We start from the raw sequence: 288358 nt of genomic DNA on the forward strand, positions 1-288358 counted from the left end.
TCCGGCGTCTCCTTACCAGCAACAGGTCCCAGGTTCAAACTAGTCAATTCCCTAAAAAACACGCTCAGAGCGTCGTTGCGGAAAAGTGGTAGAGAGACACGACTTAGAACAAACTGACGCCACGCAGAATGTTAGACACTTTCAGAATTTTCAAGGTTTTGAAACAGTATTTTGCTTTTATACATTAGCAGAGACTGCCTGTTGTGACTAAGCGTGTCGCACGAGCCATTTTCATGGTACAAGGATGATTATTTACAGGCTGATTTAGTAATGTAGTGACGTAAGCTTTCAGAGACTCCTGGGAAGCAAAAGCTTCAGAGTCTCAACATAAATAAAAATAATATGGGTAAAGTCCCAACTACATACATTTATCTAAAAGGATTCACTGATGGAGTGTTCATGTCTAGTGGAAAGCAATTCCCTCAGTGACTACGAAATATGGAACGATTTATTCAGTAATTCTGCTTAACGTGCTGAATTATGCATCAGTTTAAATTAGGATAAATAATAATGCCCAGGAGTGAAAGTTCTGCTCGTATTCGAACTTGACTAATATAGATGTTATTGACGTCTTGCGAAATTCATCGTTAGTTTCAGTATAATGGAGTATGTTATTTTTCATCAACTGCGCATGTGTCGTCATCTCCTCTGTGTGCATTTTTTGTACCATATCCTCCGTAAGTTGCTGGAAGTAGTGCAGGCTTTCTGTACTACCTATTCTATGTAACATAAGTGTTTACAACGCAGGTATATGAAAGATCCAATGAGGTCAATCGATTTACTAGTACTTTGAATGGTGAAATGGAAATTCGGTTACAAATGTAGAGAATGTTTTATTCAGGTGTATTTTATTGTTTTAAGCCGCGTGGTTGTTGGGAGCATTAAAAATGAAAATCCTGTTTCGCCGTCACTCACAATTCCACTCTGTTTCGACGTCCATGACACATTTTAAATCCTAAAGCCCGCATCCAATTTCGAATATTGGTTCTGACCAATGCAAGTATTTGTTGCTCGCATCAGAATTTCACTTGATGTGGTGTTTGTCGACAGAAATGGGATTGCGTAAAGCTATTCAGCTTCCTGTAAGACCTTTTTTCGCCAGCTTTGTTATGAAATAACCGGGAGTACTTGTTCTCTTGTGGGATAAAATTAAATTCAGTTGTACTTCTCGACTCTGCTAACGCAGTGTCCTTTATCGTGGACAGTTTATTTGTAATGCGGACAAATGAAACTGACTTCAATACTGGTGCTGTTCATTCCATAATGGAGGAGACATTAAACGCTCAATAATTTAGGGGAAAAATTACGACTTCATAACAGGTCAGAGTGAACTTCCTATAAAATATATACGAAATTTTCCTGAAAATTGTTTAGAAGAGATGGCTCTGAGCCTACAAACAGACCCGACCTCTTCGAGGATGTTCGCATAGAAACTGGAGACAATGATCACAAAGCAGTTGTAATAACTCGGGCACTAGGGTACAGAGGCAACGAAAAGTGAGTAGAAAAGTCTACATTTTAGGTAAAGTAAGTTAAGAGAAGGTTATTCATTTCTCAGACAGAAGGTATAGCAGTCTGATCTAGAGAGTAACTGCGACTAAATTTAAGACTAATAGAATAATTAAAAACAGCAGAGGTCTCTGCTGGTGTACATATTATATTGATAGATTATCAAAAAATAGCACCTATTGTACAACAGGTACAACGGAAAACACCAGTCTTAGGGCGGGGAAACGTTGGTTTAATTACGCTACGAGAAGGAAATAACCTTTAATAGTTACCGTGGCAAAATATTATTGCAGGACCAGTCCCAAAACCCCAGGAAGCCGTCTCACATGTTAAGGGTGTCAGTAGCAGAAATGCATGTCCAGTCGTTTCGGGAGACATCAACTGAAACTCAAAATAGCCAAAAAAGAGGTGGCCTGCTGTCTTCAAATGTTTTTGATGAAAAAAAATCAAGGAATTTTACCATCATTTTATAGCATTATCATTGCCAATATGGTTGATATGTTAGTAAGCACCCGTGGCGTTGAAAATCAATATGCGTCACTAAAAGCCAGTAAGAATCGAGGACCCAACCTCTATTCTTGCCTCACGTCACACAGCGACATGGATATAGCAAACCATGTTCATTCGGGGAGTTTCTATATATTCCAAAAGCTTCTGATACAGCTTTACATCGTCATCTTCTTACGGAAGCTCGTACCTAAAAGCTTTGCTACAGGATTTCTTGAGAAGCGGAACATTAGTCCACGGTATTTTATTTTTTTTTATCTTGTGCATATAGTTAAGAGTATGTTGAATATAAGTTTTCGACCTCCAAAACCGTTGGAAAAAGTTTATGTGGCCAAAAAAAACCACAAAGTTTTGGCACTTTCTTCAGGTTTCCTATTACCCGGAAACTAGGCATCGTACTAAAAATTTTGCTGTTAACGAAATGAAAGAGCATTAAATTTTGCGTCGACTGACCTACTTAAATATCACAATCGGTGCAGTCATATGGTCGCAATTAGTTGTCAAAGTTCATCTATTTTTCCCAACTTGGCTAAAAAGTCGTCTCCAACGCCTGTAACTCGAAAATGGCTACTCCAAATGAAAAATGCCAAGTTATCAAAGTTGTAGGACATGAAATTTTATTCTACAAAAACATCTAGTCTTTCATTTCTAGGCACATATGTGTTTCCTATGCATGTCTTTTTATTTTTCTTCATTCATCTGCATTTTCATCATTTTTATCAATGCCTTAATAAGTAAGACTGAGTTGCTAAAATGAAAACCAGTTACGTAGTAATCGCCAGTATTTATTTACGTACGAGTAATACAAAAATTTGTACAAATGAACAAATAAAAGGGCGTGACAGCATTAAAAAAAGAGAAGAGATTCACATTTTTTTTTTCAAATTTCAATTCCATCGAGGTCGTTTGGAAGACTGTGGCAAGTCCGGTACAGCATCCGATCTTCACAATCCACTGCTGCATCCTCAGCAACTTCCTTGTCCTTGTACATATCTTCGATATCTTCCTCATCCTCATTCAGATCGACTTATGAGGCGTTCTCACAAGATAAGTCACAACAGTGTTTGCACGTCGAGGTGCAGCTCAGTCCAGATTTGTAACATCCACGTAATGCTGTGAATCCTGTTTTGCATGCGCGGGAAACCATCTTGAGTAGCGTGCGTAGTGATGCAACTTTCGTCATCCCCACGGAAAACAAGCCTGACAAGGTTTTATTCGAGCCCCACTGGCACCTATCAGTTTTCTGCCCCAGCCAAGATTGCCCCTGATGGTAGGATCACAGTGAGTGTCACCTTGCTGCGTCCGATGTTGCTAACATCTGCTATTCTACTGCCTACGCTATTAACTCTTGGGAGACTGAGGGTTTAACAGACTTAGCAGCTTTCACTTTGAGCCATGGCTGTAGCTCCATAAGGTTTAATAATTTCCCTTTTCCTTAGCCAAAAAAGAGAATGTGGTGTCACATCTTGTGAAGGCATGGTTGAAAAGGGCAAATGCACAATAGAAAGTGAAAGAATTACTGGATTACCACACTCCTGCTGATTTCCCCCTTACCGGTTTATGGAAGTACAAGTTGTTGAAATTGTTTCTCCGACGCGTTAGGAGAACTGGCTCGTCAGTGTCATCGATTACGATTGCAAAACTCTCAGACTCAGCAACTTGGGAAATAGCTGTTTCCACAATTAATGAATCTGCATGTTCTTCTGCCTGTAGCACTTGAATATATCCCTCCTCAAATTTCCACATGAGCATCAAAATCAAGCGGTTCATGTTGCTCTCCTGTGCGTGAAACTTCTCCTGTGCGACTGCAGCATTTTCATCTTCATCGAAAATGATATCTGATGAAGAACCTGGTGACCTTAAAGACGAAATCTTTTAGAAGACTTTGTTCACCATTGTGTAGCGTCACTTCGGTAGCCATAGAATATAACTGTGATTTCGAATCTGTGGTACTTTTTCAAATAGATTTCATATTTCATACAGAGTGTTCCAAACTTTTCATTGATATGCCAAACCAACTTATGGAGTAAGCGACCACCATCCACCACGAAGCATTTTATTTCCGGTACTTCATTCTGTTAGAAAGCTATGAATGAATCACAGAGATATGATTTTTTACGCTTATTGAGACCGTCTTCTGTGAACAATGACATGTGGCATGAGGAAAGTACAAAAGAAAAAAAAAACTTCAAGTCTTTATCAGATTGCTTGATACCACATAGTATTTGAAAGAATGTTAATGGGCTTATGATAGGAATCTTCTTCTTCCCTATCTTGAGAGCCGTAGAGCAGAGTGTAGGTGTTATATTCTTGGAATTGCGTTGACACGTTTTTAAATTTCTATCCTTTAATTCTGGTGATCCGTTAAATTTCTTCTACAGATTCCTCATGGAAATGTACCGATTCATCACCAGTTATTTCCCTGCTTACTGACATTACATTGTGGAAAAGGTGACTGTTTTAACAACCAATCATTCAGAGTGTCACAGTCTGCTGCAATTAGATCTCTTCGTGAAGTTCTTAAATCCACGTTAGCTTGCTTGCTCCCAGAATTCTTCAATTTTTTGACAAATATACCATCCCTGAAATATACTTAGAGAGTACAGAATCTGAAAAGCCACATCCGTGAGTTAAGACGCCTTTTGTTTCAATGTCTTCATTAAAAAATGCTCTGTTGCCATGTAAGACCGTACACTTCACCGAAATTTATAACTTCGTTTAATAGTGAAGAAGCCATCAGTTATAAATTTGTGAATTGTCCGTTCTGCCTTCCAATGTGAGCAACGCTTGTAACTGCAGGTGCAGCTCATTTTGTTTTTGTATATTGTCAAAGACAATCTTATCAGTTTTGCGTTCTTCTACTTCTTCTGACAAGCAAAGATCACTTCAACCGGCTTCTAATCTTCGATTTTAATAAACTCTGCTTTTCTTGTGATGAGGAAATTGATGATAACTGGGAGAAACTCAGCAGACTTCTCTATGCAAAGGAAAACATTGTTCACAGAATGATGAAACTTGAATAAAGAGATACTGGGCTAGAATGACTACACCCTGCGAGCATACTAACGTGCTAGGCGCACTTAACCCTTATAAAAAGGATTGGTCTGTCTGTACCTCAAGACACGTAAAAGTGTGTAAAATTGAATAACTGGGTATCTTTGTAACAGGGAATTTCGTGCTCTACAACTCAGATAACTTGAAATTTTTAATTTGAAGTAGATGATTTGTGCCGACGTTTTAGCCAAGTTGGTAAAAAAAGTGTGGTGTCGATAGTTACGATGCCACACCGTTGGTGCACGCTGTCGTAAGTTGGCATTACGAGAGCCTCTGGCGCCCTCTGGCCGACACTGGATCTTGGCGAGTGCCGAACAGACGGCCTGGAAACATCGCTTCGACTACCAAGTGGCTTAGCTTGCTATTGAGACTTTGATTTCACCTGGACTACGGCCTCACACATATGTGCTATACTAGCCAAAGTTATCTATGAATTTATTTACTTGTGTTTTTTACTTTAGTACTCAATCAGCGCAATATGTAATGCTCTTTTATTTTAGTCATGATGATATTTTCAATATCACATGATTTCTGAGTGTTCTTTTTGACGCAAAAAGTTGTCCCAAGAGTTTTGAAGGCCGAAAACTTGCATTCTACGTTGTTGTTGTTGTGGTCTTCAGTCCTGAGATTGGTTTGATGCAGCTCTCCATGCTACTCTATCCTGTGCAAGCTCCTTCATCTCCCAGTACCTACTGCAACCTACATCCTTCTGAATCTGCTTAGTGTATTCGTCTCTTGGTCTCCCTCTACGATTTGTACACTCCACGCTACCCTCTAATACTAAATTGGTGATACCTCGATGTCTCAGAACATGTCCTACCAACCGATCCCTTCTTCTAGTCAAGCTGTGCCACAACCTCCTCTTCTCCCCAATTCTATTCAGTACCTTCTTATTACATTCCTGGAAATTGAAATAAGAACACCGTGAATTCATTGTCCCAGGCAGGGGAAACTTTATTGACACATTCCTGGGGTCAGATACATCACATGATCACACTGACAGAACCACAGGCATATAGACACAGGCAACAGAGCATGCACAATGTCGGCACTAGTACAGTGTATATCCACCTTTCGCAGCAATGCAGCCTGCTATTCTCCCATCGAGACGACCGTAGAGATGCTGGATGTAGTCCTGTGGAACGGCTTGCCATTCCATTTCCACCTGGCGCCTCAGTTGGACCAGCGTTCGTGCTGGACGTGCAGACCGCGTGAGACGACGCTTCATCCAGTCCCAATCATGCGCAATGGGGCACAGATCTGGAGACCTTGCTGGCCAGGGTAGTTGACTTATACCTTCTAGAGCACGTTGGGTGGCACGGGATACATGCGGACGTGCATTGTCCTGTTGGAACAGCAAGTTCCCTTGCCGGTCTAGGAATGGTAGAACGATGGGTTCGATGACGGTTTGGATGTACCGTCCACTATTCAGTGTCCCCTCGACGATCACCAGTGGTGTACGGCCAGTGTAGGAGATCGCTCCCCACACCATGATGGCGGGTGTTGTCCCTGTGTGCCTCGGTCGTATGCAGTCCTGATTGTGGCGCAAACCTGCACGGCGCCAAACACGCATACGACCATCATTGGCACCAAGGCAGAAGCGACTCTCTTCGCTGAAGACGACACGTCTTCATTCGTCCCTCCATTCACGCCTGTCGCGACACCACTGGAGGCGGGCTGCACGATGTTGGGGCGTGAGCGGAAGACGGCCTAACGGTGTGCGGGACCGTAGCCCAGCTTCATGGAGACGGTTGCGAATGGTCCTCGCCGATACCCCAGGAGCAACAGTGTCCCTAATTTGCTGGGAAGTGGCGGTGCGGTCCCCTACGGCACTGCGTAGAATCCTAAGGTCTAGGCGTGCATCCGTGCGTCGCTGCGGTCCGGTCCCAGGTAGACGGGCAAGTGCACCTTCCGCCGACCACTGGCGACAACATCGATGTACTGTGGAGACCTCACGCCCCACGTGTTGAGCAATTCGGCTTTACGTCCACCCGGCCTCCCGCATGCCCACTACACGCCCTCGCTCAAAGTCCGTCAACTGCACATACGGTTCACGTCAACGCTGTCGCGGCATGCTACCAGTGTTAAAGACTGCGATGGAGCTCCGTATGCCACGGCAAACTGGCTGACACTGACGGCGGCGGTGCACAAATGCTGCGCAGCTAGCGCCATTCGACGGCCAACACCGGGGTTCCTGGTGTGTCCGCTGTGTCGTGCGTGTGATCATTGCTTCTACAGCCCTCTCGCAGTGTCCGGAGCAAGTATGGTGGGTCTGACACACCGGTGTCAATGTGTTCTTTTTTCCATTCCCAGGAGTGTCGTTATGTGATCTACCCATCTAATTTTCATCATTCTTCTATAGCACCACATTTCGAAAGCTTCTATTCTCTTCTTGTCAATACTAGTTATCGTCCATGTTTCACTTCCATACATGTGCTACACTCCATACAAACACTTTAAGAAATGACTTCCTGTTATTTAAATCAATACTCGATGTTAACAATTTTTTCTTCTTCAGAAACGCTTTCCTTGCCATTGCCCTCTACATTTAATATCCTCTCTACTTCGACCACCATCAGTTATTTTGCTCCCCAAATACCAAAACTCCTTTACAACCTTAAGTGCCTCATTTCCTAATCTAATTCCCTCAACATCACCCGACTTAATTCGACTACATTCCAGTATCCTCATTTGCTTTTGTTGATGTCCATCTTATACCCTCCTTTCAAGACACTGTCCATTCCGCTCAAATGCTCTTCCAAGTTCTTTGCTGTCTTTGACAGAATTGCAATGTCATCAGTGAACCTTTCAGTTTTTATTATTTCTCCATGGATTTTAATACCTACTCCTAGCTTTTCTTTTGTTTCCTTTACTGCTTGCTCAATATACAGATTGAATAACATCAGGGATAGGCTACAACTCTGTCTCGCTCCCTAACCCAACCACTGCTTCCCTTTCATACCACTTCGACTCTTATAACTGCCATCTGCTTTCTGTACAAATTGTAAATAGCCTTTCGCTCCCTGTATTTTACCCCTATCAACTTCAGAATTTGAAAGGGAGTATTCCAATCAACATTGTCAAAAACTTTTTCTAAGTCTACAAACGCAAGAAATGTAGGTTTGCCCTTTCTTAATCTTTCTTCTAAGATAAGTCCTATCGTCAATATTGCCTTACGTGTTCCAACATTTCTACGAAATCCATACTGATCTTCCCCGAGGTCGGCTTCTACCAGTTTTTCCATTCGCCTGTAAAGAATTCGTGTTAGTATTTTGCAGCTGTAACTTATTAAAATACTAACGCGAATTCTTTACAGACGAATGGAAAAATTGGTAGAAACCGACCTCGGGGAAGATCAGTTTTGATTCCGTAGAAATGTTGGAACACGTGTGGCAGTACTGAGCCTACGACTTACCTTAGAAGAAAGATTAAGGAAAGGCAAACCTACAATAACCTATACCTATCATGAATCACTTACCTCCCAAAAATCTTCGTTACTCGAACTACTGCAATACAGCGAGTGCCAATACTGTCAGCTAAATAAAAGATTCTAACTACTGGAGTCACTAACTACTGATAGGCATAGTTAGCCAATGTAAGATTTTGATACAGAACAAACAATGTATTTACCTTAATAGTGTTCAAAAGTCATAATATGTATATCAGTTCATGACATCCAGTCTTACAAATTTACTTTCTCTGATGGACACACGTCAAGATCTTTCACTCTCAAAACCCTGCTATCTCTCTCTCCACATCCACCACTGCTGGCGGCTCAGCTCCCACTGCGCAACGCTACTCGCTGTTCACACCCAACTGCCCAACACTACAATAACGAATATTACAACAATGCCAACCAGCCTCAGACTGCATACAGCACAGCCAGTGATTTTCGTACAGAGCGCTACGTGCCGTTACCAATACAAAAACCTAAATAGCCTACGCACAGAGAGAGAGCTCATATAAGTAGATGTAGATGTTATACATTAATGACTTAGATGACAGAATAAGTTGCAGTCTCAAGCTTTTCGGCGTTTATGCTGTTGAATGTATAGAAATAATATCCGGTAGGAACTGTAGTATCTTTTGGCTACAGAGCGGTGTGTTGACCTCACTCTCCTCAATGCCACTTACCAGTAACACCAATGTCGGAAGTTCGCCCGCGATCGGTCGCTCCTGATTGGTCCATTAGGTCCAGAACGTGCAACTTTGCTAGAGGTAACAAAAGAACAGCATATTTAATTATACGGTGTGAAACTGTGTTCAACTAAACAGGCTGCATACAGAATAGTTTTACGGCGCATACTTGATTATTGCTCAAGTGTATCGAATTCATATCAGGACGGATTTTAGCGGACAACTAGCGTGAGCAGATAAGGGCAATCTGAATGCAAAGTGGCAGATGCTCGAAGAAAGACGCTTACATCTCGTGACAACACCAAGAATTGCCTTTCAGGACCCTGTTACTCGGCCCAGCCACTTTAGTGTCCCCGTAGCTATGTTCGATGTCAACGTGCTATAATTGCTCACAATAATGCAATAATGATACCATTACCAGTTGAGGGTATATAATGCATGTGTAGGGAAACAGTGCAGTCGTTGCCATAATGCAGAATTGGAACGATCTGGTGTCTGAAAGAGAACGATCATTGGACTTCGAATGAAGGGTGGAAACGTTTCCGAAATGGCTACCTTTATGAGCTGCTCGTGTGCCGCTGTGGTCAAAGTATGCCGTGCATGGTAAAATGGCGCTATCTAAAACTAGTGGCGAAGCATCTGTGGTGCAACATGGGCCATAGATGACAGGGACGGACGACGGCTTCATAAATGTGTACAGGCGAACAGACGAGCAACCTTTCGGCTGACTGATGACCCAGGTGAACCAAGAGACTGTCAACAGTGTCTCCTCAACGACCGTTCAGAGAGCGTTGCTGCCCGGTTCCTGCACCCTGATGACTGTTATTTATCGGCGACAAAGGTTGGAATTTGCACGCCAATACCGCAAGAGGACGTCACTGAGTGGCGACAGGTGGCGTTTTCAGATGAATCACGTGTTATGCTCCATCGGACAGGTGGCTGTTGGCGTGTATTCCGCGTAACGTCTGCAAGCAAAAGTTTCAGGCCGGGGAAGGGAGCACTGTGACCTGGCATTTTCGTGGCATGGCCTGGGTGATCCCGTCATTCTTGGAGACACAATGGATCAATACAAGCATGCATCTATCATTGGGGACCATGTCCAAACGCAGATTCAGTTCGTTTTTCTTCAACACGATGGCGCCTACCTGCAGATCACTGCAACGTGTCACGCATCTCGCAGTGTACGTGCGTGGTCCAAAGAGCACCAAGATGAGCTTGCTGCACTGCCCTGGCCATCAAACTCTTTGGCCTCAAACGCAATCCAGAATCTACTACCTCGATCGGTCTGTTCGCCCCATGGATATTCAACCGGGAAACCTAGCCACCTACCCACTTCATCGATCCATAACTATTCTACACCTAATTGAATCTTTTTCTGCACATCTCGCAGCGGTGACGCTTCAATAGGTGGTTTCTCTGGCTTTTGGCAGGTTAAATGTTAGCAAATTTCCATTTTTGAGGAATGCCTCTTTCGCCATTTCTGGACTGCATTTCGTATCTTCAATAATTCAGCCGTCATCACTTATTTCCCAGCCAAAATACCAAAACTCATTTGCGATTGTAGCTTTTCATTGTCTAATCCTATTTCCTCTGCATCCCTGATTAATTTCCACTACCTTCCACTACCCTTGCTTTACTTTTGTTCACGAACATCTTATTACCTCGTTCTGTATACAAAGGTGCGTGACCCATTATAATAAGTGAAATTATACACCAGAGTTCCGCCACAAGGTGATGGAACAGCTGCTGTTGTAACCGGGTCTGATACGTTTTGTGTCCCGTGAGAACAGCCTGCAAAAAAATTTTCATTGAGGTCTTAGTACTGCTATTTCCATTTTTAGGCTTACTTTCCTAGCGCTTTGCCTTAATCATTTCAATTTATAGATTCACTGTCCTTCAAATCAACAAGTTTTACATGGCGTCTCAACTTATGCTATAGTATCACTGTGGTAGTCTATTGTGATAATTTTGTTTCTAGTGTTCTTCTGAAGTCTTACATACGAGATTCATCTCCATACTGTGTCGAAAATTATGAAAGAGAGCTGCTGGTACTGGACACACTTTCGCGTCATCACTGTCTGACCTCTCCAAGCCATTTACATCAGCCTTCATTTAACAGCCAATACCATATAAATGTGATATAATTCGTCACACATTAATCACAAATTTCTCACAGTTCGTGGTAACCTGTAGTCTATCGCATGTTTCATATTCTCAATAAACGAATGACAGATACGATTACGCAGTCAGCGGACCGTTTGATTGACTTGAACATGTTTAATGCCCAGTACGGAATGCAGATAATGTATCAGCGTAATGACATCTGTGCCGCCCTCACTGGTAAAGGCCGATATTTTGTGTATACAACAAAAGACAGCACCTAACTGCAACTCGGATTCACTCTGTTATAGCTCATTCATCAAGTACTTGGCATTCGATAACACACCGTGCCTGTATCTTTGCAACTCTCATTTTTGTGTTGAATTAGATCACAGAAATTTATATGATACTATTTCAGTGTCCTTTCCTGATTTACGATACATTTTCGTGCATAGTTTCCTTAACAAATAACCTGCATTTGACTCTTTCCGTGAAAGCGTAAGACTTTCTGTATGCTATTGATCCGTCTAATAATTCGTAGAACAACGCGTTCGTCGCCGAAATTAGATGTGCTGCGCAAATTTTTTTAAGCCTTCGGTTGAAGTACGTTATTTCTTTCCTTTATCACACTACTGACTAACTTCGAAAAGCAAGTAGTTATCATATGTTACACAGAAACCCTGAAGGAATGGACTGTTATAAAAAAAACCTGATGATTTTTTATAGACATTGTAATGATGTAAAATTTTAAAAAATATCCGAGTAGAATTATATTGACACATATGTTCTTATCGCAAAGACGTTTAACTGTAGACCAAATAGTAAACATTAGTTTAAGGTAGTACATTAGATAAAATTTATCTTAGCTCCATTACTGGACCATCGAACTTGCAAACAGAAAAGGAGAAGCTCAGATACTCCGGTTTATCCAAAAACTAATTGTTCTAGTCAACTAAAAATATTCCGTTACACCAATAAAATTTCGTTAAGGGCGACGAGAACTGCGACTTATTGCAATTCATCCTGATGTATCGCAGTAGTCTTCGATATGTAGACTGATTTGATGCAGCTATCCTTGGTAGTTCATCCTGTGAAAGCGTAATCATCTCTGCAAAACAATGGCAGCCTACATCCAATTGCACCTGGCTACCGTAGGTAACGCTTTGTCTCCCTCCACAACATTTCCCCCACATACTTTCCTCCATAAAGAGAATAACTCTTGCATAATGGCTCAGGATGTGTCCTATCAACTGATCCCTTCTTTTAGACAAGTTGGACCATAAATTTCTTTTCTCATCAGTTTTTTTCAGTAGCGTTGACTGCTTATTCATCTCATCTTCAGCATTATTATACAGAGCCACATTTCTAAAGCTGCTATTCTCGTCTTATCTGAACTGCTTGCAGTCGACGTTTCACTTCCGTACAGCGCTTCACCGAAGACAAAACCATTCAAAAGGAACTCCTTCACACTAAAATTTATATTCTATTTTAGACATATCTGTTTTCCAGATACATTTTGATTCCTATTGCCAATCACCATTTTATATTCCTTATATTTTGGCGATCCTCTTTATTTCATCCAAACAGCAAAACTTTGCTATTTTTTGTTTCTCATTTCCTAATATAATATCCTGAGCATCGCCTGATGTGATTCGGAAATATTATATTACTCTTGTTTTAATGATGCTGCATGCGCCATCCTTTAAAGCACTGCCCATACCGATCAACTGGTCTTCGAGATCCTATGCCGTCTCTCGAAGAGTTACAATGTCATCGACATCCTCGAAGTTTTTGTTTCTTCCCCATGACCTTTAAATCCCTTTTCCTAATTTCTCCTACTTTTCCCTTACTGCTTGGTCACTGTACAGATTGAATAATGTCGGAGGGTAGTATACGTCACTGTCCCACTTCTTCCTCAATTACTATTTCTCTTTCGTAATGTCATTCGACTGGTTTCTGTATAATTTGTAGGAAGCCTTTCAGTCACTGTGTTTTGTTCCTGCTGCTATCAGAATTTCACACGCTTTCCCTAAATATACAAACGCAAGGTGCAACATGAAGTCGCATAGGAGGCATGCGACCATTACCAAGTTCCGATACTGATGTGTGATACACATGACATCATAATCTGTATGAAGCCTTTGTTCTTATTTTTAATATTTCTGACGATGGACACAGCCCGGAACGTGTCAATAAATCTCTTCCGAAAAGCAAAGTTAATAAGTTATTTTAACGCGTTATTCACCATTGGATCAAGATTTAAACATGCAAACGCTTTCTATGTTCAGTCTGTCTGCTAAGATGAGTTGCGGAGCGGTATTTCCTAACATGCTGCCAAATTTCTCCGAAACCAAGAATGATTTCCGCATAGTCGGATTCTACCAGTCTTTCCACTCGCTCTTCAGCTTATGACGGAATTCAGTTTTTATGTGTTTTATAAGAAAACATGCAGCAGCTCGACTGAGTTTGATAACAAGACAACATGCGAGCTCGTCTCAGTTCAGTAAAATGACATACAGGCACCTCGCCATAGCGAGTAATCATTCAGATAATAAGTTTTCGAACAAAGTTTTCGCTAACTGAAATGCACACAAAAGGATGTTTCGATGGTATCATCATTTTATTTTACGTGGGTACAGAAATCATTGATCGTTGCTATAAGAAGATCAGTATTGTACCATCTTAGATAAAATTTAAGATTTAAAATTAAATAAACGGGACAACAACTTTGTAGGTATTTAAATAAGCAGAGTAATGCCAAAATGTGAAATAGATAGTTTTCGGCAGCCATCTGCTACTGAAACTATTACCAGTAAGTACAAGTGCGATTCGTAATATGAGAAGTACAATTCTTTTGATTACTTGAGGTACAGAATTCAAAGACCGCTCTCTGAAGTCAGTCGCAATTTGTAGCGTCGTGGTTTTATGTAATTACTTATTGATACTGACTGAAAGTACTACCAGACAGATGTGAAAGACTATTGGCACATTTTTCAAAGAATGCATTAATAGACCTAAATCTGCTTTCAGTAATCCTGTCAACACATTTAAATGTGTAACTAATTTTCACGTTTTTCTCCGAGGAGGAACATTAATTAAAGGCTTAGATAAACAGATATTTAAAACACAATCATCAAACTTAATAAAATCGTTGATAGAGCAAGACTACTTCAATATACACTCCTGGTAATGGAAAAAAGAACACATTGACACCGGTGTGTCAGACCCACCATACTTGCACCGGACACTGCGAGAGGGCTGTACAAGGAATGATCATACGCACGGCACAGCGGACACACCAGGAACCGCAGTGTTGGCCGTCGAATGGCGCTAGCTGCGCAGCATTTGTGCACCGCTGCCGTCAGTGTCAGCCAGTTTGCCTTGGCATACGGAGCTCCATCGCAGTCTTTAACATTGGTAGCATGCCGCGACAGCGTGGACGTGAACCGTATGTGCAGTTGACGGACTTTGAGCGAGGGCGTATAGTGGGCATGCGGGTGGCCGGGTGGACGTACCGCCGAATTGGTCAACACGTGGGGCGTGAGGTCTCCACAGTACATCGATGTTGTCGCCAGTGGTCGGCGGAAGGTGCACGTGCCCGTCGATCTGGGACCGGACGCAGCGACGCACAGATGCACGCCAAGACCGTAGGATCCTACGCAGTGCCGTAGGGGACCGCACCGCCACTTCCCAGCAAATTAGGGACACTGTTGCTCCTGGGGTATCGGCGAGGACCATTCGCAACCGTCTCCATGAAGCTGGGCTACGGTCCCGCACCCCGTTAGGCCGTCTTCCGCTCACGCCCCAACATCGTGCAGCCCGCCTCCAGTGGTGTCGCGACAGGCGTGAATGGAGGGACGAATGGAGACGTGTCATCTTCAGCGATGAGAGTCGCTTCTGCCTTGGTGCCAATGATGGTCGTATGCGTGTTTGGCGCCGTGCAGGTGAGCGCCACGTTTAAGAATATCCGACGCTTTCTGCTAGATCGTTTATACACACTCCTATCATACTTCTCTGTCATACTCCGGATATTACCTTTACATCTGTCGATTTTGTTCCGTTAAGAGTGACGTGTTGAGTTCTATCTGCAAGAGAGTCTTGAATCCAATCGCAGATCTGCTTCGATACACCGTAAGCTCGTATTTTTTCCATTACACGACAATGCGGGACGGTGTCAGATACCTTAGTGCAATCATGGAACACGGCACCAAGCTGAGCGCCATTGTCCAGTGCGCTGTGAATCTCATGGAGGAAGAGAACAAGCTGAATTTCGAAGGACCTCTGTTTGATGATTCCATGCTGATTTTTGTGGAGGAGATGTTCGTTTTCGAAAAACGTCATATTCTTGAGCATAAAACAGGTTCCATATTCCTACCACAGATTAATACCAACGATATAGGTATATAATTCTGTGGATCTGTCTTGCGGCCTTTCTTAAATACGGGAATGATCTGCGCCTTTTTGTAGTGGTTAGGTACCTTTCGTTGCTCAAGCGATCTACGATGCATTACTGCTAGAAGGGGAGTAAGTTCTTTCTTATAATCTTTATAGAATCTTACAGGTATCTTATCTGGTCCTGACGCCTTTCCACTACTAAGCGACTGTAGCTGCTTTTCAGTTTCGCTATCGGTTACCTCAATATCTGCCATTTCAATGTTAGTATGACGACTGCAAAGAGGAACAGTGTAACCAACTTCCGTTGTGAAACAGCTTCGGAAGACCGAATTCAGTATTTCGGTCTTATCTTCCGTTTCAGTGTTGATGTGGTCGCTGAGAGAATGAATAGATAATTTTGACCCACTTACTGATTTGAAATACGACCAGAATCTCTTAGAGTTTTTACTCAGACCGGTTGACAACGTCTTACTTTCAAAAGCAAAGATTTCTTCACTCTTTCATCTCCTTACGCTTTTTTTCGCTTCGTTCAGCTTTTGTTTGTCAGCTAGGTTTTTACTTCTCCTGAATGTGAGATGAAGTGCTCTTTGTTTACTAGTGATTTTCTAACACGGCTATTAAACCATGTTGGATCTTTCCCATCACTTAAAACCTTACTAGGAACATATTTGTCCAGGGCATACTGAACGATGCCTTTGATTTTTTTTTTCCATTTGTTCTCCACATCTTCGTCCTCATCACCGAATACGTGATGCTGACTGCTGAGATATTCTGAAATTTGTACCCTGTCACCCTTGCTGAGGAAATATATCTTCCTACCTTTCTTAACATTCCTTATAGGACCCGTCGACGTAGCTTTAATTCTCAAAAAGAACATTAGTGATAATCAGGAAGAAGCAAATGCGAAAAACTATGTCTGCATTTGGGGAACATGATCACAAGAAACTTTCCATGAAAATTTTGTTGAACCCCAGTTCCAGGGGTTTGTGGTTTTCGGTGCCAATAGCAGCAACCAAATCTGTTTTGAATAATACACTCCTGGAAATGGAAAAAAGAACACATTGACACCGGTGTGTCAGACCCACCATACTTGTTCTGGACACTGCGAGAGGGCTGTACAAGCAATGATCACACGCACGGCACAGCGGACCCACCAGGAACCGCGGTGTTGGCCGTCGAATGGCGCTAGATGCGCAGCATTTGTGCACCGCTGCCGTCAGTGTCAGCCAGTTTGCCGTGGCATACGGAGCTCCAGCGCCGTCCTTAACACTGGTAGCATGCCGCGACAGCGTGGACGTGAACAGTATGTGCAGTTGACGGACTTTGAGCGAGGTCGTATAGTGGGCATGCGGGTGGCCGGGTGGACGTACCGCCGAATTGCTCAACACGTGGGGCGTGAGGTCTCCACAGTACATCGATGTTGTCGCCAGTGGTCGGCGGAAGGTGCACGTGCCCGTCGACCTGGGACCGGACCGCAGCGACCCACGGATGCACGCCAAGACCGTAGGATCCTACGCAGTGCCGTAGGGGACCGCACTGCCACTTCCCAGCAAATTAGGAACACTGTTGCTCCTGGGGTATCGGCGAGGACCATTCGCAACCGTCTCCATGAAGCTGGGCTACGGTCCCGCACATAGTTAGGCCGTCTTCCGCTCACGCCTCAACATCGTGCAGCCCGCCTCCAGTGGTGTAGCGACAGGTGTGAATGGAGGGACGAATGGAGACGTGTCGTCTTCAGCGATGAGAGTCGCTTCTGCCTTGGTGCCAATGATGGTCGTATGCGTGTTTGGCGCCGTGCAGGTAAGCGCCACAATCGGGACTGCATACGACCGAGGCACACAGGGCCAACACCCGGCATCATGGTGTGGGGAGCGATCTCCTACACTGGCCGTACACCTCTGGTGATCGTCGAGGGGACACTGAATAGTGCACGGTACATCCAAACCGTCATCGAACCCATCGTTCTACCATTCCTAGACCGGCAAGGGAACTTGCTGATTCAACAGGACAATGCACGTCCGCATGTATCCCGTGCCACCCAACGTGCTCTAGAAGGTGTAAGTCAACTACCCTGGCCAGCAAGATCTCCGGATCTGTCCCCCATTGAACATGTTTGGGACTGTATGAAGCGTCGTCTCACGCGGTCTGCACGTCCAGCACGAACGCTGGTCCAACTGAGGCGCCAGGTGGAAATGGCATGGCAAGCCGTTCCACAGGACTACATCCAGCATCTCTACGATCGTCTCCATGGGAGAATGGCAGCCTGCATTGCTGCGAAAGGTGGATATACACTGTACTAGTGCCGACATTGTGCATGCTCTGTTGCATGTGTCTATGTGCCTGTGGTTCTGTCAGTGTGATCATGTGATTTATCTGACCCCAGGAATGTGTCAATAAAGTTTCCCCTTCCTGGGACAATGAATTCACGGTGTTCTTATTTAAATTTCCACGAGTGTACACCAGATTGCACGAGTTTGTCACCTAGGCTTTCTTCCAAATCGCCCAGCTAAGCACTAACGATAATTGGAGTTCTTTTCAAGATCTCTTCAGCTGTTAACGACAGAAGTATTGCTTGATGGTGTGCTTCCATGCGCTTAGCTAATGCACACAGCACATTATCAGTTACAACAATAGACGCCTGGATTTCAGATTTGTCCAAGTGTTTGATTTTCTCAAACTTCAGCGAGTGTAATGGAGCTGCTGAAATTATAGTATGGCACTTAATATTTCGCTTGCGTGGTGTTGAAGTATGTGGCTTATATTCTTCACAGCCGGTCAGCACTTTGGCTTTTTCTTCAGAATCTGAAACAGTCGGGCGCATTGATTAGACGTACCAATGTAATGATTTGCAAATGGCGATCCCGTGATAAGATCGTCATCAAACGGCTATAGCGAGGCGCTAGTAAGTTGCATGGCGTTCTAGGATTTGGAATGGAACTAGGACGAAAATGCTCACTACACGTTTTACAGTGGTATATTTGCCATGCATTGGTCCCACAATGATATGCACAATCTCTTATATGGTTATCATCACATAAACATTTAAAACGTAATTTCTTTAGCACCGTGACAAAATATCAATGCCACTTACTGCAATCACCTATTTTTAGTACAGATTCACTTCATTAAATTTGTGGAAAATGATGAAGCTAATGTAATAACTGAAAAGAGGCATTAAAGAATCAGAAATGAAATTTAAGAAGAGAGTTATGTTTAAAACGAAATCAACCGAATTGAAATAAGGATCACAATCATTTTGAAATGGACTTAAAAAAAACTACCTTGCTGTAAATACTGAACACCCCGACCTTTAGGTTACGATCCTAGACCCTCAGCCACTACCCTACGGAGTTACTAGCTAAACTCAAGTATTTTTAATGGCTTAGCATCTCATAAGAAATTATATTCGTCGTATTTTAGCAAATGAGTGTCCATCTCGGTGGACGATTGCCGATGTGAAATCTGGCACCTTTTCAAAAAGTCAGTCCCACCCTAATATCTCAGTGGCAAATAAATCTTTGCTGTATTCTGAAGTCAATGAATGGTAACGATAACACTTGACTGTCAGATCAAATAGCGATTAATGGTACCTACGTTGTTATAAAAGTCTGGGACCGAAGACCGTAGCAGTCTGGTCCCTTTAATCCCCACAAACCAACCAACCTATATAAGTCGCACACAGAACCTTTTTTTTCTTATGTAAGTAGCCTACACAAACAAAAACAAAATAGGTAACATTATTCTTCTCTGCTGCTCGTTTTCCAGTTAGCAAATTTCAAAATTATTAGATAAAATTATATTTCACTCGTACACAGCGACCGGCGAAGAAATAAGGACACAAAAGAAACGCAGGATCCGCGAAACTATAGCAGGTTATACAACAATTGTTCATCATTTTGACTATACTAATTAATTTTTTTAAAATTTTATCATTATTTATGCGTCAATAGCTATGGGTTAAAGTGAAACAGTCCCTGAATAAAACAAGTTATTCTCTTTTTTTTATTTTATTAAACTCCAAAATAAGAAAAGTATTGAAGTACCAGGATTCTCAAAGAGTTCCGTCAGGGGAGAGTTTTGGACTCTCTGTTCTATACGATCGAATAACAAGTACTATAAGAAAAGTAAATACGCTTAAGAATGAATGAACGGTTGTAATAGCAGACTTACAAAAGTAAATACAGAATCCACTAACTACTTATTAGTATTTAACAGAACCCTATTCTAATTGAATAGGTTATCACGACTAGCTCTGACAGCGTCAGGGAATCCTGTTTTTACGGCGTTGTGAGCATAGCTAGCAAGCGCTCACTTTTACAAATAAGGTATAATTGCTGTTAATGACTGCAGATTTTTACTGTTCTTTCTGTTTAATTTAAGTACATAGAACGGTTATCGACAACAGCTCATAATTAAACATAAAATGTATCTATATTTCAAAAGTAAACACTTACGAAAGCTAGAGAGTAATGCTCCGTCTATGACAGTAGCCTGATTGATAACAAACGGCAACAGTAACGATATAATGAAAAATCCCCTCCCACGAATTATAAAGAAATCAATTCTCAGCTATCTGACTATGAGTTTTAAAAGATGTATCCTCTAATGTCTGGTAACAATTGTTCTGCAATGCTCCTGTACACAACAGACAATTTATTTCGTCTTGCCACTGCAACTGCGTGATGAGTAATATGCTAAAATATTTAAAAATCATAATTCGATTCATGCACAGTTCATTGCATGGACTAATTGCAACATTTACTGCCATAGTTTTATACAAAAGAACTGGATGATCAGAGGGATTTGGTCAACTAACCTTAAACAATGTAAAGAGCAACGGAAGAAACCAATAAAAACTTTTAATTTACAATACTCAGAAAGTTTATGATTTAAATGCTGAGAAACTTTACAGAGACTTTTAATTATTCCTCAATGTCTATACTCAATAAACACGCTTCTGGCCATAACAATGATACGAGTACTACTCTGAGCGTATGCATGCATGCATACTCCACCGAACCCTGCGCCCGACCACTTCCGAATCCCCTCAGCAACTGCTCGCTCGCTGCTACTCGTGATAATAATATCTCAGACACAAAGTTTGTGCATGCATTCAGCAAAAACATAGACGTCCAACTTTCAAACTATCTTCCATATTCAAAAATAGGTGTAATTATTAAATCACTAACGCAACTACAAGTGATGAAAGTTTAAAAAAATTAAATGTATTGCCCTATCAAGAGTATTACCTCTGCTCATCGACACAAGGTATTGTGGAGCATGATATGACTCCAGCCCACAATAGTGGAGAAGAATGCACCATAAATTTAATATATAAGTAAACTAGCTGTAGAAACACCAGACTGTGGTTATAGCTACAAATTACGATCCAATATCTTCACTCAAACCGACACAACGATTACTTGTCCTGAAGGTCGATTAGATACGGAATTCAGATAACGTTTCCACTAACTGACAAGTGGCAGCTGAGAGAACAGGCTCGCGAAAAGACCCACATGTGACCTGGGCTGCGCTCAGCAGAAGCGAGGCTTTGAGCAGTGAACCACCTCTGACAGACGAGATATGTCCGTTTGCTACACGAAAGCATGAGTGAAAGCACTTTGTTTAGATCTACAGAGCCTATGAACGTCTCTTGAATTTTCTTCGATGTTCCTTCCATTTTCAACTACCACATCGAAACTGCCTGTCTGGTGCATTTACCTTTCCTAAGGCCAAACTGACAGACGTTTATTTACACATCCTCAATATTCTTTTCCATTCTTCCGTATGTTATTCTTGTCAGCTACCTGGATGCATCTACATCTACCTACATCTACATCCATACTCCGCAAGCCACCTGACGGTGTGTGGCGGAGGGTAACCTGAGTACCTCTATCGGTTCTCCCTTCTATTCCAGCCTCGTATTGTTCGTGGAAAGAAGGATTGTCGGTATGCTTCTGTGTGGGCTCTAATCTCTCTGATTTTATCCTCATGGTCTCTTCGCGAGATATACGTAGGAGGGAGCAATATACTGCTTGACTCTTCGGTGAAGGTATGTTCTCGAAACTTCAACAAAAGCCTGTACCGAGCTACTGAGCGTCTCTTCTGCAGAGTCTTCCACTGGAGTTTATCTATCATCTCTGTAACGCTTTCGCGATTACTAAATGATCCTGTAACGAAGCGCGCTGCCCTCCGTTGGATCTTCTCTATCTCTTCTATCAACCCTATCTGGTACGGATCCCACACTGTTGAGCAGTATTCAAGCAGTGGGTCAACAAGCGTACTGTAACCTACTTCCTTTGTTTTCAGATTGCATTTCCTTAGGATTCTTCCAATGGATCTCAGTCTGGCATCTGCTTTACCGACGATCAACTTAATATGATCATTCCATTTTAAATCACTCCTAATGCGTACTCCCAGATAATTTATGGAATTAACTGCTTCCAGTTGCTGGCCTGCTATTTTGTAGCTAAATGATAAGGGATCTATATTTCTATGTATTCGCAGCACACTACACTTGTCTACATTGAGATTCAATTGCCATTCCCTGCACCATGCGTCAATTCGCTGCAGATCCTCCTGCATTTCAGTACAATTTTTCACTGTTGCAACCTCTCGATACACCACAGAACCATCTGCAAAAAGCCTCAGTGAACTTCCGATGTCATCCACCAGGTCATTTATGTATATTCTGAATAGCAACGGTCCTATGACACTCCCCTGCGGCACACCTGAAATCACTCTAACTTCGGAAGACTTCTCCCCATTGAGAATGACATGCTGCGTTCTGTTATCTAGGAACTCCTCAATCCAATCACACAATTGGTCTGATAGACCGTATGCTCTTACTTTGTTCATTAAACGACTGTGGGGAACTATGTGAAACGCCTTGCGGAACTCAAGAAACACGGCATCTACCTGTGAACCCGTGTCTATGGTCCTCTGAGTCTCGTGGACGAATAGCGCGAGCTGGGTTTCACACGACTGTCTCTTTCGAAACCCATGCTGCTTCCTACAGAGTAGATTTCTAGTCTCCAGAAAAGTCATTATACACGAACATAATACGTGTTCCAAAATTCTACAACAGATCGACGTTAGAGATATAGATCTATAGTTTTGCACATCTGTTCGATGTCCCTTATAGAAAACGGGGATGACCTCTGCCCTTTTCCAATCCTTTGGAACGCTTCGCTCTTCTAGAGACCTACGGTACACCGCTGCAAGAAGGGGGGCAAGTTCCTTCGCGTACTCTGTGTAAAATCGAACTGGTATTCCATCAGGTCCAGCGGCCTTTCCTCTTTTGAGCGATTTTAATTGTTTCTCTATCCCTCTGTCGTCTATTTCGATATCTACCATTTTGTCATCTGTGCGACAATCTAGAGAAGGAACTACAGTGCAGTCTTCCTCTGTGAAACAGCTTTGGAAGAAGACATTTAGTATTTCGGCCTTTAGTCTGTCATCCTCTGTTTCAGTACCATTTTGGTCACAGAGTGACTGGACATTTGGTTTTGATCCACCTACCGCTTTGACATAGGACCAAAATTTCTTAGGATTTTCTGCCAAGTCAGTACATAGAACTTTCGAATTCATTGAACGCCTCTCGCATAGCCCTCCTCACACTACATTTCGCTTCGCGTAATTTTTGTTTGTCTGCAAGGCTTTGGCTATGTTTATGTTTGCTGTGAAGTACCCTTGGCTTCCGCAGCAGTTTCCTATCTCGGTTGTTGTACCGCGGTGGCTCTTTTCCATCTCTTACGATCTTGCTTGGCACATACTCATCTAACACATATTGTACGATGGTTTTGAACTTCGTCCACTGATCCTCAACACTATCTGTACTTGAGACAAAACTTTTGTCTTGAGCCATCAAGTACTCTGAAACAGAAAAATCTTCCTACCTTTTTTAATATTTCTATTTACGGCTGAAATCATCGATGCAGTAACCGCTTTATGATCGCTAATTCCCTGTTCTGCATTAACTGATTCAAATAGTTCGGGTCTGTTTGTCACCAGAAGGTCTAATATGTTATCGCCACGAGTCGGTTCTCTGTTTAACTGCTGAAGGTAGTTTTCAGATAAAGCAGTTAAAAAAATTTCACTGGTTTATTTTTCCCTGCAGCCTGTTATGAACGTTTGTGTCTCCCAGTCTATATCCGGCAAATTAAAATCTCCACACAGACCTAAAACATGGTGGGGAAATCTACTCAAAATATTTTCCAAATTATCCTTCAGGTGCTCAGCCACAACAGGTGCTGAGCCTGGGGGCCTATAGAGACATCCAACTACCATGTCTGAGCCTGCTTTAACCGTGACCTTCACCCAAATCATTTCACAATTCGGATCTCCGTCAATTTCCTTCGATACTATTGCACTTCTTATCGCTATAAACACGCCTCCCCCTTCACTGTCCCGCCTGTCTCTGCGGTATACATTCCAATCTGAGTTTAGGATTTCATTACTGTTTACGTCTGGTTTCAGCCAACTTTCTGTCCCTAGTACTATATGGGCGTTGTGACCGTTTATTAATGAGAGCAGTTCTGGGACCTTTCTATAGACGTCCTGCAGTTTACTATAAGCACATTAATATTGTCATTCCCTGTTGCATTTTGCCTACTCCTACCTTGCCGCGTCTCAGGAGGCGTCTTGTCGGGCCTAGGGAGGGAATTCTCTAACCTAAAAAAACCCCATGTGCACTCCACACGTACTCTGCTACGCTTGTAGCCGCTTCCGGCGTGTAGTGCACAACTGATCTATTCAGGGGGACCCTACATTTCTTCACCCCAGCTCTCCACAGAATCGTTTGAGCCTCTGGGTTAAGCCTTCCACTCGGCTCCAAACCAGAGGACCGCGATCGGTTCTGGGAACGACACTGCAAATAGTTAGCTCTGTTTCCACCATGCAAGGAGGCTTCCCGCCTTCACCAACTCCGCCAACCACCTTTACGAACTGAGGATGACCTCTGAACCCAGACGGCAGGAGTCATTGGTGCCGACATGAGCAACAATTTGCAGTCGGGTGCACCCAGTGCCTTCTATCGCCACCGGTAGGGCCTCCTCCACATCTCGGATGAGACCCCCTGGCAAGCAGACAGAGTGAACACAGGCCTTCTTCCCCGACCTTTCCGCTATTTCCCTAATTGGCCCCATCACCCACCTAACGTTGGAGCTCCCAATAACTAATAAACCCCTCCCCCCGTGTGCCTGCTCGGACCTTGCTAATGGAGGACCCACATGTCCACTCACAGGCAGAGCGGGGGATGCCACACGGCCAGCCTTCACATTTACCCTCCTCCTCGTGCGCCGCGAACGCCGCTGAACACGCCACTCCCCTTGGGGAGAGGGTGGCCCAAACGCGCCTGGTACCCGCGAAGATGTCTCGACAGCAGGGACAGTGGGTGAAGCATGTAACACCTGGGGTGTAACTTGCGACGCACCAGACTCCCCACTGCCGCTACACTCCGAGGCAGCAACCTTAAGACGGCTGACCGCGGCCATCAACACGCTCAGCTGTTCGCGAAGAGTGGCCAGCTCCTCCTGTGTCCGTACACAGCAGTCACACATCCTATCCATCCTAAGGAATCAATTTACTGAAGAGACTTTATCAACTTTTAACTAGATTGCTAATTCACTAAAGGCGGCTGATTATTAACTAAACTGTGTTTGCTAGACACTTCTTGTAGATAACAATGAAAATAGCACTACCTGTCTCTGGACTGTATTGAAAACAAACACTAGCACTACTGGCACTATGGCTGACTAAAGGGACTCTCTGACTGTATTCAAAACAAACACTAAATCTATGGAGCACTATTAATAGCACTCGACAATGAAAGATTCCTAAAAGCAAAAACACACGGAAGAAGAAGTGTCAAGTAAGAAAAATACAGTTAATACTTAAATTAAGGTAGCTCGCTGCACAGCAGACGTGAAGCAGACGGCGGTTAGGGCGACACTGACACTACTGGCACTATGGCTGACTAAAGGGACTCTCTCTGACTGTATTCAAAACAAACACGACATCTATGGAGCTGTTAAGCTGAATGTGCGCAACTTCTCCCACTCGCCAACTCTTGCAGTCTTCGGAATTGTGTGGACGGTGGTTTACAGAAAGTTTGATGCTATATCGCTCTCGCCTAAAAAATTCTACAGACCAACGTGAACATCACTTCGTTGCCACCTCCCCAAACGATTTTAGAAATTCCGATGGAATCTTATCCATCCCTTCTGCCTTATTAGATCGTGCCTTGCAAAGCTCTTTTAAATTCTGTTTCCCATTATGGATTCCATATCTCTTCCCTATAAACTCCTTTTTCGTCTTCAATTACGTCATCACACAAGCTCCACCTGCCTCAAAGTAGCCTTCAGTGTACTTTTTCCAACTATCCACTCTCTCCTTTGCATTTAACAGTGACATATCCATTGCACTCTCAACGTTATCATCCTTGCTTTTAATTTTTCCAATAGTTGTTTCCACTTTTCTGTATGCCGAGACGGTCCTTTCGACAATTTGTTTTTGATTTATTCATATTATTCATATAGTAATTTCGCCTTAGCTTCCCTGCACTTCCTATTTATTTTAATCCTAGCTCACTTGCATTTCTATATTCCTAAACTTCGCTGAACATTTTTTTACTTCCTTCTTTCGTTACTTCGCAGTTACCTTCGTTTTACCTACATTTTCCTTTCCAACTTCTATGATTGCCTTTTTTTTAGAGATTTTCAGTCCTCTTCAATTGAAATACCTACTGAATTTTTCATTATCGCAGTACGTATAACCTCTGAGAACATTGTCTTCTTTACTTAGCTCTTGGCGCATTGAGGCTACTCTTCGTCTTTATTATGATCTGAGTCTATATCTGCTTCTAATTATGGATGATAATCCAATATCTGATTTAGGAATCTCTGCCAGACCATGATGAAATCTATCTGGAATCTTTTTGTAACCCCCAACCTTTCCCAACTACACGTCCTCCTCTTGTAATTCTTCAACAGAGTATTCGCTATTACTAACTAAAATTAACTGTTCACATTTCTCTTTCCTACTATCAAGCGCATATTCTCCCTTAACCTTTCTTCTACCCCTTTCCCTACAACCGCTTTCCCATCCCCACAGCCGGCCGAGGTGGCCGAGCGGTTATAGGCACTACATTCTGGAACCGCGCGACCGCTACGGTCGCAGTTTCGAATTCTGCCTCGGGCATGGATGTGTATGATGTCCTTAGGTTAATTAGGTTTAAGCAGTTCTAAGTTCTAGAGGACTGACGACCTTAAAAGTTAAGTCCCATAGTGCTCAGAGCCATTAGAACCATTTCAACCCATCCCCACGAGTATTAGATGTTTATTTCTCTTTACGTATTGAATTATCCTTTCAGTATCCTCATACACTGACTCTACGTCTTTATCTTCTGCTTGCGACGTCGTCACGATCCGTTGTTGTCCGTATTGGTCTGCTGTCGATTCTGATGAGAATAACCCTATCAACGCAATTATTTAACTGTTCACCGTGAATCACTCTCTGCCCTTTCTTCCTGTTCATATCGAATGTTATTGTTATACCATTTTCTAATGCTGTTGGTCTTAAGCCTCACTCGTCTGACGAGATATCCTTGTTTTCTTTCCATATCACTTTTCAGGTTTTAGTGCTTCCTTACCATGTTCAGACCTCCGACAGTCCACGCTCCGAGTTGTAGAACGCTACCGTTTCTTTAGTTATTCAATCTTTTTTTCATGGTCGTCTCCCCCTTGCAAGCTCCACCGTGAGATACGAATGTGGGGCTAGTCTGGAATCTTTTGCCAACGGGGAGATCATCAAGACACTTTTTGAATTAAAGGTCACATGTCTTGTCGATACACATTATGTGTTTCTAATGCAGTGGCTTTGAATGCCTTCTGCATCCTTATGCCATTTGTCATTGCAGATTGTTCAGCTTTTTAGAGGCAGTTAACCTCCACAAGGGCAAAGGAGTGCCGTTACCTGGTCCTCCGCCGTGTTCGACAAGGCGATTGACAAAATGAGGTTGTCTTCTGATGCCAAAGTTTTTCAGCCGCCATTGCGAATGAGTTTTATTTAGAATTTAAGCCGTGGATGTTCGAACCCGGGACCCAGGACGTTTTGATTACTAGTCGAGAACGCTACCCCTGTACTTCCTAATCCAATCTGAGTTTGCTAGTTTTTGCGTCATTGGTTTGTTGCTAATTTCTAACTGGAGGCGTTTTTATTAAAATAGTACTCACAGATTTTCTCAGTGTTTCTATTAATCCATTATTTCAAATCAATGAGAATTTTGAGTCTAGTACAGACTGGGAAACAAAATTTTGAAAACACGTTGATGTTGATGTTGGCAACAAGTATCCCGTCAACTAGCAACAAGTTGATGGATACCAGGCAACAACAGGTGGCACAAGATCAGATAAATGTATTGACTGTTACTTGTACCCTCATTTTCCGTTACAAATGGGAACTATCGCCCATTTGTTAACATTTCTGTTTAACAAATGGCGAACGTGGAATTTCAGTTGGCTAGTAGGTACGTTATTATCTGTGCATATTTTATTATTTTCTTAATGTTGTTCTTGACCAGAACTACACTTATTATGCATTTATGTATGTATTGTTCTATTAAGTTCAGCACCCTGTTTAAACATTACCAACGTTAAAGGTTAAACATTAACTTGCTCCATGATCGCGCACCGTATTCATAACCTATCTTTTATAGCAAACATGATGCGTACGGAAGAGCTAATTACAGAGCTCATCGAAATGCTGAGAGCTGCTCCCGCGTTGTGGAACATTAGGTACAAGGAATACCGGGACAGAAATCTGAAACATGATGAAACGCCGAGCGAGGTGGCGCAGTGTTTAGCACACTGGACTCGCATTCGGGAGGACAACGGTTCAATCCCGCGTCCGGCCATCCTGATTTAGGTTTCCCGTGATTTCACTAGATCGCTCCAGGCAAATGCCGCGATGGTTCCTTTGAAAGGGCCGACTTCCTTCCCCGTCCTTCCCTAATCCGATAAGACCGATGACCTCGCTGTTTGGTCTCTTCCCCCAAACAACCCCAACCCATGATGAAACCTCTAAAATTGCTTCGCGCTCTAGAACAAATGTGAATTAAATATCAGGGAAAATAAAGTCCATAAAAACTCAAGACAGCAGGCAACGGAAGAAAAGTCAGAAGAAAAGTAAAAGTGGAGATGATACAGTTTCTAAAGACAATATGTGGCTTCTTATTAGTATACTATTGGCCATTAAAATTCTGCTACAGACGCGAAATTTAACCGGCAGGAAGAAGATGCTGTGATATGCAAATGAGTAGCTTTTCAGAGCATTCACACAGGCGCCACATACAACGTGCTGATATGAGGAAAGTTTCCAACCGATTTCTCATACACAGACAGCAGTTGACTGACGTTGCCTGGTGAAAAGTTGTTGTGATGCCTCGTGTGAGACTTTGATAAAGGTCGGATTGTAGCCTATCGCAATGGCGGTTTATCGTATCGCGACACTGCCGCTCGCGTGGGTCGAGATCCAATGACTGCTAGCAGAATATGGAATCGGTGGGTACAGGGGGGTTAATACGGAACGCCGTGCTGGATCCCAACGGCCTCGTATCACTAGTATTCGAGAAGACAGGCATCTTATCTGCATGACTGTAACGGATCGTCCAGCCACATCTCGATCCCTGAGTCAACAGATGGGGACGTTTCCAAGACAACAACCATCTGCACGAACAGTTCGACGACGTTTGCAACAGCATGGACTATCAGCTCGGACACCATGGCTGTGGTTACCTTGACGCTGCACCACAGACAGAAGTGGGTACTCAACGACGAACCTGGGTGCACGAATGGTAAAACGTCATTTTTTCGGATAAATCTAGGTTCTGTTTACAGAATCATGATGGTCGTATCCGTGTTTGGCGACATCGCGGTGAACGCACATTAGAAGCATGTATTCATCATCGCCGTACTGGCGTATCACCCGACGTGATGGTAAGGGGTGCCATTGTAACATGTCTCGGTCACCTCTGTTCCCAATGACGGCACTTTGAACTGTGGACGTTACATGCCAGGTATGTTACGACCCGTGGCTCTACCCTTCATTCATTTCAGCAAGATAATGCACGACCGCATGTTGCAGGTCTTGTACGGGCTTTCTGGATACAGAAAATGTTCGACTAGCTGCCCTGGCCAGCACATTCTCCAGATCTTTCACCATTTGAAAACGTCTGGTCAATGGCAGCCGAAAAGTAGTTAGTCACAATACGCCAGTCACAACTCTTGATGAACTGTGGTACCGCTGCAGAAGAGACACACAACATGTATCGACAGTATATGTGGCCAGGAATTGAAAAAATGTCTTCACGCTCTTTCCATTTGCTAAAGATTCTGGAAAAGGCCCACATTCGAATCGCTGGGAGGGGTCTGCCAGGTGGAGGTGACCATGAGAAAACGGTTAAATATCCAACGTAAGTATAACGTTCTAGGAGTCGGGGCGTAGAACGTCAGAAGTTTACACGTGGTAGCTAAGCTATGATATCTGAAAAGGGAAATGCAAAGACCCATTCTAGCTATAGTGTTGGACAGTAAAGTGAAATAAAAAGATGAGTATAGGGTGACACCAACAGCGGCAGAAAAAGGTATAGCGGGAGTGAGATTTGTTGTGAATAAGAAGGTAGGGCAGAGAGTGTGCTACTGTGACCAGTTCAGTGATTGGGTTGTTCTCATCAGAATCGACAGCAGACCAACACCGACAACGATAGTTCAGGTGTACATGCCGACGTCGCAAGCTGAAGATGAAGAGATGGAGGAAGTATATGAGGATACTGAACGGGTAACTCGGTACGTAAAGGCAGATGAAAGTCTAACAATAATGGGGGACTAGAATGACGGACGGAGCAAGGTGCCTTGAAAAGCAGCCTAACATTGGCAAAAAGGGGGTTCCTGGCCAAGAGAACCTCTTAGTATCAAACATGGAAGAACTTTCTGAAAATGTACGTTTGGAGCACAGCATTGTATGGTAGTGAAACATGGACTGTGGAAATGCCGAAACAGACGAGAATCGAAGCATTTGAGATGTGATGCTACACAATAATGCTGAAAATTAGGTGGACTGAAAAGGTAAGAAGATAGGAGGTTTTTCGGAGAATCAGAGAGGAAAGTAATATATGAAAAACACTGACAAGAAGAAGGGACAGGATAATAGGACATCTGTTAAGACATCAGGGAATAATTTCCATGGTACTACAAGGAGAGGTAGAGGAAGACAGAGAGTGGAATACATCCAGGAAATAAGTAGTTAGGAACAAGTGACGGTTGCATGAAACCAATCAGACGACTGAAGAATTTAAATACGTTTAATAGCAGTATTCATGGACGTAGCTTTAGCTTTACAAATGCTTTAGTAATTCATTAATAATGGTTTAATTTCAAAAATACTTTCAACCATTATTTTCCTACTTTAGTGGTTGAATTTGCAAAAAATCCGAAATACCAATTTTATCCTGACTGAAACCCAAAACCAGTTTTCGTAGCTTTAACGTCAAAACTGTTTTAATAGCATCATATTTTAAAAAAGCCTTTCATTCCCTATTTCAGTCCTTAGAGTGGAATTTCAAACAATCTTCTTGAACAATGCCAACAGTACAAGATCAAGACTGTCTCCAAATTTCAGGTTTCTGTTCTTAGCGATCTGGGCTGAATTCCATCAGAATTTCTAAAATCATTAGGGGAAGTGGCAACAAAACGACTATTCACGTTGGTGTGTAGAATATATGAGTCTGGCGACATACCACCTGACTTTCGGAAAAGCATCATCCACACAATTCCGAAGACGGCAAGAGATGACAAGTGCGAGAATTATCGCACAATCAGCTTAACAGCTCATGCATCGAAGCTGCTTACAGGAATAATATACAGAAGAATGGAAAAGAAAATTGAGAATGCGCTAGGTGACGATCAGTTTGGCTTTAGGAAAAGTAAAGGCACGAGAGAGGCAATTCTGACGTTACGGCTAATAATGGAAGCAAGGCTAAAGAAAAATCAAGACACGTTCATAGGATTTGTCGAACTGGAAAAAGCGTTCGACAATATAAAATGGTGCAAGCTGTTCGAGATTCTCAAAAAAGTAGGAGTAAGCTATAAGGAGAGACGCGTCATACACAATATGTACAACAATCAAGAGGGAATAATAAGAGTGGACGATCAAGAACGAAGTGCTCGTATTAAGAAGGGTGTAAGACAAGGCTGTAGCCTTTCGCCCCTACTCTTCAATCTGTACATCGAGGAAGCAATGATGGAAATAAAAGAAAGGTTCAGGAGTGGAATTAAAATACAAGGTGAAAGGATATCAATGATACGATTCGCTGATGACGTTGCTATCCTGAGTGAAAGTGAAGAAGAATTAAATGATCTGCTGAACGGAATGAACAGTCTAATGAGTACACAGTATGATTTGAGAGTAAATCGGAGAAAGACGAAGGTAATGAGAAGTAGTAGAAATAAGAACAGCGACCAACTTAACATCAGGATTGATGGTCACGAAGTCAGTGAAGTTAAGGAATTCTGCTACCTAGGCAGTAAAATAAACAATGACGGACGGAGCAAGGAGGACATGAAAAGTAGACTCGCTATGGCAAAAAAGGCATTTCTGGCCAAGAGAAGTCTACTAATATCAAATACCGGCCTTAATTTGGGGAAGAAATTTCTGAAGATGTACGTCTGGAGTACAGCATTGTATGGTAGTGAAACATGGACTGTGGGAACAGAAGAGAATCGAAGTATTTGAGATGTGGTGCTATAGACGAATGTTGAAAATTAGGTGGACTGATAAGGTAAGGAATGAGGAAGTTCTACGCAGAATCGGAGAATGACTTCCATGGTACTAGAGGGAGCTGTAGAGGGCAAAAACTGCAGAGGAGGACAGAGATTGGAATACGTCAAGCAAATAATTTAGGACGTAGGTTGCAAGTGCTACTCTGGGATGAGGAGTTTAACACAGGAAAGGAATTCGCGGTGGGCCGCATCAAACCAGTCAGTAGACTGATGACAAAAAAAAAAAAAATACTAGGTGTCGAGATGGTGACGGGTAGGATGTTGAAGTTATAGATACTGATGGCGAAGCTGAAGTCAATGTAGCTCACGATGTAGGAGAAAAATTAACTGCAGAATGTGTCTATTATCTCTGTCCTTTTCATGATTTTTTTTCCAGTTTGTTAACTGACGGGCCATGCTCATACAGCCATCTCTACAGTAATGTCAGTTATGACGATGTAAGGATAACACAATGCCCAGTCTCCGAGCAGGGAAAATCATCAACCCGGCCGGTAATCGCACCCGGCCTCCTTTACTTAACAATCCGCCGCACACACCGCGCAGGCCCATCCGCTCATACATTGGAAATTGACCAATGAATGGATAGGGCGTTATCTACCTATTGCGCACAGTATTCACCCGTATTTTTTCCTATACATACCGGGTGATTACAATTAAACTTTCCCTATTTAATAAGTTACAACAGAGAAACGAATTACCGTGCGAGTACCAAACATGGTAGCATTAACGTCCAGAGTATAGGGTGCATGATTTCCATGTGTCACAGTGCCACCGTCCAGTTCCAACTATGGTGCCGTGATCAGTCATCGTAATTCACAGTCTCACACAACTGACCAGTCACAGTGCACTTGATGGAGTGTTAACGTGAGCTTGGACAAAAGCACCAGGGCATTATTGGTGAAGCTCCGTTATCAAAACAACAGTAATACTGCAGCTGCACTTCGAGAAAATTGCGGGCTGAAAGTATTACGGAGGGTTCCTCTTTCTCCAACTCCTGTGCGGAGCATCATGAAGAAACTCGAATCAACTGGAGAATTGAGCGTCGCTCCGGGAAGAGGCTGACGACCGGTTGCACCACAGGTGGCTGATGAGATCGCTGTTGCTACGGCCGACAACGCTGCTCGAAATTCCCGATCGTCAATCAGAGCGAGTGTTGTTTCAGGACAACTGAACATCCTGTGGTCTACTGTACGGAAAGTGCTTCGAAACATTCTCAAATGGTATCCGTACAAGATCCATATCGTACAGCAGCTTGCACCACACCACGCACAACGACATGTTGGCTTTCCTTTCCATTTTCTCACAAGGCTGGTTCTAGAATATCCTATGGACCGACGAAGCTCATTTTTCTCTGACAGGTGAAATTGGAAATTTGTGGTTAGGCCTTATGGAACCAAACTGCTGACGTCATCGGTCCCTAAGCTTACGCACTACTTTCTTTAACTTAAACTAACTTACGCTAAGGGCAACACAGGCAACCATGCCTTAGGGAGGACTCGAACCTCCGACAGGGGGAGCCGTGCGGACCGTGACAAGACACGTCAGACTCGCGGCTACCTGACGGGTGAGGTGAACACACAAAACTGCCGAGTGTGTAGGTCTTCACCTCCAGTCACTGCCCATGAAGTTTCTCTGTCTGGTAAACGTGTCAATGTGGTATGGCTTCATGGCTGTGTTCATCATTGGCCCATTCTCATTTGAACAATTTGGTGCTCAAGCACCAAAGACGTGCACCGTAACTGGCGAGCGTTTCTGCGATATGCTTCGCCAGCATGCCATACCCGCCCTACAGAAGATGGTTCAAATGGCTCTGAGCACTATGGAACTCAACGTTTGAAGTCATCAGTCCCCTAGAACTTTTTTTATTGTCATCAGTCTACTGACTGGTTTGATGCGGCCCGCCACGAATTCCTTTCCTGTGCTAACCTCTTCATCTCAGAGTAGCACTTGCAACCTACGACCTCAATTATTTGCTTGACGTATTCCAATCTCTGTCTTCCTCTGCAGTTTTTGCCCTCTACAGCTCCCTCTAGTACCATGGAAGTCATTCCCTCATGTCTTAGCAGGTCCTATCATCCTGTCCCTTCTCCTTATCTGTGTTTTCCACATATTCCTTTCCTCTCCGATTCTGCGTACAACCTCCTCATTCCTTACCTTATCAGTCCACTTAATTTTCAACATTCGTCTATAGCACCACATCTCAAATACTTCGATTCTCTTCTGTTCCCACAGTCCATGTTTCACTACCATACAATGCTGTACTCCAGACGTACATCTTCAGAAATTTCTTCCCCAAATTAAGGCCGGTATTTGATATTAGTAGACTTCTCTTGGCCAGAAATGCCTTTTTTGCCATAGCGAGTCTGCTTTTGATGTCCTCCTTGCTCCGTCCGTCATTGTTTATTTTACTGCCTAGGTAGCAGAATTCCTTACCTTCATTGACTTCGTGACCATCAATCCTGATGTTAAGTTTCTCGCTGTTCTCATTTCTACTACTTCTCATTACCTTCGTCTTTCTCCGATTTACTCTCAAATCATACTGTGTACTCATTAGACTGTTCATTCCGTTCAGCAGATCATTTAATTCTTCTTCACTTTCACTCAGGATAGCAATGTCATCAGCGAATCGTATCATTGATATCCTTTCACCTTGTATTTTAATTCCACTCCTGAACCTTTCTTTTATTTCCATCATTGCTTCCTCGATGTACAGATTGAAGAGTAGGGGCAAAAGGCTGCAGCCTTGTCTTACACCCTTTTTAATACGAGCACTTCGTTCTTGATCGTCCACTCTTATTATTCCCTCTTGGTTGTTGTACATATTGTATATGACCCGTTTCTCCCTATAGCTTACCCCTACTTTTTTCAGAATCTCGAACAGCTTGCACCACTTTATATTGGCGAACGCTTTTTCCAGGCCGACAAATCCTATGAACGTGTCTTGATTTTTCTTTAGCCTTGCTTCCATTATTAGCCGTAACTCCAGAATTGCCTCTCTCGTGCCTTTACTTTTCCTAAAGCCAAACTGGTCGTCACCTAGCACATTCTCAATTTTCTTTTCCATTCTTCTGTATATTATTCCTGTAAGCAGCTTCGATGCATGAGCTGTTAAGCTGATTGTGCGATAGTTCTCGCACTTGTCAGCTTTTGCCGTCTTCGGAATTGTGTGGATGATGCTTTTCCGAAAGTCAGATGGTATGTTGCCAGACTCATATATTCTACACACCAACGTGAACAGTCGTCTTGTTGCCAGTTCCCCTAATTATTTTAGAAATTCTGATGGAATGTTATCTATCCCTTCTGCCTTATTTGACCGTAAGTCCTCCAGAGCTCTTTTAAATTCCGATTCTAATACTGGATCCCCTATCTCTTCTAAATCGACTCCTGTTTCTTCTTCTATCACATCAGACAAATCTTCACCGTCATAGAGGCTTTCAATGTATTCTTTCCACCTATCTGCTCTCTCCTCTGCATTTAACAGTGAAATTCCCGTTGCACTCTTAATGTTACCACCGTTGCTTTTAATGTCACCAAAGGTTGTTTTGACTTTACTGTATGCTGAGTCTGTCCTTCCGACAATCATATCTTTTTCGATGTCTTCACATTTTTCCTGCAGCCATTTCGTCTTAGCTTCCCTGCACTTTCTATTTATTTTATTCCTCAGCAACTTGTATTTCTGTATTCCTGATTTTCCCGGAACATGTTTGTACTTCCTCCTTTCATCAATCAACTGAAGTATTTCTTCTGTTACCCGTGGTTTCTTCGCAGCTACCTTCTTTGTACCTATGTTTTCCTTCCCAACTTCTGTGATGGCCCTTTTTAGAGATGTCCATTCCTCTTCAACTGTGCTGCCTACTGCGCTATTCCTTATTGCTGTATCTATAGCGTTAGAGAACTTCAAACGTATCTCGTCATTCCTTAAAACTTCCGTATCCCACTTCTTTGCGTATTGATTCTTCTTAACTAATGTCTTGAACTTCAGCCTACTCTTCATCACTACTATATTGTAATCTGAGTCTATATCTGCTCCTGGGCACGCCTGACAATCCAGTATCTGATTTCGGAATCTCTGTCTGACCATGATGTAATCTAATTGAAATCTTCCCGTATCTACTTGCCTTTTCCAAGTATACCACCTCCTCTTGTGATTCTTGAACAGGATATTCGCTATTACAAGCTGAAACTTGTTACAGAACTCAATTAGTCTTTCTCCTCTTTCATTCCTTGTCCCAAGCCCATACTCTCCTGTAACCTTTTCTTCTACTCGTTCCCCTACAACTGCATTCCAGTCGCCCATGACTATTACACTTTCGTCCCCCTTTACATACTGCATTACACTTTCAATATCCTCATACACTTTCTCTATTTGTTCATCTTCAGCTTGCGACGTCGGCATGTATACCTGAACTATCGTTGTCGGTGTTAGTCTGCTGTCGATTCTGATTAGAACAACCCGGTCACTGAACTGTTCACAGTAACACACCCTCTTCCCCACCTTCCTATTCATAACGAATCCTACACCTGTTATACCATTTTCTGCTGCTGTTGATATTACCCGATACTCATCTGACCAGAAATACTTGTCTTCCTTCCACTTCACTTCACTGACCCCTACTATATCTAGACTGAGCCTTTGCATTTCCCTTTTCAGATTTTCTAGTTTCCCTACCACGTTCAAGCTTCTGACATTCCACGCCCCGACTCGTAGAACATTATCCTTTCGTTGATTATTCACTCTTTTTGTCATGGTAACCTCCCCTTGGCAGTCCCCTCCCAGTCCCCTTCCAGTCAGACAGTGCATTATTTCCGTATGTTTCAACCAAAATTTCTGTCAAGACTACAATTTTCCTATTCAGGATCTCAGGCAAAATGCCTTGGCAGCCACATTCATATTATAATACGATGCCATCTACAAGCATGACAAGGCAACTTGTCACACATTTCGCAGTGCATGTGTGTGATTCGAAGACACCATGATGAATTTACTGTACTCCCGTGGGCACCAGCCTGCCCAGATTTCAACCCACCTCTATCAGGCTGTTTGTGCCACAAATCCTTAGCCGAGAAACCTAGCGCTGCTGGCCATGGCAATGAAGAATCTGAATCGTCAGAAAGTAGGGAATGCCACCGTTTTTGTGATTAAAACTCTGTAGAACACTGTGACTGAAGCTACTACCCTCACATACTCAGTAGCAGGAGATATCTTTCATATCCCATGTACCAATGATCCCACCTGATTTACCCATTCATTTTAAGCTTTATTTCCCATCAAGGAATCGTTGCGAAAGAAATAAATAGAGGGGGAGAAGGGGGAATATATGGTCAGGATGGGGGATGGGAAGTGGACGTAGTGAGGGGGGAGAGGAAATAGGCATAGAGACGGGGAACAAAGAGGTGGAGAGGAATAGGGAGGGGGGGAGAGGAATAGATGGAGAGAGAGAGTGGGCCGAGGAGGTGCATAGTTTATGGGGGAGGAGTAGATGGACAGAAAGAGAGAAGAGGATATGATGGACATAGACAGAATACACAGGAGGGGATGGACAAAACGGGGATAGGAGAAGATGGACAGAGAAAGGGGCGGGGAGAGGATTAGGGCGTATATCTAATTTCCATACAAATTCAGCAATTGCAAAGCATTGCCGGGTTCAGTAACCATTAATTTGCTTTAGATATCCAGCAGCTGTGAAGCGTTGCTGGGTACTCTAGTCATTTATGTAGTTTAAAAGCAGCAGAGGGTCCGTAGCACTTCGATGGGAAACGCCAGATGTCACATCCGTTTTACTCGATGACTCACCATCAGTTTCTAGGAAGTGTGACATTTCTGATGTCATGTATCCACTCGCAAAACTCAGACGCATGCAATTTGATTGGAAGTCGCTTGTGAGGAACGGTGTCAAAAGGATTCTGGAAATTTAGAAATTTGGAATCGGTTTGAGATCCCAATACCTTGTGTGAATAAAAAGCCAGATGTTTTTCACAACACAGATATTTTCCTATTCGTTATAACCATGTGTCCCATTTATCGTTTTCCTCGAGGTAATTCATAATGTTCGATCGCAGCATATGTTCCAAAAGTCAGAAATGAAATAACAATCAAAGCTCTTGTTGGAATACGGTGACATTATCCCCTAAACCTTCCCATGAACGATGGACCTGGCCGTTGGTGGGGAAGCTTGCGTGGCTCAGAGATACAGATGGCCGTACCGTAGGTGCAACCACAAAGGAGGGGTATCTGTTGAGAGGCCAGGCAAACGTGTGGTTCCTGAAGAGGGGGAGCAGCCTTTTCAGCAGTTGCAGAAGCAACAGTCTAGATGATTGACTGACCTGGCCTTGCAACATTAACCAAAACGGCCCTGCTGTGCTGGTACTGCGAACGGCTGAAAGCAAGGGGAAACTACGGCCATAATGTTTCCCGAGGGCATGCAGCTTTACTGTATGGATAAATGATAATGGCATCCTCTTGGGTAAAATATTCCGGAGGTAAAATAGTCCCCCATTCGGATCTCCGGGTGGGGACTACTCGAGAGCATGTCGTTATCAGGAAAAATAAAACTGGCGTTCTAAGGATCGGAGCGTGGAATGGCAAGTCCCTTAACAGGGCAGGTAGATTAGAAAATTTAAAAAGGGAAATGGATAGGTTAAAGTTAGATATAGTGGGAATTAGTGAAGTTCGGTGGCAGGAAGAACAAGATTTTGGTCAGGTGAATACAGGGTTATAAACACAAAATCAAATAGGGGTACTGCAGGAGTAGGTTTAACAAAGAATGGGAAAATAGGAATGCGGGCAAGCTACTACAAACAGCATAGTGAACGCATTATTGTGGCCAAGATAGAGACGAAGCCCACGCCTACTACAGTAGTACAAGTTTATATGCCAACTAGCTCTGCGGATGATGAAGAAATTGAACAAATATATGATGAGATAAAAGAAATTATTCAGGTAGTGAAGGAGACGAAAATTTAATAGTCATGGGTGACTGCAATTCGAGAGTAGGAAAAGGGAGAGAAGGAAACATAGTAGGTGAATCTGGACTGGGGCTAAGAAATGAAAGAGGAAGCCGCCTGGTAGAGTTTTGCACAGAGCATACCGTAATCATAGCTAACACTTGGTTCAAGAATCATGAAAGAATGTTGTATACATGGAATAATCCTGTTGATACTAGAAGTTATCAGATAGATTATATAATAGTAAAATAGAGATTTAGGAACCAGGTTTTAAATTGAAAGACATTTCCAGGGGCAGGTGTGGATTATGACCACAATATATTGGTTATGAACTGTAGATTAAAGCTGAAGAACCTGCAAAAATGTGGGAATTTAAGAAGATGGGACCTGGATAAACTGAAAGAACCAGAGGTTCACAGAGTTTCAGGGAGAGCATAAGAGAACAATTGACAGGAATGGGTGAAATAAGTACAGTAGAAGAAGAATGGGTAGCTTTGAGGGATGAAGTAGTGAAGGCAGCAGAGGATCAAGTAGGTAAAAAGACGAGGGCTAGTAGAACTCCTTTGGGTAACAGAAGAAATATTGAACTTAATTGACGAAAGGAGAAAATATAAAAATGCAATAAATGAAGCAGGCAAAAAGGAATACAGACGTCTCAAAAATGAGATTGCCAGGAAGTGCAAAATGGCTAAGCAGGCATGGCTAGAGGACAAATGTAAGGGTGTAGAGGCTTATCTCACGAGGGGTAAGATAGATACTGCCTAAAGGAAAATTAAAGAGACCTTTGGAGAAAAGAGAGCAACTTGTATGAATATCAAGAGCTCAGATGGAAACCCAGTTCTAAGCAAAGAAGGGAAACCACAAAGGTGGAAGGAGTATATAGAGGGTCTATATAAGGGCGATGTACTTGAGGACAATATTATGGAAATGGCAGAGGATTAGATAAAGATGAAATGGGAGATACTATACTGCGTGAGAGTTTGACAAGGCACTGAAAGACTTGACTCGAAACAAGGCCCCGGGAGTAGACTACATTCCATTAGAACTACTGACGGCCTTGGGAGAGCCAGTCCTGATAAACCTCTACCATCTGGTGAGCAGGATGTATGAAACAGGCGAAATACCCTCAGACTTCAAGAAGAATATAATAATTCTAATCCCAAAGAAAGCAGGTGTTGACAGATGTGAAAACTACAGAACTACCAGTTTAATAAGTCGCAGCTGCAAAATAGTAACGCGAATTCTTTACAGACGAATGGAAAAACTGGTAGAAGCCGACCTCGGGGAAGATCAGTTTGGATTCCGTGGAAATATTGGACCACGTGAGGTAATACTGACCTTGCGACTTATCTTAGAAGAAAGATTAAGGAAAGGCAAACCTACATTTCTAGCATTTGTAGACTTAGAGAAAGCTTTTGACAATGTTGACGGGAATACTCTCTTTCAAATTCTAAAGGTGGCAGGAGTAAAATACAGGCAGCGAAAGGCTATTTACAATTTGTACAGAAACCAGATGGCAGTTACAAGCGTCGAGGGACACGAAAGGGAAGCAGTAGTTGGGAAGGGAGTGAGGCAGGGTTGCAGCCTCTCCCCGATGTTATTAAATCTGTATATTGAGCAAGCGGAGAAGGAAACAAAAGAAAAATTCGGAGTAGGTATTAAAATCCATAGAGAAGAAATAAAAACTTTGAGGTTCGCCGATGACATCGTAATTCTGTCAGAGATAGCAAAGGATTTGGAAAAGCAGTTGAACGGAATGGATAGTGTCGTGAAAGGAGGTTATAAGATGAACAGCAACAAAAGCAAAACAAAAACAAAAAAAAGAATACTTCCAGTGTAGTCTTGATGAACTTCCAAAGACGGTCAAAGATACACTATATGCTTTAAATGTTCAGTTAACATCTGCATCCACATATTGGGGTTGGGCAAAAATATGGAAGCAGCGCGAGAAATACATGCTTGAACGAGAATTCAGCTATTTGCCAAGTCTGCTGTTTGCGATGTTGTAATGGCCCACGAATAGCGCCTGTGCAATGTTCTCAGTATGCTGAACGTGTCAGTTGTGGTCAAAACAATCCTGTGTAGCAGTGAGTGCGTATGTTGGAGCGAAGTGAATTTGAACGTCGGCAGTGTGATGGTGCTTGTATGGTGGGCACTTGTGGAACAAATATAGTCCAAGTGCTTAGCGTTTCAAGCGGAGAAACATTATCCGCTAGGTCACAACGCAGGTGCAAGTGTGTGTTGAGGGATCGTGACAGATGGTAACTGAAGAGGATTGTGACGAAAACTACATGATAGACAGCTGCAAAAGTCACTGCAGAGCTGAATGTCGCACTCGTGAAACCTGTAGGCACCAAATCAAAACGAAAGGAGCTCCATAAGCATGGAAATGCACGTCGAGCTGGAATTCCAAAGACAGTAATCAGTGACGGAAATACCCATAAAAGGAAAACATCGTGTCGAATTCATAAAACTTGGACTATGGAGCAATGAAAGAAAGTCATTTAATTGGATGAGTCTTGTTTCACATTGTTCCCAATTGCTGGTCGAGTTTAGGTCCCAAGAGTGAAACGTGGTGGGTTTCAATATTATTGATCCCTTTTGGCCTACATTGGAGAGATGGGTGCGTGATCGCTACCCACCCCCACCATAATTACCTAAATTTGGCGCTATTTTTCAGATATAATACAGCTTTGATAACCATACAGGACATATATTTATCCATTCCGAGACGACTAGGAGCTGTTCTGAATATCAACGGTTTGCCTACACCGTATTAGGCAAGATAAAGCGTTGTATTTTTGGTGCTGACATATTGTTGTCCATTCCCTGTACACTCTCTGGATAGCATTGTGACATTCGTGGCAGAAGGTATCAAGCGTTAGGAGTCCTTCCCGTTCTACATTACTACAACTATCTAGGGGCGACAACGCGTTGGGATATGAAATAGAATGATCACATACATTCAATTGTAGGCGAAACAGGTCGCGAATTTCATTACATTTGTAGGATACAGGGTAAATTCAGTGAGTCTAGAGAGGCGATTACAAACAGAAAACACGTGCGACCCATCCTAGAATATTACCCAGGTGGGTGGAACGTGTACCAAATAACACTAACAAGGGGTATTTAACGTTTATGAAGAAGGACAACATAAATGAGTGCAAGTTTCTTTGATCCACACCACAGTGTCACGGAGATGCTGAAAAAACGTGATCTGCAGACGTTGGAAAATGGCTTATTTACCAAATTCCACGAACCCGCTATAAGCGAGGAATCTACTTTACTTCGTTCCCCTGCGTATCATTCCAATGAGGTCCGGAAATAAAAATTTTACTAACTGCACGGCACACGGAAACACGTGCCACCCATCCTAGAATACTACCCAGGTGGGTGGAACCCATTCCAAGCAACACTAACAAGGGGTAATCAACGATGGCTTATTTACCAAATTCCACGAACCCATCGTAAGTGAGGAATCTAGTTTACTTCGTTCCCGTGCGTATCATTCCAGTTAGGGTCGCAAATAAAAATTTTACTAACTGCACTGCACGGAGAAGTTTGAACAGCATTGCTTTCTGCAACGCACTCCACAGTGGTTTGCAATACATGTATGTAGAGCTAGATGTAAATAAATTTTAGTTAAGTGTAGAGTTTATGCCAGCCTTAGATGAGTGTTTCGTAGAACTTCCTCGTATTGCAGGAATGCGGCTACCACCGAGGAATGCGGCTACCACCGAACGAGTGTGCTCAAAGTACGTACACTGCCATACAGCGGATCACTTGAAAACTATTTTTTTGTACCTACCATGCTTGAGCCTACGAACAAGAAGTGAACGTGTGTTTTTATTTGCATTACCATAGAACGAAATTGAGGATGATTCGCTTGATGCAGCGGCGCGTCGTTCCTTCTCCTTTGCCATTTACTATTCTACGATCCGTCACAACTTCGACGATCTCTCAACCAATGCATACATACAGAACTCCACCATTCCCAACGCATAAAAAAATTAACATATCCCTCAAAACAAAGTCATTGACATAGACATTCTTATATTATTAAGTGCTAATATCCAACTGCGAGTAAGTGCAGATGGATACTTTCGAGGTAATAACGGCAAGTACCATAAGCCGATTTCTCAGAAATTTGGCTCACGGGAAAAGTCAAAATAAGCGAAGACGTGTGTCGGCTTTTCCGTAGATACCCGACCTTTTTTTTTTTTGAGATAACGACGTTCCGAGAGTTCGAGTTGCTCTTTGTGCCTTTCAACAGGTGATAGGTTCAGCGGAAGAGATGTCACTATGGGTAAGGTTGCGGCTTTTCACTTACGCAACCCCTGTTCTAACTTCTGTTGCTGTTTTTCATTTGTCTACACGTGTCCATTGAAGGCTACTACACGAATGTTTTCCAGTATATGTTTAAATAACATTGTCTTTATTTGTCTATTACCTGCCTCCGACCTGTAGAATAAATTAAAAATAAAACCTAAATGAATCAGAAAATTATTTGAAATTGTTTACGGTGAAATTCATGTAGTGTTTGTTGATTCACCATGAATTGAAAGCGCCAGTTTTCGTGAAAAAGACCAGTTATGCGTGGTTTTAAGCAAAATTATTACCAATGCGTGAAATCTTCAGCACTGTCAACGACGTTTCGTTCCCGAGTGAGATTCACGGGAAGAAATGTCATTGTGACCAACCTGGCTTCGCGCAATGCTCGTGGTGTTCAGAATTTCTATGTTTCGAACGTTTCAACAGTCGGTATCATCCAGGAAGTGCTGCAAAACTTCCTCAATAATAAAAAGAAGAATAAAATACAACAAATTAACACAAAAATTGAAACAGCAATGAAATGTAAAAATATGGGGATTTAAAACGTTTGTAACGCTAGAAAGTACCATGTCCACATAGGTTATATGATAAATGGATGGAAGTTATTTTGAAACACAGTTGTAATATTTCAATTAGTGTAACGTCCTTTCATCGTCTGCCTTGATGAGAAAGAGCGTCTAGTTACCCTCTACAGACATGGGCAGGTAAATGAAGAAAAAGTTTCGAATGGCCCTGATCACTATGGGACTTAACTTTTGAGGTCATCAATCCCCTAGAATTTAGAACTACTTAAACCTAACTAACCTCATGACGTCACACACATCCATGCCCGAGGCAGGGAACCGTCGTGTCACAACTTTCGATGAACTTAATGCGCGATAAAGCCCATCTACGGTCCGTCGAAAACTTTGACAGCTATTTTCGCAGAAACGGTCGAGTATTTACAATAAGACGAGACTCGTGTCCGCTTAGTTAGACCTCTTTTTCCGTTCTGTGAAGGTTTTCAGAAATCGGGTTATTGCACTTGCCATGTTCTTCTCGTTAGTAGCGTTATTCATCGACAAAATACTCGCATGTATGAGTAATACATTTGGTAACGTGCACCTACATCTCACGCTCTGGTGCTGCAAATTTCATTTGTCTTTAAGAGGAAACTATCACCCGAAAACTGTGTTAGAAAACTGACCAAAAAATTCCATAAGAGAACTGAGGGAGATCTTCCACAGGTTCCCGCCACAGTTTAAAAGCCTTACGATGGACCGTGGTTTATGATTTAAATTATGGGCATTTGGTATACTGCACGCCTAGCTACTCAATGCGTTGTGATACGTGACCAAGTGAAATAGTCTAGTGCTAAGGCACCTGTGGCGGAACACCTTGGTTTTTCACTATCCTGTGAACAGTTAGTCCACCTGCCTGGATAGGTTTCGGGTTGCTACCCCGTCACTCTGCGACTGTAGACACTGGTTTATCCGAAAAAAGCAGCGTTGACGAAAATTCAGCTGTATACCTACCACGCAAACGCCGCCGAACTCCAGTTCATGGGCAGTAGCTGAAGGTTAGTTACACTATAGAACAGTGTTTTTCAAAATTTTGGAATGCGCGATCACTTTACAAGTAAAATATTCCGGCGACCCCCAAAACGATAATAAATGTCAGCGGTTTCAAAGGCAACGTATTTAATTTTCTTTCTATTGATACTATACTGACCGAGAAACCAAGTGCAACGTGAAAAGAGGTCGTAGTGTTCTGCGGGCAGAGACATAATTATATTCTTTGCCGTGTTACCCGCCATGCTGCAACAGGTTTCTCCTGCGACCGCGACTCCTGAGCAAGGGTTTGTGGCAACCCAGTGGGTCGCTACCCACAGGTTGAAAAATACAGCTATAGAGCGTTCAGGATTCTTGCATGATTCGTTTGAAAAAACGCCTAAAATTTACTGTCTTTAAAGCAAGGAAAAAACCTATCAAGTCCATATTTAATATCTCAATGTCCTGTTAGGCAATGTTGCTGATTCTCTCTGTTACATGTCCACACCCGAAAGTAGCCAGAAGATATTTTGTCCGAACCGATATTCTGAACGTCCTAATCAGTTACTAACCCACGATTGCTTAAGAGTTAACACATTCAGTTGTTCAGTAGGCTTCTTGTAAAGAAGTGCTCCCCATAATGTCTCATGATCAGGGAGTTTGTGTACGACATGAAATGTCCACACGCGAGTATCTCTTAAAATGAACCACTCACAAAGCTCATAATTTGACAAAATATTCAACATTGTAGTCGCTTTTCGTCAACTACACGAGAACAGATCAAACACACGAATTTCGTGAGCGCACTTTTAACATTGATTGATTGATTTGGGGGAGTGGACCAAACAGCAATGTCATCGGTCCCATCGGGTTAGGGAAGGATGGGGAAGTAAATCGGCCGTGCCTTTTCAAAGAAACCATCTCAGATTTTTCCTGAAGCGATTTAGGGAAATCACGGAAAACCTAAGTCACGATGGCTGGGCGCAGGATTGAACAGTTGTCCTCCCGAATGCGAAAGCAATGTGCTAACCACTGTGCCACCTCGCTCGATTTGGCTCTGAGCACTATGGGACTTAACATCTGTGGTCATCAGTCCCCTAGGACTTAGAACTACTTAAACCTAAGGACATCACACAACACCCAGTCATCACGAGGCAGAGAAATCGCTCGATTTAATTTTGGTTTTTACCAGAAGAGCGACTCTGTCGAGTCATAGAGCAGAGCACAAAGCCCTACTCCAATTTGCGGGAAATGATAAGTTCCTACTGGCTAGTATATTAAGGAGCCAATCGGATCGTCTCGAGTGTCAGTGTCGTCGTAACTGCCGTCTGCGTAACTTCTGCTCTGCAGCGAGCTACGTTGCTTTAAGTATTAACTGTATTTTTCTTACTTGTCACTTCTTCTTCCGTGTGTTTTTGCTTTTAGGAAGCTTTAATTTTCGAATGCTAGTAATAGTGTTTCATAGATTTCGTGTTTGTTTTGAATACAGTCAGAGAGAGTCCCTTTAGTCAACCACAGTGCCAGTAGTGCTAGTGTTTGTTTTCAATACAGTCCAGAGACATGTAGTGCTATTTTCATTGTTTTCTACAACAAGTGTCTAGCAAACACAGTTTAGTCAACGATCAGCTGCCTTTAGTGAATTAGCAGTCTAGTTAAAAGTTAATTAACTCTCTACAGTAAATTGATTTCTTAGGATGGATAGAATGTGTGACTGCTGTGTACGGTCGCAGGAGGAACTGGCCACTGTTCGCGAACAGCTGAACGTGTTGATGGCTACAGTCAGCCTCTTCAGGCTGCTGCCTCGGAGTGTAGCGGCAGTGGGGAGTCGGGGGCGTCGCATGGTATACCCCAGGTGTTACATGCTTCACCCACTGTCCCTGCTGTCGAGACATCTTCACGGGTACCGGACGCGGCTGGGCCACCCTCTCCCCTAGGGGTGTCGGGTTCAGCGGCGTTCGCGGCGCACGAGGCGGAGGGTAAATGTTGAGGCTGTCCGTGTGCCATCGCCCGCTCTGCCTGTGAGTGGACATGTGGGTGCTCCTTCAGCAAGGTCCTAGCAGGCATACTGGGGGTTATTGTGAGCTCCAACGTTAGGCGGGTGATGGAGCCCCTTAGGGAAATAGAAGGTTGGGGAAGAAGGACAGTGTTCACTCTGTCTGCTTGCCGGGGGTCTCATCCGAGATGTGGAGGAGGCCCTGCCGGCGACGATAGAGAGCACTGGTGCACCCGACTGCAAATTGTTGCTCATGTCGGCACCAATGACTCCTGCCGTCTGGGTTCAGAGGTCATCCTCAGTTCGTAAAGGTGGTTGGCGGAGTTGGTGAAGGCGGAAAGCCTCGATCGCGGGGTGGAATCTCAACTAACTATTTGTAGTATCGTTCCCAGAACCGATCGCGGTACTCTGGTTTGGAGCCGAGTAGAAGGCTTAAACCAGAGGCTCAAACGATTCTGCGGAGATCTGGGGTGCAAATTTCTCGACCTCCGCTTTCGGGTGGAGAAATGTAGGACCCCCTGAATACGTCAGGCGTGCACTACACGCCGGAAGCGGCTACAAGGGTAGCGGAGTACGTGTGGAGTGCACATGTGGTTTTTTTAGGTTAGAGGATTCCCTCTCTAGGCCCAACAAGACGCCTTCTGAGACGCGGCAAGGTGGGAGTAGGCAAAAGGCAACAGGGAATAACAATATTAATGTGCTAATAGTAAACTGCAGGAGCGTCTATAGAAAGGTCCCAGAGCTGCTCCCATTAATAAACGGTCACAATGACCACATAGTACTAGGACAGAAAGTTGGCTGAAACCAGACGTAAACAGTAATGAAATCATAAACACAGATTGGAATGAATACCGCAGAGACAGGCTGGACAGTGAAGGGGGAGGCATGTTTATATCGATAAGAAGTGCAATAGTATCGAAGGAAATTGACGGAGATCCGAAACGTGAAATAATTTTTGTGAAGGTCACGGTTAAAGCAGGCTCAGACATGGTAATTGGATGTCTCTATAGGCCCCCAGGCTCAGCAGCTGTTGTGGCTGAGCACCTGAAGGATAATTTGGAAAATATTTCGAGAAGATTTCTCCACCATGTTTTAGGTCTGGGTGAAGATGTTAATTTGCCGGATATAGACTGGGAGACTCGAACGTTCATAACGGGTGGCAGGGAGAAAGAATTCAGTGAAACTTTTTAAGTGCTTTATCTGAAAACTAACTTGAGCAGTTAAACAGAGAACCGACTCTTGGCGATAACATATTAGACCTTCTGGTGACAAACAGACCCGAACTATTTGAAACAGTGAACGCGGAACAGGGAGTCAACGATCATAAAGCGGTTAATGCATCGATGATTTAAGCCGTAAATAGAAATATTAAAAAAGGTAGGAAGATTTTTCTGTTTAGCAAAAGTGATAAAAAGCAGATTTCAGATTACCTGACGGCTCAACACAAAAGTTTTGTCTCAAGTAGAGATAGCGTTAAGGATCAGTGGACAAAGTTCAAAACAATCGTACAATATGTGTTAGATGAGTATGTGCCAAGCAACATCGTAAGAGATGGAAAAGAGCCACCGTGGTATAACAATCGAGTTAGAAAACTGCTGCGGAAGCAAAGGGAACTTCACAGCAAACATAAACATAGCCAAAGCCTTGCAGACAAACAAAAATTACCCGAAGCGAAATGTAGTGTGAGGAGGGCTATGCGAGAGGCGTTCAGTGAATTCAAAAGTAAAGTTCTATATTCTATGTACTGACTTGGCAGAAAATCCTAAGAAATTTTGGTCTTATGTCCAAGCGATAGGTGGATAAAAACAAAATGTCCAGACACTCTGTAACCAAAATGGTACTGAAACAGAGGATGACAGACTAAAGGCGGAAATACTAAATGTCTTCTTCCAAAGCTGTTTCACAGAGGAACACTGCACTGTAGTTCCTTCTCTAGATTGTCGCACAGATGACAAAATGGTAGATATCGAAATAACGACAGAGGGATAGAGAAACAATTAAAATCGCTCAAAAGAGGAAAGGCCGCAGGACGTGATGGGATACCAGTTCGATTTTACACAGAGTACGCGAAGGAACTTGGCCCCCTTCTTGCAGCGGTGTGCCGTAGTTCTCTAGAAGAGCGTAGCGTTTCAAAGGATTGGGAAAAGGCACAGATCATCCCCGTTTTCAAGAAGGGACGTCGAAGAGATATGCAGAACAATAGACCTATATCTCTAACGTTGATCAGTTGTAGAATTTTGGAACACGTATTATTTTCGAGTATAATGACTTTTCTGGGAGATATGCAGAACAATAGACCTATATCTCTAACGTTGATCAGTTGTAGAATTTTGGAACACGTATTATTTTCGAGTATAATGACTTTTCTGGGAGACTAGAAATCTACTCTGTAGGAATCAGCATGGGTTTCGAAAAAGACGGTCGTGTGAAACCCAGCTCGCGCTATTCGTCCACGAGACTCAGAGGGCCTTAGACACGGGTTCACAGGTAGATGCCGTGTTTCTTGAGTTCCGCAAGGCGTTCGATACAGTTCCCCACAGTCGTTTAATGTACAAAGTAAGAGGATATGGACTATCAGACCAATTGGGTGATTGGATTGATGCGCTCCTTGATAACAGAACGCAGCATGTCATTCTCAATGGAGAGAAGTCTTCCGAAGTTAGAGTGATTTCAGGTGTGTCACAGGGGAGTGTCGTAGTACCGTTGCTACTCACAATACACATAAATGACTCTGTGGATGACATCAGAAGATCACTGAGGCTTTTAGCGGTTGATGCTGTGATATATCGAGAGGTTGTAACAATGGAAAATTGTACTGAAATGCAGGAGGATCTGCAGCGAATTGACGCATGGTGCAGGGAATGGCAATTGAATCTCAGTGTAGACAAGTGTAATGTGCTGCGATCATTTACCTACAATATAGCAGGTCAGTAACTGGAAGAAGTTAACGCCATAAATTATGTGGGATACTCATTAAGAGTGAGTTAAAATGGAATGATCATATAAAGTTGATCGTCGGTAAAGCAGATCCCAGACTGAGATTCATTGGAAGAATCCAAAGGAAATGCAATCCGAAAACAAAGGAAGTAGGTTACAGTACGCTTGTTCGCCCACTGCTTGAATACTTCTCAGTAGTGTGGGATCCGTGACAGATAGGTTTGATAGAAGAGATAGAGAAGATCCAACGGAGAGCAGCGCGCTTCGTTACAGGATCATTTAGTACTCGCGAAAGTGTTACGGAGATGATAGATAAACTGCAGTGGAAGACTCAGCAGGAGAGACGCTCAGTAGCTCGGTACGGGCTTTTGTTGAAGTTTCGAGAACATATCTTCACCAATGTGTCACGCAGTATTTTGCTCCCTCCTGCGTGTATCTCTCGAAGAGACCATGAGGATAAAATCAGAGAGATTTGAGCCCACACAGAGGCATACAGACATCCTTCTTTCCACGAACAATACGAGACTGGAATAGAAGGGAGAACCGATAGAGGTACTCAAGGTACCCTCCGCCACACACCGTCAGGTGGCTTGCGGGGTATGGATGTAGATGTAGATGTAGATGTAGACTTCTACACTCGCTGTATTTCTAATACCTTCCAGTCAGATCACCACAAGTAATTTAGACTAGAAATTTCGCAGTTCCGAAACTACATAAAATTTAATGAAAACAAAATACGATTACGTTCCACAAAATAAATTACTAAAGACTTTAATACTCTACTCCCCATGTGGCTGTGTTTTACAAGGTCACGCTTACTCGGAGAGACGCCACAAATTCCCCTTTTACGTCAGAAATCTGGGCTAATGAAACCAAAGGAAATTGTAGAAAATTATATTATGTGATTCAGTCCTCTTGGTTGTAGAAGAATACATTACAGTCCCTAACTTAGTTTCCCAATGCCAGCTTCTTTTCGGCTATTACGCGTTTTACTTAAAAAGTTATATCTCCGAAAGTATTGAAATTATTGATTTGAAGTTTCAACAGTATGGTTGTGTTAGCCACAGAATTTGGTGTGGCTCGCTCGGCCCTGTAATCATCATGGGCTTGTCAGCGTGGGTATTCTACGCTTTCAATGCAGAATGACAACCCGTAAAAATTTTCTACGTTATACACCGAATAAACGTTCGTGAGAACATAAGTTAAAACCCCGACCATTCACTCTGCTTAATGTCTTCCCTGTTTCCCTTAAATCGCTTGAGGCGAATTTCAGAATGGTTCTACTGAAAGAGCGTGGACAACTTCCTGCCCTATTCTTCCACAATCCGAGCTTGTGATCCATTCCTAACGACCTCTTCGTCGACGATACGTTAAACCTTATGTTCCTTTTTTTTCGTAGTGTTTCAATATCTACATCTACGCTTACAGATGTCTATAGATAGATCTACATAATATGTCAGACAATTAAAAGGATTGCACAAAGGCATACACAGGATATAGTAGATAATCAAATACCACAAGATATAGTACATAATCAAATACCAATTTCAGAAGACGCCTTAAGTCGAAAAATAAGGCTTCTGCAACATCGTGATAACGTACTATGCATGCATAGAGCGAAACTCTAGAAGAATTCCTGCTTCAAATAGAATATTTATAAACCGACGGAAAATCGCAACACCAAGAAGGAGCTGTGCGACGTAAACGACAGTTGGTAGGCGTGTTTCTACATATGAAAGATGATGTCTGTTCCAATTTCTTGCCGGTGGAGTGGGGCTAATAGGATGCAAATTAAGTTTCTTTGCACACTCTAATGGTGGTAAATGTAAATGTCGTGTGACTATGGTCTCCCGTAGGGTAGGCCGTTCGGCGGGTGCAAGTCTTTCGATTTGACGCCACTTCGGCGACTTAAGCGTCGATGGGGATGAAATGATGATGATTAGGACAACACAACACCCAGTCCCTGAGAGGAGAAAATCTTTGACCCAGCCGCGAATCGAATCCGGGCCATTAGGATTGACACTCCGTAATGCTGACCACACGGCTACCGGGAACAGACTCTAACGGTGTCGAGGTTTAGTTACCTTTTTGATTGGACGTTGTGGGTAGATGTTAGCCGAGAATGCCTTTAAGATGACAAAAACGCCATTTTAAACACCTCAACAAGTTTGAAAGAGGTCCTATAATAGACCTACGAGAAACCGGATGTTCCTACTGCGAAGTTGCCGAAGGACTTGTCGGGAATGTAGCCACTGTACATGACAGCTGGTAGCGGTGGTCACGGGAATGTACTGTCATAAGAAAGCTGGGCTCCTGATGGCTGTATGGCACAGGCGGGAGGGAAGACAATTGTGTTTGGCGCATGGCTTTGACGCATCGTACGGCATCGGCAGCAACAATGTGAGCAGTAGTCGGCATCACAGTGATACAACAAACTGGTACAGATCGGTTACTTCAAAGGCAGCTCCGACCCAGACTTCCTGTAGAGTGCATTCTACTGATCCAAAACCACCACCAGTTGCGACATCATTGGTGTTGAGTGGTTATCTCACGCACCCTAACTGCAAATTCATATGCCAGTATGGTGATTCGAGCTAGTGTGCTACCATTAATAAAAAGCATTTCATGGGGTGTTTTCGAACAGGGTAACGCTCGCTCACATACCGCTTTTGTATCCCAACATGCTCTACATAATGCCGACATGTTGCTTTGTCCTCCCCGATCACCAGATCTGTCTCCAATCGGGTACATATGGGACATCATCGGACGACATCGACAGCGTCATACACGAACAGCATTAAGCATTCCTTCATGGACGGACCGAAGGTAAAGGGCACGGAACTCCATCCCACAAACCGACATACGGCACCTGTACAACACAACGTATGCACGTTCTGGCAGTTACATAGGTTATTAATGTACCAGCATTTCCCATTTGCGGTGGCTTATCTCACGACTGATCTTTAAATGTTAATAACTTAAATACACTGGAGCACCAAAGAAACTGGTGTAGGCATGAGTATTCAAAAATAAAGGTATATAAACAGGCAGAGTGCGGCGCTGTGGTCGGCAACGCCTATATAAGACAACAAGTGTCTGGCGCTCTTGTTAGATCTGTTACTGCTGCTACAATGGCAGGTTATCAAGATTTAAAAGAGTTTGAACGTGATGTTATAGTCGGCGCACGAGAAAAGGAACAGGAGATAGTGATGAAGTGGCGATTCTCCCGCACAACCATTTCACGTGTGTACCGTGGGTATTAGAAATCCGGTAAAACTTCAAATCTCCGAAATCCCTGCGGTCGGAAAAAGATCCTGCAAGAACCGGACCAACAATGACTGAAGAAAATCGTTCAACGTACGAAAGTGCAGCCCTTCCCCAAATTGCTGCAGATTTCAAAGTCCCTGCATGTCAGCAGGGGACTGTTCAGACTGGTGGAGGTTCTGTAATGGCGTGGGGCGTGTGCAGTTGGAGTGATATGAGACTCCTAATATGTCTACTTACGACTCTGACAGGTGAGACGTACGTAAGCATCCTGTCTAATCACCTGCATCCCATTCGTGTCCATTGTGCATTCTGACGGACTTGGGCAATTCCATCAGGACAATGGGACGCCCCACACGTCCATAATTGCTACAAAGTGGCTTCAGAAGACTCTTGTGAGTTTCAGTACTTCCGCTGGCCACCAAACTCTCCAGACATTAACATTATTGAGCACATCTGGGGTGCCTTGCAACGTGCTGTTCTGAATACATCTCCACCCCCTCGTACTCTTACGCATTTGTGGACAGCCCTGCAGGATTCATGGTTTCTATTCCCTCCAGCACTATTTCATGTCATGTCAGGTCGTGCTACGGCACTTCCGCGTGCTTGCGGGAGCGCTACATGATATTAGGCAGGTGTATCAGTCTCTCTGATTTTCAGTGTGTATTGCCTATTCAACTGTACTCCCGAAATTTCGTTATTCTACATTAATTATTTTCTACAATTCCACTTTTTCCATCATTCTATTTAAATTCAGTCTGTACAACAACTGTTGATTTTCGGACGAATTACGAAAGACATGGATGCAAAAATTACAGCCTCTCGATAAAGCTCACCAATACTCATGGGTGCCTTGTAGCGTTGCTCATCGACATATTTAGCCGATAGCTACGCCCGCCTCAGAGAGACAGGTATCTGTTCTGTAAATGCAATCCCAACGGAGGGGCGTCAACGAGTGGCCAGATCAACGTGTAGTTGCTGAAGAGAGGGATCAGCTTTTTCAGAAGTTTCAGGGGCAACAGCCTGGATAACCGACTGATCTGGCCTTTTAGCGCGAACAAACATGACTTTGCTGTGTTGGTGCTGTGAACGGCTGAAAGCAGGAAGCACCTACAACCGTTATTTTACCTGAGGGCATCAAGTTGTACTGTATGATTAGATGATGGTGACATCCTCTTGGGTAAAATATTCCGAAAATAAAATGATCCCACATTCGGTTGTCATGGTGGGAACTCTTCGGGAGGATATTACTGGGAAAAACAAAGCGATCTATCGATCGGAGCGTGGAATGTTAGATACATTAAACGGGAAGGATGTTAGAAAATCTGAAAAGGAAACCGAATACTTTGAAGTTAAATATAGTGAAAATTAGAGAAGTTCTGTAGCAGGATGAACAGGATCCTGGTCAGGGCAGTTTAGGTTTACTAATAAAAAAACAGATAGGGGTAAATAGGATCAGGTCTAATAATAAATAAGAAAATAGGACTTTGGTCAAGCTACTACAGACAGCATAGTGAACTCAATACCGTGGGCACGAAGCCAACACCCACCACTTTAGTATAAGTTAAAATGACAGCTAGTACCGCAGACGGTGAATAGGTTGAATAAATGTATGACGTTAAATAGTTATGAGAGAGGAAAATTTAATTGTGACGGGGGACTGGAATTCGGTGGTAGGAAAACGAATCGAAGGAAAAATCATAGGAAAATATGAACTGTGGGGAAAGGAATAAGAGAGAAAACTGCATAGCAGAATTTTGCAAAGTGCACAATTTAATCATCGCTACTACATGCTTAAGGATCGTTAAAGAAGGCTGTATGCCTGAAAGAGGCCTGGAGATACTGGAAGGTGTCAAATTGATTACATAATGGTACACAGAGATTGAGGAAGAAGACGGCCGAAACTTCGGGTGTAAGAAGTCCCCCACATTCCGACAACGGCCTTGTCAAAGACAGCGGAGGAGTGGACAGAGATTAAGGGCACTCTCCTGTCTTTGGGGTAGGAAACGGCCTCTAAAGGCGGAAGAATCAGCAATGATCGACAGCATTAGGTTTCAGAAGGCAATGGAAACCACTGCATCAATGACTCATATTGTGTATCCACAGGACATGGGAACTGTAACTGCAAAAGTGTCAAGATAATCTCTCAATTGGCAAAAGATTCTGAATAGTTCCCGATTCGGATGTCCTGGATGGGACGGCCAAGGGAAGTTGACCATGAGAAAAAGATTCAATAGCCAACGAAAGGATAACATCCTACAAGCGGGGCGTGGAATGTAAGCAGCTGGAGCATGGTAGGAACGCTAGAAGATATGAAAAGGGAAATGCAAAGACGCACTCAACATATAGTAGGCGTCAGTGAAATGAAAAGGAAAGAAGACAAAGAGTCTTGGTCAGATGAGTACATAGTGATATCAACAGAAGCAGAAAATGGTATAACAGGAGTAGAATTCGTTATAAATAGGAAGGTAGCGTAGAGAGTGAGCTACTGTGAACAGTTCCGTGATAGGGTTGTTCTTGTCAGAATCGACAGCATACAAACACCGAAAACGATAGTTCAGGTATACATGCTAACGTCGCAAGCTAAGGAAGAGGAGATAGAAAAAGTATATGGGTATATTGAAACAGTAACACAGTACATAAATGGGGATTAAAGTGTAATATTAATGGGGGACTGGGATGAAGTTGTAGGGGAGAGAGCAGAAGAAAAGGTTACAGGGGAATGTGGGCTTGGGGCAAGAAAAGAGAGAGGAGAAAGACTAACTGAGTTCTGTAACAAATTTCATCTATTAATAGCGAATACTCCGTTCAAGAATTACAACAGGAGGAGGTGTATTTGGAAAACGCCGAGTGATACGGGAAGATTTCAGTTAGATTACATCATGGTCAGACAGAGATTCCGATATCAGATACTGGACTGTAAGGCTTACCCTGGAGGAGATATAGATTCAGATCACAATGCAGTAGTGATGAAGAATTGGCTGAAGTTTATGAGATTAATCAGGAGGAATCAGTACCTTAATAACTGGTATACGGAAGTACTAAGGAATGACGAGGTGGACTTTAAGTTCTCTAAGGTTATAGATACAGCAATAAGGAATAGCTCAGTAGGCAGTACAGTTGAAGAGGAATGGACATCTCTAAAAAGGGAAATTACAGAAGGTGGAAAGAAAAACATAGATACAAATACGGTAACTGCGGAGAAACCATGAGTAAGAGAAGAAATACTTCAGTTGATCGACGAAAGAAGGAAGCACAGAAAAGTTCAATAAAATTCAGGAATACAGAAATACAAGTCACTGTGGAATGAAATAAACTGGAAGTACAGGTAGCGCAGACGAAATGAGTGCATGAAAAAGTGAAGAAATCGTAAAATTTGTAGGGAGAGATGGGTAATATGCAATATGTACAAAAGCCAAAAGGGAATAATAAGAGTGAAAGACCAAGAACTCGGATTAAAAAAGGTATAAGACAGGGATATAGCCTTCCGCCCCAACTGTTCAATCTGTACATCAAGGAAGCAATGATGGAAATAAAAGAAAGATTCAGGAATGGAATTAAAATTAAAGGTGAAACGATATCAATGATACGATTCGCTGATGACATTGCTATCCTGAGTGAAAGTGAAAAAGAATTACATGTTCTGCTGAGTGGAATGAACAGTCAAACGAGTATAGAAAATGGACTGAGAAAGAATCGGAGAAACAGGAAAGTTATTAGAAGTAGCAGAATGAGAATAGCGAAAAACGTTACAATAGGATTGATGGTCACGAAGTAGATGAAGTTAAGCAGTTCTACTACTGAGGCAGCAAAATAACCAATCACGGATGGAGGAAGGAGGGCGTCAAAAGCAGATAAGCGCTGCAAAAAAGTGCAATTCTGAGCAATAGAAGTTTATTAGTATCAAACAAAGGCATTCTTTTGAGGAATAAATTTCTAAGAATGTATGTTTGGAGCACAGCATTGTATGGCAGGGGGAACGTGGACTGTGGGAGAAGTGGAAAAGAAACGAAGCATTTGAGATGTACTGCTACAGACGAGCGTTGAAAATTAGGTGGAATGAAAACGTAAGGAATGAAGAGGTTGTGCGCACAATCGGAGAGAAAAGGAATGTGTGGAAAACACTGACATAGAGATGGGACAGGATGATAGAACATCTGTTAAGGCACCAGAGAATGACTTCTATCGTATTAGAAGGAGCTGTAGAGAGCAAAAATTGTAGAGGAAGACAGAGGTGGGAATATATCGAGCAAATAATTGAGGACGTAGGTTATAAGTGCTGGTCTGAGAAGAAGAGGTTTTCACATGAGCCGAATTCGTGGTGGCCCGCATCACACTAGTAGAAGACTGATAACGCAAAAGAAAGAAAGAAGAAAGACAGAGGTTTGAAGTTGTAGGGCATTTCCAGTGGCAGGTCTGGACTCTGACCATAATTTGTTGGTTATGAACTGCAGACGGAAAAGAATGCAAAAATGTAAGAAATTTTGGAGATAGAACCTGGATAGTTAGAAAGAACCAGAGGTTGCCGAGAGTTTCAGAGGAACATTAGGCAACAATTGACTGAAAGAGGGAAAAGGTATGCAGTACAAGGCCGATGGGTAGCTTTGAGATTTGAAATAGTGAAGGCAGCCGAAAGGTTAAAAGAAGAAGTCCCAGTAACAACCTTGGATATCACACGAGATACTGAATTTAATTAATGAAACAAGAAAATATAAAAAAAACGACCTACTGACAGACTGCCAATATGAATTCAGAAAATGTAGTTCTTATGAAACGCAACTAGCTCTTTATTCTTACAGAGTAATGAGTAATGTTGATAGAGGACGTCAAACTGATTAACATACGTTTAGATTTCCATAAGGCTTATGAGACCGCAACACACAAACGACTTCTAATGAGCTTGCGTGCCTATGGGCTGTAGTGTCAGTTGTGCAACTGAATTCATGACTTCTTGCTAGAGAGCTCACAGATCGTAGTAATCGACGGGAAGTCAACAAGTAAAACAGAAGTAATATCTTGCATTCCACAAGGAAGTGTTGGAAGACCTCTGATTTTGCTGATCTGCATTAACGGTTCAGGAGACAATCTGAGCAGCACTCTTAGACAGTTTGTAGATGATGCTGTCATTTATCGTCTTGTGAAGCTTAAAAAAAAGAACTGCAGAACCATTTAGACAAGATTATGGTGCGAAAAGTGGCATCTGATTAAATAATAAAAAGTGTGAAGTCATCCTCATGAGAACCACAACGAAACCAAAATATTTCGTTTACATGATAAACCACACAAGCTGTAAATTCTACTAAATAATTAGGGATTCTAATTGCGAATAGCTTAAGTTGGATAGGTCACATAGATAATGTTGTGGGTAAAGCAAACAAAAGACTACGATTTATGGGCAGAACAGTAACAGAATGCAATAGATTTACTAAAGAGACTGCCTATACTACACTTCTACGCCATCTTGTGGAGTACTGCTGTGCGGTGTGGGGTCCGCGTCAGATAATATCGATGGAGGACATCATAGAAGTTCACTCAAAGGCAGCTCGTTTTGTGTTAGAGCGAAATAGGGGAGTGAGCGCCATGAATATGATACTTAAATTGCAGCAGCAATCATTAAAACAAAGGCGTTTTACGTTGCGGTGGGAACTTCTCATGTAATTTCAACTACCAACTTTCTCCTCAGCGTGTGTAAATGTTTAGTTGGCGCTTACCGACTCACGGAGAAATGATCATCACAATAAAATAAGAGAAATCAGAGCTCGCACAAAAAGTTTTTAGTGTTCGTTTTGTCGGCTCGCTGTTCGAAAGTGGGACGGCAGAAAAATAGTTTGAAAGTGGTTGAATCAACCCTCTTTCAGGCACCTCACTGTGAACTGCACAGTAGTCATATACATGCAGATGTAGATGTACATAACAGAAGGAACTTTGAGAGCTGCTAAACATTTTACAACGAAACCACGATGCTGTGACTCTAATCGTTTCCAAACAGTGATGTCTTTGAAATTATAGAAGAACTTTATGGACATCTTGTACGTCTTGTCAACAAAAGCAGCTAGGTAGAAAAATAGTGGATGATTCGTCTAATAAACACAGTTAGTATTTCTCTAACTGTTTATTAATTTATTTTATTTTTCTTACGAAAGGTTGCAATGCATTTGCTATGCGACCTACTTACACTGTGCAGTAAGTGAGTGCAAAGTAAAAAGAGTAAGGACAGCTTTTCTGGATCACGTAACTTACTGGGCCAGTTGTAGTGACAGAAAGATGGGAAAAGGTTTCGCCACTCTTTGCTGCGGCATTTTTCAGTTCCACGTTTACACTTGAATAGTTCTCATTCCAGGGCAGCGAGAGCACTCTTGAATATGTAATAGGTGCAGCGAGATCTCATTTTCAGCATGTTCTCATTATAGCCGAAATTGTCTGGAGGGAACTCCAATATAGCAGGCACGCGCCGCAGCCGCATTTCATTTTTTATCCTCTTAAGTGTTAAGCAGAGGCAACTAGTTTTTGTTACAATGAGGGAGCACCTTACATACGAGAGCCTCGGAGCGTACTTCAAGGTTTCATCATAGAACAGTGAACATGTAAGGAAGTTGCGAATCCTACCGTAGGCAAAACCATAATATGAATTTGAAGAGGCAAAACTTCACCCGTTTTAGCGAAACGAGTTTCCTTCTATCTCGCTTTTCTCCCAGAAAACGTATTTCCACTTCAGAACAGCAAATACTGATAGCAGGCTTCTCACTCCCATCATGAAACTGGAACGTAACAAAAAATGTTAATACAACAACTTTGGAAAGAGTGCGTTCATAGTTCCCAACAGATATGGTTCATCGTCAGTGTATCTCAGAGGTACCGAACAGTCAGATGTTTCGTGCAGGTGCTCCACACGATATGATTAATTGCACGTACATTTCTCCGTCTATTTGAAGATAAATCTGCACGCTAGAACTGGAAATAATTTTTTTCTTTTTTACGTCTACTTTTAATATTGTGTACTCAGGGCATTGAATTGAATCAAAATTAATGCTGAATAACGCAAGAGTACTCTTCACAGACACGACATACTATTGTAGGTAGTCACAATTAATCCATGCCCCGATTAACTACTTTACATGTTGTGCTGTTCATAAAAAATTAAAATTATAGTTAAAATTAATTCTTTATGACGGGCTAAAGTACTAGAAGTTTCCAAAACATTAATATATTTACAAAAATACGAATTACTATGCACAACTTGGCTGAAATAAGGACGAGAATATCTATCAGGTATACTGATGTTTATTGTTTAGTTACATTTGACGGTTACATCTGGTAAAGGAAAAAAGCAAACTAGAAAAAACAGTTCAGTTGAGTCGAAAATTATCTGAAAGCAAGCAACCCGTACGTTGGCTTTTACAATTACCCTATTCAGGTGTTTTTACGATCGCTATCATTTGATCTCCTACGCGTCTAAATGAAGACCAACACGTACCGAAATTGTTACGACTTATGTCCATAGGCTTCTGGATAAAGTGCTGAAACACATATTCGATAAAATTGGATACTGTGATGGGCCTGATTAACGGCTATTAGACTAATTACAGAGAGAATCCAGGATGAAATTTTCACTCGGCAGCAGAGTGTGCGCCAAAATGAAACTTCCTCGCAGATTAAAATTGTGCGTGGAACTCAAACTCGAACCTGAGACCTCTGCTTTCCACAGGCAAGTGATTTACCACCTGAGCTACCCAAGCACGACACGTGACAAGTCTTCACAGCTGTATGGAATGTAGGAGGTGACGTACTGGTGGAAGTTAAGCTGTGAGGAGGTCGTGTTTGGGTAGTTCAGTTGATAGAGCATTCGCCCACTGAATGCCCAAGTGACAGTCTCGGTCCGGCACACAGTTTTAATCTGAGATGAACTTTCAGTTGCAGAGAGGTAAAACCATATCACTACTGGACGATATTCTTTTTGCAACGGTGTAATGCAATTTATTGCTCCCAGTACAAGACAGATTTGCAACAGCAACTCGTTGTAACCAATGCGAACTGAGCAACATTGTTTAGACACACGAAAATGAAATGAAACGAAACACATACACACAAACTCAATCGTGTCGTCTGAAATAAGTACAGACACTTAAAAATAATTTGCGCAAAACATAGGCACTGGTCAGAGAAATACATTAGTCTAATAATATCAATATTGCTTCAGTTTAAAATTTAATGAAAAGCCAGATATCCTGTGCCTATCTGAGCACCACAAAACCTCAGTGTTAAATAAGTTATATTTAAAATATTACGCTATAGCAGCTAATTCATGCATAACTAATTTGCGGAATGGAGGAGTTGTCACGCATACTCAGACGGAATACAAGTTAAAAAATGGTAAGACAACAAGATTTTGTAGTGATCAGCACATTGAAGTACGTGTAGTACTAAAATATAATTCATCTTTTATTGTAACGGTACAGACAACCCCGCAGGAAAAGTCTGAACTGTTGATGAGAAATCAGAATTCCTTATTATGCTACCTGTCAGACAGCAGCAAGCAGTTGACAATATGTGGTGACTTTAGTGAAGATTTTCTAAAGGATCCTTATAGGAAAAATTATCTGGAAACCTTATTTGAAATCTACAATTTGATATCACTAATTAACTTTCCCACATTGGTGGATAAAGACAACTGGCCCATAATTGATAACGTTTTCCTTGGTGACACTGAAAGAAAGAGAGTAACTGTTTACCCAGTGACGGAAGCTCTCTCTGATCATAATCAACAGGTAGTTTGGACAAATAGCAGGGTGCCTGTAGTATGGAAACTTCCCAGTGGAAATGAGGTAGGATAATTAATGATTCAAGGACAAATGTTTTTAAGAATAGTTTACAAGGGGCGACTTAGGATAAAATTTTAATGATCCAAATGCTAACATAGTATTTAATTTATTCCGTGATAAATTCGTAAGATAATTTCGAAATAGCTCTCCAAATGAGATAATCAGAAAAACCGATGAACCCCAAGAGGCATTAAAGTATCTCCTGAAAGAAAAAGGAAAATATTCTTGTCAGCAAGAACAAGTAGAGATCGTGCATTCGTTACACATTACAAAAACTACTCAGGATTACAAAGAAATATTACTAAAAGATGGAAGAACATGTACATAATGTCATAAATCACTAAATCCGACAAAAGACTTAATGCTGTATGGAATGTAGTGAAAAGAGAGACAGGATAACGAGGCACAGAACACAATAACATAACTATTTAACTGACAGGAAGGGCTATGAATGATGAGTCACAAATATAGCAGATACATTTAATACTCATTTCGTAAATATAGTAGCAAGTATAGGGACAAACTCTTCAAGCGAAAAATCGCAGAAGTATGTTGAAACAGCAACTCTCATACAATTCAATCATACGATTGTATCACCAACTTCTCCTTGTGAAATCAAGGAAATTATACAGGGTGTTTCAGAAGTGATGGTCAATAAATGTGATGGTCAATAACTCACACATGGAAAGCCTTTGCCAAAATTAGGTAGAAAGCTCCATTAAACTTGGGTCCGCAAGTTAACCGCTGCCGAAGTATCGCATTAATTCGAGTTGTGAACCAACTGTAAAAACCCCTGGATACCGCTGTATTTACGTGGTGTCTCAAGGTTTGGGACCAACTATCTGTTTGTTTAAGCATGCGCAACTGCTTCCGTTTCCCCCTCCGTGCACTGTGCCACACCGGCATCCTAAACTTCATATATGGCAAAACGAATGGTAATGTCCTTGAGGCTGCATGATTGTACGAAGAAGCTTTTCCTCTCCGCATGGATGCCGACGGGCGTACATTTAGCCGGTTACATCAGCGCCTTAGAGAAACCGGCAGTTTCACACACCATGCTGGAGAGGGTCGACCCCGTAACGGTATTCTTCACTACCATAACTGTCTTATTTGGGCTGATGTTAATCCCAATGCAACAAATGTATCACAATATGAGCAGCGTTATTCGTTGAACGTCTGGGCGGGACTGCTCGGAGACTTCATAACTAGACCACACATCCTAACGCAGATATTAACAGGACAGCAGTACATGTGGTACCTCCGGACTGTACTTCCAGTTGTACATGATGATGTCGTTGATGCATGACCGTGCTCCAGCACATTTTCATTTACGAGTGCGCCGGCTTCTAACTCAGACGCATGGTCAACATCGGATAGGTAGAGGAGGGCCTGTGCCACGGCCTTCAAGGTCTCCGGATTTAAATCCCATGGATTTCTCTGTGTGAGGTCAACTCTCTTGAGCCGGCCGGAGTGGCCGAGCGGTTCTAGGCGCTACAGTCTGGAACCGCGTGACCTCTAAGGTCGCAGGTTCGAATCCTGCCTCGGGCATGGATGTGTGTGATGTCCTTAGGTTAGTTAGGTTTAAGTAGTTCTAAGTTCAAGGGGTAGATGACCTCAGAAGTTAAGTGTCCAGTGCGCTAACTAAGGCTCCTACAAACGAAGCTGAACTTTCCGCCGTCTGTGCCCCAAAATATTTCCTACTGCTGCGTGTTTGGATATGAGTCTCGGTACCCGTGGAGTATTTTCATTGAACCTAGAGAAGAATTCGTGTTGAAAATGGGTGCAGTAAGCATTGAAAAAATGGTTTTCGTAGGCTCAGATTTCCGAGGGACCCAGACCGAAGAAAAAGATGGGCCATAAATTGCTGCAGAGAGAACAGGCAACCAGGAGCTGGTGTTCAATTGTGTATGGTAACTTTATGTTAATGAAAGTAGTTACAAACATGAAAACTATTCTATGAAACTACGTTTTTCCCTCCAGTTGAAGACGATACTGTAGGTGTTACCCTCAAAACTTTTCTAGGCCTGAGAATTTTAGGAAGTGGCAAAATGGAGAGGAATTCATAACGGTAACTTTTCCTATTTTTCAGCAACACTTGAAAATCGCTATACAGTCTAAACTCTAAATTGTAAAATAAAATACAGCCACTGGTGGACATGATATCCTTCAAAAAATACTTATGGTTTTGTATTTGTGAGCCGTTATCATAAATATGAATACAGACACAAACTGAATAATACTTAAACTCATGTCTTATATAGGTACAGAAAGACAAGTGATAATTAAGATATTTTTTCAGTGGATTGGTCGTTATGCAAACGTAAATAATCTTCAAAGAGTAATTTGACTATAACTCAACAAGCAACAATTATTTTGTGTTTATAACAAAGAAACTTGATACCAACATGTATTCGGTATCATGGTTATATCATGGTTATACCTAGATAGAGCTACAAAACTATCTTCTGATATTTTTCCAACACTGTCACTGGGTTGTACAGACCTACCATGTAGTACACAAAATTAATACTGATTAAATGATAGAGGAAACTATTAATAAAAATTCGTTTCGCTGGTGCATGATACATTATTATTTCCTCCCCCTTGCAGAATAAAAATGTTTCATTTCTTAAAGTACCTACTTATAATAAAAAACACCGCTTTTGCAAGTGCCTATATACGGACCAAAATTAATAAATGGTCTGACGTTGTTACTGAATAATGCCCATATTTGATTTTGAAGAACATTGGGAGTTCTTTACTCATCACATTTAATATTTGCGAAATACCGCGCAAGTTCCGAGTCTACATTTCATAGCAGTGTAATTTTATATTTAAATTCTTGTTTTATGTAAAAATGGCATCCTAAAGATCTCTCTAAACATGAATTACCGTTCCGTGAACTTCATACATTCAGTACCAAATCTTTTATAATAAATATAGTGAAAAGTCGCATGAATAGGTTAACCACTGCCGGAACGTCAGAGTTGGGGCAAACATGGCGGACGATTCAGCCTGGTTTGTAGGAGCTATAGTGCTAACCTCTGCGTCACGACGCGCGGTGATAGCTTAGGGGCACACAAGACGCCGAAGTGGTGTACAGTAAAAGGACTTGGAACAGCCGTTGAGTTGAAATTGTTATTATTATTATTATCATTATTATTACAATCTGAAATTCTTTGAATCGTCAGTAAGATATTTACAGTCTATTATATGTTTGCAGCCGGACGATGTGTCTGAGCGTTTCTAGGCGCTTCAGTTTAGATCCGCGCGACCGCTACGGTCGAACGTTCGAATCCTGCCTCGGGTATGGATGAGTGTGATGTCCTTAGGTTAGTTACGTTTAAGTAGTTCTAAGTTCTAGGGGACTGATGACCTCAGATGTTAAGTCCCATACTGCTCAGAGCCATTTGAACTATTTTTATGTATGCAGTCCTTTCGAACTATAATTTACCTTAATGTCTTTGCTTTCGTTACCAGATTATGACACACCGATTCAAAAACGAAAATACTATACTTACGATTAAATCAGTTTATGATTTTTCCTACAGATCACAGGATTCCAAAACAGATGGGATTAGTTCATTCTACAAATCATTAATAGAAAGCTCTGTTATGGTGGTCTCCGGTCTCTAAGTAAGCAGGCGTGGTGGTGGGTGATGCACGTTGGCTAGAGGCAGTGAAGAGCGTGACGCTATAGCTACTAGGCCAGTTTCACAGCAGCCACTATGCAGCGCTGGTCAGTGGCTTGCAAACAGCGCTTCCGATGACGTTAGTGGCGCTACTATCGAGCGTAAGTAGCGCTCGAAACGCCCGTTAGTGGCGCTGCGAGCTCTGATCGCCTTGCGTAAAATACTGTCCAATAAGTGGAGGACATTTCATGTTCAGCAGCCTATAAGTGGAGGATATTTCATTACCTGTTGAAGAAACTTTGGAAGAAATTACAAAAGAAAGTTACTGCCTTCTGCTTAAGAGATAGGTATCAGTTTAAGAACGCACTTTGTTGCTGGTTTAGAGGATGAGATGTCACTAGGTAACTCTCTGCCTAGAAAAACGCTACTAAATACATCCTAAAAGTGTTTTATTACTGTTTCATAAATGAAGGGATGTGGAAATGATTGAAATGTGCATTGACTTTGAATATCGGATTAACATGCAGCTGAGATGTTTTCTCGATATATTGCTTTCCATGTACTGAATTTGTAGAGTATTTAAAGTACTACAGTATTTGTGGTGTCACCGCCAGACACCACACTTGCTAGGTGGTAGCCATTAAGTCGGCCGCGGTCCGTAAGTACACGTCGGACCCGCGTGTCGCCACTATCAGTGATTGCAGACCGGGCGCCGCCACACGGCAGGTCTAGTCTTCAGAGACTTCCTAGCACTCGCCCCCGTTGTACAGCCGACTTTGCTAGCGGTGGTTCACTGTCTACATACGCTTTCATTTGCAGAGACGTTAGTTTAGTATAGCCTTCAGCTACGTCATTTGCTACGACCTAGCAAGGCGCCATTTTCTTCAAGAATGTATTCTGAACAGATAATATTGTGAATCATGTACCGTCAAGAGCGACGTTCATCATTAATGGATTAAAGTTAAGTATCAAAGTAATTACGTCCGCTTTCTGAATTCTCATTCCTTGCCATGTTACAGACCTCACGTCAGTATAGTTCTTCCCTCCTCACGCCAGCCTACGTGAGCTAAACCGCGTGCATTTAGGCCTCCACTCGTAACTCGGTGCTGGCTCTTCTGCTAACACAAAAGTATTTCGTGTATTACTGATGTCTGATGGAAACAAACTTTACTTTCCTTACTGATCAAATTCTGCTGTCATTACACAATTTGTTTCGTATTTCCCTTTGATAGGCTACCAAACACTCTTCTTTGTGATGTAGTTGCTGTAATCCTCGTGTTTAAGGTATCATATGGGAGGTCACCTTTCAGTCCTAGTGACAAAATCTTACGAAATGGATTAAGATTTCGCTAATCAGGATTAACGTCAGTTGTATGCGACTTATGGAAATTTGTACTGGACCGGGAGTCGAATCCGTTTTCATCACTTATCCCGAGCGGTTTCTTTAACTTCTTTCGCTATTCGAACTATCCTCCAGGATAGATCCACACTTATATGTGTCACGAAGTTCACAGTCCATACGCTCGCACATTTTGCGATTCCTGAAGAGTGGGACACAAATTTTTATCCTCATTTTAGTCCGTCGACGCATGGATACATCATGGGTGGTTACAATGTCTGTATCTTCGTCTTACTATGTCAGTCAAACATTTTTCTGATTGTAACGCAGCAAGTTATTACGAGATGACATTGCAGTAAGGCACGCAGCCGTCTAGAAAGGTGGCTGCAGGATGGCTTTTTTTTTTTTTCCACATTGCTCACAGCACAGCTGACTCTGCCTGCCGTGAGAACTGCATAGAACTGCATAGCGTAACATTCAGCCGATACAAAGATTCATACCCTCTACGAATTTAAATAATCCATATTAGTTATTATCCGATTTTCTTCAAATTTGGTTCACAGCCTTTTGTTATTTATGGAATGATGCTGTCAAAAGTTGAGATTTTTATTTATTATAGTTCTGGAAATAAAGAAAATTACCTAAAACTCCTAAAACTTACACTTATTTTTTAAAACCAAGTTAGTAACAATAAAAGATTGACTTTCATTACCATTTGAAGCCATTCCAGAGTTATCAGTGCATAAAAACCAATTAATTAGAATTTTCTTTTTAAAAGTTTAGTCACTGTGCATTACATAATACAAAAATCGGTCAAAATTATTGTTTGATAATATTTTGCTGTGCGAGTGTCTGAGAATGATTCAGAGCGTGTATGTGGGATATAAGTTAAAACTTAATATTTCATTTTACGTAAAACTTTGTACAAATGAACCGCGGGAAAGTTATTTTACAACCGGAATTAAGGTGACGTATGTCGGTGTGTGCTTAATTTTGTATAAACGTAGCTAGAATGGAAGTTAGATGCGGAATAAGATTATTTTTCAATTTCAAGAATATATTGCACTTAGTTTATTTTGATTAAACAAAATACAAGAAACTGATGTTTTGCTGACTTTAATTACTATCAAAAAAATGATTGGGTAACGCAAGATTTGCCGCTAGAATGATCTGGAAGGACCGTTCTGATTGTTCGGTCGTTTAGATCAACAGCCAATCAGAATTAAGCTGTTCCGCGCGAAAAGATGAGTCGGTAGATAGGAAAGTACCTCCAGAGAGTCGCTTGCTATCCGGTCTACGGATAACACGATGTCAGGTCGCTCCTTAAAAGTACTCTGTAAGATAAGGATAGAGTGAGCTAATTTCGGTTCTAACATATCATGAAGGAAGCGCCTGGAGTTACGAATATTTTAATGAAAGTTTGGTGTTTCTAAATACACTCCTGGAAATTGAAATAAGAACACCGTGAATTCATTGTCCCAGGAAGGGGAAACTTTATTGACACATTCCTAGGGTCAGATACATCACATGATCACACTGACAGAACCACAGGCACATAGACACAGGCAACAGAGCATGCACAATGTCGGCACTAGTACAGTGTATATCCACCTTTCGCAGCAATTCAGGCTGCTATTCTCCCATGGAGACGATCGTAGAGATGCTGGATGTAGTCCTGTGGAACGGCTTGCCATGCCATTTCCACCTGGCGCCTCAGTTGGACCAGCGTTCGTGCTGGAGGTGCAGACTGCGTGAGACGACGCTTCATCCAGTCCCAAACATGCTCAATGGGGGACAGATACGGAGATCTTGCTGGCCAGGGTAGTTGACTTACACTATTCAGTGTCCCCTCGACGATCACCAGAGGTGTATGGCCAGTGTAGGAGATCGCTCCCCACACCATGATGCCAGGTGTTGGCCCTGTGTGCCTCGGTCGTATGAAGTCCTGATTGTGGCGCTCACCTGCAAGGCGCCAAACACGCATAGACCATCATTGGCGCCAAGGCAGAAGCGACTCTCATCGCTGAAGACGACACGTGTCCATTCGTCCCTCCATTCACGCCTGTCGCGACACCACTGGAGGCGGGCTGCACGATGTTGGGGCGTGAGCAGAAGACGGCCTAACGGTGTGCGGGACCGTAGCCCAGCTTCATGGAGACGGTTGCGAATGGTCCTCGCCTATACCCCAGGAGCAACAGTGTCCCTAATTTGCTGGGAAGCGGCGGTGCGGTCCCCTACGGCACTGCGTAGGATCCTACGGTCTTGGCGTGCATCTGTGCGTCGCTGCGGTCCGGTCCCAGGTCGACGGGCACGTGCACCTTCCGCCGACCACTGGCGACAACATCGATGTACTGTGGAGACCTCACGCCCCACGTGTTGAGCAATTCGGCAGTACGTCCACCCGGCCTCCCGCATGCCCACTATACGCCCTCTCTCAAAGTCCGTCTACTGCACATACGGTTCACGTCCACGCTGTTGCGGCATGCTACCAGTGTTAAAGACTGCGATGGAGCTCCGTATGCCACGGCAAACTGGCTGACACTGACGGCGGCGGTGCACAAATGCTGCGCAGCTAGCGCCATTCGACGGCCAACACCGCGGTTCCTGGTGTGTCCGCTGTGTCGTGCGTGTGATCATTGCTTTTACAGCCCTCTCGCAGTGTCTGGAGCAGGTGTGGTGGGCCTGACACACCGGTGTCAATGTGTTCTTTTTTCCACTTCCAGGAGTGTAGTTTGATGGATATGAGGGTGTCAAATACCTGATCGTAGTAACAACTCCGTGTGGCGTGTTTCGTGCTCTGTACGGAATGTTTTGGCGAGCACCTCTTACGAAAGAAGACCACTGAAACGATTGAATGTTTAACACGAGAATAGTTGCGGGTCTGTGACGTGGAAATTAGTCGGATCGTACTTACTAAAATTCTGGCTGGTTTTCGAATGAGTGTTTCTTATACAGAGCGTTGTATGATAACGTATTACCATATTAAATACGGACTTGATAGCAATTTCTTGTATTTCCATATGAATAAAAAGCAGAGTTAATCTAATTTTAAACACTTTTCGGCAAGTAGACCGAAGAGGTGCCGCCGGTAAAGTGTTTGAGTATCCGCTCGATGCGTGTCGTACCGTACAGCATCAATCATCCGCACCGTGTTCGGCCTCCTGGAATGACCTATGTGAAACAGTAAAAATAATTACCACAAAGTAGTGGGATCAGGTGACAATGTCTTGTACCGAGGATGAGAAAGTGTGTTCGGTCACCGTGTTCCGCATTAACGTCGATTGTTGTTGTTGTGGTCTTCAGTCGTGAGACTGCCTTGATGTAGCTCTCCATGCTATACTATCCTGTGCAAGCTTCTTCATCTCCCAGTACCTACTGCAACCTACATCCTTCTGAATCTGCTTAGTGTATTCATCTCTTGGTCTCCCTCTACGATTTCTACCCTCCACTCTGCCATCCAGTACTAAATTGGTGATCCCTTGATGCCTCAGAACATGTCCTACCAACCGATGCCTTCTTCTGGTCAAGTTGTGCCACAAACGTCTCTTCTCCCCAATCCTATTCAATACTTCCTCATTAGTTATGTGATCTACCCATCTAATCTTCAGCATTCTTCTGTAGCATCACATTTCGAAAGCTATTCTCTTCTTGTCCAAACTATTTATCGTCCATGTTTCACTTCCACACATGGCTTCACGCCATACAAATACTTTCAGAAATGACTTCCTGACACTTAAATCTATACTCGATGTTAACAAATTTCTCTTCTTCAGAAACGCTTTCCTTGCCATTGCCAGTCTACATTTTATATCCTCTCTGCTTCGACCATCATCAGTTATTTTACTCCCCAAATAGCAAAACTCCTTTACTACTTTAAGTGTCTCATTTCCTAATCTAATTCCCTCAGCATCACCCGACTTAATTCGACTACATTCCATTATCCTCGTTTAGCTTTTGTTGCTGTTCATCTTATATCCGCCTTTCAAGACACTGTCCATTCCATTCAACTGCTCTTCCAAGTCCTTTGCTGTCTCTGACAGAATTACAATGACATCGGCGAACCTCAAAGTTTTTATTTTTTCTCCATGGATTTTAATACGTACTCTGAATTTTTCTTTTGTTTCCTTTACTGCTTGCTCAATATACAGATTGAATAACGTCGGGGAGAGGCTACAACCCTGTCTTACTCCCTTCCCAACCACTGCTTCTTGTACAAATTGTAAATAGCCTTTCGCTCCCTGTATTTTACCCCTGCCACCTTTAGAATTTGAATGTGAGTATTCCAGTCAACATTGTCAAAAGCTTTCTGTAAGTGTACAAATGCTAGAAACGTAGGTTTGCCTTTCCTTAATCTTTATTCTAAGATTACTCGCAGGGTCAGTATTGCCTCACGTGTTCCAGTATTTCTACGGAATCCAAACTGATCTTCCCCGAGGTCGGCATCTACTAGTTTTTCCATTCATCTGTAAAGAATTCGTGTTGGTATTTTGCAGCTGTGGCTTATTAAACTGATTGTTCGGTAATTTTCACATCTGTCATCACCTGCTTGCTTTGGGATTGGAATTATTATATTCTTCTTGAAGTCTGAGAGTATTTCGCCTGTCTCATACATCTTCTGTCTCATACATCTTGCTCACCAGATGGTAGAGTTTTGTCAGGACTGGTTCTCCCAAGGCCGTCAGTAGTTCTAATGGAATGTTGTCTACTCCCGGGGCCTTGTTTCGACTCAGGTCTTTCAGTGCTCTGTGAAACTCTTCACTCAGTATCGTATCTCCCACATCATCTTCATCCACATCCTCTTCCACTGCCATAATATGGTCCTCAAGAACACTGCCCCTGTATAGACCCTCTATATACTCCTTCCACCTTTCTGCTTTCCCTTCTTTGGTTATTACTGGTTTTCTATCTGAGCTCTTGATATTCATACAGGTGGTTCTCTTTTCTCCAAAGGTCTCTTTAATTTTCCTGTAGGCAGTATCTATCTTACCCCTAGTGAGATAAGCCTCTACATCTTTACATTTGTCCTCTAGCCATCCCTGCTTAGCCATTTTGCACTTCCTAGCAATCTCATTTTTGAGACGTCTGTATTCCTTTTTGCCTGCTTCATTCACTGCATTTTTATATTTTCTCCTTTCATCAATTAAATTCAATATTTCTTTTGTTACCCAAGGATTTCTACTAGCCCTCGTCTTTTTATCTACTTGATCCTCTGCTGCCTTCACTACTTCATACCTCAAAGCTACCCATTCTTCTTCTACTGTATTTCTTTCCCCCATTCCTGCCAATTGTTCCCTTATGCTCTCCCTGAAACTCTGTACAACCACTGGTTCTTTCACTTTATCCAGGTCCCATCTCCTTAATTCCCACCTTTTTGCAGTTTCTTCAGTTTTAATCTACAGTTCATAACCAATAGATTGTGGTCAGAATCGACATCTCCCCCTGGAAATGTCTTACAATTTAAAACCTGGTTCCTAAATCTCTGTCTTACCATTATATAATTTATCTGATACCTTTTAGTATCTGCAGGGTTCTTCCAAGGGATTTCAGATCGACTCCGTATTGCTGGATTTCCGGAAGGCTTTTGACACTGTAGCACACAAGCGGTTCGTAGCAAAATTAGATGCTTATGGAATATCGTCTCACTCATGAGACTGTATTTGTGATTTCCTATCAGAGATGTCACAGTTCGTAGTAACTTACGGAAAGTCATCGAGTAAAACAGAAGTCATTTCTGGCGTTCCCCAAGGTTCTGTTATAGGCCCTATGCTGTTCCTTGTCTATGTAAACGATTTAGAATACAATCTGAGCAGCCGTTTTCGGCTGTTTGCAGATGACGCTGTCGTTTATCGACTAATAATGTCATCAGAAGATCAAAGCAAACTGCAAAGCGATTTAGAAAAAATATCTGAATGGTGTGAAAAGTGGCAGTCGACCCTGAATAACGAAAAGTGTGAGGTCATCGACATGAGTGCTAAAAGGAACTCATTAAACTTCGGTTACACGATAAATCAGTCTAATATAAAGGCCTTAAATCCAACTAAATGCCTAGGTATTACAATTACGAACAACTTAAACTGGAAGGAAGAAAATGTTGTGGGGAAGGCTTGCGAAAGACTGCGTTCTATTGGCAGGACACTTAGAAAGTGTAATAGACCTACTAAGGAGACTGCCTACACTACGCTTGTCCGTTCGCTGTTAGAATACTGCTGCGCGATGTGGGATCCTTACGAGATAGGACTGACCAGTACATCGAAAAAGTTCAAAGAAAGCACGTTTTGTATTATCACGAAATATGGGAGAGAGTGTCACAGAAATGATACAGGATTTGGGCTGTAAATCTGTAAAAGATACGCGTTTTTCGTTGCGACGGGATCTTCTCACGAAATTCCAATCACCAACTTTCTCCTCCGAAAGCGAAAATATTTGGTTGACACCGACCTACACAGGGCGGAACGATCACCATGATAAAATAAGGGAAATCAGGGATCGTACGGAATGACGTAGGTGTTCATTCTTTCCGCGCGCTATACGACATTGGAATAAGACGGTGCGATGAGCCCTCTGCCAGGCACTTAAATGTGATTTGCAGAGCATCCATATAGATGTAGATGTAGAACCACGCAGCGACGGTTACGCGTACGCTCGTGCAAGTGCGAACTGAGAACTGAAAATATAACTTTATGAACAGTGTTATATTATTACTAGTGTCAAGGAGGACTGGTACCAAATAGCTGTGTATGCGTGACGAGCGTAAGAACTTTCATTCGATTGGTCGGCTTCCGCATCATTAACAATCACCCGCATCGCGTCGGTTACTGTTCCGCTCGTCCAAGTGATATTGTGGACAGATAATCATCTAGAAGTTGGCATCAAAACTTACGACTTAGAGTGTAAACAGTGCAACCTGCTATTCTTCTTATCGTCTCAGAATATAGTTGTTCATACCAGATGAAGGACAGTGTTGTGTTTGATGTTAAGTGGCTCTCCTAAACCCGCTTGCATATTGAGATTCATAATTTCAGTCAAGCCAGCAGCAGTGGGGAGCAGAACAATACGACCGCCGCGGGATTATCAGGTACGTGGAGCGAACAGGGTGCATGGTCGAAACGAGAAAACAGTTTAAGAGTTGCCCGCCATTAGTACTCCCGGGCGTGTTATAAGCGAAACTCGAAACTGGTTTCCACGCTGAACGGTAACCTTAAGCACATGCACTATCCGAGCACACCTAGAGGAGCGACCCAGATTTCTGCATTACACCGATGTTTGGTCCGTGCTTTCCCGTATTCAACGCCATTGTCTATGACAGTGCGCGAACAACAACTTCCTCTTTACGGCAGATACTGCGCAGGGCACAATGCGGCCCAGTACTCGTGAGTTGTTAGCAGCGCTGCGCTGGCGCGTTTGTAATAGCGGTGTAGCTGTGGTGCAGTGTGAACGCTGTCGTTACTTTACTTGCACAGCCACGAGTGGATCCAGTTGCGTCGAAGCAGACCGCCCAGCCAGCCACAGTAGCATTGTTCAGTGGCTGTCGCTGCGTGTGAAACCGCTCATACACCTGCACATTCGCCATCGGCGGCACTGCTAACAAGGGAAACCCCCCATCGCAACCCCTTCCCCCATCCCCCTCCCATCAGTGGTAAGATGGCCCAGTGGATACCCAGTAAAAGACTAAACACAGATCAACCACGAAAACAGGAAGGAGGTCTACTGGACCGTGAAAAAAGAAGTAAAATCGAAACATTGAACGCTCCAAGCTCAAGAAAAGCAACAATGAGCGACTATGAATAAGAGGGGCGAGGTAGCCATGTGGCCAAGATGTTGTACTACGAAGGGGGATATTTCTGGCCGAATCTCCCTCGAGTTCCATTTTTTTGTACAAAATTGTGGCATGGCGGTGGTATCAAGAGGAAACGGATGGAGAGAGATGGAGGGTGAAGAAGGAGACAGCCCTGATGTGGAGTGGGATAGGTGGGGAAGAGATGTAGTTGGTACGATTTTTAACATCTGAGCAGATCACATTGTCTGACAGAGGGAATCAATTGAAATTTCGTTGTAATAGGATATGGAGTGTGCGTAGTTGTAGGAACGGGGGATGTGTTTGTAAAGGCGTGGTAGCATACGGCGATAGGTGATCAGAGGGGAAGCAATAGGATTAATGAAATAGTTTCCGTACAGTGTAAGGTATAAGGAGTAATTCGATGTGGGTGAGGAGGGGTGGGAGTTTCATGAGATGGTAGAGGATCCACTCATGTGAGCGGATGCGGAAAGCGAGGCGGAGGGCATGACGTTCCAGGATTTGAAAGGACTTACAGGACTTTCTACATCTACATCCATTCTCCGCAAGCCACCTGACGGTGTGTGGTGGAGGGTACCTTGAGCACCTCTATCGGTTCTCCCTTCTATTCCAGTCTCGTTTTGTTCGTGGAAAGAAGGATTGTCGGTATGCCTCTGTGTGGGCTCTAATCTCTCTAATTTTATCCTCATCGTCTCTTCGCGAGATATACTTAGGAGGGAGCAATATACTGCTTGACTCCTCGGTGAAGGTATGTTCTCGAAACTTCAACAAAAGCCCGTACCGAGCTAATGAGCGTCTCTCCTGCAGAGTCAGCCACTGGAGTTTATCATCTCCGTAACGGTTTCGCGATTATTAAATGATGCTGTAACGAAGCACACTGCTCTCCGTTGGATCTTCTCTATCTCTCCCATCAACCCTATCTGGTACGGATCCCACACTGGTGAGCAGTCTTCAGTCAGTGGGCGAACAAGTGTATTGTAACCCAGTTCCTTTGTTTTCGGATTGCATTTCCTTAGGATTCTTCCAATGAATCTCAGTCTGGCATCTGCTTTACCGACGATCAACTTTATAAGATCATTCCATTTTAAATCACTCCTAATGCCTACTCCCAGAATTTATGGAATTAACTGCTTCCAGTTGCTGACCTGTTATATTGTAGCTAAATTATAAGAGACCTTCTTTCTACGTATTCGCAGCACATTACACTTGTCTACACTCAGATTCAATTGCCATTCCCTGCACCATGCGCCAGTTCGCTGCAGATCTTCCTGCATTTCAGTACAATTTTCCATTGTTACAACCTCTCGATGCACCTCAGCATCATCTGCAAAAAGCCTCAGTGAACTTCTGATGTCATCCACCAGGTCATTTATGTATATTGTGAATAGTAACGGTCCTATGACACTCCCCTGCGGCACACCTGAAATCACTCTTACTTCGGAAGACTTCTCTCCATTTGTGGGGCAGATTCCATTAAATATTTTCGTAGGTGACGCTGTGTCGGATTAAGGCTATCTACGTGTGTAGGGGCAAGTTACTAGTTTTGGCTGTTGTGGACTTTCTTTAAGACCATTCGCATGGGAGGTCTTTATGTTAGTTGTCGGTCAAGCGCCGGCCGCGGTGGTCTCGCGGTTCTTGGCGCGCAGTCCGGAACCGTGCGACTGCTACGGTCGCAGGTTCGAATCCTGCATCGGGCATGGATGTGTGTGATGTCCTCATGTTAGTTAGGTTTAAGTAGTTCTACGTTCTAGGGGACTGATGACCACAGCAGTTGACTACCATAGTGCTCAGAGCCATTTGAACCATTTTTTTGTCGGTCAAGCATTGGTGCAAGGTATTTTTGTGCATATCATTTTCCTATTTGTTTCAAATAAATTTATGTGATGGTCTTTATAAGAGAGGGGGAATTAGATGAAGTAAGCACTGAGTAGTTTGAAATGTACAGCAAGAATAACGTGTATTCATTTCGGCAGTGCGTTTCGTTCTGCGTTAACTTTTGCTCTGGGAAAACCGTATAGCTAATTGTAAGCCGCGAACGCTGCCCCGGTCGACACGGGTCGTTGTGCACGACGCGGCTTTCCTCCAGGGGGCCGTACTCATAGTCATAGACGTAAATTGCGCACAGCGCGCCACTGTTTGCCGTGTGACTGTCGCCATCCATCATTGTCAGCGGGCCGGTACGAATTTAATATGTCAGCGGGCGCCTCATGTTTCATGTAATGCGCCACACCTGTCTGTCGGGCCGGCCGCTCGTGGCGGCAGGCGGCCATCACCGGTCCGGAGACACCGGCTACAATTCGCGAGCGTCCATACTTCGGCGTCGAAAAAGCACTTCCCTGCAATCTCTGCTACCCGGGGATACTACTTACCTGTCATATAAACAGGCTATTAGAGAGAATGCCGCTCGGTGAGGTGCCGTCTTCTCGTAAAAATTACACTATTGGCCATTAAAATTACACCACGAAGATGACGTGATAGAGACGCGAAATTTAACCGGCAGGAAGAAGATGCTGTCATATGTAAATGATTATATTTTCAGAGCATTCACACAAGGTTGGCGCCGGTGGCGACACCTACAACGTGCTGACATGAGGAAAGTTTCCAACCGTTTTCTCATACACAAACAGCAGTTGACCGTCGTTGTCTGGTAAAACGTTGTGGTGATGCCTCGGGTAAGGAGGAGAAATGTGTACAATCACGTTTCCGACTTTGATAAAAGTCGGATTGTAGCCTATAGCGATTGCGGTTTATCGAATAGCGACATTGATGCTCGCGTTAGTCGAGATCTAATGACTGTTAGCAGAATATGGAATCGGTAGGTTCAGGAGGGTAATATGAAACGCCGTCCTGAATCGCAGCGGCCTCGTGTCACTAGCAGTCGACATGACAGGCATCTTATCTGCGTGGCTGTAACGGATCGTGTAGCCACGTCTCGATCCCTGAGTCAAGAGATGGGGACGTTTGTAAGACAACAACCACCTGCACGACCAGTTCGATGACGTTTGCAGCAGCATTGACTATCATCTCGGAGACCGTGGCTGCGGTTACCCTTGACGCTGCATCACGGACAGGAGCGCCTGCGATGGTGTAGTCAACTACGAATCTGGGTGCACGAATGGCAAAATGTCATTTTTTCGGATGAATCCAGGTTCTGTTTACAGCATCATGATGGTCGCATCGGTGTTTGGCGACATCGCGGTGAACGCACATTGGAAGCATGTATTCGTCATCGTCATACTGGCGTATCAGCCGACGTGATGGTATGGGGTGGCATTGGTTACACGTCTCAGTCACCTTTGTTCGCATTCACGGCACTTTGAACAGTGGACGTTACATTTCAGATGTGTTACGACCCGTGGCTCTACCCTTCATTCGAACCTTGCCAAACCCTACATTTCAGCAGGATAATACAGGACTGCATGTTGCAGGTCCTGTACGGGCCTTTCTGGATACAGAAAATGTTCGACTGCTGCCCTGGCCAGCAAATTCTCCAGATCTCTCACCACCTGAAAACGTCTGGTCAGCGGTGGTCGAGCAACTAGCTCGTCACAATACGCCACTCACTACTCTTGATGAACTGTGATATCGTGTTAAAGCTGCATGGGCAGCTGTACCTGTACACGCCATCCAAGCTCAGTTTGACTCAATGCCCAGGCGTATCAAGGCTGTTATTACGGCCAGGGGTGGTTGTTCTGGGTACTGATTTGTCAGGGTTTGTGCACCCAAATTGCTTGAAATGTAATCACATATCAGTTCTAGTATAATATATTTGTCCAATGAATATCCGTTTATCATCGGTATTTTTTCTTGGTGTAGCAGTTTTAATGGCCAGTACTGTAATCTGAATGATTCAGTTAGACGAAGCCAACAGTGTTTTTGGCATAACCGTTTACAAATATGGAACTACATTCAATTTTTTCATAACGTTATTCCCGTAATTGCTGGTTAGAGACTCCACACCTTCATTATTTACCCGAATACCCACATGTAGCAATGAAAAAGGACTGGGTCCGCAACTGATTAGCATTCAGCAAGCAGTTGGGGTAGTCCCATCTGTGTTTAGTTCGTAAGAGTAGGTTACGTGGCTACAGATCCTTGATTTTGAAATCGTGTTTTAATGTTGATTGTTTCTGAGAAGATGGTGCTCTGCCTTGTGTAAAGAGAAGAACATTCTAAGTGCAACGATGCCCTTAGAACTTCTGTACACAGAGCTCATGCTACTTCAGATACGGACAGTGTAACCCAGGAACTTGTGAATTTGTCGGTTATGTTGAAGAAAATGGACACACAGATAAGCAGATGCGTCGGACCATGGAATCAGGACCGTCGCCAGTAGTGCATCAAGAGGGCCATAGATCCATGGCTTTTATTCCTTGTGTCTGGGCCATATCGTTCAACAATGGAAGAATTCAAATGAGTTTTAACGCATGTGAAACTGCGTGATCCGCACAGTGTTGTCTTGTAAAGCAATTTATTCGTTTATAAGACCATCTTCTCAGTGGAAAAATATCTTTAGCAAAGACAACATCACATACAATTCATGCTTTTAAATATGATTTGACGAACACAATGACATCTCCTTAACACTACAGACACTGCAATACCGTATTTGTCCGCCGATACCAGACAACAACTTTCAATTAAAATATCCTTTCCTGTACGGGAATTACAAGACGTGTGTGTGAGTACAAGTTGTGACGTACAGTAGTCTGGATGTGGCTGTGTGTCGTGCACGGACAGCCAAAGTTTTCCCGCCCGCACGGTCGCTCAGCGCTCAGCGTGTTCGGCCAGGGCGCTGGCTGCACTCTCAAGAAAAAAAAAGAAAAAGAAAAACATAGCTGAACAAAGTATTCAACGATGAACTTCAAGAGGTGTCACGTGACATCCGGCAAGATCAAATGACGAGGACAGTGAACACCGAAATGGGAGAAGAAAGAAAACGTTTAAGGCGAACACTTCCATAAAGCGAGAAATGAGATTTCGAGTTGTCCGCAATAAATGTTCATTGTTGTAATTCATAAATGTTCATTGTTGTCAATCCCTTTCACATCTGACGGTTATTCATATTTGCAACTACAAATACATTTAACGCAAGATGGTCTCATGACTCAAATCGGTCGTGAATAAATTGATTTACAAGGCAGCGTTGTGTCCAAGACGCATTTCAGCAAATATATTCATACTGTTAACAGTTGCCTGAAGAAAAGGTTTGAGTTTGAACTTTAAAAGTGTGTTTCGTCCACCTTAACAGCTGTACTCGGCTCTGTGAAAGATGACATGCGACTTAGGAAGTCCAGTATACACAGTGTGGTAAGGCTTACATCGAGTGTTCGACCCTCGCAATTCAGGACAGTTGCGCGGAACATCGCCGTCGCCATATCGTCGGAAAAATATTCGCTGGCGCAACATTGTTTAAATGAGGGACTCAGGATGAAATCTGACGAGACTCTAATAGTTGCCAGTACTTCCGAGTTTTGAAGCTGTGGCAACTGAAATTGGATTGGAAGATAATTTTATTAACAAACACAAGTGATTTCTCCTTAGTAGGACGTGGAATCCTGTCCTGTCTCGCATCATCAAAACACAACGCTTTTTCGTGCGGTCAGCCAGAGTGCTTGAAGATAGACTTGAGTGCGATATATTGTCGGCGCCGGTGTTCTGTCAGGGGCGGCGCCCACCGCCCCGTGTGTAAAGCAGCAACTATATAGGACGACGATTTGCACCCTTGGTATCAGTTTTCAGCGAGACTCAACGGAAGCGGTGTTCTCGTGATGATAGCGGATAGCGCCTAAATATCGAATGGTGTTGATTTTAGGATCGGGCAGCAAACTCGAGCATACTACCAAGATCACGATCAAACAAGACCAATAGGGACCCGGGTTAACCAGGGCACTATTATGAGGCCAGCCCTGCACTCTGTTTACACCAGTGACATTCTGCAAGAGCCAGTACAACTATCCTGGTTTGCGGATGATACAGTTATTTACTGAAGCAGTTCGAACTCCAGGAAACTCTGCGAAGTCTTATCAAGTACCTCTACGGAGACGAGATGGAGGAACTTGTGGACATGTAGGATAAACCTCAGTGCCAGAAAGGAAAGCTATTTATTACACTCGCCTTCTTGCTAAGATAACATGATGAAGACGTTACTAATTTTTCCAGATATATTAATTTTATTAAAAGTAGGAGGGCTAATAGGATTAATTTGCGTATCAGCGAAGAAAGGATGAGGGAACGTATTCATTTTACCCTTAGATAGCTGCACATTATTTCCAAAGATTTATTTTACTTATATTTGGACCTGTCATCGCGATTTTCATGAGATGTTTGGTAGTTGGTTGTGTGTTCCACATGGGCACTATAGGATTGGGTACAAAACAGCGCCGTTGCGTTATAGTCGTTCGCATTCTAACGGTTTCTTTCTCTTCCTACAGATCCAGAAGGAGATGCAACTACGACGCGCTGTGATTAATCTTTCGAGGAAGAAGTTGTACGGGCCCCAGTGCTGCTGTTGGAAAAAGGGTTAAATTTTGCTCCAGATCCAAGAAGATTTACTACGACAGAACTGAGGTGCTCTATAAAACAAGCAGTACAGGCCTCGCTGAAGACCAAGCGGAAGAAATTTGGCAAGAAAGGTCCCACACGTTACGTAGGGCCCGCCCGCCGCGAGAAAATATCTCTTCTGCGGAGAGAGCAGCTATTCTTTCTCTTAGGAATTATGGTTCAAATGGCTCTAAGCACTATTTGACTTAACATGTGAGGTAATCAGTCCCATACACTTAGAACTACTTAAACCTAACTAACCTAAGGACATCACACACATCAATGCCCAAGGCAGGATTCGAACCCGCGACCGTAGCAGCAGCGCGGTTCCAGATTGAAGCTCCTAGAACCGCACGGTCACATGGGCCGGCTTATGAATTATGATGGTGTTGTAGTTTCACCAGCTAGCAAGGCGAATGCCGCAGTTGTTTTGACAAAGGATAATTACGTCATTAAAATCGGTTCACTACGAAACGACCCAACTCAAAGAAGACGACGATCATGATCAACAAAGATCAATAGGGTCCCGGGCTCTCCAGGGCACTATCACGCGGCCAGCCCTCCCCTCTGCTACACCAATGACATCCTGCAACAGCCAGGAGGAAAACTCTTATGATTTGAGGATGATACAGCTGTTTGCTGAAGCAGTTCGAACTTCAGGTTTAATTTTCGCAAAACTTTAGGAACACTTAACAGACATCCAATACTGGGCTCGTCTTTTGAAAATAACGATCATATTTGCAAAAAGTCAAGCTACCATGTTTACCAGCAAAAGAATACCTCAAGACGATAAAGCTCAATCTTCATCTTCAGATCACATGTGCTCGTTTGGACTAAGCCTACCCGACTTTCATACCTCCTATTCGACTTCCAATCCTCGCTTATTTCGACTTCTTACCATCCTCTCATTTCAAAGTTGATCACTCCCAGACGCCATTACTTTTTCATTCCGAAACCCCAGACCCGCACATAAGGAGTGAAACGTTGCTGTTCCAGTCGTTTGACGAATTTAGTCTAGAACGTCCTTGCATTGGGGACAGTAACAGTGTTCTTCTGGAGATGTTGGACATGTGTATTGTCGAATTATCGAGTCATGTTGATTCCAGCAGCAAACCCGAGGACACTTCCAGAGGTTACAAATAAAAGAGTTTTCTGCGTCAGTCTGAGACGGCTCAGTAATCCTCTACTAGGAAGGACAAGGAAGGCCTGGGAAAATGTGGGTTGAACATCATTCGTTAGTGCACTTTTGAACTACAGTATCCTGAAATTACAACAATTTTCATAAGTCACCAAATCAGCAAAAAGCAGGATGGCGTCCAAAATTACAGGGTGTATTTTCATACTTTTCAAACTGAGACCACTGCAAAGCAAAGAGTTAGATATACCGGGTGATCAAAAAGTCACTATAAATTTGAAAACTGAATAAATCACGGAATAATGTAGATAAAGAGGTACAAATTGACACACTACTTGGAATGAGATGGGGTTTTATTAGAACCAAAAAAATACAAACGTTCAAAAAATGCCCGACAGATGGCGCTTCATGTGATCAGAATAGCAATAATTAGCATAACAAAGTGAGCAAAAGCACAGATCATGTTCTTTACAGTAAATGCTCAATATGTCCACCATCATTCCTCATCAATAGCTGTAGTCGAGGAATAATGTTGTGAACAGCACTGTTAAGCATGTCCGGAGTTGTGGCGAGACATTGGCGTCGGATGTTGTCTTTCAGCATTCTTAGAGATGTCGGTCGATCACGATACACTTGCGACTTCAAGTAAACCCAAAGCCAATAATCGCACGGACTGGGGTCTGGGGATCTGGGAGGCCAAGCATGACAAAAGTGGCAGCTAAGCACACGATCATCACCAAACGACGCGCGCAAGAGATCTGTCACACGTCTAGCAATACTTTGTTTTTCTCGGTTCTAATAAAACCCCATGCCATTACAAGCATGAGTGTAAATTTTTACCTCTCTATCTATATTATTCCGTGGTTTATTAAGTTTTCAATTTTATACTGACTTTTTGATCACGCGGTATTTCAATTTACCGAATATTATTTAGACCAATGAACACTTGAGACTAAAATTACATAATCTTAACGGCGTAGGCCTTTGAATAAAATCAAACAACACTTAGAAAGTATTTAGTAGTGCTTGAAATAATGTACATAAACTTGTAGTAATGCTTAATAATTTACATAAACTCACAGTAACACCCAAATGAACCTTAACTTGGCACATTCAGTCACAATTAAATCATATCAAATAATTTTTTTAAGAAAATGTATTTACAACAACTGCAGTAAGAAATATGAAGGTCAAACTTTAAAAAAAAAAAATTCAGAATCATGTTCTTCTTCAAAGCCGGGGGGGAAAAAGACTGGTGTCCATTTTCCTTTAATGCGGAGGTAATCTCTAAGAGCAGCAACACTACTGCCCTTGTTATGATGAAACAGCTTTATGGGTAAAGCCCTGCTCCCCTTTCCAGGTCTACATTGACTGTCTGCAACTGCAGTTCATACTGACGCTCGTATTTCAACCCTACTTCCCGGTGCCTGAACCGGCGCCTAACGGCAAAGCATGACACTAACACTAATAACACTAATAACAACGCAAATCCTACAGTGCGCATTCTGAATAAATGTAATTCATATGAACTTTATTAGCCCATATGATAAATAGTTTCCCCGTCTAAAATGGTTCACGTAACGAGAGTTTAATCATAAACACGTAATGAACAAAAATATTTTACTTATTTATTTAGTTTTTTTATTTTAAAAAGTACGATTTGCTGCAGCAGAATACAGACATCGGCACAATTCAGTTGCTGTATTCAAGCGCTTACATAAAGAACGCATTACATAGGGCATAGATATACAGGCTGAGTCACTAACTATTGCCACCAAGATTAACTCCGAAAGTATGATAGTAACTGAAAGTTTAGGGGACTAATGTTGCGTGGGACAACGGGGGCCGTAATATGACGCTGGTATTTTGTTGCTAAGAGGGGTCGCTTCAGCAACATGAAGGTCATTTTTTTATGGGATGCTATAGTTTGGTACTTATTTTCTGATAGCGGCTATCGAGATGAATCCAATGATGTGTAACAGTAAGGTCTTTGAAGGCCAACGAAGGTCACAAAGGTGGTATGGAAGTCCATTTACAGAAGGTGCTGTAAGTGATGACCATTGGTATCAGTGCAGTGCTGCACTCTTCTTATCATGGACTGAGTGGTATTCCTTATTACATCGGCACTTATCGAAGTATACGCTCTGACAATTATCTCTCGTACATCGTGCTAATAGTAAATATTCGCCGAATACGGCGAATCCACCTAACGTGCCATCCACATGTAAACACCATTCGACGGTTTCGCAATACCACACCAATAGGAACGGTAAGACAAGTATTGTCAAATCAACCGAATGTGAATGATGTATTCCTTCGAAGAACAAGTCGATATGCTTCTCGTTTACGGAGTGTGACAACGAAATTCAGTGAGAGCTAGAGACTTATACGCTGAAAGATATCCTCGACGTACTCACCCTACAAGTCGTACGTTTAAATATGTGTGTGATAAACTGAGAACAACTGGACCTTTAACGCACTGGAAACATATCTGGCAAAGGAAAGTTACTAAAGAGGAAACGGAAATTGGTATTCCTGTCAATGTGGATTGAGATCCTTGTGTTAGTTCGTGTCAAATCGCAAGGGAATCTGGCATGAGCTAGAGTAGTGTTGTTCGTGTTTTGCTTCGCCATAAATATCATCCTTACCTTACCAGTCTCCACCAAGAATTAACTGGTACGAATGGTATGTGTCGCACTAAATTCTGCCGATAGGCTTAGCTTCAGATTAAGAGGGATAACAGATTTATTAATTTGATTTTATTTAGTGACGAGGCTACATTCACGGACCATGGAAATGTTAATCTGCATAACAACTGAAAATCCATGTTGGCTGCGCGAAGTTGCACACCAAAAACCGTGGTCGGAAAATCTATGTCTTACAAGTCGCACGTTTAAATATGTGTGTGATAAACTGAGAACAACTGGACCTTTAACGCACCGGAAACATATCTGGCAAAGGAAAGTTACTAAAGAGGAAACGGAAATTGGTATTCCTGTCACTGTGGTTTGAGATCCTTGTGTTAGTTCGTGTCAAATCGCAAGGGAATCTGGCATGAGCCAGAGTAGTGTTGTTCGTGTTCAGCATCGCCATAAATATCATCCTTACCTTACCAGTCTCCACCAAGAATTAACTGGTACGAATAGTATGCGTCGCACTAAATTCTGCCGATAGGCTTAGCTTCAGATTAAGAGGGATAACAGATTTATTAATTTGATTTTATTTAGTGACGAGGCTACATTCACGGACCATGGAAATGTTAATCTGCATAACAACTGAAAATCCATGTTGGCTGCGCGAAGTTGCACACCAAAAACCGTGGTCGGAAAATCTATGTCTTACAAGTCGCACGTTTAAATATGTGTGTGATAAACTGAGAACAACTGGACCTTTAACGCACCGGAAACATATCTGGCAAAGGAAAGTTACTAAAGAGGAAACGGAAATTGGTATTCCTGTCACTGTGGTTTGAGATCCTTGTGTCAGTTCGTGTCAAATCGCAAGGGAATCTGGCATGAGCCAGAGTAGTGTTGTTCGTGTTCAGCATCGCCATAAATATCATCCTTACCTTACCAGTCTCCACCAAGAATTAACTGGTACGAATAGTATGCGTCGCACTAAATTCTGCCGATAGGCTTAGCTTCAGATTAAGAGGGATAACAGATTTATTATTTTGATTTTATTTAGTGACGAGGCTACATTCACGGACCATGGAAATGTTAATCTGCATAACAACTGAAAATCCATGTTGGCTGCGCGAAGTTGCACACCAAAAACCGTGGTCGGAAAATCTATGGTGTGGGATCCTTCTATTTCATTGAAGGAACTCTTAAAGGTAGGAAGTATACCACATTCCTGCAAGAAATAATAGGTCTGTTATTGGAAGAAATACCTTTAGGAACAAGGAACAGAACGTGGTATCAACACGATGGGTGTCCGGTACATTTTTCGCAGATGGCTAGAAACGATTTTAGGAGACAATTCTCAAATCGTTGGACTGGTCTCGGAGGAGACGTTGCATTGGGGCTTAATTATTAAAATGCAATAATTATTAGTAGCTATGTGAGCGGTTACGAAGTCTCGTAACCGGTTGGCCCTGACTAGCATTAGTACGCAATCTGACTGCATAAAATAACAATAAAGAATGAAGGGAAATTTCCGTTAACACAATTGATTAATTAAGTCCCCTGCAACTATTAAAGCTACGGAGCAATAAGCACAAGTGTAACTGTTCTGTGTGTGGTAGTGTGACTCAACGTACATGTATCTGGCACGGTCCTTCCTTAATACGACAAGAAATTTTAAACACAATGAACTAACTGAAAAACCAGAAATACTATAATTGCACATTGAAACCAGAATTACAAGTCTAATACATGAACACGAGCCAGATGCTATGTTGACTGAATCTGTGACCAAGAGGCATTATTATTAAGGAGATTTGAAATAATAAAAAAAAATTTGTTACCTCCATATATATTGACGAAAAATACACTGTGATTATTGCAACATCTTCCATATATACATTACACCAGCCGAACAGCATCTATTCTCTCGCCCAGCAGAACAATAACTGCACACGACATGCTCTCAACTAATACTGCTCTCGACATCCTCTCAACAAGCTCTGCCAACGACAACCTCTGAACTACAACTGCCCTCGACATTCTCTGAACAACTACTGCGCCAGTGGAGGTGGCGGAATAATACTCTTTGGCGCAATCTCTGGCGCTGTGACTCAGTCTAGCTACCTTTCAACATGTCGTGGTCGGCTCGCTCACCAGACTTGACTCCTCTGGATTTTTGCATGTGGTGATTCGTAAAAGACATTGTTTATAGTATGTTCCAATTACACGTGAAGATATGCGAGAGAGAATTGTCAGAGGATGCGCTTCGATAAGTGCCGATCTGCTAAGGAATACCACTCAATCGATGCTCAGAATCATTGCATTGATACCAATAGTCATCAGTTCGAACACCTTCTATAAATGGACGTTCATGCCACCTTTGTGAACTTCGTTGCCCTTAAAAAACATCATTTGAATCGTCTCGATAGCCGTTATCATATAATAAGTACCAAATTATAGCATTTAACTTCAAAAAATAAAGTTGACCTTCATTTATCCCACGCGACCCCCCTCGCCCCCCCCCCCCCCCCAAAGCAACAGAAAACCAACGTCTGTTATGGCCCCCGTTGTCCCATGCAACATTTGTCCCATACATTTCTCAGCTACTATCATACTTTCGGAGTTATTCTTGTTGGCAATAGTTAGTGACTCTCCCTATATATTGTAGGTTGCACTTACTGGAAATGAATACAGTAGGGAAATTAAGTTGATGTAGACTGAAATTGTGAATACGAAAATGCTGTAAGCTTTTGAAAAAGTTGTCTGGGCCTGTTTGATGACTGATCAGATTATTCCAGAGTTTCTGTCTGTGGATATGGATTTCTAGTTTATAGTATAGAGACATCTTGTTTCGTTTGTTCAATGTGAGTAATACGTTTAGGTCATGCTACGTAAAAGTATTGCACGCACTGAACAAAGGACAACGTCAAATGGATGACCCCGATCTTTTGTATGGGAGGCTATCGAATATTTGTGTGAACTGTTATACCGGAAGGCGCTGATAACTTCTTCCAATATGGTTTGGAAGTGACCTGTTTCAATTTACTAAAATTGATTTTATACAAGAAATTAATGAGGATGTATATTTGGAGCACAGGATTGCATGACAGTGAATCACGGACAATGGGAAAACTGAAAAAGAAGATAACTGAAGTGTTTGAGATGTGGTGCTGCAGAAGATCGTTGGACTGATAGGCTAAATAATGGGGAGGCTCTCCGTAAAATCGGCGAAGGAAGGAACTTAACTAAAAACACGAAAAACAATGACCATAGGGAGGGACATGATGATAGAACGAGTGCAGATCAAGATGTAACCTCCGTGGCACTGGAGAGAGCTGTAGTGGGTAAAAACTGCAAGGGAAGCCAGAGACTGAAGTATAGCCCTCGAATGATTCAGGATGTAGGGTGCCAATACTATTCTGTGATGAAGAGCTTAGCGCAGGAAAGGAATTCGAAGCCGCCAGCCAGCATCGAACCAGTCAGAAGACTGATAACTGTTTCATGCCAGTTTGCATCGTTATACGGCTCACTACCTTGGGGTGATTGGTTTGGGTGTGTTTCAGGGTATAACACGATCGTCTCTGGTTCGCATAGCGCGTAATCTGGACAGCAGCCGTTACATTTGTGATAGGGTAAGTTCGGCAATTTTGCCCTATCTTAGAGGCCTCCGTGAGGCTTTCTTTCTACAAGACAACTTGACAGTACTTGGCCTACCTCGTTAAAAAACTTGTATGTCTCTCACAATGGCCAGTATGTTCGCATGTTCTCTCGCATAATAACAGTTGAAGCGGTCGTTCGGTTCTAGGCGCTGCAGTCTGGAACCACGAGACTGCTACGGTCGCAGGTTCGAATCCTGCCTCGGGCATGGATGTTTGTGATGTCCTTAGGTTAGTTAGGTTTAATTAGCTCTACGTTCTACGATACTGATGAACACAGAAGTTGAGTCCCATAGTGCTCAGAGCCATTTGAACCATTTTTTGTCATTATGGTTGATGGACTCTGGCATAAGAGCTGAATGAGCATGGAGTGACGCACACATATCATACAAGCTCAGTTCGATTCCACGCACAGCCTGTTTAGGACCACTTGTACTCCCAGAATTCGAAGCATTTTTTACGAAATTTCACGTCCCGTACACCCACAGTTCAACTACAAACTTAGCGATGTATTTTTCCTCAAATTGAGTACACGCACAGTAAGTCAACTTTCGTTATTAACTACGTGGGTTGCAATTTTAATGATTTTAGGTTTCCACATATTCATCATGAGACGAACAAAATTAGAAAGTAAAGTATAGTTTAAATGGTATCGTAAAAACAGTCTTATAAAACGACTCACACGCTGATTTATTCAGTGATACTGAAAAGGATTTAGATCAGTTAAGCAACTTTCCTATATGGTTGTATGTAGATGTCTTTATAGGTGCTGAAGTACACTGTGACATTGTTTTGTGAAAGAATATTAAAGGGCGGCACATAAATTTCAAAACGATATTTGTCGGCTTCTCCACCGTGAATAAATTAACAGTGATAACACAAATTAAACTCCTTTCGATTATCGGTGCCCATAATGTTTTTACATAAACGTTTACTACATTTCATATAGTAAACATTTATTGTCCTTCTTCGCTTCCATTGTGTTTAATTGCGCCGATTATGTGAAACGCTGTCTCAGAATAATTATGTAGTCACTCGAGAGGAATGTAGCGCGAGTTTTTGTGACCGATGTCAATCTAACGTATCAGTTTTCCTTATTATGACACAGTGCACTTGATGAGCTACGTAAATGTTAAATCGGAAATAAGTTCCCACAATAGCAATCAATAAAATTATACTCAAATGTAATCAAATAATTCTGAATCGTCTCCAGTGTTTCGATTCTCTTCTGATCTGGTCTTCCTACAGCCCACGTTTCACTACCATACAGTGCTATGCTCCAAATGTACATTCTCAAAAATTTCTTTCTTAAATCAAGGGCTGTATTTGGTATTAGCAGACTTCCCTTGGCCAGGAATCCCCTTTTCGCCATTGCTGTCTGCTTTTTATGTCGTCCTTACTCTGTCCGTCATGGATTATTTTGCCGCCCAGAGAGCAGCATTCCTTAACGTCATCTACTTCGTGACCATCAATCATGATAACTCTCTCGCTGTTCTCACTTCCGTTACTTCACTTCGATTTGCTCTCGTTCCATATCCTGTATCACTAGACTGTTCATTCCATTCAGCAGACCCTGTAATTATTCCTCACTTTCACTGAGGGTACCAATGTTACTTCACTTTCACTGGGGATAGCAATATTATTAGCGAATCTTACCGCTGGTATTCTTTCACTCTGAATTTAAATTCCACTCTTGAACCTTTCTTTTACTTCCGTCATTGCTTCTTCGATGTACAGATTGAACAATAGGGGCGAAAGACTACATCCCTGTCTTATATCCTTTTTAATCTGACCACTCTTGGTCTTCTATTCTTACTGTTCCGTCTTGGCTCTTGTAGATATTTTGTATTATCCGTCTTTCCCTACAGCTTACTCCTATTTTTCTCAGAATTTTGAATACCTTGCACGATTTTATATTGTCGAACGCATTTTCAAGGTAGATAAGTCCTATGAACATGTCTTGGTTTTTCTTCAGTCTTGCTTCCACTATCAGCCGCAAAGAAAGAATTGCGTCTTTGGTGTCTTTATCTTTCCTAAAGCCAAACTGATAGGTACTCATTTTCTTTTCCATTTTGGCTATATTATTCTTATAAATAACTTGGATGCATGAGCTGTTAAGCCGATACGATAATCTTCGAAATTTTCGGCTCTTGTAATCTTCGGAACTGTGTGGCTGACGTTCTTCTGAAAGTCAGACGGTATACTGCTAGACTCATATAATCTACATGTCAGCATGAGTAGTTGTTTTGTTGCCACTTTCCCCAATGGTTTTAGAAATCCTGATGGAATGTTATCTATCCTTTCGGACTTATTCGATCTTACGTCTTCCAAAGCTGTTTTAAATTCTTACTCTGATACTGGATCCCTTATGTCTTCTATATCGACTCTTGTTTCTTCTCATCAGACAATTCTTCCCCCTCAGTGTACTCATTCTACCTATCCGGTCTCTCCCCTGCATCTAACAGTGTAATTCCCGCTGAAGGCCTAAGAATACAACCGTTCCTTTCAATTTCACCGATTGATTTCTTCTCTTTTCTATATACTGAGTCAGTCCTTCCGACACCCATTCCTTTTTAGATTTCTTCACATTTTTCGTGCAGCTGTTCGCTTTAGCTTCTCTGCACTTACTATTTATTTCACTCCTAAGTGACTTGTAGATCTGTATTGCTGATTTCCCCTGAAGATTTTGGTACTTCCTTCTTTCATCGATCAACAAATATTTCTTTTGTTGCCCATGGATTCTTCGCAGCTACCTTCCTGGTACCTACGTTTTCCTTTACAGCTTCTATGATTGCAGTTTTTAGGGACACCCATTCCTCTTCAACTCTACTGTCTACTGAGCTATTTCTTGTCGCAGTATTTATGGACTTGGAGAGCTTCAAGCGTATCCTTCATTCCTTAGTACTTCAGCATCCACTTCTTTAAAGTACTGATTCGCCCTGACAAGTCTCTTAAGCAACAGCCCATTCTTTATAACTATTAAATTATGATTTGAGTCTATATCCTCTCTTGGACACGCCCTACAATCCAGTATCTGATATCGAAATCTCCTCATTGACATACGCTATGAAATAAAAAGACTGATGCAAATTTAGCATGTTTATTTATAGGAAAAGTTCTAAGCAAAATTGTTGACAAACTGCGACGATTTTCAGCTTTATTTATTAATTACTCTGGAATTACTTAAAACAAGAAAGCTCATTACGTGACGTACTGTGTATTGTTTTTAAACTAATACATATCTCAAGGGAATTACAATAAAAAGTCTACTTGTAGAAAGGGAGTTATCACGTAGTGAACAACTCTGTGTGTCGTTAAAAATCACAATCGAAGAGGGATACGAGCACAATTTTGCATTTATTGAAAACCTGCGTGGAAAAGCGGGTATATTTTCTTCCGACCACGGCATGGGCGTACTAGATATTGGTGAAAAACTACATTCTGAACGTTATATTTATTAACCTTTAGATTAGCTACTAGAGCTTCTTAGTATGTTCCGTAAAATGTAATTTCGATGTATTGCTCACGCGCTGCCTGCGACATGTAAGCTATAAGAGGATCTGAGACCAAAGAGCAGTGTTGACTGCAGTAGGAACTGTGTAGCAGCAGCAGTAAGTAGTTGCTAGCAGTCTGGTGTATCGTGTTGGCTGGGCCGGTCGTGGTGGAGCGATGGCGGAGCCTGAGCGTTGTAGCATAAGGTAAAAGCAGCCTCGCGCATACGTAGTATTGTTATATCAAATCCCATGTAAATGTTTTTAAAAAATCCCTTAATAATAATTTTTCTCATAAAAAGTTACTTTTGACAATCATTCATTTCAATTCAAAGAATTTACTAATTTCTCCAATCCTTGGTCATACCGATTATTGAAAAGAAAAATCAGTTGTTTCTTCTATACATGACAAATCTATCGGCCAGCATTGCACTGAGCTGCGCCAGAAAAACTTATAGGAGCAGATATATACACGTTATCCGGCGACCTAATTGAGGTAAGATTTTTCAATTTATTCAGAATGATGTTCAGGGCCATGACGCAGCACTGCTGACGTCCTAAATTTACCAGTTTAAATTCACACTGATTATTGAAAGGTTATAAGTGAGTCGCATTTTTTTTATTATTGAGTCATTACTCACATTTTATTATTGATAGGTTACGCAATTTTCCTGTTGGTAGGTTATACTGAATGTGAACGACATAATTATATTTTTTTACTGTTGAGAGGTTTAGGAATTTTTCTGTTTTGAGGTTACACTAAATATGAATATTACTAATATTATTTTATTTTGTGGAGAGGTTACACCGTAAGCAGATCACTTGGTGGACTTGCAAAGCCTATGTCTACGATACATAACCGGAAAATATCTGTCAAATCACAGCTCATCCACTATATTATTTTCCTGAACGACAGACTTACGGAGTGTATTGTTAACTGCACAACTTCTGTTTCTAGCTTATATTATCTTCCTCCAGTTAACAGAAATTGGAAAATATCTCTCTAACGATTTTGTGATCACGCAACATTTAACGCAACAACTAAAAACGTAGATTAAAAATTGTTCCTTGATGAGTTTTAATTGAAGAACTACTGGCAAATACTTTTAGTACTTTCGTTATTCTCGGCTACGACATGCTGTACATAATCAAACCGTCCGTGTGTTTTGAAAAATATGTGTTGATAATGTTAGGTGGCCATTTTTCTCAGAAACTGTCCCCAATCACACTTCAGAATGTTTTATGTTCGTTTCCCTCTATTAAATAGTCGCAATCGAGATTCACTGCCTCCAGTGACTTTTATTGGTTTCTGCTCACTTCTCTTTGAAAGCACGGTGACGGGACTGCTGAGTTGAAAGCCTAATGGCTGGATAGCTTAAGATAAGAACCCTTTTAAGAGGAGTTGACTACCATAAAAATGTTCAGAATCCGAGGCGGAGTTGCAGCCTCAGATAAAACGGACAAGCATTCCGTTCCCCTCACTCCACTCTCTGCAGGAGGGCCTTGGGATGGCTGCTTTCTGTTTAATAAACACAGTATTCTTCGTAGAAGCCTTTTAGTAAGGTAAGAGATCTGTAGCCAGGTGTCACTCCCAGGCGACCGTGTCAGTCTTCGTTACGATGCCTTGAAGTAACGTTCGGTTAAAGTTTCAGAATCCAGAGCTCTGATTGGTTCTCACTGTTACTTTTTTGTAAGTCACGCACTTCTTGGCTGTGCCCACATGTCCGCTGGCCTATGGGCCGTTTCCAAATTATGCAGTGGTGGAGATTTTCTGCTTTCTTTCTTCACACCTCTGAGCACCATTGGCTGAATATAGCAAAAATCCGGAGGAGTAGTAGATCATTTAACTCTTTACTTGCGTCTTATTGTACGGAACTCGCTGTCCTTATCGTTAGTGGTCAGCCTGTACCTGCTCTGGAGAAAAGGCAGCCAAGCTACAGACCATTCACAATGAGAACACATCACTCTACACTTCATGCTAGGTGACAGAGAAACACTTGCCGCTGGGAGATCATGGAGTAAAGTGTTATTGCTACACGAGTGATGGGGCTGACCTTGCAGTCGCACAGAAAGTGTTTCCAGATGAATATTGTCGACAGAGTGAGAGCTCAGCTCAAGGAACCCAACCACTACTTCCGCTGCCTTCCGCAGTACGCTAAGAGAATGCTAAGATGTGCCATATTTGGAATCACCAATTCGGTAATAACGTGATATTATACTCTTTGCGAGACATCACCAACATCAACAACATTTCGTGATGAATGCATCTGCTCCAGTTGAACTTGACAAATCCTTTTTGTAGTTAAAATCGTACACCGGACCCGAAATTCAGGATGTAAGGCGCCTGAAGTTGAAGTTTACATCCTGAACCCCAGTCGTGTGCACTATTTTATCCAAATAAAGGATTTGTGAAGTAGAACTGGAGGGCATTTATTCAGCATAAATAACGCTATTTTACTTCAATCCCTTAAGGAGCCAGTTACACCGCTTTAATACTTCGTTACCCGCTAGTTTGGTTTAATTATGTGCTTTGGCAATCTCACTAGTGTTCGAGCCTGTTTTCCACTGCTCTTCCTGCAGTTTACTAACCTTGCTTACAGTCAGTGCTTGTATTTGTGTGTTAGCTGCACCTTTGCATCTATGTGTCCAGGTGCAAGTGCCAATGTTACAGTTCACCATTACAAACATCTTATCCAAGTATTCAATTCTCAACTGTTCATATCCGTCGGTAACTCGTGTGGTTTACTTTGCGGCATTAAATCTAATTGTTACAGTGACCATTTATTATTGCTATCAGTTAGCTGATTCCTGCTTTCATTAATACGCCTGTATCCGTGTTGCGGTCCAATATTGTTATTTTGGATGATACACCCGTATTAATTTCCATTCACTAAGGCTCTTCATTGCTTGATATTATCGTTTAATTAACTTGCGTGGTAGTATGGGGTACTCCACTTCTCTGTAGGTAACCATAAATTGAAATCAAGCATCATGTGGGTATGCAAAACTCCAAAACTGACACACCACATTATAATAGCAAACTACTCATCTTCATAAATGAACTGTCTTGCGTGCTTTTATCAATTTATTTTGCGATGGTTATGCTGTGCCTTACACTTCTTGGACAATTCAACTGTTGTCTCCAAATTTCCCCTCAGAGGGTTTCTAGGAAACAAGCGTGAGGCTGTTTGGGCCCGTGCAAGTCACCGTGGGCCGCGGGCTTATGTGGTGGGCCTTCGAGAGGTGTAGCGAGTAACGCGGACGGCAATGACGGGCAGTGTGGCAATGGGCTGTAAGTGTGTCTAAGATAGCTATAGAAAAACGTGGTGTCTGTTCTTTCGGAAATGTAGGAAACAACAGACACCACGCGATACCCGCAGCTGTGAAAAGTGTAAGTTGAAAGAGGAGTGGGAACAAAGGAATGGAAAAAGGTGGGGATTATTGATATCAGTTGCATCAGGACTTTGTGTGGCATATCAGCGGGGAGGAGTGCAAATTGTTTGCCGGACCGTGGATCTCCTGTAGACAGAGACTGCTTGAAAAGGCTGTTTGTCTGAGAATTGCGTTATTTGGTTCAAATGGCTCTGAGCACTATGGGACTTAACTGCTGAGGTCATCAGTCCCCTAGAACTTAGAACTACTTAAACCTAACTAACCTAAGGACATCACACACATCCATGCCCGAGACAGGATTCGAACCTGCGACCGCAGCGGTCGCGCGGCTCCAGACTGTAGCGCCTAGAACCGCTCGGCCCGTTATTTGTTAGTTATGTATTTAATCTTTAAATTTTCAAGTGTTGACTGGCACAAGCGATGGAATGATTGTTGCTCTTTTTAAAATCTGTCTACTGCAGTGGACTTCGCTATTACGCGTTTTTCAAGTTTTAATAAGTTGTATGGTAATTGCAGATTCATTCATCTGCATCTATCTACATCACACTCAGCAAGCCACCTCTTGGTGTGTAACGAAGTCTCCACTTCACTTACTTGAAAAGACAGCTAAGCCTTCTAATTCAGGATTTAACTTGTATAGCTGTTACGTAAGGTCTATGAGACGGTCTTTTAGCTTGCTTTAATGTGGACATTCACTGCACTATTAAACTGATATTTCTCGTGGGACGCTGCCATCATAAATTGTAATATGAAGTATATACGATGTGTTATTCATCCCGTGAAAATTAAAACAAGGTTTTTGGATTTTAATGTTGAAGTTCGTATTACCCTGTTATAAATTATGTTAACCAAAAAGGGTAATGCAATTTCTGACAGCACCTTACGACTTCATTCCCACTATTATCACTACAATAAACGTGCAACACAGGTGCCTCCAAAGTGAATTTGTGACTTGTTTTAATCAGCTAGTGTTCGATGTGGTTTCAGCAATGTGTCTATATAAGTGGCCATCTGCGTTAGTTATACCACTATTAAGTATTCAGTCTGTAAATATTAATTATACATTTATTTACCTGTTGCTTTAATTCCTGAGTATTTGTCTTACATTTTTAAAAATTCAGTCTATTCAAATTAGACATACCCTGTATGCAGGTGTTCTTTTAAAATGCGAGTATTTGGTTTGCTTTGAGCCAACATTTGTTGTAACAATTTTCGTGTTCAAATGTGTGTGAATTACTAATGGATCAAACTGCTGAGGAAAGCGGTCCGTAGACTCACATACTACATAAACTAACTTATGCTAAGAACAACACACACACCCATGCCCGAGAAAGGACTTGAACCTCTGGCGGGAGGGGTCGCGCAATCCGTGACGTAGCGCCTCTAACCGCGCAGCCACTCTGCACAGCAATAATTTCCATTTCTGGAGTCCGTTATGACTAATAACGTATTCTGTATGCAACTATATTCCTAAATATTGTCAGCCAACATATTACACTCGTCGGTCTATGATGATTAATATATCCATTAGAGAATTAAAACCCAGCTGTTGATGTGGATACATATTGCATTAAGCCATAGGTATACCAAACATACGTAAGTATTTTCTGTATTCCACTTACATTAAACTGAAATGTACTGCATCCGTCAAAGATCATTGTAAAACAATAGGTATACAAAACGTAAGGTGTGGATCATTTCACACAGCTGAAAATGCATTAATATAAATTGGTACTAATTTGTGGTTTATTAGTGCCAAGCAATACACAAATATGCTAATTTACATATGGTACAGATCGTTAACTTTTTATACATATGCGTGTCATAAATGTTCATTGTTATATATGATGTGCTACATGTATAACCATTAGTATTTTATTCAATGAAATCTGTGTGTTTATGTATCTTTTGTTTGACTTATAAGTATTATGAGTTGTGTAATCGGCATTATGTTGTGTGCTTCTACACGAAATATTGTAACAAAACTGTATACATAGAACGAAGTTCTGTATAAAGCCTGCTAGCTTAGTAGATATTTTTTTTAAACATGATATTGTTGTTTAGTCAAATTATAAATTTAGTGAGTGAAGCTAATTGACCCAAGTCATAACCATCAGCAGACCCCATCCCTTCACCAAAACTAGCGAGAATTTCACGAGTGAAAGAAATAATTAATAGCAGGTAAATCTAATTAATGTTACAGAACTCACATTCAAATGGGATCAGATAGTAATTCACCCATTGTTTCACTATTACTGCAGGTAATCAGTTAAACCAAAACTTATTTATAAGCAATTTATATTTCAATAACGAATGTATGATGAAAATGTTGCAGCCAAAATAATTTTATGATTTTATGTCGTGTTTCGCGGATAATTTCAAGTAACTTTATCTTCATAACATTGTTATTGCCGACTGGTTATTGCTATAGACGAAATATTTTACGACCTTAATTTGGGATATAACAGTTAATGAACAGTTATTAGTTCTGGTAATTTTTTGCAGATTTACAGATATTACCGTGAGTTACGTAACTCACTACAGCTGACATAAAGTGTTGCTCGTTGCTACCTGTTATTGATGTACGTAACTGTAAATAATATCAGTGAATTCCAAATTAACATCATTATCCAGTGGCAGTTATTGCGTGATTTCAAAGTCATGTCAGTCATTAACCAAATTTATCTTTTGTTCGCTTTCGAGCTGGCTACTTAAATTAGTCTGCAATATAAATTTGTTCAGCTATTTAATTATTCAAAATTATTGCTATCTACAGTGCATGATTAATTTATCATTTATGTATTTTTATCGTGGTTTGACTTAACACAGTGCAGTAATGATAAAGATATAACTACTTGTATTCTTGCGGTAAACATTGTTCTTCGGAACTGATTTCTTGTCTCAATCAACTGCGGTGCATTAAGTATACGTGTCACATAAGCTTTTATTCACCGGAGGGAAAAGGTACATTATAACACCTTATCATGTGACCTTCCGTGAGCATTACAGCAGACGGATTTGTATATATTGACAATTGAATGTGCAAAGGATGCTTGCTTACGGCCTGAGGAGAGACCGGTGGTAGTACGGAAGTATTTAACACTAAATGAATTTTACGTTAGTGTTTGGCAGAACGTAAGAACAATATTAAGCAAGAAACCTTTCATATTATTCCGTAAAATTTAATTTTGTCATCTGACGATGGTCTTAGAATCCGAGAGCAGTTTTGAGACCAAATAAATATAGTAGTTTTGCTGTACATTAGGCAATGTTTGCTATTAGCAACTCCTGGGGGGTGAACTATTAGTATGTTTATGACTGGTATCTTGAATCACTACTATTGCCCACGTAGTGCCCCCCTACATTCGCCCTAACGTGCAGCGCAATGAGCAGGGCTGTCTTTCAATGCCACAGGAACAAAGCTACGGCGAGATCCGCGGTGGCAGTGTGAACAACTCGTTGCATTCGGCCATTATTTAAAAATGCGTCGCTAAGGGCGACGTGCCCGGCCAAGTCTTCCACGCCATTACACGAACATTCTAATTGAGTCTTACCAGGAATTGCCTCACGTTTCAGTCATATTTTATTGGCTTTGCAATTACGCAGTTACCGGATACGATCATTAGCGATGTTCAGGCTGTGATAGGGGCAGCGTCCCATGTTATCATTGCTTTATCGCGCGTCTCTTGATTTATTTCCAACTATCAAGTAAACGACTGCCATCAAATGTACTGAAATATTTTTCAGTAATTATGACGACGTGTAAGAAATACGACAGGCAACGTTGAGTCAAATTTTGGTGAGATAGGCAGCGAAGTTATGCTTTTACTTAACAAAAGTTCGTTTTCGTCTGCAGAATGTACAAAATCGCTTCCGAAACAACCAATGTAGAGAAACATTGTGAGTGCCCGAAATTTTTTTTTAAACTTGATGCAACTGAAAATCCTTACACAACGCATTAGTTAACAGGATCTTCATTACTGACTATATGCATTTCCGCATAGTAAAACAATTCAGACTCAAAAATATCGTCAGAGCTGCAACGGATGGAAGAGTACTTAACGTAATATCAGTGTACACGGATCACAGATTTGTGGATGCGGATGGCATTTCACTAACCCCCTTTAACCTCTGATCATCCACAGGCTTCTTAATGGTCTCTGATGACGCAGAACATACGAAGTTAATTACAATTTCGTCTTCAGATATTGAGCATAAACATAAATTCGAATAAACGTAATCGGTTTCAACCATCGAAATGATACTTTCTTCATGTTACAGTGGATTTCGTCAAAGACAGTCGTTGCAGATGTTAATTCTGAAGTTCATTCATAGTAAAGGAGCTGCTGGGTGATTTCAGAGAACGGGTATTCCAGGAGGGCAGTGCCAGAATTCTACTGTCTCTATGGTATATCGTCCCCTAAGGACGACGAAAATAACGTATGACACCTTACGATGCGTGAAGCGGCTCATACTAACACATTCTACTCCCTCGACACCCTCCCCCCTTCCTCCCCCCCCCCCTCACCTTCCATATCCTATCCGATGGCAGTTTCAAAAGTCTCCCTCTTCCTGGTCCAGAAATCCGGCCTATCTTAACAGTTTATACCCATAGGACGCACAGTAGTTTTTAGATCAAAGCTCACACACCTCCCCAAGCCTGCTGAAGTACATTCGCTAATTTCTTCCCCGGCCTCCTTTTATACATTTCAGCCCAACATTGGCCTCCTCCATTTTGCCTGCTTTCCTAACCTCAATGGACTTTACGGATGTGTCGCCGTGACCCTCATTGTCATAATGCTAACCACACCATCGAATAACAAAAAAATTGTATTGAAGAGCGGCAACATGGCTGTTGTAGCCAGCTTGTCACATCTACCCCGCGTTGATGGGAATTAAATGATGAATAAAGAAAAAAAATGAGGAAATTTGATAAATTTTTATTTTGTATGTCTCGGCTATATGAACAGTTCGGTTGTGTCGTTCAGGTCTAACAGTAGACACCTAGGCTACCTTTTCGATGGGAGTACTTGTTGCCCACAGTTTGACTTTCTGTACAGAAGCAATTCGTTCTTTTTGGCACCTTATTGTATGGGCGGTCACGCTTAATAACAAGGTACGTGATTTGAGAATGGGCGTGTCAACCCGAAAGCGGTAACCAATGCAGCAAAAATTGTATATTAATACCACTAAGGCCAAAAAATAAAAAAAAAAAATTCAAAGTTTTTTAATACCTTACAGTTGCGGACCTACCATCCCGAATCAGCAAAAAGAAAATAAATATGTATCGACGAGCCAACATTTTCCACGAAGTTTATTATTTTCCATGCGGTGTTTCCTTGACTCGGATTCGTCACGTAACATTGTAATTAAAGAGTAATATTCTTAGAATTGATCACATTTTTATTTACGTGGACACGCATCCTGTTTCGGTGTTATGACCTATTAGAGTAAAATGAAAATAAAGGAACTAAAGAGTCTGTGAAGAACGAACATAAGTCGTTCACGTACACATGGAACAAAAATAAATTATTTATCTCGCAAAGAAAAGAGAACAGACAACGTGTAGTCACTGATGAAAGTGATTAACAAGCTAAATGATAGTAAAACGATGTATGAAACACACAGTGTTACAGCCACTAGGGGGGGGGGGGGGGGGGGGGAGAGATGACCGGTAACAAACAATCAACAAGCAAATACGAGTAAATGGCAAGAAAAATTAAATCTCAGAAAGTGGAATACAGGTAAGGCAAATAATTTAGTCTGTTTCAGTTATTTTATTAGAGTTACATAAGAAAAATTACTATATCATTTTATTACCTTATTATGTACATCCACAACGAATGAACAAGGCTATATATTTATTGGAAACGAGGAAGACCTGTTCTTCCTGATTTCTGCTTGAGACTGCTTAAACACTTATGCACCACCATACATTTGGAAAACGAGCCACTCGTATTTAAAATGGTTTGAACTACTCATATACTATCGCCAGGGAAACCCACCTAATATACAGAAATTAATCTATCAAGAACACTCCTACACTGTCCAGTCACGATAATTGACCACCTGTCGAAAACGTGAATTTCCATCTTTTGCAGTTCAGACAGCTGCGCTAGGTTTCATAGTTGAGAACTGACGGCGCGAAGAGTCCGATCCAAGTGATGTGACAGGTCCTCCATAGGATTAAAATCCGGGTCATTTGTTGGTCAGGGGAGCGCATTAAACTCGTCTTGGTTCTCTTCGAACCACGCACATATACTGTGAGCTGAGTGACACGTTTGATTGTTCTGTTAGCAGGTGCCATCATACTGAGGAATAGGAAACTGCATGCTCCATTACGATAGATGTATACTGTGTTGATCCAATGCGCATTCTGGAATGAGGAAATCACCGAGAGAATGATACGAAAACATTCTGCAGTAAGGGACAAGAAGAGCACTTGCTGTCATACAGGTAGGGTTAGAAACGTTTTGCACGTGGGGTGAAAAGGATGGCAGCAGGATAGAATAGAGGAAGAGAGAACATGGATGAAGAACCACAGGCTCATACACCTGTAAATCAAACTAATGTGAGGAGTCAGAGCAGAGGAATGACGGGAAGAAGTTGATGCTGGTGAGGGAGGAAGGTAGTGGAAATGGGGGCTGCGCCATTTACGACAATGGCCGTCTGTCAGATGGAGCAAAAATGTGATACATCTGCTAAGGCCACCTGTTGCCTCTCAGTCGAAATCCAATTGCTATACTAACGTGTAGATTCCAGACCTTATGGCCAATGAACAGCAGTCAGCATGGTTGCATGAACGAGGCGCGTGCTGTGGAGTTCAAAGGTCAGCAACGTTCGCTGAACGGTCGTTGGGGAGACACGATTGGCAGACCCTTGTCGCATGGGAGCTGTCAGTTGCTCAACAGTCGCTCTTGTATTCGCCAGTAAACATCTCCGCAGCCGTCGTTCATTCTCTCATCTCTGGCCTACCATGCACCAAGTTACCTCAACGTCCATTTTAGATAACGCCATTTTGCCATGCGCAGTGTACTTCGGAGGTACGCGAACAATTTACAACCCTAGCCGTTTCGGATTGCATCTATCCTTGGCCCTAAAAACAATCATCATGGCTGTTTGGACGTCAGATAAGTCGGTCCGTTTTCGCATTAAGACAGCGACTGCACTCTTTTCTGCATCCCCCCGTATCCTTTGCACGCTTTATATACCCCAGAGCTACTGCTGCGACCTGCCGTCTGTGAATGTTTATTGCACTTCGAGGTCGAACATAGGCGGCGGCCACATTAATGTGACTCACCGAGTAAATCCACTGTTGACCATTAAAATGCGACATCATGAAAGTGGCATGCAACGAAAGTTACATCTGACTGATGTGTCCTACATGCCAGGGTACGCTAACGATTAGATTTTCAGGGCAAGCGAAGCGAAGTAGGCAGGAGAATCGCCATTTACATGCTGTACATACATTAATATTACACAGTGAGTTTCTCATTCAGTAGGCACTTTGAACGTTGTTTGCAAATGAGAAGATACGTTTGATCCTCTTGTGTAAAGGAGACTCGTCTACCAGCAGCTATCGGAGTTTCACTGCGGCAGGATCTTTTCGAGATCGCTATTTGTCGTTCAGCAATATTGCTTCCTCTGATGCTCCGGATCACACCACTGAAGTACGAATATGGAACTGATGGTTTCAGGAGGCCCATACCGTACGTTGTGAAGGATCTGAATGGCCACATTCAACCAGCGACTGTGCGGGATCTCAGTGGCCCAGTTCGACTAACGACTCTGCAGCGTCTGAATGGCCTAGTTTGACTAGCGACCCTGCAGTATCTCAGTGGCTCAGTTGGGCTAGAGCCCGTGCGGGATCTCAGTGGCCCAGTTCGATTCGACCTGGAGATCAGAAATGTTGTTCTCTCGAACGTGCAGAATCATACAACCACGGCATATAAGTTGAGTCATCTGTTTCGCTTGTTTGAAGTAAGATTAGTTCCACAGGCGTAGTGCGAAGACGTCCGAAGCCCCACGGGCTGCAAGCACGGCAGCCATTGCTGCTGCTTTCCTTGACGCGGCAGCAGAGAGAGGAGTGTCGACAGAGGTCCACATAAAGCCAGCACTGCTCAGAAAATGCACAACGTCGTCTTTGCAAAAAAATCACTATGGGCAAATCAGTTTGTAGAGGTTACGAGCAGAATTAACACCGTTAATTCACGTTCGTTATCGTCACATGGGTATAGTACCAGACATGATGGATCGAGATGCAGCGGCGTCCAGAACTAGATCACCTTTCGGTTTGCATTGAAAATAATTTAGACAGCAGCCACTAGAATTATGACGTGTTAAGACTGGTGGCAGCTCCCACTCATCGAGGTCTCCACGACATTATCTTACGCAACAACGCATGTTTTTCCTTCCGTCCTGACCTACAGGCTGACCCAAAAGTCTGTTAACATTTGAAAGTCAATACTGCATGCGATAATGTAGGTAGAAAGGTAAAAGTTGACACAAGTGCTTGAAATGACATGAGGTTTTACCAAAACCTAAAAAAGTTAGGAAAACGACCAACGGATAGCACTTCATATGATACAAAAGTAAATATTTTGCATAAAAATTGAATTTTAGCAGAGAGAATTTTCTTTGTAACAAGGGCTCAACATGTCGGCCGTTATGCATCAACAGTAGCTGTAGTTGAGGGTTAATGTTATGAGCAGCATCGCACAGCAAATAGTAGGTATGGTGAGAAACTGTCCACCCTAAAGAGGTCGGACGATCGTGGTAGACTTGTGACTTCAAATACCCTCACACCATTTATCAGACGAGGCCTTAGAGGTATAGCATGACGGAAGTGGCAGCTCAGTATGCTATCCTCACCAAAATATGTGAACCAGAGTGTTTCACATATGATTTGGAGCGTCATCCTGCATAAAAGTCGTATCGTCCAGTAGGTATTTATGAGCCAGGTTAGGGATTTTGCGATTCTGTAATATGCCGGCGTACCTCGCAATCATAACGCTAACAGTTTGAAAAGCAGCACCTCGCATTTCCTCGAAGAAGAAGCGTCCGACCGTGATTGATGTGGTATGTCCACACCGCTCCGTGACTTTCTCGTCATGTAGTGGGGTTTCCGCGATGGTTCAAGGATTTTTAGTAGCCCAAATTCTGCAGCTGTGCCGGCTGACTGACCTTGGAGTGTAAAACGGGCTTCGTCGTTCCACAGCACATTAGCCAACCAATCGTCATCTTGCCCCATTTTTTCAAAATCCAATACCACAAATGCTGTCCGCGTCACAAAATCTGGGGCTAAAAGTTTGGGATGACACTAGCTTTTGTACGTATAGCATTGGAGAGTCCACCTTAGTTCTCTCCAAACTGCAGTGCATGAACGGCCGGTGCTACTACCGACTTCAAGAGCACTGGTTTCACCATGTGGAAATGAACCCCCTAAAGTCTGCGTTTCGTCCTGAATTGTCCGAGTAGCAATAGCACATGCAACTGGCCGCCCACTCCGGGCCGATCGTCTAAAGAAGCCGTGGCTTCGAACTTTGTAATCATGTTGTTCACAGCGACACCCGTTCGAATACTCGTCTCATAGCGGTAGCATCGTAAAGCTGCAGTAACGGATTCTCCGTTCTGATGGTAAAGCTTCTCTAGTAGTGCCTTTTATAGCGAAGTCAACATGCTGCGATTGCTGGGGCATCTGACTCCCTTTCTCACTACAGCCCATTTTACACACGATTATCGTGCAACGCCACCTGTTGACCTGTTTTTGCACTCGTTTTGGTATTAATAAAACCCCATGTACTTTCGGCCATGTATGTTAAGTTGTCCTCTCTACCTACATTACTCCGCGAATTAGTGTTTTTTCAGGGTTAACTGACTTTTGAGGCGCGCCGTACATCGACACAGAGGATCTTCACTTAAAACTTGCGGGCTGATAGGCTGTGGTCGATGTATAAAACTCTCCCCTGACGTTTTGTCTCCGATTGCGGGAGACAGGCGAAGCGGCGAACTGCAAAGAGAACTCGAGGAAGCGCTGATTATATAGGCAGCATAGACTGCCTCTCTAAACATGCGCGCATAATAATGAGAGGTTTTATATATGACGCTCGTCTAGTTGAATATTATTTTATGATTACCTTCCTGGGGGTAAGCTCGCTATGCTACGGCCGATTTATCCGTGTGACTCAGGTGGCACTTCCTCCTGTGTTTAACAAGACGGGTGTTCACACTTCTCTTTGTGGTACTGATATAAACCTGTCCACAACTACAAGGAATTTTATATAACCCCGGTGTAGCCTAAGGGTGTCGTGTATCTTATGCGTAGCAGATACACTCCTGGAACTTGAAATAAGAACACCGTGAATTCATTGTCCCAGGAAGGGGAAAGTTTACTGACACTTTCCTGGGGTCAGATACATCACATGATCACACTGACAGAACCACAGGCACATAGACACAGGCAACAGAGCATGCACAATGTCGGCACTAGTACAGTGTATATCCACCTTTCGCAGCAATGCAGGCTGCTATTCTCCCATGGAGACGATCGTAGAGATGCTGGATGTAGTCCTGTGGAACGGCTTGCCATGCCATTTCCACCTGGCGCCTCAGTTGGACCAGCGTTCGTGCTGGACGTGCAGACCGCGTGAGACGACGCTTCATCCAGTCCCAAACATGATCAATGTGAGATAGATCCGGAGATCTTGCTGACCAGGGTAGTTGACTCACACCTTCTAGAGCACGTTGGGTGGCACGGGATACATGCGGACGTGCATTGTCCTGTTGGAACAGCAAGTTCCCTTGCCTGTCTAAGAATGGTAGATCGATGGGTTCGATGACGGTTTGGATGTACCGTGCACTATTCAGTGTCCCCTCGACGATCACCAGAGGTGTACGGCCAGTGTAGGAGATCGCTCCCCACACCATGCTGCCGGGTGTTGGCCCTGTGTGCCTCGGTCGTATGCAGTCCTGATTGTGGCGCTCACCTGCACGGCGCCAAACACGCATACGACCATCATTGGCACCAAGGCAGAAGCGACTCTCATCGCTGAAGACGACACGTCTCCATTCGTCCCTCCATTCACGCCTGTCGCGACACCACTGGAGGCGGGCTGCACGATGTTGGGGCGTGAGCGGAAGACTTCATAACGGTGTGCGGGACCGTAGCCCAGCTTCATGGAGACGGTTGCGAATGGTTCTCGCCGATACCCCAGGAGCAAGTGGCGGTGCGGTCCCCTACGGCACTGCTTAGGATCCTATGGTCTTGGCGTGCATCCGTGCGTCGCTGCGGTGCGGTCCCAGGTCGACGGGCACGTGCACCTTCCGCCGACCACTGGCGACAACATCGATGTACTATGGAGACCTCACGCCCCACGTGTTGAGCAATTCGGCGGTACGTCCACCCGGCCTCCCGCATGCCCACTATACACCCTCGCTCAAAGTCCGTCAACTGCACATACGGTTCACGTCCACGCTGTCGCGGCATGCTACCAGTGTTAAAGACTGCGATGGAGCTCCGTATGCCACGGCAAACTGGCTGACACTGACGGCGGCGGTGCACAAATGCTGCGCAGCTAGCGCCATTCGACGGCCAACACCGCGGTTCGTGGTGTGTCCGCTGGGCCGTGCGTGTGATCATTGCTTGTACAGCCCTCTCGCCGTGTCCGGAGCAAGTATGGTGGGTGTGACACACCGGTGTCAATGTGTTCTTTTTTCCATTTCCAGGAGTGTATTTTTCCTACCGGTATTGTGGCATTATTCTGACACTGCCTCACCACAACCTACTTTCAATAAAATAGTGGCTTTTATGAATAGATTGACGGGGTCGCTGTGGACTTAGTCCTGTGGTGGCTGACTTGTTTATGGAGACTTTTGGACAACGGGCGTTGCAGACTGCCAGTAAGAGAACAGCCAAATGGTATCGCTATGTCGATGGCACGTGCGTAGTGTGGACACACGGATGAGTTGGATGCATTCCTGACACATCTAAACACCATTAATCCGAAAATCCCATTTACTATGAAGACATCGTATAATGGGAAATTGAATTTTCTGGATGTGTCTGTGATTAAACGACGAGTCGGAACGTTTGGCCATAAGGTGTACAGAAAGGCCACACATATTGATCGTTATCTACATATAGATTGGAACCACCACCCCAGACAAAAAAGAGGAGTAATAAAAATCTTGGTAGACAGGGCGCACATAATTTGTGAACCTGTTTATTTAAAAGATGAGATTGAACATCTACGGTCAACTTTCGTGAAGAATAATTATTCTAGCAAGGATATACATCGAGCACTTCGCTCTAGGCAGAGAATCAGGAGGAACGAGGAACAACAGTCGGCCAAAGGGAAGGTTTGTCTTCCGTTCATTAATAAGGTCACAGATCTCTTTGGGAAATTGCGAAGCAAGTGTGTGGTGGAAACTATTTTCTGACCCACCTGGAACTGCCGCCTGGGTCACACGGATAAATCGGCCGTAACAGAACATGCTTACCAGGAAGATAATCATAAAATAATATTCAACGAGACGGGCGTCATATCTAAAACCTCGCATCATTAAGCGCGCATGTTTAGAGAGGCAGTCGATATTTATGAACACCGTAATCATTTTGACAGGAAAGGCTAAACTGGATAAAATTTGGATGTCAGCGTTGCACCCAAAGCGTGACGATCGATTACTTTTAATCGAGAATATTGGCATTACCAGAGACAGTCTCTTTGTCAACGCCACGTGATGCACAGTGGCGCCCTCTGTACTGCCTATATGATTAGGATTCTTCGAGTTCTCTTTGCATTTCGTCGCTTTAGCTTGGAGGATGTCTCCCACAGTCGGATACGAAATGTTAGGGGAGAGTTTCTCACATCGACCACGGCCTATCAGCCCGGAAGTCTTAAGTGAAGACAACACCGGCCGTGAAAACTTACATTGTATGAGTCAGAGGACGTGCGATTTTTGCCCCGTCCAAAGTGTTCACCAGATCTCTCACCAACTGAATTCATCTCTCAGTGGGTTGCAGGGAGACTAGCACGTTACTACTCGACACCATTACCATTTTTGATCTCTCGTGTAAACGTGAAGTAACATGGAATGACGTACCAGTAGCTGTATTTCAAGATCAACTCGATCCGATGTCCAGCCGGCTTTTAACTGTTGTTGCTGCTTTAGGTGGAAGCCCTCTTTACTAGGTTTCGCCCCTTACAGACCCACAAAATTAATCACACATTCTTCCCCCTTTACTGTACAATGTCCTTCTTGGCGTTATATTTTTGATGGAACCTGGCTTTACAGTCATAAACACTTAATGCGAAGAAATCCTATCTTCTATGCATTAAATGAGAATTCCCGGAAGGCCTAGGAACACTATTTGTCTTCCCAAGTTACGACGCAATCGCGGATAAAAGCTATGATCCACGAAGTGTAGAATTTTGTCTCTTTTATCCTTGCCTATGATCACAAAAGGATTTAGTTTCTGAACTATGAATTTCGGCCGTGGGCACCATCTTCAAATCTGTTGAAAACGCATCTTAATACAGTAATTATTCATTTGCATGTCTGAGTGAACAGACATTAATGACTATTGGAAGTCGTCCGAAATTAATTCGAAAGAAATTCACTCAGTACAAATAACTTGGCATCAAATAAGGGACATACGAAAATTTATGCTAGAACCGGGCTCGAACCCAGATTTTCCGCATATTTTGGTGTTGATGAGCGGACTATGGTATAATGTAGACCATGTGAAGTATGGAAGTTTTGACAGTTCCAGGAGGCGGCACGGATAGCCAGACTAAGTTAAGGCGACAGCTTTCGGCAAGCAGGAAATCCGAGTCTCTCTCTTACATATCAACAGATTCCTTCTTCTAGTCATGTTGTTCCACAAATTCCGTTGCTCTTCAATTATATTCTGTGCCTCTTCATTAGTCACGTGATCTACCCACCTAATCTTCAGCAATTTTGTGTAGAACCACATCTCAAAAGCTTCTGTTCTCGTCTTGTGTAAACTGTTTACGATGCGAGTTTCACTTCCAAACATGGCTACACTCCACACAAATACTTTACGAAAAGACTTCCTAACACTTAACTCTACATTCAATGGTAACAATTTTATTTTCTTCAGGAACGCTTTTCTTGCCATTACCAGTCTACATTTTACATGTTCCCTTCTTCGCCCATCATCACTTACGTTGCTTCCCAAATAACAAAACTCATCTACTACTTCAAGTGTCTCGTTTCCTAATCTAATTCTGTGAGCATCACCTAATTTAATTGGACTGCATTCCATTATCCTTGATTTGCTTCTGTTGGTGTACGACCTATATCTTCCTTTCAAGACAATGTCCATCCAGTCCATCTGCTCTTCCGTGTACTTTTCTGTCTCTGACTCAATTGCAATATCATCGGCGAACGTCAAAGACTTTATTTCTTCTCCCTGGACTGTAGTTCCTACTCCAAATTTTTCTTTTGTTTCCCTTACTGCTTACTCATTGTACGAATTGAATAACATCAGGGACGGACTATAACTATGTTCCTTTCCCTTCTCAAATACTGCTTACCTTCAACGCTCCTCGGCGCTTAGAACTGCCGTCTGGTTTTTTTAGATGTTGTAAATAGCCCTTCGCTCCCTGTGTTTTACCCCTGTTACCTTGAGAACTTCACAGAATTCCAGTAATATTTCCAAGGGCTTTCGCTAAGTTTGCAGATGCTATAAACCTAGGTTTGCCTTTCCTTAACCTATCTTGTAAGACAGTCGCAGGACCAATACTGCCTCGGGTTTTCCTATATTACGAGGGAAATACGCACTATTCTTCCACGAGGTCGGCTTCTACCAGTTTTTCCATTCTTCTGTAAAGAATTCGTGCTAGTATTTTGCAACCGTGACTTATTAAACTGACCGGTAATTTTCACATCTGTCACCAATTGCTTTCTTTGTAACTATAATTACTACATTCTTCTGGAAGTCTGAGTGTATCTCGCCTGTCTAGTACATAATACACACCACATGAAAGAGTCTTGTCATAGCTGGCTCTCCCGAGGCTGTCAGTAGTTCTGATGAAACGTCGTCTACTCTGGGACCCTTCTTTCGACTTAGGTATTTCAGTGCTGTCTCAGATTCTTTGCGTAGCATCATATCTCCTATCTCATCTTCATCTACGTCCTATTCAATTTTGGTAACAGTATTAAAATGTTAAAAAAAGCGACTCTGTCATATATATACTCACAATTCTTACACTGTATTCTGATAAATATTCAGACATTCATAAACAATATATATAACCAAATACTATGCGAAAATTTAAAACTGAAACAAATACTATTTTCAACACAAACTTGTGAATTTTTAAATAGACACGTCCTATTACTTCGTATGCAATCAATAGTATGAAAAATCACAAAAATAATGACGTAGGTTGCATCGCAATACGTCAATTACATCCCAAGAAATTACGAGGCGAAGTTGACGCTTGAAATAAATGCAGCGCACGGTAAACCATGTCCTGAGACTCAGGCGTGCACCTCAGGCTGCCTGTGTGATGGGCTCACACAATGGGAAGGTATGTACAATCCACAAAAACAAACAAGTAGCACGTCCAAAGCATAGTAACGTTTTTCAAATTGTAAATGTTTGTTTATTCTAACGAAATGACGACTACAACTACAACCAGAGGTAACACACTTGAATTCACTTTGCTAAACACATTTAATAGTGCTCTGTCGCCCACAGAAACTGTAATGTTGTGCATTACATCCAGCACAGAAAATACACCCACTTGTTGACGAAAGAAACTGTGTCACGTCAACGTATGTTCGAAGTGCCCTCTGTTTGCATCAATACACCTTTGCAGACGGGTAACGAGAGAGCGTCTCGCCCGTAAACAACGTATTGCTTAGGAATACTGAATTACCTTGAGTGCAAAACGACAGAATGAAATGCAGGAATCAAGGGCATTCCCGTACAGTTTGTAACGATATGTTTACGTAATGTGTACACATAAACATACGTTATAAACGTCCCCGTTCGTAGTCGGTAATTATAACAATATTTTTTTTATGCTGCAACATATAGCTATAATCAGCGGTGGAAATATATTCGCGAACGCCGACCGTGTGCGGCTGTCTCTTGTTGGATCGTCTGATCAGTCGGAAGTTGCATTACAGAGGAGAGTAAATGCCTATTCCAAATATAATTATTTTTGGATAGCTCAACATGAATTTCCTAAGGGACCGTAGTTTATCATGCATTTACCAGTAGAATGTGGCGCGGAGAAAATATTTTCCCGCATACAACTTCCGTCCGATTTCGACGAAAGAATTCGTGACTGTGAACTGCCTATTTGGCAGAAACATAAAGAAAATTAAATAACTTCATGAAGGAGTGAGACATAGATTCTACACTAAATAAATAGTCCATACACCAATTCCATTTAAATCTGAATTTATGGCAATTAATAGAGGAACTTACACTGCAATGTAAAATTTAACATGGATGCCGTTTTGACTGGCACTTCTCTTCTGGTAATGACAATAATTTCTTTGACGTTTTCACATACACGTCGCACAATAAATTTACTGCTGTGCAGTATTGCACTTTCAGTATTGCACTTTTACTTTACACTGAAATATTATTAATTTTAACGATAATAATACGGCGGCAAGACATGCGCGTCCGACACAAGTTACAAGAGACAAGAGAAGAATGAGTAACTGTTCATCGAGAATATCTCGTACATAAAAAAAGAAATGTGTAAAAGTGTTCTTCTTCTGTCCGTTTTTCGCGCCGCGGTTTTCAAAGACAGTAACTCACTGCATCTCTGACGGCGCTTCGACAATAAACAAGTTACGTCACAGGTCGTTCACCTTTTACATTCCGGCAACATTATTTGCTAACTGTAGCTGTTGCCGAGCGACTGCTCGATTCTACATCTACATCTACACCTACATGACTACTCTGCAATTCACATTTAAGTGCTTGGCAGAGGGTTCATCGAACCACAATCATACTATCTCTCTACTATTCCACTCCCGAACAGCGAGCGGGAAAAACGAACACCTAAACCTTTCTGTTCGAGCTCTGATTTCTCTTATTTTATTTTGATGATCATTCCTACCTATGGAGGTTGGGCTCAACAAAATATTTTCGCATTCGGAAGAGAAAGTTGGTGACTGAAATTTCGTAAAAAGGTCTCGCCGCGACGAAAAACGTCTATGCTGTAATGACTTCCATCCCAACTCGTGTACCATATCTGCCACACTCTCTCCTCTATAACGTGATAATACAAAACGAGCTGCCCTTTTCTGCACCCTTTCGATGTCCTCCGTCAATCCCACCTGGTAAGGATCCCACACCGCGCAGCAATATTCTAACAGGACGAACAAGTGTAGTGTAAGCTGTCTCTTTAGTGGACTTGTTGCATCTTCTAAGCGTCCTGCCAATGAAACGCAACCTTTGGCTCGCCTTCCCGACAATATTATCTATGTGGTCCTTCCAGCTGAAGTTGTTCGTAATTTTAACACCCAGGTACTTAGTTGAATTGACAGCCTTGAGAATTGTACTATTTATCGAGTAATCGAATTCCAACGGATTTCTTTTGGAACTCATGTGGATCATCTCACACTTTTCGTTATTTATCGTCAACTGCCACCTGACACATCATACAGCAGTCTTTTCTAAATCGCTTTGCAACTGATACTGGTCTTCGGATGACCTTACTAGACGGTAAATTACAGCATCATCTGCGAACAATCTAAGAGAACTGCTCAGATTGTCACCCAGGTCATTTATATAGATCAGGAACAGCAGAGGTCCCAGGACGCTTCCCTGGGGAACACCTGATATCACTTCAGTTTTACTCGATGATTTGCCGTCTATTACTACGAACTGCGACCTTCCTGACAGGAAATCACGAATCCAGTCGCACAACTGAGACGATACCCCATAGCTCCGCAGGTTGATTAGAAGTCGCTTGTGAGGAACGGTGTCAAAAGCCTTCCAGAAATCTAGAAATACGGAATCAACTTGAGATCCCCTGTCGATAGCGGCCATTACTTCGTGCGAATAAAGAGCTAGCTGCGTTGCACAAGAGCGATGTTTTCTGAAGCCTTTAGTGAATGATTTAAAATGATAAGGCAATCACATAATGTTACAAGCTCTTGGTGCAGTGAGATATGGAACGGATGAAACCGATGTGGATGCAAGATTCTGCACACACTACTGTGGATTATTCCTACACCTCGCGCAATTTCTCGCACAAACACCTGAGGATTGTGCGCTACAGCAGCCTGAACAACAATTTCGTTTCCATTGCGAGTCGCTAGCGTTGTACGTCGACGTTTTGGGGGAGCCATGCTTCCTGTTTCCGTCAGTGTTTTGCAGAAGTTGCCAATGTTTAGACGTGACGGACACCGCCGATCTGGGTAGCGTTCAGCATACAGTGTCACAGCTGCGGTTGCATTCGCCATAAATTAAAATAATATCTAGATTTTCATCATTACTGAAGGCCGGCATATCGGCTAGATGACGGCAAATGCAACAAGCCACAAGAAAATAGGATTATGAGAGCAGTTCAGCAGACCAGATTGGGAGACACTTGTACACTGAAGGTAGAGCGTGCCGTGGTGATATTGGTGTGCTTACGACAGGATCCAGGCGCCAGTGCAGGCAACCCCAGATCTGAGCACAGTAGTGTAATGCTATGCATTATGCCAGAAACTGTGACGCCGTTGCTATCGTTTACAAGCCACATATTTCAGAATTTAAGAGCTTTCTAAACATGCAACCAAGTGTGTTACCATTAATTGTCATTTCGCAACAACAAATGTTAGGCGCAGGACATCCATCATCCTGGTACCGCATTACTTGACACATTTTAAGAGGTGGACGCGTTCAAGTAGGACACAGCTCAAGAAGGGGCTAAACTATCCCCCTTTAGGAGTGTCATCAATGAAATATAGGCCAATGCTATGTTGACATACAATACCATACGATACGTTAACACTCCACGGATCCACGGACGTAGTACGTCAATCACATCACGATTACCGGCAGCGTGAGGTACACGCTAGCTGTGTGCTCCATTTATTTCAAGCGTCAAATTCGCTTCGCAATTTCTCGCAATGTAATTGACGTATTGCGATGCAACCAATGTCATTATTTTTTTGATTTTTCATACTTTTCATTGCATTGGAAATAATAGAAAGTGTCTATTTAAAAATACAAAAGTTTGTGTTGAAAATAGTATTTGTTTACGTTTTAAAATTTCGCATAGTATTTGGTTTCCTAAGCTCCTGCCGTACATTCATGCTGGTTAATACTGTTTTTGAATATCTATTGTTGTTCCAGAGATATTTGAAGTGGCAGAGTTAGGTGAGACACCTTGTATATATAATAGTGACGGGGCCAAATATCTCACGAAATAAGCATCAAACGAAAAAACTACAACGAACGAAATTCGTCTAGCTTGAAGGGAGAAACCAGATGACGCTATGGTTAGCCAGCTAGATGGCTCTGCCATAGGTCAAACGGACATCAACTGCGTTTTTTTTAAATAGGAACCCCCATTTTTTATTACATATTCGTTTAGTACGTAAAGAAATATGAATGTTTTTGTTGGGCCACTTTTTTCGCTTTGTGATAGATGACACTGTAATAGTCATAAACGTATAAGTACATGGTATCACGTAACATTCCACCAGTGCGGACGGTATTTGCTACGTGATACATTACCCGTGTTAAAATGGACCGTTTACCAATTGCGGAAACGGTCGATAACGTGTTGATGTATAACTATTGTGATCAAAATACCCAACGGGCGTGTGCTATGTATACTGCTCGGTGTCCTGGACGACATCGTCCAAGAGTTCGTACCGTTCGCCGGATAGTTAGGTTATTTAAGGAAACAGGAAGTGTTTAGCCACATGTGAAACGTCAACCACGACGTGCGAAAAATGATGATGCCCAAGTAGGTGTTTTAAAGTAGGTGTTTTAGCTGCTGTCGCTGCTATCCGCACATCAGAGGCAGACAAATTGCGCGAGAATCGGGAATCTCAAAAAAGTCGGTGATGAGAATGCTACCGCAACATCGATTGCACCCGGAGCATATTTCTAAGCACCAGGAATTGCATGGCGACGACTTTGAACGTCGTGTACATTTCTGCCACCAGGCGCAAGAGAAATTACGGGATTATGACAGATGTTTTTCACGCGTTCTATTTAGGGACGAAGCGTCATGCACCAACAGCGGTAACGTAAACCGGCATAATATGCACTATTGGGCAATGGGAGATCCACGATGGCTGCGACAAGTGGAACATCAGCGACCTTGGCGTGTTAATGTATGGTGCGGCATTATGGGAGGAAGGATAACTGGCCCCCATTTTATCGATGGCAATCTAAATGGTGCAATGTATGCTGATTGCCTACGTAATGTTCTACCGATGTTACTACAAGATGTTTCACTGCATGACAGAACGGCGATGTACTTCCAACATGATGGAAGTCTGGAACATAGCTCGCGTGCGGTTGAAGCGGTATTGAATAGCATATTTCATTACAGGTGGATTGGTCCTCGAAGCACCATATCATGGCCCGCATGTTCAGCGGATCTGACGTCCCCGGATTTCTTGCTGTGGGGAAAGTTGAAGGATGTTTGCTATAGTGATCCACCGACAACGCCTGACAACATGCGTCAGCAAATTGTTAACGCATGTGCGAAGATTGCGGATGGCGAACTACTCGCTGTTGAGAGGTTGAGAGGAATGTCGTTACACGTATTGCCAAATGCATTGAGATTGACGGACATCATTTTGAGCATTTTTGCATTAATGTGGTATTTACAGGTAATCACGCTGTAACAGCATGCGTTTCAGAAATGATTAGTTCACAAAGGTACATGTATCACATTGGAACAACCGAAATAGAATGTTCATACGTACTTAGGATCTGTTTTTTAATTTAAAAAAACCTACCTGTTACCAAATGTTCGTCTAAAATTGTGAGCCATATGTTTGTGACTATTACAGCACCATCTGTCACAAAGCGAAAAAAGTAGTCCAACTAAAACATTCATATTTCTTTATGTACTACACGAATATGTAATAAAATGGTGGTTCCTATTTTTAAAAAAACCAGTTGATACCAGTTTGACCTATGGCAGTGCCATTTAGCGGGCCAATCTTTGCGCCATCTGGTTTCCCCCTTCAAGCTAGACAAGTTCCGTTCTTTGTAGTTCTTTCGTTTGACGTTTATTTCCTTAAATATTTGGCCCGGCCACGATCAATGGACCACCCTATATTCTTTATCTTAATATAAAATTTTAAAATAAAATATATACAGAAATGTGAGCTGTTTTATTTTCTTCCTTGCTGCCGGTGTTTATGGATTTTTGGCTTATGATTTGAATGTCTGGTTGCAGATTGAAATTGTAGGATCTTGGCCACACGTCGTTTATAGGGTTCTTAAAAGATGTTGTATTCTCGGAATTCTATACAATAGTTCAAACAAATAACATTTATAGTTGTATTTCTATAAAGCATAATTGACAATACTTAGAGATTTACAAGGAGTAGTCGCAAACGATAGGCGACATGCATTATGATTTAGTGTCCTTGGCTATGTGTAATGTTCCTAATACTGCTCGGCGAATCCTGTCCACTTTTGTCCGTATAGGGAGCCAATCTGAGCGGGCGAGGTTGGCAGGAGCGTCGCTTATATTCACTGCTTGCAGGTGTCGCTCCTGCCATGTCGCGGTCCCGACCTGAGCACCACTGGCCGACGTCGTTTCACCGCGTACTTCCTCTTCGTTCTGGCGCTTGTGGTTACGCCAGAACAGAAATCATGCGAAATATTGTCACTGAAGCTAGTATCGTCACAGATCCAGAAGCAGGTGAGATCTCTCATAGCCTGTATGTCACTGATCACAAAGTTAACGACTGCACTTCCTAATGGAGGTGTTGTTGGCAGTAACAATAGACAGTGCTCAAGGTTAGAGAGATGGTGGGAAGAGGAGACTGACAGGACGAGGGGTAGGGGGGCAGAGGATATTGATACAGAGAAGGGAAAGGAAGAGATTAAGAAAGAAAGTCAGAGATAGAAGATGGGGAGAGATAAGGTGGAGGAGGAAATATACAGAGACAGGGGACAAGAGGTGACAGCCAGAGAGAGCAAAGGAGGAGGATATGAACAAAGAGAGACGGAAAAAGGGGACGGTCAGAGAGAGGGCGCATCAAGGGTATAGGACGTGTATCGAAACGGGAATATTTAGCGATTGGGAATCACTTCCGGGTTCGCTAGTGCTTTGTAAAGACAGTTGTTTGAGGTGGCTTCATGGAGTTCCCCAGTACTGGTGTGTAGGCCGAGCTCTTCTACGTACTTTGTAGGCAGTCTCTGTGCTCAGTTTTGGTGCTTCTGTGCGCTGTGATCTAGCTCCACTCGCCTACTTCCCCTCCTCCAACTCCTAAGTGACAAAAAGACTGTTCCTTAGAGTTTTAATAAGTTTCAACGGACATTTACGAACTTCAAAAAAGGAACTGCCGCCAGCGAGAAGCCATCATGAAGAGTAATGTGAACTTTGCCCACAGCGTTGTTGGTTGAAGATTCATTTCCTCCCACAGGGAGGAGAAACGTGCTGGACTCAGTGGAATCACTGCGGGCGAAAGACGATCGACAGATTGCGAGGACCTGCGGGCACATATTGGGAATGCGCAGCAGGGCAGAGCGCGCCGCTCCTCCGGCGCCTTCCTGCATGCTCCGGGGAAATAAGCGGTATCGCCCGCAATATTTCACTGCTACAGCGCCCGCATGCGGAGCAGCTGGCAGCGTTAGCACGGTTTCCATTAGCCAGGGGCCCTCTGGAATTCCTGCGCTCATTCAAACACTTACATGTCTCACTGTCTTCTACTATCGTCTTTGAGAATACAGCAATTATTATCGATATTACTATTTCTGTCTTCCGAGAACTGCGTTATCTGCACCAGGGTGAACAAGGATCTTAGTGTAACTTTGAACTTCCTGTCGGATTAAAACTATGTCCCGGACCCAGTTTGTAACTCGGAATTTCTAATTCGGAACCTTTACCCTTCGCAGTTAAGAGATCTGCCGACATTTTTTTCCCTCGACATTTGGTCTGGGCTGACGTCATCTGAAACTCCTGTCTTCATCGTTGAATTCTTCACTTAGTTTTTTTTCTTTTTTTATTATTATTACAGTGGGCATCCCGCTTTCTGACCGAACGCTTGGTACAGTGCAGGCTGCCGACTGAGCAACCCAAGTACGACTCGCTATCTCTTCTTACATATCTAGTTCCTCCATTACCTCATCTCCTACCTTCCAAACTTCACAGAAGTTCTGCTGCGAAACTTGCAAAACTGACACTTCTCGAAGAAAGCCTGGGAGATGTCTCCAGAATGACACAAAAACTCGGAACCCGAGTAGGTAGGAGATGAGGTACTGGCTGAAGTACACATGTGAGGACAGGTTGTACGTCGTGTTTGAATAGTTCGATTGGTAAAGCACTTGCCCACGAAAGGCAAAGGTTCCGAGGTCGCTCACCCATCAGACACACAGTTTTCACCTGCCAGGATGTTTCACAAATTGTAGAAAAAATCCCTTATCAGCTTCTAAAATCATTGAGGTAAGAGACAAAGAAACGATTATTTGAGTTAGTGTTTGAAGCTTATATGGCTTTGGATATAGCATCGGATTTTAAGAAAAATGTCGTCAACACAATTCTGTACGTAGCAAAGGCGAGAACTATCACTCAGTCAGCTTAGCAGTTCGTGCATCCAAATTGCTTACAAGATTTATATACAGAAGAATCGAAAAGAATATAGAGAATCGGTTAGATGACGATCAATTTGACTTCATAAACGTAGAGACACAAGATAGGCAGCTTTGATATTGCACGTGATTTTCACGACAGTACTTTAAAATTATTAGCACACTTTCACTGGATTTATTGCCCTAAGTTGAGATTCTACAGTGTAAATTTCTGCAATTTGTTTGAAATTCTTGGAAAACTTTAAATTCCTGCGTTCAAGCTGCAGCGAAGAACGGGTTTTATACAATATATACAAGAACTAATACGGGACAGTCAGACTGGATGATCAACAGAGAAGCAGTCGAATTGAAAGGGATATTTTTAAAGCAAGAGTGGAGTCTTTCTCTCTTACTCTTCATCCTGAACATCGAAGAAGAAATGACGGAAGTAAAGGAAAAATTTAAGAGCGGGATTAAAATTCAAGATGAAATTATGTCCACCCTGAGTATATCGTTATTTTCAGTGAAAGTGAGGACGAATCGCGGTAAATCGTCACAGACAACGGACAGAGAGTAGCGCAAAGAAAGACGAAAGAAACGAGAAATGAAATGAGCGACAAGCTTAACATCAAACTTGAGGATCATGAATGAAACAAAGAGGTGGCTCGAAGCAGACTAGCACAAGTAAAAAGAGGATTACTCGCTAGAAGAAGTTTAGTACTAAACAACGGTCTTAATTCGTGGAAAAAATTCTGAAAATTCATGTCCGGAAGTTAGCATTGCTTGAAACTCAGTCATGGATTGTTTGAAAATCGGAAGCAAGATGACTGAACCGTTTGAAAAAATTATGTTGGCTAATAAGGTAAGAAATTAAGAGATTCTTTGTGGAACTGGCGAGAAAAGGAATAAGTTAGAAAACACTGACTACAAGAAGGAAAAGTATGGGCGGATAGAAATTGAAATAAATCCAACAAATTACCGAAGACATTTGGTGTTACTGCTGATCTGACGCGAAAGGTCGACACAAGAGAGGAAGTGGCGATGGGCAGTCATATGACTCAACAAATAAAGAAAATAATAACAGGTCGAATTACTCTGAGTAAAGCTACTACCGAAGCACTATTCTTAAAATGAAACCCGACCAATAATCTCTGTACCGGTGTACATACCACGGTACATTCTGATGATGGGGTACAGAAATACCATGCACGGAAGTATGAAAAGCAAGAAAACAATAGAGAGAAATGAAAATTTTGTGTTCCTAAGTATGTGGAGCGCAAATTCTCGTATAAAGGATAGCAGGGCTACTTTTTGCTTGTTTTATTTAGAATTTTAACATCAAGATGGTTAGGAAGTATCTTTGTTGCGGAAGTAGAAAAGCTGGCTACAGTTCACGAGCAGCTGAAGACACTGTTGGCCATGGTTAGCCGTCTGCAGGTTGCTGCCTAGGAGGAAGAAGCCGAGGACAAACTGACACGTCGCTTGAGACACCTAAGGTGTAGCTTGTTTCTCCTATGAGCCCTAACGCCGAGACACCTTCCAGCTCACCCGATGTGGCTGTGTTCTCGAGGAAGTAGCGTATAACATGAGGAAAACAATCATGTAAAGTTCGAATACAGTAATGTTAATGTGCTGTTTGTAACAGTCATGTAGACTAAACATGTAGGCCTAACGTTTCAAAGCGACTTGAAATGAAATCTACACGTAACGTCGGTTGTAGGCAAGAAGAATAGTCGGCTTCGTTTTTTGGAAAAATTCTAGAAAAGTGTAGCTCATCTATAGAGAAGACAGCATGCAGGAGGGCGAGCTGTTTTTGAGTATTGCTCGAGAGCTTTAGGTCACCACTAGGTTGGGTTAAAGGAAGGCTTAAAAGCGATTCGGAGACGTACTACTAGATGGAACACCTACAGCTGTCCTTATGATGTCATAGATGTTGGCCACTGATGCGTCTTGTATACGGATGGTGTTACACACCTCAGAGTCAGCTAATGCCTGAAGATGGTGTAGTGAAACACCAAAACTAGTACCCATACTATAAATGACACCAAAAGGACGTCTTAGAGTGTTTCATTTTATTACGTAAGTGAACAGTCGAAGTCCCTCAGGTCTCCAGTCACAAGGATGGACATACATAAACGTACTGCTAGATTCGTTACTGATACATTCCATCAACACGCGATCGTTACGGAAATGATCTGTAAACTCAGACGGGAAGTTTTGGAGGAAAGAAGACATTTGTTTCGCGAAACATCATTGAGAGGGTTTAGAGGACCGAGATTTGGGACAGACTGCAGCACAATCCTACTGAGACCAACATACACCTCGCTGATTGAACGAGCAGACAGGAGAAGTCAAATGACGTACGTTATTTCCATAATTTTGTCGTTTGGTGACCTTATACAGTTATATATTGTTTATTATATAAGGTTCATTGTTAATTTACCTGCTTGGAGGAGGAATTTTGTATGACATTAGATTTTGCATTATATTGCTGTATAGTCATTTACTGGAGTAGCTTCATGCATGAAAGGGGAATGTGGTGGCGGTGCTCCAAGTCAGTGAATGTTTCCTTTCTTTACTTCTATAGGAGGATCGGGAGGTCTTGTTTGGTTTTCTTTTCAGAGTTAGTGAGTGGGCGAAACGTCAATGGCTTAGACAAACTTTCCCGCCATCTTTAAAATCCTGTCGTTCGGGTGGCCCTGTAATTTTCCACATAAAATGCTCGAGAACATTCTAGAAGCTTGCTCTGTTCTGAAAATACTGAGGCAACCAGTGCCCGCTCTCTTACAGCCCTCCCTATTGGCTTAATGCGTCACGCTCTCATAGGCGTTGGGGCTTCATCAGTGAACTACCTTTTCCATAGAGAACTGTCACCGAGGGTTGCATCGGAGGTTGGCTACAAAAGATCCAGAGGACATTGTGCTATGAGACCTAGTCAGTATGGACGTTCTTCTGAAACGAGGAGATATTATTTGGAGTTGAGTTGTATCATGTGCCTTAGAATGCGTTTCAGCCCGTCGGCATCGGCAGCTTCAGCCGCAGGGAACGACTATATTTACATTTTTGTGTGAATTTTCGTGATTTTAATATGTTGCAGGTTCATGTGTCCATTTCTGTAGACCACCTGTTTTCGTAGTGGCTATATTTGCACCAGTCTCCACCCATTAAGATCATTAAATTCTGCTCGCTGTGAGGAACATTAATTCAGGTTTATCCCAGTCGTGATGCTTAGAGAGTTCCCCATTGCTTACTATGGGACGGAACGGCACGTGGTCGTCCATCAGTCTTGTTTTTTTAGCATCCACTCCAGCTGGACAGATCTCGGGCACCCTTATCTAACGAGTTCCATAATATACTTTTAAGATATATCCTTGTAGAACTTTTACCGTTAATATAACTCACAGTTCTCCCCTCTTGAATTTCAACTGTGATCTGATAGTTCAACGCTTGTGAATGACGATAAACCCACCCTCAAGAAGATCATAGTCATTCTGTACAAAGAAGCTTTCCCATTCTGATTGATCCAAAAATTGGCTTTATTCCTCTCTAACATTCTGCCTGGTGTCTGTTGTTCTATATCGTGTCTCCCTACCACTTTCGCGCAACGACGCTCTGAGCGTGTTTTTTAGGGAATTGACTAGTTTGAACCTGGGACCTGTTGCAGGTAAGGAGACGTCAGACCACACATGACATGTTCAGAAGAGTTCAGTGAGACTAGCGATGATATAATCAAATACTTAATGATTTCAGCGTCAGCTCCACTGCACGCCCTGTAAAAGAATCTTAATACTGACCAAATTTAGTGGAAGGGATTCAAGGCTTTCCTATTTTTAGTTAGCTGTAAAATAACGTCGAAAAAGCAGTTAAGTTTACCATTGGAAATTTTATTCTACTCACAAAACATTGTTGATAAATTGCACTATTGATAAAAGGAAATGTTTTAATACAGGACGATAAAAACCAACTGCGTTCAACAAAAATGTGAACGAATATTCCCGGAGTGGGTTTCCAAGTTCTACAATGGATAGAAGGATGACCTATGCCATATCACATCTATAATCTAGGTATAAATTAAGTTTTACAAAAGAGAAAACTATCAAAATGGTGTACAGTGACCCTCAATTATCTTTAATTACTTATCTAACTTGTCGTAAATTACAGTGGCTGATGTGGCTTCTCAATAACGCTATAAATGAAAAATCATCGCGTTTCAGATTTTAACTTACGTAGCAAATGTGAATACCATGAGTTTCAATTGACGATCGACACTAGTATTAGCCAAAAAAAGGTTGTAACAGATGAGACTTCTGCAACTCCGAGTGAAGCTTTATGCACTATTATGTGGCATCGCGTGCGTTCATTACTTTGTCGGTGTTCGTCAGGGGGCGGCGGGCAGCACAGCTCCGCTCACCTCGCCGTCTCGGAAGCAACTCTCTCCTAACTTCTCCTTACTACAATTTACCGAAGTTGGTTTAAAAAAAATTACCGGCTGTGTTTTCATCTTGGCCAGTCAGGGTCTCAATGTTAACCTTAAGCTCCACCTACAAAAATTCTGTCTATCCAATGAGAAACGTTATACTTTTCGTGGTGGAGCAATGTTTTCAAAGTCTGCAACGTAACAGAGACGCGAAAATGTCTCACGCTAAAGCTTGTAGCTAGTATGGTCCTTTTAGTTTTGTCGTAAGATCTATACTTTTCTTCTGGAGGGCTGGGGGGTGGTCCTGACGTAACAGAGACGCGAAAGAGTCTCACACTAAAACTTGCAGCTGGGGTAGCCCTTTTTGTGTTATTGTAAGATCTATACTATTCTTCTGGAGGGTTCTAGCTTTTAATATGGGCTGGGGGGTGGTCTGTGCGGTTAGCTGGCGACGTGGGTGTCCGTCCCTTATCGTAGGGCCTTCCAGCCTAACACGGTTCTACTCTCGGCTTCTGTTCTCGTTTCTCCCCTCGGAACTGCGTCTGTCTGACAGTGGGAAGGTATGACATGCATTTAGGCATTCTTGTATTAGTCTGTGATATTCCATTTGCTCACACGTTACTCGTATTACTTTCGTTTATTTAATGTCACGACTTATTCGGAGCTATGTGACATACTACTGGATTTGCTTATCATGTCAGGGTTTTCATGGAAGGTGTTGGATTTCTCTGACACCTTACACCTCCACCTCGTGTATAAGCACGGGGCTGTAGTAGTTACCATTAATCAGTGAGAAGTGTTCGTAATGTTCAGTTTGGAATTAATCTTTATCAGTAAACAGATACATTCATGAACAATGAATTATTTGTCAATCAAGATAATTTCAAATTCCAGTCCTTCTATGGAACAAGAGTATTATGCTACTGGCCATTACAATTGCTGAACCAAGAAGAATTACAGATGACAAACGAGCATTCATTGGAAAAATATATTATACTAGAACTGACGTGTGATTACATTTTCACGGAATTTGGGTGCATAGATCCAGAGAGATCAGTACCCAGAGCAACCACCTCTGGCCGTAATAACGGCCTTGTTAAGGCTCGTCATTGAGTCAAACAGAGCTTGGATGGCATGTACAGGTACAGCTGCCCATGCAGCTTCAACACGATACCACAGTTCATCAAGAGTAGTGACTGGTGTATTGTGACGAGCCAGTTGCTCGACCACCATTGACCAGACATTTTCAGTTGTTGAGAGATCTGGAGAATGTGCTGGCCAGGGCACCGGTCGAACATTTTCTGTATCCAGAAAGGCCCGTACAGGACCTGCAACATGCGGTCGTGCATTATCCTGCTGCAATGTAGGTTTCGCAGAGATCGAATGAAAGGTAGAGCCAGGGGTCATAACGCATCTGACATGTAACGTCCACTGTTCAAAGTGCCATCAATGCGAACAAGAGGTGACCGAGACGTGTAACCAATGGCACCCCTTACCATCACGTCGGGTGATACGCCAGTATGGCGATGACGAATACACGCTTCCAATGTCCGTTCACCGCGATGTCGCCAAACACGGATGCGACCATCAGATGCTGTAAACTGAACCTGGATTCATCCGAAAAAATGACGTTTTGCCATTCGTGCACCCATGTTCGTCGCTGAGTACACCATTGCAGGCGCTCCTGTCCGTGATGCAGCGTCAAGGTTAATCGCAGCCATGGTCTCCGAGCTGATAGTCCATGCTGCTGAAAACGTCGTCCAACTGTTCGTGCAGATGGTTGTTGTCTTGCAAACGTCTCCATCTGTTGACTCAGGGATCGAGACCTGGCTGTACGATCCGTTACAGCCAAGCGGATGAGATGCCTGTCATCTCGACTGCTAGTGACACGAGGCCGTTGGGATCCAGCACGGCGTTCCGTATTACCCTCCTGAACCCACGGATTCCATATTCTGCTAACAGTCACTGGGTCTCGACCAACGCGAGCAGCAAATTCGCGATAGGATAAACCGCACTGGCGATAGGCTACAATCCGACCTTTATCAAAGTCGGAAACGTGATGGTACGCATTTCTCCTCCTTACACGAGGCATCACAATAACGCTTCACCAGACAACTCCGGTCAACTGCTGTCTATGTATGTGAAATCGGTTGGAAACTTCCCTCATGTCAGCACGTTGTAAGTGTTGCCACCGGCGCCAACCTTGTGTGAATGCTCTGAAAAGTTAATATTTTGCATATCACAGCATCTTCTTCCTGTCGGTTAAATTTCGGGTCTGTAGCACGTCATCTTCGTGGTGTAGCAATTTTAATGGCTGGTAATGTAAATAAGTGGCCTACTGAGAATGCACGCTGATGTAAAGCAAGTGAGTTCGCTACCTGACTGTCGTCCCGGGTTTTAGCGCTTCCGTTGCTTGTGTTTTGTTTGGATGGACCTAGCAAAGTCACACTGCTTATATGCTCCATAACCCACTCAGAGTGTGTATGGGCATGTACGTATAGTAAAAGAATAATCGATGAAGAGATGTCTTAAAATTAGGGCTTTCAGCTAATAGCTACCGCCATGATATTTTTTAAAATTATAGTCGAGATCAATATTTGAACCCGTTACATCGGACTCGTACTGAAGCGTGCAACAGTCGTGTTTCCCTTACCGCACTAACGTGTGGAACAGGAAAGGGAAAGGCTGTCAGTGGTATAGGGCGCCGTGTGGTGGCTTGAGGAGAACGTAACTAGATGTAGATGGAGGACAGAGAATAGAAGGTAGAATTACTGGAGGATACTATTTGTGACAAAGCAGTGGGGAGGTAGAAAGCCTTCTACAGTCCTCTGAACCTTACATTTGTCTTTCCGTTACTCCCTGTACCAAAATTGCAGGTGTACAAGATAAACTTGCATAAGACCTCAACATACAAAAGAAATGTCGACACAACAATCTAAGACAAAAATTCCGAAATCGGAATTCAGGTTTGGACCAGGATTCACATACCAGCCCAATTTTATTGAACAGTGGGCTGAAATACAAGGGGTTGTAGAAACCGTAGTATAGTGGAAGAAGAATACTAAAAACATGAGACAGAGTGAGACGATGTTCAAACACTTAGACGTACGGCTTAAGTAAAAATGAATAATGTAAATAAGTAGAAGGTAACAGTACAACATAATGAGGAAGGAGAAGTTTAAGGCAGGACAAATACAACCTCAATCAGTAATAAAATCATGGATCTCTCATAAAATACTAATTCCTATTGACCGAATAAGAATGAATGAATATTCTGAGCATGAGACGGGGAGCCAGAAATACAGGTTTCCTGGAATGAAATTAACAGGACAGAGTAAATTTAGCATGTATGAGAGAAGTATTTAAAGAAATCGAGAAAGAGACGATAGCATAAAAATCGACGTGTGGTATAGCAAGATTAAATGTTATTTGGAAAACTAAACGTGCAGAAATCAACTTGCAGACACCGAATGACAAAGTTCTATTGAGTGAAAAAAAAGAGTGTAACTAGATTGAACGAGTAGTTGCGGAAAATGGATAAGAGTTGTCCCGAAGCATAGCAGAAGTGGGAGAAGAATTGATACGGCAGAAGCAAGTGATCGATTACGAGTAATGTGGTTAGAGTTCAGTGAACTACGGGGTAACGTGGGCTCATCATGTCAGCTGTAGTTGATGATACGCCCGCTAAGCTGCTGTCTATTAAATGTGGAGAAGTAAGAAAATAATTTCAGATGGTGTGAGAAACGTATGGAGCAGGTGAATCAGCAATTCATTTCCAAAAAAGCATTGCTTTTACATGAAGAGGATGGTACACGAGTATGAATGTAGAAAATATTGGGCGATCAGTCTGACATAGTGCATTTTTAACCTGATGACCAGTATAATATGTCGAAGAATAGGGAAAAAAGTTGAGTGATACTGGACAATGATGAGATTGGTTGATGGAATGGACAACTCAATGCAGAAGGAGTTCTTACTTAGCCAACAGTAATACCAAGGAAAATGCGCATAAATGTATCTTCCTGTGCCCAGGAAAAAGCCACTCGTTCACAGTCTTGTGATTTAAAAAACCCCGCACATGAGAAGTTAACCCAACCTAAAAAAATTATTGTGTGCAGATCAGGCCTTTTAGGCCTACGCTATGAGTTGAATGGACAACACTAATATTATTGGCCCAGCTATAGATCTTAAAGTGAGAATGTACAAAGAGAATATTCAGTCTGAAAGGAAAGGGTCTAACACAAACAATATTTCATTTAAACACGTTAATGTATTCACTCAGTACATCAATCATGTGTATAAATCATGAGAAAACATGGAACGGTTTGTAAACACAAATTCTATAACTTTTAATTATTGGCTTTTATTGATTAGCAGTGTTACTTGACTGTGCGAAATAGTATGCTGTGCTGATTCAGAAGTCGATCAGAAAAACAATCCCAAAGCTTGTTATTCCTTACGAATAACAGGTACTGCAATCCTGGTGAGTAACTGCAACGCTTACACAATTAGCACACCAAGGCTGAATCTGAGACAGTACTGGGACAGGATTTCGCAAGTGAAAACAAAGAATGCCCTGTGACCCCAATGCTGCTACTGTGAATGACTCTCAATTGAAGACTAGGGTGCGTTGCAACTGCTCTCTGCACGTCTGCTAAAATCCGCTGACCTCTACCTTCCATGTACGCTACTGACACGCAAAAGACGAGCCCATCTCCTCATCCTCCTCAGAAGTCTAGATGCGGTCCACCTCAGTTTCTAACCCCCCACCCCCCACAGAAATCTCTTTATTTTGGCTAATTCCAAAGCACAGCTGTCTTTTCCCGTCAAACTTTGCCATTACATCACAAAACGGTCTCCTACTACTAAAACACGACCGCTTCAGTGGCTTCTATGCGGCGTTGCTGACTAGGATACCATGGCACGTTTTAGTGACCAACAACTAGCTTTGCATCAGAGGTCCTCTGAAATTTCAAGGGCAGCTCGGAGGGCTAAGGCCATTATTTCTGTAGGCAATGTTTTCTTCCTGAAAGATGGCTATCAATAAAGGTCTCCGAGAAACATGGAAAAGTTTGGAAGCTGCTAGCGTCACCGGCTTGGCCCCAGTTTTGACGCTGGGGAAGGAAAGGCAGTAGAAATAACATTCGCCACCCTTGACTGGGCTCTGGCGCCCTCACTTGCACGAAGTCAATACTTGAGGCACCCACCTATTCTCACACCAAAGTTCCGTCTTTTCGTCTCTGTCCGTCCCGTCTCAAATCTAACACATTGTGCCTAACCATACACACAAAATCATTCAGAAGCAAGTGAATCCAGCACCACCTCAAATGAAACGAAATGAGGGTACATAGAGCTCTCAATTTACAGTCACTGTGATTCTATATACACTGCCCCGAAAGAATTAGTACACTTTGAAAGAGGACGTCGCTTTTTATTTCATGACGGCCACCTATAGCAAAGTAGATGTACTGATAATAGTCGTCCGCCAACAGATAGCGTAGTGCCTTAGCTATCAAAGTGCCATCGGTGTCTGTCCGTTAGTAGGGAATGCTCACACCAAGAAAGCTCAGTGTTGTGCAAATGCAGGCAACAACGCCACGGAGACGCACTCATGCCATCTACAGTCAAATGAGCTAGCTTGAAAGGGTCCAGATGGTGGTCTTCCAAGTGCTTTCGGACAATTGCCACACAAATTGAATGTGCTTCGCCAATTATGCACTGTTATCAGTAGACACGTGATCATTTTCAAACCCTTAGACGAGATTTTGCCGTGCGCCCGTGTTTAATTTCGCGTAATTCCCGCGGATTTGGAATCCCTCTAGTCGCAAGAGCGCATGGAGCGTTACTGAGGGCTGATCGGAGGAGAAGGTAGGTAGGTTCTGCGGCGACCTGGAGATGAGGAGAGTGTGACACGGGACACGAAGAGCGCAAATGAGGCGGCTTGTTGTTGTGGCCAAGCGTCTGCCGTGGCCCGTTGCAAGAGTGGTGCGTTTGGCAGGGACGAGTGTTAGTCGGAGCCGTAAACATTGCTCGTTAAAAGCTACTACGGCAGGACGCACGGGATTCGGCGAGTCCTGTGCTATTGAAGTTGCAAGCAGTTTGTGTCCATTGTGGTGCCGGGTTGGAGTCAGGTCTGACCTTAGCAAGTACTGAACGCGGTGGCGTTTGTTGAATGACGGCTGTGGGTTTTCGACTACGTGTAATCTACGTTACACTCTTCTCTCGCCACGCGGGATTAGCCGAGCGGTCTGGGGGCGCTGCAGTCGTGGACTGTGCGCCTGGTCCCGGCGGAGGTTCGAGTCCTCCCTCGGGCATCAGTGTGTGTGTTTGTCCTTAGGATAATTTAGGTTAAGTAGTGTGTAAGCTTAGGGACCGATTACCTTAGCAGTTAAGTCCCATAAAATTTCAGAAACACACACACACACACACACACACATTCTTCTCTTGGGGCTCTCTATGTTTGTCAATGGGTGCTGGATTTCACGAGAAATCATGGTGAGCATCCGATTAGTGTGCACGTCACTTAGTGTCGCATGGTGGCTATTTTGACACCGAATTCTGGTTGCCCATTGTTATATATATAAATGTGTTATTTATGATGATTTTGCCTTGTAGTACTTGAGTTCATTACTGTCAATGTGTGTGGGTTTGTGACTGTCACTCTGTCACTATTCCAAACTGATTTTAGAATCTAACGATATACACTCCTGGAAATGGAAAAAAGAACACATTGACACCGGTGTGTCAGACCCACCATACTTGCTCCGGACACTGCGAGAGGGCTGTACAAGCAATGATCACACGCACGGCACAGCGGACACACCAGGAACCGCGGTGTTGGCCGTCGAATGGCGCTAGCTGCGCAGCATTTGTGCACCGCCGCCGTCAGTGCCAGCCAGTTTGCCGTGGCATACGGAGCTCCATCGCAGTCTTTAACACTGGTAGCATGCCGCGACAGCGTGGACGTGAACCGTATGTGCAGTTGACGGACTTTGAGCGAGGGCGTATAGTGGGCATGCGGGAGGGCGGGTGGACGTACCGCCGAGTTGCTCAACACGTGGGGCGTGAGGTCTCCACAGTACATCGATGTTGTCGCCAGTGGTCGGCGGAAGGTGCACGTGCCCGTCGACCTGGGATCAGACCGCAGCGACGCACGGATGCACGCCAAGACAGTAGGATCCTACGCAGTGCCGTAGGGGACTGCACCGCCACTTCCCAGCAAATTAGGGACACTGTTGCTCCTGGGGTATCGGCGAGGACCATTCGCAACCGTCTCCATGAAGCTGGGCTACGGCCCCGCACACCGTTAGGCCGTCTTCCGCTCACGCCCCAACATCGTGCAGCCAGCCTCCAGTGGTGTCGCGACAGGCGTGAATGGAAGGACGAATGGAGACGTGTCGTCTTCAGCGATGAGAGTCGCTTCTGCCTTGGTGCCAATGATGGTCGTATGCGTGTTTGGCGCCATGCAGGTGAGCGCCATAATCAGGACTGCATACGACCGAGGCACACAGGGCCAACACCCGGCATCATGGTGTGGGGAGCGATCTCCTACACTGGCCGTACACCTCTGGTGATCGTCGAGGGGGTACTGAATAGTGCACGGTACATCCAAACCGTCATCGAACCCATCGTTCTACCATTCCTAGCCCGGCAAGGGAACTTGCTGTTCCAACAGGACAATGCACGTCCGCATGTATCCCGTGCCACCCAATGTGCTCTAGAAGGTGTAAGTCAACTAAACTGGCCAGCAAGATCTCCAGATCTGTCCCCCATTGAGCGTGTTTGGGACTGGATGAAGCTTCGTCCCATGCGGTCTGCACGTCCAGCACGAACGCTGGTGCAACTGAGGCGCCAGGTGGAAATGGCATGGCAAGCCGTTCCACAGGACTACATCCAGCATCTCTACGATCGTCTCCATGGGAGAATAGCAGCCTGCATTGCTGCGAAAGGTGGATATACACTGTACTAGTGCCGACATTATGCGTGCTCTGTTTCCTGTGTCTATGTGCCCGTGGTTCTGTCAGTGTGATCATGTGATGTATCTGACCCCAGGAGTGTGTCAATAAAGTTTCCCCTTCCTGGGTCAGTGAATTCACGGTGTTCTTATTTCAATTTCCAGGAGTGTAGTTGGTTGTAATGAAGTACGTCAATGGTGCGCATCGTGGTTATTATACTGAGCCCATTTGCTTTTGGATGAGCGTGTTTGCCCTGACCAGAATCACATTTATTACATTACCTGCTACTCATCTGAATACTGTGTATCCCGTTATTCATTTGATTATTGTTAAAAAAGGTGTCTTTCCCATTTTGGGAGGAGGGTAGTACATGGGTAATGTTAACGTCTTAGCTACCAATCCAATATAGTAATGAACTTATCTATTGTTTAAGGATTACCTGTGGTCTTTTTGTTGTTGTTGTTGTTGTTGCAGGGGAAGGAGACCAGACAGCGAGGTCATCGGTCTCATCGGATTAGGGATGGACAGGGAAGGAAGTCGGCTGTGCCCTTTGAAAGGAACCATCCCGGCATTTGCCCTGAGCGAATTAGCACAATCACAGGAAACCTAAATCAGGATGGCCATATGCGGGATTGAACCGTCGTCCTCCCGAATGCGAATCCAATGTCTACCCAATGCACCACCTCGTTCGGTTGTGGTCTTTTTAATGTTATTTATTCTGCAATGCAGAGATGTGAACTCGGTGCATAAATGCAAATTTTTTCATGTTATCTGCTACCGAGATCTTTGTGATTTCTCCCTGCCATGTTAGCTGATGGGATTTGTTTCTTTATGTAAAGATTATATGTGAGCGCTTTTAAATAGTTTATTATAAATGCAGGAAAGTGAAATGAGTATACAATTTGAATGCTGTTTTCTTAGGTTCCATGTGCGCTTATGTCATGCTGGTTCATTAGCTGCTGTCTCGACGTAAGTTGTTTCTTAAAGATAATGGGGGAATGAGAGTTTAAATTAAAATATTCCCTTTTCTTCTCACAATTATTTTTGTAGTAATTTCCTGGTTCGTTTATTTTTCTGCGTGGCCATCGATAAAGCTGTAAGTGCTCCATCAAACTGTAAGGGCTGGGCATAATTCTGATTTGGTAGATACGTTGTTTTGCACGTCCAGAGTTTCCGATAATTTTAAGTAACTGGTGAATAAAATCCTTGGCCTATAATCAACGAAATAATAATCAATGGTAATAACCAGGTTTTTTAATTGTATCCAAATGCAGCGCTTCAAGTGCAACTTGTTCCTACGAATATACACTCCTGGAAATTGAAATAAGAACACCGTGAATTCATTGTCCCAGGAAGGGGAAACTTTATTGACACATTCCTGGGGTCAGATAAATCACATGATCACACTGACAGAACCACAGGCACATAGACACAGGCAACAGAGCATGCACAATGTTGGCACTAGTACAGTGTATATCCACCTTTCGCAGCAATGCAGGCTGCTATTCTCCCATGGAGACGATCGTAGAGATGCTGGATGTAGGCCTGTGGAACGGCTTTCCATGCCATTTCCACCTGGCGCCTCAGTTGGACCAGCGTTCGTGCTGGACGTGCAGACCGCGTGAGACGACGCTTCATCCAGTCCCAAACATGCTCAATGGGGGACAGATCCGGAAATCTTGCTGGCCAGGGTAGTTGACTTACACCTTCTAGAGCACATTGGGTGGCACGGGATACATGCGGACGTGCATTGTCCTATTGGAACAGCAAGTTCCCTTGCCGGTCTAGGAATGGTAGAACGATGGGTTCGATGACGGTTTGGATGTACCGTGCACACTATTCAGTGTCCCCTCGACGATCACCAGAGGTGTACGGCCAGTGTAGGAGATCGCTGCCCACACCATGATGCCGGGTGTTGGCCCTGTGTGCCTCGGTCGTATGCAGTCCTGATTGTGGCGCTCACCTGCACGGCGCCAAACACGCATACGACCATCATTGGTACCAAGGCAGAAGCGACTCTCATCGCTGAAGACGACACGTCTCCATTCGTCCTTCCATTCACGCCTGTCGCGACACCACTGGAGGCTGGCTGCACGATGTTGGGGCGTGAGCGGAAGACGGCCTAACGGTGTGCGGGACCGTAGCCCAGGTTCATGGAGACGGTTGCGAATGGTCCTCGCCGATACCCCAGGAGCAACAGTGTCCCTAATTTGCTGGGAAGTGGCGGTGCGGTCCCCTACGGCACTGCGTAGGATCCTACGGTCTTGGCGTGCATCCGTGCGTCGCTGCGGTCCGGTCCCAGGTCGACGGGCACGTGCACCTTCCGCCGACCACTGGCGACAACATCGATGTACTGTGGAGACCTCACGCCCCATGTGTTGAGCAATTCGGCGGTACGTCCACCCGGCCTCCCACATGCCCACTATACGCCCTCGCTCAAAGTCCGTCAACTGCACATACGGTTCACGTCCACGCTGTCGCGGCATGCTACCAGTGTTAAAGACTGCGATGGAGCTCCGTATGCCACGGCAAACTGGCTGACACTGACGGTGGCGGTGCACAAATGCTGCGCAGCTAGCGCCATTCGATGGCCAACACCGCGGTTCCTGGTGTGTCCGCTGTGCCGTGCGTGTGATCATTGCTTGTACAGCCCTCTCTCAGTGTCCGGAACAAGTATGTTGGGTCTGTCACACCGGTGTCAATGTGTTATTTTTTCCATTTCCAGGAGTGTATTTTATAAGCAAATGCAAAATTTTTCGCACGTAAAACCGGAACGATGAAAGATTTTTACAGACAAAGACCCTAAGAATATTTATTTTTTTATTATCGTCTGTGTCCCTTTAAGCAGTCTCAGCACATGCGATACCAGTAAAACGTTATTTTACTGGCATTTTATGTGCAACTTCAGGTCACTATAATGTAGCCACAGATAAAGCTCTCACAAAGCAACAGGACGACAGTGAATTACATGTATTTGTCCGTATTATTACAAAATTTGAGCCGGTTCGCCCAAATGTGCAACATGGAAGAGGCGCATGTAAAAGAACCTCAGCGAAAATGTGTTTTTACGCGTAGAATCCAAATTAAGCTAGATTTTTTATGACATGTTTTCAATTTTATGGCAAGAACTCATTTTTATTTATTTTATTTACTTTAAACTGTTTCGAGGCATTCAATGCACGTACAAACTAACGTTACGTGCTACATTTAGCTTCATGTTAAACAATCGATTCTCGACAACGGAAAAAATTATTGGATTAAAACGTTTGGTTTTCACTTTATCCATTGCTCTACCTCTGAGCAAAGTTTGAACCTTTTCTACAAGTTGAAAGTACAGGAGTGGAGCGCTCAACAGCCTCCACAAATAACGTGTTTTGTTGTACGTGAAGTCCAAACGAAGGAAGATTTTTACAAGTGGTTAAAAGTTATCTTAGACGAGGGTCCGATATACACTTATCGACTCTCCATTAGTCTCGTTTCAGTCCTGAGTTGTGTAAGTGTGACTGTTTTCACACGAAAAATCCGTCGTTCACACCTTGCTTAATATGCTGTAACATAGTTACCGTAAGTCAGGTGTTCGAATGGCTATACAAATCACCACTGGATCGGGATGAACCGTGACTTTTACCCCGTGTTCCGTGCTGAAATTGGAACCGAGCACGAAGATTTCTCCAAATCGCGTATCTGCAAGTGGGCTACATATTTGCTACAGCGGATCTGAATGACTACAGGTATATAATCAAACAGATAACAATAATTATTACTTCAATAATTAACTACGATACAGTTTTGTGCCAGGTAATTCCATTCTTGTTTATTGGTAACCTTGCAAATTAGTTCCCAGCATTATTTGGTCCGGTTTCAATACACCCTAATTAACATGGTGTCGCATTTAGTAACTTTGAAGGAGACGTGTTTCCATCTATTCACGCCATAAATTATCAGTGTAACCAACATATGGAAACGGGTAGCCGAGCGCTTGCATGTGTAGAAAAACCTCATGGTATAAGTTTTCTGGGATCCTAAAAGAATTGCTCTTATGCATTACCTTGGAGTGGAGAAAACTATAACAGGTAAATACGACAGGGTCTCGTTTAGGAAATGAAAAACTTTTTCCATTCATCAGGACACTTTTTGCTTCGCAAAGCTAACCTTTCAATAGGGAAAAATGTGGGATTTGCAATACGAATTGTTGGAACATTAACCTTGCTCGTTTACAACGCTCTTGCCACTGGCAACATTGGTTCAGGCTCGATCTACAAAGATAAGCAACGTTGCGTCCTGTTAGCATGTGGATGGGTGACCGTCCCAGCAAAGCTTGTGCCATTAGTTTCAAGGAAAGCCAAGTCACTAAAGTGTAGTTTAATCGAACGACTTGCGCCAGGCAGTGGTGCCACCATATTCCCTAATCCTCGACACCAATCTTTTCCCTCATCACAAGAAATTTGAGTCTGGACAAAAATTTGAATTGAATGTACACGTGATGGCATCCATAGATGGGTTCTGAGCTGACCGTCCAGTACCACATTTCAAGAATGTGATATATTCATTCACCTCCGAACGTCGTACTACGTTGAAATGTATGAGCTGATGACCAAAATAATTCATATTATAAACACACTGAAAACATGTTATTTTAGATTTAGAATGAACCAGGTATCTGTAAACGGTAGTTGTGTTAAGGTAACATGGCAGTACTGTTCATGTTTTGCATTGTACTAAAATGTTATGGGATCGAATATCGTTAACATCCGAATAACAGCATAAAAAAAAAAAACAAAGCTTAGCCGTTCTGGCCTCAGACGGACCCGCTAGAGCCGACCGACCACAATGTCATTCTACTTCAAAAGCATTAACTGGATGTAGTATGAGGGCGAAGTAGATACCAGAGGCTTAGAGGATCCCACACCAATCCTCCCAATAAGGGGAAACTCCTGCCAGCACCGGGAACTGAGGCAGTCAGCCACACTGACCACTCAACTACAGAGGCGACAAGAATAACATCGTAACTGTTTCATTTTCATAGCATGAGAGAGACAGGGGTAAAGTAATTGTGCCAATGGGGTAATGTAACACTTGTAGCGCTCGTTTTCTTTGTTTTCTTTTTTTTTTTACTTACACGACTTAACGGTGACTCTGTGGTGAAGTGCTATGCATCCAAAGGTCTTGTACACGATGCCATGGCTGACCTGGGATTTTTATCTGTCATCACTTCTTTCACCTCTGGAAATGTTTGTCAATGTGAACTGAGTAACGTCTTAGCACGCTTTGGAGTCGCATTGATCTGTAGGTCCCCCCCATAAGTAGCTGTGTAAGTTATGTCGGAGGTAGAGGGAAACTGACGGCGTTCCACCTCCAGTGGAACCACGCCTAGTAAAGAATGCACTGCGGCGCTCGAATCAGCATTCGGAAACATCACAGCTTCAGGTTTTTTAAATGCCGCTTGCAGCTACTTCAGTGAGAAGAAGTGGCGTAATGCTGAAAAATAAAGAGTTTGTGTCTTGTGACAAATTTCACATAACGTTATTTACGCTTCACCACTGAAAGTGCTTTTCTAGCTCACTAAAATCCTAAAAGTGAATATGTAAACCTCGCCGTGCTTTCCCAGTATTAACGACGTTTTTGTAGTCAGCAGGGGACAATCTAGTCTTAGTAGACCCTGCAGTAGAGCATTTGTGGCATCATACCGATTCCTGGAATTGAAGATCCTAAAGCTAGTCTTCACCCTAAGCGCACAGTAGATATGAGGTAAGGTAGAGATAAGTTCCGCATTCAGGCCCTAAAAATGCCAATTCGAGCGGAAGGAACGCCGTGTCATCTCCTGCCAATGGCGTCACCAGATGCGGTATGGAGTGGCCTGTGCTGAGCACATCACACTCCCCGTCGCTGTCGGGTGTCTTGATCTTGGAACCGCTATTAATCTACAGAATACCTCCTCAATTGGCCTCATAGAGGCTGAATACACCCTGCGCCACTTCTCCCTCAGAGAAAAAGTCCATGGCGGTACTGGGAAACGAAGCCACATCCCCCACATGCTAGTCAGCCACGCTGGTCACTCAGCTACGGAGACTGATGGAGAGCAGATGTGCGAAGCACAGCTTTTAGTAAGTTTTTCCAATACTTATGAAGCATTACTGCTTTTTTTACGCTTCCACATCGTTAACTCCAAACGCGTTGATTGCTTATTCCTCCTGTTCAAATACTTCATAAGGTGGTGGTGGTTGTTGGGATGTTTAAGGGGACTAAACAGCGAAGGTCATCATGTGGGGCGGCGAAGAAGTTGTCGAATGAGTTGTTTGAATGTTCATTTCACGTAACAGACTATTGCCGATGCAACATATGTGGGACGGCGAAGAAGTCGTTGTTTAATGTTGAATGAAAGTTGAACATTGCCACCTTAAATCACGCGAGCCTGGCAACTAATTTGGTGGCCAGTCAGAAAGCGAAGGGAAACTTACTGACCTTAGTTCCCAGTCTGCACGGCCACATTCCTGTACAGCCCAGCTAAACGAAAAATATCCATAGTTCTTCACGGGATTAGGGCTGCTTCAATAAAATTTAAAGTTCCAAACAAGATTTTATTATCTTAAAGGCTCACACAAATTACTCGAAACTTCTGAAGATGCTAAAGACATTAAATATTGTTAATTCAGCCAATCGTTTAATAGTTCAGAGGCGACTTCTACAGCAAGTTCCTCCCGAATAGTTCATTACTCTAACTAACGGTGCTCTATTAATAGTTCGCAATAATGTTAAAAAAAAAGATTAATGCTCGCCTTAAAAGTGGAGTTAGTCACCACTTGCCACGCGGAATTATACTTCACACGGACGGCACAATAACAGTTTGTTACCGAAGTCTAAACGATCCAGGACGGTGTACAGTCCTCGCGATTTTCAATGTCCGTTTACATTGCTAAGTACGCGCATGTCACAGCCCGCTATGACGTCACCCGAGGCGAGGCGCGATCGGACGTTAAGCTCGCGTGGACTAGTCGTTGGTCTAATGCGGAGTGAGCTTACTACTGCCTCTGCCGCTCTTTTTATATAGCTCCGGCGCGTACCGCCAAGAGAGCACCTGTTCTTTCCGTTCCTATGCAGATGCCTGCAGCCTCCAAATGATCGCTATCTCAGGCACATAATCTTAAATATCACATTTAATAATAGCTTTACAAACTTCTCAATTTTTGTATACATACATCTGAGCAGTACAGAAGCACGTAGAAAATCTCAGCCCGCTAAAATTAAAACTTTACTCTCTAGAATTTTTACAATGGAACTAACGGTAGATTGTTACCTCTGAACCATAGCTTTATCAAGACTTGTATCAGCTGTTAATTATGCTACAAGACTAAAACTTGGTGTAGCTTTGTTAATTGTCCTATCTGATCATTGGTCTTAAAGAATTTGTTTTATCATTAAAATTTAAAGTACTTAATCTATAATGCTTATGTACATTTTACTCACAAAAGTAGTTTTTACTAAATTACTAAAAAACTAGAAGAGGTAACTGATTGTGGTATTTCCATTATTATTATTAGGGTGAACTGAAGCATCCTACCAATTTTCAATATTGTAGCTCTATTATTTCGCACCTCTGATTTTTCCGAAAAATGCGGATTCTGGAGTCAATTTTAGTTTTATGGTTTTGGAAACCAGCACCACTCATTAATGACTTCTTACTGCACCTTCTCACCAAATTTTGGCTTCCTAGCGTCATTATTTAGCGCCTCCTATTTTTCTTTCAAAACGTGAATTTTACGTAAACTACTAATTTTATAACATTAAGATTTGTTACCTGAAACATTATTACATAGAACTATACTTTAACAAAGTTTTACACACAAATCTTAATTTTTACTTTTATGTTAAATGTGGTGCAATACTATATGCAGGCGCGTTACGATGACGTGACGCTACTAGCAGTGAACTAGGGTAAGTCCCGTGCACTCGCTCGCCTCTGTATCTTATACATGATACAGCGCTTGCTTTGCTTCATCACCCCCTTTTTAATTTTCGTGAAAATCTATTTTTGACCAAAATTAAATTTCTAAAAGAACAAACAAGCGATGGATTACTTTAGTATACCTCTTTCAACTTAAGTTGCTTCTTCTTAGGAAATTCCTTATTACTACATACACAAAATAACCATACTCATATACACATAGAAAACCTAGTACAGAAGACATTCACAAATTATTTACATACATTTACATGGAAATATAAATTTTTCAATGGTTACAAAATAGTTATTATTTTTTTTTTAAATCAGTCTCTTCCTGAAAAAGAAAATACACACGACTTTTATCACTGCAACGCACTCACATTTTTCTTTTACTATAATACTCGGCACTGTGGTGGGTGTCCTATTGTAACACTCATTTAATTTCACTGATTGACAAGATTGTGGGAGGAAATTGTATTCACTGTGGTTTGCGTCTCTACTTCCAATCTCCCTACCGCTTGTTGTCAGTCATTCATGCAGCCTGCATGTCCCTGAGAAACAGACAATACAGTCTAAGTTTCTGTTTTCAACTTATATCTAAGGTAGGACAAAGTACATTTTATAGTTTATATTCTGGCACTATTTTACTAATTGTGAAGTTGTCAGAAAGACATTTAGCACTAAGTCGTATCTGATACAATAGCTCCTACTTTCTTCTTTCATAAATAATCTTTTAGGTTCCTAAATAGTGAAAATTCTTTTAGCAAATTAATATATTAAGATCTTGCTTCAACTTAGAAAATTGAGTAACCTTTTAGTTTTAATGTACTCTGGCTTAATTATCGTATGGATTAGTTCATCAAAGAAGTCATTTGCTGACCAGCACTTTGCTTTATTGTATGAATTACTAAAGAAATTAGTTATTTTCAGTATACCGATTCCAAATTTCTGCATTTTCCAATATTTGTGTGTTTCTGTTGTCTGTTTAACTATTTATTTGCCTCAAGCAAGATTTAGCGTTTTTCACCATTTCACGAGACGTGAGGGAATTATTCTTTAATCCTACATCATTTACTTCAATTTACTTACTTCACTTCTTCACCTTATTCATTTTCTCCCTTTTCTTCCAGATTCAAAATACTTCATTTCTCCACTTCTTTCTCCCTTTTCCTTTTGTCAGCCTATTGACGTCCTGTTTCTATATATTTGGTGCGATCCTCACACCACTTCCACACATCTCCATTTATTTAATTCTAAAACGCCATTGCTTGCCTCTATGAGCATTACCTTCTTACGCTGTTTTCCTTCAGACAACCTTATTTCTAGCAACATACTACCTTCTGCATAATCTCATGGATTATTCATATTCATACCGTACTTCGTATACTGCAAAGTGTCTCTCTTAGTTGTAGTTTCTAACCCTTTACAATTACATGAAATATTTTAATTTATTTATTTTAGCCATGTTTGCCTCTTATTGGTACTCAGACTTTTGTTTTGCCATTCACTAGGTAGATCCTTACTAAGAATACTTAAAACCTAATAGCATATATACAACATGAAGACATATGTGATTCTTACCTGTTATGATAGACCAGAAGAAGGGAATGAAACTTGAAAAGGAAATAAAGTTTCACCCAGCTGGGACTGCACGGTACGCCAAACCGTGTATCCGCCAAAGAGTGGCAGACTCCCTACAGTAATTAATTACTGTTAATTTTAAATTCCTTTAGATCCACAATATTTCTTAGACCTAGTTCTCTCTTACTCTTTGGATATTCCAAACGATAGGCATTTGCATGAGGTTTACTTACTATTCTAAATGGTCCATGATATACATGCATAAACTTTTTAGTTTCTGCAGAAATTTTCTTTGATTTTTCTTTTGTTTTGACCAGCACTAGCTCACCAATTTTAAAACTAGTGGGGGAAGCCCTTGCATCATGCCTCTTTTTCCTATCTAAAGCTCTTTTGCGTATATTTGCCCTGGCCTGTGCTTTCTTCTCATCCAATGTACTCTGACTTAGAACTGGAAAGTCAATCATACTCGGAATGATATTATGTGGTTCCTGATTGAACATCAGCTCACATGGAGCAAAACCTGTGGCATCGTGTTTCAGATTATTAATTATCTCTTCAAAATACTTAATATGATCAGCCCATGTTGAATGCTTCCTAGCACAGTAGGTTCTACATAGTCTATTCAGTTCTCGCATAACCCTTTCACTCATATTTCCTTGCGGAAAGTATGCTGAAATCCTTATATGCCGAGTTCCGCTCCTTTCAAGACACAACTTAAATTTTTCTGATACAAATTGAGGACCATTATCTGACAATAGGTTCTTTGGCTTGCCAATTTTCACAAAATAATCTTTCTCCAATTTATCTACAAGTGTTTTGGCATTGGCTCTCTTAATCGGATACAGTTTAACATATTTACTAAACCCATCAATCACCACAAAAACATACGTACATCCTCCTTTAGATGTCGGGAGAGGTCCAAAAAGATCAACTGCACATAACTCTAAGGGTTCACTTGGGTCTACGTGATGCATATCCCCTTGCACTATTTTATTTACTGCTCTTACCTTTTGACAAATAACACAGGATGCTAACCTTTCTGCAACTCTTCGATGCATGTTATCAAAGATGACTTTCTCATTTAGTTTAGCAATGCACTTTTTTGTACCATAATGACCATACCTTAGATGTACATAATCTATTAGCAGATCTACGTGCTGTGAAGGAAAACACACTTTCCATTCTGCTAAAGTTACCTTCCTCCTACGGAACAAAATTCCTTTATGTAGACAGTAATATTGTGCTACCTTTGGATAATTAGGGTCCCCTAAATAGCTTTTAACTAGCTTCAATTGATCATCCTCATTCTGTTCTCGTCTTAAATTCTTAAATACTTTCTTTAAGGCACTCTCCTCTCTGAGCTCATGTACTGTCAACATACTTACCTCATTCCTTTCTGCCAAAGGAAGTTCTGATTCATTCCATAATTCAGCACTTCTTGATAGCCCATCTGCTACCAAATTGCTCTTTCCCTGTATATAATTAATTTCAAGATCAAACTGCTGAAGGTACATGGCCCACCTTGTCAACCTTGGATGCCTTAGTTTACAAGTCTTCAAAAATGTAAGTGCTTTGTGATCACTATAGATAATTACCTTCTGTCCTAACAAATAGTGCTCAAACTTCTGCATACCAAATACTATGGCTAGTGCCTCTAATTCTGAGATAGCATAATTTCGCTCAGCAGATTGTAATGAACGACTTGCAAAAGCAATAGTTTTATGAACCTCCTGCTCGCCTTCTGTTTCTAGCTGAAACAATTCTACAGCAATCCCATAACCACTTGCATCCACTGACATGCAAAAGGGTCTTGTAAAATCGGGATGGTGCAAGAGCGGACTATTAATCAAACAATCTTTTAATCCCTCAAAAGCAGACTGGCATTCTGGAGTCCAAACCCATGGGGTATTCTTTTTTAGCAGGTTGAGTAAACATGGATCATTAAATAAATGATCTTTAACAAAACGTCGGTAGAATCCAAACAAACCGAACATTGACCTGAGTTGCTTTTTATTTCGGGGCGCTTCCAACTTTTCAATACATGATAATTTGGATGGATCAGGTAATATACCCTCTCTGCTAATTTCATGGCCCAGGAATTTTATTCTGTCCTTTACACATTCAGTCTTTTCTAACTTTAATTTCATACCTCCATTTTCAAAAGCTTCTAGTACCCTGTCCAACAGACTGATATGTTCTTCCCATGTGGGAGTTTCCAACAGAATATCGTCTACGTAAATGGTTACTTGATCTAATAATTCCTGTCCTAATACATGAGCCATAACTCTTACAAAGGCACACACTGAAATATTCAATCCGAACGGAATACTTTATACTGGTAGCATACTCCTTCATACAAAAATGCTGTATACTTACGTGATTCCTTAGCCAGCGGCAAATTCCAGTAACCACATGTTATGTCCATGGAAGTAAAGTACTTAACCCCTCGGAACTTTTGAATTAACTCATCCATATTTTGAGGACGATCACTTTCTCTGATGACAATTTCATTTAACCAGCGTGCATCCAATACTAATCTAACACTTCCATCACGCTTAGGCACTACAACAAGAGGACTATTGTATTCACTAATTGCTTGCTCTATGACACCCCATGCCAACATACGTTTAATTTCATTTCGCACTGCTTGTTTCCTTGCAACATGTATTGGCTAAGGCTTCTTAAAAAATACCTTCCCAGGCTTGATATTCAAATGGCATTCATAACCTTTAACTTCACCAGGTGCGTTTGAGAATACATTACTATGCTTAGTTAACACACTCTTTAACTCTGATCTTTGTTCGTCAGCAATTTGCTTTGTTGATTGTACCTTTTCCTCTATTTCCTTTAGGATGTGTCTCTCTTCAACCTTAGCACTTTCCTCATTCTCACTGAAAACCAAATTTTCCTGCAAGTATCCTTTATTCTTTATTACTCTAATAGGCAGTTCCCAAGTTTCATTACTACCGCCTATATGACTTCCTATAAAAGACTCTCTTATCACTTTAGAGTCAGGTAAAGTTAGAATTAAGTTGTTCTGATCAAAATTGATCTTTCCCTGGTACTTTGATAAGAAATCAGTACCAATCAACATATCAACACTTAAGCCTAGCACAATCAAACAAGGATGATCTATTACTACGTCATTTATACCAATGGGTATCAAAGCTTCGTGTTGAACTGGTCTAGAGACTTTTCCAGTAGCACCTATAATCTTTAAGCCACTTACTTTCATAACTGTTAACTTCTCTTTATTGGGTATGGTGTCAAAAAATGTTTGTGATAAAGCACTTGCTTCACTGCCACTGTCAAGCAGACAACGCACAGTGACTCCTGATATGTTTACTTTGATAACAGGGTGAGTTATTTTACATTGAACAGGTTGCTCACACACCTCGTCTAATAAATCTCGTTCTATGTTCTTCCAGCTAAAGTAATTCTGATCAGTTGCAATTACATTTACATTTACATCCTGGGGCTCATCATGCTCTATAATCTCAGCTGCTTTCTCTAATCTGTCCACTAACTTTAAATCGAAGCATCTGACTACTTTTTCTACTTTTGTTTGCTGCACATCAGCCAAACTATCCTCTACTTCTGAGCAACTACGTCCCTGCGCAATATTGCTGTTCATAAGAATGTCGTCACCTTCAACCATTTGTGGCACGTTTACACAGCCACTAGATTCTTTCACCTCGTTACTATTTCTACCCCCTTCATTCATCATTTCCTCCTCTCTAAAGTTTTGCAGTACTGATTCTACTTCTGCTACTTCTACTTCAGCTTTTAGATTGCCATTTTCATCGAAGATGTAAGCTTTTACTTCATCATTATTCCCATCAGACTCAAACCCATTATCTATTTCTTCCCCATTATCTACCTTGAGTTCCTGTTCTTCCTTGACCCATTTTTCTAGTGTATCCAAAATACTATCCACTATTTTGTGAGAGTGGCTTAACACATCACTGGTATTATCTGTATTTATTTCGTCATCCATGTTGTCTGTCTGTGTATGTTGGCTGATTGTCTGTGTTTCCGTTACTGGCTGTGTTACTGTTACCGCCTGGTGAGCGCCAGTTTCCTCATAGACGGGATTTAGTTTCCCACACGCGGCCTGTTGTGTTCATCTGTGACACCACTAGATATAGTAGCATCATGACTCCCTTCTTGTCTTAATGGCATAGTATTTACTTCTCCACTTTCGTCATAGTAGTTGTTACGAAAGCGTGGTGAGTATCTACCCCCTCTTCCTCTGCCACGGCTTTGGTTTCGATAGTTTGTTTTGGTGTGCCTAACTTCCATATTTCTAACGTTCACGTTTCCATTATTTTGTACGTGATTGTTAGAAGATTTGTTATTCTGCTGCACCTGCTCCTCAGCAGCAGCTACTCTTTCCACTCTTTCCAGATATTCAATAAATTTGTCTATATTATCTCTAGGGGCGGAAATGATCCTCTTCTGCCAGTACCACGGCAGCTTACCTTCTAAACCCATAATGATCATATCTGGCTTCATCTTTTCTGTCAAATGTGACAGTCTTGAAACCCACTTCCTAGCGAAATCCTTTACTGATTCACGCCCTGGGAAAAACTTCTTACCACTCCAGAATTCCCTTAACACATCATTTTGTTTGTTATGTGACCAGTATTCGTTGAGAAATGCAGACTTAAATTCAGATAAAGTTTTACATTTGATCATTACATCCGCTGACCATCGCAAAGCATCACCTGACAAATGACTTCTTATAAATGAAATTTTTTCTCTTTCTGACCAAGTGTTGGGGAGAACATCCTCAAAGTCATTCCAAAATTCAAGAGGGTGAATGTACTTATCAGGATCAAAGCGCAAAAACTGTCGACACCCTATAAAAGCGGCGTCAACTGAAGTCACATGCTGTACAGTAGAATGACTAGAATTAACAGAGGTTACTATATTTTCTAGGTTAGCAATGTTAGTATTTAATTCCTCTACTTGTGACTCTACTGCTTCTATCCTGGCAGAACATCTTTGTTCCACTGCACCACGAATTTCGGTACAGGTTTCTTTTACTTTCTCAATGTTTTTCTGACAAGTATCTACTTTAATTTGTGCCTTTTTAACTTTGTCAGAGCAAAGTTTGGACTCGTTGCTCAATCTTTCGGACAACCTCACTTCCAAAAGTTCATCTGCCTCTTGATAATTTTTTTGAATTTGATCTATTTCACATTTGAAAGTACTATGCATTTTAGTTAACTGTTGCCCTACTTTTACTTGAATGTCATGATGAATAGCATCTATCTTATAATTCAAACTATTCCATTTTGATTGCAGTTCTTCTTTTAGTTCTTTATTACTATCCTCAATTTTAGCCTCAATTTTATTTTCCAACCCTTTATTACTAACCTCAATTTTATTCTCCAACTCTTTATTACTATTTTCAATTTTAGCCTCAATTTTATTTTGGTTTGACTCGAGTTTGGCAAACAGTATTTGCATCCAATCCGGAGCTTCTACCTTGATACTTTGTATCTCTTGACTTGACTGTGCTGGAGATATATTGAGCTCAGTTTCACTACCTGACAAAGTTAGCAACTCTACTGGCTCCCTTTTGACCTCTATTTCACTTATTGATTGCATCCCTGCACTCTCATTTAAATTAAAGTCATAATTTACTGGTGACAAATTACGTTCTAGTTCAATATTTGAGGGATTAATGGAACCATCCTCATTAAACTCAATTCCTGATCCTGAGGATTCTTGGTCAGAGACCGGTTCCCTTCTGAAATGTACACTACTTTCCATATCTTTTAGTTTGTTAGCAGCAGTTAATAAATATTTTAAAAGTCTTTGACTTAACTTAAATGGTTGATTTCGACGAATGATGTCGTCGCGGTGTACCAGCAATCGTGATGCGACGCGTCGCGACGTATTGAAGGCAGCAGCAGCAGCTGTAGCGTCGAGTACCGCCACAGGAATCGCCTACTGCAATAGCTCCAGGGGGGGGGGGGGGGGGGCAGCAAGGCACCGTTGACCGCTCGGCGCAGCCGGCAGCTGTCTCGCAGATCAGCGCAGCTCCGCGATGACGCACCGTCTTCCTTTAGTCTCAGCGCCGTCGGCAGCCGCGATCCAGCATCGTCGCCTTCCTCACCATCGTCACTAACCAACGTACCGCGGTAGACACTTATTGTTTATACACTACACCCGCCTTTACTGGTAACACTGTTCCCACACTAGTTCAATTCAGTGTCCTGTTATTGCCTACCGAGTTCGTTAATTTATACCAATCGCTTTCACACATCGAGCACTTTTATTTGCTTTTAATTCAGTTTTCCCGGCCGATAAGCACCATATGTGGGGCGGCGAAGAAGTTGTCGAATGAGTTGTTTGAATGTTCATTTCACGTAACAGACTATTGCCGATGCAACATATGTGGGACGGCGAAGAAGTCGTTGTTTAATGTTGAATGAAAGTTGAACATTGCCACCTTAAATCACGCGAGCCTGGCAACTAATTTGGTGGCCAGTCAGAAAGCGAAGGGAAACTTACTGACCTTAGTTCCCAGTCTGCACGGCCACTTTCCTGTACAGCCCAGCTAAACGAAAAATATCCATAGTTCTTCACGGGATTAGGGCTGCTTCAATAAAATTTAAAGTTCCAAACAAGATTTTATTATCTTAAAGGCTCACACAAATTACTCGAAACTTCTGAAAATGCTAAAGACATTAAATATTGTTAATTCAGCCAATCGTTTAATAGTTCAGAGGCGACTTCTACAGCAAGTTCCTCCCGAATAGTTCATTACTCTAACTAACGGTGCTCTATTAATAGTTCGCAATAATGTTAAAAAAAAAGATTAATGCTCGCCTTAAAAGTGGAGTTAGTCACCACTTGCCACGCGGAATTATACTTCACACGGACGGCACAATAACAGTTTGTTACCGAAGTCTAAACGATCCAGGACGGTGTACAGTCCTCGCGATTTTCAATGTCCGTTTACATTGCTAAGTACGCGCATGTCACAGCCCGCTATGACGTCACCCGAGGCGAGGCGCGATCGGACGTTAAGCTCGCGTGGACTAGGCGTTGGTCTAATGCGGAGTGAGCTTACTACTGCCTCTGCCGCTCTTTTTATATAGCTCCGGCGCGTACCGCCAAGAGAGCACCTGTTCTTTCCGTTCCTATGCAGATGCCTGCAGCCTCCAAATGATCGCTATCTCAGGCACATAATCTTAAATATCACATTTAATAATAGCTTTACAAACTTCTCAATTTTTGTATACATACATCTGAGCAGTACAGAAGCACGTAGAAAATCTCAGCCCGCTAAAATTAAAACTTTACTCTCTAGAATTTTTACAATGGAACTAACGGTAGATTGTTACCTCTGAACCATAGCTTTATCAAGACTTGTATCAGCTGTTAATTATGCTACAAGACTAAAACTTGGTGTAGCTTTGTTAATTGTCCTATCTGATCATTGGTCTTAAAGAATTTGTTTTATCATTAAAATTTAAAGTACTTAATCTATAATGCTTATGTACATTTTACTCACAAAAGTAGTTTTTACTAAATTACTAAAAAACTAGAAGAGGTAACTGATTGTGGTATTTCCATTATTATTATTAGGGTGAACTGAAGCATCCTACCAATTTTCAATATTGTAGCTCTATTATTTCGCGCCTCTGATTTTTCCGAAAAACGCGGATTCTGGAGTCAATTTTAGTTTTATGGTTTTGGAAACCAGCACCACTCATTAATGACTTCTTACTGCACCTTCTCACCAAATTTTGGCTTCCTAGCGTCATTATTTAGCGCCTCCTATTTTTCTTTCAAAACGTGAATTTTACGTAAACTACTAATTTTATAACATTAAGATTTGTTACCTGAAACATTATTACATAGAACTATACTTTAACACAGTTTTACACACAAATCTTAATTTTTACTTTTATGTTAAATGTGGTGCAATACTATATGCAGGCGCGTTACGATGACGTGACGCTACTAGCAGTGAACTAGGGTAAGTCCCGTGCACTCGCTCGCCTCTGTATCTTATACATGATACAGCGCTTGCTTTGCTTCAATCAGTCCCCCAAAATACTTCATAAAATTAAGCTTTTATCTAGAATCAGATAGGGTGCTGTTCGCATTATTTACTGTTAGTAATTATAATGAAGACACTGTAGGATCTCTGTCCTGCTTACTCTTAGAACACTGATGTCCATTTCAGGTATCGTGCTTCACTTAACGTGGCAGATTATCATATGGGTCTGGCGCTTATTCACCTGAAGAGATAGTCTGTAAGAAAACTGCACTTACCTCCATCGCGAAAAAAAAAGAGATCTTAACGAGACTTCGGGCTAAAAGACGATACACTGGTAGCAAGCGTCAAACTAGTGCAGTCTCTGGACAGCCGTGATACTGGCGGAAGAAAGACTTGAACTTCCCTACGTCGTATTCACAGTATGTTACATTTATGCCACTTCCTGCACCAGGTGTCGATCCTCTGCCAGTATTCATGCATTTCACTACAGTGTTAAGTGTCACGACTTCTCTGTGTACAACAGCATAGTCCTTGGAAACCTCATAGAACATCCGACGTTACTTAAAGGGCCTCTTATGTACTAGGTAAAACGTAATGGTCGTATTACACTCCTCTTGGGCGCGCACGAAGTTACTTTTAAGCCTGAAAATTTCTCGTTCAGAAATATGTTACGTGTTCTGCTTGCTAGAAACTTTTAAATCAGCTCAAACTGTAGGTCTGACATTCCATACGCTCGTATTTTGTTTATTAGGCGGCAGGATGCAACTGTATCGAGTGCCATTCGGAAGCCAAGGAACATGGTATCTACTTGGGCGCCTGTATCTACTACTTTCTGGATCTCGTGGACGAACAGGGCAAGGTGTGTTTCACACAGTCGTTGTTTCCAGAACCCACATTGCCATTTTCGGTCTCCAGAAATGTCACAATACCCGAGCATAAAGCATGTTCCTAAATTCTACAACGTACCGACGACAGAGATGTAGAAAGACGGATACCCAATACAATAGAAGTAGTGCCTGGTCTCGTAGCGATGTGGTAACGTCGTTTCTGTAAAAAAACTTCTAGGCCGGAGTAAGGGTAGCCAGAAGGTGACTGCCGAAATGCCTCCCATCTTTATGGGGCCGTACGACGGGATCAAGGTGATATCCCCAGCTACTTTCCTGATCCAGAGCCGAGCCATAAGGAAACAGGTTAGAGAACACAGAAGACAGCTTGAAGTTGAGTACGGTAAACGGGGTGCGGGAGGTCGGTTGTCTTATGAGTTTGGGGTTCATCTTTTGGAATATCCATGTCTTCTATTATAAGGGCCCGACATCCTGGTCATTAAGACATATTGCACTGAAATATTTTACAGTCCTGATCTGTGTGGGCACAATGGTTGTGCTCTGTTCTTGTGCCATTCAAGTGTGTTACTCATAATGAATTTAGAATAGGTCAGCCTTTATGCAAGTACACTAACAAACGACTGTCAGAAGCGCATCAGAAACGTAAACTTGTGCAGTGAAAAATGTTTTGAAGCCACACCAACATACCGACACGTAGTATTTACAAACGAGCAGGAGAAAAATTCTCAGCTCAGGTACACACGAAGTTGTCTGGTACTCCATAAAAAACTTGTCACAGGTAAGAACTAGCCAAATACTACAATAATAACGTGATGTACTAATTTGGACCTATTGCTGATTTCGAATCTCAGCCGCAGGGCACACACAACATAAAATAAAAGAAAAAACCACAGAGGATGCCAATACTGTGGTGAAAAGTGTTTGGGCGTGAAAAAAACAGTATTTTGTTCAACTGCAAATTGGCGATCTCATACTTAACTCATATTTTTTACAGGGACGGAAACTGAGCTCAAAAGTATTATATGGTAGGTTTGTCATTTCTTGATTATTTTTTATAATGTTCTTTCACACGTTTGGAAGAGGGTAGGTTGGCGGTAGGCTGACGAGCGGACACTGTCCGTATGCAGTCTGTTTTATTTGTGTTTACATTGTACATACAACCCGACGATCCCTGTAATACTGTCAGAAATATTGCTTAGTTTTGTTATTGCTTGGTTTTCGTCTTACTTAGCGCCACTTTGGCGTTAACTGGTATTTATATTTCGATACCTGTGGCTTATAACGCCGAAACCCGCTTACTGATTGCTCTTTGATGTATTTTTTATTTTTTGTTTTGCTGTCTGAAGAGTAAACACTACGTATTTGATCTACTATGTACATTCTAATTTCAGGTTTATTTCCGTGTGCTTGTCGAAGCGGTATTTAAAAGCCTAAAGGCTTTTGATGTATTTCATGCAGCTTCTTTCTGTTTATGGGCATAGACACTGTAAGGAATCTAAAATCTTAAAAGACGGCCTCGTGAAGGGCCTTGTTTCCTAAAAGTTCCTGTTAAAGAGCTGCTTTGTATGTTTTGATAATTCATCAGAAACATAGTTGGCCACCTGAGGCAGATAGTTAAATTCCAACGTTGTTTGTTTCGTCAGTTTAATGTGACTGCTGTCACAAATAGTTGGCCAATGCTGGTTTTTAAAATTTCGTATATCTTGGTTGCGAACTAAGTAGAACTATTAACTGTAACTGTTTAAATTATATTTAACGACATTGACCGTTGTGTAGTCACTCTGTTGATTATTGTGCTTTCTTATTCCATTGCCTTTTAAGACGGCAAATAGTTTTTATGGTCTTTCATATATTATTGTTTGTGCTCCCATTACTCTGATTGTCTACGGGAGCGGGAACTTTAGTAGGGTGTTTATTGTTTTTCTAAAGTGTCTGCCTCACACATCAAGAGAGCTGAAACTCCTTGTTGTCTCTGATTTTGATCTTGTTATTAAATAAAGTAATTGAAACTGTATCAGTTTATTTGATCTAGCACCACGTCTCTCTCAATGAAAATATTAGTTCATGCATACCTAGTGACTGGCATATCGGCATAGCCAGCCCTCAGTTTGGAAAACTATGGTACAGAGTAGGAGCACCATGGACTGGCACACAAGTATGCATCACACAAGTTCTGTTCGTCCCGATGACCAACCACATTAGAGATACTGTAAGGGAAACTCTATGTACTAATCTCACTCCATCTTTAAACCACAAACTGCATACAGCAGAATTTCTTTTTTTCTATTCTTTCAGACTGGCAGTCGAGTACATCTTTTTTTTATCATTTTGCCCCACGCTGAGTGATAATCATTAAAATCCGCAGGTACTACTTTATTGTCTCTTTCTGCGTTGATTGTCTTTCTCAACTGCTCCTTTGTTTGCGGCTTCCTTCTATGACTTATACTCTACGAATATATTAATAATACCGCTTGTCTTGTATAAAGTCAAACGAAACACCTGAAGTGGTAAACTGAAACATCAAGAAAGTTAATTGAATAGTGTGTTCCACGTTGTATCAAAAGTGCACTGCCTGTGTCTTCACCTCACAGGAGATCAGTTGATTCTTGAACAGCAGTGACGTAACATACCACCTTCAAGTATAATAGCATACTGGGATAATTACAGTGACAAATCTCGGTCAGCTGGTTAGAGATAACTGACCGGCAAGATTCGCTGAATCCGTCGTACGAATTTAAGTAATCTTTCTTCATCTACAAAAGTGGTACATTGAAACGTTACTGCTCGTTGTCTATTTCGCCTGATCAAGATTCGACACATGTAAGTATACTGAAGGATAAACAATTTTGTTAGTCATTATCTACCGATGCACATTAAAGTTTCTATGTTGCTCACAATCTCACTACATTCTTTGATCCAATGCTCGTTCATAATTAACAAATGGTCAGTCCAACTATTTATTTAATCTTTATTTGAACAACTTAGCAAAATGCATAACCCAAATGGAAGGAACAGACAACCAAAGGAGATAAGTGATGCAAGCGTCTGCACCAGAGTCTAACATTATAATCATCCACTTAGGATTTTAATTTAATTAGTGACTCAATGCGTGTTACTTCAGAGGCTATAACTGATCAGTATTATAGTAGTAGGTGTGGCCACGTGAGTGAAATTACTAGCGTGAACAGTGTGATGGTGTTTCACAATTCATTACAAGGCTCCGTCCGATCTCGGAAGAAAACATAACGTGTTTATTATATTTCACACGCCGAGAGGACGCTAATTCTACACCTACGCGGCCTCATAATTCACTGAGCACGGGACTGGTAGGGAAACAAGTTACTTCCCAAAAGTAACTGTCATACTCACGCCACCCATACACTGATTAATGACTACGGTTTCTAATAATTATGTTCACAAGATGGCTGGTGGTGGTCTGAATTGATCTGGCGGGAATAGTGAGTACGTAATGATAAGGTTAAGTGAGGGTCAAGCAGACAAATTACACTGAGGGGATAAAAGTCATGGGATAGCGATATGCACACATGCAGATTGCGATAGTTTCACGTAAACAAGGAAGTGCGTTGGCGCAGCAATCATTTCTACTCATATTAAAACGTTTACGACGATATTATGGCCTCTGGACGGGAATTTACAGACATTAGTTAGAGTCAGTTAGAACTAGACGCATTGGATATTCTACTTCGGAAATAGTTAGGGAATTTAACATTCCGAGATCCACATTGTCAAGAGAGTGCAGAGGATTCCACATTTCAGGCATTACCTCTCACCACGTATAACGCTGCAGCCTGCGGCACTCACTTAACGACCGAGAGCAGTGGTGTTAGCGTAGAGTTGTCACTGCTAACATACAAGCAACACTGCTCGAAAAAAGCGCAACAATCATTGTTGGACGTATGATGAAAGTATCCTTTAGGACAGCGCGGCGAAATTTGGCGTTAATGGGCCATAGCAGCAGACGACCGATGCAAGAGCCTTTGCTAACAGCACGACATCGCCTCGGCGTCTCTCCTGGGCTCGTGACCACATCGGCTGGAGCTAGACAACTGGAAAAGAGTGGGATGGTCATATGAGCCCCGATTTCAGTCGGTAAGAGCCGATGGTGGGGTTAGAATGTGGTGCAGACTCGACCCAAATCGTCAACAAGGCACTGTGGGTGCTACTGGTGTCTTCATTAACGGAGTGGGCTAAGTTTACACGGAATGGACTGGATCCTCTGGTCCAGCTGAACGGATCATTGTCTGGAAGCGTTATGTTCTTATAAATGGAGACCATTTTCATCCATTCTTGGACTTCATGTTCCCATTACAATGCACCTTGCAAGCGGTTTTTGGCGATTGGTTTGAAGAACACTCTGGAAAATCCGAGCGAGTGATTTGCCATCCAGGATGGTTCTTGGATCTTTGTTAAAACTGCACGCTAACCGCATGCAAAACCTAATGTGTAGTTCTGTAAGAACGATCATCTCTCATTCCCTGTCCCGCCAACACCAGGTCAGTAATTGTAAGTGAAAGGCGAAATTATATACTCACCGTGTTGGATCATTCTTGTTTTATTAGCAAAATTGCACAGACTGCATATGAAAATCCTATCTTGGGAAGCAGTTGCTTCGTTCTACCCATAGTTATGCTCTGTTGGATGCTTGACACACAAACGAAGCAATGTAAACAAATAAAATCAAATAACCCACTAGCAAGAATACTTACGCTTTGCACACTATTCCCACAGATGTAAGACTAAGCTGAAACAAGTACATGGAAATGCCTTCCTTTTGTTAAAACTGTTACGACTGCATGGCTGCCTCATAGACAATGGCAAAGGCCCAAATCACGAAGAGAAAACGTTAAAAACTCTGCAAAAGAATTAACGAAAACGTATCACCGAAAGCTCAATGTAATATAAAGTGATCGTACATTAATTGTGCTGAAGGCACCACTTGATTTTCATTCCAGTGGATTGAAGTGAGCACAATGTGCTCGATAGAAACCTATATCCTAACCACTGAATTCAGATGAAAAATTGTAACAATAGGTGGTCCCAACATAACCCTAAGTATGACGGTCCTGAAAAAGATCAAATTAATTATTTTGTTTATGAAACACCTGGCGGACACGTACACAGTCCGTCTACCCCGTGCGCCAGCTGGCAACCGTCCTACGAAAATGGCGGAGAGCATCTTTGAACCTATACCTCAAGTATTAAGTTGGCAGCACAGCTCAAGTAAAATATGTATTTCTGCACTACAGCTACTACTGAAACACGAACCAAGTCATTCACACATTACGTAACTGATAGTAACATATTAAGGATACGATAAATGGACGTGCATCATAAAATACTAATAAACAATCGTGTCCAACCCATCGCCAAAGGATCTGGGTATCTGAATAAGATTTGAATATGACGAATGTAACGTTGATACTAAAGAACACAAAGTACCTTGAGGGAATGTAATGGGACGGTAGTAACAGTTCCGTCTCTATTGTACATTAATGAATGGCAGTAAGGGAAATAAGGATTAGTATTTCATTATTCCATCTGCAGAGTTCATAGGGACATCATATACCTATTTCTCATAGAACAGAAATAACTGGTGATATTGTAATTAAAAGTTGTTACAATAGTAATGAAATGTTATAACATATATGTAACGTAACAGTTTTGGTTAAATAATGTGCTATAACAAATAAGACAAGCCATTGAGGAGTCTCCCATTTTGTTCCTTAAAAGTCGCAGCTATAAATATGTGGATTAGGCGGTGAACAATAATACCTCCAGTTGCACTTACTGTCAACAAATTATGCTCCCATATTGCATTGATATATCTTGATCTTTTATACAGACGTCACATAGGTTTCCTCGGTTATCTCGAAGAAGGAAGAGGCAAATGAAGGAGGGAATTAGGAGTGATGTTTAACGTTCGGTCGACTACTAGGTAATTAGAGACGGAGCACAAACTCGGATTTGGAGAGGAACCTTCCCGGCACTTGCCTTGAGCGACTTAATATAAACCAGAAAAATCTTAAACTAGATAGCCGGATGGGGACTTGAAGCATCGTCCCTCCGAATAACAGTCAGAATATCTCGATGCTTGTTTAATGGCGGATTTTTTACTTTTGATAAGGCACTGTTTTGTTCCAGAAGTGCTTGATTGGCTCAGGTTCTGTAACTGACTGAAGGACATACATTCGAGTATACGGACACTGAACAACACACACACAGCCAAACGTGTTTCTTACCGTAGCAGGACAAAAAGAAGACAATAATAATGTACGCCTCCCTGTGCGGGAATCAAAGGAATATGTGGGAACAAGGGACGTAGACACTGTGACATATTGAAGTTTCGTTCTTGGAGGCGTGTACAGATATTCAAAGTGGTGATCATTAAAGTGCAATATGATATGCTCACCCTTCCTACTACAGAGTGCACTCCCGGAATGGTATCTGTGCATGTTAGAGCAGCTTCTGTAACCGTAGCCACAATGAAGAAGATGTGGACATGCTGCCAGCACAGCTTCATGGGAAGTCCGATGCCTCCCTCCTACCAAGAACCACCAACTACAGTGGCACATATTTCCCCGAAACTATCTCATGTTAACGAGTTTTTTGTGGACTTCAGTTACATCTACGCCGATCTCCCGAGTGAGCGACTGCAGGGGCCCATTGACTTTTATTACCGGATGATGCGAGGCCATTCCCGAAATACGACTGAAGGCCTTCTGCCCCCCGGCTACCTGTCCGGTGGTTTGGAGCTCAGTGTTCGGTGTTCTTCTCGATTCGGAAGTCAGAGCAGTCTGGTATTTGGTAGTCGACTACAAATATATGAATCTCCATAGATTCCTTTCCATACATATGATAGATTCTGCGTCATGTTTCCATTGTCATTTTCCTGCTGCGGATAAACACCATCTGGAATATGGGTCTGCTGGCGAGATTGGCGAGACTGATGTTGGCCCTCATTTAGCTGAAGACCTCAACTGCAATGACTCCGACGTACCTTATCATCACGGATACGACATTTCACCCACTTCCTAAGATGCATGCAGTGACATGAAGCAAGGATTTGACCATATTGTATCTTTAACGGGAGGGTGGCAAGAACTTTCTCTATTTTTGGACCTTAGTATTGGAACGATTCACTCATCTCCAACGCCACCCTCCCTACCGCCAATACTTTGCTAATTTCCTGTGTAGTGTCTTTTTGGACACTCTCTGCAGCTGGGGTTGGCCGAGTACGGCTCAAATGACTCTCAGCACTATGGGACTTAACAGCGGAGATCATCAGTCCCCTAGAATTGAGAACTACTTAAACCTAACTAACCTAAGGACACCACACACATCCATGCCCGAGGCAGGATTCGAACCCGCGACCTTTGCGGCCGCGCGGTTAGAGACTGTAGCGCCTAGAACCGCTCGGCCACCCTGGCCGGCTGTCCAGGTATGAGAAGTCAACTTCATGTGCATGTCAGTTTTACAGACCAGAAGAAGTGACAGAACCACACAGACCCTTTCTTTGTGAAGATGGTCCCGCCCCCAACGGCGGTTTAGAAGGATACGTGGACATCTTGATCACTGACAGCAGTGGATGCGGTGCCTGTTGCTGGTTCGGCCGGAAGTACTGCTTTTACGTTGTATTTAATTTTGGTATTGTTGTTTAGATTCCTTCTGTAGCCCTAGAAGAGCGTAATTGTACGAATAAACATGCCTTGTTTAAATTACCATCCCGCTCCACACACACATATATATATATGCCTTGTTTAAATTACCGTCCTGCTCCACACACACACACACACACACACACACACACACACACACACACACACACACACAAACACATATCGAACACGACAGTTCAGGAGCGGGGAGGAGGATGCATCGTGTCAGACCTCAGGATTCGACCCCTGTCCTCCGACCTTAAACTGCCTTAACTGAAATTAAAAACGGAGGAGCGTTAAGGCCAAATGAAAGCAGTTAACGCAACCAATAATGAAAAAAGGATAAAAAATAATAAAAAAGTGATTTAGGAAACCATTCACTTTAAGCGAGAAATCCATCTTCGAGCCCCAGACCTACAAAAGTTCTCAACTGTCATTAATAAATTGCACAGCTGGAGCATATTCATATTCGCAATTCCGAATATATTTAGTTACTTTGATACGGCTGCAGATCGTCGGCAGTGTCTGCACCTGAAGGACATTTTATTAGACTGTACAGACACTCAACACTACAGATACTGCCAACCTGTAAATATTAATGAATGTTTGTATTTACATTTTAGCAATGTGATTTCTGGTATTTACTTCAGACACTTGGAAATGGCTACACAGACGTAAACGTTCAGTAGGGAAAAAGATAAAATATAAGGTACGCCAGCCAAGGCAGTACATTACTGTAATCCAAAAACTGAAAGTGAACGAAGACTTACACTCCTGGAAATTGAAATAAGAACACCGTGAATTCATTGTCCCAGGAAGGGGAAACTTTATTGACAGATTCCTGGGGTCAGATACATCACATGATCACACTGACAGAACCACAGGCACATAGACACAGGCAACAGAGCATGCACAATGTCGGCACTAGTACAGTGTATATCCACCTTTCGCAGCAATGCAGGCTGCTATTCTCCCATGGAGACGATCGTAGAGATGCTGGATGTAGTCCTGTGGAACGGCTTGCATGCCATTTCCACCTGGCGCCTCAGTTGGACCAGCGTTCGTGCTGGACGTGCAGACCGCGTGAGACGACGCTTCATCCAGTCCCAAACATGCTCAATGGGGGACAGATCCGGAGATCTTGCTGGCCAGGGTAGTTGACTTACACCTTCTAGAGCACGTTGGGTGGCACGGGATACATGCGGACGTGCATTGTCCTGTTGGAACAGCAAGTTCCCTTGCCGGTCTAGGAATGGTAGAACGATGGGTTCGATGACGGTTTGGATGTACCGTGCACTATTCAGTGTCCCCTCGACGATCACCAGAGGTGTACGGCCAGTGTAGGAGATCGCTGCCCACACCATGATGCCGGGTGTTGGCCCTGTGTGCCTCGGTCGTATGCAGTCCTGATTGTGGCGCTCACCTGCACGGCGCCTAACACGCATACGACCATCATTGGCACCAAGGCAGAAGCGACTCTCATCGCTGAAGACGACACGTCTCCATTCGTCCCTCCATTCACGCCTGTCGCGACACCACAGGAGGCGGGCTGCACGATGTTGGGGCGTGAGCGGAAGACGGCCTAACGCTGTGAGGGACCGTAGCCCAGCTTCATGGAGACGGTTGCGAATGGTCCTCGCCGATACCCCAGGAGCAACAGTGTCCCTAATTTGCTGGGAAGTGGCGGTGCGGTCCCCTACGGCACTGCGTAGGATCCTACGGTCTTGGCATGCATCCGTGCGTCGCTGCGGTCCGGTCCCAGGTCGACGGGCACGTGCACCTTCCGCCAACCACTGGCGACAACATCGATGTACTGTGGAGACCTCACGCCCCACGTGTTGAGCAATTCGGCGGTACGTCCACCCGGCCTCCCGCATGCCCACTATACGCCCTCGCTCAAAGTCCGTCAACTGCACATACGGTTCACGTCCACGCTGTCGCGGCATGCTACCAGTGTTAAAGACTGCGATGGAGCTCCGTATGCCACGGCAAACTGGCTGACACTGACGGCGGCGGTGCACAAATGCTGCGCAGCTAGCGCCATTCGACGGCCAACACCGCGGTTCCTGGTGTGTCCGCTGTGCCGTGCGTGTGATCATTGCTTGTACAGCCCTCTCGCAGTGTCCGGAGCAAGTATGGTGGGTCTGACACACCGGTGTCAATGTGTTATTTTTTCCATTTCCAGGAGTGTATATCCAGGTGCGAAAGAAGTACTCGCTCCAGTTCCCGCGGGATAGCAGTACGGCAGGATTGATTGCGGGAGGCGCGCACGCACGTGCGTGCCCTGGGACGCGGCCGTCGCCATGGCAACGACGGCCTCGGGCCCGGGAGAGAGAGGCCGGCCGCCCGCGGGGAACGCCCCACCGCCGCACCGCGATAACGGGGGGGCGGAGGATCAGCGCTGCCACGTGGGGGCCGGCGGCTGCACAGTGTTTACATGGCCCGCCCACCGGCCAGTGTCCACTGGCTGCACTTCCGTGCTCTCAAGTACTCGGCGGCCGATCTGAAATGTAAACAGAAACAGGAAGGTCCGACTAAGCTGAAGTTTACCAGTCACCCTTTCTACTTTGTGTTTCACAATATCATCGACAAAATGTTCAAATTTGGAAGTTTTGCCGTGAAAATTGTTCCAAATAATTATTTACCTTTACGTTTGTTTTTGATCATCTCAGGAAGAATTTCTGAAACGTGAACTTCTGGTAACTTAACCTGCAATACCTTCTAGGTGCGTACTACAAATTTCAAACTGGAATGAAGTGTACTTCATGCTTGGAAATGAAAGTGATTAGCATTTCAGTACGGCCTCACATAGTAGGTATGAGCTGCGTATAACTGTTACGAAAAAATAATGCAACAGCTTTCTCATTCAGAAATCACTTTTGAGTGTTGGCTCTTTGTGAAAAGATGGCCTTATGCCTTGTCTGAGAAGGAAACACGTGTTCAAAGCACGTGTCGAAATACGACAGTGTTGATATCGTGGCCTATCCTGTCTCTAGTTTGTCGTAGAGATGGAAATGACAGAGCCGGTCGGAGTGGCCGTGCGGTTCTCGGCGCTACATTCTGGAGCCGGGCGACCGCTACGGTCGCAGGTTCGAATCCTGCCTCGGGCATGGATGTGTATGATGTCCTTAGGTTAGTTAGGTTTAATTAGTTCTAAGTTCTAGGCGACTGATGACCTTAGAATTTAAGTCGCATAGTGCTCAGAATCATTTGAACCATTTGAACCATCGAAATGACGTGTCTCAAGGACTTGATTCGTTCGTCGTAAAGCGTACCCCATGAGACACTCGAGGATGTCAACAAGATTCTGACGCCACGATTGTGCAACATTCTGTGAGTATGCGGACAAGACGCCCCGGGGTCTTCTGTAACAGGCTAAAAGGCTGAGAGTCATGAATTGAGTTGTGGCCTAACAACAGTGAATTGCATACACGGTATTGGTAAGCCTACCATATCGAACATCCACTAGGATAGTTCGGCATTTTTATTTGAGCTGTCATCTGTTTGGTATGAATAGGAAAGAGCTGCATGGGATGTAGTACTGTTAGTGCATATTAATAACAATGCAGAAGAAACCATGGCCTTGAGAATATTTGACGCAATTCCCTGTGAATAAAGTGCCATGTCCTATCAGTATGTGGTATATTAGTTGTGCCACTAACTTTACAAATCGACATACGTATCTGTCCAGGGAAGCCTGATGGTTACCCACAACATTCACTGTTCTAATTGAAACATGCTCAGCTGGCATGATTCATTCTTTGGAGGGAGAGGCTAGTCGGTTCCGACACAGCTAGCCCTGCTGCCCGCTGCCAGGGCTGGAACATTGTCGTCGCAGCACAGTATAACAGCAGTAGTGACACGGATTAAGCCATGCATGTGCCTGGCGCTGCTGCTCCGTATTGTACGCAAATCAAGAATGATATCCTGTCACAAAATGGCTTGGTCGAGTATACACAAGTACCACCTACCGCAGTAATGCAGTTTCTGCCCCTGTCCACAGCCAGCACTGAAATGTCTCCTTCCAGTTGTCGATCTGATAAGGGTAATCAGGCTCAATTACATCAAACGCCCTCTCCACCTGGTGAGAGACTGTAGTTCGCACCAAGTGCTGACGTTATCATGAGGGGTCAACGGTTCACAGTCCACGTCCTGGTACCTCCTGCATCGGGCCCACATGAAGCCTCCTCCTGGTCGCACATTTGCCATAAGCGGCGTGACCAGCTTGCATCAGAGTTAACTGCTGTGATGTGCCTGCCCCCTGTCGGGGCCTGACAGAGCTCCCCTTTCTCGCCGATGTGCTGACCTGGCTCCTTCACCGCTGCCTCCTGTTCGACCCGGCGACTGTGTCGCTGGCTCCAAGCGCTACGGGACTTAACATCTGAGGTCATTAGTCCCTTACACATATAACTACTTAAATCTAACTAACACAAGGACAGTATACACATCCATGCCCGAGGCAGGATTCGAATCTGCGACAATAGCAGCAGCGCGGTTCCAGACGGAAGCGCCTAGAACCGCTCGATCACAGCGGCCGGCTCTGTCGCTGACTGCCACCTGATGACTAAGCAAACACTGTTGCCCTGGCCTGTCTACAACAAGACGAGGACCTCTCCTGTTGCATGAATTCTGATAAATAAACTTGTTGCTATACTCTTAGCGTTACTTTGACTTAGCCGAGATGGGTAACCGCGCGGTCTAGGGCGCCTTGCTGCAGTTCGCCAGGCTGCCCCATCGGAGGTTCGAGCCCCCCGTCGGGCATGAGTATGTGTGTGTGTGTGTGTTGTCCTTAACGTAAGTTAGTTTAAGTTAGATTAAGCATTGTGTAAGCCTAGGGACCGATTACCTCAGCAGTTTCGTCCCATTGGAACTTACCACCACCACCACCATCACTCTGAATTCACGTCGGCCGACTACATGGTTATACGTGCCTGATAGCCTGTAGACAATCCTCCACGACCTGCTAGAAGGTCAATAAACTCTCAAGTCATCTTGACCCGCTGCATTTGTGAAAGCTGAAAGGTAAATGTCATCTACAGCAGTTGAAGAAACATATTTCAAGAAAGTCAGGAAACTAGTAGACTCTGTTTTACTGGTTCAGGATCACTGATAACGACAATATGTCAGTAATTTTCTGACGTTGAATATTTTTATGTGCTCGTTAAAGAAAAAACCTTTCCACTGTGTCACTCTACGTATAGGACGCATTAATTATTTTGTACTTGCCATATGCGAGTACTTCCTTACAATCCTGTCCCTTCTTTAACTTAACCCTTTTTGAACTAAAGTTAATGTAAAACGGTACAACTAGATATTAAGTGTTTTGATCTTGTTTAGGAGACGAAGCATTGTTCAGAATAACGTAATTCGTAGATTATAGAGTCACAGTAGTTATTTTACGTATGGAAATGCAACATTGACCACAACAAAAGAAATAAAACTTTAAGCAGCCGTCCCTTTTAGAAGCGGAATAAGTATTCGGACACTGCTTTTGTTTCTTTTTAATGGTTCCTGTGGTCAAATTTTCGTAGTAGAGTCAGTTAAATTCATCTGGAAACTTGAAGAAGTGTTCTGGCAAGTAGTCAAATTGGAGACTAGAAATCTACTCTGTAGGAATCAGCATGGCTTTCGAAAAAGACGGTCGTGTGAAACCCAGCTCGCGCTATTCGTCCACGAGACTCAGAGGGCCTTAGACACGGGTTCACAGGTAGATGCCGTGTTTCTTGACTCCCGCAAGGCGTTTGACACAGTTTAATGAACAAAGTAAGAGCATACGGACTATCAGACCAATTGTGTGATTGGATTGAGGAGTTCCTAGATAACAGAACGCAGCATGTCATTCTCAATGGAGAGAAGTCTTCCGAAGTAAGAGTGATTTCAGGTGTGCCGCAGGCGAGTGTCATAGGACCGTTGCTATTCACAATATACATAAATGACCTGGTTATGACAACGGAAGTGCACTGAGGCTTTTTGCAGATGATGCTGTGGTGTATCGAGAGGTTGCAACAATGAAAAATTGTACTGAAATGCAAGAGGATCTGCAGCGAATTGACGCATGGAGCAGGGAATGGCAACTGAATCTCAATGTAGACAAGTGTAATGTGCTGCGAATACATAGAAAGATAGATCCCTTATCATTTACCTACAAAATAGCAGGTCAGCAAATGGAAGCAGTTAATTCCATAAATTATCTGGGAGTACGCATTAGGAGTGATTTAAAATGGAATGATCATATAAAGTTGATCGTCGGTAAAGCAGATGCGAGATTCATTGGAAGAATCCTAAGGAAATGCAATCCGAAAACAAAGGAAGTAGGTTACAGTACACTTGTTCGCCCACTGCTTGAATACTGCTCAACAGTGTGGGATCCGTACCAGATAGGGTTAATAGAAGAGACAGAGAAGATCCAACGGAGAGCAGCGCGCTTCGTTACAGGATCATTTAGTAGTCGCGAAAGCGTTACAGAGATGATAGATAAGCTACAGTGGAAGACTCTGCAGGAGAGACACTCAGTAGCTCGGTACGGGCTTTTGTTAAAGTTTCGAGAACATACCTTCACCGAAGAGTCAAGGAGTATATTGCTCCCTCCTACGTATATCTCGCAAAGCGACCATGAGGATAAAATCAGAGAGATTAGAGCCCACCAGAAGCATACCGACAATCCTTCTTTCCACGAACAATACGAGACTGGAGTAGGAGGGAGAACCGATAGAGGTACTCAGGGTAAGCTCCGCCACACACCGTCAGGTGGCTTGCGGAGTATGGATGTAGATGTAGATGTAGATGAGGTTGATGATTGCATGAAGAGATACCCTAAATTGTGACTCTTGTAAATCTAAGGACACAGGAACTTAAAAGGAAAGACTGTCCGCAGTTCGTGGTCTTGCGGTAGCGTCCTGCCTTCCCGCGTACGTGGTCCCGGGTTCGATACCCGGCGGGGTCAGGGATTTTTCCTGGCTCGAGATGTCTGGGTGTTGTTGTGTCGTCATTCATCCCCATTACTGTCGGAGGAAGGCAATGGCGAACCACATCCACGAGGATCTTGCCTGGTACGGCGGTGCGGGTCTCCCGCATCGTCCCCTACGCTCCTCGGAGTATGGGACGTCATCATCATCTCGTACTATGCGCCATCATAAATAGATGCCTTCTTGCTCCTAGAGAGTGCTCTTTGGAAACTTCAATTAATTGATTTTACTACTTTCACAAAGGTGAAACTGCGTAACGCCCTTGAACGAAATACTGTACAGTTATGTGATTCCACGGTTCTCTAAAAATGGACGAAGTGTGCCAGATGTCTTTCTTTATCCCGTGCCTTTACTTCACGCCCGCTACCAACTGTATGTGCACGAAATATGAACTTCTGCACCCCTTTCTGAGCAATACCATCCGGTTTCTGAGACTTGACAAATAGAGTCCTCCAACTTTCGCTTCTTATCTACAACTGATTCGCATACCCGGAAACATACTATTAATCTCGTTATTTTTGAATTGTTCGGCAGTGCTGCAGCTGGACATATCCCATGAAAGACCTGTACATCACGTACACAACAACGGCAGGCGAAACACTGACGAACAACAAAAACTCACTGCTACTGAGAAAAAGGCGTCTTGAGCAAACAATAAACTGCACAATAGTACAGAAGTCATCTGACCTGTTCGCGTTACATTCGCGTATTCGTTTGTAGTCGGTAATATTTGTACCGCTATATTATAGTGTCTCATCGAAAAATTGTTATATAGGTTCTGTTTACATCAGCATTTATTTCCATAAGTGCAGTTTATCGATCCTATAGATATCGCACAGCCACCCAGAGGCATTATTTAAAAAAGCATCGCTTGTGTCGTTTCCGTCTCCATCTCTGTGGAAAACGGCGATCGCTGCCCGACTAATTCACCAGAGTCTTCGGCATTAGACTTTATGGAAAATTAAAATTTACCTCTATTCCAGTAACGATTTATCTGCTTACTCTTCGTGTATCCTACAGCGATATTTTAGATTCACAGTTCTGTTGTGCGCTGTTGTACTTTGCCCAAACTGACATACAGTTGCAAACGGTAAAATTATGGCGCTAAAAGTTAATTTAACTGCAGTGCTTATTTGTTAGCTCGAAGCACGTCAGCAGTTTTATTTGTAGCGAGACCCCACCTGATTTAAACAGTTAATTGCTACATGCACAGTCTACTTCATTTGGGAAAATATTTAACTTCTAATAATGCGAAATTATATCTTCGAATCTTAATCCAGCCGCTGAGAGAAATGAAAAAATATACGTCTAACTCAACGTACCAACTCTCTGAGTACTATCTTGTGCAGCAATTCTCTATAGAGGTACCAGAATTGTTATCAGTGATACAACATTGAAGCGCCAAAGAAACTCGTGTAGGCATGCGTTTTCAAATACCGTAAACAGGCAGAACACGACGTTGCATTCTGCAAAGCCTATATAAGACAACAATTGTCTGGCGCAGTTGTTAGATCGGTCACTGCTGCTCCAATGGTATGTTATCAAGATTTAAGTGTGTTTGAACCTGGTGTTACAGTCGGCGCGCAAACGATGGGACCCAGCATATCCGAGCAGGCGATGAAGTGGAGATTTTTCCTTACGACCATTCCAAGAGTGTACCGTTAATATCGGGAATCCACAAAAGCATGGAATCTCCTACATCACAACGGCCAGGAAAAGATCGTGTAGGAGCGGGACCAACGACGACTGAAGAGAATCCTTCAACGTGACGGGATTGTAACCCTTCGGCAAATTGCTGCAAAAAATGGTTAAAATGGCTCTAAGCACTATATCTGAGGTCATCAGTCTCCTAGAATTAAAACAACTTGAACCTAACCTAAGGACATCACATACAATTGCTGCAGATTTCAATGCTGGACCATCAGCAAGTGCCATTGTGAACGAATCTGAAAAGCATCATCGATATGCGCTTTCGGAGCCGAAGGCCAATTCCTGTACCCTCGATGACCGCACGACACAAAGCTTTGCACTTTGCCTGAGAATATGTTCACTGGTCGGACGAGTCTCTTTTTAAATTGAATCGAACAGATGGACGTGTACGGGTATGGAGACAAGCTCATGAATTCATGGACCCTGCATGTCAGCAGCGGTCTGTTCAAGCTGGTGGAGGCTCGGTAGTAGTGTGGGGTGTATGCAGCTGGAGTGATATGGACTCTGATAAGAGACACATACGTAAGTATCCTGTTTGATCACCTTCATCCACTGAAGCACAGTGTGCATTCCGACGGATATGGGCAATTCTAGCAGGACAATGCGATACCCCAAACGTCTAGAATTACTACAGGATGGCTACAGGAACACTCTTTTTAGTTTAAACACTTCCGCTGGCCACCAAACTACCCAGACATGAACGTTATTGAGCGTATCTGGGATACCTTGCAACATGCTGTTCAGAAGAGATCTGCACCCCCTCGTACTCTTACGGTTTTATGGACAGGCCTGCACGATTCATAGTGTCAGTTCCCTTCAGCACTACTTAAGACATTAGTCGATTCCATGCCATGTCGTGTTGCGGCACTTTTGCGTGCTGTCGCGGGCCCTACACAATATTAGGTAGGTGTACTAGTTGCTTTGTGCTTTTCAGTGTGTAACATAAGAGCGTTTTCCATCTTACGGCTATACCTTATTCTCAGATCTGTCGTTCATAGTGGTGTCTCGTTCGTACTTTCAGGGTCTTGTTTAAATTGATGGAACTGCAGTCTGACAGTACTGGTGTTTATGACCCCTATTCTGTTCACTTCGCACAGCGTTGCAGTTACTGTGTGACGTTCTGAGAACTCAGAGTTATGAATGCAGGGCCATCACCTCATATTCGGTGGCAGAGATATCAGAGCGACCCGGTTGCGTCGAGTCAGTTCCTTCCCTAGTTGGAAATATGAGTAATGTGTTTGAAACGCTGTTCAACATCTGTTGAACAATTTAGGAATACTCGTTCGGAGCGTGTTAAAGGGGAAACAACCACATAAAGCTTGCGACAGAAAAGGCAGTCCTTAGAGTGCCCCGATGGAGGTAGGTTATAACACCCTCCGCTTTTCAGTCTGGGACGATTGCCAGGTGCAATAAAAAGAAAACGTACATGCATTAATTACCTAACCCATCCCTTCGTGTTGTTTTGGTGCTGACATGTTTCGTGGGTGTGACACTCAATTCTGCTGTGAGATTTTTAATGTCGTCCTCAAATTTTTCGTCGCCATCCACGTTAATGACGATCTGTCACGATCGCTCAGCACACTGCGTTGTGACGTGGTGGATGTTGTTTTTCCTTTTTCCATGTATACGGTGTAGATCATCAATATGGTGCTTCCCGAACCACCCAACACTTCGGCCATCTTGGTTACGAAACCACACACCAGTCTACCATCAATAATTTGCCAACGTTGGAATACACTTAGCACCGACATGAGGCACTCACAACTACACAGAAAACTTCTGCCAACGACTGACACAATGCTTTGAGAGCATTGTACAGGTACAGATCGTGGTCAAATGCAGCAGAGCCACATTCAACATTGGGTAACGCCTGCATTTATGATCAAGCACGTATGTCTTGCGACATTTGCGTAATTTTTTCCAACTCCTGTACGCTGCAAGAACAATCAATGAGCAGGTCAGTTCCTCGTACATATGGGTGGCTAAATAAAAACGCCGCTAAAATTAAACAAATTCGGTCTTGTACGGAAGTTTTCGAGTGTCGTTCTTCGCAAACAACATGTGTTATTGGAACTTATAGTAGTGCATGACAAGACGCCACATATCGTAAGGTGGCTGAAGGATTATATATTGATATGCTATCAGAACCTCAGTCTCTAACGTTCTTTTCTATGGTATCACAATTCACTTCCTCAGTGCACGAATCATTCATGTTCACTCATTCCCGTACACAACCTGCTTCAAATGCAAAAGCTGGTTTTCATTTGAATACTTCATTCCTTCACTAGCGATTACACCACTGGAGACAGGGCGCTCCTTCCTTACTGCGACATGGTAACCGTCCCAGTGTCATGAAGTATATGCAGGTAGATAATTTATATAAGACGACAGAAACGAATGCATGATCCACTCGTGGACCAAAGTCCGAATCTTCGGATCTGTAACCTGATATCAGTGTATCAACCAAGCAACAACACTCTTTAAACTTGATTAAAAATAAAAGGAGAACAAAAATGCTAAGTAAGAAGATGGAGGCTAATACGACAAAGGTTAATGATGCTTCCAGTGATGCAGAAAATATATAAAGCCAGAAAGTTTTCTTGGAGTGATTTCGGTAAACGTAAGGCAGCGCAGCGGGAAAAGGGGCGAGTCTCAAAGGTTACGGCCTCAGACGTCCGTTCACCGGCGGCTGAAAGTTAAAGGACTGTGAAAATACACTCGAGAGGGCACTTCTCGAGAAGAGCAAGGTGCGTTTCCATGGTAACCGGACGCTTGCGCCCAGCCCTCTGCGCTACCAAAGCTTTGGCCTCGTTCTACCAGAAGATTACTTATTTCTGTTTGATTTTATTTTGTTGAACCTGGTAAAGGAAATGCTGACTGAAAGTTACGCTCTGTCCTGAATCCAAACATTCCGTAACATTGTGCTTAGTGTTAGAAACATATATGTTTTGATTATGGGGAGAGTTACTGATTGTGTTAACTAGTCAACACTAAAACTTGTAAATTACTGGTAAATGAAACCTTGTACTAAAACTGGACTCAAGGTGGAGAGCTTTGCTCAAACAACTGAATTTTCCAAGCACAGCTCACGATCAGGTGTCGCAGTTTCATTTCCGACACTTCCTCTTGTCTTACCTGTCAAACTTCACAGACGTTCTACTACACACGTTCCGGAAATAGCACTACTGTGGCTACACTTACCAGTCAGCTACACACATCGTTACTGCCCCCTGCTCCTCACCGCGAACCACGGTCTTTCCCTTGGTGAGGTGACTTACATGCTTCAGTGGTGCATGCTGTATCTGATCAAAGGTATACGGCCACTCTTATTTAATGCGGAATAGAGTACCAGATATCACGAGAGTATAAAGAGGGACGGAGAACACTGTATTGTCGGAAGCGAAGCAGTAGCAGCAAAACGTGGTCACGAGAGCTCACTCTACTCGAAATTGGATGTCACCTGAGTGACAAATAAGGATGTTTCAACGCTCGCATAGTCACCCAAGTTCTTTGTTGGTGATGCCACTGTGAAGTGGAAACAAGAACGAACAACCAGAGCTAAACGAAGACGACACAGACCTCATGTACTGACTGTCACGGACCGCTTACCGGGAAAGTACTTGGGCTCGAACAAACAGATCTGTATGAACGTTTGGTTGCAGGACCATTATGTACCTCTGAATGTGCTGGTGGGTGTTGTTTTTCTGCAAAACTGTGCAGTCATGCTCTAGATATCACTGTAGATGTAATTGTAGACGCCATACGCAATGCAGCAATCTTAACTATAAATGTAAATGCGGAATGTCAGTAAAATGCTCCGAGCAATACGAATGACTGCAAAACGCACAGTGAAGAAATGCAAGTTGATCGCATGGCGTATTTGCACATTCTATAATATCAGTGTTGAACGCCACGTGAATGACACTTTTGAAGTTGTTCACTGGTTCACCAATATTGTAGCCAGCGTTCTGCCACGCGTAACGAAGCATTGGTCTGTATACTCCCGCAGATATAACTGATTGTAAATGACAGAATGCATATTCATGATAAAGAATCTGTCGTGGAATTTCGGTTGCATATTACTGGAACGTAATTCAATGAAGTCTGTTATTCTCTTGGCCTATATTTTATATTGCCTGAAGAAATAGACATCCAGAGGTTGTGCATATTTTGTAGTTTTAGGTAGAATGATTTTTAAATCTACATCTTTTCCGCCAGACGCTTCCAGTAGTACTCGTTCATCCTTATGTCCAGACCAGGAGTCACAAAGTACTAATGACTTTCTCGACAAATGTGGATTCAAAACTGACAGAAAAAACGTCTTCAGATGTTGTTTCGTCATCTTCCCACTCACACTTGCATCGACGACGACATTTGAAGGGCACAGCGTTTCTATTTCCCTTAACACGCGGGGTCCAAACTTTCCACTGGAAGCAAACATAGAGTTTACCAACCGTCTGTCCACTGATATAGCAACATCGATCGTGTAACTATGTGTTGCACAGTTAACTGATTGCAGCATCGCGACAGTGTTTCTCTCCCCTTTCATGGATAGTGTTCTGTCACAAGAAAGTTTATAGTTAAACTGACTCTGATCACAGGTCCATACAGAACTAATATCGATGTTTTCTCTCGTGATATGCTCACTGACGTCAGGAACAAACGTTTGAGCTCTTTCAATCAGTTCTTCTTCGTCATCTTTATCTTTTCGTGCTTGGAGCATAGTGACACGGCGTGATGTTATCCTAAACTCCTTTTTCATCATCATCATCATCATCATTTAAGACTGACTATGCCTTTCAGCGTTCAGTCTGGAGTATAGCCCCCTTGTAAAAGTCCTCCATGATCCCCTATTCAGTGCTAACATTCGTGCCTCCTTTTTCAAATTAGTAATAAAGCCTAGTGAAGCTGTAAAGTTTGTACACCCGAGATTTCTGGCTCCGTCCGATGCCCAATGTTGTAAATGCCAATAATGAACGGCGGAACCACATTCTCGCGGTTCATCGAATTTCGCCATTACACGCTCCTCGATGGTCTTGAACACCAGTGTACGATTTCCTTTGAAAACTCTATTTACTCCTCTTTTCTTTACCACGTAATCAAGTATGTTTTTAATATTGCTTTTAGACTTCAGTTTAGGGTATCTTTTCAGGAGCTTGTCGTATGTGTCGAAACCTCTTACGTAGTAATCATCGCACATGTTCTCCAGTGTGTTGTCATCAAACGCCGTGATGATACTTGCAACTTTATCCTTCTTCTTGGGAGACGGTTAGTATTCACTGTCACTGCTTCCATCGCCTCTTCCAGCACTTGCCGTAGCACTACCGTTTGCAGTGAGTTGTTCGTCATTATCATCCCCATCATCATAATTATATGTTAGTGTTACAACAGTATCTGTTTCTAACTTATGCTCATATTTCTGCACTATAATAGATACTAGAAAAAATGTGAAGGATTCGTCTTCTACACCAACACGATCTTCACGAAGAAGGGTTCTTCGTAACTTCATCGCAACCAATCGCAATACATTAGCAGGATTGATTACCAATCGCCGAGCCATCTGACGCTTCAATACACAAATAATGTCACAAAACGCAACTTCAGAGGCACACTGCACCGTCCCTACTGGTCGCGACTTGCGTACCTGCAGGTCAGTGTGCAATGCGGCATGGCATACGCAGAGGCCTCTAACGGTCGACTGCAGAGTTTTGCAGATGCGGGAGTATCACTAGTGCAATAAGAGACCTTTACATTATTTCTCACACGTTTTTGGTGTATTTGTGTTTGTTCGAGCCCAAGTACTTTCCTGGTTAGTATTGTGGCGGGTGTTTGTAAACAGTCGGGTGAAATCAATGGACTCGTTAGTTCCAAAGTGCTACCAGTGGTCCAGCCAGCACAGTGACTATGCTTATGGAATTAAGACGAATGGGATACAGTGGTAGAGCAGCTTCCCAAAAGCCACACATCACTGCAGTCAGTGCAAAGCGACGCTTGATATGGTGTAACGAGCGTCATTACTAGGAAGTGGATGACTGCAAATGAGTGATGTGAAGTGACAAATCATGCTGTACCCTGTGGCAGTCCTATGGAGGATCTTGGTTTGGGCGAATGACTGGAAAAGGTTACCTACCTGCAGTGTCAATAGTGAAGAACGGAAGAATGGTATTAAGGATTGGATTGGACTGTTTGGGGGGAAGAGACCAAACAGTGAGGTCATCGGTCTCATCGGATTAGGGAAGGACGGGGAAGGAAGTCGGCCGTGACCTTTCAAAGGAACCATCCCGGCATTTGCCTGGAGTGATTTAGGGAAATCACGGAAAACCTAAATCATGATGGCCGGACACGGGATTGAACCGTCGTCCTTCCGAATGCGAGTCCAGTGTGCGTGGTTTAAGGTATTGGAGTGTTCCTTGTACATAGTGTGTGGTACCCTCATTGCGCTTAAGAAATCGTTAGATACCGACTGATATCAACACATTTTACAGCACTGTTTATTTGCTTACAGTAGAGTAACAGTGTGACAGTATAAACTCTCACAAGGCAGCATTCGTGATGCAATTGTTTGTTGACCGTAACAGTCAAGAGACAAAGCAGCCTGCCCAGAGTCCCTAACTGATGCGAAAGGAGCGCCTTTGAGGTGAATTAGAACTTCGACTTCGCTACATACAGTAAACAATAGTTAATGAAAAATTGAGAAAAATAAATCCACAGCCTCCCAATGTACTAGATACCATGGACATTCAGATACTATGATCTTTATAATTTTTTTATTGCGTTTATGTCTGAAAACATTTGATACTCCCGACTTGTTGTATCACTTGTCTCTTGGCACCTGATCTGTTTGAATGAATGGCATAAGGTGATGCTGTTCCATACCTTAGACTAATTACATTTGATTTAAAAATGATTTAACGACGTGTATTGTTATGGGCTCAAATGGCTCTGAGCACTATAGGACTTAACATCTGAGGTCATCAGTCCCCTAGAACTTAGAACTACTTAAACCTAACTAACCTAAGGAAGTCATAAACATCCATGCCCGAAGCAGGTTTCGAGCCTGCGACCGTAGCGGTCGCGCGGTTCCAGACTAATGCGCCTAGAACCGCTCGACCACTCCGGCCGCCTGTATTGTTATTAATATTTCCCGTTCTAACGCTGTCTTTGAATATATTTTTCCGGTGTGTAATGGGTGTTGGAAACGACGTTGGTGTTGCTAATACCACGATCGGCAGCTATTGCTGCGGCCAACCTGAAATGCATACTGCATGCAGTAAAGGAACATGCGTTTTTTTTCAGAATGTGTTATATGTCAAATATGCGAACGGGGTGGTAAAATTTATTGACATGGAGGTGAGAGGAGCTACTCCAAGAGGGGAAAATAAAATATATGCACAACAGAATTATCTTTTATCTTATAGTGCGTACAGATTTTGCCATTTAGGTGTTCGTCCGTTACAAATAAGTAAAAAGTTAACTACATGAAAGATAAACTCCATTACGCAAAATTTTTTGGTCAGGAGATGTCCTTTCTAATAACATGTGTAATGTAAAGGAGAACTTGCTTCACATTAGTAAGCGGAAATTTCGTCATTGTTGAACTACATAACAGAAGTAAACGTTGAGCTCTGTTACCACATATATACTTTTTCAAATCATAATTTATTCAAAATTATGTTACAGATTTATTGGTTAAATTTCATGTTACAGTCAAAACAGAGGGAAACACAGAAATGGGTATGGAGGAAAGTGGTGGCATGGAACTTAACTCTGAACAAAGCAAATTCACTGAAACGTAAGTTAAGAATTTTCGCAGTTCAGAACATGATGTAGGATCGCGCTATGAAAGCGATGAAACCGTTTCAATTGACAATCTTTTATCTAAAGTTGATGCTGACGTAGATATTTCTTTACGTAATGTAACTGTTCAGCATGAAAACGCTTCACGTTACACCAACGTTCAAATGGTTAATACTTCACATGAAAAGAACGCAGAAATAAGTGATCAACCAGCTAAACCAATTTCACTAATATTATAAAAGTTTAATGTAATGGAGGACAACATTCAAAGCAGTTACAGAAGCAATCTACGCAACAAGAGAAAATATCAGAACTACACAGAAACAACCCAATGAATTCCAAAAACAATCCAATAAATTACGAAAAACAATACAGTAATTTAGAAAATCTGAGTGCTAATTTAGCAATTTCTCAGTGCAGTATAATAGTTTCGCAGATGATGTTTCATAGTTAAAGGAAGCTTACCGTAGTCTCCCAAAAATTGTACAGAGTCTGTCTCAAGACGACAAATAACTAAGAGTAACTGCGGTGTGAACTTAGAAAATAAAGTCACTACTTTTGCGGAAGAACAGCGTGCTAAAGTACAAACCAATTTAATGATCAGTGTAAACACACTGTGCATCACTTTCCTGACTGGGTTTCGCACAAAGGTGTAGAAATTAATGAATGCAGACTTACAGCAAGTTGTTAATGGTCACAGCTGCTGTGTCTGAGAGAGACAGCTCTGCCAAATTGGTGAAGTCCGAAATGGCAAAGGTAAAAGGCACTTTAAGTATTTTCTGCAATGGCATGCACAAGCAACTGCAGAAATTACAACAGTACCAATGAAAATGTTTTGCAGTTAGGGGCATAGTTCAGAACACAGCATCATCTACTGATGAAGTATATAATAGTCGTGCTACCTATTACGCGATGTACGGTAAGGTAATGAGTTATGGTGATTTATTGCCAAACCGAAGACAGTAGGGGTCGGAATAATGCCTACGTTATCTTCGGTACTACTAGAAGAAAATTTAATGAAACAGAGACAATTCCCGGTCTTCACATTGGACTCATGTAGGTAGGTTACAGCGCATAATTACAATTCAGACGGCCGAGTTGCTGTTGTGCTGCACATGTAACGTCACTTCAAACTTCATCCGAGTGTGACGCACGGTGTTGTGACCACAGCCCGCCGAATCGTAAAAAAGCAATAAAAGGAAATATAGACGTCGGTATCATCTTGGTTACCTAAATAATGGAGGGGTACAATTCTATAGATACAAAAATAATGGTTGCTGAAATTTGCGGAATGCCAATCAAAACTAAATGAAAATAAAAACTACTCATATAAAAATTAATCTGATGCCATATGGTCTACCTAATAACAACTGGCAGAATCAGGGCCCGGCAGTAAATATCATTGAAGCGGCCAGTGAGCCACAGCCGATACACAATAACGAAGTTTCACGAGACTGATTCCGACGTTATTAAGCGCTCCGATGACGCTCGTTCCATGAAGTGGGAGCAATCAAGGCAATCGCGTCAATCCTTTAAGATGTAATAAAGGAACTGGTAAAAGACAAATGAACAATGCGTACAGATACATGCTCTAATAACCCAAAGGTATTAGTCTAATCTTTAGTAAAGGCCATAGTTAGGAAATGTCCTACTTTAACTGTTGTAGACGTGAATGCCTCCGTTTTTTATTCTGCACAATTTATTTTAAAAGATTCAGAAAATAAACAAAGTGCTGACTTACCCAGTAAAAAACTTCTGTATAACTCGCGCTTTATGTGCAAACTCGCAACCAGTAAAGTCGCAGACACAAGTTGATGTTGTGACAGGAAATGGCGTTACGTTGTGCCCGTTCATAATTTGAAAGAGTTTCATTGTTGAATGCTTACTTGGCATGGAATTTTTCAGGGAAAAGGAAATAAAATTAGAATTTCTTTGGGTTAGTATTATTTGTATACAAAGGCGAAGATAATGCAGTTAATTTAATGCAAACCACAGTAGCACACAGAAGTTTTACCAGGGTCATAATAAAAATTCCTGAAAACAAAGGCTGCACCTGAGAACAGTTCTTCCAGTTATATACCAAGTTTAATAATAACGACGTTTACAGCAATGGTAGAGAAACAATCTACGTATCTCAGTTCACAGCAACAATGAATGTTAGGAAACATGGTTCAAATGGCTCTGAGCACTATAGGACTTAACATCTATGGTCATCTGTCCCCTAGAACTTAGAACTACTTAAACCTAACTAACCTAAGGACATCACACAACACCCAGCCATCACGAGGCAGAGAAAATCCCTGACCCCGCCGGGGATCGAACCCGGGAACCCGGGCGTGGGAAGCGAGAACGCTAGCGCACGACCACGAGATACGGGCGAAACGTATTTATGAAGCATTTAAATGTATCTGACAAGAAACAAAGTGTAATAAAAAGTATGTGTACCACATGGGCGTGATGTCACATGCTAGATTTTGACAAATATTCAACCCCATCCTGCGGCCGAAATGAGAGGCCGTTGCCTGAGAAACAAAACGAATGCTTCGTTGAAATGTAGTTGAACTATCTCACTTCCCATACTCTTGTCCACCGTTAGCAGTAGATAAACCTAAAGGGCCAAGTTTTTTAGTCCTGGACGTATGCGCCATTAACAAAATGATTGTGACAGTTAACACATAGCCTGAAAGTTTAGACAAATTGTTGCCAAAACTCCAAATTGTGCGATTTTTAAGTACCATCGATCCCAGTTCTTCATACGTGCAGTTCTTTTTGTCCAAAGAATCTAGGAAATATACAGCTTTAGTCCATGCTGGTAGAATCTACCATTTTCGTCTACCACACTTTAAACTTATTGTATGTTCCAGAATGTTTATTGCTACCCTAAATACAGTTCTAGGATCCAGCCTGCTAGATAAGGTGTCTCTGGATATAAACGACATCTTAACTTCTGCTGCTACGTGGGAGGAACATCTGTATTAACTGAATAGTATATTATATAAAATGAACGACTCTATTGTATCATTGCATTTACCAATGGGGAGTTCCTGGAACCTAACTGGCAGTTTGACGTAGCTGTGTCATTCCAGCTTCTGCTTCCCTCCCATGCCTCACATATAATGAGAGTCCTTAAGAGAACGTTGGGAGAGCCTTGGAATCGTCTTTCAGTAAACGCAAATTCGTCTGTACATTAACACTTCTATAGCTTTATCTATGATCTGTGGAAAATTAGAAAAAGAGGTCTATTAAGGAACACGGACTATTTTCGAAGGCATAAATGCTTATAACGTAGGCCTGTAATGACGCTAACTCCAGACGAAATTCAACGTTCAATATTGTTTCTCCAGAACTACTTCAGAGCATGTAGCAAAACTCGAGGTCGACATTTTGACTACATGGTACGTCATTTGTGATAAACACACGAATCTTACCTGATTTACGAGTTTTCTTGCACTTGATATAATGGGGCAGGAGTTCGTTGAACCTCTTCTCCTTAGGGTGGGACATTGGTTTTTCCGAACTGTTACTATTTGATCAAGTCCAACAAACGTTATGTAGCTGCATTTCTCTTAGAAGGTGCTTTCAAGTAATTACTATATAATTCCATTAGCAAAACCAAAATTGATGCCGTAATCCGGAGACTGTAAAGGATAAAAGTTACTTGTGAACTCGAAGAAATTCTCCACATCTTTCGCTATAGCTTCGCAAAACCCGCACCTTGACGTATTTATCCATTGTGGATATTTGCGTTGGATTTCGGTTGATTGTCTTACTGCTTCATCCTGTGTAGATAGACTAGCTGATTAACACACATTTCCCAGGTGTTTATTTGTTTCGCCTTACCCATGCCTTCTCACACACTCCATCTTTCAGCTCACAACCTCTCTCTCTCTCTCTCTCTTCCATACGTATTCTTCACATGCAGTATGCGTTTGTCACCTGACAATTATCTCACTGCATCTTCCACATGTCTCCTACACCTCAACATTGTCGACCATGTCTCTGTCCATCTACTCCACCCCCACCTGTCTCTGTTCATGTCCTCCTCACTCCTTTCTGCCCAACTCCCCCTGTCTCTTTATCCATTCCTTTCTCCACCTCTCTATGTGTGTCTCCCTGCCAATTCTCATTCCATCTCCTCCTGCCCCTCTCTCTCTGTCCTACTCCTCTTGTCTTCCTTTCTCTATCAATTTCCTCCTCCCCATCTTCCCCTATGCATCTCTTACCTGCTCTACCTATCCATCTCTTCCTACCCTCTCTCCCTATCCATCCCGTCCTGACCCCCTCTCTGAAACAATTTTGTCGTATCCCCCTCTCACTATCCAAATTCCCCACTCTTTGTACCTTACCTCCTTCCATTGCTCTCTATCCATTCCCTCCTGCCCCCTTATCTACCTGCCTCCTCCTGATCCTCTCTCAGAAACCATCACATCCTGCCCCATCTCACTGTTCATCTTCTTCCCCCCTCTCTCTGTGCCTTCCCTCCTTTCCTCTCTCTCTCTCTCTCTCTCTCTCTCTCTGTCTTCTAACCTCTCTGTCCATCTCCTCCTGTCCGCGTTTCTCCCTCCAGAACCCTCTCTCTTTTTATCATCTATCCATTTCACCCTTCTCCATTCGACGCACAAGTCGCTGAAATAGCTTCAGTTAGAAAGACTTGCACCAGGCGACCGGCTTACTTGGCAGGAGGCCCTAACCACACGACATTTCATTTCATTTCAACCTGCCCAATTTGTGCCCATCCTCACATATAAACACTGATAAACATGTTGATAAAACAGGGTATCACTACTACCATGATATGCTTGTCCGGCATGGCAGCCGGCACATCAAGGGCTTGAAAAGTACTTTTTTTTCCAACCTGTCAAGCAGGCTGCTCTTAGCTCAGGTTAATAGGAAAGACCCTTACTACTCAGTCGCAATACACCTGTCATGCAGTGGCAGCCTACATGTTGGGTCATGAAAAACATTTTCTTGCTCTTGACGTGAAGACTACTCTGCAAAGCACGTCGATAAGCAGACTGACACTATTCCCACACAATACACCCTTTGTGTAGGGCTGCATTCATGGGAGGGGCTGGAAGAAACACGTCTTTACCCGTATACCCGCTCTTATTGGACCTAGGAGGTTATAAACCCAACATGGCTAATGCTGGTGAAGTTCAATGTCTGTACGTCAGATATGATTGAAATCGGTCCAGGGGTTTGGAAGGAGATCCCAGGATATATATATATATATATGTATTCTGCTTTACATACTTTAGGAAACCCGCAGCTGCTGAAGCCTCATTCGAAACTAATGGAATTAACGGAAATGGTATTTCAGTCTTAGGTAGTTTTAGGTTTTTTTTTTTTTTTTTTTTTGTAATGTGACAAAAATAATGTCTTTTCTAGCGTTGAGTTCCCAGAAGAGAACGAAAATTTTTGGAACTGGCTCCTTAGACTTGTTTGGTCTTTTAATTCAAAACAATGTGCTGCATTTGAATTCTTCAGTGCCTCAAGATAGTGTTTCTGGAAGGGCATCGTAAAGCTAATTACTGCACGGCTCATATCACTTTTAATGATAATGCACAGCCAAGATTATGTCATGCTAGATCTGTCTCACATGCAATTCGTAATCAAGTCACAGAGAGAGGTTACAGTGCCATGACATTGGTGTCATTAAATCTTTGTTGGAAAATCAGTGGGCATCTCCCTTCGTTGTTACAAAAAATCCGCGTAGCGGATTGCGTCTCTGCGCGGATTTCAAGTCTACACTCAATCCTCAGACAATGGTGGACACTTTCCCTCTTCCCCTGCCTAATGAACTCTCGAACAAGCTAGTAAAGGGCTGGTTCTTTTTCAAAATAATTTTGGAGGTAGCATGTTTGCTATTTCCATCGCACGAGGCTCGAGCAGTACAAAGTGTTTTTTTTTTTTTCGTCGGTTTCAGCGCCTGGATTTCAGCGGTGCAGTTTCTCCAGCTATTTTGCAACGTTTTTTGGAACAGCTAGTGTTCAAATTATCTTCGTTAAATTGTAGTTTCTGATCGCATGCTCACATAACATTAGAGACATTGAGAGTGTATATCCAAAGTGCTTCTGGATGCTGACCTCAGGTGTAACAAGAAAAAGTGTTATTATTTCAAGCAGAAATCGAGTATTTAGGTCATTCACTCTGCACAGCCGCACTTCTCGGCTGTTAAGGATTTATCGGCGTCTCACAATGTTATAAGCTGCAAGTGATGATGGACAAGCACTACATACACTACTGTCCATTACAATTGCTACACCACGAAGATGACGTACTACAGACGCGAAGATGATGCTGTGATATGAAAATGATTAGATTTTCAGAGCATTCTCACAAAGCGACACCTACAACGTGCTGACACGAGGAAAGTCTCCAACAGGTTTACGATACACAAACAGCAGTTGACAGGTGTTACCTGATGAAACGTTGTTGTGATGCCTCATGTAAGGAAGAGAAAAGCGTACCATCACGTTTCCGACTTTGAGAAGTTCGGATTGTAGCCTATCGCGATTGCGGTTTATCGTATCACGACATTGCTGCTCGCGTTGGTCGAGATCCAACGACTGTTAGCAGAATATGGAATCGGTGTGTTCAGGAGGGTAATACGGAAAGCTGGGCTCGATCCCAACGGCCTCGTATCATTAGCAGTCGAGATGACAGGCATCTTACCTGCATGGTTGTAACGGATCGTGCAGCCACGTCTCGATCTCTGAGTCAACAGATGGGAATGTTTGCAAGACAACCATCTGCATGAACAGATCGACGACGTTTGCAGCAACATGGACTAATCGCTTGGAAACCATGGCTGCGATTACCCTTGACGCTGCATCACAGACAGGAGCGCCTGCGATGGTGTACTCAACAACGAACCTGGGTGCACGAATGGCAAAAAAGACATTTTTTCGGATGAATCCAGGTTCTGTTTACAGCATCATGATGCTCGCATGAGTGTTTGGCGACATCGCGGTTAACGCACGTTGGAAGCGTGTATTCGACATCGCCATACTGGCGTATCACACGGCGTGATGGTATGGGGTGCCATTGGTTACATGTCTCGGTCACCTGTGGTTCGCATTGACGGCACTTTGAACAGTGGACGTTACATTTCAGATGTGTTACCACCCGTGGCTCTACCCTTCATTCGATCCCTTCGAAACCATAGATTTTAGCAGGATAATGTACGACCGCATGTTGCAGGTCCTTTATGGGCCTATCTGTATACAGAAAATGTCGACTGCTGCCCTGGCCAGCACATTCTCCAGATCTCTCACCAATTGAAAACGTCTGGTAAATGGTTGCCGAGCAACTGGCTAGTCACGATATGCCAGGCACTACTCTTGATAAACTGTGGTATCGTGTTGAAGCTGCATGGGCAACTGTACCTGTACACGCCATCCAAGATCTGTTTGACTCAATGCCCAGGCGTATGAAGGCCTTTATTACGGCCAGAGGTGGTTGTTCTGGGTATTGATTTCTCATGATCTACCTATGCATCCAAACTGCGTGAAAATGTAATCACATGTCGGTTCCAGCATAATATATTTGTCCAATGAATACCCGTTTATCATCTGCATTTCTTCTTGGTGTAGCAATTTTAATGGCCAGTAATGTATTACACACAACTCATTCCTAAAGTGAGGCATATTGCTGCTCCATTGCACTAGCTGCGCCAGAAGAATGTCTTTTACATGGTCCCCTGACTGTGAACATGTTTTCCAGCGTCTCAAGTGCGCTCTTCACAGTGAACAATGTCTTATTAATTTTAATCCAAATGAGCTTGTTGTACACATCAGTTCTGCGACTGGAGCAGTGCTCTCCCACAGTATTTTTTGCTTCTAAATTTCTGAAGAACACTCAGTGCAGTTATAGGCAGGTATAGAGAGAGGCACTCGCCATAATTTGCATGGTAACTAAGTTTCATCAGTCCTTGTGTGGAAGAAAATATAATGTCGTCACCGACCATTCACCACTGATGAATCGTTTCTGTCCTTCTAAACCTGTTTCATCAAGAATAGCGGAAAAGTTGCAACAGTATGAATTTCTGACAGGCCAGCAGATCAGTATTCCAACGGTGATTGTTGTCTCTTTTCTCGCGGGTACATATTCAACCTTTGATTTCTTAGATGAATCCTGTTTTCAGGTAAACGCACAGGATCTTCACTATTTTCCTGTACAATCGGCGAATAGCTCATGAAAAAGCATCCGACTCAAATTTCTGTGTGTTATTGCCTTATGTTCGCAATGGGTGGTCTCAGAGCCTGAAGGAGATACGAAGGCCTCAGCTGTGCCGTTATTTTGCGCAGCAGCACTCTCTGTCTGCAAGTTTGGTATTACTCTAGTTCACAAAGGTAACGACAATGTACGTGTTTTCGTTCCTCAGTTCCTCCAGTGGGAATTGCTGCAGGGTCATTGGATCACTATTTTCACAAAACAATTCGATTGGCGCCCCTACACATGGTTGTTTATGGACGCACGAATCGAACAACTGACCGCCCACTGTCACACTATATTTGATTGTCGGTTAACTTCCAAAAAAATGGCTCTGAGCACTATGGGACTCAACTGCTGTGGTCATTAGTCCCCTAGAACTTAAAACTACTTAAACATAACTAACCTAAAGACATCACACACATCCATGCCCGAGGCAGGATTCGAACCTGCGACCGTAGCAGTCGCACGGTTCCGGACTGCGCGCCTAGAACCGCGAGACCACGGCGGCCGGCTCGGTTCCCTCCACCAACCGTTATTTTGCGCTACCGTTCTGGAATACTCGTTAGTTGCAAGGTGTTGATGCAGTTCTCTTTATTGTTGCAATGCTTTCCACCATGACTGCAAGTCCACCTTCACCCCTTTCTGTTCAGATCCACCCATGACGTCACCTCTGGTCTCACAACAAAAGCCGCTGTCCATTCCGGCGCTGCGTAGAGACGCATACCGGGATATGCCAGAGGGTCTGGATGTGGTCTTGGATGTCCCTTCAGCAGTATCAGAATCCCTGGATCTGGCTTGAACCCTGTGGCTTCTTTTCCAGTTGGTGTTCCTGACCACTCTCCAGGTTAATGTCAGGCTACAGACAGGAGTGTGCCATCGTTCACCACATCAAGTCTGCATCCATAACTGCCCCCGTTATTGGTACATGCCTCAACAGTACACAGGAGTGAAGTGAATGTTTGGGGGAGGGGGAAGAGGAATGTGGTACTATCTCTAATTCGCATTGGGAGTTCCAAGCTTGGCAACACCAAACAAATTATCAGGAGCGTTTGAGGACAGCTGGAGAAGCCATCAATGGCAGATCCGGGAGCCAGCGCCCCCAAGACATTCCACAGCGCCGCAGTCACTGGCCGCCATTTTACGTACGCTCAGTGAGAGTTGCGATACGCGGAGTCTACTACAAATGTTTCACAGTGTGTACTAGACACGGACTATTACTATCACGGACTGAATGTATTGTGTTTGGTGTTCCGTTATCTTCAACTACATACGGGCTAGGTTCTTCATATGAAGTAAAGTTTTATATTACACAGTGCTAAAAAAAAGTTGTGTCGTGGCAATTTCCTGTATAAGGACAGGGCTTCCCTACTCTAGAAGATATGACACAACTGTAGGAAATGAAGGATAATGTAAGAGAATAAAAGAGGAGACGTAAAGCTGTGAGGACTGCGCATGAGTCCTGCTCGGGTATCTCAGACGGCAGAGCACTTGCTGGCGAAAGGCAAAGATCCCGACTTCGAGCCTCGGTCCGGCACACAGTTTTAATCTGCCAGAAAGTTTCAACAAAATAAAACATTATTCACAATACAGCTCCTACAAGTTTCATGTCGTCAAGTAGGATATGTTGCGTTAATGATTCAGAGTAAAAATACTGTAATAATATGTTGGGAGGGACCACGTATACGGGAAGGGAGAGCTACACGAATGAGAGTTGCTGTTAATAATATGCGGGGACAGAGCAAGCAACCTGACAGGGAGAACTAAATGAAAGTAGTCCCCTATTACATGAGGAGGCGTCAAGTAAACAGTGGCTGTTCGTTTCTGCTAATGAGTTAATGGAAGGGTTTCCAGGAGCTCGGTCATCAAAGAGTAATACAAAACAAAGAAAAGTATTCTACGGCCTGTAGGCCGACTGGAAACTTTCCGTTATTTAAAAGAAGATTTTCACTACGAAATTATCATATGAAGTAATGTTTCTCACATAAACGTATGGCTGATGGCACTGGCTAATTTATATTCAAGTGACATGAGATTAATCAGTTGCTGAAACGATATCCAGAGGAATTCGATGACTGCACAGTTACTTTATAAAGATCTAAACACATGGGAAAAATTAAACATGACAAACGTCTTCGTTAAAAAACACCACAAATACATGAAGTATTAAACTGTCTCAGTTACAAGTAATAGACGAATGGTGGGTCGGCTAGGGACTGGGAAAAACTGTGTAAAAGAGGCGTTGCTTCTACAGATTGCGACTGAATTGACCTTAAGTGGTGAGGCAGAAATAACAGCGTCACCCGTTGTATTAAGGAAATGTTACGGATGCACCAGAATTAACATGTGCACCCGCCAAATTAACGAACAAGTCGTGGTAACTGAAAGATGAGTTCCAAATCTTGAAAGAACTGAAGTGATAAGAAACATGACAACGACTGTGAAACGGCTCTAACAGCCACAAGGTCCCTAAATTTCACACGGCGCTATCTCCGTTAAACCCAAACAGTGGAGCACAAACACTAACCATCCTGGCTGCTGTCTCTGATCTCGAACGGTCGCTCTCCATCGAGCTCAGATCCGGAAAGTCCCTGTTCTGTGCTTCACTCTGAAACTAGATCTTCTTCCGAAATGGAATGTTATCCGTATCTTATCGTTTTTCAAACGATCAGCCAACCATGGATCGTGCTTATTTGTTTGACCAATTGGAAGAGAGAAAATTTTCCGCACTACTCTCACCTCTCGTATTTAGAGTCTCAGAAAGATATACTCCACAAGTTCATGGTCAAAGACAGCCCTGGTCTTGGAGATCCCAGGCAAATGCTAGTTTCTTCCTCTACCATTCCGCCTATTTTTTCGAAAGTGTCTTAATTCTTCTCATGATCTTGGTAATCACATTTGGCATCAGTATGTCTACAGGTGGTGTAACTACCTACTTAATCATGAGGCTGTCAATTTTCGTTTGGTGCCCGACTGCCGCTTGGAAGCGAAAATTGTTATTAGTGTCTGAGCTGTTTTTTCTGGACTGGAGCCATAGTGTGTGCAACAAACGTGTGTCCAAGTGTCCTCCCCAGTGCATATCGCCGAGAACGGATCATGACGAACCCTCACCGGGCATATAAAAGGACCGCAATGGGGAGCGGCTCCGCTGTGTACATCACCTGACCTCTCTATTACCCACAAGGTACAAATGGCACCTTGCGGAAGAGTCATCCGACTCACGTGGGAAGTCCAGCCATCCACTTTATTATCTCATACGAAGGAAAAACTACTATATTATAAAATCTGGTTAGCTTGGTCCTTGACCTTTTAGGAGTACTATTAAATTTTTTATCTAGATGCTATTAAAATGATGCAGTTACAAGGGTGTCTGCACTGTTTGCACTGTAATTACTGGTGAAACCTAATCTTAATCAACTTTTAATCACAGCAGCCAGATGTTACAGTCAAAGTTCAAATAGTGGGCAAACCCCAGCTCCTCCTATGTTTCTTTTATTAATCTTCCTCCTTGTTGTCTGTTGTCAGATTAAATATTCATACTTATTGGGTTAGTTAGAGGGAAGTGAGGAGTGCGGATCTATATTATCATTTATCAAACATTCAAACTTAAAGGAAATGATGGCACATTTCTTTGTGAGCAAATTTGGCAAGGAGCAAAAGCAAATAAGCATTTTAAAAAGTGAAAAATTTATGGGATGGATCTGATGAGCCAATGACGATATCCGGACATTTACTGGTAATCTATAGTTGTAGAGACAAACGTTATGCGTAAACCAGACGTTCTATAGCTTCCATGAGAAATGCAGCATATTACCTCACCGCTGTTGCGTCACTTTCTTTCTGTTGATTTCTTATATTTAATGCGTATTTAAAAAGAAATAATTTATGCTAACCTGCCTTCACGGAACAGCAATCTATATCAGTAGATGAAGACTGATGTGGTACCATCCAGCAGAGAACAAACGAAGATCTTTTTGAAATAATTTTCTATAAAATTAAAAACTTCGTAGGCCATGACCGAAATTTTCGTTATTCAATTACTGCACTATGACTAGTTTTGGTTGTTTCCTACAACTATCTTCATATCTGGAAACAAATGGCGGGAAATTAGTCTAAGGAAATATCGTAGAATAATGTGGCAATTTGCTATACAATTTTAAATAGCTTGTTGACCTCTCGTATAGCACAGCTAGGCAAATTATTAATGAAGCCAGAAATAGTCATGGAGGAGACGGCGATCTTAATATATTTAATTAATTACATTTTTAATATAAAGAAGTTTTTATGCCTAGATCACAATTTTCATTATACAGTTAGACCATAAAGACAATAGCCGAGTCGATGTAAGAAGATCCCTGACAGCCGCAGTGGGCTGTGAACAGCAACTTCGCGCGCCTACTGCAACCATACCGATTTTGTAAACCTCTCTATGTCAACGCCACAGAGTTGCCAGAGCTCCATAGACGGCAATAGCTTTCACCTGCAGCCGTTTGTGCTTCATAGTTGAAAGCTGGCAACAGGGCTGACAGCTGTCAGGAATCCACTTACGCTGCCTCATCTACAGTTTCGATGCAGGTAAAGACACTGTGGATGAGCCGTATAGGTCCCAGCGAAGGTTCGAGTACTCCCTCTGGCATGGGTGTGTGTGTTTTTCCTTAGGATAATTTAGGTTAAGTAGTGTGTAAGCTTAGGGACTGATGACCTTAGCAGTTAAGTCCCATAACATTACATACACATTTGAACATTTGATGAGCAGTATAATTAACATCGTTCAATAAAGTCACAATTTTCTACTACTTTAAATAGTTTTTTTTATATCTCATGTAGCCATTCTAGGTAAATTATTAATGAAGCCTGACATTGTCAAGGAGGAGAAAGCAGACTTAATGTGAATTATTAAATAATTATAAACAAAATTTAAGAAATAAGTAAAAACAATTAAAAAAGACTTAACTAAACGAAGTTCTGTTGTGTTAATCGTTTTGTTGTGGCAAAGAAAGAAGGTATGAATGTTTTAAACTAGTTAAAACTATATATATACTGTACCCAATTTGGAGGAATATTGTCTAAATGTTAACGATCAAAATATGGTATCGATGAATTCATAAAATAACAGATGTGCCTTCAGAACCATCATAGTTATTCTCACTTTACTAGATGGAGTTGGAGACGTCGCAGAAGAAGTTGATTCATTTATATGAATCCAATGTGTGGAACTATAGCAGGCTGTAGTTTATGAGAAATGATATTTTGTGGAGCGAAACATTCTTTTTAATGTGAAACAAATATTTAATATAGTTGTTCAAGCGTTTTCGTGACGTCTACGTTTTCTTCAGTGGCTCCCCATTGTTCCAGAGTAAAACAGGACTTTTCTCGCTCGTAATCAACCTCGTGCACTGCAGTGAACTACCATCATACTATTGCTTGATGAGAACAGCGAAACGTTTAGTTGAAAATGTGTAACTGACAATAGTAAGCACGTCCTCTGTTCTCAGGAAAGAGCAAAGCAAAAGAAGATGTTGAGAAATGTTAATCGCTGCTAATGAAACTAACTGAAGTTAATCCTTTGGATACTTTTTATTGGAAGGTAGATACTAAGTTTTGGCAATACGACATCGTCTCAGCAGTTTTCAGGAAACGCACGGAAAACTTCGCTTCATTATAAACGGAACTCCTCTGGATTATCTGAAATTTAAAGAACTAGAAGCTCTTTCCAGATGAAGCAGGTGATAGGAGCGAATAAAGGGCTGTATATATACAGCCGTGGAAGCAGCTGTAGCCCGCCGTGGAATGGCATCGCAATGAATGCGCCGCGGAGTTCGGGACGGCTGGGAATGAGATTAACATCGGCGGCAACTTTGCGAAGGCAGCACTTCAAAGGCAGAGCCGAGAACAAAATAGGGGGAAGAGAGGGGGGAGTTCTGGTAGGATTCGGCGCTCGCGGAAGTTAGGTTGTCGACCGCCAAGGGGCAGGGCGTGTGCCCGTGGCGCTGTAGCTGGCGGCAAAGGCACTGCTGTTTCACGATCTGCGAGATGTCACGGACCTAGCCGTAGCTCAAGTGCAAATAGTCTCCACCTAAAACAGAAACATGACCAATATGCTGAGAATTTTCTGAATTCTGATGCCATGGTTGCAAGTCAGAGAGTAAAGGCAATTTTTGAAAAGACACCATTCCCTAGGTAAACAACGTTACACTCATCATTTCACTATAGAACCATCTTCAACCCCTATGTTCTTGGACCATGTGTTGACACACTAACTAATGCCGATCTAGAAGAAACACTGAGGCATCGTCCACATCGACTCCTGCACCACCTCCCCAACCTCATTATCCAATGAAAGTGGCTTCACGAAGGTGCTTCTTCTTCGGAACATAAAGCTGAAAATCACTAAGTGCTAAGTCAGGACTGTGCTCCAGGAGCTTCATGTCAAACTTCAAGATTTTGGCTGCAACGGACTGCATTTAACACAATTTTCCACAATGACCTGGGTCGTACCTAGCTACATGAAGGCAGACACCATAATGAAGCAAAATCACACCTCTTGGAAACCTGTCACTCCCATTCGCCTTCATTTTGCTGTTTGGTCTTATGAGTGTAGTTTATCAACAGTGAACATTTTATTTTCCTATATAATGTAGCGGCTTCGTATTCATTGCTCTCAAACCAATTTTAAATACAAAATGTTCAAATGAATGTGAAATCTTATGAGACTTAACTGCTAAGGTTATCAGTCCCTAAGCTTACACACTACTTAATCTAAATTATCCTAAGGACAAACACACACACTCATGCCCGAGGGAGAACTCGCCCATGACTGCAGCGCCATAGACCGCCCGGCTAACCCCGCACGGCTACTATGATACTAATACAGAGCTATTCACTAAACCAGCACTGTAATAAATCTTTATTATGTCAACAAAAATTTAAAACAATTAGAGATTTTTCTACATATGCTAAGTCCTGTAGTTTTCCCTTTAAAATGGCGTCCGTAAGCCACTCATTTTGCGTCTGATGCTCTACTAAGCCAGGGGGTGGAAAATGCAAGCTAGGATAAATGGTCTTACTTTAAAACAAGATCTTGCTCCAGGTAACACCGTTGGTGTCGGATGCCTGAGGGTCGGTACCGAACTACGAAGTGGACAAGAAAATTACAATAAATACTTCACAAACTGCGTCCGTATACAGCCGTATAGGCCTCCAGTGTTCTCTTTCCGCTTGTTCCCTCCCCTTCCTTTAACAGTGCAATCGTCATTGCGCTTTTAGTGTTATGGCCACTGCTTTTAATTTCACCGAAGACTGTTCCGACTTTTCTATGAGATGACTGAGGCCAAGAGAGAATTATTTCTGTTCGACTTCTTCATATATTTCCTCCAATCATTCGAGATTGGTTCCCCACTGCATGATCTATTTATTTCATTCCTAGGTGACTTATATTGTTGTTTACCTGTCTTTCCTTGAACACTTTTGTTCTTCTTTCGCTGTTCAATCGGTTGAAGTACACTCCTGGAAATTGAAATAAGAACACCGTGAATTCATTGTCCCAGGAAGGGGAAACATTATTGACACATTCCTGGGGTCAGATACATCACATGATCACACTGACAGAACCACAGCCACATAGACACAGGCAACAGAGCATGCACAATGTCGGCACTAGTACAGTGTATATCCACCTTTCGCAGCAATGCAGGCTGCTATTCTCCCATGGAGACGATCGTAGAGATGCTGGATGTAGTCCTGTGGAACGGCTTGCCATGCCATTTCCACCTGGCGCCTCAGTTGGACCAGCGTTCGTGCTGGACGTGCAGACCGCGTGAGACGACGCTTCATCCAGTCCCAAACATGCTCAATGGGGGACAGATCCTGAGATCTTGCTGGCCAGGGTAGTTGACTTACAGCTTCTAGAGCACGTTGGGTGGCACGGGATACATGCGGACGTGCATTGTCCTGTTGGAACAGCAAGTTCCATTGCCGGTCTAGGAATGGCAGAACGATGGGTTCGATGACGGTTTGGATGTACCGTGCACTATTCAGTGTCCCCTCGACGATCACCAGAGGTGTACGGCCAGTGTAGGAGATCGCTCCCCACACCATGATGCCGGGTGTTGGCTCTGTGTGGCTCGGTCGTATGCAATCCTGATTGTGGCGCTCCCCTGCACGGCGCCAAACACGCATACGACCATCATTGGCACCAAGGTAGAAGCGACTCTCATCGCTGAAGACGACACGTCTCCATTCGACCCTCCATTCACGCCTGTCGCGACACCACTGGAGGCGGGCTGCACGATGTTGGGGCGTGAGCAGAAGACGGCCTAACGGTGTGCGGGACCGTAGGCCAGCTTCATGGAGACGGTTGCGAATGGTCCTCGCCGATACCCCAGGAGCAACAGTGTCCCTAATTTGCTGGGAAGTGGCGGTGCGGTCCCCTACGGCACTGGGTAGGATCCTACGGTCTTGGCGTGCATCCATGCGTCGCTGCGGTCCGGTCCCAGGTCGACGGGCACGTGCACCTTCCGCCGACCACTGGCGACAACATCGATGTACTGTTGAGACCTCACGCCCCACGTGTTGAGCAATTCGGCGGTACGTCCACCCGGTCTCCCGCATGCCCACTATACGCCCTCGATCAAAGTCCGTCAGCTGCACATACGGTTCACGTCCACGCTGTCGCGGCATGTTACCAGTGTTAAAGACTGCGATGGAGCTCCGTATGCCACGGCAAACTGGCTGACACTGACGGCGGCGGTGCACAAATGCTGCGCAGCAAGCGCCATTTGACGGCCAACAAGGCGGTTCCTGGTGTGTCCGCTGTGCCGTGCGTGTGATCATTGCTTGTACAGCCCTCTCGCAGTGTCCGGAGCAAGTATGGTGGGTCTGACACACCGGTGTCAATGTGTTCTTTTTTCCATTTCCAGGAGTGTATTTCTTCTGTTTCCAAAAGTATCTTCATTGCTACATTCCTTGTACCTGGGGTTGTCTGTCCAATTTCTGTAATTGCTGTTTTAGGTATGTCCATTCCTCAGCTTAACAGCGATATTTCATATCAGAGTGATACAGCTTTAGAGAGATTCAATCGCATTTCACCGATCTAAAGTACTTCAGTGTTCCACTTCTTTCCACATTCTTCCGGACGGTTTTCTTCAATGTTAATCTACTCAAAATAGTTACTAAATTGTGATATCAGTCTGTATAAACTCCTTGGTACGCCTTAAAGTCCAGTATTTGAGTTCAGCATCAATGAAGTATTGACGCTATAATAGAAAACGCTGAAACAGACGAAACAAGCTGATAAAACTTTAAGTAACCTGTTTGTATGTTGACAGAGCTATTGTACATGGTGGCAGCCAGTCAAGGAATATTTTAGGGAATTGGTTTAAAAAATTTATTTCAAAGGCCCAGTCAAATCTTTGCAAGTCTACTCCCAGTCTACTCTGTGCCTACGTGACACAAACTGAAAAAGGTCTGTCCAGTTAAAGCCGCTGACAAGGGACGCCTTGAGCCCTGTGCTGAAACTGCTAGCGAATTAATGCCATTGGTTTTAGCCAATAGCGTGCGAGAGATTAGATCAAGGGCGTGGAGCGCTGAGATAGTGGAACAGCTGTGCGGCATTTGTAATGCTGAGATAGATGGGCAGCGGTGCATGTCCTGAGTGAGCGATGCCTTGGGGCAATGGAACGAACCATTTACAAAATGCAGTCCACGTAAATTAGTAACATTAGAGTTGATTTAGTGATTGTTGCGAAGAGTATTCCAACTCCTTTCGGTAATGAATCGATAAATATGAGTTGAATGGGCCGTGATGGGCACATAATGGTGAAGCCATTTACGAATTTGGAAAAGGAGCAGGTAGTTGGTTATTAAGGTGTGTCAAACTGGATGGGAGGTGCTAGGGTGGTACTATACTTTGGGGGAGGCTTGTAAATGCAAAGCGCCACCAAACTAAATGGCGGTGCATAGGAAGACACGCCATAATGGCGCTCTTCATTACTGCAATGTTTTCCATTTCGCGTTCCATCAGCTGGAGGTTGCTTGCTTCTAAGCTCCCCTCCGAGTTACAGTTTGATCAGTAGACATGTTAAGGCTTAGGTGTGGTAATAAATTTATGAGTAGGTTTTCAAGTGGTTGAAGTCACTCACACATTGAGACAGAATGATGTAAGAAATCATGGTTAAAATAGGCACTGCACAAAAAATATGGGACCATTCTGTGTTAAGTTGCTATGCATGAATTGATAGTGAAGATAGTTCTAATGTGCGTATGACCCCGTTAACAGCGGCAATCAGGTGCACGGTCAGAGCGCAGAGAGAGGGGGGGGGGCAGGGGGCAGGGAGGCAGGGGGGCAGGGGGGCAGGGGGGCAGGGGGGCAGGGGGCGGAATCAGGGAATCAGGTAGCGACAGCTGGCGCGCGACTAGTGGGACTGCTCAGGTTGGGGAGGGGCGGGGAAGTAGCAATAGTGTCAGGTTTTTGAAGTGACTCCACCCTTCGCATTATGGCCGCCGCAGGCGTGACTCCTCGTTGACAGGTCTAGCTGATTCTGACAGGCGGAGAGCACATGTTAACAACTTCGTAGTACCGCCAAGTGGTCAAACTTACCTTCTGAGTTAGCCTGAAAAAGAATGGGCATGTGTGAGAGACGGCAGGGGAAGTTTAGGGTGTCACTGTTGTGTGTGCAGGCAACGCGGAAGCGGTACAGGAATAATCATTGAGTTATCTAACATTTCTTTTGGTGCCAAAGCGATAGGTTATGTATCTTCGTTAGGAGCAAATTTCTGAGTTAGTACAACATGTTATTAATTATCACTCTGGATGTTCAAATGGGAAAATTACTTAATGAAACATGGTACCACTTCAGGGAAAAAATCTTTACAATAAAAAGGTTGAGACGTAATGCAATCACTTCTTCATACAATATTCTTATTTGGAATTAACTGTATTGGTACTGAAAATAGAGCTGCTGTCCGACCACTAGTCATGTTATAGCACATAAATAACATAACAAAAATAATGTACATAAAATACTGGTTAAACTAGTGATTACTTAGGCTAGGCCAGCATTGCAGAACAGGCTGGGCGGATAAAGCTCTGATAAGCTCTTCAAAGGGGTGGCTAGGGTGACATCTTAGTTATCATAGCATAGGAGCATAAAATACAAATCGTATGGGTAGAATGTTCATTTGCAAAGGAACATTACAAGGTGGTTGCTTCAGTCTTGTTACTTTTTCTTTTGGTTGATATAACTGGGAATCTCTTAAGTACAAATCAGTACCTTAGTGTTTAGTCCGTGGATCTAAGAGCATATGGGTGTTTAGATCTCAGAGCATATCTAGGGCGAGCTGGGGGTAGTGGAATTTTCCTTTTTCTCCACTTCACAAGGGGAGCAGAACCTGCTGGAGGTCTGACGTTTGTCTCAGAAGGTGGTGAGAGATGCATAGTTCCTCAACAGGGTTTTAGTCTATCAAAATGGACAATCACTTAACAGTTGGGCAGTTGTAATTCTGCATTAACAGGGGAAGTGAGCCGAATGATTCAATGTGGTCTGTCATACAGGGGGGGGGCTCTTTCTTTCTTTACACTAGGTTTTTCTAGCAGAACCAAATCATCATGTTTACAGCTAGGGGGAGGGGCTGGATGGCACTTTTATTTCTTCTTTCCATCTGCTTCCTGGTCGCTTGTTCGCTTGTACCTTATTCCAAATGGCTTTAAGGCAGCAGGAAGCAGCTTAACGGCCGTGTGATTGATTCCCAGAGGTAATTTATCGACATCAAATGGAGATTCCATAAGGCAGCCAAACACTATATCATAAGCGGTCTGTCCAGTGGCTTTGTGGAATTGCCAGGTATGGAATGTATCTCTGCCAGTTACTGGGGCTGAGTTGATGTCATAGGAAAGCATTCGTTTCACAGTGTGATGGACACATTCATTGCAGCCATTTTTCTATGGGTGAAAAGAGGTGGTTCTACATTTCTTAATTCTCAGCAATTTGCAAATTTGGTCAAAGAAGGCGGACATAAAATTGGTTCCTTGAATAGTTATAAGGGCTTCAGGGCTTCCGAAAGGAAGGACAAGATGAACTAAAAAAAAAAAAATGGTTCAAATGGCTCTGAGCACTGTGGGACTTAACATCTGAGGGCATCAGTCCCATAGACTTAGAATTACTTAAACCTAATAACCTAATGACATCATACACACCCATGATCGAGGCAGGATTCGAACCTGCGACCGTAGAAGCAGCGCGGTTCTGGACTGAAGTGCCTAAATGCTCAGCAACAATGGCCGGCGAACTACAATAGCTCACGCTACGGTTTCAGCTGACATGTTGAAACGTCCCCTTAGAAAAATTATACAAGACTGTGCTTAAACTGAAACACAATATTTTTAGCACAACGCAATCTGACTTCCAAAAATCCCTACGAAAGAATGGCCCTGACTAACATTAACCTATACGTTTCACAAATCAAACTACAGAAGTCACTAACTACTGATAGGCACAGTTAACAAATGAAAGATTTTAATAGAGAACAAACAATGTATTTACCTTTATAGTCATTATATATATATATATATATATATATATATATATATATATATATATATATATATATATATATATATATCAGTTCATGACACCAATTCTTACAAATTTCAAAACTCCGCCATCTCTCTCCCCACGTCCACCACTGCTGGCGGCTCACCTCCAACTGCGCAACGCTACGCGCTGTTCAGATCCAGCTGTCGCTGCCCAACACTACAATGGCAGACAACAATGCAAACCAGCCACACACTGCACAGCACAGCCAGCGATTTTCATAAAGAGCGCTACGTTGCGTTACCAATAAGAAAACCTAAACAGCCTACTTACATAGCCCCCATGCTCCCCACAAAAAAAATTTACAAATTGTTTTGGGCAGTGGCCAATACAGATCTGAATTTTTTTTCATAATTATGATTACAATAGTAAAGAAATCAAATGCACACACTTATTGATACAATGTTGGTCAAAAGCTAAAATTTTCTCACAGTCCATATAGACAGTCCTGATCATTCAACACAGTAAAATAGTAGTGTTTTTCTCAAAGACTGAGCAATAAAAGAAAATGCACACGGAAGTAGTGGATTTCCATGCAGTCTTGAAGAAGTAGTGTTGTCCTTCTAACGGAAAGACAGTGCTGACTCTTGAAATGCAGACAGGTAATGGGCCACAACAGAGCAAACCCACAGCAGAGTCAGTCGAAGTTTTGAAGAATATTGGTAGGTAGGCCAACACAGAGTAGACCCATTGTAGTCCTGGTAGAGATTACGGTATTGGTGGGCCACCAGAGGTACAGACCCATTGCAGTCCTTGTAGAAATAATGGTATTGGTTAGTCATCAAAGGTGTAGACCCACTTCAGTCCTTGTAAAGATAGCAAGCAGCCATCTGTTAGACTGTGCAGGCGCACAATCACCATTGAAGAGTCTTGCAGATAATATAGTAAGTCCATAACCCACCACTTGTCCACTCACAAAGTTTTTGGAATTGTCCTTAGAACCAGCAATGCTGTTAACCAGTCCCTTCCTGAATTATCAACACACTTGCAAACACTATCAGTCCCTACTTCTCACATATTGTGCATATACTATGACCAACAGAAACGTGTGCAGTGAAATGTAATTTACAAGTTACTTATTTTGATGAACTGGTGTCAATTAGAATTTGATAACATAAGAATACAATAACAAAGGTACAAAATATATCATTAAAGAACATAATAGTACAGATAACTTTGCAGTAATACAGGCTTTACAAAAGAATCGAAATAACAAATACATCAGTGTAACAAAAATTACGAGATAAGTACATACATAAAAGATCAGAATAACTTTTGAAACATCAGCTTCACACATAAGCATTAGAACAAAGCAGAATAAATTATAAGTAAACATCTTTACGAAGTAAATAACATGTTATTAATGCAAATTATATTTGAGGATAACATTATTCCTCATCATAGTGAATGTAGCTTAGTATTAGAAGAGAAAAAATTCTATGAAACAGTACACAGAGACAGGAAGAAAATAAATACACAAGGGTACACAAACACATAGTGGGATAACACAAGAGGAGAGGGCAAGGTTTGTTTTCAGTGTAACATTTGGTACTGCAGTCCAACCCAAAATTTCATTCCACAGATCTTTCGAGTTATTTCAACATTTGTTTCCAGCAAAACAATCCTATCCAAGCATGCTTTCTGTATTCTGTTCCCATCCTCTTTCAAAAATAGTTTTTCTCCACTGTACACTACTTTTTTGGCCAAACCATTTTCTTATAGCTTCTCAATGCTTTTTTTCCAATTCATCATAGTTAGTTTATTATATAGTTTACCCCCTCTTAACCTAACTTAAACCTACTGAGCTCAGATGCTAAACTAAGGGACGAGGCAATGCAGCAGCACAAAACAATGAATACAAACAGCAATGACAAAAAAATGCAAATAAGCAAAGCAACAAATTTAATAACTTATACCTAAACATGACAAGCCCACAAGCAGAAAAAATAGTCCACTAAAGACAACAACGCAGATAAGGGAAATGTATATTCACACCTTAATGTCTATATAATTTAAGTGGTGCACCACAAAAACTATGAAATAGATTACCAAGTACTTGAAAAGAAAATTATGTATGCAGTTCCTGTAAAGGGAAATGTCTTTTTGTGCTCCATCATTTTTTGGAACTATATCACATTATTTTTATATACTGGATCTGTAGACAGAAAATATTAATATTAGTACAGCTATAAAATTTTATTTTAACCAATGAGCAAATATGTACAAAAAAAGCATGAGACATCATTCATTAGCCGTATGGCATTTCATAAGGTAGTTTCTCTCAATTCTCGTAGAAAGACGCTAGTCATAATCAGGTGTGCAGTTGTAAGTATCTTTCCAAGTAATGAGCGTGTCCTATTTGCGATGCTTTCTACAAAGGAATGTCTACAGCGAGGATAATGGCCTCTTTTTTTCACCTAATGGCTTTCTTTTGTCAGGTGGCTGTCACGCAGCTGGGTGCCCACGACGCATTATGAGCAGGTGGTCACGTAACTGTCTTACCGAAATATTTACGACACCAGTTTCCGCTACAGTGGCAGTCTCATATAAAAATTTCCCAGGTCGAGAATTTGCGTTACAAATGTGTAGAAACAAAATCCTATAAATATAACAGAGTCCAAAAAATTTTTTGCTGCATTTTGATACAGTCACGCATTACATACATTTCATAACTCTTAAAGTACGATTCTTGGTTTCCAACAACCTTTTTCACAAACCAGAGTCCCTAACCACTACTCATTATTCCTTACCATATTCGTCCACACTTCTTCAATACTTCATCATGACGTATACGTAGCATAACCAAATAACTCATATAGCATCAGCTTATTGATCATAAACATACCGCAACAGCATAATACACATAGTCATCGTAATACTATCATCATAACACCTCAGTCAAATTCTCAAAATCGTCGTAGCTTCCTCCAATAATTTCAAAACCTAAAAAAATTCTCTGCTAATGTCAAATGTGTCATCTACCTCAAACGTACTTTAAAAATCGTGATCCCATACCAAATACATCATTCAAAGCTCTCATAGTATCACAATGGTTCTGAAAAAAATATGAACAGTTCACAAATTACAGACAAAATACAATTTCGTAAGTATGAAGTTATCCAACTGTGTAATTACGTAAACATCTGTCACTGATGTAGTAAAAAAAATTTTTTGTTGCTCTGTTAAATGATTAGATAGCTGTGTAATTTATGTGTTAGAGAAATATGGTACCGATGTGTAAATTTCTATAATTAAATACCATATTAGCTAGGGCTCCTTGTGCTTGCCATACACATGGTACACAAAGTAAGGGTGTACCCCCTGAGGATTAATGTAATTATATCCTCAGGTGTTACAGATTACAGCAATGGAATGAAATGTATCACAGAAAACCTTTGTATCATTGTACTTCAAATATCTTTAAAAATAAATGTTTTAAGTACAAAATTAATCACTCAAATACATGTACTGTAGCGCTAAACTGTGCGTCTTGTTGTAAGAAGTGTCGTAGTTATCGTCCTCCGAAAGCTAAGTTCTGCAGAAGTCAATGTACTTACCTCATGATAAACAAAAGTGAAATGCTTTGCGTATAGATATCATAGTTACTACGCTTATTGCTGTGATGAAGTAAGTACTGTACTGCACGTATTGTTGTGCTACAGAAAAGGCTGTCTCATTGTAGCTATACCACAAAGTTACTACTAAAACATGTTTTCCTTTCCAGAAGAATTCAGAAAAACTGTGCAGATATAAAACAGATACACCGCAAAAGCACAATGTAAATTATGTCACACATTAGTAGCGTCGTGATATAATTGTGTAGCTATCACAGAAACCAAATGCTAAGTCATCTTTAATCTCACAGAAAGTACTTCAAACAAAGAATGTCTTTTCAACTAAACCAAAATGTTGCATTAAAACCTCATTAACAGTATATGTTCTAAGTATGTAAGCCTTATAGTCGTTATGTAATCGTGCAACTAACAAGCAAGAATGTACAAATAACAACACTGTGTCGTCTTTTCACTATAAGAATGGATTCGTAATTTCTGTTTAAAAATGTTCCCTACGTTCTAGGCTGGAGAGTTAAATTCAAAACATTGTTGCTTGTTAACAGTTTCTCAGTGTGACAAAGCATACTAGAAATGTGAAGTGAAATGTTTTATGGCAAAGGCAAAGTTAAAAAGCAGATTATATTTCAATAAACGGTTTTACATGTGAAATGTGGTGTAAAACTTTACTCTTCCTAGTACGCAGAGTTTCAACTTCAACGCTATTATAATGTGGTATACATCGGTTAAGTATACTGGAGTTTTTCTCAAGGTTATTTTTCTCTGAGCCAGCCGGCGTACGCGGCTGCCTGCGGTGCGAGTCATTGTCTGTTTCTTTGTTGGCGCGTCGTTATTGTGATTAGGAGACCTAACTTCTACAAATTCACCTTGCCGACAGGGCCCTGCTCTGTTTGAATCCCGCCAGTTCTGATGCAATTCAGGTCTGTCGTTCCGATCATATCGGCTGTCGTCATGTCGGTAATTTGTGTAATTAATTTCTTGTCGGTCACGTGGTGGAGAATTTCTCCCTAAATCGTAGCTGCGCGCTGGACCGTTGCGTCTGAAGTTATTCCGTCTCCCTTGATAATAATTATTTTGGTTCCAGTATTGTCTGTTTCTCTGATTGTCTCTGTGATATTCATTACTTAGGAAATGCGATCTTTCTCTGTAACTATTACTCTGCCAGTGGTTGTCATATGGGTGGTGTCTGTTTTGGTCACGATTTGTGTTGTGAGAATGTCCTTGTCGTGTCCAATTATTGTTTCTTTCATCAAGGAATTGCGACGGATTTGACCTGTAATTGTTGTGTTCCTGTTTTCGCGTTTCGCGATTGTCAGTGTCAATTTCTAATTCTTGTAAGAGTCCCTGAAAAGCTTCAATGTCGTCTTTGCAACGTCCTGCCAAAATAATATGCCGTAAATGTTCCGGTAATTTGATTAAGCAAATGCGGATGAGTTCTGAGGGGCTGTATGTGTTTGACAGCTACTGATTCTTGTGCAACATGTTTTCAAAATATTTCACAAGACTGGAAAATTCAGATTGTTCGAAATGTTTCATCATTATGATGCCATGTTTCACTCGGTCTTGTGTAGCTTGAGACCAATATGCTGAGAGGAAGGCATGATAAAATTCTCCTTCACTGTGGCAGTCGTGAATGACCGATCGCATTCTTACAGCTGGTTCATCCTCCAAGTAGCCACACATAAATTCTAATCTGTGTTCTAATGACCAGTTGGGAGGAAAACAATGAGAGAATTGATGAAGTCATGCATGTGGATGAATGTCGTTGCCAGAATTCTTAAATTTTTTGAATTTACTTGTAGTACTGAACAGCTTATAGTCAAAATCATCATGTCGGCGAGTCGCATGTCGGTCATTGTTACATCGTTTCGGCGGTTCCATCTCAAAATTCAGTGCACCTTGCCAATTTCTTTCATGATTTCCGAAATGCCCTGTGTTATTATTTTGTGGTTGTTCTGTATTGCTACGTCCCTCTTCCCGTAATGGGGCGCGAGTTTCCTCTGAAATATGTAATTCTTGTATTACTTGAGCCAACTGATCTTGTACTTCCCGCATTTCTCTTTTGTACTGTGTATTGATTTGATTTTGATTCTGTTTGAATTTTCTAATTTGTTCATACTCTTCAGTGTCAGTGAAGGCTACAGGTTTTGTGTCATTCAGATCATCATCTACCTTTGTAGATAAGTGAGTGAACTGATCTGAAAGTTCGGCTACTTTATCCGATAGTGAAATTATTTCCTTTGTGTGTCTTTCTGAACCAATTTTCAGAGTATCTACTGTGTCCTTTAAGTTCGCTTGAGTTTTTGCAAGTTGCATAACCGAATCGGTAGATGCAACTGACTCAATTTTAGCTTGCAAGGTCTCATGATTTTCATGAACAATAGTTTGCAGTTCTTTTATGGCCGCTTCGTGATTCTGTAATGCATTTTCATGCCGCGAAAAAATAGGTTGGAAATGCTCACAAATTTGTGTTTTTACGTCATTACAGACTTTTTGACATTTCGATTCGATGTTATGTAACTCATTAGTTAAATCTTCACGTGTTTGTTTAAGTGTGGTGTCTAACTTTTGAAGAATTTGTTCCATTGTGTCTAACTTTTGAAGATTTTGTTCCATTGTGTCTAACTGTTGCTGTGTTTGTCTCTGATTTTGTTTCATTTGCTGCATTAATTGCAATAATAGTGTATTAGTGTCTGGAATCTGTTCCTCTATGCTTTTCGGCAGTGCATTTGCACCTGCAACATTCACATTTTGACAATCAGAGAATGTGTCTTGACTTATTTGAGAAAACGGTGAGGACGTAAAACCGGAATGTACAGTATTTCCTAGATTGTGTACTGTCGTTTCGGATTCCTGACGAGAGCTGTTGCCGACCGATCGATCGATAATGCTTCCCTGTTCGCTAATTGTTTCACTGTCTACACCATTATTGGCAGCCATCTCCATTTCCCCATGCACTATTACGAAATTACTACTTTGAACATTAGGTAATTCATTACATGGTGGCGCTAACATACTGCTTTCGTCTTCACTGTCATTTCTCAGTTTACTTTGGAGCCTGGTATTACGTTTTTCACACGCCATTATTGTCACAATATTTCACACGACAACACAGAAAAACACAATTTGAAGAAGAAAAATTAGAGAACACATTAACATAGCACTAAAAATAATATCTAGTTAATTGGAAGCGCAACTTCGAAATACTTGGTGCAAATCTACATGCATGCCACAACTGTTTTACTGTACAACAATGAAAAACTACAACTACAAAGGAAATTCTCTCTACAATTACACGCTAGCAATAAACAAAATCTATACTAATTACACAAACTACAAGGAAAAAATCAGAAGATTCCAGTGAGGTATCCTCGGCTAAGGGTCGACATATGAAATGTCCCCTTAGAAAAATTATTCACGACTGGTCTATATGAAACGTCCCCTTAGAAAAATTATACAAGACTGTGCTTAAACTGAAACACAATATTTTTAACGCAACGCAATCTGACTTCCAAAAATCCCTATGAAAGAATGGCTCTGACTAACATTAACCTATACGTTTCACAAATCACTTACCTCACAAAAATCTTCGTTACTCATGCTACTGCAATACAGCGAGTGCCACTACTGCCAGGTAACAAAAGATTCAAACTACAGAAGTCACTAACTACTGATAGGCACAGTTAACAAATGAAAGATTTTAATAGAGAACAAACAATGTATTTACCTCTATAGTCATAATATATATATATCAGTTCATGACACCAATTCTTACAAATTTTAAAACTCCGCCATCTCTCTCCCCACGTCCACCACTGCTGGCGGCTCACCTCCAACTGCGCAACGCTACGCGCTGTTCAGATCCAGCTGTCGCTGCCCAACACTACAATGGCAGACAACAATGCAAACCAGCCACAGACTGCACAGCACAGCCAGCGATTTTCATACAGAGCGCTACGTGGCGTTACCAATAAGAAAACCTAAACAGCCTACTTACAATGTCAGTGCTGTGCACCGAAATAAGGAATGGAAAAAAGTGATCAGTAATAGATACAATATATTTACTTCCTTGTGTACTTATGGGAAGTGGCTCGACTAAGTCCAAAGCTAAGAAATGAAAGGGTTTTGATACCTTGGGAAGAGGTTGTAAGGGAATTTAGATTCATGTGGGTGGTGCTCTTTGGGCAATGGTAGGCAATTTTTTGTGTACTTAGCAACATCTCGCCTTCTGTGAAGTGCTGTATGATATGTTACTATTGTAAATTTTCTCCCAGAAAGAAAGCATCTAGGGCAATTAACTTCAAACATTAATGCCAGTAATTCTTTCTCCATAGTGCTGGTTCAGGTGATGGGATGCGTAACCAATTAGTCTCTCCTCATCGTCAATACTTTGACACAGAACAGCTCCTACTGAAAAGTCAGACCTGTCACGTGAGAGGATGAATGGCTTATCGAACTCGGGATAGATCAATAAGAGGGAACTAGTCAGGGCATCTCTGATATGCTGCACAGCAGCTTCCCACTTGGGGGTCCATTGATAGGGTACATCTTTTTTCAACAGGTGGGTAAGGGGTTCACTTATTGTGGCACAGGACTTTACAAAGTCGGAGTCCCAGAAACCTTTGCAATTCGCTTACATTCTTAGGGGAAGGGAATGTCCTAACTGCTTCACTTGGATGGGGTTCTGGCTTTAGTCCATCGGCACTAATAATATGCCCTATATTTGACTCTCGGCAAAGGAATATTTCTCTTTCTTTAATCTTAGGTTAGCACTTGTTAACCTGGTAACATGCTCATGTATGGTCCCAGAAAAAACAATGATATCATCTAGATAAACTAGGCACACTGTAGGTTTCAGTCCTCTTAATAGTAAGTTGGCAAACCGTTGGAAAGTGTCTGGGGCGTGCGCAGCCCGAATGGCATTCTCAGAAAGTCATATAGACCGGAGGGAACTACAAAGTGGTGCAATCAGCATTTGGTGGTACCCACTATTAACATCAAGGGTAGTGAACTATTTGCAATTTCCTAACGCTTCCAGTGTTCCGTCGACACGGGGGAGAGTATAAGTACCAGGAGTGGTTAGCTTATTTACTGCTCTCATATCGATGCAAAGACAGGAGGTCTTCTCTCCTTGATTGATTTCTTGAGGACCAAAATGATTGGGGATGACCTGGGACTGGCGGAGGGTTGTATTATCCATTCCTCTATCTGCTGTTGGATAGTTTCCTCCGCAACAGGCTGGAGGTGATACGGTCTTCTATACAGTTTCTGTGCAATGGGCCTTGCCTCTCCGGTTTGGAATTTCATGGTATACAAGGTCAGTAGCCAGCAAATAACGCCTTTCCTCGAATAACCAGGAGCGTTCTTCCAAGATGGAGTACAATTTGTTTTGGTCAGCCACAGGCAGATGAGCCTAAGTACCTTTGAATTTGTCTCTGAGCATGGGAGGAATATGACATATGTTACGCTCTGGAACCCGGTATTTTTGGTTAGATTTTCGCTTCTCTTGAACAGGGTGGTTTTCTTCAATGTTGTGGCCGCTAGCTATAATTGTGCCACTAGGAATCTCTACCTCCTTCGTTCCAAAATTGGCCAAATAGACAGGGCAAGTAAAATTCTTTTCCTTGCACATCTGCTGTTGTTAAATCGCGTTTGACATGGACCTGTAATCCGTCAGAGACATCGTTTTCATGGAGAGGATACAACAATACAGCTGTTCTCGGTAGTTCATGGGATTTGACCCCAAGCCAGAGAATGCATCTCGTACCACCACTGATTCTAACAGAGGTAGTTCTACGTAATGCCCACATTTGTGTGGAAGGAACCTGTGGAAGAGGCTGCATTTCCCAAGTAGCTAGGAATGGAATATCGTTGGAGCCGCCGAAACGGTGGGTTTCCTCACCGAGAAGGACGGTTTGCATTCTGCAATCTGCTACACTCTGATAGTGGTGGGGGAAATTACTCCTCAGGATGACATCGAAATCTCATCTTCGTTTTCGAATTACGTCCATGTCAAAAGGGTATTGGCTGGTCCCGATTTTCAATTTATACCCAGCGGATATGATTATATCGGTGTTCAAACCGTTAATGTGTTGATGGAGAGGCTTTAGCACTTGTCTATCCCCACGTCCTACGAATAACACGTTAGTATGTGCTTCCGTGTCAATAAATACTCTTACCTTATTCTCGAACCTTACCATTGAGGAGGATACTCGCTGCCTCATTTACAGCAGCGTGGCGGACTGGATGCGTAAATTGTACAGGGGGAGTGATCTGGTGGGGTGACTTGCCCCTCGACCATTTCGCGGTTGTCTTTGGGGTCGGGGTGGATTGTCGGTGAATTGTTCCCTCCGCTGCTTGTACGAGGGACTTCCGTTTCCCAGGTTTATGCTGCAGTTTTTACTCCCTACGATTCCACATCGAGAACAATAAGATGAACAGCACTGCGGGGTTGCAAGGCCTGCTTTTTGGCAAAGTTGGCATGCCTGCTCGTATTTCAAAATTGGATGTTGCTGTTCTCCCAGGCACCCCGAACTGGCTATAAAATGTGCTACCTCGTCCCGCATCATCGTGAGTCGTGTGGCGTCATGCAGCGAGGCAGGCGAGGCTATTTTCACCTCCCCCAACATACGGGTCGATTCCATGTATAAATATTGTAAGAGGTCCATGATTAAGGAATTTGTTGTTACCGCACTCGAGCAGATGTAATTTCGATGGATTGCTCACGCGCTGCCTGCGATATGTAAGCTATAAGAGAATCTCAGACCAAAGAGTAGTGTTGACTGCAGTAGGAACTGTGTAGCAGCAGCAGTAAGTAGTTGCTAGCAGTCTGGTGTATCGTGTTGGCTGGGCCGGTCGTGGTGGATCGATGGCGGAGCCTGAGCGTTGAATTGTAAGGTAAAAGCAGCGTCGCGCATACGTAGTATTGTTATATCAAATCCCACGTAAATGTTTTTAAAAAATCCCTTAATAATAATTTTTCTCATAAAAAGTTACTTTTGACAATCATTCATTTCAATTCAAAGAATTTACTAATTTCTCCAATCCTTGGTCATCCAGATTATTGAAAAAAAATCATTGGTTCTTTTTATATAAGACAAATCTATCGGCCAGCATTTCACTGAGCTGTGCCAGAAAAATTTCTTATAGGAGCAGATATATATGCGGTATCCGGCGACCTAATTGAGGTAAGATTTTTCAATTTATTAAGAATGAATTTTCAGGGCCATGACGCAGCACTGCTGACGTCCTAAATTTACCAGTTTAAATTCACAGTCATTATTAAAAGGTTATAATTGAGCGACAATTTTATTGAGAGATTAGTCACATTGTATTATTGGTGGGCTACGAAATTTTACTGTTGGGAGGTTTTGAAGTGTATCTGTTGGAAGGTTACGCTGAATGTGAATTATATACTTATATTCTTTTTGCTGTTGGGAGGTATTTTTAACTGTGTTACGCCGAATGTGAATGAATGCTATAATTATATTTTTTCTGTTGGGAGGTTACATTTAATGCGGATATTATTCACATTATTTTATGCGGAGGTTACACTTGCCGAGAACCGGCTAGGATCGTATTTTCTTTGTGGATTTCTGAGAAGTAGTCATATATCTGCACTTATTTACTTAATGTTAAATGGAGTTTTCATCTGGCGCAACGGATTTACTAACTTGTCACTCTTTCTTTCACAGATCATCGACAATTTATTGCTATTTGTTGTAATTGTATTTGTTCCATTTTTGCTTTGTCTTTGTTTGAGTTTGTGCTTAACTTTGATTTGTGAAAATGACGCGAAAAACTGCTGACAGTTCATCGCGATGCGCAATGAGTGAAAAAGCCGATTCGAATTATTTGACCGATAATACTTGCGACACTCAGTGTAATAGTGATAATCCTCTAATTACAGATAATCAGTGCGTGCCGATCACTAGTAATGATTTTAATCCTAATGATGAGAAAACAAATTCAATTGCGTCCACTGTAAATTTAACGACAATTGATGACGCGGCACGTTCCGTTAAAATGAACGCTGCCCATTTTGAAAGACCTGATTTGCAAAATTTACACAGTGAACAGACAAATGTTTCTAACGAAGGTGAACAATATATACAAAACGCGTCAGACTTATTTGATTCCGATGTAGTGACCAACAGAGCACATCCGATTAGTAAGCCTTTTTGTGAATCAGACAATGACCAAATGGTTATACAAAACGTGACACATGCAGATACACCATCACACAGCACAGAGAATGCAGCAGCTAATTTTGGCATCGATCGAGTTATGGCATTATTGCTACAACCTCATGAAAATCTCAAAAACAAAATAATGAAAATCTCAAACAACAACTTAATGAATCGAACAAACAATTTAATGAAAATTTCAAACAGTTGAATGAAAAACAGGACCACCTTAACAATCGAACTAACATCTTAATGAAAAGTAAGACAACAATTTCAAACTGCTTAGTGAACAGATTACAGCCGTTGCCGTGCTATGTCATGATACTAAAGAACAATTACGCGAGGAAATTAAGGCTTGTGCTAGGAACAGTAGTGAAGAAATTAGATCTATTGCACAAGAATTAAGTAATACGCAAGCAGCCACAACAAAATTACTTAGAGATGAAATTAGTGCAGTTGCTAAACAATGTTCAGAAAACGCAACACAGTTACGCGACGAGTTTAAATTAATGCCAGCAGAACTTTCACGCACACTGGATGCGAAAGTCGACAAGAAATTTGAACAACAAAACAGCCAAATTGACGAACGTTTTAATCATCACCTACAAAACAGTGAAACGCGTTACCATAAATTTATACAGGAACAAAATAAAGTAAAGAAACAAGTAATGGAAACAATTACTGCACAGAGACAGGAAGATAAGTGTAAAATGTTTACGAAGGCAAAAACATACGTAGACAACAATATTGCTACAGTATCCGACGAAATCAAACAGACACACACACATTAGACCTTCAGACAATGACCAACAGACTTGAAAAGTTGGAACTAATACAGGATCCCGATGCCATCAAAGCAGACGTTAAGAAATTGAACCAAACCACACGTAAAATACAAAAACAAATTAAAGCTTGTGACACTAAAAACGATGATCAGGTAAAAGCACTGGCTGAAAAATATGATGAATTGGCCAGTCGTATTGATGTTATCGAAAATAATAATGACACCAAATCAGACGATACGTCACCAGTTTCGTTTAATGAAACACCCGAATTCCAAAATTTACAGCAGACGATCAGTGAGACAGATTCGTCCAATAATACATTACGTAGAAAATTGTGATCTTTACAGCACGAATTGACGAAGATGAAAAATATTTCAGCCTTTAACACATCACAGCATACGCCACTTTCCGAACATTTGTCAGACTCACACAGCCAGTATAATTTAGGTAATTTACAGGGAGTACGTGACTTAGATTCCGAACAGTCACAGACAAACAGATTATCATACAATCCTGAACCTGTTCAGACATACAGAGAGGACAATTTTGATTATAAACATTTTCTATCCGTGAGAAAATTTAAGGTGTTTAAAATGACAGAACACAGATTCACCCCTTGGATTGGATACAACAATTTGCTTTTGAATTTTCACCGGCATTGCCTGCAATGCAGAAACTAAAAATTATTTGCAGCGCGTAAGCGACCTCAGGGGATTCATTACACTTCGATGAATATGTGCTAGTTTTCTGCACTGCTGCCTACTCTTTTACTATCCTTTATATCTATCAAAACAGTTCTTCAACTATCGATTTATCTAGGATTAAGAATGAGTAAAGAAAACCTAATATGAAAAGTTTTACCGAAAGTGACAGTTTTCATTAGATACTTCCGAAATGACAAGAAATACCAGTGTAATTTTAATAACAAGCAAAATTTTAATCATCAGTATGTACAAAATTTTCAGCAGTCGCAAACACAATTTGGTAACAATAGAGGCATTTCTCCGCAACAGCATCAAAACCAGCCGGTTAGCATATATAATCACCAATGTAGCCTGCGAGGTCAACCAAGCTTTAATGTTTCGCCGCCTACACGTATAGCGTCGGCTCCACCAAATAGTAACGCACAGCAACAAGGAAATCACTGCGTACAGAAAACACATCAATTTAATTCCTATCGCAACGTGCCGTATAGCAATGACTATCATGACAGACGTAAAAGATATGAGCACAGATTTCAGAGTACATTTAAAAACAGTCGGTCTTTCCAGCAGCAGAATCATCCGCAACAACAAATTATCATGAACGAATCAGACATACGATATCATCCCGAACCTAATACGTCAGGACTAAATAGCAGAACAGTACAAATAGTTGAAATGCCACAGCATCCTCCCGCAAATAACAGCACGTCAGAAAGAATTTGACTAGATACAGTACAGGTTGCATCTTCCAACAACGTAAGCACTACTTTTGACACGCAGAATGTTGTTCACGAAAATGTTATTGCTTTTGAGGACATCCGAGACACTCTTTTGCATGAAAAACCTGTTATTCAAAAAACCATTTCCCACCCTGTCATTGAAGTAAAGATTGGATCATCCAAATTTTCAGCAGTAATCGATTCTGGATCACTTATGTCAGTTATAAATGAAGGAACTTTCAGCGAATGTAACAAAGAGAATACCTATCCCACGTTACCATTAGGCAAAACTAAAGTAAAAGGAGCAGTATCTGGTAAAGGAGTAGATGTAAAATTACAGGCACACTTATCATTTTGTATTGCAGGTCATACGTTCCACTCAAATTTTAGGATTGTTCGCTTAACGGAAACAGACGTTATTTTATGTACGAATTTTTTAGTACAACAGGACGCAGTTATTGACTTTCAAAATTCCTATTTAATGTTAAAGGATGAGAATGTACAACTGGCATTAGAATTTCAGCACGCTTTATCTGCAGAAGAACAAACAATTAATCGGACACAGGTCATTTCTGCATCACGTAACATAGACTGTCATTCCACATTTTCCATATTGTTCACAGATACGTTCGTACACAACTATAATACACCAGACGAAGCTGACTGTGACGTTATGCAAATGATTTCTGATAAAGTAAAACAAAGCAGCCTAAATGCAGACGAAGAACGTACGCAACTACGCAAAATTCTTTTACAGCAAGCTCCAGTTTTTGACAACATCCCTGGTACTATGTCCGGTTTCATGTATGAATTTCAAGTTAAACAGCACGATACGCTTAATGCCAAACATTATCCCATTCCGTATATTCACAGAGAACAAGTTAAGAAAGAATTGCAAACTATGCTTGACCAAGGTATTATTGAACCAGCAGTTAGTCCGTACATAAACCCGCTCCATATTGTTAAGAAAAAGGATGGCTCACTTGGCCTCGTACTTGATTCACGTCACATCAACGACATTATTATTAATGAAACAGATCGCCCTCAAACTCTAGAAGAACTTCTACAGAAATTTCTGGTTCTGCTGTTTATTCCACATTAGATTTGAAATCGAGATTTTGGCAAATTCAGCTCCATCCGAACTGCAGAAAGTACACAGCATTTCTCTGTTTTGGTGACTGTTATCAATTTTGTAAATTACCGTTCGGTTTAACAATTTCTTCAGCAGAGTTTATTCGCGGTTTGAATAGTATACTTCCGACAGAATTAAAAAACAGAATCACAACGTATGTAGACGTCATTCTTATTGCAGAAGCTAACTGGTCTGAACACAATTTGATTCTTGAACAACTGTTGCAAACTTTTCGTGCACAAGGACTCACAGTTAATCGTAGCAAATCGCACTTTGGCAAAACTTCCATAAAATTTCTTGGACATATAATTTCAGCAGAAGGTATTGCGGCTGACCCAGAAAAACTTCAAGCTTTATATGACATTACTGTTCCAACGACGAAGAACCAACTGCGCAGCTTTTTGGGATTAATTAACTTTTTCCGTAAATTTATTCATTACTCTGCTTTAGACACCCCTAGATTATGCCAATTGACGGGTAAAAACTCTTTTTGGTACTAGGATAGCCAAGCACACTCTGAATTTGTCAATCTGAAACAAGCTTTGTTGAACGCACCACTTTTATTACACCCAGATCCTACCAGAAATTTTTCCATTGCCACCGACAGTTCTAACACAGCTTTAGGCATACACATTTTTCAGGAAATTGAATAAGACGGTACTACAGTAATTAAAAACATCTCCTGTGGAAGTCGCATTCTGTCGCCTGCTGAACGCAATTATTCTGTCACAGAACTTATGTGTTGTATGGGCATTTACGAGATTTAGGAATTTTCTTTATGGAAGACATACTATGGTTTACACAGATCATAGAGCTATACAGCTTTTACTTTCAGCTAAATTTACACATGACCGGTTAAGCAGATGGAAACTTTATTTACAGGAATTTAATTTTACAATTGCTCACATTCCCGCCACAGAAAATGTTGTAGCAGATGCACTATCCCATTCTCTCAGCAACAATCAGCAAGACATCGCAACCAACTTCTGCCAAGCAAATTTTAGCGTCATGTATATTCAACAAGTTGCATTGGAATATTTTGTTTCGGCATCATTACGAGACATAATACAAGAGCAGAGCAAAGACAACGTGTGGAAAGAAATTAAACACCTTTGACAAGATAGAAATAATGTTACCATCAGAAACCATTACACTGTACGCAATAACATTCCGTTTCGCCGTTCTCACCCTGACAGCAACAATTGGTTACTATGAATTCCTGACGAACTAGTTAACAAATTAAGTTGGTGTACTCATTTAAGTTACGCACATTACGGAGACAGAAAACGTTTTCTTCTACTGAGACAGGACTGTCAATTTGCGAACATGGAGAAACGTATTCGACGAGTTTTAGAGTCATGTAAAATCTGGCAGAAAGCTAAATGAGACACAACTTCACATATTCCTCCGTTACATCCCATTGTACCCGTTAAATTTTGACACCTCGCCGCTGTAGACATTTTTGGTCCAATTCCCAGAACTAATAGAGGTTTTTGCTACATCTTTGTCGTTATTGAACTCACTTCGAAATTTGTTACCGTTACTCCGTTACGCAAAGCTGCTGCTAAATCTGTTTCGAATGCATTTATAAAACATGTTCTGCTGCATGTCGGACATGTATTGAAAGTAATTTCTGACAATGGACCACAATTTCGATCAGCATTATGGACCCGTATGTTACGAGATAGAAACATTTATCCGATCTATATATCCAAGTATCACGCTTCTTCGAACCCTTGTGAACGACTGATGAAAGAAATTGGTTAACTATGTAGAATATACTGCCATAAAAACATACTGACTGGGACATACATATACTCTCATTCCAGGAAGTAATTAACTCCATACCAAATGAATCTACTATGCTATCTCCGACTGTTATATTGAAAAATGTTGAACCACCTAACAAAATTAAAGAATTAGTATCCTTTCCTACATCTCGTCGACTACGCCACCATGAAATAATTGAGATTGCGCTCAACAACATCAAACGTGCCCAGAGCGCCGGAGAAGACAGCAAAAACAGGTTTGTACACGCCGTGACTTTCACATAGGACAGAAGATATTATTACGTACCCACTATTTATCCAACAGAGGAAAGAGTAGATGCAGTAAATTTGAACTTTTATACGCAGGTTCATACAGAATTCGCAGCATTCCTCATCGCAATGCGGTACATGTTGAAACTTTGAGAACCAGAAAAAGCAAAGGCAATCACCATGTCTCCAATATTAAACCCTTTATTGAATGAACATACTTTATGATTTATCACATTGTAATGCCTTTTCCGGTTATTGATATGAACACTTACTGATGATTATCATCTTTTTTCCTGGAAAGTGCCCGGCAAGGTAAGGTTAGCAGGTCGCTTTTCTTGTCGTTATATATCAGACCGTGCACATTTTCGATTTTGTGTATGTATGATTGTTTTCCTATCGAAAGTAGAATTTTTGTCTGTATGCACTATGAAATGTTTAAGATGTAACAAACACCAGTTGACATTGACATTTTGCCTTATGATATCTCAACATCTTGACTATTCTACATTTTTTGCTACTACATTATGATACTGTTTGTACATTTTATGCACTTGAAAAGTGTCTATGTTTTTGACCTAATACGTTTTCTGTAATGCTATGCTGTATGCTTAATTATAGCAATAGAAACAAGTTTTCTTTTAATGAGTATGTGATTTAAATGCAAGATATTAATCCTTATTCATCATTTTCAGAAAGCAATACTGTGAGAAATAAATTAATTAAACAACCACAGTGGTTTACTATGAAATGGAAATTTTACCATCAGAATGAAGGAAAGAAAATGCAATATCTTGTCATGAAGAGTAAATGGATCAGAATTAACAAACATTAACCAGAATATACTATACACATTGTATGATAGCAGTCTTGAACAATTATTTTTCTTTCAGAATACGATGCGATTGATGTAGCCTGCCAGTCAGAACTACAGATGTTAATTTTAGTGATGATATATGCTAGAAGTAAGAAACTCTATACTATGAATAGTTGTATGAAGTAAATGGTAATATGAATAATGAATAATGAAGTGTTATTTCTTTGCAGATGGTGATAATGATGAAGTTATGGTAATATGAATAATGTAGTATTTCTTTGCAGACGATGATAATGATGAAGTTTCTAAATTTTCTGTTAGTTAAGAAATGTAAGAAATGCTATGTAGTTATTTAAGTATTTGTTACAGTTCCTTTTGACAGTATGTCTTACATCACATAGTATAATGAGTGAATGTTTTGGGAAAGGCAGCTAGAGTACACACATATTAAGTACAAATTTCATTATCTGTTAATTCAAAGTTTTCTACTTTTCAGCATAATATACATCTTTTCTTTCAGGTCAATAACCCATTTTGTATTTTTTCCAGGAGAAGCTTTTCATGATATTAATATGCTATAAGCAGTTAGTTATTAAACTTGTTCTAGTACTTGCAGTTTTTACCCAGTTGTGTCTATCATTTATGAATGTGATCACATATATGCTACTTGTTTCATAACCTTGCTACAGCTGACTCATGACGAATGACTTTATTAATCCTAATTTCCGGCAATAAGTCAAAGCAAATATTTTCATACCCCCACCAATTATCGATCCCAACGCAATGCTTTGCTAGCACAAAAAAATACTAGTTCCGACTATTACGAGTACACAACAAAATAATGCTACCAGTTTAAGATATATTTCTAGTCCTAAATATAATGCAAATTTTTCTGATGTATTGAGTCCATTATGTCTATGTATTAGTCCACTACAGACTTTGAGTAATAGTTACAATGTGTTACATATTAAATATGTCTTATGTCACTTACATGATATCATATACAAACACTAGCAGCTTGATGCTACATGCAATAGCTCTTGTTTCGAATGATGACATCTGAATAACGAATAAAAATGCTTTGTAACTGGCCAATGAGTGCCAATAATTACTGTAATGAGAGATGATACCAATGATTACTGTAATATGATGCCTTATGCATAAATTATTATGTCAATAATTAACTCTTATTGTGAATGATGACCACTGAATAATGAATAAAAATGCTTTGTAACTGACCAATGAGTGCCAATAATTACTCTAATGAGATATGATGCCAATGATAACTTAAGCATAAATACTATGTCAATAATTAACTCTTGTTTTTAATGATGACTTCTGAATACTGCATAAAAAATGATTTGTAACTGGCCAAAGAGTGCCAATAATTACTGTAATGAGATAACTTATGATGCCAATGATTACTGTAACTAGATGACTTATGCATAAATACTGTGCTAATAATTTCTGTAATGAGATGACTTATGCATAAATGAATGCCAGTGATTACTGTAATGAGATGACTTATGAATGATGTTTCATAACACTGCATAAATGAATGCCAATAATTACTGTAATGAGATGACTTATGCATAAATGCTATGCCAATAATTACTGCAGTGAGAAGAGTTATGAATAGTGTTTTTTAATACTCAATACTTACTACATCTTTAGTAACTAGCCAATGAGTGCCAATAATTATTCAAATCGGTTCATACACTAATGTAATTCTGAATGATGCTAGCATAAAACTTAATGTCCTTCACATTCTGACCTAATTACCAACAATTACTGCAATATCCGTATGTCCTGTCCATACTCATGATCATGGAGCACAATATTTGGTTTTTGCACTAATTCTCTGTCGATGTGAGAGTATGGATTCTACAATAATGTGGTGTTGACATATCAAGATGTCCACCACCTTGAACGATCGAGATTTCATTATGGTCCTACTGTTTGGTGTAGCTAATGCACTACCAAAATGATAACATACAATATTAATACATCATTACAGTGTCTTGGCAACACTGATAAATACTTCAGGGAAGAGAAATTCAGATTGTCTCACTTGGTGTTGTGCCTCTGTAGAACGATATGAACTTTCAGTGCAGCTACGTGCAACCTACTGTGCTACAATCCTTCCCATTCCTTTCTTAGTTCTTGTAAAATGGTAAAGATTTATACAGTGCGTTTAAATTCTTGTAAAATTCTAAAGACTTTTACAGTGTGTGTGCACTTCATTTCACTCGTTCATATGTCTAATTCATGTAAAAATGCTAAAGAGTTATACAGTACATGTGCACGTTATGATATTTGTTAATATATTTTGTACTCATTGTGTATACATTTTGTTTTTTATTAATATGTTCTGCACTTATTAATAATGTATATAGTTCTGTGACTGTAGCCTTAGTAAACTACACTCCTGGAAATTGAAATAAGAACACCGTGAATTCATTGTCCCAGGAAGGGGAAACTTTATTGACACATTCCTGGGGTCAGATACATCACATGATCACACTGACAGAACCACAGGCACATAGACACAGGCAACAGAGCATGCACAATGTCGGCACTACTACAGTGTATATCCACCTTTTGCAGCAATGCAGGCTGCTATTCTCCCATGGAGACGATCGTAGAGATGCTGGATGTAGTCCTGTGGAACGGCTCGCCATGCCATTTCCACCTGGCGCCTCAGTTGCACCAGCGTTCGTGCTGGACGTGCAGACCGCGTGAGACGACGCTTCATCCAGTCCCAAACATGCTCAATAGGGGACAGATCCGGAGATCTTGCTGGCCAGGGTAGTTGACTTACACCTTCTAGAGCACGTTGGGTGGCACGGGATATATGCGGACGTGCATTGTCCTGTTGGAACAGCAAGTTCCCTTGCCGGTCTAGGAATGGTAGAACGATGGGTTCGATGACGGTTTGGATGTACCGTGCACTATTCAGTGTCCCCTCGACGATCACCAGAGGTGTACGGCCAGTGTAGGAGATCGCTCCCCACACCATGATGCCAGGTGTTGGCCCTGTGTGCCTCGGTCGTATGCAGTCCTGATTGTGGCGCTCACCTGCACGGCGCCAAACACGCATACGACCATCATTGGCACCAAGGCAGAAGCGACTCTCATCGCTGAAGACGACACGTCTCCATTCGTCCCTCCATTCACGCCTGTCGCGACACCACTGGAGGCGGGCTGCACGATGTTGGGGCGTCAGCGGAAGACGGCCTAACGGTGTGCGGGACCGTAGCCCAGCTTCATGGAGACAGTTGCGAATGGTCCTCGCCGATACCCCAGGAGCAACAGTGTCCCTAATTTTCTGGGAAGTGGCGGTGCGGTACCCTACGGCACTGCGTAGGATCCTACGGTCTTGGCGTGCATCCGTGCGTCGCTGCGGTCCGGTCCCAGGTCGACGAGCACGTGCACCTTCCGCCGACCACTGACGACCACATCGATGTACTGTGGAGACCTCACGCCCCACGTGTTGAGCAATTCGGCGGTACGTTCACCCAGCCTCCCGCATGCCCACTATACGCCCTCGCTCAAAGTCCGTCAACTGCACATACGGTTCACGTCCACGGTGTCGCGGCATGCTACCAGTGTTAAAGACTGCGATGGAGCTCCGTATGCCACGGCAAACTGGCTGACACTGACGGCGGCAGTGCACAAATGCTGCGCAGCTAGCGCCATTCGACGGCCAACACCGCGGTTCCGGGTGTGTCCGCTGTGCCTTGCGTGTGATCATTGCTTGTACAGCCCTCTCACAGTGTCCGGAGCCAAGTATGGTGGGTCTGACACACCGGTGTCAATGTGTTCTTTTTTCCATTTCCAGGAGTGTAAATAGATTATAGAAAAATTTGTTGCTCATGGCAAGTCCAATTGACTCACCATCGCTGTAGGACTTTTGCCCCCCCCCCCCCCCAATGGAGGGTTACGTAAGAGGTCCATGATTAAGGAATTTGTTGTTAGTGCACTCGAGCAGATGTAATTTCGATGGATTGCTCACGCGCTGCCTGCGATATGTAAGCTATAAGAGAATCTCAGACCAAAGAGCAGTGTTTACTGCAGTAGGAACTGTTTAGCAGTAGCAGTAAGTAGTTGCTAGCAGTCTGGTGTATCGTGTTGGCTGGGCCGGTCGAAGTAAAGCGATGGCGGAGCCTGAGCGTTGTAGTGTAAGGTAAAAGCCGCGTCACGCATACGTAGTTTTGTTATATCAAGTCCCATGTAAATGTTTAAAAAAAATAGCTTAGTAATAATCTTACTCATAAAAGTAACTTTTGACAATCATTCACTTCAATTTGAAGAATTTACTAATTTCTCCAATCCTAGGTCATCCAGATTATTGAAAAAAAAAATCAGTTGTCTCCTTTTATACAAGACAAATCTATCGGCCAGCATTTCACTGAGCTGCGCCAGAAAAATTAATTATAGGAGCAGATATATACGCGTTATCCGACGTCCTAATTGAGGTAAGATTTTTCAGTTTATTCAGAATGAATTTTCAGGGCCATGACGCAGCAGTGCTGACGTCCAAAATTTACCAGTTTAAATTCACAATCATTATTGAAACGTTATAAGTGAGCGACAATTTTTTATTGAGAGATTAGTCACATTGTACTATTGCTAGGTTACGGAAATTATTTTGTTTGGAGTTTACACGGAATGTGAATGATATAACTAATTATGTTTTTACTGTTGAGAGGTTACGGAATGTAAGTTGTGGGGAGGTTACTATATGTCAATCGAGCGGGCTTCCGCTTGCTTTATTAACACCTCATTACGAGCACGATCCGAACCCAGCATGTAAGTGCGGCAAGCCACAGCGCGGATCCGGTCAGCAAATGCCTCTACATTCTCCCCTTGCTTCTAGCAGAGGGTGGATAACTTGTCCCTGTAATAGAGGGCGTCACGTCTGTCAGAATATATCTCTTTCAACCGAGCTTGTAAAGTGTAAAATAGGTGATGTCCGTAAGGGCGTGAACTGATTCGATGTACGTAAGGGGGTCACCTGTCAGTTCAAGGTGGACTACATCTAACAGAAAATCTTCTGGTGAAGCCAAAGCGCGCCCCACATCTCCGATATCTGAAGAAAGAAGTTTATTTGCTCATTGGGTTTCCCGGAAAATGTCGGGATAAAGTTGACTGCAGGGAAACTGTTAGCCAAAGTTGCAATGTATGGCTGGGGTATTGTGCTACTGGAGGTGCTCACAGTCAGTCATCATTTGCGGTGCAGTAGGGCTTGTTTCTGAGGCACTTGAATTGGCAGACTGGGTTTGAGCCAATTTTTTGGCATTCTTCTGTCAATTACATATTTTGTAATAATAATGTATTTATTTCTCCTTGAAGGGCGGCTACTGGGTCTAGTTTTTTCGTAGGTGGGGAGTTCCCTTCGTCTGTGACGCTACTACGGGTTTGAGGCATGGTTGTAATGTCAGGGCCTGGCGTGTGGCCGAGCGGTTCTAGGCGCTACAGTCTGGAACCGCGCGACCGCTACGGCCGCATGTTCGAATCCTGCCTCGGGCATGGACGTGTGTCATTTCCTTAGGTAGGTTAGATTTAAGTAGTTCTAACTACTTCTAGGGGACTGAGACCTCAGAAGTTAAGTCCCACAGTGCTGAGAGCCATTTTTTGCAATGTTAGGACACCTAGTGCTCGCTAAAAACTTAAGAATTTGAGCACAAAAATAGGTCTACACTTGACAAGATGACGGAGTAGCTGGCAGCAAGGATGCGGCGGCGAGGAGAAATGGAGTGACGATCTTACAGATTGGTGCCATAGAAAGGAAAGTCAGGCCTAGAGAAACCGCTGAGACTGAATGGGCTGCCACCGAAGAGAGCAGCAGCGCAGGGCGTCAGGTCTGGCAGAAGAGAGCGAACGGCGTGTCCCCTCCCGGAAGTGACCACGGATTCATCCTCACGTGACAACCTCCAACTCTCCCCCCCCCCCTTTCTATAGGTCGGCCAAATCGTAGACGCGCAGTTCGGTAGCATTACCTCGTCAGCAACATGTGAATTTAGCTGCTGATAGTTCAATACGTGAGTTTCAACGTGGTTCTGTTCAGTTTTGCAACAGGACTGATCTGCTGCAACTTGCCGCCAGGCAGAAGGCATTGACGAACATCAAGTGAAAAATAAAAATAAAATTTTATACTATTAAATCTATTATCGGCCCCCCCCCCCCCCCAATACACTATAGAATGTGTTAACATCGCTGACAGCGCTCTGTGCCCTCGGCAAGAGATTCTTTGGTTGGACGGACTAGCAGTTAGTGAGTTGATAGTGAAGTGTATGGACATGATTTTCGTAGTGGAGACTCTGTGGTGGTAGGACACGCAATATAAAGTGAATTGAAATGATGTGTTTATGAGAAAATATGCAAGGAAATGTATGGTGATGAATGTTGTTGATAATGTTTCTGTAGTGGAATTATTGACAACTGTATAGTTTTCGGAACTGGACGTCACATGAATAAGGTAAAATTTTCGAAATACATTGTTTGCTCTTCAACAAAATCTTTCTTTTTGCTAACCATATGCCTCCCAGTAGTTAGAGTGTATAGCAGCTAGAATCTTTTTATTTAGCTGGCTCTTGTTGCTACTTACTGTAATTGCTGTAGTTCGTTATAAAGATTTTCTATGAGGTAAGAGACTTATGAAAAAGAATGGAGTTTCCACTATCGGGGTCCGCGATTGGAATGAATTTAGGCAATTAACGGAGTTGGAGGTAGTTGCATATTACTTTATTTTTAAAAAAATTTAAATTTGTATTATAGTTACGATATCTTGCAAATCAGAGCCGTTCTTTTGTGTTAATTATTGGAAGTGATGTTGTCAATGTACATTCTTTAGGTCAGTGTTTAATTAATAATAGATAATTAAAGAATTAGTTTCACAACGAAATGTTACATAAAAGTAACCCGGACAATGGCTCCCCCGACAGTCCCCACAAGAAATGAAGCGCAGAATAGTCACATAAGGTATTCGTATCGGCGGTCTCTCTTTATCAAAGTCTGTTGTATAGCTTGAAGACGCCCAATTCACGATAAAATCTCACTTTAACAGAAATATTGTGTCCACATATACAAAAATCTTTAATAAATTCAGCTGAAAAATGTAGGCAGCTGGACGGCCGTAAGTTGGTCAGTTTTGAATTAGGAAGCCTACATGTGGGGCGGTCGACGAACGTACTGTGTGATCAACGCAGAATGCACAGTGTCTGTTAGAAACAGTAGTGGTTTAACTTAGCAATCTGAAGAAGGACAATACATTCCAATTTCGCTGTAGCTTGTTCAGGGTAGAATGAGGTTGAATTCTGTGGTGGGTTAGGGCTCTGCCGAATTACCTTGTATCAGAAAACACTGTCATCACCTCAAGTATTAATGAAGTCATCTCAGCGCAGTTATTTTCCTTCGGAAACACGATTTTTTACTAAGGGGTAAGAAACTGAATGTCTTCGTCATGGACGCTTAAATCTAATAACTCATCTCAGTACAGATTTCTAAACAATGAAAATTGCTAACTCGCTAAAGATATGCCCACAGATTTCTTTTCCTGTTTCCTTTTCTGAAATTCAGCAGTCTTATGGCCGGTAAGTCATTGTCCTAAATCTATTAGAATATTGCGCTTCCGTATTTATACATAATAGTCTCAGCCTTCTGTTTTCGCAGTTTGCAGTCTCTGTGTGCCACTAAAATCTGATACTGATAGTTTCATAATGAGAATAACTAATTCCTAATGCCGTAGGAGAGGCTTCAAGTGTTGTAATTAGTGTTATTCATATATTTATCTTCCATTCTATTATTAATAGTAGTTCTTCATGCTGTGATTTTTCTAGCCATTCAACTGTTAACAGAATTCTGTAATACCACAGTTCATAAAATTTAAATACCTTCTTCTCTGGTGCACGAAGAGCCACTTTCGTTTCCACGGAAAAATGGGCTTCAGATGTAGAGTTACATAAAAAGGCTTCATCAATATCGTGTCCGTAATTGTTAACAACAGACCTTTCTTTTTAATTTGTGCCAATCCGTTTCTGAAATCTTCCTTGTAGCGACAACATTGTGCAATTTTCCTTCCTATTTCGAAGAGCGGTTTTACATCTTGTGCTACTTTGTCTTCTGTAATCCTGTTGTTCACCAAGTCGCTGTCCTGTTTCCTGCTATTCTTCATCGCTTTTGTGCTATCTTTGTTTATATTCCTTTGGTATCTATTCCCCTTTCACTACATATTCTCTTCCTAAATTTTCTTTCATTTCTACTCTTGATTCGTTACGTAAATGCTACAATATTGATGATAAATTCCATCCCTGCGTCACATTCCTCTCCACCTTAGATTGTATTCTTCATATTCCATCCTCAGTAATCCTGCGCGGTTTATGCAGATGTTGTGGACGGCTCTGTACTTTATCACTCTTCCTCTCGAAATTTCTAGTACCTCATTCCAAGTGCAACTGCCTGCGCTTACACTAAACCCACAAAGGTTAGCAACATATCCTCATTTTCCGTTGTTCCAAAGACAGAATTGTTGGCATTTAATCATTTTGACACTGAGATTAATTTTGTTTAATGCTTTACTCTTTATTTTACTTCATGTAGTATACAATTACAAGCACCTCTTCACAAGTTTGAGACTTCAGAGTCACTGTATTATATTTTTCACAAACATCCCACCATGCATTTTGAATGATGCTATAACTAATGAGGAGGTATTGAATAGAATTGGGGAGAAGAGAAATTTGTGGTACAACTTGACTAGAAGAAGGGATCGCTTGGTAGGACACATTCTGAGGCATCAAGGGATCACCAATTTAGTATTGGAGAGCAGCGTGGAGGGTAAAAATCGTAGAGGGAGACACTAAACAGATTCAGAAAGATGTAGGTTTCAGCAGGTACTGGGAGACGAAGAAGCTTGCACAGGATAGAGTAGCATGGAGAGCTGTCTGTAACCAGTCTCTGGACTGAAGACCACAACAACAACAACGAAACATTGGTTCCAGGTAATGCGGTGACTACATTCCACAGAATCTTGACGAAGTCAGAGCTGTAATCAGACATAATCCCTCTGGAGGACTAAAAGGGAACTGTAGACAGCCTAATTTTTTAATGCTACAAACAAAGTGAAAAGAAAGATGAATGAGAAAATTGTGATACGGAACTTGACGTATCACTAACCAACATTTTTTTGTTTCTTCGTTGTTGTAAGTCTTCCGGCCAAAAAATGATGACGTATATTGTGACACCGCATACGATTGTGAATACGTCTCAGTCCTGGGTCAACATTCATCGCCGCACATAAAGTAGTTATTTGCAACGCATCTACATTATTTGATGTGAGAACGTAACGTAGCATGAGCCGCACCGCTGCTCTTATGGAGCCAATGAACAAACAGAAATACTATCACGTTTGCCTAAGTTCAGGCATTGACTCTCACCGCGGACAACGCATTGGCCTGCAGCCCTCACTTAACGATCAAGAGCAGCGCCGTTTGCGCCGAGTTGTCGGTGCCAACATAGAAGCAGCACTGCGTAAAATCAGTGTGGGGCTTAAAGACGAACGAATTCCGTAGAACAGTGAGGCGAAATTTGGCGTTAATGTGCTATGGCAGCAGACGACCGACGCGAGTGCCTCTGCTAACAGTACGACATCGCTTCCGACGCCTCTCCTGCGTTCGTGCTCATATTGGTTGGACCCCAGATGATTGGGAAACGTTGGTATTGTCAGATGATTCCCAATTTGATAAGAGCTGATGGCAGGGATCGAGTGTGGTGCAGATCCCATGAAGCCATGGGCCCAAGGTGTCAACAAACCTCTGTGCAAGCTGGTGGTGGTTCCATAATGTTACTTAAAAACCGTCTTGATTGCAAATATTTTTATTCATATGACCGGTTTCGGTTCATTCAGAAACATCTTCAGATCTGATCTGAAGATGGTTCTGAATGAACCGAAACCGGTCATATGAATAAAAATATTTGCAATCAAGACGGTTTTTAAGTAACATTATCATTTCACTGATTGCAGTTGTCCCATAAGACATTATGTCTGTTTTTGGAAAGGTTCCATAATGATCTGGGCTGTGTTTTCGTGATATGGACTGGATCCTTTTTGTACCACTGAACCCATCATAGACTGCAAATTATCATTTTCGGCTACTTGGAGACAATCTGCTGTCATTTATGGGCTTCATGTTCCCAAACAACGACAGAATTTTTGTTGATGGCAATGCGCTATGACATCCACCAGGCCACAATTGCTCGCGATTGATTTGAAGAACATTGTAGAACATTCGAGCGAGTTTTTTGACCACCCTGATCGCCCAGCAGGAATCCCATCGGACATTTATTGAACAGGTCAGTTCGTCCACAAAGTCGTACACTTTCAGCATTTCCGCAAATATGAACAGCATATATTGAGGCAGCATGGCTCTACATGGCTCAACCAACGACTTGTTGAGTCCATGCCACGTTGAGAGGCTGCGCTACGACGGGCAAATGGAAAATCGACACGGTGTTGGGAGATACCCCTTGACTTTTGTCCCCTCTAGGTTTTAGGAATAGTTACCGTCTGTAGTAAAACTGCCAGAAGTAGTCTTAACTTACTGCTGCTAAAAGGGACTACTTAGAATGGCAGCACACAGTTGTCTTCCATAGTTTTATTGTGTAACATTTCCCTATTTGTATTAATCATCCTGGCATTAAAATTCTTATTACTTGGATTATCATCCTAGAGAAAATACGTAAACAATTACCAATTTATGCAACTGTATTTGTTTTTTTTTTTTTAAATAATAATTCTTGCATGAAACTCACGGTAAGAATATAGGAGCGATATTGTCTTTTTTGTGTGTCGTATAATTTAAAACAAGCGGTAGAAATGTTCTGTAAGAAGTAAGAGCTGTTCTAACAGAAGTTCTGGGTGCTGTACTAGTCTCGCAGTTTGAATGTTAGCAAGAACCTGTAGCCTGCGTTATAGAGGTAGTTCGTGCATAGAGTTAACTGGGACAAACGGGGCAAGCAAACTATGTGCGAAGTTTTCTATTAAAGGTTGTGTTGTGAGGAGTGCTATACTTTGTAGAGGAGCGGGTTGGGGGGAGGAGCTAAGTGGAGAAATATGAGCTGCAAGTAAAGGCGACTTTGTGTGTGAAGCATTAGCGCGCTATGTGACTGGTCCGAAACTTGGTATTCAATACTAAGGGGAGAATTTTTCCTAACCTAACATCTTTTTCTGTCCTCCTACTAGCTAAGGACTGGAAACGTTTCTCGCCAATGCCCAAGTCCTGGGAATGATGAAATTTGATCTGTCTAGAAGTGGAGCCTTTCATTAAAGTGTTCGCATCAGATGCAAAAGTAATCTATAAAACCAACTGCTCAATATAATTTTGCTCCATTTCCTTTACTTGCAAAGATTTTTTTTTCATTCCTTGTCATTCCATTCTCCTTTGACTACGGAAAATCGATAACTGTAGATTCTCTGGGTAGCCAACGTCTAATATTCAATTCTGAAGACAGAAATGTGGAAGAAAAACAGAAAATGTTAGACTAGTATCTGCCAGGCAAAGTTGTGAGAAAAGAGAACGACACAGTGATCGAATAGCCATTTTAGAAGCGGGTACGAAAACAAAGAAAGCTTCATCACAAATTTAATCGAAACGAAAGTCTATTTGACGAACATGAAACGTATATATTTCTCTGTATTAACTTGTGTGCATTGATATTTATGTGCAATAATGGTTCATTCTACAATTTTAGTGTATAATACACTCCTGGAAATGGAAAAAAGAACACATTGACACCGGTGTGTCAGACCCTCCATACTTGCTCCGGACACTGCGAGAGGGCTGTACAAGCAATGATCACTCGCACGGCACAGCGGACACACCAGGAACCGCGGTGTTGGCCGTCGAATGGCGCTAGCTGCGCAGCATTTGTGCACCGCCGCCGTCAGTGTCAGCCAGATTGCCGTGGCATAGGGAGATCCATTGCAGTCTTTAACACTGGTAGCATGCCGCGACAGCGTGGACGTGAACCGTATGTGCAGTTGACGGACTTTGAGCGAGGGCGTATAGTGGGCATGCGGGAGGCCGGGTGGACGTACCGCCGAATTGCTCAACACGTGGGGCGTGAGGTCTCCACAGTACATCGATGTTGTCGCCAGTGGTCGGCGGAAGGTGCACGTGCCCTTCGACCTGGGACATGACCGCAGCGACGCACGGATGCACATCAAGACCGTAGGATCCTACACAGTGCCGTAGGGGACCGCACCGCCACTTCCCAGCAAATTAGGGACACTGTTGCTCCTGGGGTATCGGCGAGAACCATTCGCAACCGTCTCCATGAAGCTGGGCTACGGTCCCGCACACCGTTAGGCCGTCTTCCGCTCACGTCCCAACATCGTGCAGCCCGCCTCCAGTGGTGTCGCGACAGGCGTGAATGGAGGGACGAATGGAGACGTGTCGTCTTCAGCCTTGTTGCCAATGATGGTCGTATGCGTGTTTGGCGCAGTGCAGGTGAGCGCCACAATCAGGACTGCATACGACCGAGGCACACAGGGACAACACCCGCCATCATGGTGTGGGGAGCGATCTCCTACACTGGCCGTACACCTCTGGTGATCGTCGAGGGGACACTGAATAGTGCACGGTACATCCAAACCGTCATCGAACCCATCGTTCTACCATTCCTAGACCGCAAGGGAACTTGCTGTTCCAACAGGAGTATGCACGCCCGCATGTGCCCGTGCCACCCAACGTGCTCTAGAAGGTGTACGTCAACTAACCTGGCCAGCAACATCTCCGGACCTGTCCCCCATTGAGCATGTTTGGGACTCGATGAAGCGTCGTCTCACGCGGTCTGCACGTCCAGCACGAACGTTGGTCCAACTGAGGCGCCAGGTGGAAATGGCACGGCAAGCCATTCCACAGGACTACATCCAGCATCTCTACGATCGTCTCCATGGGAGAATAGCAGCCTGCATTTGCTGCGAAAGGTGGATATACACTGTACCTGTGCCGACATTGTGCATGCTCTTTTGCCTGTGTCTATGTGCCTGTGGTACTGTCAGTGTGATCATGTGATGTATCTGACGCCAGGAATGTGTCAATAATGTTTCCCCTTCCTGGGACAATGAATTCACGGTGTTCTTATTTCAATTTCCAGGAGTGCTTATGCCTTATGTTGTTAATGTATGTCTTGCGATGAACCGTAGAACTACACTCCTGGAAATGGAAAAAAGAACACATTGACACCGGTGTGTCAGACCCTCCATACTTGCTCCGGACACTGCGAGAGGGCTGTACAAGCAATGATCACATGCACGGCACAGCGGACACACCAGGAACCGCGGTGTTGGCCGCCGAATGGCGCTAGCTGCGCAGCATTTGTGCACAGCCGCCGCCAGTGTCAGCCAGTTTGCCGTGGCATACGGAGCTCCATCGCAGTCTTTAACACTGGTAGCGTGCCGCGACAGCGTGGACGTGAACCGTATGTGCAGTTGACGGGCTTTGAGCGAGGGCGTATAGTGGGCATCCGGGAGGCCGGGTGGACGTACCGCCGAATTGCTCAACACGTGGGGCGTGAGGTCTCCACAGTACTCGATGTTGTCGCCAGTGGTCGGCGGAAGGTGCACGTGCCCGTCGACCTGAGACCGGACCGCAGCGACGCACGGATGCACGCCAAGACCGTAGGATCCTACGCAGTGCTGTAGGGCACCGCACCGCCACTTCCCAGAAAATTAGGGACACTGTTGCTCCTGGGGTATCGGCGAGGACCATTCGCAACCGTCTCCATGAAGCTGGGCTACGGTCCCACACACCGTTAGGCCGTCTTCCGCTCACGCCCCAACATCGTGCAGTCCGCCTCCAGTGGTGTCGCGACAGGCGTGAACGGAGGGACTAATGGAGACGTGTCGTCTTCAGCGATGAGAGTCGCTTCTGCCTTGGTGCCAATGATGGTCGTATGCGTGTTTGGCGCCGTGCAGGTGAGCGCCACAATCAGGACTGCATACGACCGAGGCACACAGGGACAACACCCGCCATCATGGTGTGGGGAGCGATCTCCTACACTGGCCGTACACCTCTGGTGATCGTCGAGGGGACACTGAATAGTGCACGGTACATCCAAACCGTCATCGAACCCATGGTTCCACCATTCCTAGACCGGCAAGGGAACTTGCTGTTCCAACAGGACCATGCACGTCCCCATGTATCCCGTGCCACCCAACGTGCTCTAGAAGGTGTACGTCAACTACCCTGGCCAGCAAGATCTCCGGATCTGTCCCCCATTGAGCATGTTTGGGACTGGATGAAGCGTCGTCTCACGCGGTCTGCACGTCCAGCACGAACGCTGGTCCAACTGAGGCGCCAGGTGGAAATGGCATGGCAAGCCGTTCCACAGGACTACATCCAGCATCTCTACGATCGTCTCCATGGGAGAATAGCAGCCTGCATTGCTGCGAAAGGATGATATACACTGTAGTAGTGCCGACATTGTGCATGCTCTGTTGCCTGTGTCTATGTGCCTGTGGTTCTGTCAGTGTGATCATGTGATGTATCTGACGCCAGGAATGTGTGAATAAAGTTTCCCCTTCCTGGGACAATGAATTCACGGTGTTCTTATTTCAATTTCCAGGAGTGTATATCCTATGTTTCACATATGTAAGACGTTGTATAGTCTGTGGTTGTAATATGACCGAAGATGTTCTATGTGTTATACAATTTGATGTCCAAATTATGCATACACTTTATATATGTAAAATGTTGTCAAGATTCAGAGGGTTCGGATGTAGATCCAACAGAATGTGAGTTACGATGAGGAGTGACTGCTGCAGACGCGCTGTGCGGACGTTATAATTTCATTGTGATATATTTCGGAAACGAATGTTGGAGTGCGAGTAGCTTTGGAAATGCTAAGACAGTGGCCTTATGGCTATACTTGACTAAGTCTAAATGAAGGTTGCTTTTGTGCTAAACTTGGAGATTGGTGGTAGATTACGATCGTGGATTTTAACACTTTGAAGTCCAAATTGTATGTTGCGCTAGAGAAAAATGAAATATTATTTTTGACTTCTAAATATTTCTAGTAACACACTAACCATGATCTCATTTTTTAAGTATGGCAATTTTTTTCTCATGGTAATAGTGGATAGGAATCTTAATTCAGTCAATAATATTCATAACACAATTTTAAAAACTTGGCACAAGTACTTTAATATGTTAATAGGTTCTTTGCACTACTAGGAAGAAAATAATGCTGAACCACTACAAACAATCGACGTGACTGGATAAATAGTTACAGTATTCACTTGGTGTGAAAGTTTACGAAACTGTTCTTGTCTTTGAGACTCAAGGCCTCATCACATCTCACACATGTAAAGGTTAGGTTGTATACACCGCTTCAATCTATCTTCGTTACTGTTACGAACAGCCCAGTGTCCAGTTTGGTTGAATCTAACATGAATGAAGGATGAACAACACGCTCCCATGGAGGTTGCACAGTGTCAGCTTTAGTTTGAGAGATGTCGAAATCGACAGTTTCGTCGACTTTCACAATATCCGCATTTGATACGGAAACTGTATAGCGAGATACGTAAAAAGAATTCATTTTATTTACAAATAACTTATTTCTTTATTTTTTAAAGGTCACCAGCAGACTGATTTCGTTTAATGATCATCACTGCAGTGATCACTAATAAATCAAGTACATCTAGCAATTCCGATTTTTCAGAATTGTGTTTGGCTGGGGTCAGAATTTCACAGAAAGAACAGCGAAGCGGACGGGAGGGAGACGTTAACACCGGTTGTAAGAAAAAACTTCAGGTAGGAGAGCATACGCCGAAGGGATATAAATGGAGAAGTTGTGTATAGCCTGACCGCCGCTCACAAGAGTAGTTATGTATCTCGCCTAGCAAGCAACAACAGGCTTTATGTAGAAATGCAGAGTTGGAACGGCGGCAACCTGTCTGTAGAAACGCATCACTGTGCAGCAGACCCTCTGTGAAGGCAACTAAGAGCGATGGGAGGTCATTTGTGTCCAAAGCTCTCGCCGGAACAAGCCAGGGGTGCACTGAGAATTTCATACGTGTGACACAGCAGTTTTCTCGTCCCAAAATACATGCAACCGAGAATTCTTGGAAAAAAAAGAAAGCAGATAGGAATCTTTGGACGTTTGGAAACCTACTGTTATGTAGATGAGCGGGCTCCTTCGAATCACCAATAGTGACACATGCCTGTATTTGATCGTCAAGATGCGTGTGACATAAAGTATTGAGCTCAGGTGTCAGACTGCCACACATACAGGCTTATTATGTATGTCTTAACAACCTTATTTCATTTACCTAGTCATTTTAGGACTTGCGTTTATTATATTGATTAAAATTGTGCGATTAATTTCGTTTAGACTGTAGCAAGCATGCATATACATCTGCGTTCCTTTGACCGTTACTAACCGTTACTTGAGCATAAAATACAAACAATTCTCATTTTGTAATTCCAGAACACCTTTTAGAAGAACGGAAACTAGCTTTTCGTTAGTATTTACGGAATGAACACATGTAAATGTTAGGGACAGTTCCAACTAACAATCTTCGTAATATTTTTGTTGTTGTAGTCTTCAGTCCTGAGACTGGTTTGATGCAGCTCTCCATGCTACTCTATCATGTGCAAGCTTCTTCATCACCCAGTCCTTACTGCAACCCACATCCTTCTGAATCTGCTTAGTGTATACATCTCTTGGTCTCCCTCTTCTCCCTCTATGATTTTCACCCTCCACGCTGCCCTCCCATACTAAATTGGTGATCCCTTGATGCCTCAGAACATGTCCTACCAAACGATCCCTTCTTCTGGTCAAGTTGTGCCACAAACTTCTCTTCTCCCCAATTCTATTCAATACTTCCTCATTAGTTATGTGATCTACCCATCTAATCTTCAGCATTCTTCTGTAGCAGCACATTTTGAAAGCTTCTATTCTCTTCTTGTCCAAACTATTTATCGTCAATGTTTCGCTTCCATACATGGCTACACTCCATTCAAATACTTTCAAAAATGACTTCCTGACACTTAAATCTATACTCGATGTTAACAAATTTCACTTCTTCAGAAACGCTTTCCTCGCAATTGCCAGTCTACATTTTATATCCTCTGTTCTTCGAGCATCATCAGTTATTTTGCTCCCCAAATAGCAAAACTCCTTTATTTTTTAAGTGTCTCATTTCCTAATCTAATTCCCTCAGCATCACCCGACTTAATTCGACTACATTCCATTAACCTCGTTTTGCTTTTGTTGATGTTCGTCTCATATCCTCCTTTCAAGACACTATCCTTTCCGTTCAACTGCTCTTCCAAGTCCTTTGCTGTCCCTGACAAAATTACGATGTCATCGGCGAACCTCAAAGCTTTTATTTCTTCTCCATGGATTTTAATACCTACTCCGAATTTTTCTTTTGTTTCCTTCACTGCTTGCTCAATATACAGATTGAATAACATCGAGGAGAGACTACAACCCTGTCTCACTCACTTCACAACCACTGCTTGAATTTCAGATCCCTCGACTCTGCCATCTGGATTCTCTACAAATTGTAAATAGCCTTTCGCTCCCTGTATTTTACCCCTGCCGCCTTCAGAATTTGAAAGGGAGTATTCCAGTCAACATTGTAAAAAGATTTTTCTAAGTCTACAAGTGCTAGAAATGTAGGTTGGTCCTTCCTTAATCTAGCTTCTAAGATAGTTTATCCAGGTCCCATCTCCTTAAATTCCCACCTTTTTGCAGTTTCTTCAGTTTTAACCTACAGGCCATAACCAATAGATTGTGGTCAGAGTCCACATCTGCCCCTGGAAATGTCTTACAATTTAAAACATGGTTCCTAAATCTCTGTCTTACCATTATATAATCTATCTGAAACCTGTCAGTATCTCAAGGCTTCTACCATGCGTACAACCTTCTTTTATGATTCTTGAACCAAGTGTTAGCTATGATTAAGTTATGCTCTGTGCAAAATTCTACCAAGCGGCCTCCTCTTTCATTTCTTAGCCCCAGTCCATATTCACCTACTACGTTTCCTTCTCTCCCTTTTCCTACTACCGAGTTCAAGTCACCCATGACTACTAAATTTTCATCACTCTTCACTATCTGAATAATTTCTTTTATTTCATCATACATTTCTTCAATTTTTTCGTCATCTGCAGAGCTAGTTGGAATATAAACTTGTACTACTGTAGTAGGTGTGGGCTTCGTATCTATCGTGGCCACAGTAATGCGTTCACTATGCTGTTTGTAGTAGCTTACCCGCATTCCTATTGTTTTATTCATTGTTAAACCTACTCTTGCATGACCTCTACTTGATTTTGTGTTTATAACCCTGTAGTCACCTGAGCAGAAGTCTTGTTTCTCCTGCCACCGAACTTCACTAATTCCCACTATATCTAACTTTAACCTATCCAGTTCCCTTTTTAAATTTTCTAACCTACCTTCCCGATTCAGGGATCTGACATTCCACGCTCCGATCCGTAGAACGCCAGTTTTCTTTCTCCTGATAACGACATCCTCTTGAATAGTCCCTGCCCGGAAATCCGAATGGGGGACTACTTTACCTCCGGAATATTTTACCCAAGAGGACGCCATCATCATTTAATCATACAGTAAAGCTGCATGCCATCGGGAAAAATTACGGCCGTAGTTTCCCTTTGCTTTCAGCCGTTCGCAGTACCAGCACAGCAAGGCCGTTTTGGTTATTGTTACAAGGCCAGATCAGGCAATCATCCAGACTGTTGCCTCTGCAACTATTGAAAAGGCTGCTGCCCCTCTTCAGGAACCATATGTTTGTTTGGCCTCTCAACAGATACCCCTCCGTTGTGGTTGCACCTACGTTACGTCTATCTGTATCGCTGAGGCACGCAAGCCTACCCACCAACGGCGAGGTCCATGGTTCATGGGAGGGGGGGGGGGGGGGGGGGGAAGGCTTCGTAATATAAGTAACTTTATAAAATGCATTGTTATCGAACATATTTTATGAATTTCATCCCTAAAAGCTAAAAGCCGTGTAAGACTCTGTTGCAATGTGAGAGGAGCGAATTAATACGTAATTCAGTGAAGTCAGGCTGTGTGTATCAGCATGTTTTTGATTTTAATCGATAAATCTTCTTTTTCTAATAATGGTTGACGTAATCAGTAATTGTTGAAATAATATAAAGAAGAAGCGAGTCAGAGACCGGTCTCTCAGCTCTCCAAAAATTTTTAGTGAGCCAAGTTTCTTACAATTTTGTAACCGTATTACACAATAATCATGTATGAAAGACGACATTGTACCAACCTGGCTTTCTTCAAATTTCTCTTGGCACTACGAAATCATTAGCTACACTGTCAAGAGCTCTACAAGCCCCAGCAACTTATGGTTGAGCAGATAATCGCGTATTCTTTTACAGCTACTACGTCAGAGATTGCCGAGAAACGAAAACGAGTATTTGCTATTTAACTGTTATATCCTCTTATATTTCACGGTACAGAGCCAAAAGATTTACTTTCCTTAGCAGGAGTCATGCAGCCCTCTGCACACAAAAATACGCTAATTTTATTTGACAGATTGGTGTGACGTAGCACTTCTTGGAAAGTTATTCAAATTGATGGACTCTCTCCAGCTGGATTAGTAGATCGCTTTTACTGGCTCACCAAGAGGTGGCGAATGTTACGAGGGAGGACGGGAGGCGCTAAAGTGGATTCGGATGAGACACTTCCAATTCTGATCTCACAAGAAGAGGTCCACAAAGGTGGAAAAGGCGTTTTGAAACCATCTATGCTACTGGCCATTAAAACTGCTACACCAAGAAAGAATGCAGAAGATAAACGGGAATTCATTGGACAAATATATTATACTAGAACTGACATGTGATTACATTTTCACGCAATTTGGGTGCATAGATCCTGCGAAATAAGTACCCAGCACAACAACTACAGGCCGTAATAACGGCCTTGATACGCCTGGGCATTGAGTCAGACGGACCTTGGATGGCGTGTACAGGTACAGCTGACCATGCAGCTTCAACAAGATACCACAGTTAATCAAGAGTAGTGACTGGCGTATTGTGACAAGCCAGGTGCTCGGTCACCATTGACCAGATTTATTGAATTGGTGAGAGATCTGGAGAATGTGCTGACCAGGGCAGCAGTCGAACATTATCTGTATCCAGGAAGGCCCGTACAGTACCTGCAACGTGCCGTTATGCATTATCATGCTGAATTGTAAGGTTTCGCAGGGTAGAGCCACGGGTCGTAACACATCTGAAATGTAACGTCCACTGTTCAAAGCGCCGTCAATGCGGACAAGAAGTGACCGAGACGTGTAACTAATGGCACCCATACCATCACGCTAGTATGGCGATGACGAATACACGCTTCCAATGTGCGTTCACCGCGATGTCGCCTGACACGGATGCGACCATCATGATCCTGTAAAGAGAACCTGGATTCATCCGAAAAAATGACGTTTTGCCATTTGTGCACTCAGGTTCGTCGTTGAGTACACCATCGCAGGCGCTCCTGTCTGTGATGCAGCGCAAGGCTAACCGCAGCCATGGTCTCCGAGCTGATAGTCCACGTGGCTGCAAACTTTGTCGAACTATTCGTACAGATGGTTGTTGTCTTGCAAACGTCCCCATCTGTTGTCTCAGGGATGGAGACCTGGCTATACGATCCGTTACAGCCATGCGGATGAGATGCCTGTCATCTCGACAACTAGTGATACGAGGCCGTTGGGTTCCAGCAAGACGTTCCGTATTACCCTCCGGAACCCATTGATTGCATATTCTGCTAACAGTCATTGGATCTCGATCAACGCGAGCAGCAATGTCGCCATACGATAAACCGCAATCGCGAGATGCTACAATCCGACCATTATAAGAAGAAAAATTACAGCAAATGAAGTAGTTGATATGATGTTTAAAATGACGTGGTAATGGAACTGAAATATACAATTGTATCTACTCCAATTAACTGAATAAAAATGTCAAAGTAATTTCGATGAAACTTTGAAAATGAAAGTACACTCCTGGAAAAGGAAAAAAGAACACATTGACACCGGTGTGTCAGACCCACCATACTTGCTCCGGACACTGCGAGAGGGCTGTACAAGCAATGATCACACGCACGGCACAGCGGATACACCAGGAACAGCGGTGTTGGCCGTCAAATGGCGCTAGCTGCGCAGCATTTGTGCACCGCAGCCGTCAGTGTCAGCCAGTTTGCCGTGGCATACGGAGCTCCATCGCAGTCTTTAACACTGGTAGCGTGCCGCGACAGCGTGGACGTGAACCGTATGTGCAGTTGACGGGCTTTGAGCGAGGGCGTATAGTGGGCATGCGGGAGGCCGGGTGGACGTACCGCCGAATTGCTCAACACGTGGGGCGTGAGGTCTCCACAGTACATCGATGTTGTCGCCAGAGGTCGGCGGAAGGTGCACGTGCCCATCGACCTGTGACCGGACCGCAGCGACGCACGGATGCACGCCAAGACCGTAGGTTCCTACGCAGTGCCGTAGGGGACCGCACCGCCACTTCCCAGCAAATTAGGGACACTGTTGGTCCTGGGGTATCGGGGAGGACCATTCGCAACCGTCTCCATGAAGCTGGGCTACGGTCCCGCACACCGTTAGGCCGTCTTCCGCTGACGCCCCAACATCGTGCAGCCCGCCTCCAGTGGTGTCGCGACAGGCGTGAATGGAGGGACGAATGGAGACGTGTCGTCTTCAGCGATGAGAGTCGCTTCTGCCTTGGTGCCAATGATGGTCGTATGCGTGTTTGGCGCCGTGCAGGTGAGCGCCACAATCAGGACTGCATACGACTGAGGCACACAGAGCCAACACCCGGCATCATGGTGTGGGGAGCGATCTCCTACACTGGCCGTACACCTCTGGTGATCGTCGTGGGGACACTGAATAGTACACGGTACATCCAAACCGTCATCGAACCCATCTTTCTACCATTCCTAGTCCGGCAAGGGAACTTGCTGTTCCAACAGGACAATGCACGTCCGCATGTATCCCGTGCCACCCAACGTGCTCTAGAAGGTGTACGTCAACTACCCTGGCCAGCAAGATCTCCGGATCTGTCCCCCATTGAGCATGTTTGGGACTGGATGAAGCATCGTCTCACGCGGTCTGCACGTCCAGCACGAACGCTGGTCCAACTGAGGCGCCAGGTGGAAATGGCATGGCAATCTGTTCCACAGGACTACATCCAGCATCTCTACGATCGTCTCCATGGGAGAATAGCAGCCTGCATTGCTGCGAAATGTGGATATACACTGTACTAGTGCCGACATTGTGCATGCTCTGTTGCCTGTGTCTATGTGCCTGTGGTTCTGTCAGTGTGATCATGTGATGTATCTGACGCCAGGAATGTGTCAATAAAGTTTCCCCTTCCTGGGACAATGAATTCACGGTGTTCTTATTTCAATTTCCAGGAGTGTATTAATGTACTTGACGAGAATTGAAACCATGACCTTCTCCACCTCAGAGCCTTACCCTAACCATCACACAATCAGTTTATATGAGGCTATTAAATTAATGTTACTGAGCGCCACGCAAAATTCGTAATTTTTGCTGTCATTACCAGGGTGAATGGCTGCAGGGTGTGACAGCCTGGATATTAACCTGCATCACAGTATAGACGTTTTCAGAAAGTCAGTCCCACTGTTGGGGACTTCTTCTTGTCAGACTTAAATGTGATTTTATTTATATATAATAATGCTTGAAGTCTTACGTCAGTAGTTTGCGGATAAGATGACAATTTGAGGCTAACAGGAGGAGTGATAGGGCAGTTATAATGACCATTGTGTCCGATTGGCGTAGTGGTCAGTGCATCACACTAGTAAACAGGAGATCGAAGTTCGATTCCCGATTTAGCACAATTTTTCGGCTTCCCCGTCTTTGTGAACAGTTGTTACTTCATTCTGCTGCTTCAAACGGAACAAGTTAAAATTTTCCGCTAGGTGACTTTTCGGGTTTCACAGGCATAGTATGTGACAGAATCGGCACGTGGAGCAGATCTCCAAAGATGCAGTGGCTGTGCCAATTCCAGAGCACTAACGAATCGAGAGCAGTACTGGTGGTCAACACAACGACACAAGAATGGTAAGATCAGCGAATGGCCTTGCTGAATATACGCCATAATGTGCTCAGCGAGCAATAGAATTTTCGTGAGTAGGACGAAGACGCCCTTCTGGTTTGCACAACATTACAAACTCCCATTTTTGGCAGCCACTGTCGTCTGATCGGGAAAGGGATCAGTCATGTCAGGAATGCAGTAACTCCACCTTTGAGTTCCTAACCTTGAGTCTCTGCCTACCATAGATCCTTGAAACTGTTTAACATACTTACGAAAATCTTTGTCAATGAATAGGATAATTAAAGACGTGTATATTGTACCACATTGTTACTACTGCACGCTTAGATATCAGGTTTTGTAATAAACATTAGAATTTATGTTAACTTTGACTTTCGATGTGTAAGTATCTTACTTGGTCACGAAATTAATCTGTATTGTCATCATTCCGCCACCCTTTTGAAGTCTGTATGGCCATAATTTGGCGATAATCAAACTGCCGTTGTTAACAACTAGTAACTTACACTCTTCTTTGGATAACAAATTGGTTTATTCACACAATACTATTTCCCTATAGAACCTCGTTTCTAGACCAAACCCTAGATACAAATGTTTCCATTGGGTTCATGAGGACCCTTTCATTTATAATCTTGTAGTACTAAAAGAAATTTACGTACGTCTCTGCAAAACTACAATTTTTAAGAAGCACTTCATACACTCTAATTATTTGGTTATTAAATTAAAAAACAGAAATATTAGACAAAAATTACTCAACTTCATTAACAGAACTGATGTAACAACCCCAGAATACACTTGATTGCGTGATGGAAGGAATGTCATGTGTAATCGAGACCCTGTTTGGGCTGCCATCTAGTGATGCAGTTTACACACTACAACACAATGGTACCAGGTGGACTCAGTGGGTTTTCGTGGGCACTGTAGAAATTTCTAAAGTGAACCGAAAGTGTAATAAACGTGTATTCATGGCGAGGACTGTGAAATCCGTTAATTTGGCGCTGAAACGTATCTAACTGCATTTGTTCTTCAGAGATGTATTACAGAGTGTGTAAGATTTTAAACAACCGACTTTTGCATACAAAATAAACTGAAGTACAAACAGATAAAATCTATGTGATTGTATGGGCGATATGAGCATTTTACAAGTTTTGTGCGTGGAATAAAATAAATTTGGAACAGGCGTGTTCTGTTAACTGTGTTACCGTTCTTTTGCCTAATTGTACTGCAAACTCCTATACCAACAAACGACTGTGATCGCATTTCGTAAATGATCGAACCGACTTCTTGCGCAGAATTTAATCACGCTAAATTTTAACTTGCTGTTTACTGATATCAGACATTGGAAGTAAAAATGGTTCAAATGGCTCTGAGCACTATGGGACTTAACTTCTTAGGTCATCAGCCCCCTAGAACGTAGAACTACTTAAACCTAACTAACCTAAGGACATCACACACATCCATGCCCGAGGTAGGATTCGAACCTGCGAGCGTAGCGGTCGCGCGTTTCCACACTGTAGCGCCTAGAACCACTCAGCCACCCAGGCCGGCTTGGAAGTAAACCCGTTACCAAGATTCTATATTTTCTCTCAGTGCAGCGGCGGTCGAAGATTTTATTTCAGTATCAAATTATGTCATCCCGATGTATGTGTGTCCTGACAACTTTACCAACTGTATCGAAATTCTCTGATAATGAGCAAAGACGGTGCGGCTACTACTGAAAACATGGTACGTCAGTGTTGTCTTATGAGTTTGAACTTCAAAGTTATGTAAGTATTGCCCCAATTACAGCTATTAAAAGAGTGAAGATGATCACTTTCGAGAAACAAAAGTTAACTGTAGAGGGTTACGTGATGTAAATAATCAACATTTGTGGCGAACGAAGAATTGGACTGACAACTTGACCACAGCATTCGAGAGATCATTGAAACTAAATGACATTGCACGATCAATGGGTACTTCATATAGATAACTAAAACGGGAAAGAAAACAGGCGACATTTATCAAGTAGTTTTGAAGTAGCAGATATTAAAAGTACAACGGAATTACTTCTTGCAATTGTTTGCGATCAAGGGTCATTATACACTGAAGCGCCTAGGAAAATGGTATAGGCATGCATACTCTAATACAGAGATATATAAACAGGCAGAATACGGCGCTGCGGTCGGCAACGCCCGTATCAGATAACAAGCGTCTCGCACAGCTGTTAGATCGGTTACTGCTGCGACAACGGAAGGTTGTCAAGATTTAAGTCGGCGCACAGGCGATGGGACACATCTCCGAAGTAGTTGTGAAGTGGAGACTTTCCCGTGCAATCATTTCATGAGTGTACCGTGAATATCAGGAATCCGGTAAAAACCCAAATCTCCGACATCAATGCCGGGGAAAAAATCCTGCTAGAACCGGACCAACGACGACGGAAGAGAATCGTTGAACGTGACAGAAGTGCAACCTTTGCGCAAGTTGCTGCAGATTTCAGTGCTAGGCCGTCAGCAGGTGTCGACGTGCTAAACATTCAATGAAACATCTATATGGGCTTTCGGAACCGGACCGACTCTTGTATCCTTGATGACTGCCCGATACAAATCTTTACTCCTCGTCGGGGATTCGAACCATGTTGCCTGGTCGGACGAGTCTCCTTTCGAATTGTGTCGAGCGGATCCACGTGTACGGGTATGGAGACAACCTAATGAATCCATGAACATTGCATGTCAGCAGGGGACTGCTCAAGCTGGTGGATAATCTGTAATGGTGTGGGGTGAGTGCAGGTGGAGTGATATGGTATCCCAAATACGTCTAGATACGACTCTGACAGATGAAAAGTACGTGAGCATCCTGTCTGACCACCTGCATGCAGTCGTGCCCATTGTGTATTCCGACGGACTAGGGCAATTCCAGCAGGACAATGCGACACCCCACACGTCGAGAAACACTCTTCTGAGTTTAAACACCTCCGCCGGCCACCAGATTCCCCACACACGAACGATATTGAGCATATCTGAGAAGCCTTGCAACGTGCTGTTCAGAAGATATGTCCACCCCCTTGCACTCTTCAGTATTTAAGGACAGGATGCAGGATTCATACTGTGAATTCCCTCCAGCACTACTTCAGACATTAGTCGAGACCGTGATACGGAGCGTTGCGGCACTTCTGCGTGCTCGCGGGGGCCCTACACGACATGGGGCGGATGTACCAGTTTCTTTGCCTCTTCAGTGTATAATTAAGCGTCATAAGTACCCTTCCTCTGACTGCTTCCTGATTTTTAATTACTTGCTTCCCATAACGTAGTTAAATACACACATCACCTCGGTCCCGAGAGTTCCGGAACCTGTGCAGAAAATTGGAACAGATATCAACATAAAAATTAAGTCCGCCCTTTTTATTGCTCATGAAAACCACACACTGCATGTTGTACGAGCATACAGCGAGACCTTCAGAAATGGTGGTCCAGATAGCTGTAAACACCGGTACCTCTAATACCCAGTAGCTCGTCCTCTTGCACTCATGCATGCCTGTACTCGTCGTGGCATACTATCCACCAGTTCACCAAGGCACTGTTGGTCCAGATTGTCCCACTCCTCAACATCGATTTGGCATAGATCCCTCAGAGTGGTAGGTGGGTCACGTCGGTCATAAACAGCCCTTTTCAGTCTATCCCAGGCATGTTCGATAGGGTTCATTTCTGGAAAACATGCTAGTCGAGTGATGTCGTTATCCTGAAGGAAGTCATTGACAAGATGTGCACGACGGGCCCGCGAACTGACGTCCATGAAGACGAATGCCTCGCCAATATGCTGGCGATATGGTTGCACTGTCGGTCGGAGGACGGCATTCACGTATCGTACAGCCGTTACGACGCCTTCCATGACCACCAGCGGCGAACGTCGGTACCTAAAGCATCAGGGAACCTCCACCTTGCTGCACTCGCTGGACAGTGTGTCGAAGGCGTTAGCCTAACACGTCTCCGACGATTGTCTGGTTGGAGGCACATGCGGCTCTCGTTGGTGAAGAGAACGTGATACCAGTGCTGAGCAGTCCTTTCGGCATGTTGTTGGGCCCATCGTCGGCAGTGAAGTTGCGCATCATGCAGCCTATGGTACACTGTTTGTGTCGTACCACGACGTCCTGTGGTTGCACGAAAAGCATTATTCAACATGGTGGCGTTTCTGTCAGGGTTCCTCCGAGCCATAATCCAAAGGTAGCGGTCATCCCTACACTAGTAGCCCTTGGGTGGCCTGAGCGAGGCATGTCATCCACAGTTCCTGTAGTATCTCTGTATCTCCTCTGTATCTCCTCTGTATCGCTCTGGTTCACTCCGAGATGCCTGGTCACTTCCACTGTTGAGAGCCCTTCCTGGCACAAAGTAACAATGCGGACGCCATCGAACCGCGGTATTGACCGTCTAGGCATGGTTGAACTACAGACAACACGAGCCGTGTACCTCGTTCCTGGTGGAATGACTGGAACTGATCGGCTGTCGGACCCCTCCGTCTAATAGGCACTGCTCATGCAAGTTGTTTACATCTTTGGGCGCGTTTAGCGACATTTCTGAACAGTCAAAGGGACTGTGTCTGTAATACAATACCCACAGTTCAGGAGTTCTGGGAACCGGGATGATGCAAAACTTTTTTTGATGTGTATATTTGCGGTGCAGTTTCGGCAGTTATTTAGTCCGTATGTTTAGCTGTGCATAATGTGACTAATGTATTTTTCATTAGAAGATACACTTTTTTATGGTAATCGTAGTACAGACTTTTAAACATCCATTTCTGTTGCACTATGGACAAAATAAAGATTAAAATTGTGGCATGCTGTGTGATTACATTTTATTGTGTAGTATGGTTGGCAGGGTGCGAACGTGTTGTGTGTGCTAGTCATGCATACCTCCGACAGATAGGATGAGAGGATGATAGCTCGCAAGCACTTTGGTGATCTTAGTCGAAGAGAGGCTTTGCTCAGTCGAGATGGGTAATTCGAGGGACGTTGTTTGGCACGCAGTCCCTCGCCAGTAGATCAGCGTCGCCTCGGGCAATACAGCGTGGCCTGCGATGGAATCGGGACAAAGTAATCGTTATCTAGTCTGGCCGGATCAAAGGAGTCGTGTGTGAGTAGGAAGAATGGGAGCGGCTAGCCGTTGTTGCCTAGGTCTGTATGTGCAGGCTTTGTACCGGCACCCGCCTTGTGAAGGAGACTGATGTGCAAACTTGCAACGGGATTTGCCTCTTATGCTCTCTTTTTATGAGATAGGACTTATAGGAGGTAACGCGTTACACAGCATAGCTTAGTGTATTGCTTCATAACAACGAACGTCGGTACTGAGCTGTTGCCAGTGACAGGGTTCAGCGTGCTTTGTACTGTGAGATATTCAGATTCAGTTCACGTGGGGCAGAAAACTGTTTCTCTACAACACATCTAAATTATGAGTAAACTAAATCACGTTAATCGTTCGTTTAACGATTCTTGATATTTTCATAGGTTTCTTGGATACTATGTCGGTGAACTCTTTGGTATGCAGTGATGTAGAAGGCCACAAGCTTCATTCAGAAATAATCGAGTTTTTTCATGTACCATGGGCTGTATTCTTCGTTGACATCATCAGCTCTATATCTCTGAATTTTTATCCTTTGTTAGACAGTATTAAATTGGTAGTTTAAATACAACAATTTTATTTAGTTTGACTCGTGCTCATGATGTGTGCAAATTAAAATGCAGCAGGCATTCCGTCATGATAATTTGCCTTCAACAAACATGTTTATTCACTACGAGCTGGCTCTAAGCACTATGGGACTCAACATCTGAGGTCATCCGTCCCGTCGACTTAGAAACTACTTAAACCTAACTAACCTAAGGACATCACACACATCCATACCCGAGGCAGGATTCGAACCTGCGGCCGTAGCGGTCGTGCGGTTCCAGACTGAAGCGCGTAGAACCGCTTGGCCACACCGGCCGGCAGTTCATTCTGTTATACAGTAATTTGAATCTTTGTGTGCGAGACAGCTATGCCCATTGCACATGATTTTTCTGTAAATTGTGGCAGCTGTACATTTCTCAACTCAGGTGATAAACTCGCTGACAGGAAACAGGTACTAACATAAATGTTCGTTTACGCCCATAGATCATCCTTTGCGCAAAGTAAGTGTTCCTCTTGTTAATTAGTTCTTAAAAGAAGATGAGATAGCACCAATTAAAATTTTCATGGGCAAACAGGACAATTTTTGGTATGCACTCTAAGATGTACTCAGAATAATAACAGCACTCTTCCACTTTCAGTCGGTATATTGAGTGACACCGTCGTTTTTGGCAGCTGCTAATACTGTCTTCGGTATGATTCACTTTCTCCAAGAACAGGATACTGGGAATACATTTTACTTTACTTGCCACAACAAACTAGACACTACAATCGTAGACGAAATCGAGACTTCATTGTTACAAACGTAAGCCACAACGTGGTTTGTGGATTCCAAAGTATACTTTTGTCTCCCCATCTAAACGTTTTGATCGTAAGTAACTTCAGTAAGCTACCTTACTGGCACCGAAACGGAAAATGATGTGGAGAAGACCGAAATACTGAATTTGATCTTCTGAAACTGTTTTGTAGGGAGCACATTGTGCTCCTGTGGCAGCGAACTAGATGCTTGTAAGGCAATAAACTGGTAGCCAAGATCGCAGGAATTCTTTTTATTCCATGATTACCGGTTTCGGCGGAACTAAATCCGCCATCATGGCTACCAGTTTATTGTTTTCTGAAATTGTTTCATAACTTAAGATCGTAACACGGTTCCTCCGTTTAGTAGTCGCACGAAAGCCAAGCAGTCAGCTATTCGGATAAGTGATCGCGGAAGAGTAAATCGAGTAAAATCCATCAGCGATGGAAGGCTGTCTGCACCAAATAACGCGGCTGTGAGCTTCTACCGAGATTTTGTGAAGGTCGTGCCCCCGTTCAAGAAGTAGTACACCGCTGGTTGTGCGAGAAAAGAAGCACGCCAAGAAATTGAACAGAAAAAGCTAGTCACTCCTGTTTTCGTGATAGAGAAGCACCTAACTATAGGCTTATGTCGTTGAAACCGGTGTGTAGCAGAATTATTGAACATATTTTATACTCACGTATTATGACGTTTGTGGAATCCGAAAATTTTATAAAAAATCAACAGGTATTTGATAAGCAGATATATCGCAGTTTACACTTCGCTCTAATCCTGCATGTATTCTTGATCACCGTACATAAAGCGCCCAGGGTGGTGGGGTCCTGCATATCGAACTAGATTTGTGTCTAGACATACAACTGCCTAGAGGATCGAACTAAATAATTTGTTCTTAATGCGACAAAGTTGATGGAGCTAAAAGACCATTTCGTAAGTGACCAAAAGAAGACTGAAATGACCGTTACCATTTGTATACGAGTGCTGTTCGGAAAGAAGCTTCTGACTGGTCCCGAAAGGGAAACGTCAGTGGTAATTCTATGAAGCATTGTACAGATTTGTTGGGCGGTGTCTCTGGTACGCCTGTCGATCGCGTCACGTCGCCCTTTCCGGTTTTGAGCCCCACTGGGTATGCAAAGATACCTAGAACAGCCAAGTAAGGATGCCCACTCCGAGATTTCGCCTGGTTTCATGCAACCTCACAAAATGTACCTGTGATAAATTTCCTTCTGCAGGGGCAGTGAGAACGGCCCTGCAGTCTTCCAATGGGAAATGTTTGTTCATCTACCATATAGCCTGGACTTGCCTCCGTCAGATTTTCATCTCTGCTCACATGAACCGATGGCTATGAAGACATTTTAGCTCAGCCAACGAACTGCCGACCAACGTAGAGATGTGGAGGAAATCACGTGCGGCTGCCTTCTATAACAAGGGTTTTGGAAAGTTGGTACGACTCCTTTGAAGGTCACTCTTGTATTTAATAAGTCGAAAACTGTCAACTCAAGCGAATATGTAACCCAGTACAAAATTTAAGAATATAAAAATTTCTGCAATTTTGCCATGTGGGAGTAATAGTTTGAGTGTAGAGAGCAAGAGAATACGAAAATCTCGAGCCTTTCTTTGAGGAGCTGACATAACATCGTGGATTGCATAAAATACATCTGTAATAGTTGCTCAGCACTGTGTATATATGATCTAATGGACAGCTCTGTAGCTGTATGATACTGATCGCAGACGATTCTGTTGACTATACGACGGTTGCAACAACATAAGACTACGGAAATGCAGGACTGTCGAGGAATCACGAGTAGTGTAAAATATAGCGTGTTGCGCATAAACAGATAAAAACACGCAGTACTGTTTACATTCCTCGCTGGCTGTCTGGTGCAAAAACCGGTTAAGGTAGTTTTTCGTATAAATACAGACTTGCCAAATTGTTTCTATTAATACAAATTACGCGTTTTGCCCTTGTGAAAGTATCTCAAGAGACTAAAGCAAAAAAAAAAAAGTAATGCGATAAACGTTAACGTAATGACGTATAATCTAAACTGTGCAGCCATGGATGTATCGTTAATAATATATGCCTAAATCACGTAAAAATGCAGCATTATCAACTTCATTCTGGCAATTGCTTAAACAGTACATAACATAACAATATAAATCTTTCGTACAAGGGTACCCGTGGTGTAGGGATAGCTTTTTTGATTAGTAATCAAAACACCCACCCTCTTACGTTCGAAACCCACCGCCGCTTAAATTTCTGAATAATAATCAGCATTGGCTGCCAAAGACTTCGGCATAAGAAGTCAGCCTCATTCTGCCAACGTCCTCGTCAAAGAGGGCGGAGGAGTGCACAGAGGTCGAGGGCACACTCTTGTCCTTGGGGTGGGAAACTGCACCTAAAGGCGGAAACATCAGCAATGATCAACGACATGAGGATGCACAGTATAATGAAATCCACTGCATTAAACACACGTAACGTTTATCCATAGGACATGTGGCGTTGACTGGGAGAAGTGTCATAACGATCTCTAGATTGGCAAAAAGATTCCAGAATAGTCCCCCATTCGGACCTCTGGAAGGGGACTGCCAAGGGGGAGGTGACCATGAGAAAAAGATTGAATAACTAACGAAAGGATAACGTTCTATGAGTCGGGGCGTGGAATGTCGAAGGTTCAACGTGGTAAGGAAGCTCGAAAATCTGAAAACGGAAATGAAAAGGCTCAATCTAGGTACATGAGGGATCATGGAGTGAAATGGAAAGAAGACAAGGATTTATGGCAGGATGACTATAGGGTGATCTCAATAGCAGAAGAAAATGATATAACCGGAGTAAGATTGATTATGAAGGTACGGCAGAGAGTGTTTTGCTGTGAACCGTTGACTGATAGTGTAGTTCCTATCAGAATCGAAAGCAAACCAACACCGAAAATGATAGTTGGGAAGAGATAGAGGAAGTATGTGAGGATATTAAAAGGGAAATAAACTACGTAAAGGGAGATTGGGGACCGGAGTGAGTTGTATTGAAAGTTGTACAAGAAAAGTGTATAGGAGAATATGGGATTGATACAAGGAATGAGAGAGAAAGACTAATTGAGCTCTGCAATGAATTTCAGCAAGTAATAGCGACTACTCTGCTCAAGGAACCCAGAGGAGGAGGTATACTTGTAAAAGGCCGGGTGTTACGGGAAGACTTCAGGTAGACAGAGAATGCGAAAACAAGGTGTACCCAGGAGCAATATAGACTCATACCACAATATAGTAGTGAAGAAGAGTAGGCTGAAGCTTAAGATATTAGTCAGGAAGAAACAACACGCAAAGAAGTGGGATAAGCAAGTGCTAAGGAATGACAAGGCACGGTTGAAGTTCTGTAAGGCTATAAATACAGCAATAAGGAATAGCTCAGTAGGCAGTACAGTTGAAGAGGGGAGGGATCTCTAAAAAGGGCCATCATAGAAGGAAAGATACATAGGTACAAAGACGGTAACTACGATGAAACCATGGGTAACAGAAGAAATATTGCAGTTGATCGATTAAAGAAGGAAGTACAAAAAGTCAAGGGGAACTCCGGTACTCAGGTACAAGTGACTGAGGAATGAAATCAATTAAAAGTTCAGGGAATCTAAGATGAAATGGCTGCATGAAAAATGTGAAGAAATAAAAAAAATATATTGTCGGAAGGACAGACTCAGCATACAGGAAAGTCATAACAACCTTCGGTGACATTAAAAGGAATGGTGGTAACATTAAGAGTGCAACAGTATTTCCACTGTTAAATCCAAGGAGACAGCGGATAAGTGGAAAGAATACATTGAAAACCTTTACGAGGGGAAGATTTGTCTGATGTGATAGAAGAAGAAACAGGAGTCGATTTAGAAGAGATAGGGGATCCAGTAGTAGAATATGAATTTAGAAGAGCTTACAGGAACTTAAGATAAAATACGGCAGAAGGGATAGACAAGATTCCATCAGCATTTCTAAACTCATTGGGGGGAGTGGAAACAAAACAACTATTCACGTTGGTGTGTAGAATGTATTAGTCTGGCGATATACTATCTGACTTTCGGAAAAGCATCATCCACACAATTTCGAAGACGGAAAGCACCGACAAGTGCGAGAATTATCGCACAGTCAGCTTAACAGCTCGTACATCCAAGTTGCTTACAAGAATAATATACAGACGAATGGAAAAGAGAATTGAGGATGCGCTCGATGACGATGGCTTTAGGAAAGGTAAAGGCATGAGAGAGGCAATTCAGACGTTGCGATAATAATGGAAACAAGACTAAAGAAGAATTAAGAATTTATCGACCACGAAAAACCGTTCAACAATGTAAAATGGTGCAAGATGTTTGAAATTCTGAGGAAAATAGGGATTGATCTGTGTAAGAGCCAATAGATAATAAAAAGAATGGACAACCAAGAACGAAGGGCTCACGTTAGAAAGGGTGTAAGACAGTGACATAGTCTTTCCTTGCTACTATTCAATCTGTACATCAATATTGCTATTCTTGTCGCTAGCACAACAACGCTGATAAAGAGAAATCAACAGCCTAATCCGTGTTGCCAGTTTGCTAGTTCTGACACTAAATCTAGTGGATTTGGGTCATTCTTCAGTAGGAAAAATCTTCCTGATTTTACATTGCTTTGGTTGAAATTATGAAGCAACACTGAATAACGTTTTAGTTTGTACTGAATACTTTGCCAGGGAAACGCGTTGAGTAGAGTACTTACGTAGTTACAATTTACGTTGCCAGAGATGATCGTGATGACACGTTAGGTTATGGTGTTGTGTTATATCTCTTAACATTAGTTGACGTCACGAATTTCACAATATCGCCGAAATGTGTTAACAGTGCACGGAAAATTGATGTCTGCGATGATTTGATCATTCACCAGTAAAAAAGTAATTTTGTGCTGGCTAGTAGTCAGGATTTGCACCCAGGAATGTGACTCTGGTGACATATTGCGTGAATGTGTGGTGTTTTCTTTCTATCTATATTGATCAGATACATATCGCATATATGGGGAACCAGTCCAGACAATTTTTGTTATGTCTGCATTGAGGCAACATTTGCCAACCAAAGAGGAAGTTTCACACCGCTCATAAGGAATGTCTATAACTTGTGTTTTGGAAATATGGACGAGGAGTGGAAACACTTATTTGTTTTAATACGTATTCTAGAACCTAGGGGGACAGGCTACATGATTTCCCCAATTAATGTCATATCCTAAAACACAGTGGACTATCGCTTACCCTAATATTCTTTGAGCTACTCGTCCCGTGTCATATAATGAGGAACTACCTTTTCCACAATCTCCCGCATCCTACTCCTGTGGTTCTTCCGACGAAGAGCAAGACCAAGATAAAGTCGACGCAGGTATGCCAAATCTCATCAACTAATTGCTATCTGATCACTCATCATGAATAAAATGGTCTTTTGAGGAATCTGGGGTTGTCAAAAAGTGACGGAGAATTGCTAGCAGTGGGGAGCTCTTGCTGAAGTTAATTTTTCAGTCGGTAGGGTCTAGTGTTCTGTAAAAATGTAACTGGTCTGTCGAGTAAATTTAACACAGAACATAATCCCGCTGAAAAATTATGTTTGAAGCTGAATTAGTTATCAGTGGAAATGTTGCCATCAGTTTCAATCGGATATGCAATGTACTGGAAGGAGACGTTGTAAGTGATGTACACTTAAGTGGTGTTTATGAAATGAGTGGAGCCCTATGCTATATTCTGATGGCTAAAAGATCCACACGCAAATGGAAATGCTATCTGATATTAAGATCAAAGTAAAGGATTGGGTCTCCATCAACTCTAGCCGCACGACAAACAAGAGGTTCGACTGAGTTGGAAAATTAATTAATTTAGTTATAAGAAAGAACTCATTCAAGAACATTCACTGTTATGTCACTCATAAAAAATGGAGTGTAATTATTAATATGATCTAGCACTTGTTCACATGAATCAAATATTAAAATATAGCAAAAAGTGTGTGGACACTGTGAATAAGACCATCTTGCAGTAATGCTCCTGAAAACAAGATCTATTCTAAGGAATTTGTTTTAAATACAAAGGGAACATTCATTATTATTGGACCTGTGCGCATGGGAACGCTGTGGGTGGGCTAAAAAGGAAACTATAAGGTACAATGCCATAGGTAAAGGAGACGTAACATAGGTACAATGGTTAAGACTTGAAACAAAATTGTTTGTTTCTTAACACATTGATACAAGGCATCTATATAACTGCTGTTGCCTGGTAGCTGTGTACAAATGCTTGTGAAATGCTATACGATCCACAACAGAATCTCTTAATTTAGTATCGAGGGCCTAATTAGAGGGGGAAGGGGAAGGTTTAATACTAGCATTCAGACCCATATTCACTCAAAGAACAGCAAGGGTGGCCCCAACACCAACATGCAAAGAAGCTAGGAGGTTTGTTCCGCTGTGTTGAGAAATGATTAAATAAAAGAGTAAATCTTAATATAGCAGTTGCATTTCAAGTTGAACCTCGGTTTAGAGAAACAGCCTCAACGAGGGCCACACATACACGCTTATGCGCTTAACATCAAATCACAAACCACAAACACAACTGAATAATCCGGACAGGATATATTTAATATTCAAAAACCAGAGCAGTAAATAAACTCTAGGACAGAGGCAGGGGGCCACTGGAAAGTTACGTTCACAGTTAACTCGTGTGGCCATGTCGTTCACGCAGGCACAATTTCTACGTACCATCGTCAAATTTTAGCAACATTAAACCACACAGTCGTGAACAGTTAACATTGTATAGAGGACATATTTGAATAGACAAAAGGGTAATGGCAGAGGGCCAACAAACTCTAATATTAACCCACGTGGACGGTTTCCAACGGACACACAGTAATGAAACAACTAAAATTCACCAAAAGGCAAAAATTATCAAGATTCGGAAAAGATTACAATGTACACACACGCAGTCGCAGGCATACAAACATTCAAACTAAACCGAGGACGCATTTCCTAGGTGAGATTGCTTCAACATAAGCAACGCCTTTGTGCTACAAACTGGAAGTCTCAAAAAGCCTTGCATTCCTTGCTGCGACCCAGCAAAATAATCTTTATAAGACAAAACCCAATGCCAAAAGCTGCACAAGTTGCAAGTTCAGTGAGACTGAATTACGAAAAGCTCCACCCTCGCTATGAGACAAAGCACCACGCGGTTAAATCAACTCACCATTCTTCAAAGGGACCCTGGCTGCAGACACTCGGAAAGCTGTAAGCAGACTGCCCATCTCACACTAAAACTTCTCCCGCACAACCCTGTGGCCAGAACAACCCACAGATGAGGCTTCCGCCACCAACTAACACCGGTAACTTTCGCGCAAAAGGAGCACACTTCTTTGCCCACCAGAAACTACAAGAGTTGGCCATACTGTAAGACTACCGCTGACTGCAGCAGACTAAAACACCGTACAGCAAAATGAAACACACCCACATTCATTTACTCACTCATGCCTGAGAGATTTGGAATAGGAGAACAAGGGATAAACATTTTATGGAATCATAGTCGTGAGTTGGGTTACATAAACATGGAAGACTTACAATGGCGTTATAGATGAATTTGCTACTCTGAAAAGAACCAACATAAAAACTATATGATGCTTGCAAATCGTAGAAAGAAATAGCCTACGGCTAGATTGAATCACAGCTCAGTCTTCTCTGGTACGAAATTTAGCAACGAAAACACCCGAATTATTCTGTAGGATGCCAAGTGCACTGAAAAGCAAATACAATGATAATGCAAGGAGATTATAGGGCCATTTCAACGTATAATAACATGGAAAAGTGTTTAGAGTATAAATTATAGTGAGGAATATTTGTGGTGACTTCAGAATTCTAGCCAAACTTCTTGGTATGTAGCTGGCTCACAAAATATTGCTGTTTCCTGTACGAGTGAAATTGGGGAGAGAAGAGTCCCGACTAACATAAAAAAGACTGGCCAGTCCATAGACCTTTAGAACGAGGAGAAATGAACGTTCATCACGTTCCTTTGATAGATTTCAACGGGGTTGTACTTCCTCCTGTACATCTTAAACTAGGTTTAATCAAGAACTTTTTCAAGAGCAAGAATCAAGTTGAAGATGCACTCAGATATATTCTGATTACATTTTCCATGAATTACTGAAAGTAAAATCATGGAGGGAATATTTATTGAAACCGAAATTCGAGATCTCTTCAATGATCCTGAATCTGATGCAGTGTTACAAGATAAGGAGAAGACTGCATGGGACTCTTTCCAGAACTTGGTCACAAATTTCTAGGGAAACTTCCATAGTGGAGGATCTTCTACCATGGTGCCCTACGTCTCTAAAAATACGTATGTTACATTCCCACATAGACGTCTTTCCAGAAAATTGCGGAGCAATCAGCAATGAACAAAGAGAACACTTCCACCAAGCGATATCTACAATGGAAAATCAAATCACAGCATTGGAGCAAGTCTATGCTTGTTAATTATTGTTAAATGATCGATAGAGATGTTTGATACTCCCATTAGAAGAGAAAGAGAAACCTATAAAAAATAAATACAAAAATAAATATGTTGTTGTTGTTGTTGTCTTCAGTCCTGAGACTGGTTTGATGCAGCTCTCCATGCTACTCTATCCTGTGCAAGCTGCTTCATCTCCCAGTACCTACTGCAACCTACATCCTTCTGAATCTGCTTGGTGTACTCATCTCTCGGTCTCCCTCTACGATTTTTACCCTCCACGCTGCCCTCCAATGCTAAATTTGTGATCCCTTGATGCCTCAAAACATGTCCTACCAACCGATCCCTTCTTCTAGTCAAGTTGTGCCACAAACTTCTCTTCTCCCCAATCCTATTCAATACCTCCTCATTAGTTACGTGATCTATCCACCTTATCTTCAGTATTCTTCTGTAGCCCACATTTCGAAAGCTTCTATTCTCTTCTTGTCCAAACTAGTTATCGTCCATGTTTCACTTCCATACATGGCTACACTCCAAACAAATACTTTCAGAAACGACTTCCTGATACATAAATCTATATTCGATGTTAACAAATTTCTCTTCTTCAGAAACGCTTTCCTTGCCATTGCCAGTCTACATTTTATATCCTCTCTACTTCGACCATCATCAGTTATTTTACTTCCTAAATAGCAAAACTCCTTTACTACTTTAAGTGTCTCATTTCCTAATCTAATTCCCTCAGCATCACCCGATTTAATTTGACTACATTCCATTATCCTCGTTTTGCTTTTGTTAATGTTCATCTTATATCCTCCTTTCAAGACACTGTCCATTCCGTTCAACTGCTCTTCCAAGTCCTTTGCCGTCTCTGACAGAATTACAATGTCATCGGCGAACCTCAAAGTTTTTACTTCGTCTCCATGAATTTTAATACCTACTCCAAATTTTTCTTTTGTTTCCTTTACTGCTTGCTCAATATACAGATTGAATAACATCGGGGAGAGGCTACAACCCTGTCTCACTCCTTTCCCAACCACTGCTTCCCTTTCATGCCCCTCGACTCTTATTACTGCCATCTGGTTTCTGTACAAATTATAAATAGCTTTTCGCTCCCTGTATTTTACCCCTGCCACCTTTAGAATTTGAAAAAGAGTATTCCAGTCAACATTGTCAAAAGCTTTCTCTAAGTCTACAAATGCTAGAAACGTAGGTTTGCCTTTTCTTAATCTTTCTTCTAAGATAAGTCGTAAGGTCAGTATTGCCTCACGTGTTCCAACATTTCTACGGAATCCAAACTGATCTCCCCCGAGGTCTGCATCTATCAGTTTTTCCATTCGTCTGTAAAGAATTCGCGTTAGTGTTTTGCAGCCGTGGCTTATTAAACTGATAGTTCGGTAATTTTCACATCTGTCAGCACCTGCTTTCTTTGGGATTGGAATTATTATATTCTTCTTGAAGTCTGAGGGTATTTCGCCTGTCTCATACATCTTGCTCACCAGCTGGTAGAGTTTTGTCATTACTGGCTCTCCCAAGGCCGTCAGTAGTTCTAATGGAATGTTGTCTACTCCGGGGGCCTTGTTTCGACTCAGGTCTTTCAGTGCTCTGTCAAACTCTTCACGCAGTATCGTATCTCCCATTTCGTCTTCATCTACATCCTCTTCTATTTCCATAATATTGTCCTCAAGTACATCGCTCTTGTATAAACCTTCTATATACTCCTTCCACCTTTCTGCCTTCCCTTCTTTGCTTAGAACTGGGCTGCCATCTGAGCTCTTGATATTAATACACGTGGTTCTCTTCTCTCCAAAGGTCTCTTTAATTTTCCTGTAGGCAGTATCTATCTTACCCCTAGTGAGATAAGCTTCTACATCCTTACATTTGTCCTCTAGCCATCCCTGTTTAGCCATTTTGCACTTCCTGTCGATCTCATTTTTGAGACGTTTGTATTCCTTTTTGCCAGCTTCATTTACTGCATTTTTATATTTTCTCCTTTCATCAATTAAATTCAATATTTCTTCTGTTACCCAAGGATTTCTAGCAGCCCTCGTCTTTGTACCAACTTTATCCTCTGCTGCCTTCACTACTACATCCCTCAGAGCTACCCATTCTTCTTCTACTGTATTTCTTTCCCCTATTCCTGTCAATTGTTCCCTTATGCTCTCTCTGAAACTCTGTACAACCTCTGGTTCTTTCAGTTTATCCAGGTCCCATCTCCTTAATTTCCCACATTTTTGCAGTTTCTTCAGTTTTAATCTACAGGTCATAACCAATAGATTGTGGTCAGAGTCCACATCTGCCCCTGGAAATGTCTTACAACTTAAAACCTGGTTCCTAAATCTCTGTCTTACCATTATATAATCTATCTGATACCTTTTAGTATCTCCCGGGTTCTTCCACGTATACAACCTTCTTTCGTGATTCTTAAACCAAGTGTTAGCTATGATTAAGTTGTGCTCTGTGCAAAATTCTACTAGGCGGCTTCCTCTTTCATTTCTTAGCCCCAATCCATATTCACCTACTATGTTTCCTTCTCTCCCTTTTCCTACACTCGAATTCCAGTCACCCATTACTATTAAATTTTCGTCTCCCTTCACTATCTGAATAATTTCTTTTATTTCATCGTACATTTCTTCAATTTCTTCATCATCTGCAGAGCTAGTTGGCATATAAACTTGTACTACTGTAGTAGGTGTGGGCTTCGTATCTATCTTGGCCACAATAATGCGTTCACTATGCTGTTTGTAGTAGCTTACCCGCATTCCTATTTTCCTATTCATTATTAAACCTACTCCTGCATTACCCCTATTTGATCGCCAAGTTTCTCCCTTGTGTTGGGGGGGGGGGGGGGGGGGGGGGAGCAGGGGATTCTGACGTTCGTTCGGCCTCTGTTGTGGATTTTGTGGATTCGCTTGTGGGATCGGGTGTATCTGATCCTTTCAAGTCGCCCACCTAGTCCGGACGGCGTTCCGAAAGAATTTTATTTACATTTTTTGGCATTTCTACGACTCTGCTTTCACTTCCATTGCAATCGAGATTTTGCGTAGGAGGGCTGTGCTTGCAAGGTTCAAGTTGGGGAAAATTGTTCTCACTCCGAAGCATAATGAGCGTTTTTACAGCGGCTGATTTTTCGTCCCCTCTTGCTACTTAGTTTTGACTAGAAAGCAGTTGTTCGGGCTGTGGATAGCAGATGTCATTATTGCTACGTAGTGTGACTAGTGAACGTCAATGTTGCCTCCATGGGTGTTCAGTTTTGAGTCCGGTGGCAAAATACATGGACGTGGTCTCGGTGGCAGCCTTTACATCTGTTCGTGGTCCTTTCGCCTTCTTAAATGTTTTGTAAGGCATTTTACAGCGTTAACTATGTGTGTCTCGATCGCCTGTTGGAGATTTTTGGCTTTACTCTCCCGCACGTGGCTAGCTTGCACAGGAAATTCGCAGGCGGTTGCTCTGTCAAGGAGTGCCTCAGACAGTCGGCTCTCTCTGTCTTTCTTTGTCCTGTCTCTCGAACCTTTTTTGCGGCATGTTGTTGATCGGCTGCCAGATTTTAAGCTCTTAGAGTGGAACCCCACCGTTAGGGCTTGTGCCGTTGATATGGTGGTCCTCCGTCAAAGTGAGGAGATCCCCCTGTAAAAAACCGTAACTGAAGGTTTTTGTCATACTTCAATTGCTCGCTTAACTGAAGACAAATGCAAATTCTTCAACCTCTGCGACTTCTAGGACGCTGTCTTTTCTTGGGCACGTTATATGGATCGGCATACATCTTTTGGGGTTGTTGTTCATCGTTGCTCACTGAAGATGGTGGTTTTATATTGCAAATCAGTTACTGATGAAATGCAGGGTAGTGTACTGGAACGTGAACGATGCTCGTTTACCATTTTCCAGAAAGCACGGATACTGAGTACATGTATTTTGTGCAAGGCATAGCGCAGATCTTTCCCTTGCCAGGAAGGTAGCAAAAATTTGCAGCAACTGTTTAACCGATTTATATGGAAAAAGCATACATTTAAACTCCATACCGAGATTCCGACTAAGCCGCGAACAGAAGGTGGCTTATAATTCTCAGATGTCACTCGCAAGGCATCCACATTGAATGTACGACGCATGATATTGACTGTTGGCTGTGGACTGTATTCGACCGCCTCAGGACCCCACAGTCTTTATTCGCCTGTTACGTAGGTTGCATTCATTTCAAATATCGTCAAGTTCAAGAATTAAGGCGTTGAGGTCAGAAACGGGACTTGTCATTATTTTTGAGGTATATGAATTATTACTGTAGTTGGCATTTTCACACGATTCCTCATGTGCTGTTTCTAAAATGGGACTTGTTCAGTGGTTTTTGTTTTCAAAATCAGTGTTGAAATTACGTTTCGTGCAGAAAGAGCACTTGTCACAGAGACAAGTCCCTATACTGCCCGAAAAAACGTGAGGAGTGAGGGCAGAACTGTACCGGTTTGCAGTAATCAGCTGTGAGATTTCAAAATGACTTCGGTGATGGAACCGTCAGACGACTCCGAAGACGATTTACACGAATTTAGAAGCAAGAAAAGACGCCACGGATTATGGAGGAGGAATGTGATTAAACAAAAGAAGGTCAAGGGTTTTGATCATGCCACTTGGAAAGGAAACATTGTTCCAAGAAGCGAAAGAGGTGCAGATTGCAGGTAAACGGTCATACAATGCTCATTGTTTGAATTCTCTGTACATTAGGTAATATTCTGTAGCAGAGGCAAGTTGTGTAGAAACATTGTATAAAAGGTGAATATAAATTCCTTTCATGGACGCAAAGTTTAAACTTATGTTTTAGTTGTAATACAGGAAATCGGCAAAAATACGTTATTCACCGAGTATATAGGTTAATAATACGCTGAAATCTGTTCACAGATTCCGGCGAAAATGTTTTGAGAAGTTCTCACTATTGTTGACAGAATCAAACAATATGACCAACAAAGAGGGACAGGATGGGTACTTGAGTGCTCAAATTCTTCCCTTCTTTCCGAAAGCAAGGAGACCACGCCCAAATTTCATTACCAATCTTGGAAGGACAGCAAATTATTGTTATAAGGTAACTGGCATGACAACTGTAATATTATTTTATTAATCATTTCGTTCCCGCATCATGTACATCTTTGATCCACGTTTTGTAAAAACTTTAAGGCAAATAGTATAGGCCTATATTTAATAGGGTTACAGTATTATGATTATGTAGATTTTTATTTTATGATACTAGTATACTTGTATCTGTAGGTTAAAGTTGGCTTCAGGGAAAGCGTAATTATTGCCCTCTATGGCATATCAAAACGCCGATTGGAGAGACTATGCCGCATAAGTCAATATTTCAGTACAATGACTGCTGTTTAAATCAAAAAGGGGATATGTCAGTCATTTTCTGTTACCATTTTCTCTTAGTTGTCTTCATCCTATGATTACAGGTTGTTGGTATTACATTGCGTTCTTGCTCACGAGTCTGTGGGACTAACTATAAGGTTTGGGAATGACGGTATTCAGAAATATACAGTTTTTCAATATATCTCAGAACATCAGATGAGTGACATATCCCCATTTTGATCTCAACGCCTTAATTTTATATTGCGGTGGGCAGCCTGGGAGAATACATCTTGAGCTGGCAAGTGGTCACAACGCAGTTTCTGCTTTCTCGAGGGGACGGGGTGCTCTATCCTCTTCCCGTTGAACTTCAATTACCGAGTGTTCATTAATAGGTTGTACGGGCCAACATCAGTCTCCCAAGTCACACTATGAAAACGACCTCCTCTTTGTACAGATACAATAACTACTTGTATCTGCTAATAAAAGTCTACATAGAAGTGGACTTAGCGACACGGCTACATGTTGTCGATGTGAGGCCTCGCAGTTGCCCCGTTATCGGGACAATTTTTCTAATATATACCTCACATTTACCAGGCAGGTTGCTGGTTAAAGCTGCCAGCGCGTGTGGCCCTTACCTGACAGAGACTTCAAAGTGCTCTGTAGAGGTATATGGCCGTAATCATTTTTCTTTTTTCTCTTTGTCAAACTGTTCCGCCGACTGTGCTCTGTGTTGTATATGAGGGAAAAAAACCACATCTAGTCGCATATTTTGCCCTTTACCTCTCTGTAGCTGGTGTTTCAGTTTAACGAAAAACAACTGTAGTGTGTACTGATGGAAACCGCAAAGTTGTCGGATCGAATCCAGGCCAGGCTATTTTTTTCACTCTGTCGTAAAGAAACTGAAGCGGTGGCACATTTTTGCGTCGTTGTTCGAATCTCAATTATTGTTTTTATTTTTATTTTTGTCTATCCATAACCACAGAAAATTACAACCCAGATATTTTCCAAATTGAAATAACGATGTCCTTAATCATCTACTAATTGTATCCAGAATGAGATTTTCACTCTGCAGCGGAGTGTGCGCTGATATGAAACTTCCTGGCAGATTAAAACTGTGTGCCGCACCGAGACTCGAAGCCGTGACCTTTGGCTTTCCGGGCAAGTGCTCTACCAACTGAGCTACCCAAGCACGGCTCACACCCCGTCCTCACAGCTTTATTTCTGCCAGGTCCTGAGTTCGAGTCTCGGTCCGGCACACAGTTTTAATGTGCCAGGAAGTTTCATTAATTGTATGTCTGATGAATGATTTAAAAAAATGATAAATGAACAGGAAAACTGTACGAAATTGTCTTCGATGTTATTTCTCTAGTGTATCTGGATGCACAGTCAATTGCAAGAGCCGCCGGCCGGTGTGGCCGAGAGTTTCTAGGCGCTACAGTCTGGAACCGTGCGACCGCTACGGTCGCAGGTCGAATCCTGCCTCGGGCATGGATGTGTGTGATGTCCTTAGTTTAGTTAGGTTTAAGTAGTTCTAAGTTCTAGGGGACTCATGACCTCAGCAGTTAAGTTCCAAAATGCTCAGAGCCATTTGAATTGCAAGAGCCAGTTTTCGGTAAAGTGGTCAGCAATGCGTCGTTTGCCAATGCTTGAAATTTTCAAAATTTTAACATTTCTTTCCCTAGTGAGATTCATAACAAGAAATGTCACTGTTGCATACATACCATCGCGCGATGCTCTTGATGCTCGGAATTCCGAATGTTGTATAGATGTATGACACTTATTGTGACACACCTGAACCATGGACCTTGCCGTAGGTGGGGAGGCATGCGTGCCTCTGCGATACAGATAGCCGTACCGTAGGTGCATCCACAACGGAGGGGTATCTGTTGAGAGGCCAGACAAACGCGTGGTTCCTGCAAAGGGGCAGCAGCCTTTTCAGTAGTTGCAAGGGCAACAGTCTGGATGATTGACTGATCTGGCCGTGTAACAATAACCAAAACGGCCATGCTGTGCTGATACTGCGAACGGTTGAAAGCAAAGGGATACTACAGCTGTAATTTTTCCCGAGGGCATGCAGCTTTACTATATGGTTAATGATGATGGCGTCGTCTTCAGTAAAATATTCCGGAGGTAAAATAGTCCCCCATTCGGAACTCCGGGCGGGGTCTACTCAGGAGGACGTCGTTATCAGGAGAAAGAAAACTGCCGTTCTACGGATCGGAGCGAGGAATGTCAGATCCCTTAATCGGGCAGGTAGGTTAGAAAACTTAAAACGGGAAATGGATAGGTTAAAGTTAGATATAGTGGAAATTAGTGAAGTTCGATGGCAAGAGGAACAAGACCTTCGGTCAGGAGAATACAGGGTTATAAATACAAAGTCAAATAGGGGTAATGCAGGAGTAGGTTTAATAATGAATAAAAAAATAGGAATGCGTGTAAGCTACTACAAACAGCGTAGTGAACGCATTGTTATGACCAAGACAGATACAAAGCCCACGCTTACCACAGTTGTACAAGTTTATATGCCAACTAGTTCTGCAGATGACGAAGAAATTGAAGAAATGTATGATGAAATAAAAGAAATTATTCAGATAGTGAAGGGAGACGAAAATTTAATAGTCATGGGTGACTGGAATCCGGTAGTAGGAAAAGGGAGAGAAGGAAACGTAGTAGATGAATATGGATTGGGGGTAAGAAATGAGAGAGGAGGCCGCCTGGTAGAATTTTGCACAGAGCACAACTTAATCATAGCTAACACTTGGTTCAAGAATCATAAAAGAAGGTTGTATACATGGAAGAAGCCTGGTGATACTGGCAGATTTCAGATGGATTATATAATGGTAAGACAGAGATTTAGGAACCAGGTTTTAAATTTTGGGACATTTCCAGGGGCAGATGTGGACTCTGACCACAATCTATTGGTTATGAACTGCAGATTGAAACTGAAGAAACTGCAAAAAGGTGGGAATTTAAGGGGATGAGACCTGGATAAACTGAAAGAACCAGAGTTTGTAGAGTGTTTCAGGGAGAGCGTAAGGGAACAAATGGCAGGAATGGGGGAAAGAAATACAGTAGAAGAAGAATGGGTAGCTTTGAGAGATGAAGTAGTGAAGGCAGCCGAGGGTCAAGTACGTAAAAAGACGAAGGCTGGTAGAAATCCTTGGGTAACAGAAGAAATGTTGAATTTAATTGATGAAAGGAGAAAATATAAAAATGCTGTAAATGAAGCAGGAATAAAATGAATACAAAGTCTCAAAAATGAGATCGACAATAAGTGCAAAATGGTTAAGCAGGGATGGCTAGAGGATGATGTAGAGGCTTATCTCACTAGGGGTAAGATAGGTACTGCCTACAGGAAAATTAAAGAGACCTTTGGAGAAAAGAGAACCACTTGTATGAATGTAATGAGCTCAGATGGGAACCCAGTTTTAAGCAAAGAAGGGAAAGCAGAAAGGTGGAAGGAGTGTATAGAGGGGCGATGTACTTGAGGACAATATTATGGAAATGGAAGAGGATGTAGATGAAGATGAACTGGCAGATATGATACTGCGTGAAGAGTGTGACAGAGCACTGAAAGACCTGATTCGGAACAAGGCTCCGGGAGTAGACAACATCCCATTAGAACTACTGACGACCTTGGGAGAGCCAGTCCTGACAAAACTCTACCACATGGTGAGAAAGATGAATGAGACAGGCGAAATACCCTCAGACTTCTAGAAGAATATAATAATTCCAATCCCAAAGAAAGCAGGTGTTGACAGATGAGAAAATTAGCGAACTATCAGTTTAATAAGCCACAGCTGCAAAATACTAACGCCAATTCTTTACAGATGAATGGAAAAACTGGTAGAAGCCGACCTCGGGGAAGATCATTTTGCATTCCGTAGAAATATTGGAACACGTGACGCAATACTGACCTTACGACTCATCTTAGAAGAAAGATTAAGGAAAGACAAACCTACGTTTCTAGCATTTGTAGACTTAGAGAAAGCTTTTGAAAATGTTGACTGGAATAGTCTCTTTCAAATTCTGAAGGTGGCAGGGGCAGCATATAGGGAGCGAAAGGCTATTTACAATTTGTATAAAACCAAATGGCAGTTATAAGAGTTGAGGGGCATGAAAGGGAAGCAGAGGTAGGGAAGGGAGTGAGACAGAGTTGTAACCTCTTCCTGATGTTATTCAATCTGTATACTGAGCAATCAGTGAAGGAAACAAAAGAAAAATTCGGAATAGGTATTAAAATCCACGGAGAAGAAATAAAAACTCTGAGATTCGCCGATGACATTGTAATTCTGTCAGAGACAGCAAAGGACTTGGAAGAGTAGTTGAACGGAATGGATAGTGTCTTGAAAGGAGGTTATAAGATGAACATCAACAAAAGCAAAACGAGGATAATGGAATGTAGTCGAATTAAGACGGGTGATGTTGAGTGTATTAGATTAGCTAATGAGACACTTAATGTAGTAAAGGAGCTTTGTTATTTAGGAAGCAAAATAACTGATGATGGTCGAAGTAGAGAGGATATAAAATGTAGACTGGATTTGGCAAGGAAAGCGTTTCTGAAGAAGAGAAATTTGTTAACATCGACTATAGATTTAAGTGTCAGGAATTCGTTTCTGAAAGTATTTGTATGGTGTGTAGCCATGTATGGAAGTGAAACATGGACGATAAATAGACAAGAATAGAATAGAAGCTTTCGAAATGTGGTGCTGCAGAAGAATGCTGAAGGTTACATGGGTAGATCACATAACTAATTAGGAGATGTTGAGTAGGATTGGGGAGAAGAGAAGTTCGTGGCACAACTTGACTAGAAGAAGGGATCGGTTGGTAGGATCACCAATTTAGTATTGGAGGGCAGCGTGGAGGGTAAAAATCGTAGAGGGAGACCAAGAGATGAATACAAAAAGCAGAATCAGAAGGATGTAGGTTGCAGTAGGTACTGGGAGATGAAGAAGTTAGCAAAGGATAGAGTAGCATGGAGAGGTGCATGAAACCAGTCTCAGGACTGAAGACCACAACAACAACAACAACTGTAATTTAACAGTTAGTGTAACAACTTTGTGTCCTCTAGCTTGATCAGCTTCCGTGTGGCAATCTTCAACGGATATGGCTGGGTAAAAGAAAAAAGAAAGTAAATAAATAAAAATAATAATCTAGTTTCGAACACGGAACGCAGAAATAAGAACCAGCGGCGATAGTCATTGTGCCACCATTTCATCTGAGACAATCGCGCCCTAACAGGCATCTAACACACGTCGAGAACTTTCTGAGAAATGGTATAGTATCTACGGGTAAGCCGAGACACGTGTTCTCTTATTTTGAATCCTCTTCCAAGAAGGGAAATTTCTGGGAGACTGCTTGATGGCACTTGCCGCGCTCTCCTCATTAGCAGACTTGCTTCACCGGAACACTTTCTTCCTTCCAATATATATTCTACGCTGGGTAATTCTTTCTTCGCACGTGTAAGGTATTTTAGTGTTCAAGTGTTTTATTCATTTTAATCTCTTATTGCCTCCTACTGATTTTACCTTTTTATTATAAATTTCTGTTAAACTCCAATAAGACGTCTGACAAGAGAAAGAGTTATCCAGATGATATTTATTCCAATTTTATGCTACGTTGTGACAACTGGAAATGAAAATTCTTCTTCCAAATTTTTACGTGAGTTTAGACATTTATTATTATCCCTATATGCATGGCAGCACAGTTTAGAATTATGCTTGATTACGTTACTCTTTGATACATTAAAAAAGTTTTTTCCTGTTACCTTCAGAGGATCTTATATTGCCTCACAAGAGAGAAACGTGTAACTGTTATTACTAAAATGAATTTTGCAACCTGGATTGCCATTGTTAAAAGAAGACTAAATACTCATTATTACGGAACAGGCGGTAAGTCACCATAAACAGTACCCCATCATAGGATAACTGGAATTAACCTGCTGCAACACGAATAAGTAGAGGCGTGGATTTGGGGAATACTTGTAAATTTGGCTGGGAGGTAGTAGTTAAGTGATCGATAGGCGCATCAGATGGCAGGCGCTGGCAATATTTTTCAACCGTTTCTGCAAGTCAGCTTTAAAGCACCGCTCGCTAGCAAGAAGGCGAGCCAGGCGGGCACTGTATACAATCGTGAAGTGATCAGCGGAGCACTGACGTGCTGTGAAGAAGCCACACACTGCCCCCAACAGCTCCTAGTGACCTGTGAGTAGAGGCCGAAGCGGGTTGAGGAAAGCTGATGTAATTTTTAAAGTGCACTCCACTTGTCCCCTCCAGAGGAAATAAATCAGACGCGTTGAGGAAAGAAGAATACACTACTGGCCATTAAAATTACTACACCAAGAAGAAATGAAGATGATAAACGGGTATTCATTGGACACATATATTATACTAGAACTAACATGTGATCACATTTTCACGCAGTTTGTGTACAGAGATCCTGAGAAATCAGTATCCAGAACAACCACCTCTGTTCGTAATAGTGGCGTAGATAAGCCTGGGCAGTGAGTCAAACAGAGCTTGGATGGCGTGTACAGCAGCTTCAACACGATACCACATTTCATCAAGAGTAGTGACTGGCGTATTGCGACGAGCCAATTGCTCGGCCATCATTGACCAGACGTTTTCAGTTGGTGAGAGATCTGGAGAATGTGTTGGCCAGGGCAGCAGTCGAACATTTTCTGTATCCAGAAAGGCCCGTACAGGACCTGCAACATACGGTCGTGCCATATCCTGCTGAAATGTACGGTTTCACAGGGATCGAATGAAGGGTAGAGCCACGGGTCGTAACACATCTGAAATGTAGCGTCCACTGTTCAAAATGCCGTCAATGCGAACAAGAGGTGACCGACACGTGTAACCAATGGCACCCCATACCATCACACCAGGTGATACGCCAGTATGGCGATGACGAACACACGCTGCCAATGTGCGTTCACTGCGAAGTCGCCAAACGCGGAAGCAACCATCATGACGCTGTTAACAGAACCTGGATTCAACCGAAAAAATGTCTTTTTGCCATTCGTGCTCCCAGGTTCCTCGTTGAGTACACCATCGCAGGCGGTCCTGTCTGTGATGCAGCGTCATGGGTAACCGCAGCCATGATCTCTGAGCTGATAGTTAATGCTGCTACAAACGTCGTCTAACTGTTCATGCTGGTGGTTGTTGTCTTGCAAACGACCCCATCAGGTGTCGTGACGTGGCTGCATGATGCGTTAGAGCCATGCGGATAAGATGCCTGTCATCTCCACTGCTAGTGATACGAGGCCGTTGGGATCGAGCACAGCGTTCCGTATTACCCTCCTGAACCCACCTTTTCCATATTCTGCTAACAGTCATTAAACCTCGACCAACGCGAGCAGCAATGTCGCGATGCGATAAACCGCAATCGTGATAGGCTACAATCCGACCTTTATCAAAGTCGGGAACGGGATGGTAAGCATTTCTCCTCCTTACACGAGGCACAACAACAACGTTTCACCAGGCAACGCCGGTCAACTGCTGTTTGTGTATGAGAAATCTGTTGGAAACTTTCTTCATGTCAGCACGTTTCAGGTGTCGCCACCCGCGCCAACCGTGTGTGAACGCTCTGAAAAACTAATCATTTGCATATCACAGCATCTTCTTCCTGTCGGTCAAATTTCGCGTTTGTAGCGCGTCGTTTTCATGGTGTATCAATTTTAATGGCCAGTAGTGTAAATAAGCGAACCCGGAAGCTCAGATGGAGGCAGTCGTGTCACCATTATGTCCACATCCAGAACCGGAGAGAATAGTGATTGTTTAAGTTGCATGCCAACCAAGACGGCCTCCGGTGACGGCTATCGGCGGCCAACCGACCGGCTGTTACTACCACCAATCTCCGTGTCATAGCTGTGGCGGGGCGGGCTACACCTTGTAGTTCAACCGATGCGAGGAGCGAGGGGGCTGTTGACATCCGCTCTCTGAGTGACAGCGTACGGCGGACTGCAAGCAGTCGACCGCAGGGGCGGGGACGGTTGGCGAACTCGCGGCTTCCCGGGTGCAGAGCCGTCTGTGGTCGCTAACCGAGCTGCCTCGTGCGTATGACCGGAGCTGCTAAGTCTCTCTACAACGACGGCGGTAGACGTTTTCCCTTCGGCGCTCTACATAGGGGTTGTAACAAACTGTTGGGAACAACTTAAAATTGAATGACCACATAAAAATAATTTTAGGAAAAGATTATTCCAGGTCGATATTCATTCGAAGGTAGCTAACAAATCGTGGTTCATCCACAGAAGAAGTGGCTTACGAAACACTTGTAAGTTCTTTTCCGGAGAACTAGTAAATTCTCAGAAAACCGTCATAACGACCGGGAGAGCGGTGTGCTGACCATACGCCTCTCCTATCCGCATCCTCAACTGAGGATGACACGGAGGTCGGATGGTCCCGATGGGCCACTTGTGGCCTGAAGACGAAGTGCTTAGTATACTCTCGGTTCTCCCATTAATTAAACTCCGGTGTGTAAAGCAGCTTCAAACATTTGATTACGTTGTAAATGAGTCAGTCCCTTATATATTTAAGATGAAGCATGTAAGGGTGAAAAAGGGTAGGAAAAGTTTGAAATTATGCTAAACGTTTGTTGGAAGTAATTAACTGCTCTCATCATAAAACATTGGATAAATATAATCTTCGTAATTTCCACACCATTTCTTGCAAAAGTTAGTATATCACGCCTTCATTGTCTATGATGTCGTATATCCTGAACTATTTGTTGCTCAGGGACATAATTTTGCAAGTACAAGCTGTGATATATGTGGGTACTCTCTGTCGAAATGTTTAGTAGTATAGAGATAATAAATTTAAAAGCTATGCTGACACTGAAATTTTACTGTTCGCGATCTTATGCAAAAGGTATTACTTCACACATGTACGTCTTTATGACATAATAGCTCCTTACGTATATACCGCCCAGAGAAGTAATTTTGCAGTCCTTTTTTTTTTCAGACGGGACTCTGCATGAAAAGGTTAAGATTACATGCAAAATTCCTTGGAAGTCGCTAAGTGCTGGTGACACACTGAGGTGACAAAAGTCATGAGGCAGAGATATGCACATGTAAAACAGATGGCCGCAGTATTGCGTACACAAGGTATAAAAGGCCAGTGCAGTGGCGGAGCGGTCTTTAGTACTCAGGTGATTCATATCAAAAACCTTTTTTACGGGATTATGGTCGCACGAACAGAATGAAGACTTACAACGCGGAATAGTATTTGGAGCGAGACTCATAGGACATTCCATTTCGGAAATCGTTAGGAAATTCGATATTTCGAAATCCACAGTGTCAAGATTGTGCGGAGTCTAAACATTCATGGTGGTGTCTGTTTGTTCTATCTCGTGTCTCCCTACCACTTTCGCGCAACGACGCTCTGAGCGTGTTTTTTAGGAAATTGACGAGTTTGAACCTGGGACCTGCTGCTGGTAAGGAGAGGCCAGACCACACATGACATGTAGAATTCAGAAGAGTTCAGTGAGACTAGCGATGATATAACCAAATACTTAATGATTTCAGCGTCAGCTCCACTGCACTCCCTGTAAAAGAATCTTAATACTAACTAATTTTAGTGGAGGGGGTGCAAGGCTTTCCTATTTTTAGTTAGCTGGTAAAATATCGTCAAAAAAGCAGTTAAGTTTACCATTGGAAATTTCATTCTACTCACAAAACATTGTTTATAAATTGCACTACTGATAAAAGGAAATGTTTCAATACAGGATGGTAAAAACCAACTGCGTTCAACAAAAATGTGAACGAATATTCCCTGAATGGGTTTCCAAGATCGGATGATGAGCTATGCCATATCACATCTATAATCTAGGTTTACATTAAGTTTCACAGGAGACAAAACTATCAAAATGGTCTACAGTGACCCTCAATTATCTTTAATTACTTATCTAATTTGTCGTAAATTACAGTGGCTGATGTGACTTCTCAATAATTATATAACAGAGAAATCATCGCATTTCAGATTTTTACTTCAAGTGGCAAATGTGAACACCATGAGCTTTAATTTACGATCGACACTAGTCTTATGCAAAAAGGGGGTGTAGCAGATGAGACTTCTGCAGTTCTGAGTGAAGCTTTATGCGCTGTTATATGGCATCGCGTGCGTTCATTACGATGTCGTTGGTTAGGCAGCTTCAGGGGGGCAGCGGCCGGCGCAGCTCCGCTCACTTCGCCATCTCGGAAGCAGCCATCCAGCTCGTCGTCTCCGAACTAACTCCCACCTAACTTCTCCTGACTACAGTTCACCGAAGTTGGTTAAAAAAAAACTATCTGGCTGTGTTTTCATCTGACCAATCAGGGTCTCAATGTTAATCTTAAGTTCCGCCTACAAAAATTCTGTCTATCCAATGAGAAACGTTATACTTTTCGTGGTGGGGCAATGTTTTTAAAGTTTGCAACGTAACAGAGACGTGAAAAAGTCTCACGCTAAAACCTGCAGCTGGTGTGGTCCTTTTAGCGTTATCGTGAGATCTATACTGTTCTTCTGGAGGGCTCTATCTCTTAACATGAGCTGGGGGGTGGTCCTAATGTAACAGACACGCGAAAAAGTCTCACGCTAAAACTTGCTGGTGGTAGTGGCACTTTTTGTGTTATCGTAAGATCTAAACTGTTTTTCTGGAGGGCTCTAGCTTTTAACATGTGGTGGGGGGTGTTCCTTGACGTAACAGAGACGCGAAAAAGTCTCACGCTAAAACGTGTGAATGGTAGTCTTAGAGGTAGGCTGGCGACGTGGGTGTCCAGTCCGTCCCTTATCGTAGGGCCTTCTGGCTTAACACGATTCTGCTCTCGGCTTCTGTTCTCGTTTCTCCCCTCGGAACTGCGTCTGCCTCACAGTGGGAAGGTACGACATGCATTTAGGCATTCTTGTGTTAGTCTGTGGTATTCCATTTGCTCACTCGTTACTCGTATTACTTTGGTTAATTTAATGTCACGATTTATTCGGAGCTATGTGACATACTACTGGTTTTGCTTATCAAGTTATGGTTTTAATGGAAGGTGTTTGATTTGCCTGACACCTTACACGAGAATACCAAATTTCAGGCCTTACTTCTCACCATGGACAACACATTGACCGACGGCCTTCACATAAGAACGAGAACAGCGACGTTAGCGTAGAGTTGACACTGCTAACAGACAAGCAACGGTGCAAAAATCAACGTGGGACGCACGATGAACGTATCCATTAGCACAGTGCTGCTCGGGCAGCCGACGACTGAAGCGAGTGTCTTTGGTAACAGCATGACATCAACTACGGTGCCTCTCCTCGGCTCTTGACCGTATCGGTTGGGCCTAGACGAATTAAAAAACCGTTGCCTGATCAGATGAGTCATGATTCCAATTGGTAAGAGCTTGGCGCAAACCGCACAAAGCCACGGACCCAAGCTGTCAACAAGTCACTACTCACGATGGCGGTGCCTCAACAATGGTGCAAGTTGTGGATACATGGAATGGACTGGGTCCTCTGATCCAACTGGACTTGGAGACCATTTCCAGCCATTCACAGGCTTCATCTTCTCAAACAATGATGTAAATTTTATGGATGACAATGCGCCATGTATTCGAGCCACAATTGTTCATGACTGGATTGAAGAACAGTTTGGACAATGCAAGCGAATGATTTGGCCACCCATATCACACTAGATGAATCCCATTGAATATTTATGGGACATAGTCCAGAGGTCGGCTTGTGCACAAAATACTACACCGGCAACACTTTCCCTATAAATGATGACTGTAGAGGCAGTATATTTGAATATTTATGCAGTGGGCTTCCGACGACGAGTTCATGCCACGTCGAGCTGCTGCACTATACTGGGCAAAAGGAGTTGTGGCACGATATTATGACGTATTCATGACTTTGTCACGGTAATGTAGTCAGGGTATTAGCGCGCAGTCAGTTGCGCAGCCTTAAGGCAAGTACACAGTTTCTAACAGCAATACTTGTCTTATTATGTTAAACGTTTAACATAATATTATACCTCTTAATGAGTGGATTACGACACATTTTCAACTTTTAAATTCAGTCAGTTATTGTTGTTGTTGTGGTCTTCAGTCCAGAGACTGGTTTGATGCAGCTCCCCATGCTACTCTATCCTGTGCAAGTTGCTTCATCTCCCAGTACCTACTGCAGCCTACATCCTTCTGAATCTGCTTAGTGTATTCATCTCTCTATTTCTCTCAACGATTTTTACCCTCCACTCTGCCCTCCAATACTTAATTGGTGATCCCTTGATCCCTGAGAACGTGTCTTACCAACCGATTCCTTCTTCTAGTCACGTTGTGCAACAAACTCCTGTTTTCCCCATTCTATTCAGTATCTCCTCATTAGTAATGTGATCTGCCTATCTACTCTTCAGCATGCTTCTGTAGCACCACATTTCGAAAGCTTCTATTCTCTTCTTGTCCAAACTATTTATTGTCCATGTTTCACTTCCATACATGGCTACACTCCATACAAATACTCTCAGAAACGAATTCATGACACTTAAATCTGTACTCGAAGTTAACAAATTTCTCTTCTTCAGCTACGCTTTCCTTGCCAAATCCAGTCTACATTTTATATCCACTCTACTTCGACCATCATCAGTTATTTTGCTCCACAAATAGCATGATTACTTTACTAATTTAAGTGTTTCATTTCCTAATCGCCGGCCGCGGTGGTCTCGCGGTTCTAGGCGCGCAGTCCGGAACCGTGCGACTGCTACGGTCGCAGGTTCGAATCCTGCCTCGGGCATGGATGTGTGTGATGTCCTTAGGTTAGTTAGGTTTAAGTAGTTCTATGTTGTAGGGGACTGATGACCACAGCAGTTGAGTCCCATAGTGCTCACAGCCATTTGAACCATTACCTAATCTAATTCCCTCAGCATCACCCGACTCAATTTGACTACATCCCATTATCCTCTTTTTAATTTGGTTGATGTTCATCTTATATCCTCATTTCCGTTCCGTTCAACTGCTCTTCCAAGTCCTTTGGTGTGTCTGACAGAATTACAATGTCATCGGGAACCTCAGAGTTTTTATTTCTTCTACGGGGATTTTAATACCTATTCCAAATTTGTCTTTTGTTACCTTTACAGTCAATCATTACATGAACTATTACAAAACTAAATTTTTATGGCCGCTGGCAGCCTCTAGACAAGCAACCTGCATCTAGTACCGGATTATGGGATAATGGTTTAAACTAGAACTAAAACTAAACTCTGTCCGAACAACTCTCGGAAGCCCGTAACGGTACTGACCGACCGCCGTGATGTCCTCGAGATACAGGCGTCACTGGATGCGAACACAGACGGGCGTGTGGTCAGCACACCGCTCTACCGACCGTTGTCACTTTTCGTTACCGGAGCCGTTACTTCTCAGTCAAGAAGCTCCTCAGTTCGCCTGCCAGTGGCTGGGTGCACACCGATCGCCAGCGAAGCCCGGCATACCGGACGGTCACTCATCGAAGTGCTAGCTAAGTCCAACAGAACCGGTGTTGTCACTGCGGCAAGGCCGTTGGCGCTAGGACAGTGGTTTGGTAACTACACTACTGACCATTAAAATTGCTACAACACGCAGATGACGTGGTACAGACCCGAAATTTAACCGACAGGAAGAAGCTGCTATGATAAACAAATGTTTAGCTTTTCAGAGCATTCACACAAGGTTGGCGCCGGTGGCGACACCTACAACGTGCTGACATGAGGAAAGTTTCCAACCGATTTCTCATACACAAACAGCACTTGACCTACGTTACCTGGTGAAAAGTTGTTGTGATGGCTCGTGTAAGGAGGAGAATTGCGTACCATCACGTTTTCGACTTTGATAAAGGTAGCCTATCTTGATTGCGGTTCATCGTATCGCGACATTGCTGCTCGAGTTATTCGAGATCTAATGACTGTTAGCAGAATGTCGAATCGGTGGGTTCAGGAGAGTAATACGGAAATGGCCACGTATCACTAGCAGTCGAGATGACAGGCATCTTATCCGCATGGCTGTAACGGATCGTGCAGCCACGTCTCGATACCTGAGTCAACAAGATGGGGGCGTTTGCAAGACAACAACCATCTGCACGAGCACTTCGACGTCGTTTGCAGCAGCATGGACTAACAGCTCGGAGACCATTGCTGTGGTTACCCTGGACGCTGCACCACAGAGAGGAACGCCTGCGATGGTGTACTTAACGACGAAGCTGGGTGCACAAATGGCAAAACGTCATTTTTTCGTATGAATCCAGTTTCTGTTTACAGCATCATGATGGTCGCATCCGTGTTTGGCGACATCGTGGTGAATGCACAATGGAATCGTGTAATCGTCATCGCCGTTTTGGCGTATCACCCGGCGTTTCGGTCTCGGTCACCTCTTGTTCGCATTGACGCCACTTCCAACAGTGGAGGTTACATTTCAGATGTGTTACGACCCGTGGCTCTACCCTTCATTCGATCCCTGCGAAACCGTACATTTCAGCAGGATAAAGCACGACTGCATATTTCAGGTTCCGTACGGGCCTTTCTGGATACAGAAAATGTTCGTCTGCTGCCCTTGCCAGCACATTATGTAGATATGTCACCAACTTAAAACGTCTGGTCAATGGTGGCCGAGCAAATGGCTCGTCAGATGAACTGTGGTATCGTGTTAAGGTGCATGGGCAGCTGTACCTCTATACGCCATCCAAGGTCTGTTTGACTCAATGCCCAGGCGTATCAAGGCCGTTATCACGGCCAGAGGTGGTTGTTCTGGGTACTGATTTCTCAGGATCTATCCTCCCAAATAACGTGAAAATGTAATCACATGTCAGTTCTAGTATAATATATTTCTCCAATGAATACCCGTTTATCATCTGCATTTCTTCTTGGTGTAGCAATTTTAATGACCAGTAACGTAAATAACTTACCTGTCTGGGACGCTTACCTGGATAGACTAACACGTGGTTGCAGTAATAAGCTATTGAGTCGTATTGAGTGACAAAATCGTCAAAGGCCTGAATAACGCGGCCAGCTGCCAGACCTGCAGAAAGAGAGTCTTTCAGATTGTAGAAGGTACCGACGGAGATGTGCGGTCGCGCCGGTTCCAGTACCGTGGCCAGTTGAGCTAAGTTCCTCGGTTGAGAATGAAAGGTGTGAACAGCCCGAAGGATGCGGTCCCACAGAGTCTCCACTGAGTTCAAATCTGGGGAGTTTGGTGGCGGGGGAGCACGGGACAATCAGCGTGGTGTTCTTCGAACGACGTTCGTGCATTCCGAGCTATGTGACACGTTGCATTTTTCTGTTGCTAGATGCCACCGTGCCCAAGCTAAACAAACTACATACAGAGGTGTACGTGGTCCCCAAGTATAGATCCATCCATCATGTCTTTCTAGAATGCTACGAAAACATTCCCTCCTGCGGCCTGGACGATTCCAACTGGTGCAGGTTGTTTGCTATCAGACTTTTCACGCTGTACGCACCAACGTCCACTTCTACGATGGAGCATAAAAGTGACTCATCTGAGAAGGCTACCTGTAGCAACTCAGTTGACGTCCAGTTGCGGCATTGAGGCGAAAAATCCAGCCTTCTTCGCTCATGAACACCAATCAGCATGGCTGAATGAACTAGGTATCTACTGACCATAAGCAACAGCGTCCGCTGAACGGTAATTCAGGGGACACATTTAATAGCCCATTGTATCCGTGCCATCAGTCGTACAACGGCGGCACGTCTATTCGCCAGTACACACCTGCCAAGTCGTCGTTCGCGTCTGGCATCTAGGGCCGGTGGTGCAGAACTGTTGCCTCGGCGCCGGTTGTAGATAATGTTACTTGGTAACGCACGGTATACTTTAACGAGGGGGCAAGAGAACAGTTTGCACATTCAGCAATTATGCTTCCACCATTGGCCGGAAAGCAGATTATCAGGTCCTTTTGGAAGTGAGGTATATCGCTCCTTTTCCGCGTTACGACTGCTGTGTTCTCCGCTCCCCAAGACACGCTTTATTTACCCTCCACTGCCAGTGGTGCAACCTGCCGTCTGTGAGCAATTATTGTACCTCGATGTTGAACGTAGGTGGTGGTTACATTAGTGTGATTGGGCAGTTAACAAGAGACGCAGTAAATTAAGAGCAGATATCGTCACGGAATCGTCTAGTAAATGTGACACCTAACATTGCGGACATACTCAACAACAGTGGTAAACGCGGTGACAGTAGCGCTGTAAATTATATCATGGATAGGTTTTCAGTTGAAATTCCTAAAGGGTGCGTTCCATGAAGTGACGGGCAACATACTGCTTCCTCCCACATTCGTCTCGCCAAATAAGCACGACGTAAAAATCAATGACTTTAGAAGGTATACCGATTTTTATTGACAAGCGTTCTTCCCATCCGCCATTTGTGGAGGGATGACTGTAAACCGAAAATACGTTCTGCCATGCCTCGTGATGACTGGGTGTTGTGTGCTGTCCTTAGGTTAGTTAGGTTTAATTAGTTCTAAGTCCTAGGGTAGTGATGACCATAGTTGTTAAGTCCCATAGTGCTCAGAGCCATTTCTTAACGTTCTGCCATACATCGGGTGGTGGTTTTCGGAGTACAGATGAAGATGGACGGAAAGCCGTTGGTGTAAAAGAAGCACTCCGTCTTCAGGCTACGAGTGACCTACCGGGGCCATGCGACCGCCGTGCCATCCTCAGTGGATAATGCGGATAGGAGGGGCGTGGGGTCAGCACACCGCTCTCCCGGCCGTTATGATGGTATTCTTGACCGAAGCCGCTAATATTCCGTCGAGTAGCTCCTGAATTGGCATCACGAGGCTGAGTGCACCCCCATAAATGGCAACAGCGCACGGCGCCTGGATGGTCACCCATCCAAGTGCCGACCACGCCCGACAGCGCTTAACTTTGGTGATCTCACGGGAACCGGTATATCCACTGCGGCAAGGCCGTTGCCCTCGGTGGTGTAAAGAACGTAAAAATAAAGCTTCATTCTCCGCCATGTTCAACTGAGCTCGCTGAATCAAACCATGCGACTTGTGTACAGTGTTCAGCTTGTTGACATGACTGGAAGTTCGATACAAAGCTTTCACTGCACCCGCAAGGTCGCTTTGCAGCGAGTACGTTAGGTGGTATGTTCCTATGGGACCGAACTACTTAGGTCATCGGTCCGTAGGCTTACGAACTACTTCATCCAATATAACTAACTTACGCTGTGGACGACACACACACCCATGCCCGATGGCGGACTCGACCTCGGACGGGGGAGCCACGTGAACTGTGGCAAGGCGCCTAATACCAGGAGGCTACACCGCGCGTGCTTTGCAGCAAGAAGAAATGCCACGGCGGACAGTTGTCCAACAAATTGACGTGCTCCACAGCTACGTCATCGAATATCCAACCACAGTCGTGATACACAGTCCGTTGAGAATCCTTCTCATGGCTGTCTCCCGTGATTAACAACTCCAATGCTGGCAGCTACTTGCTATTTGTGGCACGTTAGTACCCAGTGGAATTGAGTGCTGCCATCGACACGGAACCGCGGAGCTTAAGATCAAGTCTCCATTGTGAAACTTCTTGGCGACCAGCTGAGATCAGAAATATCACGAAACTCATTCACATTTAGCGAATACGTATTGACGTCATCTGTTTTTGAAATACGAATATTTGTGCATTACTGGGAGTCGAACTCCTCATTTTTCACTTTTCGCGTGATACTGTGTCAATCACGTCGTCTATCCAACCCCGTCGCCAGGACCTCCTTATGTCACGCGGTCCAGCCGTTGTGCTCGCACATTTCGTGATTCCCCCACATTCAAAGAAAAATAAATTATTATCGTCATTTTCGCTCGTCAAGGCACAGATATATCACTGATGACTACAGTGTTTGTGATTAAACAGTGTACCTTTACGTTACAATGTCGTTCAGCCACGAGGGAACATACAAATACACAACTGTCGTAAATATCACGAAATGGATTCGCATTTGGCGAATGCCTGTGGATGTCAGCTGTGTGTGTCGCATGAAAATCTGGCACCCTAAAACCACGATAAAAAATGTTTGTCTCTATCTGAATGGTAATCACAAAATGTTAGTGGACAACGTAACATTTGGAGGTTCTGATGGCGTGTACTATTAGCCGCATTGGTTAACAAGACGGCGCGTGAAAAGCAGGAAATACGAGTTAGAGTCCCAATCCGTAACAAATTTTCATACGTCACAAACAGCTGACATCAATATGTGTTCACTAAGTCGGAATCCATTTCGTAACACACTCTAAGATAAAATAAACGAAGGGTCGCGAAGGAATTGCCGAACAGGATAGATGTGATGCACATGTAGGCACAAACATACGATTAAATTTTAAAAAAGCTGGATTATTTGTTCGAGTGTAAGAGGTTCATAAATTGAGCAACTCAGTAACATGTGGCCCTTATGGATGCACTTATTCGGCTTGGCATTGATTAACAGTTGTTGGATGTTCTCCTGAAGAACTGTTTTATTTTTCTGAGTCGTAAGATTTCTGACTGGATTGATGTGGCCCACCATAAATTTTCCTCCTGTGGCAACGTTTTTATCTCAGAGTAGCAGTTGCAACCAGCATCATCAGTTATTACCGGATCTATTCCCATGTGTCTTCCTCTAGAGTTTTTATCCTCTACAGCTCCCTCTAGTACCATACAAGTTATTCCCTGACATCTTAGCAAATGTCCTACCATTCTCCCCCTTCTTCTTGTCAGTGCTACCATTTCTCCTTTCCTCGTCGAGTCTGCGGAGAAACTCCTCGTTCATTACATTATCAGTCCAATTGATTTACAAAATTCTTCTGTAGAATCACATCTGAAAGGCTTCGACTGTCTTCTGTTACAGTTTTCCCAAATTCCATGTTTCACTACAATATAATGCTGTGCTGTGCTCCAAACGTACAATCTCAGAAATCTCTTCCCCAAATTAGAGACTAAGCCCGATATTAGTAGATGTCTCTTGCCCACGAGTGCCCTTTTTGACACTGCAATTGTGTCTTTTATATCCTCCTTGCTCCATAAATCATGGGTTATTTTCATGACTGGGTAGCAAGGGTACTCTAGGTGCACCGGCACTGTAGCTCAGCGTGTTCGGTCAGAGCGTTAGCTGCCCACTATAATAAAAAAAGGAGTGACTGGATCAACAACGGAACTGAGCGGGTGTTACGGGATGTCCGCCCCGAAAAAATGTAAGGAAGATTGACGAACAAAATGAGATCATGAGGAAAGAAGAAAAAAATAATGGGGTAATGTCTTTGATTACTAATGAAAGTGCCATCAGTCCCGAGTTCGGAACAGGCCCCGCCTATATTTTGATTAACAGTTAGTACTGACGGTCGAAGACTTCCGGCATAAGAAGTCGCCCTCATTCAGTCAACGCCTTTGTCAAAGAGGGGGAAGAGCGGACGGAGATTCAGTCCACTGCCACTGAAGGCGCCAGAATCAGCAATGATCAACGGCATGAGGATCAGATAGCAATGAAAGCCACTGCATTAAAGGCACATAACGAGTATCCACAGGACATGTGGCCTATAACTGAAGAGTGTCACGAAGATCTCTCCATTGGCAAAAGATTTTGAAGTAACCTCACGTAACAAAGGATAATATGCTACGGGTCTGGGCGTGGAATTTCAGAGCCTTGGGCGTGGTAGGGAAGGTAAAAGCTAGGAAGTGCAAAGGCTCAACCTAGCTATAGTATTGATCAGTGAAGTGAAATGGAAAGAGGACAAGAATTTCTGGTCAGATGAGTGTAGGGTAATATCAACAGCAGCAGTAAACTGCACAACGGGGGTACGATTCGTTATGAACAGCAACGAAGGGCGAACAGTGTGTTACTATGAACAGTTCAGTCACAGGATTGTTTTTATCAGAAGCGACGGCAAACCAACACCGACAATGATAGTTCAGGTGTACATGCCGATATCGCAAGCTGAAGATGATGATATAGAGGAAGTGTATGAGGATATAACTGAGTGACTGGAATGCGCCTGTAAGGGAAGCAGCAAAAGAAGAGATCACTGGAGAACATGGGCTTGGGACAAGTAATGAAAGAGGAGAAAGACTAATTGAGTTCTGTAACAAGTTTCAGATAGTAATAGCGAATACCCCATTCAAGAATCACAAGAGTAGGAGGTATACTTGTAAAAGGCCGAGTGTTACAGGAAGATTTCAATTAGATTACGTCATAGTCAGGCAGAGATTCCGAAATCAGAGACTGGATTGCAAGGCGTACCCAGGAGCAGATATAGGCTCAGATCACAATTTAATAGAGATGGAGAGTGGGCTCAAGTTTAAGAGATTAGTCACGAAGAATCAATAAGCAAAGAAATGACATACGAAGGTGCTAAAGAATGATGAGACACGCTTGAAGTTCTCTAAGGTTATACATTCAGCAAGAAGGAGTAGTTCAGTAGGCAGTGCAGTTGAAGAGGAATGGACATTTCTAAAAACAGCAATAACGGAAGTTGGAAAGAATAAAAATAGGTACAAAGGAGGTAATTGAGAAGAAACAATGGGCAACATAAGAAATACTTCAGTTGATCGACGAAAGAAGGAAGTACAAAAATGTTCAGGGAAATTCAGGAATACAGAAATACAAGTCACTGACGAATGAGATAAACAGGATGTGTAGGGAAACTAACACAAAATGGCTGCATTAAAAATGTGAAGAAATCAAAGAAGAAATGACTGTGGGAAGGACTGATTTTCGCTTCCCACGCCCGCGATCAAGCGTTCGATTCCCGGCGGGATCAGGGATTTTCTCTGCCTTGTGATGACTGGGTGTTGTGTGATGTCCTTAGGTAAGTTAGGTTTAAGTAGTTCTAAGTTCTAGGGGACTGATGACCATAGATGTTAATTCCCATAGTGCAATTTGAACTATTTTTGGAAGGACTGATTCAGCAGGATAGTTAAAACAACCTTTGATAATTGAAAGAAAGTGTGGTAACATTAAGAGTGCAACGAGAATTCCGCTGGTAAATGCAGAAGAGAGAGCTGATACATGCAAAGAGTCAATTAAAGCACTCTATGAGGCGGAACATTTGTCTGATAGAAGAAAAAACTGAAGTCTATGTAGAAGAGATAGGAGTTCCAGTATTAGAACCAAAATTTAAAAGAGCTTTGGAGGTCTTAGTATCAAAAATGGCAGATAACATTCCACCAGAATTTCTGAAAGCGTTGTGGGAAATGATAGAAGAAAAAACAGAAGTCTATTTAGAGTGATGGGAGTTCCAGTGTTAGAATCAAAATTTGAAAGTGCGTTGGAGGTCTTAGTATCAAAAAAGGCAACATTCCACCAGAATTTCTGAAATCATTGTGGGAAATGGCAACGAAACGACTGTTCAAGTTGGTGAGTAGAATGCATGAGTCTGGCGACATACAATCAGACTTTCGGGAAAATGTCATCCACATAATTCCGAAGACTGCAAGAGCTGTCAAGTGCGAGAATTATGACTTTGTGGTTGATAATGGAAGCGAACCTAAGGAAAAATCAAGACACGTTAATACGATTTCTCGCCCCGGAAAAGGTATTCGACAATGTAAAATGGTGCAAGATGTTCGAAATTCTGAGAAAATTTGGGGTAAGCTATAGGGAGAGACTGGAATATACAATATGTACAAGAGCCAAGAGGGAAAAGTAAGGATGGACAACCAAAACCGAAGAGATCGGAGTAAAATGGGTGTAAGACAGGGATGTAGTCTTTCGCCCCTACGGTTCGATCTCTACATCAAAGAGGCAATGATGGAAATAAAAGGAAGATCCGGGAGTGGAAGTAATATTCAAGTTTATCGATGATACAATTCGTTGATGTCATCGCTGTCCTGAGAGAAAGTGAAGAAGAATTGCAAGATATGATGAATGGAATGAACAGTCTAATGAGTACAGAGTATGGATTGACAGTAAATCGAAGAAAGACGAAGGTAATGAGAAGTAGCAGAAATGAGAACAGCGATAAACTTAACATCAGGATTGATGGTCACGAAGTAGAGGAAGTTAAGGAATTCTGCTACCTAGGGAGCAAAATAACCATTGACGGACGGAATAAGGAGGACATCAAACCAGACTACCACTGGCAAAAAGGATTTTTCTGCCCAAGAGAAGTTTACAAGTGTCAGTCATAGGCCTTAATTTGAGAAATGAATTTATGAGAATGTGAATTTAGAGCACAGCATTGTATGGAAGTGCAACATGGACTGTGGGAAAGCCGGAGCAGAAGAGCAGCCGGAGCAGAAGAGGAATGATGGAAATTAGGTGGACTGATCAGGTAAGGAATGAAGGGTTTCTGCGCGGAATCGGAGACCAAAAGGAATACACTGTCAAGGAGAAGGGACACGATGATAGAAAATCTGTTAAGACATGAAGGAATGACTTCCATGGTACTAGAGGAAGCAGTAGGGAGTAAAAACTGCACAGGAAGGCAAAGATTGGAATACATCCAGCAAATAATTGAGGACAAAGGTTGCAAGTACTACTCTGAGATGAAGATGTTTGCATTCTTCTTCGATTCACTCTCAATCAATGTTTTGCACCCATTACACTGGTCACTTCAACACGTCCTGTAATTCTTCTTCACCGTCGTTCAGCATAGCAATGTCATCACCGAAACTTTGCACTGATATCGGTCTATCCACAATTTTACATCCCGCCCCCCGTGAACATTTATTTTATTTCTGTCACTGCTTCCTCGATGTGTAGATTGAACAGCAGGGCTACACTCCTGATTTACGCCCTTTTTAATATGAGCACTTCGTCCTTGGTCTTCCACTCTTATAGTCTTATTCTTCCTAGATTTTCTAAAATTTTGCACCATTCTACGTGTCGAACGCATATTCCAGCTCGACAAAGCCTATGAACGCCTCTCAATTTATTTTCAGTCTTGCTTCTATTATCAACCGCAATTTCAGAATTGCCTCTCTAACGCTTTTACCTTTGCTAAAGCCAATCTGACCGTCTTGTAACACATTCTTAATTTTCTTTTCCATTCCTTTGTATATTATTCTTGCCAGCAGTTTTGGATATATGAGCTGTTAAGCTGATTGTGCTATTATTATCGCACTAGTCGGCTCCTGCTGTCTTTGGACTGTGTGGATTATGTTTCTTCGAAAGTGTGATGGTATATCGCGTGTGTCATACGTTCTACACACCACTGTGATAGTAGTTTTGTTGTCATTTCCTAAAATGATTTTAGAAATTCCGATGGAATGTTATCTATCCCTTCTGCCTTATTGGATGTTAAGTCGTCGAAGGCCTTTTTAAATTCTGACTGTAATAGTGGATCCTCTATCTCTTCCTGTTGGCTCTTGTTTCTTCTTTTGTCACTTCATCAGACAAGACTTCCACCGCCTCGAGGCCTTCAATGTACTCTTTCTACCCACCCGCTCTCTCTTCTGAATTTAACAGTCCTATTCCCGTTCCACAGCGGAGATATTCTACGACCTGTTTTGTTGCCTTTCGTGACAAGCCGTCATGGGCTTACATTTCAGAAAGTTAATGTCGCCCACACACGGCTAGGGTTTCTACTGCTTGTCTTGTACTCACCAAACACCACCTTGGTCTGCGAGGTCGCACAATTGAAAACGTTTTGAACATAATGGACAGGGTGCTAATTAACAGGACAAACCTCCTCAAACACCGTGGCGAACGAATAAAGTGAACAACAGAACAACTGGAATGGACCCTGTATCAGTTGTGTCTGACGCCTAGTGATGGTTGTAGAAGAGTGCAGAGGTGGCCACCTTCTATAGCACATCTCAGATATGCGCTCCCACAGTTTCAGCAGGGAGATAAGTCACTCAAATTTAAGGAATCTGCTCTGAAATGCAGAAGAAACTGTAATGAATACCGGCATGAGGATGCAGATGGCAGCTGAAACCTCAGATTTAAAGACAAACAGTGTGTGTTCATAGGGAATGGTTCAAAATGGCTCTGAGCACTATGCGACTTAACTTCTGAGGTCATCAGTCGCCTAGAACTTAGAACGAATTAAACCAAGCTAACCTAAGGACATCACACACATCCATGCCCGAGGCAGGATTCGAACCTGCGACCGTAGCGGTTGCTCGGCTCCAGACTGTAGCGCCTAGAACCGCTCGACCACTCCGGCTGGCTCATAGGGAATGTGACCTGTATTGTTTCATAATTACTCTCTCCACTGATAAAGAAGAAACGTATTAGTGCCCCTTTAGGAACTCCGAGTAGCGACCCCGAACGAGGGGGTAACCACGGAAGAAGTTTGAAATACGGGTGAAGCGATATAATCCATGGCTATAGTAATCATCAAATTTCGTCCATCTACGCATTTTCACAACAGAATCAAGAGACCCTAGATCATGTTCAATAAAAGCTTTCCTGGTGTATGGTTTTTTTGCTTCGTAATGTCCGAAGAAACACTTTTACATCTGATAGAAATAACTGACTGCTTCGTTCTCAAGAACGCATATCTATTTAATTTAATGGGTAAACCGCATACCTAAGGAGAAAATGGAGGGAATTATTACGAACATCCCACTGATGTAGACCGAATTGCCGAACTTTCTTCAACTGAGACATCTTAAGCTTTGCTTTAGGAACAAAAATCAAAATGAAAAAGAGATTGGTCGCGAATTCCAATGAGAAGGACTAAAGTTATACTCTTATGCGTGAAGAAAACAACTAACAACATTCTCTGTAGGGTCTGTTATAAGAAAGTAAAACGGAGTATCTTTAACTGCTGTGAGTAACAACATATTTTCAGGCGTACTGTAATGCCACTAGAATCCGTGCAAAGAAAAGTTTACAGATTTTTTTCTCTCGTTCCCTCTCTGTTCTTCCTCCTCTCTATCACTGTATTCCTATAGTTTTTCAGTACAGCGATCATTTAACGTCATAAGTCCTCAAAGATGCCATGTGTGTCATCGATGTTACTTATCAGTTCCCAGAGAATGCAGCATTGTTAATCTGGTTTTAAAAGAACTTAAACGCCAGTATTAAAGAGTAAAATCCATTACTCTGTTTCGTGTTGAATTTATTTAAACTAGAACTTTATTAAGTTTTCACTGTAGTATCTGAAGATCGCCTCATCGGCTTCATAAAAAGACTTTCGCTTGCCTACATACGAGAGTTTTTTATTTATTAAGCATCATCAGTAGCGGTTTCGTGGCTTTATATATATGAATGGCGGTGATCAATAGAAGTTGTACGGACTGCACGGCACAACGAAACGCAGTTCCACTCAACATAAATGTAATTGCGTAAAACTTTGTGACAACACAGAGGAGGAAAAGACAAATGCGTATAAAACAAAAACGAGAAAAAGGGTTTCCCTAACAGCAGCTGACCGATGATAGCAGTAAGGACTGTTGCATGGCGGATCTTAGTAGGGTTTCGCTCTGCGATATTGTATATGTGCAACGATCTCCGAACTGAGGATGTACATTGTGAAAACTGTAAGTAATGGTGGTAATCACGTCAGTTTTGAGCATGTATCTAGTGTTGTGGTGTTGAACCAGTCTAATTCCACAATAAATGCGAAACAACAGAAATGTCTTTTCCGGGATATTCTGTTGGTCTGTATAGAGAATGTAATGTCACTAATTTGGAAATGTGAGCATGAGTACGACAGATTTTGTCATGTTTTTAACAGGACTGAAGCGTGAGTATCAAATGGATAAAAATTATCTATTTACTTCTTATTGCATACATTTAAACTAAAACGTTACACTGCTTATCACATTGCTTACTCTGAGACGAATAGGAAGTTCTTAGAAAAGAAAACATAATTCCAATTTTATGTTGTTCATTGCATATGTGAAATAATATCAACATGTGTGTCATTTAACAGAGCGGAAGGAGCGGCGACGCCGCCCTGTATGGGGGCCGTGTACACACATGTAGCGTGGTCGTATTCTCTGTTGCAATGACTGCTTTTGTCGTCAACCCTATGTACATTCCGTTCTGGTTTCCCTTTCGATGTGACATACGCTGTTGGCCCTAATCTTAACGTGACATGTACCCCGGCATTAATTTTAACGTTATCTGGTGAATCACTGCCCGAGCGAAACGCGTAATTAATAAATTTCAGATCTGCAATCTGTGACTGTTTTTACATTCAACTTACTATAAAATTCTTTATTAGTCTGGAACCATAGAATGGAATAACTTTTATGAACAAAAAAATGAATCGTAATAAAGCCAAAAAATCTGGCTCTGGAAGGAAACTCAAAATGTTTGTAGCTGAACTCCCGAAAATACTTACTGTTGTTGGCTGGTTCATTAGTAACTGACGAACCGTATCAAATTTTAAAGGATTCTCTGGAAGCACTAGAGCAGAAGGATGAAACTTTCTCGTTAGGACGCTCGGTCATTTGGATTCAAAGGAAAGGACTTCTGTTTCATTTAATGAAATTTTTTCATCAGTCTCAGTAAAACAGAGAAATGTGTAACAATTTTTCGCAAAACATATTTCTTTCTTGTTTTAATAAAGGTTACGGCCTTGACATTTATTTCATGTACATTTCCCGCTCTTGTTTCTGTCCGTCTATGGAGGTTTACATCAATAAGTCAATATTTATGCTAAAACCACCAGGAACGAATGGACGAAAAGTTATGGATTAATGTAGTCAATGTTAAGGTCATTAGAGATGCATGCTAAACCAGACAAGGAAGCGACAGAAAATCGCCTGCAACGGACCGTAGTGGCCTATAGAGAATCACAAGAACTCTCGGAAACAAACTCCGATTCACGACCATTTCTCCTGAAATTGTGTGTTATGCCTTCGACAATGAGACATCACGCCACGTGACATCATTGGAAGGTACATTACAAACTGAAACTACATCTTGAAATGACGCTAATTCATTAAGAAGGTTTTTTTCAATTCGCATCAGGAAGCGGATGGTTTCAAAGACAGGGCGAAACATCCTGCCTTATGGTTTATATGACTTGTCTTAATAATTTATGGGAGTTTTGGTGGTTGCTGCAACAAGGCCATGATAAATTACTTCCTTGTCGTTTTTTTCAGTGGCAATCGGAACTTTGAATTCGATGATCGTGAACTTACTGTTATACGAAGCCTCAGTGTGCCCCATTGCGATAATATCTCATTTTATTTATTGCGATTTTCAATCCAGAAAACATAAAGCCAATCTTAGTTCTTGAACGGTGATATATACCTCCTTAAATTATTACTTGCAGTGCCGGAGTTTACGATATGGTTGAGTAAATATGCTTTCAGAATGGAGGTAGTGCATGTTTGCGGATATCTAAGATCTCTAATCAATTACACAGAAAAGTGTGATCAAGAATAAAAACGATGGATCTTTCTAGGCCGAGCAGCAGTGATTAATCTCACTAAGATGAGGCAGGACCGGGAAACATGCAAAAGAACAAAGATATGTTTAGTGGAAACGTTGGTCTTGTACTGCGTGGGACCTTCCTCGTGAACCTTAGCGACCCAAGTCGAATTGGTTCTTTCGAGAAGTGGTGCTGATGGAAGACGTGACGTGTATGACGTATACCATGGGCAGAACGAAGAATAAATGCTTCCTTTACAGAGCACTTAGAATAACAACAAGTTTACCTTTCCGTGCAAGTCAAAGATACTTTCAGCTTTTAACTCTACTGCAGAATTAAATTTACGATGAAAACAAGTCCCACAATTAGCACGAAATGTTGTGTGTTACGGGAGTAAATTGCCTTTGTTTGTTATTTTCTAGACGGTGTCAGCTCCGAATGTCTGAAGTGCGCCAAACTATTCGCGCTAGGAAACTGGACTTCGTAAAATTAAATAGCAAGCGAGTCATGAATAATTACTACAAGTTATAGCGATCTCAATGAGATAGCCGCCATAGTGGCTAAACAAATATCGCCCGAGCCCGTCATTTGTCTTCAATCAGTATCACCCCCACATCCACTGTGAAATCTGTCAGTAATATATGTAGGGTATTAATGATACGAAATAACAGAATATCACACAATGTTTCAACTAAAATGATTCATTATTGTCACTTAAAGCAAATTACATTGATACAAGCGTGTTAACAGATCAAAGCTGGGAAGAGAAAAGCATGAAGGGGCAAGTAACAAGTGAAGCATGTCAGACGAAAGACGGATATTGCATTACAAAAATAACTTATTTACTTAACTGATTACTGCCGACTATATGCATTGTAAGTGGATGTTTCATATACATCAGTCTTTTTTCCATCTCAAAGAACACATTTATATCCACACTATTATGTCATTGTTGAGTCCTTTAGTCCGAAGACTGGTTTGATGCAGCTCACCATGCTACTCTATCCTGTGCAAGACTCTTCATCCTCAAATAACTATTTCCACTTACATCCTTTTGAATCCGTTGACTGTATTCATCTTTTGGACTCCCTCTATCATTTTTAACCCCAACACTTCCCTCCAGTACTAAATTGCCGATCCCCTAACGTCTCAGAGCATTGTCTATCAACTGATGCTTTCTTTTAGTCAAATTATGTCACAAATTTCTTATCTCCACAATTCAATTCAGTACTTTCTCATTAGTTACGTGATCAACCCATATAATCTTCAGCATTCTTCTGTAGCACCACATTTCGAAAACTATTCTCTTCTTATGTAAATTGTTTATCGTCCATGATTCACTTCCATTCATGGCTACACTCCAGACAAACACCTTCAGGAACAACTTCTTAAGACTTAAATCTATATTCGATGTTAAAAAAATTTTCTTCAGAAATGCTTTTCTTGCCACTACCAGTCTACATTTTATATCCTCTCTACTTCTTCCCCGAGCTCAGCTTCTACCAGTTTTCCATTTTTATTGTAAAGGTTTCATGTTACTATTTTGCAACTGTCGCTTATTGAACTGATAGCTAATTTTCACACATGTCAGCAACTGCTTTCTTTGGAATTTGAATTATTACATTATTCTTGAAGTCTGAGGATATTTCGCCTGTCTCACACATCTTGCACTACAGATGGAAGAGTTTTGTCATGGCTGGCTCTCTCAAGGCTGTCTCTAGTTCTGACGGAATATTGTCTACTACCGGGGCCTTGTTTAGAATTAGATCTTTTCGACCTTTGTCAAACTCTCCTCGCAGTATTGCATCTCCCATCTGATCTTCATCTACGTCTACTTCCATTTCTATAATATTTCTTTCAAGTTCATCTCCCTTGTATAAATCCTCTATGCAGTCCCTCCAACTTTCAGCTTTCCCTTCTTGGCCTGGGACTCGCTTGCCATCCTAGCTCTTGATATTTGTACACCTACTTCTCTTTCCTTAAAGGCCTCTTTAATTTTGCTGTAGGCGGGATTTGTCTTGCTCCTAATGAAATATGTTTCTAAATCCTTCCATTTATGCTCTAACTATTCCTCCTCAGGAAATCTGCACTTTTGTGGCTTTCATTTTTTAAACGTTTGTATTCCATTTCGCCTGCTTCATTTACTGCAATTTTCAATTTTCTCCTTTCATTAGTTAAATTCAGTATTTCCTGTTATCGAAGGAATGGTGCTAGGCCGTGTTGTCTTACCTATTTGATTCTCTGCTGCCTTCACTATTTCATCTCTTGAAGCTATCCATACGTCTTCTACTGTATTTCTTTCACGCGTCCTAGTCAACCGTTGCCTAATGTTCCATCTGAACGCTGAAAAACCTCTGGTTGTTTCGAGTTATACTGGTTCAATCAGCTGCATTTCCTACCTTTTTTTCCAATTTAGTTATGTTTAATCTAAAGTTCATAAATAAAAAATTGTGGTCAAAGTCCGCATTTGCCCCTGGAAATGTTTCACAATTTTAAATCTGGTTCCTAAATCTCTGTCTAACCATTATGTAATCAGCCTGAAACCTTCTGGTGTCTCCAGATCTATGTGTACAATCTTCTTTAATGATCCTTAAACCAACCGTTAGCGATGATCACATTGTGGTCAGCACAGAATTCTACCAGGCGGCTTCCTCTTCTCTTTCCTTCCCCCAGTCCATATTAATCTGCTATTTTTCCTTCTCTTTCCTTTCCCATTATCAAATACAGTCCCCAATCACAATTACATTTTCGTCTTCTTTAACTATCTGAGTAATTTCTTTTATTGCATCACACGCGTCTTCATTCCTGAGGAGACAGTTGGCTTGTAAACTTGTACTACTGTTGTAGTTGTATATTTCGTGTCTATCTTGGCTACGATAATGCGTTGACTCTACTGTTCATACTAGCTTACCCGCATCCCTATTTCCTTATTCATTAGTACACCCACTCCTTCATTCCCCCTAAAAGACATTCAGCCTGTCAGTTTCTCTTGTCAGTTTTCTAACCCAAATGCCCGACCAAGGGAGCTCCGATCCGTAGAACGCCAGTTATGTTCCTCCTGATGACAAGATCCTTCTGAGTAGCCCCCTCCAGAAATCCGAGTGGGGGAGTATTTTAGCTCCGGAAAAATAACGGATGTAATGCTTTCAGCTGTTTGCAGTAGCAGCATAACTAGGCCGTTTTGTTGATGTTACAAGTCTGGATCCGTTAGTCATCTAGACTCTTGCTCCTGAAAAGGCTGCTGCCCGTCTTTAGCAATTCTCTCTGTTGTGGTTGCACCTACTATACGCAAGACAACCTACCGACGGTAAAGTTCATTTGCTCCAGAAATAGTGCTACTGAAACAAGTAAAGAAGATAAAATTATAATAAGATAAGATCCTTGGGCATATTTTGAGAAAACGAGAGAATAATTTGGAAATGACCATCTTTCATTTTGAAGGCAAGAGACAACGAGGAGGAACAGCATGTAGATGTTAGGCGAAGAAGATCACCAGCCTTCCTCCTGACATTGTATTAAGAAAAGCTGATGCTCGCTGTGGCTGGAGATTTCATGCTGAAGATTTAGTTACTTAAGATATGAATGGACAAATGAGGTCAAAGCACTCGTCAGAAATGTGTAAATCGACAAATGATGAATCAATGTTAAAACGAAAATGAAGGAATAATACTGGTGATGAATGATTACATTCAGATAATTTAACGCTACACCCGTTCCGATAACAAGATCAAAAACTAACTAAGCCCTAATAAGCAACATCGTTTTATTTGGTTATTTATTGTTACCGCTTTTCTAAATGAACACGTAAACAGAACTGGAATCCAAATAACAGACACAACGTGTAAGCGCTGGTTGTATTCCGACAGGCAAATCGTTTTCTTAATGGAATAATGTTGGAAAATGGAAAGAAATAAAAGGCGATAACCCTAATGATTGCTGTGGAGTCGACGTACTTAGTAAAAAAAAAAGTAAGAATAATTTGAAGAGCGAGATAAGAAGATTTAATTAGTTCTCTGTGCAGATTAAATACTGCAAGGCACAGCGCATCTTGCAATTAGTGCTTTGCCGTGTAAAGCTCCGGGGCTATCAATTTTCATTAAGTTTAATTACTCTGAATATAAATAGCAAGGCTCTTTATTTCCTTTGGTCTAATAATTCCTAGTTCGTCGGTAATATTGGAAACGCGGTACGCACCGGATAATGATCCTGGCCGCAGATCAGTTTTGTGATATGCCACTCACAGATTAAAAGTTACTGAACATGCTGCTTATAGAAGTTGAATGCGTTTTAGAAGAAAGTTTTTGTGAAGTTAGTCAAGTACATTTCGAGTAACGACACTTTAAAACGGTACTGACTAATTACTGAGCGACCTTTGAAAACAGGTCACATTCTT

The 288358-nt window shown here is 42.5% G+C and overlaps 1 pseudogene; it reads right to left on the reverse strand.

Moving 5' to 3' along the window:
- Nucleotides 1-273509: 273509 nt before the first annotated feature.
- LOC126337279 (5S ribosomal RNA) lies at nt 273510-273626 on the reverse strand (annotated as a pseudogene).
- Between the last annotated feature and the right edge of the window lie 14732 nt (nt 273627-288358).

Source organism: Schistocerca gregaria, chromosome 2 (genome assembly GCF_023897955.1).
Source record: "Schistocerca gregaria isolate iqSchGreg1 chromosome 2, iqSchGreg1.2, whole genome shotgun sequence".
Lineage (NCBI taxonomy): Eukaryota > Metazoa > Arthropoda > Insecta > Orthoptera > Acrididae > Schistocerca > Schistocerca gregaria.